The sequence below is a fragment of the Physella acuta genome, unplaced genomic scaffold, assembly GCF_028476545.2.
Source record: "Physella acuta isolate Inbredline_101_S28 unplaced genomic scaffold, ASM2847654v3 ptg000105l, whole genome shotgun sequence".
Taxonomy (NCBI): domain Eukaryota; kingdom Metazoa; phylum Mollusca; class Gastropoda; family Physidae; genus Physella; species Physella acuta.
In genome coordinates, this window is record NW_026731625.1 from 1,182,708 (window position 1) to 1,471,065 (window position 288,358).

General features: G+C 41.8%; 8 protein-coding genes and 1 long non-coding RNA gene across 33 annotated transcripts; 4 read left to right on the forward strand and 5 right to left on the reverse strand.

The window, feature by feature from the left end:
• Positions 1 to 220: 220 nt before the first annotated feature.
• Positions 221 to 3,585, reverse strand: LOC131932560 (uncharacterized). The gene is made up of 3 exons (XR_009384620.1): positions 3,498 to 3,585; positions 2,121 to 2,231; positions 221 to 1,851 (listed from the first exon to the last, which is right to left on the reverse strand). It is a non-coding gene; the product is annotated as an uncharacterized LOC131932560 (long non-coding RNA).
• Positions 3,586 to 4,603: 1,018 nt separating this feature from the next.
• Positions 4,604 to 141,475, reverse strand: LOC131932568 (RNA-binding motif, single-stranded-interacting protein 3). 13 transcript variants are annotated; one of them, XM_059289507.1, is made up of 11 exons: positions 141,425 to 141,475; positions 126,966 to 127,145; positions 16,289 to 16,449; positions 15,612 to 15,670; positions 14,962 to 15,053; positions 13,138 to 13,381; positions 11,867 to 11,982; positions 11,709 to 11,761; positions 10,895 to 11,069; positions 9,784 to 9,867; positions 4,604 to 9,540 (listed from the first exon to the last, which is right to left on the reverse strand). In XM_059289507.1, exons 1-10 carry the CDS (start codon positions 141,437 to 141,439, stop codon positions 9,811 to 9,813), a joined length of 1,152 nt encoding a protein of 383 aa, XP_059145490.1. In that variant the 5' UTR covers positions 141,440 to 141,475; the 3' UTR covers positions 4,604 to 9,540; positions 9,784 to 9,810. The 13 variants fall into 13 exon arrangements, with proteins under 13 accessions (XP_059145490.1, XP_059145506.1, XP_059145486.1 ...); XM_059289523.1 differs by lacking the exon at positions 9,784 to 9,867 and having other exon boundaries at positions 13,138 to 13,357; positions 15,618 to 15,670; XM_059289503.1 differs by lacking the exon at positions 9,784 to 9,867 and having other exon boundaries at positions 15,618 to 15,670.
• A 2,186-nt stretch (positions 141,476 to 143,661) lies between these two features.
• LOC131931986 (coiled-coil domain-containing protein 186) lies at positions 143,662 to 177,966 on the reverse strand. 6 transcript variants are annotated; one of them, XM_059288839.1, is made up of 21 exons: positions 177,899 to 177,966; positions 171,020 to 172,720; positions 169,768 to 169,882; positions 167,585 to 167,713; positions 163,912 to 164,124; positions 163,511 to 163,630; positions 163,068 to 163,172; positions 162,162 to 162,260; positions 160,404 to 160,490; positions 160,104 to 160,246; positions 156,819 to 156,999; positions 155,617 to 155,691; positions 155,347 to 155,431; positions 154,995 to 155,074; positions 154,693 to 154,842; positions 154,046 to 154,203; positions 153,712 to 153,781; positions 152,354 to 152,377; positions 150,269 to 150,292; positions 146,736 to 146,885; positions 143,662 to 146,442 (listed from the first exon to the last, which is right to left on the reverse strand). In XM_059288839.1, the coding sequence occupies exons 1-21, from the start codon at positions 177,949 to 177,951 to the stop codon at positions 146,350 to 146,352; spliced, it is 3,855 nt and encodes a 1,284-aa protein (XP_059144822.1). In that variant the 5' UTR covers positions 177,952 to 177,966; the 3' UTR covers positions 143,662 to 146,349. The 6 variants fall into 6 exon arrangements, with proteins under 6 accessions (XP_059144822.1, XP_059144858.1, XP_059144866.1 ...); XM_059288875.1 differs by lacking the exon at positions 177,899 to 177,966 and adding an exon at positions 177,453 to 177,783; XM_059288883.1 differs by lacking the exon at positions 177,899 to 177,966 and adding an exon at positions 177,305 to 177,368.
• LOC131931955 (tudor domain-containing protein 1) lies at positions 177,672 to 209,968 on the forward strand. Of its 5 annotated transcripts, none has more exons than XM_059288829.1 (28): positions 177,672 to 177,701; positions 193,863 to 193,955; positions 194,720 to 194,780; positions 195,028 to 195,113; positions 195,219 to 195,354; positions 195,663 to 195,737; positions 195,882 to 195,919; positions 196,240 to 196,262; positions 197,214 to 197,381; positions 198,204 to 198,335; positions 198,427 to 198,483; positions 199,174 to 199,273; positions 199,367 to 199,676; positions 199,963 to 200,058; positions 200,656 to 200,865; positions 201,170 to 201,332; positions 201,432 to 201,549; positions 201,659 to 201,844; positions 203,160 to 203,412; positions 203,753 to 204,565; positions 205,105 to 205,569; positions 205,777 to 205,899; positions 205,999 to 206,604; positions 206,726 to 206,864; positions 207,113 to 207,249; positions 207,948 to 208,080; positions 208,691 to 208,893; positions 209,483 to 209,967. In XM_059288829.1, the coding sequence occupies exons 2-28, from the start codon at positions 193,870 to 193,872 to the stop codon at positions 209,753 to 209,755; spliced, it is 5,190 nt and encodes a 1,729-aa protein (XP_059144812.1). In that variant the 5' UTR covers positions 177,672 to 177,701; positions 193,863 to 193,869; the 3' UTR covers positions 209,756 to 209,967. The 5 variants fall into 5 exon arrangements, with proteins under 5 accessions (XP_059144812.1, XP_059144804.1, XP_059144781.1 ...); XM_059288821.1 differs by lacking the exon at positions 177,672 to 177,701 and adding an exon at positions 177,777 to 177,917; XM_059288798.1 differs by lacking the exon at positions 177,672 to 177,701 and adding an exon at positions 181,142 to 181,544 and having other exon boundaries at positions 209,483 to 209,968.
• A 351-nt stretch (positions 209,969 to 210,319) lies between these two features.
• LOC131932012 (bridging integrator 3) lies at positions 210,320 to 226,819 on the reverse strand. Of its 4 annotated transcripts, XM_059288903.1 has the most exons (12): positions 226,681 to 226,819; positions 226,422 to 226,479; positions 222,452 to 222,506; positions 219,076 to 219,116; positions 218,433 to 218,494; positions 217,884 to 218,020; positions 217,370 to 217,410; positions 216,648 to 216,708; positions 215,373 to 215,453; positions 214,988 to 215,056; positions 213,927 to 214,061; positions 210,320 to 213,819 (listed from the first exon to the last, which is right to left on the reverse strand). In XM_059288903.1, exons 2-12 carry the CDS (start codon positions 226,427 to 226,429, stop codon positions 213,673 to 213,675), a joined length of 837 nt encoding a protein of 278 aa, XP_059144886.1. In that variant the 5' UTR covers positions 226,430 to 226,479; positions 226,681 to 226,819; the 3' UTR covers positions 210,320 to 213,672. The 4 variants fall into 4 exon arrangements, with proteins under 4 accessions (XP_059144886.1, XP_059144877.1, XP_059144889.1 ...); XM_059288894.1 differs by having other exon boundaries at positions 226,422 to 226,819; XM_059288906.1 differs by lacking the exon at positions 214,988 to 215,056 and having other exon boundaries at positions 226,422 to 226,817.
• A 719-nt stretch (positions 226,820 to 227,538) lies between these two features.
• On the forward strand, positions 227,539 to 228,931 carry LOC131932047 (2-aminoethanethiol dioxygenase-like). The gene has a single exon (XM_059288914.1). It carries the CDS (start codon positions 227,598 to 227,600, stop codon positions 228,318 to 228,320), a length of 723 nt encoding a protein of 240 aa, XP_059144897.1. The 5' UTR covers positions 227,539 to 227,597; the 3' UTR covers positions 228,321 to 228,931.
• Positions 228,932 to 247,753: 18,822 nt separating this feature from the next.
• LOC131932180 (zinc finger MYM-type protein 1-like) lies at positions 247,754 to 249,682 on the forward strand. The gene has a single exon (XM_059289045.1). It carries the CDS (start codon positions 247,754 to 247,756, stop codon positions 249,680 to 249,682), a length of 1,929 nt encoding a protein of 642 aa, XP_059145028.1.
• A 21,027-nt stretch (positions 249,683 to 270,709) lies between these two features.
• LOC131932185 (TATA-binding protein-associated factor 2N-like) lies at positions 270,710 to 271,432 on the forward strand. Its single transcript, XM_059289058.1, has one exon. It carries the CDS (start codon positions 270,710 to 270,712, stop codon positions 271,430 to 271,432), a length of 723 nt encoding a protein of 240 aa, XP_059145041.1.
• Positions 271,433 to 275,336: 3,904 nt separating this feature from the next.
• LOC131932529 (early growth response protein 2b) lies at positions 275,337 to 279,173 on the reverse strand. Its single transcript, XM_059289451.1, has 2 exons — positions 278,828 to 279,173; positions 275,337 to 278,310 (listed from the first exon to the last, which is right to left on the reverse strand). The coding sequence occupies exons 1-2, from the start codon at positions 279,090 to 279,092 to the stop codon at positions 276,920 to 276,922; spliced, it is 1,656 nt and encodes a 551-aa protein (XP_059145434.1). The 5' UTR covers positions 279,093 to 279,173; the 3' UTR covers positions 275,337 to 276,919.
• Positions 279,174 to 288,358: the final 9,185 nt, after the last annotated feature.

Here is a 288,358-nt window from a genome sequence, read left to right on the forward strand (position 1 = left end):
CACAATGATGGATGAAAAAAGTAATTTAAGTAGAATTTATGTAGAATTTAATGTTCAACAAACTGACTCATAGATGCCCCTAAGGCAGTGGCATAGCCAGGATTGTCTCATGGGAGGGGGATTCAATTTTTTCAGATATTATATATATATATATATATATATATATATATATATATATATATATATATATATATATATATATATATATATATATATATATAATGACAATAAAGATATTTTTACAGAGGGGTCCACCTAATAAATTTAATTACCTAATAGATTGAAAAGTGCGGTTTTATACCCCTACCACCCCCCCCCCCCTGCCTACACCACTGTACTAAGGTGCTTTTGTTAGGAAGTTTTGGTTCTGCCATTGTACTTTTCCATAATAAGCTGGTGTTCAGTGTTTAGAAATGATGAGAATGATAATTACAACCTCTAGCTAATGGCAGCAATGTCCTGGCCAAAGTCTGACATTAAAGCCATGAATAAAACTGTGAGTGGTTTTTGTTTTCTCTCTTAAGCCAGTTTTTAAACCAATGCCCAATATTGATGACAAGTGTTAATTCTTTTTAGTCGAAAGAAATTACTAAAAAGAACAAATGGGCATCGAGCAGGGTCTGTCCCTACAGGTCAGTGGCATGTGCAAATGTAGACTAAAGATATGCTTGACTTAAGTTTTCAAAGCCAGACACAACTTTTTTCTTATTTTCTTATAAAATCAGCAAACAATAGAAATAATTGATAAAAATCTAAGAATTTTAGGCAAATCTTTAAAACAATATTTAACTGAATTTAATTAAGGCAATCATTGAACAAGAGATGAATAGTGAAAATACTCTAGTCTTCAGCTAGAGACTACAGATATGCTGCAGTTTCTAGAGATATGCTGCAGTCAGCTAGAGGTATGCTGCAGAAACAGTATATTGCCAATGGAAATACAAAATATCACCAGACAAAAAATGACCACAACAATATATTTGGACGTAACTACATTTACTAAGTCTAATATGTACATCTAACAACTGTTCAGCTTTTTACACTCAACTAAAAGCATAACTCCGTTTTAGTTTGTAATATTCCCACTGGTAAATCTAAAAAAGCAAAGCTTTTAAAAAGGCAATAAAACAATAGAAATGATGTATAAAATATTTACATTAAAATCAATCTAAAACTCTAAAAGGCACTTGGTTCAATCAAGAATGTTCAAATATTACTGTTTGTATAGTGAAAAAATATTTTATGATAGGACATCAGTTTCTGTAGAAACAAATTATTTTTAAACAAAACTGGTTCCTGATGCATTGCTTGTACTAATCTAATATTAAGTTGATTGAAATATTATCAAATTATTTTAATGTAAAGAAAATAAATAAAAATGAGACTAAATACTTTAGAAAATAAAATGTCATTTTACTAGCAGTGTTCTATGAGAATCTTATAATTTTTAATAGGAACACAATTTTAAAAAACCATTAAAAACATTCTGCTACACAAACATAGCCCTGTGCTTGAACCAGTTCTTGGGTTATAAAACTTTAGAGATCTCGGAATGCAAAAAATGAAAATGCTCAGTAAATAATGACACATACTTAAAGAACACTATTTTCAGTTGAAAATTTATGACTGATTTGCTGATTTTTCTAATTTAAAAACATCTGCAACAAAAAAGTTTCTTGCATATTTAACTCAATATTGCAGCATGAACACACAACTGATGCACAAAAACTGCATCCAATGAAAACAGCCTGAATCACTAATGTGCATGCATGACTGCAGTCAGTACATAAGTCACTGATCGTTTCTGCACAAGATCATAGGCAGCCAAAATAAATGGAAAAATCTGGAATTCTGAAAATGAAACAATATTTTTTATTTCTTGTCACTGCAATGTGTTCTTATTTTGCTTATCAAGAATATAATTTATCATATTTTTTAAGATAAGTAAAGTCTTAAGGAAACCAAATCTGCCATTAAAAATGTAATCAAAGTGTTTACAATACTGCAGTTATTATAAAGAGAAATCAATGACTCACCATAAGAAAATTAGCTATCCAGCAATAAAATACTACCTCATTATAGATAAATAAAAAGTAGCCAGCAAAAAAAAAAGGACTCACCATAAGAAATAAAACGGGAATCTAGACTAGTGTAGAACAGTTTTATTTAGGCACTGAAGTGTAAGCTGTAAAATGATGATGTGATCTATCATCTACTAAAGTGTGATGATCCTGTTGAGGAAACAAAATCAATAATGTTTAAAGAAAAAATTCATTTAAATATTTTTTTATTTTTTTTTATTCGATGTTATTTTCTATAAACTTTTGTCTGAAGTGAAAATGTCTGCTTGTCTGACAGTCTGTCTGTCTGGTTGTGCTCCAAAAAAGTAAGCCTCTATTTCCTTCAATTTTTGAGATAAGTGCTTGTTAGATGACTAATGCAAAATGCACATTTACAATCTAATTAGATATTAAATTAAAAATTAAAGACAGCATTAAAACAACTAGAGCAACTGTTGCTTTTATTTTTATAGCTCAAGAAAATTTATTTCTATTTTTTGCTTGTTATTGCAACGTTTTTATTATACACTTGTAACAAATAAATAAAGTGTTTGAAAATCTAGATCTTTAGCTAAAACTGAAATGTTGAAAAATGGATACTTAGAAATTATGTTTACAAAAAAGAATAGCTGAATGTTCCTAAGGTTTTTTTTCTCATAAATGACCAATACAATGAAATAGGGTTAGGGAATCTTGTCCAGTTAAGCCCTGTCACTAAGGGGTCATCCATAAATGACGTCACACTCGTAGGGGGGAGGGGGGGTCCGTAATTTTGTGACGATGTGTGATGAGGGGGAGGGGGGTTCAGATGTTGCGACGTCACATTTTTGCATTATAAAAAAGCAATGTTAGAAAACGAATTTTAGACGTTATTTCGCGTTTTAGATAACTGTTTTAATAAATTGTAATAGTTTAGACAAGATTTTGGAAAAATATCGATGTTTTAAAAAAATTCAACTGCAATTTTGAGGGGGTTGTAGGTTTAGGTGTGACGTCATTTTAGGGGGGGGGGTCTGACTTTTTGTGACGACGTGTGACGGAGGGGAGGGGGGGAGGTAAAAATCGTCAAAAAAGCGTGACGTCATTTATGGATGACCCCTAATGTAAAAAGTTAAGCCCCGCCACTTTTTGCAAGCTCCAATTTATGTATCCACGCAACCTCGACCTATTCCTGATGTCCAGACATTTGAATATTTAAAAGTACTCCATAAAACAACGCTTTACCTGCCTCTAGAATCAAAGTTAGGATAGAGTTAGGAGAGAGTTAGGATAGAGTTAGGATTATGGTCCAGGTCAGGCTAAAAACTAAAAGTACAAGTTTCATAACATCCTATTTTTTACAATCTTTTTTTTTGGGTGGTGGGGTGGGGGGGGGGGGGGGGGTAAACATTTTGGCGGGGCTTATCTGAACAACATCTCAGTTAGGTGTAGACTTACTTCTATAGGTAAAGTTAATGGCTGGAGCATGGCTGCCTGAGGACTGGCTTGATAGACCTGTGTATAGTGACCAGGCAAGTACTGAAATGAAGAGATGGCTCAAAGTTCATCAACATTTTCAACTTGAGCTCAAAGAAATCAATAGTTTTCAAATACTTGAAATTTTTAAACAGAAAAGCCATTCCTTCTAACATTGCTCTTTTTCATGCCCCTCAACATTTTACAAACACAAAATTTATTAGCAGAAAGGCCATTACTTGTTATGTTCTATTAAACAGAAAGCCTGCTGCTTCTTATAACTTATTTTATGCCCCTGAATATTTTAGGAACTTCCAAAGGTTTACAAGAAGTTTTGGTTTTAAAAAATGAACATTGTGGGATTCATTTTCCTGAACATTTTTTTGCAAACACTACCAAACCCCAAGCATGACAAGTTTCAGGCAAAGAAAAAGAGTAGATCAAGATGTTCCACATCTTTCCAAACATCTCATTGTAACCTAGTTTAAATGTCATTACTAGATCTGAAAATCTCAGATTATGTCTGGATTACAAATTTAAAGATTCAAACTATTAAAACATTTCATTACAAAATTCAGATACATTTTATAGTATATTTTTAAAAATATAAAAATTGATACTAATGCCTTTAACAATTTGCTATAGATCTTGTATATTTTATCCCAAAGAACAAGTAAAATTCATCTCTAAAGAATTTTTTTTTTTAAATGAGAAAATCCCTTGTACCTGAGGAGCTATTAAACATTTCATACACATGCACAAATAGAGTAACACATCAAGTATAGAATAAACTTGTCCAACTAGTTTAGTCAATTAGAAACCACCAAGTGTCATTTATTCCTTGTAAACTCGTACAAAAACTATTCTTAAAATATGTAGATGTCAAGTTATTTTCAACACTGAGTTTCAAGTGGTTACATTATTCTATTTTCTACTGGAGTCCTTTGCTTAAATTTTGATTCGAGTTTAAGAAGAGTTTATGAAGAATTGATTTGAAATTTGTTTCAGGTTTATTTATACTATCACTTTTCTAAAATAAACAAACATTTGACAAGACAAAATAAAAAGCAACATCTCATCAAAGTATAGATTTTAAAAAAAGGTTTATTTTTGTCTTCTAAAAATGCATGCCATTTCACATACCCAGAACTAAAGTGAAAAAAATGAAAATAGGTGAGAAAAGGGGAGCAGAAAAAAATGGGACATTTTCACTCAAAGCTTTTGAAAGAATATTCCTAATTCCTCAACTTGCGAGAGAGGGAGAAATGATAATGAAAAACATTTTCAGCATTTGTAAAAAGTGTATAAAAAGCTACTTGTGAATAATGGCCCCTCATAATAAGCAATGCTTTCACACTTCATTCATGCTACAGTTTTGGAGTCTTTCTAATTGGAGCAGTTAAAACTAGACCAATTAGTAGAGGTAATAATAAACATCTAGCCCAATGACAAAGTAGGAAGTTGCAAGTCAAACCTGACGTACAAGAGAATGTTCAAAATGTCTTGCATTGTTCATTCACACTTCCATCTTGATGCTAAACTAAAATGGATACAGTCAAAAACATAAGCAGATCTTTCTTCCAAAAGTGGACACTCACACATGGAGGTTTCAAATCAACTCAATTATGCATTATGTATAGCCACATACAAATGTCTTGTCATTGTGCCTTTAATATTCAATTCAAATATCAATACTTTATTCTAAATTTGCATTAGACAAAACTATCATTTATGCTATCATTAACATTAATGCACATACAACATTTTGTCTTGGGCAGACATGTAAGTTTTAATAAGTAAAAGACCCCAAAACACACTTTCAACTAACTACTTTGATCTTTGACAAGTTATGCATTATTCTTTAAAATGAGAAAATAAATTATGACACAAGATCTTGAATAAAAAAAAAATTCCCACCACCACAAAAAAGTAATTGACAAGTTCCAAATTCAAAGAGGCTTTCACACCAGCATTGGTTTTCTTCATTTGGATCACTCAAATATCTGCTTCTTGTTACCAGATGTGAAAGCCTCTTGAGGTGGGGGGTGGGGGACTGCCAGGAGGACTGGAATGTTTGCCACATCTGTGTCCAGGCAGCAAGGCAACATATGTACATCTACCAGCGGTCAATCTGTCCAGCAGTCAGTCAAGCTACCAGCGGTCAGTCAAGCTACCAGCGGTCAGTCAAGCTAACAGTGGTCAGTCAGTCAAGCTAACAGTGGTCAGTCAAGCTACCAGCGGTCAGTCAAGCTACCAGTGGTCAGTCAAGCTACCAGTGGTCAGTCAAGCTACCAGTGGTCAGTCAAGCTACCAGCGGTCAGTCAAGCTACCAGCGGTCAGTCAAGCTAACAGTGGTCAGTCAGTCAAGCTAACAGTGGTCAGTCAGTCAAGCTAACAGTGGTCAGTCAAGCTACCAGCAGTCAGTCAAGCTACCAGTGGTCAGTCAGTCAAGCTAACGGTCAGTCAGTCAAGCTAACAGCGGTCAGTCAAGCTACCAGCGGTCAGTCAAGCTACCAGCGGTCAGTCAAGCTACCAGTGGTCAGTCAAGCTACCAGTGGTCAGTCAGTCAAGCTAATGGTCAGTCAGTCAAGCTAACGGTCAGTCAGTCAAGCTAACAGTGGTCAGTCAGTCAAGCTAACAGTGGTCAGTCAGTCAAGCTAACGGTCAGTCAAGCTAACAGTGGTCAAACTACCAGCGGTCATTGTTTCAGTCAAGTTCCTGACCTACAATCTAAAAAAAGCCAAAATCAAATTTAGAGTTTTCAGAGCAAATGACTATTCTAATTTCTTGACCCAAAACCTAATTTCATATCAAAACAATTTGACGTCAATGGAACTGAGGTATTCTGTGTACACAAGTTTAGCTCCAATATACAAACCAATCCCTCTTTTATTGAAAAACAATTTATTCATGAAGCATGTTCAAGTACAATGGTTTTAAAAGTACAATCATTTTGAATGTGACAATTTGTACAAAATGAAGCAACAATTTTAAAAGACAAAAAATTTAAAAAGGATAAAAATCCATGTCAAAATGAAACGCCGATATTCAAAAGAAATATGAATGATATGAATGATGTCCAGTAGTATATCTGTACAAATGCTTGTTTGATATTTGTGTTTTTATAAAGTTGCTGATCAACAGTCTTAGAACAAATATTGTCTGATCAAAAATATACCAGGGTAAATTCTTACATTGACAACTTGATATAATAAGTGCTATATGGAAGCTATTCAACTCCTCGTGGTAGTTCTACCTATCACTAGCTATGATACAAGTTGCAGACAGCTAGGATACAAGATGCAGACAGCAAGGATACAAATTGCAAACAGCTGTTTGATAGGATTACATGACCGTGAATAAAATGTAATGTTTATTCACGCCACACTAAATAGTGCTACAGATAAGATTTTGACACCTGTTAGTGATGAAGATTGTTACAGATTCATTACATTTTGTTACAGATTCTTTACATTTCAGCTTAGAGGATACAAAATTTTACAGCTGGATGAATTACTTTAAGTGCTTAAGATTAGTGCTACAGATTTTCAAACTTTTAGTGCTAAAGAGTATTGCTAGATATAATTACAATTTCAGCTTGGGATACACAGATCTGAAGTATTGACAATATACTAGATACAGATAGATAACCATAGGTAATATCTTTAAGAGTTCAGCACCTAAATGAATCAAACAAGAATAATTTGTTCCAGAAGAGAACTGAGTGAGATGATCATTCAGTTAGTTTATATACATCAAGGATGTTTCAAACCTGTACACATGGGGCACATTAAAAACATTGCATAAATTCACTTGACGTGCTGGTTTTAACATATATCAGCAGTGGTACCACTCGTATATCAAACACCAAAATAAGAACACCAAGAATTACTCAGTAATTTAAAAGTTACTTCGTAAAACCTAAGTAAAAAAATAATTACCACATTGAATCTACATAGATAAATTTATTTCTAAAGCATCTTATTGTTTACCAGTGTGAAAAAATATATTTGGATTTTCAATACAATTCTTTGGTTGTATGTTTGATGTTGAAATATGAAACATTTTCAAATGGTAGGTGACAAAAAAAAGCTTGAATACCGGCAATCAAAAAATCTTTAAATGTTAAGCAATTAAAAAGAAAAAAATTATTTACAGATTTAAAAGCTAGTAAACAATCACAAGTCAGGAGGGGGTACAGGGCATTTTCCTGGTGATTCTAAAAGAACAATTTGTAGGGAAATGCATGACTAAAACAAATGGAGGTTTGATGTGGAGGTGCAAAAGAAAGAAAAACACCTAAAGGTCTTGAGTTGCCAACAGGAAAATCACAGGAGAAAGTAGTTCATTCACAGAGGAATCATTCTAGTCAACTGAAGCCATCGAGTGGACATTTCCAGTGTCCTGTCTGACACATTCAAGAGCCTATCCTTGCAAGCCATGGTAGAAAAATCAAGCATTTAAATCATGCACTAGCATGCCATCTGATGAACATTGTTAGGCAGGACATTGAAATTTAAAAAAATTAAAGTTTAGACTGGAAAAACAAACTCGAGAAAAAAAGAGCTTTACAAGTGGACAGAAGACCAAAGAACAGGTGTAAAGCCTTCAAACAGAAGAACCACTAGGCAACATGCTAAGTGCCTACCGAAGTTGTTGACAGTTGAAGTTGTCCCATCTGGGCGGTCAGTTGTGGAATCAAGGATGTTGGGTCGAGCGTACTGCCCGTACCCGTACTGCTGGTTACCATCTGCAAAGAACAGCAGCAACATCAACTCAAAGGTTAGCAAAACCCAGCGGCACAGAATCTCCTGGAAACTTTCTTACACCTGGGACTCATGCCGTGACAATTTTAATGCAGTTGTAATAGATGCACACCCAGCAACAGTTGGAACATGAGCTGGTTTAATTAGTGTTAGTCATAGACAACTGTTGCAAGTCACATGAATCTCACAGATCTTATTAGGAACATTTCTCCAGTAAGTGAATGCATTGGAAAGTTAAAAATTGCAAACATTAGCAAAAAGAGTTAAAAAGATTGAACTAAAAATTGCATAGCATTAGAAATAAAACATCTCCAAGGTTTTGATTTTTAAAACAAAAAATAAATGATAAAAATATGAGGAAAAAAATATGAACATGATGCACAAGGTCTACTTTCTAACAATGCACCTACTCATTCAATGAAATATTTTCACCCAATGTATGACAGGCATTATAAACTATATACACATGTAAACATCAGAGGGAGACTCAGTGATCTCTACAAATTTGTGGCTTGATTTTTTCATCTGGCTTGAAGCAATGAAAACCATTGAAATGTACTGTCCAGGGTAAACAGATTTTTACTACATTCACTAACTTAGTAGCAAGAGTAGAAAAACTACACATGTACACTAAAAAGGTAATAAATAAAATTTTCCATTATTGCTTAAAAGTTATTAACGTATGGGGTAAATAAATATGCAAATTTGTTATAAAAGTCTATCACAGCTGCGGAGTTTTACAATGTCTAAAATTACTGGAACTTTGCGCATTACTTTAAAAATGACAAATCTCATAAATAGAAATAAATTGATGAATATAAAAGGTCATTTCTAAAATGACATTTCCATATTTATAGCAGTTTTGCAATTTTAATAAAAGTGCATTTATAGAAAAAAGTCGGATATCTTTCCTAGATTACATTCACAGACAAATATCTCGACACCCAAAATTAATAAAAGAAAACAGTTGGAGCAGTCCACAATAATGTTAAAAATCATTTTAAAAATCATTTGATGAAAAAAGCTTAAAACTGCATCAGATTTCATGAACAGTTTTCGTGCATAAAACAACAATGGCAGAAAAGTAAAAATTTGATATCTAAGATGATGAAATGGATGCAAACAAATAGAACTGCCTGACAAACACTGAAGGCAGGTAGACAATGAGGCTGCGAGGTACTGACAGGGTGTTACATCAGCAAACTGGGATCCAGCATGGTGGCAGCGGCCAGCTCAGGGTGGACTGTGGTGGGCAAGATCTGGAGATTAGAGACACCACACTGTTAGCTACACACATCCACACAACACATGCCAGCACTAAATGCTATGGCTTGCTGGGTCTACTCTTAAAACCTCTGCCATTCATCTGATTAACAATCCATATGGTCTGCCCCTCCCCTCCTTAATTTCCCTTTACAAGTTTAACATGCATTGATAAAGGTTATGCAGCAAAGAAGACACGGACATGTGTTGGACCACTGAGGACTCCCGCTGCTACATACCTGAGCACCAGCACCAGCCCAGATAGATCAAGTGCGGATGTAATAAAAGCCAGAATCAACAAGACCACTGACATCTTCACTCGACTAAACGTTGGGAAAAGGAAAATCAAACTCAGTCATACAATGGCCAGTAGAAATGCATACAAAATTCAGCTTTCCCAATTCCAAAAAGAGAAAAAAAACTAAGAATGGTCCAGAAAAGGAGGGTCATGAGGGAGGGCTCAACTTTATCCCAAAATTTGTTTTTAAAATGAACATTATTTTATCATAACAGCTTGTTTACTAGAGCGGAACAGACTTTAACAAGTAGCACAAATGGAAATTCCCAGGAAGTTGTCAGATCATGTGCAGTCACCAGCAGTGTAGAAACTTCTGACAACACTTCCTGTACATGACACATGGGGACAAGATAGATCTACAAGATGGCTCAGTCAATTCACTCAATCTTAAATCAGCCAAAAGGTGAATCCAATTAGTAACAACAATTTGGCAAGCTATATTTAGGAGAGTTTCTTAAGCATGGCACTTTAATTATCACTTTAACTCAACTTAGTAAACAGCAATTACTCAAGTGTGAAGAACAGCCAAATGAAATTAAACCAATTACTGTTGTCATGGTCTAGTTTCATAGGACTAAAAATGAATTAAAACATGCAAAGCAACATGAAAGAAAACAAGCAGATCATTTCACCATGCGTCATTAGAAAAAACTACCAAGGCTTATGAGCAATCAACATCAAACAACTTTGTAAAATAAAACATAGCTCATCAATATTAGAAAACTTGAATATTTATTAGTAAAATTGTTCAGTCTGAAGATTTAATTAGTTAATAATTAGGTAATTAACCATCTCTTTATAATGTATGATAATATGGTTAAAATCATGCATTTACATTTACTTTTTGTATTTGAACTATTTGTAACATCCACATAGCCTGATGACATGTATAATCAGTTTACATGCTCTAAATATGTCTGTGTTGAAAATGTTGTAATTTTAATAACTGTTTATGCACTGTTAATATGAAGGATATATGAAAAATTTGTGACAAACTGTTAAAAAATATATGAACAAGTGTTATGTAGTGTTACAAGTTTGGAATGACTTACATGTGGCATTTGGTGGGGTTGCACCAAATACTGGGGCAACCATCCAGTGGGGCCTGGGTTGGAGGACATCTGGTACGTGGTGACAGGGTTGGTGGCCGCCACTGACGTATAGCCCCGGGGCATCAACCCTGCTGGCATTATTGTAGGGGTCGGAACACCGTAGTTGATAAACTGCCTGTGGGGACAAAATGGAAGAGGTTAGCTCACTAGCTGACCTACCGGAAGAGGTTAGCTCACTAGCTGACCTACCGGAAGAGGTTAGCTCACTAGCTGACCTACCGGAAGAGGTTAGCTCACTAGCTGACCTACCGGAAGAGGTTAGCTCACTAGCTGACCTACCGGAAGAGGTTAGCTCACTAGCTGACCTACCGGAAGAGGTTAGCTCACTAGCTGACCTACCGGAAGAGGTTAGCTCACTAGCTGACCTACCGGAAGAGGTTAGCTCACTAGCTGACCTACCGGAAGAGGTTAGCTCACTAGCTGACCTACCGGAAGAGGTTAGCTCACTAGCTGACCTACTGGAAGAGGTTAGCTCACTAGCTGACCTACCAGAAGAGGTTAGCTCACTAGCTGACCTACTGGAAGAGGTTAGCTCACTAGCTGACCTACCGGAAGAGGTTAGCTCACTAGCTGGCCTACCGGAAGAGGTTAGCTCACTAGCTGACCTACCGGAAGAGGTTAGCTCACTAGCTGACCTACTGGAAGAGGTTAGCTCACTAGCTGACCTACTGGAAGAGGTTAGCTCACTAGCTGACCTACTGGAAGAGGTTATCTCACTAGCTGACCAACAGATAACAAACAAAAAAAATCTTACCCATTTAAGTTTGCTGCTGCAGCTAATTGTTGTTCATATGCAAAATGTATTGCCTAAAAAAAGGATAAAATATATGGGTGAAGTTAGTTGAAAATTATCTTTGACATTCACATTTCCAAAAGCAGTTAAGAAAAATGTGTCCACTAAAAAAATCTTACTGAAATCCCAGCATCCTCTCTGCCAGGCGTGAAGAGTCGAGGTGTGAGCGCTGTTGGACTTGTCTTTTTCTTGTTACCACTGTCTGCAAACTTGACCAACAAGGGCTCTGTGCTACCTGCAGAAATAAAGCTTTGTGATACAGGCAGGCAGCAGGGCTCATTCAGGCGGCAGTTCAAAAACATTTCCAATTGTCTAGATAGCACTGATAACATTTCCAATTGTCTAGATAGCACTGATAACATTTACAATTGTCTAGGTAGCACTGATAACATTTACAATTGTCTAGGTAGCACTGATAACATTTACAATTGTCTAGGTAGCACTGATAACATTTACAATTGTCTAGGTAGCAATGATAACATTTCCAATTGTCTAGGTAGCAATGATAACATTTACAATTGTCTAGGTAGCAATGATAACATTTACAATTGTCTAGGTAGCACTGATAACATTTACAATGGACACCAGTGAGTTGACGAAAATCCTTCCGTAATGTTGATATGGAATACAGATGTGCTTTTTTAGATTTAGGACCGTAAAAATAATAAGATAAAATTTTATTAAAAACTTAAGCCTAAAATTAATTCAGAAATTTAATATTTTTAGAATCAATGCTATACAAGTTGCAGATTTAGAGAACTTGAAAATAATTTGTTGAGTTTAAGGCTACACTTCTATTTATTTTCATCAAGCCTAAGTTATAACCCGATGTTTCACAAACATTGATTGGCTGTACAGGAACTCCGTGATCGATTTCTGACAGCCCCACTTTAGTTTTTTTGTTTACAAAACTTTGCAGATCAAGTTTTTAAATAACAATGCAAATTTAAACATGACCTAGTTTTTCTTTTTTTAGCTTACAATGTGTACAATAAAATTTATGGCGGCCTATCGAATAGCAGGATGCCATTGTTTATGTCGCCATTACACGTGAAAACCAAATTGTTTTTGCTTTTTAAATTTTTATTTAGTTACCGAAAATATTAAAAACATCAGATACATCCAATCTTTAGTAAAGTCCGAAAAAAACTAAGACAGGCAGGATTTTATACCCATATTAATTGTAACTATGCCGCGCATGATTTTTAAATTGATTTATGGACCTCTCAATACCTTTGAGACTTTTCTCGCTGGTGTGTCCATTGTCTACGTTAGCAATGATAATATTTCTAATTATCTAGGTAGCACTGATACTATTTCAAATTGTCTTGACAGCAATGATAATATTCCCATTTGTCTAGGGTAGCAAATGCATACAAGTGTCAAATACCTGGCAACATTTTGTTGTTAAATGCATTAATGATCTGGTCACATTTTTCTTTAGATTCCATTCTGGCAAAGCCTACCCCTCTACTCAGGCCATCTGGTTTGCGGAGGATCCGTGTAGAGATAACTGTTCCATATTCCTTGAACATGTTCTCTAGATTTTTCTCCATGAAATACATGGGCAAGTTGGCAATGTACAAGTTGGTTGGGTCCTGCTCTTGTTGCTGGTGGGAGTAGACATGCAGTTTCTATGAGAAGTTGGGTCACACCCATTCAAGGCTATACCCCATTGCTTATACAAGGATAGCAAGTTACAAACATCTTGACTAAATCAACTACACATTTCAGTACGTTACCAGCCAGGGATCATGCACATACAGAAGAGACAGATAGGGTGTTGTAACAGTGGAGGGGGGGGGGCAAAAAATTTTTTGAACACAAATGGTGATGTGATTGGAGGGGTTCTTAGATCTGAACTTTAAGGGGCAACAGGATTTGGATAAAAGGAATCTTGTGTTACTAAATGGGCACGTTATGTGTGGGGGGTTTGGGGTAAACATCTTTAAAAAGAGTCATTGATGGACGATCCCTCAGTAAATTTAAGTAATGGTGCAAGCATCCAATGAGTCTAACACGGTGCCTGGGGCTAGTGAATGGGCCATGGTGAGTTGCTTAGATAGAATATGATTACCAGAGGTTGAAAAAAAACCAAAGGGAAACATGAACTTCCTTAACATACTATCTATAATCTATAAAATTCTATATTATATAATACAACAGTATAGGCTTGGGCCCGATTTTTAAAAAAAAAGTTCTTTTCTTCAATGCAAGTTAGATGAAAAACCTATTTAAAAGCACAGACAATACTGCAATAAAATACAGCTCTGTGAGGGCGGGGGTGGTATGCCACGAATACTTGACTCGAGATTTGGTCATTTAGAAACCCGAGAACATTATCTTGAAGATAACAAAAGACGAAACGTCCAATCTACGTTGAGCGTGCGTAGCTCTTCTAGCCTAGCGGTTGTAAAGTGTCGCCAAGATTTATTGGCTCCGCTACACGCCAACGGCGAAGTTTGCATACAGGACAAAACACGTTTGGAACTCATGTGCCACAACTCAATCAATTGGGAATTTTACTAATGGAATGCACTTTCCTTTCTTCTGTAATCTAATCTTGTTTATGCGGGATCGCGTCCCCTTTTATCAATGATCGCGGTACTAATTTCAATACACGTTTTAAAAACCAACTGTGACTGATTCAATGGGTTATGTGGACTATAGTGTGGTCGACAAGGCGACGGTACGCCACACGTATAGATATCAAAACACGTCCCATGTATTTGTACCAGGGTAATCTGTAGCTATATGTCTAGCGTGTAACTACAACACACGACAAGCAGCTGGCCAGTTAAACTTTTCACAACACACAACATAGATCTACAACAAATATAACTAGATCACAACTTGATCTAGAGTAGAACAAATATAACTAGATCACAACTTGATCTAGAGTAGAACAAATATAACTAGATCACAACTTGATCTAGAGTAGAACAAATATAACTAGATCACAACTTGATCTAGAGTAGAACAAATATAACTAGATCACAACTTAGATCTAGAGTAGAACAAATACAACTAGATCACAACTTAGATCTAGAACAAATATAACTAGATTAAAACACTACAAATATAACTAGATCACAACACACTACAAATATAACTAGATCACAACACACTACAAATAGAACTAGATCACAACACAGAACAAATTAACTTTTAAAAGAGATAATGAAATGAGAGATAAACTATTGAAAAGACTTACTTTGGCCATCTGTGCTTGTATGCCTTGGTTCTGTAGAGCCTGAACTGCCAGCTCTGCTGCCTGGGGATTCTCAAAGTCTACAAAACCATAACCTGTGAACACACAACAACCTCAGCTACAGCAGGAGCTCAAGTAACCTGATGGCTGAGCTCAAGTAACCTGGTGGCTAGAGCTCAAGTAACCTGATGGCTAGAGCTCAAGTAACCTGATGGCTAGAGCTCAAGTAACCTAATGGCTAGAGCTCAAGTAACCTAATGGCTAGAGCTCAAGTAACCTAATGGCTAGAGCTCAAGTAACCTGATGGCTAGAGCTCAAGTAAGCAGACAGATCCAAGCTTGTCATGCCTCTCCCCCTAGACAGATGGCTGTATAGGGCACAAGCTGCTATCAACCAAGCTCATTGAACCACTAACCAGAAAATAACTTGAACCATCAGCTGTCAATGTAACAAGTGACAACTGACTTTTGCATATTCATGGCAAGCAGCAGCAACCAATGAAGCTGTAGGTTATTAAAACTTGCTAATTAATGGTCTAACTAAAACTAGCGTCCAGTGTAAGGGCTTGTTCAAAGTTACTCAGGCCCCTATAACAGGAAGTGTTACAACCTGCCCACCCCATACACCCCCCAACTGTGAAATGTAAAAATTACCTTTACATTTGTTGGTAGTTTGATCTATGATAGCTTTTGTTGATGTAATTTTTCCAAACCTGTTGACAGATAGTTTCACTAGTGATATCATGGAAGCTTTAGCCATGGTATATTAGTTAATTGTGTGTGTGTGGGGGGGATGACTAGATGTACGTGGGGAGTTGGTGTGGGGGGCAGTAGATGTGCAGGGGATGTGTGTGGGGGGCTGTAGATGTGTGGAGGATGTGTGTGGGGGCTGTAGATGTGAGGAGGGGCTGTAGATGTGAGGAGGGGCTGTAGATGTGAGGAGGGGCTGTGTGTGGGGGGCTGTAGATGTGTGGAGGATGTGTGTGGGGGCTGTAGATGTGAGGAGGGGCTGTAGATGTGCGTGGGGCTGTGTGTGTGGGGGCTGTAGATGTGCGTGGTGATGTGTGTGGGGGGCTGTAGATGTGTGTGGGGGGCTGCAGATGGTGTGGGGATGTGTAGATGGTGTGGGGGATGTGTGTGGGGGGCTGTAGATGTGTGTGGGGGGCTGTAGATGTGTGTGGGGGGCTGTAGATGGTGTGGGGATGTGTAGATGTGTGGGGGGCTGTAGATGTGCGTGGGGATGTGTGGGGGGCTGTAGATGTGCGTGGGGATGTGTGGGGGGCTGTAGATGTGTGTGTGGGGGCTGTGTGTGGGGGATGTGAGGAACTTACGAGTTGCACAGGTTGACCAAGTCCTTGTCTGTCGTGCTGGGGTTGAGACCCCGGATGTAGAGGTTGGTCCGGCTCAGTGGCTCGCCTGACTGGCTCTGGTTCGAGGACTGACTGGACGTTGTGTTGGGGCTGTTGGCCGGCATGCTGCGTGATGGATAGTTCTGAAACAAGAACAGGGACCTCGTTAGATGCAGCACACACGGGATAGTACATGTCTAGGTCCAACTGGGAGTGTAGAAGTGTGTGTGTGGGGGGGGGGGGGTGTCAGAGTTTACGGTTGGTGAAGGAAACCAGTGACACGACACTTAACGACGGACCGGACGAGGACGCTCATGACGTTCCGACACGGAGGTTTGAGAACATGTTACGGACATGCCTCAGACAGGCAGAGAACCCAGTCCAAGAAAGGCGGGCAAACGACAGCCGACACTAACCGTTTTTCTCCGGGCAGACATGTAGGAATGTGGCCGGTGTGAGCCGTCCATCTTTACTTCCTGGCGGCTATACCAGGAACTTGTGGTCACTCGACGGACTGGCAGCTGACCGACTTGTACACATAAACCAGATCTAAACAAACCATCCGACGTTATCTGTGCTCGTCTTATCTAATCACACACTGGCGTCTGCAGCAGTGGCGTAGCGACATATCACCCCCCACCATCATCACACACTGGCGTCTGCAGCAGTGGCGTAGCGACATATCACCCCCCCCCCATCATCACACACTGGCGTCTGCAGCAGTGGCGTAGCGACATATCACCCCCCCCCCCCATCATCACACACTGGCGTCTGCAGCAGTGGCGTAGCGACATATCACCCCCCACCATCATCACACACTGGCGTCTGCAGCAGTGGCGTAGCGACATATCACCCCCCACCATCATCACACACTGGCGTCTGCAGCAGTGGCGTAGCGACATATCACCCCCCACCATCATCACACACTGGCGTCTGCAGCAGTGGCGTAGCGACATATCACCCCCCACCATCATCACACACTGGCGTCTGCAGCAGTGGCGTAGCGACATATCACCCCCACCATCATCACACACTGGCGTCTGCAGCAGTGGCGTAGCGACATATCACCCCCACCATCATCACACACTGGCGTCTGCAGCAGTGGCGTAGCGACATATCACCCCCCACCATCATCACACACTGGCGTCTGCAGCAGTGGCGTAGCGACATATCACCCCCCACCATCATCACACACTGGCGTCTGCAGCAGTGGCGTAGCGACATATCACCCCCCACCATCATCACACACTGGCGTCTGCAGCAGTGGCGTAGCGACATATCACCCCCCACCATCATCACACACTGGCGTCTGCAGCAGTGGCGTAGCGACATATCACCCCCCACCATCATCACACACTGGCGTCTGCAGCAGTGGCGTAGCGACATATCACCCCCCACCATCATCACACACTGGCGTCTGCAGCAGTGGCGTAGCGACATATCACCCCCCACCATCATCACACACTGGCGTCTGCAGCAGTGGCGTAGCGACATATCACCCCCCACCATCATCACACACTGGCGTCTGCAGCAGTGGCGTAGCGACATATCACCCCCCACCATCATCACACACTGGCGTCTGCAGCAGTGGCGTAGCGACATATCACCCCCCACCATCATCACACACTGGCGTCTGCAGCAGTGGCGTAGCGACATATCACCCCCCCCCCCCATCATCACACACTGGCGTCTGCAGCAGTGGCGTAGCGACATATCACCCCCCACCATCATCACACACTGGCGTCTGCAGCAGTGGCGTAGCGACATATCACCCCCCACCATCATCACACACTGGCGTCTGCAGCAGTGGCGTAGCGACATATCACCCCCCACCATCATCACACACTGGCGTCTGCAGCAGTGGCGTAGCGACATATCACCCCCCACCATCATCACACACTGGCGTCTGCAGCAGTGGCGTAGCGACATATCACCCCCCACCATCATCACACACTGGCGTCTGCAGCAGTGGCGTAGCGACATATCACCCCCCACCATCATCACACACTGGCGTCTGCAGCAGTGGCGTAGCGACATATCACCCCCCACCATCATCACACACTGGCGTCTGCAGCAGTGGCGTAGCGACATATCACCCCCCACCATCATCACACACTGGCGTCTGCAGCAGTGGCGTAGCGACATATCACCCCCCACCATCATCACACACTGGCGTCTGCAGCAGTGGCGTAGCGACATATCACCCCCCACCATCATCACACACTGGCGTCTGCAGCAGTGGCGTAGCGACATATCACCCCCCACCATCATCACACACTGGCGTCTGCAGCAGTGGCGTAGCGACATATCACCCCCCCCCCCATCATCACACACTGGCGTCTGCAGCAGTGGCGTAGCGACATATCACCCCCCACCATCATCACACACTGGCGTCTGCAGCAGTGGCGTAGCGACATATCACCCCCCACCATCATCACACACTGGCGTCTGCAGCAGTGGCGTAGCGACATATCACCCCCCACCATCATCACACACTGGCGTCTGCAGCAGTGGCGTAGCGACATATCACCCCCCACCATCATCACACACTGGCGTCTGCAGCAGTGGCGTAGCGACATATCACCCCCCCCCCCCCCCCATCATCACACACTGGCGTCTGCAGCAGTGGCGTAGCGACATATCACCCCCCCCCCCATCATCACACACTGGCGTCTGCAGCAGTGGCGTAGCGACATATCACCCCCCCCCCATCATCACACACTGGCGTCTGCAGCAGTGGCGTAGCGACATATCACCCCCCACCATCATCACACACTGGCGTCTGCAGCAGTGGCGTAGCGACATATCACCCCCCCCCCATCCACAACACATGATAGTAGTCTACCAGCATGACACGGTTGGCGCCACTGTTGATCAGTCAGTGTGTCGCTCCAAGCCCCACCCCCTTGGTCATCAAACTACGAAAAAGTCAACATTTACAAGATCTGATTTTGTAAAAAAATGATTTGCTCTTTGTGCGGCACTTGTCCAGCGGTCTAAGAGCGTCCAAGACTTGAAGACTTGACGACAATTACTTTGACTCCACTTATTTTAAGTACTCCCTCCTGGGCTATCCCCCCCCCCCCCCCACACACACACACACGTAGGCAAACAATACTTGAACCACTGGTGCTAGGTTATCGTCTTACGTCTGTCTTCATTCAAAATACGTGAAGTTTACCATCCAAAGATGGCTGACCAGCTGAGGGCAGTGAGGAGCTCTGCCCGACCCCACCAGACATGACCTATTTATAGCCCATAGTTGACGAGCTACATTTTCTAGGGACTGAAATCTAGAACTTATCCAGGAACTGAAATCTAGAACTTATCCAGGTCTATCCGAGTCTATCGTCAAATGGCATCCAAGATGGGAGATGTTGTGCGTGTGGCGCTTACACTAAGTAATATTGGACGGCCATACAAGTAAAGCGACGCTTGCAGTATTGGACGGCCATACAATTACAAGCAAGGTGAAGGTTGTGATCGATTGGATACAGATCCGGGATATTGCTTTTTACGACACTGATCGCCACACGATGTCAGAAGTAACTCATTTGCTGGTGGCCCATGTGGCCCAGTGTAGGCTCTGTGTGGCCCAGAGTAGGCTCCGTGTGGCCCAGTGTAGGCTCCGTGTGGCCCAGTGTAGGCTCCGTGTGGCCCAGTGTAGGCTCCGTGTGGCCCAGTGTAGGCTCCGTGTGGCCCAGTGTGGCCTAAACTGGCGGGTTGTTACCGCAGCAGATATTGATTGAGATTTACACAGTAATAAAAAAGTAACAAAGGGAAATCACCCTATTGACGTGCTGGTAATGAGGTTATGGGCCATGCTAGTAGTTCTGGGCATGATCCTGGTCCATTCAGTGGTATTGGTGGGAGGTAACATTTGTGGTATGTGAACTATGTGGTATTGGTGGGAGGTAACATTTGTGGTATGTGAACCATGAGGTATTGGTGGGAGGTAACATTTGTGGTATGTGAACTATGTGGTATTGGTGGGAGGTAACATTTGTGGTATGTGAACCATCAATAATTAAATCACAAGGACCGGGGGCCATTTCTAGTTCAGGGTCAGACCCGGAATGGCTGACAGTTTGAAACTGTCTAAAGATGAAGATAACCGTGTCCACTTATTAAAAACTTTAAAAAGCAGACAAAAGTTAGAGTAATATTTGTTTAGGTGTCACCCCCTAGTAAGGTGACACAGTGCGGGCGTTCTCCCCTCTCCCCCCCCCCCCCAGTGACGCTACTAGTTCAAGTGCAGAGAGAGACCCAAGACTGGCCATAATGTCCTACCTAGTTCAGATCTTGTAATGGCCATAATGTCCTACCTAGTTCAGATCTTGTAATGGCCCATAATGTCCTACCTAGTTCAGATCTTGTAATGGCCATAATGTCCTACCTAGTTCAGGTCTTGTAATGGCCATAATGTCCTACCTAGTTCAGATCTTGTAATGGCCATAATGTCCTACCTAGTTCAGATCTTGTAATGGCCCATAATGTCCTACCTAATTCAGATCTTGTAATGGCCATAATGTCCTACCTAGTTCAGATCTTGTAATGGCCATAATGTCCTACCTAATTCAGATCTTGTAATGGCCATAATGTCCTACCTAATTCAGATCTTGTAATGGCCATAATGTCCTACCTAGTTCAGATCTTGTAATGGCCATAATGTCCTACCTAGTTCAGATCTTGTAATGGCCATAATGTCCTACCTAATTCAGATCTTGTAATGGCCATAATGTCCTACCTAGTTCAGATCTTGTAATGGCCATAATGTCCTACCTAGTTCAGATCTTGTAATGGCCATAATGTCCTACCTAATTCAGATCTTGTAATGGCCGTAATGTCCTACCTAGTTCAGATCTTGTAATGGCTATAATGTCCTACCTAGTTCAGATCTTGTAATGGCCATAATGTCCTACCTAGTTCAGATCTTGTAATGGCTAGGGGCGAATAAAAACAGATCTAGAAAGTCCGGGGAGGGGGGCGGAAGATTGTGAGCGGAACGACGAAATGACATGTCAACAGTGACACTAGTAGTTGGTGGGTTGGACTAATGAAATGGTTGCCTAGCAACGAGTTAAGCAGACACGGTATTAATTGTAAAACTAAACGACGAACAGTGTCCGCTTGCAGGGAAAACGAGGCTGTGTCACAAATATACCAAGATTTAAGACAAATGTGTCACGTGACAAATGTACCAAGATTTAAGACAAATGTTTCTGGCCGACCATCGTTGGCCCAGACACAGACAAATGGGACACGACCACGCTTGATAAACCAACCATGGCGACCAGTTGACTCAATGGCGGATCTTAATACAATGTCCACACACAGCCTACAATGTCCACACACAACCTTTAATGCCCACACACAGTATCCTCACAAGGTCTACATTTTCCCGACACTAACTGTTTAGTTTCTATATACTACATACCCACACAGACATACCCACACAGACATAATTATTATAAAACCCACACAGAGTACTTGGTCAAATCCTTTAGTCACAGACAACAGGAATGTAAGCCTAAAATATAATATCTAACCCCCCTGTCAGACAACAGGAATGTAAGCCTAAAATATAATATCTAACCCCCCGCCGCTGTCCACAACTTGCCCCCCCCCCCCCCCCCCCCCCCCGTCTTACCTTCTTAATTCGGCCAGTGACAGAAAGTATGTACAACATTCTAGCTAGTAATCCAATAGTGGACACGAAAATTCCTGGCTAAAGTTAGACTGAGTGACCCATCGAACAGGTACCTATATACGCCATTTTCTGTGAGCTGGGAGGGGGAGGGGGGAATAACTGCCCTGACCAGCTGACCAATGGGTGGGCGTGCCTTGCCTATGGCGTCTTGTTTTCATTGGTCACTATTATCAACTGATTAATCAGTTTTCATTATTTTGATTTAGCTTATACAATAGCTTGTACCCCCCCCCCCCCCGACGTCAACATTCCACTGTGCCGCAAACCTAACTTTCTACACTACAAAATGTAAGGGAGGAAACTTTCAACAGTACCACTTTACGGCTCTACACGACGGCCTTATTACCGTGTCGTAGGTGATTCCACCCCCCCCCCTCCCTCCCCGCTCGCCAAATTCCAAGTAGATTGTTTTTGTGTAAGAAATTTGTGTGGTAAATATTTGGCAGTTGGTCTAGAAGATTTACCCCGACCAGGATGTATAAGATATTCATAAAGTAGTACATGCCCTCGTTTAGTGGATCTAGAATGTCAACAAACTAAAACAAACTACGAACGACATTCCATCAAATAACTCTTCTATTACTTATACCACCCCCCCCCCCCCATTACTTACCCTTGAACGAACCCCATCCCCCATTACTTATTAAAGTAACACCATAAACCCCAAATGTAAACTAAGAAACAACTGCGCCTTTTACCCACTTAACGGATGCTAGACCTGTGTTACGTACATAGTCCATGGGGGACTGCAGGGGGCGTGGTATGACAAGTGGCGCACAGACCATTCGCATGTCGTCACACGCCGGCATCAAAGTCGTCATCATCATCTTCAGTTTGTCACTCGAACAATCCAACACTGATACAAGTTGTATGACTAGCCGAACAGATTATCCACAGCAGCTACATATAATCCACAACAGCTACTTATAATCCACAGCAGCTACATATAGGGAGACTAAAAGAAGAAATAATCCAACACAGTCACAAGTTATAGAGGAGACCACTACACCACCGACTAAACCCGTTTCTACCGAGATAAAAAATAACAGGCAACTCAACCCCAAAGAATCTTCGCCGAAAAAAAAAACGTAAATAAATTAGTTTGGAGAGGGCGGGGTGGGCCGGCTGCCTACGCTGTTGGTGTCAGGTCGCGCGTTCATCCCAGGACTTGAACACGCCGGGGGAGGGGCGGCGGGGGGCGCAGGTATCATGCAACCTGTTGAATAGCAGGAGGACTTACCAAGTCCTACTGACCACACGTCCATGATCATCGCACGTACATAACCACACACCTGACCACACACACACCCCCTGACCACACACTGACCACAACAAGTCCGTATTCCATTAAGAAACCTGACCATTATCCGTTGGAGCGTGACGAGGCGAACATTGACGTGAACTTTTCCTCCTTCGGGTCACGCTTCGTTTGTAAACATTAGAACACGCTTTAAGATCCCACTTTCAAGATCCCACCCCATGATTGAAGACTGACAAGATCCCACCCCATGATTGAAGACTGACAAGATCCCATCCCACGATTGAAGACTGACAAGATCCCACCCCATGATTGAAGACTGACAAGATCCCACCCCATGATTGAAGACTGACAAGATCCCACCCCATGATTGAAGACTGACAGAATCCCACCCCATGATTGAAGACTGACAAGATCCCACCCCATGATTGAAGACTGACAGAATCCCACCCCATGATTGAAGACTGACAAGATCCCACCCCATGATTGAAGACTGACAGAATCCCACCCCATGATTGAAGACTGACAGAATCCCACCCCATGATTGAAGACTGACAAGATCCCACCCCATGATTGAAGACTGACAAGATCCCACCCCATGATTGAAGACTGACAAGATCCCACCCCATGATTGAAGACTGACAAGATCCCACCCCATGATTGAAGACTGACAAGATCCCACCCCACGATTGAAGACTGACAAGATCTCACCCCATGATTGAAGACTGACAAGATCCCACCCCATGATTGAAGACTGACAAGATCCCACCCCATGATTGAAGACTGACAAGATCCCACCCCATGATTGAAGACTGACAGAATCCCACCCCATGATTGAAGACTGACAAGATCCCACCCCATGATTGAAGACTGACAAGATCCCACCCCATGATTGAAGACTGACAAGATCCCACCCCATGATTGAAGACTGACAAGATCCCACCCCATGATTGAAGACTGACAAGATCCCATCCCATGATTGAAGACTGACAAGATCCCACCCCATGATTGAAGACTGACAAGATCCCATCCCATGATTGAAGACTGACAGAATCCCACCCCATGATTGAAGACTGACAAGATCCCACCCCATGATTGAAGACTGACAAGATCCCACCCCATGATTGAAGACTGACAAGATCCCACCCCATGATTGAAGACTGACAAGATCCCACCCCATGATTGAAGACTGACAAGATCCCACCCCATGATTGAAGACTGACAAGATCCCACCCCATGATTGAAGACTGACAAGATCCCACCCCATGATTGAAGACTGACAAGATCCCACCCCATGATTGAAGACTGACAAGATCCCACCCCATGATTGAAGACTGACAAGATCCCACCCCATGATTGAAGACTGACAAGATCCCACCCCATGATTGAAGACTGACAAGATCCCACCCCATGATTGAAGACTTTCAAGATCCCACCCCATGATTGAAGACTGACAAGATCCCACCCCATGATTGAAGACTGACAAGATCCCACCCCATGATTGAAGACTGACAAGATCCCACCCCATGATTGAAGACTGACAAGATCCCACCCATTGATTGAAGACTGACAAGATCCCACCCCATGATTGAAGACTGACAAGATCCCACCCCTCACAACCTAAGCACAAAACCGCCAGGACCAGATTGATAGGGGTCAACGTCCAGCAACTTACTGACCAAATTGTGCCCAGTTCAAGCAGTTGAAAAAATGGTCAAAACCATTTGAAACTATGTATGATAAGAAATGGTCAAAACCATTTGAAACAATTTGATACCGAATTTTGTATGACATTGTATTAAACAATTCAGTTCCTGTTGCTAATAACAGCAACAAGACATAATGACGTGATTAATTACAGCGACGATTAAGTACTGACACGACACGCGTTGTCTGTATTTTCTTTTAGGTAATTACGTCAACTGTCTATGGCTCTAACAAAGTTGGCCCATCAAACTATGGCTCTAACAAAATTGGCCCATCAAACTATGGCTCTAACAAAGTTGGCCCATCAAACTATGGCTCTAACAAAGTTGGCCCGGTGAACGTAATGCCAATGTTTTTAACCTGTGGCCGACTTAAGGCGGGCCACATGGCCCTACTGAAGTCTAACATAAACGTCTTCTCTCCACGAGTGATACAACCATTAATAGAACTAATTGACCTCTCTGACCTCTGTCAAGGGCAGGTAAAAGATCGCGAGTCGCCTTAAAGCCATTCTTCCTCTCGTGTCAAACATTCCCCACTACAAAAAACTGCCTCCAATCATTGAGTCAACCAACACACTATTATCCACGGCCGCCCGAACCGTCCAAAGGTCCCTTGCTATTGGCCCCGTGGGGTCACGTGATCGAGAAACCCCGTGCAACCGTCCAATGAATGGGACAAAAATTGTAAACATGGGAACACTCAAGAGCTCTAACACGACACTGACGACATATACGAACGGCTTTAACTAATCAACAGACATTTAAAAAATGGACGTACGGGTAATGAAAACCAGACTACTGGCCTGTGTATGGTGGTACTGGAATCACGGCTCTTACAACAGCCGGCACCGCCCCACGCCCTGATGATTAGCCGGCACTGACCCACACCCCAATAACGACTAGCCGGCACTGACCCACACCCCAATAACGATTAGCCGGCACTGACCCACCCCAATAACGATTAGCCGGCACTGACCCACCCCAATAACGATTAGCCGGCACTGACCCACACCCCAATAACGATTAGCCGGCACTGACCCACACCCCAATAACGATTAGCCGGCACTGACCCACCCCAATAACGACTAGCCGGCACTGACCCACACCCCAATAACGATTAGCCGGCACTGACCCACACCCCAATAACGATTAGCCGGCACTGACCCACACCCCAATAACGATTAGCCGGCACTGACCCACCCCAATAACGACTAGCCGGCACTGACCCACACCCCAGTAACGATTAGCCGGCACTGACCCACACCCCAATAACGACTAGCCGGCACTGACCCACACCCCAGTAACGATTAGCCGGCACTGACCCACACCCCAATAACGACTAGCCGGCACTGACCCACACCCCAGTAACGATTAGCCGGCACTGACCCACACCCCAATAACGACTAGCCGGCACTGACCCACACCCCAGTAACGACTAGCCGGCACTGACCCACACCCCAGTAACGACTAGCCGGCACTGACCCACACCCCAGTAACGATTAGCCGGCACTGAGACAAGGCAGGACCTGAGACAAACGTGTTAAAATGTGCCAGTGTTTCAAGATGGAGGAAAAATCTGGTCAACCTCAACAGGCAGCTTATACGTGCGCCTACGTACGAGTGTGTTCGCTAGTGTGTGTGTGTGTGTGTGTACTTGCATGTGTACGCGTGTGTGCCGCTCACGTTTGAGGGCGGGGCAGGAATGACTCACCAGCAACTCACAGACCACCTTACGAGTCAAGCCGCCCCAGAAACCTTCAGTGACGGCTTAGGGAACTGGGTGTAGGACCAGGACGGTTTAGGGAGGTGGGTGGAGGACCAGGACGGTTTAGGAGCTGGGTGAAGGACCAGGACATCCACAGGACAGTCTTGCACACGTTTAAAATTGGCGGTAAAAAATATTAATGCGGTATCAAAATTCGAGAGCTTTAAAATGTTTTGACCTAAATAAATGATCTGACTATCCATAGTCTACCCCCTCCCCCCATACACACATGAGCACCAGGCGCCAACACTATCGCCCGACCCCAAACAACTCACCTCTTATCTTCAGCCCCGGGACGGGCTATTAAAAGACGTCAAATTGTAGCTCTTAAAGACAGGATGTGCTGCCCGTATCTGCCAGAGAACTTCACAGATACGGTACCAGAGTGTAGGGAATAAGTCTGGTGGAAGGGGGTAATCACTGGGGGGGGGGGGGGCGGTCACTAGGTTGGGGAAGGGGGCGGTCACTAGGTTGGGGAAGGGGGCGGTCACTAGGTTGGGGAAGGGGGCGGTCACTAGGTAGGGGAAGGGATGGTCAATAGGTTGGGGAAGGGGGCGGTCACTAGGTTGGGGAAGGGGGCGGTCACTAGGTAGGGGAAGGGGGCGGTCACTAGGTTGGGGAAGGGGGCGGTCACTAGGTTGGGGAAGGGGGCGGTCACTTGGTTGGGGAAGGGGGCGGTCACTAGGTTGGGGAAGGGGGCGGTCACTAGGTAGGGGAAGGGGGCGGTCACTAGGTTGGGGAAGGGGGCGGTCACTAGATTGGGGGGAGGGGGCGGTCACTAGGTTGGGGGGAGGGGGCGGTCACTAGGTTAAGGGGAGGGGGCGGTCACTAGGTTGGGGGGAGGGGGCGGTCACTAGGTTGGGGGGAGGGGGCGGTCACTAGGTTGGGGGGGAGGGGGCGGTCACTAGGTTGGGGGCGGTCACTAGGTTGGGGAAGGGGGGCGGTCACTAGGTTGGGGAAGGGGGCGGTCACTAGGTTGGGGAAGGGGATGGTCACTTATGGGGGGGGTTAAGGGGCGGTCACTTGGGGGGGGGGGGAGTTAAGGGGCGGTCACTTGGGGGGGGGGAGTTAAGGGGCGGTCACTTGGGGGGGGGGGGTTAAGGGGCGGTCACTTGAGGGGGGGGGGTTAAGGGGCGGTCACTTGGGGGGAAGGGGCGGTCACTTGGGGGGAAGGGGCGGTCACTTGGGGGGAAGGGGCGGTCACTTGGGGGGGGAAGGGGCGGTCACTTGGGGGGGGGGGGGGGCAGTTACGTTAGACAAGAAAGCAACAGATCACATTAGACAAGTCGCTACCACTGGAATGCACAAGATTCTAACAACTCATTGAATGGCCGACCCCACTGGATAGAAAATCTATTGACTGGTTGCCCCGCGTACGGGAAGTAGTTTCAGGGGAGGTAACCACCACTGAATCCAGCTAAAGTGCTCATGGTTTTTAAAGGCAGCTATAAATAGCCACGCGAACGGGGGTGTGAGGGGGATAGGTCATTTACGGTTGAGTGATTTTTGCGGGTGTGTTACGAGGGCTTATATCAATGTGTGTAAACACGAAACACAAACGAGATTTTGTCACGAAACAGCAGGTAGAAAATGGCAGCTCTGGATGTGTCTAAACATTGTAACTTAAATATGTTAGGTGTTCTTTAAAACATTGTAACTTAAATATAATGTCAGGTGTTCTTTAAAATATTGCAACTTAAATATGTCAGGTGTTCTTTAAAACATTGTAACTTAAATATGTTAGGTGTTCTTTAAAACATTGTAACTTAAATATGTTAGGTGTTCCTTAAAACATTGTAACACTTAATTATAATGTCAACTGTTCCTAAAAACCACTTTAAAAAATCCACTAGAAGCCCCGCCCCCCCCCCCCCTAAAGAATGTCGCGACCCACGGAGCCTCAACACAGCAACAAAACCGGTTAGATGACATTAGTAAGCTACCTTTGGTTACCTACGGAGTTTGCTCGTTTTAAAAGGAACAACGTAGGTTTATAGGCTCGAACCAGGTAGGTTTATAGGCTCGAACCAGGTAGGTTTATAGACTCGAACCAGGTAGGTTTATAGACTCGAACCAGGTAGGTTTATAGACTCGAACCAGGTAGGTTTATAGACTCGAACCAGGTAGGTTTATAGGCTCGAACCAGGTAGGTTTATAGGCTCGAACCAGGTAGGTTTATAGGCTCGAACCAGGTAGGTTTATAGGCTCGAACCAGGTAGGTTTATAGGCTCGAACCAGGTAGGTTTATAGGCTCGAACCAGGTAGGTTTATAGGCTCGAACCAGGTAGGTTTATAGGCTCGAACCAGGTAGGTTTATAGGCTCGAACCAGGTAGGTTTATAGGCTCGAACCAGGTAGGTTTATAGGCTCGAACCAGGTAGGTTTATAGGCTCGAACCAGGTAGGTTTATAGGCTCGAACCAGGTAGGTTTATAGGCTCGAACCAGGTAGGTTTATAGGCTCGAACCAGGTAGGTTTATAGGCTCGAACCAGGTGGTTTATTTACAGTCATTTAAATTTTACCGTTAAGGTTGGTCATTTAAAACTTTACCGTTAAGGTTGGTAATTTAAAACTTTACCGTTAAGGTTGGTCATTTAAAACTTTACCGTTAAGGTTGGTCATTTAAAACTTTACCGTTAAGGTTGGTCATTTAAAACTTTACCGTTAAGGTTGGTCATTTAAAACTTTACCGTTAAGGTTGGTCATTTAAAACTTTACCGTTAAGGTTGGTCATTTAAAACTTTACCGTTAAGATTGGTCATTTAAAACTTTACCGTTAAGGTTGGTCATTTAAAACTTTACCCTTAAGGTTGGTCATTTAAAACTTTACCCTTAAGGTTGGTCATTTAAAACTAAGAATTACAAAACCAGCGGAACAAACCGCGGTCGTGACGTTATCTCCGTTGTGCGGGTTTATACAAGAATGCTGGACGCCCCACGGTATAGGCAAGTAGACGCAACTTCACGCAGCAAGTAGACGCAACGGCACGCACACCCCCTCCCCCACCCCCTCACAGACCTACCTTTGACCCAGCAGACGCCAGAAAATGTCGGTCGAACGGTGAACTAACACCTGCTACGTTTTCCACCCACAAAAGTCGATCACACTTTCGATTTTCCCTGGGAATATTTCCAGATGCAGCATCCACTCACAAACTAGAGAATCAAGTAATTAAAACTCTGCTGCAACTAGTAGTCGCTTGAATCTAGAGTAAAAATGGTCCAGAGATCGACCGTTCCCAGCGAGAGAGACCGCGGTAATGCGACCTGTCCCAACACACCAGGCCCAACCCACCTGACATACCGCAGGACGCTACAAAAGACAGTCTGTAGGGGGAGAAAACCTATCTCCACATTCAGATAAGTGCTCGTTAAAGGGGGGCTACTTGATACGGGTAGGAGAAGATAACTCAAGACGTAACTATATCGCGAGCTTACAACACGACACTTCAAGCAGAAACTGCATGGATAAATCGTGTATGGGTTAGCGTCCAAGTTGGGGGAGCGAAAGTAAACAACGAACATTAAGGACAGCTGCAGGAAGGTCAAACACATACATTTTAACTTCCTAAACACGGGCTATTTTTGGAGCGAGCAGTAAAAAATAATGGTCTAAATTATTCAAGTTATACAAAATGTTACAAGCTTCACGACACGACGTACAGCGAAGCCAGCCCTACACGACACGACGTACAACGAAGCCAGCCCTACACGACACGAAGTATAGATTAAGTAACCCTCTAGCCTCGTCAGGTCAAGCGTGAAAAGAATGTTGGTCAGGAGAGCTAGACGCGGGTCAACTGAGGACACACAAGTTCAAAAGGGGCGGGTCAAGCGAGGGCAGATCGAGCATAGATTGTGTGTGTGTGGGGGGGGGGGGAGCGCTAGAAGGGGAGGCGAAGCGAGGGTGGACATTACATTCACAAATGCTGTAACTCGCATCTCAGTGGTAAAATGACGTAACTAAAGTACGGGATGTGTGCAAGCCACAAGATTATCTACACGTCAGTTGTAGACATTAGTTTATTGGGAGGGGTAGGCAACAACCCAAGTAGAATTCATTCACATTACACCCCCATCTAACCAACAACCCCCACCCACCAACACCCCTCTACACACTGCCAGCTACGATTGAAGAAATTAGTATCAAACAACAAGACTTAGAGCGACCCATGTTCCACAAACGTGTATCAAACGAAAGGTTAAACCAGCAAGCTACAGCACAGGAAATTGTCTCAAGCTGGCCGCTACAACTACAGTTGTACTCACCTCCAAGTTGCAGATAGATGCAACCTGCCACCGCCAGACAACCTGCCACGGCAGGCAACAACCTGCCACGGCAGGCAACAACCTGCCACGGCAGGCAACAACCTGCCACGGCAGGCAACAACCTGCCACGGCAGGCAACAACCTGCCACGGCAGGCAACAACCTGCCACCGCAGGCAACAACCTGCCACGGCAGGCAACAACCTGCCACCGCAGGCAACAACCACATAGTATATCAAATGCTACACGACCGACTTTGTAATATATAACATGGGAGCTCACCACGCTCAGATAAACATTCAAAAAATGTTCAAGGTTTAATTTGTAACGTTTACTAAACGAAATGCATCAACATATTTCGAGAACAATAATTTTGCTAACTTTTGCAAAGGCGAAGATTAAAGCGAAGCCGGCATCGGGTTATGGGTTAACTAGTTGCCATAGCAACTGATATCAGCCCATACATCAAGAGGGCCAGTAACTCTAGGTCCCGCGCATACAGCAGTCGGCACTATCTTCACGACGCTAAATGATTGCGAAAACTAAATTTTTAAAATGCCAAAATAAATCCAAAGCCAATGTGGCAACAGGAAATGCCCGCATCTTTCCCATCCGAGTACTTTTGATTAGCAGATGCGAGGAAGTGGGTTGGGGAGAATGGGGAAGGGGAGGAGGGGGGGGGGGGGGTTGATGCTAGGAAGCGGGTTGGCAGGGAGGGGTTGGGAAGGAGGGGTTGATGAGTAATCTACAGACACCAAAGAACGAGGTGAACTCCCAGGCTACATTATCTTTTACCTTTTTATGTTGGCGCCTCCCTGCCCTCCCCGCCCACTCACCAGGCTATATTTATCTACTCAAGAGATGTATCAATGCTGGGTGTCTTTGCCTGCCCGTCTCACACCCGGGGGGGGGGGGGGAGGGAGAGAAGGGGGTGGGGGTGTATACAGTTGGACAGTTTGGGGTAAACTGACCTTTGAAGCAGACAATCATTGAACTCTCTGGTCGAGGCGAACTACTGGTCTAGAGGGTAGTGAGTGACCAACGATATACACGGGTCTAGTGGGTAGTGAGTGACCAACGATATACACGGGTCTAGTGGGTAGTGAGTGACCAACGATATACACGGGTCTAGTGGGTAGTGAGTGACCAACGAGGGTCTAGAGGGTAGTGAGTGACCAACGATGTACACGAGTCTAGAGGCTAGTGAGTGACCAACGAGGGTCTAGAGGGTAGTGAGTGACCAACGATATACACGGGTCTAGTGGGTAGTGAGTGACCAACGAGGGTCTAGAGGGTAGTGAGTGACCAACGATGTACACGAGTCTAGAGGCTAGTGAGTGACCAACGAGGGTCTAGAGGGTAGTGAGTGACCAACGATGTACACGAGTCTAGAGGCTAGTGAGTGACCAACGATATACCCAGGTCTAGAGTGTGTAGAGGTGTAGCACACCAGCCACTACGTGTAGCACACTAGCCATGGCAGGCTACGTGGAGGTCATGACAGTGTAACACCCAGGATAGTCCCCGGGCGGCCGACACCCCCACAAACCTTTTATCTCGTGGTTCCCCACATAACTGATCATGGTATCTCAGCTAGGAAAGCTGAGGTAGGTGTCACCAGATCACTACGTTTGTCAAGTGGCGTCAACTCGGGACAACATTCACAGATAAGCATGGCCTAGTCTTTCTTCTGTTGGCACTGTCCAATCCAATGGATACTGTTAACCATTAATCCAATGGATACTGTTATCCATTAATCCAATGGATACTGTTATCCATTAATCCAATGGATACCATCGTCCATTAATCCAATGGATACCATCGTCCATTAATCCAATGGATACCATCGTCCATTAATCCAATGGATACCATCGTCCATTAATCCAATGGATACCATCGTCCATTAATTCAATGGATACCATCGTCCATTAATCCAATGGATACCATCGTCCATTAATCCAATGGATACCATCGTCCATTAATCCAATGGATACCATCGTCCATTAATCCAATGGATACCATCGTCCATTAATCCAATGGATACCATCGTCCATTAATCCAATGGATACCATCGTCCATTAATCCAATGGATACCATCGTCCATTAATCCAATGGATACCATCGTCCATTAATCTAATGGATACCATCGTCCATTAATCTAATGGATACCATCGTCCATTAATCCAATGGATACCATCGTCCATTAATCCAATGTACACAATCGTCCATTAATCCAATGGATACAATCGTCCATTAATCCAATGGATGCAATTCGTCCATTAATCCAATGGATACATCAAACTTGAAAAGCTGGCTCCAAATGGGTTTTTTTGTTGCCAGAAAGCATATTTTTTCAATCAAAATTGAATATTTTATAACATTTGTGTAGAAAATACAAAATTACTTCCGGTTTCATTAAGGCTAGAAATAGTCAAAGAAATAATTACTAGTAATATAATTGTAATTTTAGAAAACATTTTTATTTTTAATTTGGATAAGTAGAGTCAAGGCGATTGGGGATACTATATATTATTTAATATAAATACAATACTACGCTATACACCATAGATCACTATTGTGTATTTTTATCATGGAAAACAATTGTTCTAACTTTTATTGTTTTACTCTCCCTGGCCATTCCAGTTGACTTCAAGGAGAGGTTACGGGCAATTTTTTAAAATATTTGAATTGATAAAATAATTCTAAACGACGTTGGTATCGAAACGAAATTTAATTTATTGAATAAAATTTTTCATTAATACAATGGATACAATTGCCCAATCCAATGGATAAAATTCTCAAATCCAATGGATACAATTGTCAAATCCAATGTAAACTTGTTAATGTAATACAACTATCACACGTGACCATGATAAAACTACCAACCGATAGATTTCCCTCCCCACAGTGAAAGTGTAACGGCTGGGTCGATACAATCATTACCCCCTTCCCCCCCCCCCCCCACCCCCCCCCCCCAATTACAAGCTGAGACTCACATCTGTTTGTAGGGCTTGTAGCTTTAAGGTTTAGTCAAATGGCCGCCACAAGAGAAGGGCCACCACAAGAGAAGGGCCACCACAAGAGAAGGGCCACCACAAGAGAAGGGCCACCACAAGAGAAGGGCCACCACAAGAGAAGGGCCACCACAAGAGAAGGGCCACCACAAGAGAAGGGCCACCACAAGAGAAGGGCCACCACAAGAGAAGGGCCACCACAACAGAAGGGCCACCACAACAGAAGGGCCACCACAACAGAAGGGCCACCACAACAGAAGGGCCACCACAACAGAAGGGCCACCACAACAGAAGGGCCACCACAACAGAAGGGCCACCACAACAGAAGGGCCACCACAAGAGAAGGGCCACCACAAGAGAAGGGCCACCACAACAGAAGGGCCACCACAACAGAAGGGCCACCACAACAGAAGGGCCACCACAAGAGAAGGGCCACCACAAGAGAAGGGCCACCACAAGAGAAGGGCCACCACAAGAGAAGAGCTACCACAACAGAAGGGCCACCACAAGAGAAGGGCCACCACAACAGAAGGGCTACCACAACAGAAGGGCCACCACAACAGAAGGGCCACCACAACAGAAGGGCTACCACAACAGAAGGGCCACCACAACAGAAGGGCCACCACAAGAGAAGGGCCACCACAAGAGAAGGGCCACCACAACAGAAGGGCTACCACAACAGAAGGGCCACCACAACAGAAGGGCCACCACAAGAGAAGGGCCACCACAACAGAAGGGCCACCACAAGAGAAGGGCCACCACAAGAGAAGGGCCACCACAACAGAAGGGCCACCACAACAGAAGGGCCACCACAAGAGAAGGGCCACCACAACAGAAGGGCCACCACAACAGAAGGGCTACCACAACAGAAGGGCCACCACAACAGAAGGGCCACCACAACAGAAGGGCCACCACAACAGAAGGGCTACCACAACAGAAGGGCTACCACAACAGAAGGGCCACCACAACAGAAGGGCCACCACAAGAGAAGGGCCACCACAAGAGAAGGGCCACCACAACAGAAGGGCTACCACAACAGAAGGGCCACCACAACAGAAGGGCCACCACAACAGAAGGGCCACCACAACAGAAGGGCCACCACAACAGAAGGGCCACCACAACAGAAGGGCCACCACAACAGAAGGGCCACCACAACAGAAGGGCCACCACAACAGAAGGGCCACCACAACAGAAGGGCTACCATAAGTCCCCTACAAGGCTGGACCATGCAAACAATACTGGCAGCAGCTGAGCAGGTCTAACATATGCTGCAGTGACTAAATGACCGGGTCGATTCACGTTTGATCAGCTGCTCTCAAATGGCGCGTGTGTGGACCAAACTAGGCCCTCCCCCTAGTCACGTGCGTCCATTGAACAATTATTGATTGGTTATTTAAAGTACGCCCAAAACCTTCCATTGAGTACACACGGTGGTCAGTAGCCTCGACTTAAAGCTACACAGCATCAGTTTTTTAGCATAAACAGACCACCCCCCTGTACTGACCCCCAGCCCTGTCATTACACTGACCACAAGTGCCCGTTGTATCCACGACATACATTCCAGGATTTGATGCTCTAGTTAGATCTTTTCATTTCTAGACATTCGCGATGGACTACCCCATCCACTAATCTAAAAGGTCCTACGACTACCCCATTCACTAATCTAAAAGGTCCTATGACTACCCCCTCCACTAATCTAAAAGGTCCTATGACTACCCCATCCACTAATCTAAAAGGTCCTATGACTACCCCCTCCACTAATCTAAAAGGTCCTATGACTACCCCATCCACTAATCTAAAAGGTCCTATGACTACCCCCTCCACTAATCTAAAAGGTCCTATGACTACCCCATCCACTAATCTAAAAGGTCCTATGACTACCCCCTCCACTAATCTAAAAGGTCCTATGACTACCCCATCCACTAATCTAAAAGGTCCTATGACTACCCCATCCAGCAATCTTAACGAAATACAACTGGGTAGACATTCAGTTCGCTATGAAGTTTTGATACAACTGGGTAGACATTCAGTTCGCTATGAAGTTTTGATACAACTGGGTAGACATTCAGTTCGCTATGAAGTTTTGATACAACTGGGTAGACATTCAGTTCGCTATGAAGTTTTGATACAACTGGGTAGACATTCAGTTCGCTATGAAGTTTTGATACAACTGGGTAGACATTCAGTTCGCTATGAAGTTTTGATCATGGGCTTACAAGGGCAGGATGATTGGGATATGACCATTTAAACAAGGTCGGTTTTACATGACTTGCTTCTGTTTACCTTTACCCCTAGTGGGGGGGGGGGGGACAACGACCCGTGTGCCGGGGACAGGGTGTGCCGGGGACAAGACCCGTGTGCCGGGGACAAGACCCGTGTGCCGGGGACAAGACCCGTGTACCGGGGACAAGACCCGTGTACCGGGGACAAGACCGACAAGACCCGTGTGCCGGGGACAAGACCCGTGTGCCGGGGACAAACAAGACCCGTGTGCCGGGGACAAGACCGGTGTGCCGGGGACAAGACCCGTGTGCCGGGGACAAGACCCGTGTGCCGGGGACAAGACCCGTGTGCCGGGGACAAGACCCGTGTACCGGGGACAAGACCCGTGTACCGGGGACAAGACCGACAAGACCCGTGTGCCGGGGATAAACAAGACCCGTGTGCCGGGGACAAGACCGGTGTGCCGGGGACAAGACCCGTGTGCCGGGGACAAGACCCGTGTGCCGGGGACAAGACCCGTGTGCCGGGGACAAGACCCGTGTACCTATGCGGAATGTATAAAAAAAAGAAAACGGTAAACTTACTTTGGGATGAAAGTTTGGACTTACACAGATGTTACAACAGCTGTTTGACAAACTGTTACAAGCGCTGACTGCTACATCCAACTTTAGAATACAGAGGCACAAGCGTTGAAACCACTTACACTCCGCTCGCCTTTAGCATCCATTCTAACTATTAACGGCAACATGTGGCTTTTCATAACTTAAATCCAAATCGGCGAACAAGAAAAGTGGTACTCACCACGATCGGTACAAAAATAGACATTTTCGACAGCAGCAAGCTCCGACAACCACTGGGACTCGAATAGTGGAGAGGCGCGACTCTCCAGCAAGGCTTATCTGGTTCGCTCCCCTGAACTAGGCCCCGTTTCCTTAGCTTGCTGTGCCGTCCCAGTGTGTTTATGTAGGTTAGATGCCTGCCTCACGGCTTTCGGCCCAGTGCGGAAAAATACAAATTAGAGAAAAAACCATCCAGGCAAGTATTTTATCGAGATACGGCGATAAAAGCCGAGCTTGGTGCTGGTCGTGTGTCATGGCAACACATGTGCGGCACTCACCAACTTCATGCATGTCACTGAGACGACCCCACCCCTTTTAGATATGTGGAGAGCGGTCACGTCCCTCCCTCCCCCACCCAGCAAACAAAACCACTGACTTGTAGCTCGTGATAGCACGGCTGTAGGCTGGGACAAAAACCACCAGATGTGGCCAGGACATACACCACTTAACGAGACCAGCCCACTAGGACCACAAGTAGACCAGCCCACTAGGACCACACCACTTGGACCACAAGTAGACCAGCCCACGAGGACCACACCACTTGGACCACAAGTAGGCCAGCCCACTAGGACCACAAGTAGGCCAGCCCACTAGGACCACAAGTAGAAAAACCCACTAGGACCACAAGTAGACCACACCACTTAGACCACAAGTAGACCAGCCCACTAGGACTACGAGTAGACCAGCCCACTAGGACCACAAGTAGACCAGCCCACTAGGACCACAAGTAGACCAGCCCACTAGGACCACAAGTAGACCAGCCCACTAGGACCACAAGTAGACAAGTCCACTAGGACCACAAGTAGACAAGCCCACTAGGACCACAAGTAGACAAGCCCACTAGGACCACAAGTAGACAAGCCCACTAGGACCTCAAGTAGACCATATCACAGACCACAAGTAGACCAGCCCACTAGGACCACAAGTAGACCAGCCCACTAGGACCACAAGTAGACAAGCCCACTAGGACCACAAGTAGACCAGCCCACTAGAACCACAAGTAGACAAGCCCACTAGAACCACAAGTAGACCAAACCACTAGGACCACAAGTAGACCAGCCCACTAGGACCACAAGTAGACCAGCCCACTAGAACCACAAGTAGACCAAACCACTAGGACCACAAGTAGACAAGCCCACTAGGACCACAAGTAGACCAGCCCACCAAGGACCACAAGTAGACCAAACCACTAGGACCACAAGTAGACCAGCCCACCAAGGACCACAAGTAGACCAAACCACTAGGACCACAAGTAGACCAAACCACTAGGACCACAAGTAGACCAAACCACTAGGACCACAAGTAGACAAGCCCACTAGGACCACAAGTAGACCAAACCACTAGGACCACAAGTAGACCAGCCCACCAAGGACCACAAGTAGACCAAACCACTAGGACCACAAGTAGACCAAACCACTAGGACCACAAGTAGACCAAACCACTAGGACCACAAGTAGACCAAACCACAAGGACCACAACTAGACCAAACCACTAGGACCACAAGTAGACCAAACCACTAGGACCACAAGTAGACCAAACCACTAGGACCACAAGTAGACCAAACCACTAGGACCACAAGTAGACCAAACCACTAGGACCACAAGTAGACCAAACCACTAGGACCACAAGTAGACCAAACCACTTGACATTTGACCTTAGCGATGGCCAGAAGCCGGAACTAGCCCTCTAACCTCTATCTTAAGTTCATGTCAAATAAGTGGAGAACATTCAAGTTAACTTTGTCCACTACACTGGCCATCTTGCCCCGGGTGTCCACGACTGGACATCTAGTGTAGATTTAAAACGGCAGACGACCTCACGTCTGGCCCATGCACCACAACTGGTTATTTCTTTCAGTCACTTAAACCCAAGAGATAACAGGTCATTCTGACATTCGGCTAATTCAAACTTTGGTCCTGAATTATCGACACCATTTCTTGATGCGAAACATTTGAAGTAATTCGAGGAATATAAAATGAGAAGGAAGTTAAAATTGTAAAATAACAGAATCTTACCCAAACTGTTTCCACTCCAAGAATTTTACTTCAGCCACCACCACAAGTTAAAAAATTTGCTTTAGTCATGCAGTCGTTTAAAAAAATGCGTGTATCCTGCCTCCACACGCTTTGACGTGAGAATTGTTTACACTAGATCCTGGTTGGTCAGTGGTTGTAGACTGGTTGGTCAGTGGTTGCACGTGTAGACTGGCCAGTGGTTGTAGACTGACTGGCCAGTGGCTGCACGTGTAGACTGGCTAGTCCAGCTCGGCAGACGACTCCGAGTCGGACGTGTCGTGGAGCAGGTGATACGCCAGGCTGTGCTCACCAAACGAGCCCCGGAGAAAAACGTCCCAGGGTTCTGGCGGCTCAACGGGTCCATGGGCCCACGGCTCCAGCACCACATCGGCCCCAGTCGGCTTTTTCTTTGTTGCTCTTTTGGTGCCGCGGCGTTTTTTCCCTGGGGATGGCTTCTTTCCTGGAAGTTTAGTCTCGTCTTTTCTCGCCTCAGCTCCGTCGTCTGCAGGGCGCGGTGACCGCCGTCTGCGAACACCCACAGGCGATTTGGTCTTAGCGCCCTTGTTGGGGGAGACGCCGCTGGCTTGGGCCCTTCTAGCGCCCTTGTTGGGGGAGACGCCGCTGACTTGGGACCTACTAGCGCCCTTGTTGGGGGAGAGGCCGCTGACTTGGGACCTACTAGCGCCCTTGTTGGGGGAGAGGCCGCTGACTTGGGACCTACTAGCGCCCTTGTTGGGGGAGAGGCCGCTGACTTGGGACCTACTAGCCTCCATTGAAGAAACTCGGAGAGAGGGAGATTTTGATTTGGTTTTTCGGGTCTTTACGGGAGATTTCCGCTCGGGGGATTTTATTCTTGGTTGCTTGACCGGGGAACCTTCACGATAAGGAGATTTTGGTTTCGTCCTTGGTTGCTTGACCGGGGAAACTTCACGATAAGGAGATTTTGGTTTTGTACTTGGTTGCTTGACAGGGGATATTCTCCGACGGGGAGATTTCGATTTGGTTCTTTTTTTGGCCGGTGAAACATCATAGCGTGGCTCATAAGGTGACTTTTTCTGAGGAGATTTCGACTGGGCCAGGACAGCCCTGGAGCTGCTGACTGCGGGAGTGGAAGATGACTGGATTTTCTTTGGCGACTTTCTGGCCACTCTCTGCGTCAAAGTAGCGGCTTGTACCGAGAACCCAGTGTCGTAGACCGTGTGCCAGGGGAACACAGGCGATGGGTACATGCTGGAGTGTGACGAGTCTGGCGAGAGACGGGTTGGTGGTGGGATCTCCGGGGATGGGTACAATATCGAGCTGCATGTCGACCGTGTGTCACTCACTGATGTCAGCCGCATACTCAAGAATTCCAAGGTTGGGATTGAATGATGGTCATCTTTGACCAGCGATGGGTCAGATGGGTCATCTTTGACCAGCGATGGGTCAGATGGGTCATCTTTGACCAGCGATGGGTCAGATGGGTCATCTTTGACCAGCGATGGGTCAGATGGGTCATCTTTGTCCGGTGATGGGTCAGATGGGTCATCTTTGACCAGCGATGGGTCAGATGGGTCATCTTTGACCAGCGATGGGTCAGATGGGTCATCTTTGACCAGCGATGGGTCAGATGGGTCATCTTTGTCCAGTGATGGGTCAGATGGGTCATCTTTGACCAGCGATGGGTCAGATGGGTCATCTTTGACCAGCGATGGGTCAGATGGGTCATCTTTGACCAGCGATGGGTCAGATGAGGTCATTGCAGACGATCGTTCAGAACTTGCTATGATGGGAGATCTATCTGAAGTCATTGAAGCATAAGCCGTGGATGGCTCCGATACAGACACGACAAGAGAAGGATCCGCTGTCGATGGGCTTGAAGACGGACACAGCAATGACTGCTCGGATACATTTGGGTTGGCTATCATGGAAACTCCTGGTGAAGGTTTGTTAGCCAAAGTTGGAGACGCGGCGTCGTGTGACGCGGCAGGGGAAGAGCCATCAGACGGAGTCGTCTCTGAGGAGTCGAGCTCTATGGGCGACGTTTGGCTGCCAGACCTTGACTCCAGCGGGATGCGAGACCTTGACCTTTGCGGGATGCAAGACGAACGCTCTGGATACTCAAATGGTTCAGGCGTCATCCCGTGCAACTGGTCAGAACTTTGTGTCCGAGTGTCCGGTGTGCCATCACGTGCGCTGTTGGTCGTGCTGTCAGCCGTCCCTGACGAAGAACTCAAGAGCAGACGAAGAAGAGGCAGCTTTTCCTCCACCCCCTCAATGCTTGCACCCTGCGCTGCTTCCTGTGGAGCTTTAGAACTGCTTGCGTCGCTTCCCACCGACTGGCCAGTTCGTTTTGGGTCATCGATGACCCGTTGTCCAAGAGTGGCCATGTGGTCAGGCTGTAGACTAAGGTTTGAGTCGTCAGGTGGTGGTGGGGGCGCCTGTGGTCGTCCAGTAGCAGACGACGGAATGTGCTGAGCCCCAATAGGTGGCAGCACGGGCACCGAACTTACCCACTGTTGGTTGGCCCGCAGGTCCACCGACTGTTGGTTGGCCCGCAGGTCCACCGACTGTTGGTTGGCCCGCAGGTCCACCGACTGTTGGTTGGCCCGCAGGTCCACCGACTGTTGGTTGGCCCGCAGGTCCACCGACTGTTGGTTGGCCCGCAGGTCCACCGACTGTTGGTTGGCCCGCAGGTCCACCGACTGTTGGGTGGCCCGCAGGTCCAACGACTGTTGGGTGGCCCGCAGGTCCAACGACTGTTGGGTGGCCCGCAGGTCCACCAACTGTTGGTTGGCCCGCAGGTCTAGGGCCTGAAGTAGAAACGCATTACTCGTGATTTTTGGAGAGAGGTTTGCATTTTCTGGCCGCCATCTAGGGGGCTGCAGTGGCTGTATCTCAGAGGGCGATTTGGGGTAGTGTAGAGACGCCCCAGCCCCCTGTTCGCGGATAACTAAATTCAATGGTACCAACTGAGGTTTCTTGATTGGCTCCACAAGTAACTTTTCCAGCTCCGACACTTGTCTAGCGGCTCTAGGATGACCATTGGTGGTCAGCTGACCAACGCCATTTGGCTCCTCACCCGCTGGACCAGAGGGAAGGCCTGGACTTTCAAAATGTTGGAAGGTGGCGGCATTGGACTCTTCTCCAGTTGAGCCCGACAAGATGACCGACCCTGACCAGGACGTGTGGTAGGAGATCGATGACAGACTCGACTCCTCGACAAATGGCCGGGGGAACTCCTCCCTCAGGGGGTGGTCACTCCTCAGCCAAGACACTCTGCCAGTGGACACCCAGTCTCCAATGACGCGCTCAGCTGACTCCACTTCACTCGGTGGAGTCACATCCATGCTTTCACCACTAGTGCTTGAAGATTCAGGCGATGTATCCATTTCATCCATAGAATATCCACAACAAATTAAAAAAGCACAAGATATGTTAAAAATCCACAACAGAAATAAAACAACCGCGCGGTCTGCTTGAGACTGCGATAGTTAAAAGAATGACACGGCGTGTTTCGTACCCGTGTGTCGTGAACATCGCTCAGTCGGGTGAGTTGTTGTCACCAGTTGTTGTGGTGACGTGAATTGGTGAACACACACACTCACACAAACACTCAACCAAATATACACACGGAGAGCAAGCATGCTTTAGTGTGTGTACTCGTTCTAAAGTAATGTCATGTACCTACAAACGAAATGAATAATCAAAGCGTCTTTTAATTTAATTAGACCCAGCTTAACAGGGCCATATCAGAGAAATCGGATTTATAGCCCCACTGTACAACTTTATAATATACAGGACAATCCAAACTTGACATACAGGACATTGCTCTTCCCTGACATTCGAGAGAACTTTGAGAATCAAATAATGTCCATCGTATTCTTAAATGACTGTGCTGAATAGTTTTAATTAGTTTGATTGGTCCAGTTAAGGCGATTCATAGTACAAACATTGCATGCCGTCATCAGGAAAACATTTCAAAATTTGAAAAAATCGCAAAATTGGAGTTAGTCTCGCCATACACACTTCAGTGTGTATTGCTAAAAGCACACACATTGGAGTGTGTATTGCTACAAGCACACACATTGGAGTGTGTATTGCTACAAGCACACACATTGGAGTGTGTATTGCAACAAGCACACACATTGGAGTGTGTATTGCAACAACATCCGAATAAAAACCCAAACAAAGAAAAAATGCTGACATTTGAGTTTGTCAGTTATTGCTGTTTGGTTCTTTTGTTGCTAGCTGCGTCATACCCCTACGTGCGGCCGAACGGTTAGAAATTTGGAGATACGTACGACAGACATTTAATTACTCAACTAGAGCGCATCCTTCACCGGAAATTTGCACGCACTGAAGATTGCGAAAGTGAGTAACTTGCATGACCATGTACATACACACCACTTGTACACTGCCTATTTCAGTGTAGCTCGTTATTTAACGGCTAATTAGAGGGCCACATTTCATTATATAACGGCTAGTTTGAGGGTCACATTTCACGGTTAGAAATTAACTGACGCGGGCTAGAAGGGTCATGTAATTGTTTTGAAAATTTATTTGGATTTAGTTTTGTTAAACTTTGAATGACTTGTGACTAAATTCTACGTCGCAGTAACGTTTTTGTTAGGTATTACAGTATTGCTACAATACAGACCTCACACACACCGCGATAGTATGTAAATCTGTGTCGTCGCCATAGTGACACTTTTTGTCCCCCCCCCCCCCCCTCCAGGGCCGCGTAAGGTGACTATGTAGTTGGGTGAAATTTTTTTAAACATGACAAATTTAATGAAACAAGTCGGCTTGCTATTTATTATCATATGGAGATTTTCTTAGCTGCGTTACAGGTCACTGAATTATTCAAACGATTGTAGGTCAACGGACAGCCCCCCCCCCCCCCCGAGCCGTTTACCGCTTGGCAGGTGGAGCGATTCGTGGGTGAGGGGGGTGAGAGTGGGGTGGGTGAGGTGGTGAGGATACACATGGATAAGTTAGTTTGAAACTGGAAATCTGTGTGTTGACCAAAATAAAACGGGTGCTCTATTCTCGGCATGGATCCTACAGGTAGTTCTTGTTATAGAGCCACACACCTGTCTACCTGTGATAAACCTGTGACAGTTACCACTGCCTGCTCATTAATCAGCCACCAACTTCTAACCATTTCACGTGTGCTGCGCCTAGTGTTATAGCCTTGACGATACATGAACAATCACAAAAATTAAGTCTAATTAAATATTAATGAAAGGTGTAATCAAAGGTAAGCTAAAACAAATATGAGGTTAATTACCTGGACATTCTAAAGCTAATTAAACCATCTGTCGACACAAGTCGTGTTGTAAGGTCCTGTAAATTGGACATTTCGAAAGACCTGTTGGACTTTAACGTAGGACCTACTGGTTGGTCTTATGGTTCACGCTTAAAAAACTGGTCAGCCAGCCTCGGAATCTGCCCATATCCCCCCCCATCTCACCCCTAGCAGTCAAACCACCCCCACCCCCAGTTAGCAGTCAACCCCCCCCCCCCAGCTCACAGTTAGCAGTCAAGCCACCCCCACCCCTAGCAGTCAAGCCACCCCCCACCCCTAGCAGTCAAGCCACCCCCTCCCACCACATCTGCTCAGCCTTATCAGTGATTTACTAACACGTGGTCCGTAGCTATTTATAGCAATGATTGCTCATCGCGTCTGGCCGAACTACGCGTGCGGCGGTCACGTCCCTTTAGTGTTAGCTTGACCGCACTGACCTCGTGCTGTTGTATGTGGTGTGTTGGGGGGGGGAAGGTGTGGTGTGAGGCCTCAAATAGCCAGCCCACTGGTAGCCTCAAATAGCCAGCCCACTGGTAGCCTCAAATAGCCACCCCACTGGTAGCCTCAAATAGCCACCCCACCGGTAGCCTCAAATAGCCACCCCACCGGTAGCCTCAAATAGCCACCCCACCGGTAGCCTCAAATAGCCACCCCACTGGTAGCCTCAAATAGCCACCCCACTGGTAGCCTCAAATAGCCACCCCACCGGTAGCCTCAAATAGCCACCCCACTGGTAGCCTCAAATAGCCACCCCACCGGTAGCCTCAAATAGCCACCCCACTGGTAGCCTCAAATAGCCACCCCACTGGTAGCCTCAAATAGCCACCCCACTGGTAGCTTCAAATAGCCAACGTTACTAGCGCATGATTCAATTTGTTAAGTCATGTGAGTTATTTTTAGACCCGTCCAAAAGTGCTAGGGGGGGGGGGGGGGGGGCTATAGCCTACTTCAATGCCTGGAATTGTTTTCAGCAGCCCACGTGACAGGCTGACCTCTGACACTGAGTTGTTTTGACACATGGTCTGCTGACGTGAGTAACGTGTCCGTGTGTCGCACAGCACAGTGACTAACGGCTACACGCCACTTGCTACAGTCCAGAGGGGGTGACCGCACAAGGCTGGCCCCAACACGGCCCCTTTTAGGTGTCGTATATTTGGTGTAGAAAACAATGGTCTAAAAATAGAACAAAACCAACAGTAGAGAGGGGAAGTGGAGTAAAACACGGGTCGCGAAAATCCTGGGCTAAAACACACAGATAAAAACGTCAAATAAACCGTACCCTAGAAACGGTAAACGTGTAGGGGCGGGGAGAGCAGGAATTTTAAAAGGAGAGGGTAGGGCACATAATTCTAACTCGTTAATGTGAGGCCGTGTCTATAATAAGTGAGCGAGGGGGTGGGGTGGGGGTATACCTTATTGGTATTCGGGGAGGGGCGGGGGAGAGGGGGGGGAAATACCTTTATGGTATTCGCGAACGTGAAAGTTGAACGACCTAGAGGGGGGCGTTTGGCTATAATGACCACAGCAACTTGTAACTGCCAAGGTGTCACCCACGCGTCACTGGGCCACAGGGTCACTTTGTCGTGACCTTGTACATGACGTCACGTAGGGTTTTCTGGTTTAAGAGATACATCACTAAAGCGCTGGGTTAGAGGGTCTGGGCTACAGGGGTCTGGGTTAGAGGGGTCAAGGCTACAGGGGTCTGGGTTAGAGGGGTCAAGGCTACAGGGGTCTGGGTTAGAGGGGTCTGGGCTACAGGGGTCTGTGTTAGAGGACCTGTGCTACAGGGGTCTGTGTTAGAGGGGTCTGGGTTAGAGGGGTCTGGGTTAAAGGGGTCAAGGCTACATGGGTTTGTGTTAGAGGACCTGTGCGACAGGTAGTTCGGACTTTCAGAAGGTCTGGGCTAGCTCAGGATCCAGCACTAATGGGCTAAACTGATCCAGGATTGGATTGAACCAAGCTACTCTTGTCGCCATCGTGTTTTCAGATAAAATTACTGCCGTCACTGTGACATAATGAATCCCATTGAGAGATGACATTAGGTCTCACTGTGACATGACATTAGGTCTCACTGTGACATGACATTAGATCTCACTGTGACATGACATTAGATCTCACTGTGACATGACATTAGGTCTCACTGTGACATGACATTAGATCTCACTGTGACATGACATTTGACCTACGGGAGCCCAGACCTACGGGAGGCAACTGAAGGTGTTGTAGGTGAGTAGAACACCTGTAAGTCACCTGTGTATTTATTCATCTGACTCGTCCCAGCTCGGGACAACAGCTGATGACCTACTCGCCCAGCAATCAATAGCCAGCAGCTCATTAGATAATTAGGGTGTAGTATTCATTCATTACATCTTTTGTTGTCTCACCCATCTCGTACCATCTGACCTCCCTCATATTGACTCCTCCCTCATATAACATTTGACCCCTCAAATACCACCCGACCCCTCATTTATGATTCCTGATTCTTGAGCCCTCACCTTACCCTCGACATTTCACACAACATGTAGTGTTTTTTATGGTCGCACGAGTGGAGTTTCTACAATCACGTGACTTTAAGGACAGGAGAAAGTCATCAAAATATCTGAGGAGGTCGGTGGACTGGTTACACCTGGTCCAGTGGACTGGTTACACCTGGTTCAGTGGACTGACCCCTCACTCATCAATCAGACTTCTCCCCCCCCCCCCCTCTCGTCAGATGAAAAGATTTTAATGAGTGCGGCCAATCTAATGATACCTCCAATATTTCAATCACCTCCATAGAGCCATCGGTCACCTCACTACAGCGCTGTAACACTGAGAGATTGATGTACAATTAACGACGCTAGGAATCAACGTACGGACCAGCTAACGTCAACAAGCAAATTTTAAACCTCCAATGTTCTAGGATCAAATCAGAATCAAACTGACTGGGGATTTACTGACCCCATGAGACTGGGGATTTACTGACCCCATGAGACTGGGATTTACTGACCCCATGAGACTGGGGATTTACTGACCCCATGAGACTGGGGATTTACTGACCCCATGAGACTGGGATTTACTGACCCCATGAGACTGGGGATTTACTGACCCCATGAGACTGGGGATTTACTGACCCCATGAGACTGGGGATTTACTGACCCCATGAGACTGGGGATTTACTGACCCCATGAGACTGGGATTTACTGACCCCATGAGACTGGGGATTTACTGACCCCATGAGACTGGGATTTACTGACCCCATGAGACTGGGGATTTACTGACCCCATGAGACTGGGATTTACTGACCCCATGAGACTGGGGATTTACTGACCCCATGAGACTGGGGATTTACTGACCCCATGAGACTGGGGATTTACTGACCCCATGAGACTGGGGATTTACTGACCCCATGAGACTGGGATTTACCGAACATGGGGCAGCGCGTGGCAGTAGCGATCACTCACGTGTAGCAGTGATAAAGTGACGTGGTTACACGACCCGCGGCTATCGTGACGTCACTTCTCCCCTCTAGCTAATTAATTAAATCATACAAAAACTGACCAGTAATTAAGGAAATTAGGCGGTACACTAACATCTCATGAAAATATTTCGTTGATCCACACAGAATAGACCGGTATGTAAGTGGTTAAACGGTTAGGTTATGACCAGCAGAGAGGCTAAAAGGTTAACTTAGGATTATGGAAGTAAAATGCTGAGGTCTAACCCCACCCCTGACATGGCCTAATCCCGCCCCTGAGATGACTTAACCCCACCCCTGACATGGTTTAACCCCACCCCTGACATGGCCTAACCCCGCCCCTGACATGGCCTAACCCCACCCCTGACATGGCCTAACCCCGCCCCTGAGATGACTTAACCCCACCCCTGACATGGCCTAACCCCACCCCTGACATGGCCTAACCCCACCCCTGACATGGCCTAACCCCACCCCTGACATGGCCTAACCCCACCCCTGACATGGTTTAACCCCACCCCTGACATGGCCTAACCCCGCCCCTGACATGGCCTAACCCCACCCCTGACATGGCCTAACCCCGCCCCTGAGATGACTTAACCCCACCCCTGACATGGCCTAACACCACCCCTGACATGGCCTAACCCCACCCCTGACATGGCCTAACCCCACCCCTGACATGGCCTAACCCCACCCCTGACATGGCCTAACCCCGCCCCTGAGATGACTTAACCCCACCCCTGACATGGCCTAACCCCCCCCCCCACCCCTGACATGGCCTAACCCCCCCCCCCCCCCACCCCTGACATGGCCTAACCCCCCCACCCCTGACATGGCCTAACCCCACCCCTGACATGGCCTAACCCCCCCCCCCCCCACCCCTGACATGGCCTAACCCCCCCCACCCCTGACATGGCCTAGCCCCACCCCTGACATGGCCTAACCCCACCCCTGACATGTCCTAACCCCACCACTGACATGGCTTAACCCCACCCCTGACATGGCCTAACACCACCCCTGACATGGCCTAACCCCCCCCCCCACCCCTGACATGGCCTAACCCCCCCCCCCCACCCCTGACATGGCCTAACCCCCCCACCCCTGACATGGCCTAACCCCCCCCCCCCCACCCCTGACATGGCCTAACCCCCACCCCTGACATGGCCTAACCCCACCCCTGACATGGCCTAACCCCACCCCTGACATGGCCTAACCCCACCCCTGACATGGCCTAACCCCCACCCCTGACATGGCCTAACCCCCACCCCTGACATGGCCTAACCCCCACCCCTGACATGGCCTAACCCCCCCCCCCCCACCCCTGACATGGCCTAACCCCCCCCCACCCCTGACATGGCCTAACCCCCACCCCTGACATGGCCTAACCCCACCCCTGACATGGCCTAACCCCACCCCTGACATGGCCTAACCCCACCCCTGACATGGCCTAACCCCACCCCTGACATGGCCTAACCCCCACCCCTGACATGGCCTAACCCCCACCCCTGACATGGCCTAACCCCCACCCCTGACATGGCCTAACCCCACCCCTGACATGGCCTAACCCCCACCCCTGACATGGCCTAACCCCCACCCCTGACATGGCCTAACCCCCACCCCTGACATGGCCTAACCCCCACCCCTGACATGGCCTAACCCCCACCCCTGACATGGCCTAACCCCACCCCTGACATGGCTTTTCGATGTCACAACTAGGTCAAGTGACGTCAGATATTGCGTCACCACCGTCGTCATATTGTGAACCCTACAGTCGAGAACCGAAATCTAGAAAGTTCTGTCTTGATACTTGTAGCCTAAAACCTACACCAGAGGACCCAGTTGTTGACTGGGTACCCATGTGTTGGCTGGGTACCCATGTGTTGGCTGGGTACCCATGTCTTGGCTGGGTACCCATGTGTTGGCTGGGTACCCATGTGTTGGCTGGGTACCCATGTGTTGGCTGGGTACCCATGTGTTGCCTGGGTACCCATGTGTTGGTTGGGTACCCAGTTGTTGGCTGGGTACCCATGTGTTGGCTGGGTACCCATGTGTTGGCTGGGTACCCATGTGTTGGCTGGGTACCCATGTGTTGGTTGGGTACCCATGTGTTGACTGGGTACCCAGGGTACCCATGTGTTGACTGGGTACCCATGTGTTGGCTGGGTACCCATGTGTTGGCTGGGTACCCATGTGTTGGCTGGGTACCCATGTGTTGGTTGGGTACCCATGTGTTGACTGGGTACCCAGGGTACCCATGTGTTGACTGGGTACCCATGTGTTGGCTGGGTACCCATGTGTTGACTGGGTACCCATGTGTTGGCTGGGTACCCATGTGTTGGCTGGGTACCCATGTGTTGCCTGGGTACCCATGTCTTGGCTGGGTACCCATGTGTTGGCTGGGTACCCATGTGTTGGCTGGGTACCCATGTGTTGGCTGGGTACCCATGTGTTGGCTGGGTACCCATGTCTTGGCTGGGTACCCATGTGTTGGCTGGGTACCCATGTGTTGGCTGGGTACCCATGTGTTGGCTGGGTACCCATGTGTTGGTTGGGTACCCATGTGTTGGCTGGGTACCCATGTGTTGGTTGGGTACCCATGTGTTGGCTGGGTACCCATGTGTTGGTTGGGTACCCATGTGTTGACTGGGTACCCAGGGTACCCATGTGTTGACTGGGTACCCATGTGTTGGCTGGGTACCCATGTGTTGGCTGGGTACCCATGTGTTGGCTGGGTACCCATGTGTTGGCTGGGTACCCATGTGTTGGCTGGGTACCCATGTGTTGGCTGGGTACCCATGTGTTGGTTGGGTACCCATGTGTTGACTGGGTACCCAGGGTACCCATGTGTTGACTGGGTACCCATGTGTTGGCTGGGTACCCATGTGTTGGCTGGGTACCCATGTGTTGGCTGGGTACCCATGTGTTGGTTGGGTACCCATGTGTTGACTGGGTACCCAGGGTACCCATGTGTTGACTGGGTACCCATGTGTTGGCTGGGTACCCATGTGTTGACTGGGTACCCATGTGTTGGCTGGGTACCCATGTGTTGGCTGGGTACCCATGTGTTGGCTGGGTACCCATTTATATTAAAGTCACGGTACCCATCAGCTGTCACCCCCCCCCCCATGACATTCAACATCCCGTGTTCAGACGTTAGCCTGATCACGTGACACCCACCAGTGGAGGATCCACCTCGGGTCACACAGTGACAGACCCGGGGTCGGTGGAGCGTGACGGGCCTGGGTTGTGCATTCCCTGCCGGAGCTGGGGTCCCCACTTGGAATGTCGACTGGCACAATGGCGGGTCACGTGACACGGTATCAGATGGCGGCGGGTGTTTTCAATGGGATCTCTTCAAATCTCACCCTAAGCATCCAAATCTATTTTCTCCGGGGGTGCAGCGATCATGTTTGGTTCGCTGATTACTGGGGGGGGGGGGAGGCTGTGGAAGGCGGGGGGGGGAGGCTGTGGAAGGCGGGGGGCGGGGGGTATTTGTTAATCCTTGTGGGTGGGGGCATTGGTTGATTACTATAGGTAGAGAGACATTTTTTTTAGACTACACCCGCGCTGTAAATATCCAAGAAGTTTTACAGCTTTCGAGTCTCAAGTTTTGTTTATATGAGCCATAAATAAATATTTGATGTGCATGTGATAAGATATAAGTAGATATTCTAGGCAGAACAATGGCGTCGGTTAGAGGGACGAGGAGGGGGGGTTGGGAAGTTCAATGGTTGGAAACTGTTGGCGCTATGGGAGTGTTGGTTTGACTGTATGTCGATGTGTTGTATGTGTGCCTTTCTCTGCTGTGAAGGTTTTTTTTACCAAACTAGTTTCCTATACCCCCCCCCCACACACATTCCAGCAGATAAGTTGTACGTATTGTACTAGGTTCCTATACCCCCCCTACCCCCCCCCCCCCCACACACACATTCCCGCTGATAAGTTGTACGTACCGTACTAGTCTCCTATTACCCCCCCCCCCCACACACACACACACAAACACACATTGCCGCTGATAAGTTGTATGTACTGTACTAGGCTCCTATACCCCCGCTGTCATTTAATTTTTTACTTTAATTTGACAATTAAATCTCTAAATCTCGACCAGGGGAAACAACCAAGTATTGACTGCGTTTTGTGGTTCTCTGCCCCTGTGTTAGTACAGACGATCCTTGTCACTGGGGGGGGGGGGGTCGATGGGGTGGGGGGTGATGGGGTGGACTTGTCGCATCCTGGGTGAACTGCGCGTGATGGGCTGAGCGCACGTGTAGGATTAACTTCCTGCTACTCACGCTGACCCCAGCTGCTAGTTCCCAGGTAGGGCACTTGACCTGACATTGATTGGGAACACATTATTGATCTCTATCGATTTCTTCAGCACAACAGAGCTCTTGCCGAGCTAGACACGACTCTATTAGGGGCAAGTTAGGCCGGACACACGGCCAAAGTTAGGCCGGACACACGGCCAAAGTTATGCCGGACACATGGCCAAAGTTAGGCCGGACACACGGCCAAAGTTAGGCCGGACACACGGCCAAAGTTATGCCGGACACATGGCCAAAGTTAGGCCGGACACACGGCCATATTAGGGTCAAGTTAGGCCAGACACACGGCCAAAGTTAGGCCGGACACATGGCCAAAGTTAGGCCGGACAATATAGCGTCTTATGTTCTTTTTGACGTGCAGCGTCATTTTTACAATTGTAGGGAAAAAAAGTCACAGGAAAAAAGTAACAGGTCAAAAGTCACAGGAAAAGTCACATGAAAAAAGTCACAGGGAAAAAAGTCGCAGGAAAAACAAAGTAAAAAAAAGTCACAGGAAAAAAGTCACAGGAAAAAAGTCACAGGGAAAAAGTCACAGAAAGTCACATGAAAAAAGTCACATGAAAAAAGTCACATGAAAAAAGTCACAGGGAAAAAACACAAAAAAGTCACAGGAAAAAAAACAGAACAAAAGTCACAAATGTGTATTTGCATAGAATTTGTTAATTCTTTTATGTATTAAATATTCAGAAAGTGCAAATCAACTTCGATTAATAAATTAAATGTAATGTGCGTAGGTTGTATACGTATAGTGATATTTATAACAAACGTAACATTTTTTAGTATGAAGGGTGTGGGCTTTGATTCCACTTTACATATAATATTTAAAAGAATTTAATAGAATGTTCCAGCCTTCTCGGTTTTCATCGTGTTTTTACATAAGTGTGAAATGGCAAAAACACGTTGTTAATCTGACTTGCTGCCCTCAACTCACAGCAACAATAGGATCAAAGCAGAAAGCCGACACGGTACAAAGGCGGTCATTGGCGCAAAACGTCAATAACACACAATATGGACAATATGGACGGACAAGGCCGACTAAGGAGAAGCCGACCAAGGAATGGCCAACGGCAAAAACAAATATGCAACACAAAATGATGTACCAACATTTCTTTTGTAATTAATTTTTCTACCGCGAATTTAACTAAATACGTAACAAAAGTTGAGGTTGATGTAAATTACCTTTTAGTACTATGTCATATTATTGTTATGAACCATGTTTTTAAAGTTTATAAATATATTATAAAAAAACAATAGAAACCAAAAAATTTTCAATTCCAATTAAATCCAAATATTTCTTAAAATATTTCTGTGACTTTTTTCCGATAAAATTTGTCATTTGTTACTATTTTCTATGACTTTTATCCCTAACAAAAACTAGCTTTTTGTGTGATTTTTTTTCCCGTTCACCAGTTTTGCAACAGATGTTTGGTCTTTTGATCTACAGAGGACAGTATATGTCCTACTCTCTGGCCTACTGGGGATAGCAATTGTCCTACTGGAGACAGTATTTGTCCTACTGTACTGTATGTGTCACCTATAGCAATGTCATTTGAAATCGTCCTTAGATTTTTTACACTTATGTTTCTCGCGCGCACACATACACACCTGACTGTGAACACATATAGCATTACACTTTAACAAAAACAACAACACCACATCAGGGAGCTAAAACACCACATCAAGGGAGCTAAAACACCACATCAAGGAGCTATAACACCACATCAGGGAGCTAAAACACCACATCAAGGGAGCTAAAACACCACATCAAGGGAGCTAAAACACCACATCAATGGAGCTAAAACACCACATCAGGGAGCTAAAACAGCACATCAAGGGAGCTAAAACACCACATCAAGGGAGCTAAAACACCACATCAAGGGAGCTAAAACACCACATCAAGGGAGCTAAAACAGCACATCAAGGGAGCTAAAACACCACACCAGGGAGCTAAAACACCACACCAGGGAGCTAAAACAGCACATCAAGGGAGCTAAAACACCACATCAAGGGAGCTAAAACAGCACATCAAGGGAGCTAAAACACCACATCAGGGAGCTAAAACACCACATCAAGGGAGCTAAAACACTATCCTCAATACGATGTTTGTTGATCCAGTTGACAAACTCACGTCTCATACATCCAATCACTGCCCGTTCAGTCAAGCACACGTCGTTTTATCTCCCTCGCCGCGGCTCGGGGAGATCGGGGACAGACCACGCCCAGACAAACTTTTGTCTGCACAGAAATACCTTTCTGTCAGCACAGACATACTATTCTATCGAGCCAGCGGTAACCCAGCTTAATATGGTACCCAGTGCTGCAGACGACTGATAAAACTGGACCAGACGACAAAAGTTGACCAATCCCTTTGATGAGTTCTGGTCACTTGGTTGGGGGGGGGGGGCATGTACGGCAAAACAAAAGCGATCAGACAAACAAGCAAATAATTGCCTGATTACATAACTGGTCCGATTAGTAATTACTGCAATCAGTAGAGGGGGGGGGGTGGTCCAGTAGAGAGGAGGTGGTTATTATAACTGAGGTCTCTAGAGAAGTCAAAAGTGGGGTAAAAATCTGAAATAATAACTAGAGCTTAGATCAGATGTCATCAGCAGTTCTGTCGTCATCAATCGATGCCAAACATTTGATCCCCGCTGTCTCGAATAGTTGACCCCGATCGTCTGAATGGGTCTCGAACCCTGGTCATCGAGCCGTGAAGCCGCATAAAACTGTCACAGCACACAAAACAAAATGGGGGTGGGGGTGGGAGACACTTGAACCACGGACATACGACACCCGCACGGGTAACTGTAGACGTAGACGTTACACACCGCCCCGTAGCTGGCAAACTGTGTGGGTAACCGGTGTGTAAGTTTTGGGACTCGGTGTATAATCTATTTCTCTCATGTATATATATATATATATATATATATATATATATATATATATATATATATATATATATATATATATATATATATATATATATATATATATATATATATATATATATGGGGGTGGGCAATCCCAACAGCGACATGACCAACAATTAAAGCAAATATTTCTTCATCGCATGGGTGTCGATTTGCACCGTTTGTGTAGTTAACAAAATCTATTTGTTAACAAAATCTATTTGTTAACACAATCTGTTAACTTAACACTTGGGTTGGTTGGGGAAGTTATGCGATACCTTCTAGTTGCGACACATACCAGACCAATTCGGTAGTCCAGACAAATACCGGACAAAGTACCGGAGCTGTACAATTGGTAGCCGTCTGCTGACGTACGTGTTGAACATGCTTGATTTATAAAGTCGTTTGAAATGGGGAACAGTTGCCGTTAGGTGTCCAGCTATAGTCCAGTCGTCTGGTCATCTGGTGTCCAGCTATAGTCCAGTCATCTGGTGTCCAGCTATAGTCCAGTCATATGGTGTCCAGCTATAGTCCAATCGTCTGGTCATCTGGTGTCCAGCTATAGTCCAATCGTCTGGTCATCTGGTGTCCAGCTATAGTCCAATCGTCTGGTCATCTGGTGTCCAGCAATAGTCCAGTCATATGGTGCCCACAACGGCCACTAGAAGTTAAACAAACGTTTTTCTGGCCAGTGGTACTTGACACACCAGACAGTGATCGCTGCCTCTCTGTGGCTGGACTAGCTGACCACTACAAGACTTAATTCCTTACAACCTCAGTTGAAAGTACCAACATTTCTAAAACAGCCAGAAACTCATGTTCAAACAGCCTGTACCAGTCATGGGGAGGGGGGGGGGGGTGAAGAGAGAGAGAGAGAGAGAATGCTTCCGTTATTTTTAAATCCAGAACAAACATTTTGTACGTTAATTGTTTGCGATAATTAAAATAAAATTAACAGCTATTTTATACGTTTTAAAGCGGCCCAGCTCTTTATTTACGGGTCCCGTCAGAATTAATGACGTCATGTACCAAGCAACTAAAACGAAGAAAACGTTTGCAGCGCCTCCTGTGTTTTACCACACATACCAACGGTGTGTGTAATCCACTTTAACTAATTACCGACGCCATCTTGCTCTTCATTTTTTTAAACAACAACACGTTTCCTGGGTTTCCATTGAAATTTTGTTGGCCAAATATTTCAAGAAAATTGTTGGCCAATCGTTTGATAAAATTATTGTCTAAATAGTTGTTTGTTTGATATTTAATTTTTAAAAAAATTGGCCTATTATTTCTATAAAACTGACGGCCCTTTATTTGTCATAAAAATTGTTGGCCAATAAAAATTGTTGGCCAAATGTGTCAATAAAAATTGTTGGCCAAGTGTCTCAATAAAAATTGTTGGCCAAATGTCTCAATAAAAATTGTTGGCCAAATGTTTGAATAAAAATCGCTAGCCATATATGTAAAGTGTTGGCCAAATATTTATAAACACTCGTCACCCCTGAGGTAACCGAGCGCTCAACCATCACCTGGCAATGCAGCTCAAAGTTGCCGCTAATTTGTTTGACAACATTGCTCTCAATCTGAGGCTCCTGATATTTGCCCTCGATTCACCACAACTTTCCGAGTTTTCCCCTTTCCCCGCCTGTCTCTCCTTCCCCCCCCCCCCCCCCCACCTCCCCGGCGTACGATTTGGATGGGGAAATCCAAGGAATGTTTAGAGAAGCATGCTCAGTTTCTAAACAAGCCCAAACGTTCGGTCAGGGGGGGGGGGGGGGATGACAGCGAATATTTTCGCTTTGCCACGAGAAATGTTTGGAGTATTATGTCGGATCGTCCATCAACCGAGGGCTTAGACCCGCGAGGGTCGGCCATAATGAGGTGACATTACAAGAACGATTCGTCAAGGGATTTGGTAGCCGGCCATACACCCAAGAAATCCATACGAAAACTATCAAGTTCGCATGATAAACAGATTTTAGACAAATGGAAGTGGCAGTCTAACAAGACACCAAACGTCTGCCTATTAGACTTTGTCGTTTTCAGCTATTTTTCGCCATTCGTGTCTAAAAATAGCCAGCGGTTATTCCCTACATGGGAAGGATGTTTACTAGTGATTGCAAAAAGAAGTCGCAAAACTTTCTTGGAGATAACATGGTTGGATGCCTGACTTCACGCATGACTGAATACATGACTTATGACCGTTAAATTACCTAAAAACATCGCACCTGTAAACGAATACTAAAAACTAACTTTTGGTTTTATAACTACAGCTTGTTTGTTCTATTGCTACATCACACAAGTTGAGACGGTTAAAGTAGTACATTAAAAATTATGTTGTTCAAAGAGTGGCTCGCTTAGCCCGCATTACATCAGAGGCTAGACGACCCCGCGTACACTGTAGGCCAACTACAATAACATCTGTAAACTGTAGGCCCACTACAATAACATCTGTAAACTGTAGGTCAACTACAATAACATCTGTAAACTGTAGGTCAACTACAATAACATCTGTAAACTGTAGGCCCACTACAATAACATCTGTAAACTGAAGCCCACTACAATAACATCTGTAAACTGTAGGCCAACTATAATAACATCTGTAAACTGTAGGTCAACTACAATAACATCTGTAAACTGTAGGCCAACTACATTAACATCTGTAAACTGTAGGCCCACTACAATAACATCTGTAAAATGAAGGTCAACTACAATAACATCTGTAAACTGTAGGCCAACTACAATAACATCTGTAAACTGTAGGCCCATTACAATAACAAGTGTCACGCCCCCCCCCCCCCACCCTATCACCTTTCTGCACCTGTACGTATTTCGGCATGTCAGGACAGAGGACGAAATTGATCAGGTATTTCTTCTGAAAATCAGACATAAAAATAAACAGATCGAATTACACCGATAGAAATTCTTTTAGTGTCAGTAACGTGAACACATAATTTCATAATAGAAATGGTGTCACATGACTTGCTGGTGATACCGACTTCACTTTTCTTTCAAATTTCAAGCGCGAACTGAATCGTTTATTTACATATTCTCTTACACCAGATAGTTGCAGTAGAGTCGGGTCTCACACCAGATAGTTGCAGTAGAGTCGGGTCTCACACCAGAATGGCAGAAAAAGACAAATTAAATTTTGTTATTCAAATACGTGACGCTTTAGTCATGCGCATCCTTGTTGATTTTCTCCTTTTTGTAAATTGATAAGGAAATAGAAAAAGGTCAACGGACAAAACACAGGTGTAAATAATAGGTTGTGTGTGAGGGGGTGGGGTGAGAAACAGAGCGGAAAGTGGTTAAAGTCGCCAGGTAAGAGTCGACAAGGTAGGTGGGGGACGACAAGGTAGGTGGGGGACGACAAGGTAGGTGGGGGACGACAAGGTAGGTGGGGGACGACAAGGTAGGTGGGGGACGACAAGGTAGGTGGGGGACGACAAGGTAGGTGGGGGACGACAAGGTAGGTGGGGGACGACAAGGTAGGTGGGGGACGACAAGGTAGGTGGGGGACGACAAGGTAGGTGGGGGACGACAAGGTAGGGACGACATTCCTGGCCCATGTTGACTCAGTGGCCCGCCATGATAACTGGCTCATCTATCAACATACCTGCCCCACCTGGCCCATGTTGACAGTGGCCCCGCCATGATAACCGGCTCATCTATCAACATACCTGCCCCACCTGGCCCATGTTGACAGTGGCCCGCCATGATAACTGGCTCATCTATCAACATACCTGCCCCACCTGGCCCATGTTGACAGTGGCCCCGCCATGATAACCGGCTCATCTATCAACATACCTGCCCCACCTGTGAGCCCAGCTCGGCCACAGCGGCAGGTACAGCTGTCTTTTTCACCTGCTCACGGAGTTTTGAATGCTGCCAGACGGGAACTCAACAGTAGGGTCCAAGTCGCCATGGTCAGTGGGTTTGTAGCCCGCAAATCTGACCATTACCCTGGCCACACGTACGCACAAGGGTATGGGCGTCTGACACACATACATACATGGGCGTCTGACACACACACATACATGGGCGTCTGACACACATACATGGGCGTCTGACACACATACATACATGGGCGTCTGACACACACACACATACATGGGCGTCTGACACACATACATGGGCGTCTGACACACATACATGGGCGTCTGACACACACACATACATGGGCGTCTGACACACACACATACATGGGCGTCTGACACACATACATGGGCGTCTGACACACATACATACATGGGCGTCTGACACACATACATGGGCGTCTGACACACATACATGGGCGTCTGACACACATACATGGGCGTCTGACACACATACATACATGGGCGTCTGACACACATACATGGGCGTCTGACACACATACATACATGGGCGTCTGACACACATACATGGGCGTCTGACACACATACATGGGCGTCTGACACACATACATACATGGGCGTCTGACACACATACATACATGGGCGTCTGACACACATACATACATGGGCGTCTGACACACATACATGGGCGTCTGACACACATACATGGGCGTCTGACACACATACATACATGGGCGTCTGACACACATACATGGGCGTCTGACACACATACATATATGTTGTCATATAATCGTCGCTGTTACAATGTTAACATACACATCAGGATGTCACAAACACGGTTGGATGTGGCATCAGTCATGTGACATCACAGTCATGTGACTGACACACATTGGAATGTCACACAGATGTGTTGGTGACGGCCCACAACAACAAGGTGGCGCCACCCCACCCTCACCTGCGACACCTAAGTTACCCCTACCCCTACCCTCCATCAAACAGTCCTACCCCGCCAATCTTTTACCTATATCCATACCTTCCCCTCCCCCATACACACAAATTTCCCCTATCAACAAACAACAGTAATGTAAAAAACGTGTTGTTTAGTAGAGCAAGGGCCATAACCCGGGTAATACCAACTCTCCGACGGTCCGCCATGTTGGAGCACTGTTTTTGTGGCACACCTCCCTCCCCGCCCTTCACTGTTTTTGTGGCACACCTCCCTCCCCGCCCTTCACTGTTTTTGTGGCACACCTCCCTCCCCGCCCTTCACTGTTTTTGTGGCACACCTCCCTCCCCGCCCTTCACTGTTTTTGTGGCACACCTCCCTCCCCGCCCCTTCGTAGCCTCGTTTTGAACTGCTGAAGCGAGGCACATTCAAATGTCGATCACAGAATTAAAATACTTTTCTAAAAACTCGCGATTTAAAAGGATTAAATAAACTATTGTTTGACGCTTCAAGAAGCAGTGGCGTAGGCAAACACGAGGGGGGGGGGGGGGAGGGGGAGAATACCCTCCATGGACCCACCCCCCAAAGTAAAAGTTGTCTAACGATCAAGCTTACCTTAATTATATATATATATATATATATATATATATATATATATATATATATATATATATATATATATATATATATATATATATATATATATATATACTGAAAACTTTTATAGTACGAAGAGGGGCGAAGCGAGTGATAGAATTATGAATCCCACCACCCAGTTTTACTCAACCTTCTGACTAAATATGTAGGTTTTAGAATTTAGTCGTTTCTGTTATCTGACTAAATATGTAGGTTTTAGAATTTAGTCGTTTCTGTTATCTGACTAAATATGTAGGGTTTAGAATTTAGTCGTTTCTGTTATCTGACTAAATATGTAGGGTTTAGAATTTAGTCGTTTCTGTTATCTGACTTAATATGTAGGTTTTAGAATTTAGTCGTTTCTGTAATTGTTCCATCGTATTAATTTACTAGGACTAAATGTCGACACTTTCTTAAAACAAAATGTCTGCCCCATTCTATCTTCTACCCGATCTGTTCAGATACTGCGGCCATCCCGTCAACCGTGACGACTCGTTCTGGCCTCAAGTAATGACTCTCTCCTAGTGCCAGAACTCGTGATCAAGACTAAACCCCTCTTCTAGCTGTGGCTAATGATCCGGACAAATTGTCGTTCGTGTCGCGACATGTAAATAAATCTGGCGTTCGATATTTTGTTTTCTACAAGGGAGATAAATCATTGTCATGTTACAGTGGGTGTGGCATGAAGTACGGGGGTCGGGGAGCGCGGGGGGGGGGGGGGGGGGGGGGGGTAGAGGAACAAAGGGGGGGGGGAGGAAGGTTAAGTAGATAAATACCGCCAACTTTGTTGAAGGCATTGCTATTAAAATATTTTTTTTTAAATCGAAATGAAAGTATTAACTGATAGTTGTGATAGATAAAAGTTATAATAGATCGACTTTATTGTATAATAGCAAGTTGTCAATATTTTCATAGTTTTCTTAAACAGTTATATTTATACAGGCTCGCGTGATGTATATGATTATATATATGCCTATATATATGCCTATATATATGCCTATATATATGCCTATATATATATATATATATATATATATATATATATATATATGCCTATATATATATATATATATATATATATATATAGGCATCTATATATATATATATATATATATATATATATATATATATATATATATATATATATATATATATATATATATATATATATATATATATAAGAATTTAAATGTTTGTACATTATTGTACAGTTATATACTTATTTCAATGTATGAAGAATAAATTACTATTAAGGTTATTATAGTATATTGTATGTATTGTATATTGTAGTATATATTTAGAGTATATATGTAGTAGTATATATAGGATAGATGACATGATACTAACACGACAATCGTTATATAAACCCGATGACCAAATGTGGGGATAGGGGTGGGGGTTGGGGGAAAGTATAAGATGAAGTTTGTAAAAAAAAGGAAACTAAAATGATGAACATACTGCCAAAACAAATTGTAACGTGCAGTAGAATTAAAGGAGAACGATATAGGGAAACTGTTAAACTTGCATTTTAAAATTGTATGTTAAACTTGGATGTTATTCTATATAAGCCTTTATATGATGGGTGGGGGTGGGGGATTAATGAACTTGAATTATCAGTTTCTTCAGATTATATTTTCTGGCTGAAAGTTAATTTCCCTCAAATTATCCGTGACAATGTAAATTAGTATCATCTGATGGTCTGGACTAAATGTGCAACTACTTAAATTATCGTCTGCAACAAACCAACGCCATCTATGGGGATGTTTGTTTACACTGAGAAGGCAGAAGGGAGAGAATTGTGCTTGTTTGCAACACTTGCTAATGAAAATGACTTGAGAGTAATGGTTCTTGGCCCCATTGATGTAAGTCGCGTTTGTAAACAAATTGTGGAAAAGGGCTGGAAATTGGCCCGAGTACTTACATTGGGGGGTGGGGGGGGGGGGGAGAGAAAGAGGCTTGGCGCGGGTGTAAATGGGTGGGGGGGGGGGGGGGTTGAACATATGAGGGGATTATAAGACAAAAAAGCCTGTAGAGATAGAATATAAATGTCAAACAAAAATAAAATATAAACAAAAATGTGCATCCACCACGGTTATATAACGTTATAAAACTCGAATTGCGAAAGAAATGAAACAAAGAAAACAAGATACAGGCCCTAGTAGCTCCACGTACAAGCCAATAAAACAAGTCTAAATGGGGTGGGGGGGTGGGGGAGTATATGGTGCCTACATGGCCAGTGCTGGGGTCTCTCGGATACATGTTGGTATACAAACACTAGTTACAGGTGAGTTGTTGCCTGCTACAGGTAGGCAAGAAATGTACCTGATACAGGTAGGCAAGAAATGTACCTGGCAATAATCCACATCAGACGGACACCATTGAACCGTTTGGCTGAAATCAGACAAGTCAGGGTTAATTAAACTCTCGTTAATGAGTTAATTAAAGTTCACGGTTCACAGAACTAAGGGCAGAGGTACAGGTGGGTGTTGTGTACAGGTGGGTGTTGTGTACAGGTGGGTGTTGTGTACAGGTGGGTGTTGTGTACAGGTGGGTGTTGTGTACAGGTGGGTGTTGTGTACAGGTGGGTGTTGTGTACAGGTGGGAGGTGGGTATTGTGTACAGGTGGGTGTTGTGTACAGGTGGATGTTGTGTACAGGTGGGTGTTGTATACAGGTGGGTGTTGTGTACAGGTGGGTGTTGTGTACAGGTGGGTGTTGTGTACAGGTGGGTGTTGTGTACAGGTGGGTGTTGTGTACAGGTGGGTGTTGTGTACAGGTGGGAGGTGGGTATTGTGTACAGGTGGGTGTTGTGTACAGGTGGATGTTGTGTACAGGTGGGTGTTGTATACAGGTGGGTGTTGTGTACAGGTGGGTGTTGTGTACAGGTGGGTGTTGTGTACAGGTGGGTGTTGTGTACAGGTGGGTGTTGTGTACAGGTGGGTGTTGTGTACAGGTGGGTGTTGTGTACAGGTGGGTGTTGTGTACAGGTGGGTGTTGTGTACAGGTGGGTGTTGTGTACAGGTGGGTGTTGTGTACAGGTGGGTGTTGTGTACAGGTGGGTGTTGTGTACAGGTGGGTGTTGTGTACAGGTGGGTGTTGTGTACAGGTGGGTGTGTGGACGTATGTACACGTTTACACGTGATTGTGTGTGGATGTGTGTACATGTGTGTACTTTGGGTAAGTTGCTGTAGACAACATCTAGTCGATGCTTCAATGGACTGTAGCAGCTGAGTTTTATGATCGCTCATAACAAATAACACGATACACAGCAGGTGACTGATACATGACTGTAGACAACAGGTGACTGATACATGACTGTAGACAACAGGTGACTGATACATGACTGTAGACAACAAGTGACTGATACATGACTGTAAATGACAGGTGACTGATACATGACTAAAGTTAAATAGTAGAGTAGTATGCTGCAAGTACACACATCAAACTATGAGTTGGATAAAGCATACATATATATATATATATATATATATATATATATATATATATATATATATATATATATATATATATATATATATATATATATATATATATAAAACAGCTTAAAAAGTGCAATCACATAATCATACAGCATGTGTGTATAAATGTACGATCGTATAGCCAAACCAGCAGTATATGTGGTATGGCCAAACCAGCAGTATATGTGGTATGGCCAAACCAGCAGTATATGTGGTATGGCCAAACCTGCAGTATATGTGGTATGGCCAAACCAGCAGTATATGTGGTATGGCCAAACCTGCAGTGTATGTGGTATGGCCAAACCAGCAGTATATGTGGTATGGCCAAACCTGCAGTATATGTGGTATGGCCCATGGCCCATGATGTACTTGGTATGTGTTGTCCCCAAAAGATGTAGCACAAAAGACTCACACACGTTCAATATCGCGAGTCATTATTTGAGATGGTCTCTCCACAGTTAATGACAAGTGTTGGCGTAGGAAGAACATTGACAGGGTATTCGATGTGAACATTGACAGGGTATTCAATGTGAACATTGACAAGGTATTCGATGTGAACATTGACAGGGTATTCAATGTGAACATTGACAAGGTATTCAATGTGAACATTGACAAGGTATTCGATGTGAACATTGACAGGGTATTCAATGTGAACATTGACAAGGTATTCGATGTGAACATTGACAGGGTATTCGATGTGAACATTGACAAGGTATTCGATGTGAACATTGACAGGGTATTCGATGTGAACATTGACAAGGTATTCGATGTGAACATTGACAAGGTATTGAGTGTGTATCAGGCTGGATCTCACGGTGTTTATGGTGTATCGTGTTAGGGTGGTGTTGCTATGTAATGGTATTAGGGTAGTGTTGTATTGAAATCCGATGGCGGGAATATTTGATGGCGCCGGTCGTTGTGCAGTGGGCGTTAACAACACACCGGAAGTTGTTAGGCCGGCACGTGACTGGCACGTGACATCAATATGATGTTAAGGGAGTCTTTTAGCCTGCATGGTACAGGGCATTTTTATTGGAGTACCTAGGTCACGTGATAGGTCAAATTGTGCATCGAAGCTTCTAAATCTATAATTAACTAAAGGTCAACAACGTAAATCGTTTGGTCAAAGGTCCACGGACCACCAAACGTCTCGGGTACTAGTGGACAGCTAGTGGACAGCTAGTGGAGAACTAGTGGACAACTAGTGGACAGCTAGTGGAGAACTAGTGGACAACTAGTGGACAACTAGTGGACAACTAGTGGACAGCTAGTGGACAACTAGTGGACAACTAGTGGACAGCTAGTGGACAACTAGTGGACAACTAGTGGACAACTAGTGGACAGCTAGTGGACAACTAGTGGACAACTAGTGGACAGCTAGTGGACAACTAGTGTAAGACAGCTGTGTAGGACCTAGATATGTAGGACCTATATATGTAGGACCAAGTCGTGTAGGACCTAGACACGTGGGATCTATACATGTAGTACCTATACATGTAGGGCCTAACAGCTGTGTAGGACCTATACATGTAGGACCTAACAGCTGTGTAGGACCTATACATGTAGTACCTATACATGTAGGACCTATACATGTAGGACCTAACAGCTGTGTAGGACCTATACATGTAGGACCTAACAGCTGTGTAGGACCTATACATGTAGTACCTATACATGTAGGACCTATACATGTAGGACCTAACAGCTGTGTAGGACCTATACATGTAGGACCTATACATGTAGGACCTAACAGATGTGTAGGACCCAGAAGACAAGAACGAGAATCGCGTCCACACAAAAGCCCTTAAAATGACGAGAGACTTTGAGAGACGTTCATGGCCTGAAATCTGACGTTGTAATGGCGCCCAGTGCCACAGTGAAGAAATCAAGATTTATCGGAAATCGATTGGCCATGTGGATGGATCGATCGTAGGTAAAAAGTCAGGGGCGGGCAAGCCGGTGGTTTCAGGTGAAGAGGATCAAAGGGAGATGAGTCGTGTACAATCTCATTACTTAGTGTAGGCTAATGGGTTGTCCCACCATAGGCTAATGGGGTTGTCCCACCATAGGCTAATGGGGTTGTCCCACCATAGGCTAATGGGGTTGTCCCACCATAGGCTAATGGGGTTGTCCCACCATAGGCTAATGGGGTTGTCCCACCATAGGCTAATGGGTTGTACCAAAAACATGGGCTGGACACGTCAAACTTGGACTGGACACGTCAAACTTGGACTGGACACATGAAAAAACATGGGCTGGACACGTCAAACTTGGACTGGACACATGAAAAAACATGGGCTGGACACGTCAAACTTGGACTGGACACATGAAAAAACATGGGCTGGACACGTCAAACTTGGACTGGACACACAAAAAAACATGGACTGGACACATGAAAAAACATGGGCTGGACAAGTAGAAGACACGAGCCGGTACAGAACACTCGAGACACCCGCATCTTTGGCCGAGCACTTGGAGCAGAACACCACAAACCACTTGAGGTCAACAGCGGATTTTAGAGGGGGGGGGGATCACAATCTGTTTTCGAACTCACGTCCCTGGGATAGTAAACTGGCTATGTTCCTACAGTTCAAGGGGGGGGGGGGGAGACAGTTCTCTTGCTCTGGAGGGATGGGAAGTTTACAAAGACCAAAAAGGTGACGTCATCAGGAGAAAACTCGGACATCGTCCAGCTGACATTTGATTAAAAAATCTGTCGGGACATCTGCTGTCGTCTGCAAATGTTTTCTTCCATAATTTGCTGGTGCGTCAATCACAAACACATCGTTAGGACGTGTTCGTTAGGGTGTAAGGTGTGTGTGTGGGGGGGGGGTAGATGACGGTCAGGGCAAGATTTTATGTAAGGCCCAAGAAAAAAAAACATTTTGAGGTCTTAAAGGAAAAAAAAAACCATTAAACTGGTAGTCACGTGGTCTCTAGGTGAAGCACGTGCATAGAGCCGCCATTACTCACGGGCGGGTGCCGGGCCTATCACAGGGGCGCTTTCTGTCTGACACAGCATGTTATGCACATGGACGGTTGTACAGCTCACAGACACACATACAGACACACGTACAGACACACATACAGATACATAGACATACAGACACGTAGACTTACATATACACATACAGACACACATACAGACACATAGACATAAAGACATACATACAGACACACATAGAGATACACATACAGACACATAGACATACAGACACACATACAGAAACACATACAGACACACATACAGACACACATAGAGACACACATACAGACACACATACAGACACACACAAAGCCACATCGACTCACACATACAAACAGCCAAAGCCACGCGCACACACATACAAACAGCCACACAGACTCACACACTGACTGAGTTGAACAACCTGGTAGCTTCCTGTCATATTTTTAATTTAGCTCTGAGGTAGCAAGATTTTAAGCTCCGCTGTTTTTCAAGTGTGTACTTAGGGGGGTGAGTAAAGAGGCTAGAGGTCAAAGGTCGGTCCTGGTGCGTCAACATGGTGCACGAAAACGGAAACGGCTGATTGACTCAGTGGGGTGGGGGGGGGGTTGAAGGGAGGCGGAAATAATAATTTCTTTAAGTTAACTAAGGTAAGCTGACTGAGATAAATTGACTGAAGTAAACTGACTGAGATAAATTGACTGAAGTAAACTGACTGAGGTAAGCTGACTGAGGTAAGCTGACTGAGGTAAGCTGACTGAACCTTGAGTAAACCAAAGTTAAAGCCGAATCTAACGTCACTCGCCCCAACCAAAGAACTCCACCACGACAAAAAGTTTAAGGCGATGAATAAATTCGTACTTTACGTTCTCCATTGATTCTAGATCGTGAATGGGTGAGGGGACGTTCGGTCTAAGTACTGGATTAAAACCTCAAGGATGGCAGGGGGAGGGGGGTGATCAACCTTGTAATGTAGAGAGGAGAGGGAGACATGAGATGAGAGAGATAAAAGGAGGAGAGGAAGGAAGGATGTGAGGAGATGGGCAGATTGTGATGAAATCATCAGAAGATAATTGGGGGCATCTGGCAACAACGTGGACACGAATGTCCGCTAGACACGAACAGATCGCTCTGCCTGCCATTTATAATTCACTAGTCCTTGCCTTGTTGCAATGGTACAATAAACAGGCGACAGTCACAGGGGGGGGGAGTCGTGATAACATGGGGGTGGGGGTCATAGAACCTGTGTACACCTAGCAGGGGACACAACTCATCAATAATTGTCTGTTCGATTCCCCCCCCCCTCTCCAGATGTATGTAGTCGAGTTGAACATGACGGGTGGGTTGTAATGGGTTGCTAGAGTAGAATTACAGTTTCCTTCTAAACTAGCGTGAAGCCAATTAACACAAATGGCAACATGTAGTCTCATTAATATTTGACTCACCCCGCAGGTCTGTGACATGCACGCACGTGACTTATGGAGGAGACAAACGCAAACTTGGTTTGAACTCCCAGTTCAATTGATTTTATTTTCTAACTGGTCAGAAGAATGGGTATCTGAAGGTTAGCAGTTTGTTGGCAAGTAGAGCGAAAATTTATCTGGCAAGTTCACGTATTATCTAAACATAAAACGTCAACTGATACACAGCACCACACAACACTCTACAGCATCACATACCTCACAACACCAACCTTCAACGTCACACACTACAACACCTCACAACGCCGACCTACAACACCACACCTTACAACACAACACCACACCCTACAATAGCACACAACACAACAGTATAAGTGAACAACATCTGTGTTTAATGTGAGATAAATCGAACAACGAGCAACACCACATCACACAACACCACACCCTACAATAGCACACCCTACAACACCACACCGTACAACACCACACCCTACAACACCACACAACACAACAGTATAAGTGAACAACATCTGTGTGTGAGATCAATCGAACAACGAGCCATTCAAACAACTCGTGCAGCTGATCAGATCTAACACAACAAGGGCTGCTTGTATTTCAGGCCAAACATTACGGAAGTGGCGGACATTTGTCCTGGCATTAAAACATGCGGCAGTGGTATGGGTAGTGGTGGTATGGGTAGTGGTGGTATGGGTAGTGGTGGTATGGGTAGTGGTGATATGGGTAGTGGTGGTATGGGTAGTGGTGGTCAGTGGTGGTATGGGTAGTGGTGGTATGGGTAGTGGTGGTATGGGTAGTGGTGATATGGGTAGTGGTGGTATGGGTAGTGGTGGTCAGTGGTGGTATGGGTAGTGGTGGTATGGGTAGTGGTGGTATGGGTAGTGGTGGTATGGGTAGTGGTGGTCAGTGGTGGTGTGGGTAGTGGTGGTATGGGTAGTGGTGGTATGGGTTGTGGTGGTATGGGTAGTGGTGGTATGGGTAGTGGTGGTATGGGTAGTGGTGGTATGGGTAGTGGTGGTATGGGTAGTGGTGGTATGGGTAGTGGTGGTCAGTGGTGGTATGGGTAGTGGTGGTATGGGTAGTGGTGGTATGGGTAGTGGTGGTCAGGGTAAGGGTGGTCAGGGTAAGGGTGGTCAGTGGTGGTATGGGTAGTGGTGGTATGGGTAGTGGTGGTATGGGTAGTGGTGGTATGGGTAGTGGTGGTATGGGTAGTGGTGGTATGGGTAGTGGTGGTATGGGTAGTGGTGGTCAGTGGTGGTATGGGTAGTGGTGGTATGGGTAGTGGTGGTATGGGTTGTGGTGGTATGGGTAGTGGTGGTATGGGTAGTGGTGGTATGGGTAGTGGTGGTATGGGTAGTGGTGGTATGGGTAGTGGTGGTATGGGTAGTGGTGGTATGGGTAGTGGTGGTCAGTGGTGGTGTGGGTAGTGGTGGTATAGTAGTGGTGGTATGGGTAGTGGTGGTATGGGTAGTGGTGGTATGGGTAGTGGTGGTATGGGTAGTGGTGGTATGGGTAGTGGTGGTATGGGTAGTGGTGGTCAGGGTAAGGGTGGTCAGGGTAAGGGTGGTCAGTGGTGGTATGGGTAGTGGTGGTATGGGTAGTGGTGGTATGGGTAGTGGTGGTATGGGTAGTGGTGGTATGGGTAGTGGTGGTATGGGTAGTGGTGGTCAGTGGTGGTATATGTAGTGGTGGTCAGGGTAAGGGTGGTCAGCGGTGGTATAGGTAGTAGTGGTCAGTGGTGGTATGGGTAGTGGTGGTCAGTGGTGGTATGGGAAGTGGTGGTCAGTGGTGGTATGGGTAGTGGTGGTCAGTGGTGGTATGGATAGTGGTGGTATGGGTAGTGGTGGTATGGGTAGTGGTGGTATGGGTAGTGGTGGTATGGGTAGTGGTGGTATGGGTAGTGGTGGGTAGTGGTGGTCCCCGCCCCTGACTTCTCGACCTACTCTGGCAAGAATAACTGCATGCATTATTCCCCCCCCCCCCCCCCCCCGTCTGGCTTTAAGAACGGACAATGTCAGTCAGAGGAAAAATGGAATCTATTTTCGGCAAACAAATGGCTAACGGATGTAAAATAAATCTGTTGTGAATGGGTGTGTTGATTATTCAATGATGTGAATGGGTATGTTGATTATTCAATGATGTGAATGGGTGTGTTGATTATTCAATGATGTGAATTGGTGTGTTGATTATTCAATGATGTGAATTGGTATGTTGATTGTTCAGCAAACGTCGTATCCTACACAGAAACAGCAATTCTTGCTCAACCAGCAGAAGTATCGCAGACGGGGTCTTGTGAAAATATTTGAATTCATGAACGTGTATCTTATGAGAAAGGAGAAATTATTCCTGCTGATTCTATTGATACGGCGCGGCCGTTTGTGCTGAGGTATTTCTGGGTCCACGTGCGAAGATAACGCTACACAAACTCGGGTTTGTGTACGAGCCTCGTCCATCCTCGTCCAATCTGGCGAGTTTATCTGTGTGAGTCTCGCCTTACCTACCCCGGACGTTTATTAACCAGGGTACACCGATTCATGCTCGTCAAAACCAAACTGTACCAGCATTGTCTTGCTTATCCTAAACTAAACGTTAATCTTAAAACCTAGTTTACCTTTTTTTTCAAATACTTTCACTACAATCCTAGGCTTTGAAACTGTCCACAAGGATTGCATTACGAAAGTCTGGGGTGGAGGGGTGACCGTGTCTGCTAGACTCAGGTGGGGTGGGGGCAAGGGGGTGGGAGGAAACGGAATATCTATCATCCAGAGTTTGATGACTGATTTGTCACCATCCATTCACCATCCCCATTCTAATTTCACCATGAAGTCACTATCCCACTCTTGTGTCACCATTAAGTCACCATCCCATTCTAGTGTCACCATGAAGTCACCACCTCCCGCCCAGTGAGCAGACAGTAGATGTGACGTGCCAGTTGAGGCGCGTGTGTATCAACTCCCGGGGTGATTCGCGTGACTAGCCAACCACGACGTCAGCTCTACTTAATTACATCTACCCCTCCCCACCCCCTTACACAACAGACAATCCTTTTGTGCTGCACTTCAATTATGTCCCTTTAATTAACGATAAAAACAGATTGGGCTGATTAAAGGGCAGCGAGGAAGGTTGGACGTAAACACGACATCTGTGGTGTACACTACAGTGTACACAACGTTACATGTACACCACACATGTGTACGTGGCTCACACAACCACACACGTACACAACGTTACATGTACACCACACATGTGTACGTGGCTCACACAACCACACACGTACACGTTACATGTACACCACACATGTGTACGTGGCTCACACAACCACACACGTACACAACGTTACATGTACACCACACATGTGTACGTGGCTCACACAACCACACACGTACACAACGTTACATGTACACCACACATGTGTACGTGGCTCACACAACCACACACGTACACAACGTTACATGTACACCACACATGTGTACGTGGCTCACACAACCACACACGTACACAACGTTACATGTACACCACACATGTGTACGTGGCTCACACAACCACACACGTACACAACGTTACATGTACACCACACATGTGTACGTGGCTCACACAACCACACACGTACACAATGTTACGTGTATGCCACACATAACAGTGTTTTAGTGATTGACCGAGTTCCACAATCTTCCACCGACAGATTTCCACAATACTCCACCAAAAGATGTTTCCACCACGACGACTAAACACCGTTTGATCTAGAATTTTCCTTGCCACCGTCCCTTGAGCACAACACCCAGTCTGACGGCTATCACGTGGTTTAGCCGCGACACATGCGCGACACCCGTGCATGCCCACGGCAACCAGCCAACCATGAAATCGAAATTCTATAAATATGAAAACAGTCACACACAAAAGGAAACAGTCATTACGTCCAACAATGATTTTTTTAATTAGCTGACGGGTTGTTTACCCCCCCCCCCCCCAGCCCGCCGGGTAACAGATGTGACACACTGTCCAGGCTAATTGCTTGGTCAGGATTGATGAGATACCACGTGACCTTTGGTGTGTTGGGACAACAGGGCCGACTTGATTCGTGGTCGTTGTCATAGGTTGGTGGTAGTTGTCATAGGTTGGTGGTAGTTGTCATAGGTTGGTGGTAGTTGTTGGTGGTAGTTGTCATAGGTTGGTGGTCGTTGTCATAGGTTGGTGGTAGTTGTTGGTGGTAGTTGTCATAGGTTGGTGGTAGTTGTTGGTGGTAGTTGTCATAGGTTGGTGGTGGTTGTCATAGATTGGTGGTAGTTGTCATAGTTTGGTGGTAGTTGTCATAGATTGGTGGTAGTTGTCATAGGTTGGTGGTAGTTGTCATAGGTTGGTGGTAGTTGTTGGTGGTAGTTGTCATAGGTTGGTGGTAGTTGTCATAGGTTGGTGGTAGTTGTCATAGGTTGGTGGTAGTTGTCATAGATTGGTGGTAGTTGTCATAGGTTGGTGGTAGTTGTCATAGATTGGTGGTAGTTGTCATAGGTTGGTGGTAGTTGTCATAGGTTGGTGGTAGTTGTTGGTGGTAGTTGTCATAGGTTGGTGGTAGTTGTCATAGGTTGGTGGTAGTTGTCATAGGTTGCATAGATTGGTGGTAGTTGTCATAGGTTGGTGGTAGTTGTTGGTGGTAGTTGTCATAGGTTGGTGGTAGTTGTCATAGATTGGTGGTAGTTGTCATAGGTTGGTGGTAGTTGTCATAGATTGGTGGTAGTTGTCATAGGTTGCATAGATTGGTGGTAGTTGTCATAGGTTGGTGGTAGTTGTCATAGATTGGTGGTAGTTGTCATAGGTTGGTGGTAGTTGTCATAGGTTGGTGGTAGTTGTAATAGGTTGGTGGTAGTTGTAATAGGTTGTGGTAGTTGTCATAGGTTGGTGGTAGTTGTCATATATTGGTGGTAGTTGTCATAGGTTGGTGGTAGTTGTAATAGGTTGCATAGATTGGTGGTAGTTGTCATAGGTTGGTGGTAGTTGTCATAGGTTGGTGGTAGTTGTAATAGGTTGTGGTAGTTGTCATAGGTTGTGGTAGTTGTCATAGATTGGTGGTAGTTGTCATAGGTTGGTGGTAGTTGTCTTAGGTTGGTGGCAGTTGTCATAGATTGGTGGTAGTTGTTGGTGGTAGTTGTCATAGGTTGGTGGTAGTTGTCATAGGTTGGTGGTAGTTGTCATAGGTTGGTGGTAGTTGTCATAGGTTGGTGGTAGTTGTCATAGGTTGGTGGTAGTTGTCATAGATTGGTGGTAGTTGTCATAGGCTGGTGGTAGTTGGTTGACATAGGTTGGTGGTAGTTGTCATAGATTGGTGGTAGTTGTCATAGGTTGGTGGTAGTTGTCATAGGTTGGTGGTAGTTGTCATAGATTGTGGTAGTTGTCATAGGTTGGTGGTAGTTGGTTGACATAGGTTGGTGGTAGTTGTCATAGATTGGTGGTAGTTGTCATAGGTTGGTGGTAGTTGTCATAGGTTGGTGGTAGTTGGTTGACATAGGTTGGTGTTAGTTGTCATAGGTTGGTGGTAGTTGTCATAGGTTGGTGGTAGTTGTTGGTGGTAGTTGTCATAGGTTGGTGGTAGTTGTCATAGGTTGGTGGTAGTTGTCATAGGTTGGTGGCAGTTGTCATAGGTTGGTGGTAGTTGACATAGGTTGGTGGTAGTTGTCATAGGTTGGTGGTAGTTGGTGGTAGTTGTCATAGATTGGTGGTAGTTGTCATAGGTTGGTGGTAGTTGTCATAGGTTGGTGGTAGTTGTCATAGGTTGGTGGTAGTTGTCATAGATTGGTGGTAGTTGTCATAGGTTGGTGGTAGTTGTCATAGGTTGGTGGTAGTTGTCATAGGTTGGTGGTAGTTGTAATAGATTGGTGGTAGTTGTAATAGATTGGTGGTAGTTGTCAGGCTAGAAAGTCGAGCAAGTGACTGCGACAGACTAGTCAACACAAGGGGAGACAAACCAGCCTACCGGGACCTTTGTACCAGCCAGATTATATAGACATGGGGGGGGGGGGGGTGACACACTATCTACTTACACACGGACTAGGTACACAAACGGCTATCTAAACCGTTTTTTTTGGCGAGGTTAGCATTCTTTCAAATGTTCCCTCTGTGTTTTATTGTATATTGCCCCAGGACCCCCCCCCCCTCCCCCACACCTAATCCCCTGCCGGTGGCATATCTGTGTACAGTCCTCCCCGACCTGTTTTAATTATCTTTGCTACAATTCCCTTCCCCGACCTGTTTGAAGACCGTTGGTCAACAGCGAGGTTTTATTGTAATAGATATCACAGGTGATCAATATTCGCCTCATTTCAGGTGGGTTTTGAACGGGCTTGCACAGGGAGGTGTGGGTGGGGCAGGGTGGGGCGGGGTGGCAGTCGAAAACAATTACAGTGCAGGCACCTCGTTTGTGGAATGCGGGGGAGGGGGGGGGGGCTGAGGTTACCGAAAAGCTTTGAGACAGCATGGCTTGTCAATATTGGAGGAGAGTTTTTAATCGCCGACAGTTTTCTTTGACCCCAAATGTCAGCCGAAATATTTTCAGCCCGTTGTTCAACTTAAGACAGATTTTAATTGTTTGGTGTGTAGTGTTGATGTGTGTATGGTCGGAGTGTTGGTGTATCGGGTAGTGAGTATGTAGGTGTGGCCATGTGTGTGTGTGTGCGTGTGTGTGTGGCGTGCACAGGGCGGGGGGGGGGGGGGTTCTTCTATGCGTGTATCAGACCACGTGAGGTGAGACACATCAGGCGCACACACACACACACACAATTCATTACGGGACCAATGGGTGAGCACCACAGGACTAGAAGTTTGGGGGGGGGGGGGTGGAAGTAAGGGGACGGGACATGGACTGGCCATACATTAAATTAAAAAAATTAAATTTACCAAAGACTTGTAAGACACTTTAAAAATAAAATGTTTTGCTGTTTTCTAATAAATCTGTGTATTTCTCTGTTTATCATATATTTACTATGTATTTCACCTTTTAGCATATATATTTACAGTTTTATTCACATTTAGCATATTATATTTACAAAGAAATGTCCAAATATTCTACGTCACATAAGTCCATCGTACCCTGCGAGAAAATCAACATTTTTGATTTACTGACTTCAATAGTCAGGTTATGGGACTTCTGGCCAAATAAATTACCGGAAGTGTGATGTAGTCTGATCGGAAACAGAAATGAATTCTGGGATCATTAGAATCGTAGCGTCAAGGACAAAAATCTATAAATGTCTAGATGGGCTTAAATCAAATGATTATCAGTTATTATGTAAGGGAAAGTTATGAATGGCAAAAAGTGAGGGTATCGTTAATTACTAAATAAAGGTGAGGGTATCGTTAAATCAATAAAGTCTTCCAATTAGACTGGCGCCAACTGCACACACTGACCAGATTTTTGACACGCTGGTCCGTCAAACTGGCATACGTGCTTAGGGAGGAACAACTGGCCAATAAATCCACGATAAGATCAGCTGGCCGTACAGGGTCGGATACACCACATAACTGGCCGTACAGGGTCGGATACACCACACAACTGGCCGTACAGGGTCGGATACACCACACAACTGGCCGTACAGGGTCGGATACACCACACAACTGGCCGTACAGGGTCGGATACACCACACGGCTGGTAGTTGTATGTTGGTAGTAAGTTGGATGTATGTTGGTTTTATGTGTGCTATATAATTGCTGTATGTGGCTGTAGACTAGCTGTATGTGGCTGTACACTGACTATGTGTGGCTGTATGTGGCTGTAGACTAGCTGTATGTGGCTGTACACTGACTATGTGTGGCTGTATGTGGCTGTAGACTAGCTGTATGTGGCTGTACACTGACTATGTGTGGCTGTATGTGGCTGTAGACTAGCTGTATGTGGCTGTACACTGACTATGTGTGGCTGTATGTGGCTGTAGACTAGCTGTATGTGGCTGTACACTGACTATGTGTGGCTGTATGTGGCTGTAGACTAGCTGTATGTGGCTGTACACTGACTATGTGTGGCTGTATGTGGCTTGTGCTGACGGGAGATAAGGCTAACTGACACGACGACAACCAGGGGAGATAAGAAAATTCTTCCCAATTAATTTCTTTAATGACAGCCTAAGTAAAAGGGGGATAATTCCTGATAAATTACATAGGGTGTGATTAAAGAATAATACCATTCATAATCTGGTAATTGTTAACATGCAGTGTCTGGTGTGATATGTGCCCGGGTCAACTACCATCTGGAAGTTTCCAGGGCCCATTTTATCATACTCTACCAGTTGTACAAGTCTAGTATGTGTACAGTGTCTAGTACGTGTACAGTGTCTAGTACGTGTACAGTGTCTAGTATGTGTACAGTATCTAGTATGTGTACAAGTATGTGTACACGCCCAGCTGAAGCTGCCAACAGGATGTACACACTGACGTTAGCCTCTTATTGTTGTACGTCACTTTGTCGTCTGCTTCTCTAAGCTTCTGGTTTCACATTCTTTGTCGTCACCCCAGGTAACTAATACTAAGGTCACTCAGCTAACCTTTGACCCTTAAGCTTGAAACATTTCTCTGCCCCCCCCCCCCCAAACCTCCATTTCTAACGTGCGCCATGTAACTTTGATGCTCCCCTCCACCCCCCTCCCCTACACACCTCCTCCAAGTCCGACATGTTTATCTACAAGCAGGTGTCACGTGGGTTCTAGCACACACCTGTACTAAACACCTGTGCTACACACCTGTAAAAAAACATCTGTACCTAACACCCGTAACACACCTGTAACAAACTCCTGTAACATAGACATGTAACAATTATCTGTTACATACCCGAGAAACGCATCTATAATAAACTTTAAGCTACCCTATTATACCAATGTGCACAACCCACCTGAGGTAGCACACCTGTAAAAAATACGTGTCACAACACCTGTAACATAAACAGCGACACAAGACACGTCTTTATGACACACATCTGTAACACAATTAAACACATTCTAAATATATAGGCCTGTAACTATTAAACACATTCTAAATATATAGGCCTGTAACAATTAAACACAATCTAAACACATAGGCCTATAACACAATTAAAGTCTACCGCCCTCCCCCCCCCCCGAACGAGATGGAATTTATATAGTAAAAATATACTTTTACTAGTGTCCGTCCCCCCCCCCCCCCCCGGAAAATGTTGACCGCCCCTCCCCCTCCCTGAAAATATCCAGTGCCCCCCCCCCCCCGGAGAAAAAAGTCTGAAAGAAACACTGTACACACTGATGTACCAAACAAATGTGTGACATCACAAGGAAATTAAAAGTGACACGCCCATAACTGCTGTGACACGCCCATTACTGCTGTGACACGCCCATAACTGCTAGTTTTGGGGATGAGATATAAAGACGGTGATTAAACCTAGAGACCGCGATGACAACCAAGGGGTGTGTACTTGGTATGAGTGGTGTTGGAGGGGTAATATAAAAAATATGGCAGGATGAGCTGTTGTGTGTGTGTGTGGGGGGGGGGGGGGTTGTAGGAAAAAAAGTCACAGGAAAAAAAAACACAGGAAAAAAGTCACAAGAAAAAAGTCACAAATATATATTTGCATGGAATGTGTTAATACTTTTATGTATTATATATTCAGAAAGTGCCAATTAACTTAGAATTAATTAAATGTAATGTAATGTGTGTAGGTTGTATACGCATAGTAATTTTTATAATTCATCTAAAAATATTTAGTATGTAGATTGCAATTATGTTAAACATAATATTAATAGCATTCAATAGAATGCTTCAAAGTCCACAGTTTTCATCGAGTTTTTTTTTAATACCAACATCTGATTAGCTACCCTCAACTCATCGCTCGCAACAATAGTTATGCTTAGTTTAACCACCTTTACTGCCCACATTTATCACGCTCATTACATAACAAAACTTAGGATCAAAACAGAAAGCCGACAAGGTTCAAAGGCTGTCATTGACGCATAACGTCAACAAAACAAATATGTTCGGACAATGCCTACTGAGGAGAGGCCGACCAGAGAATAGCCCACGGCAAAACATATGCAAAACACAATGATGTGCCTAAATGTCTTTTATAATTAACTTTTCTAAATACGTAACAAAAGTTGAGATTGTTGTGTAAATTATCTTAGATTATTTTTATTTGCAATTGTTATAAACTGTATTGCTTTTGACGTCTATAAATAATATAAGCTATCTAAAAATACAACCCACAACAATAAACATATACAATTTTACAATTCTTAACAAATAAATCAAAATATTTCTAAAAAGATTTTTGTGACTTTTTTACTGTAACTTTATTTCTGTAACTTTTTTCCGATATAATTTTTCCATTGTGACTTTTTTCTTTGACTTTTTTTTCCTAGCAAAAACTGACTTTTTTCTGTGTTTTTTTTTTCCCTGTGACTTTTTTTTCGTTCAACGTGGGGGGGGGGGGATGCTTATTAGAAGATGCGTGCTAGGGTACTGCAGGATGCGTGCTAGGGTACTGCAAATTAGAGGCTTACATCAGATCTCGCATGATTTACATGGGGCGGGGCCAGAGCACTGGCAGCATCAGGCAAGGTTCAGATGTTGGAGGTGGTTCTTGGTAGCACTGTGGTAGGTGGTTTTTGGTAGGTGGTTTTTGGTAGGTGGTTCTTGGTAGCACTGTGGTAGGTGGTTTTTGGTAGGTGGTTTTTGGTAGGTGGTTTTTGGTAGGTGATTTTTGGTAGGTGGTTTTAAAATGCCCAAGTTGGCACTGCAGGTTAGAGTCGCGAAATCAATGTGCTTTATATAGTTACTCAAGTAATCAATGTGCTTTATAAAGTTACTCAAGTAATCAATGTGCTTTATAAAGTTACTCAAGTAATCAATGTGCTTTATAAAGTTACTCAAGTAATCAATGTGCTTTTTAAAGTTACTCAAGTAATCAATGTGCTTTTTAAAGTTACTCAAGTAATCAATGTGCTTTATAAAGTTACTCAAGTAATCAATGTGCTTTATAAAGTTACTCAAGTAATAAATGTGCTTTATAAAGTTACTCAAGTAAGCAATGTGCTTTATAAAGTTACTCAAGTAATCAATGTGCTTTATAAAGTTACTCAAGTAAGCAATGTGCTTTATAAAGTTACTCAAGTAATCAATGTGCTTTATAAAGTTACTCAAGTAATTAATGTGCTTTATAAAGTTACTCAAGTAACAGTGTGCTTTATAAACTTACTCAAGTAATCAATGTGCTTTATAAAGTTACTCAAGTAATCAATGTGCTTTATAAAGTTACTCAAGTAATCAATGTGATTTATAAAGTTACTTAAGTAATAAATGTGCTTTATAAAGTTACTCAAGTAATCAATGTGCTTTATAAAGTTACTCAAGTAATCAATGTGCTTTATAAAGTTACTCAAGTAAACAATGTGCTTTATAAAGTTACTCAAGTAATCAATGTGCTTTATAAAGTTACTCAAGTAAGCAATGTGCTTTATAAAGTTTCTCAAGTAATCAATGTGCTTTATAAAGTTACTCAAGTAATCAATGTGGTACTCAAGTAACGGTTTTGGTGTAACAAGAACGATGCGTGTCGAGGATTTTTGCGGCCACTGCTGCTACAGAGGTGATAAACCCGTTGCAAATGAGTTAAAATGGCCAATGTTTAACAGTCCAGGTCAGCCTAAATGTCATCTTTCCACCCCCACCCCTGTCCCCCACACGCTATAAGGACCTTCCCTCCTCCTCCACCACCCCATCCCCTCCCACCCTCATAATGATTTACTACAGAACTAATTCTAAACTCGTTTTCTTTTTTTAACAAATCAATCAAATAGATTGTTGCAATAATTACTCCTGATGTAAATTAACATTTTTTAAAGGTGAGACGGTCATCGATGTCTTCTATCCCCACCCCAATCAATCATTGGATACCTGTATTAACTCAAGCGTGGTATTCAAAGTCTCAAATATTCGAAGCGGTCTCCAATCTCTCAAGTCTTACACAAAGTCTCAAATATTCGTATGTAGATGGACGTGCGTAGATGGACGTGTGTAGATGGACCAGTGACGTGTGTAGATGGACCAGTGACGTGTGTAGATGGACCAGTGACGTGTGTAGATGGACGTGTGTAGATGGACCAGTGACGTGTGTAGATGGACCAGTGACGTGTGTAGATGGACCAGTGACGTGTGTAGATGGACCAGTGACGTGTGTAGATGGACGTGTGTAGATGGACCAGTGACGTGTGTAGATGGACCAGTGACGTGTGTAGATGGACCAGTGACGTGTGTAGATGGACCAGTGACGTGTGTAGATGGACGTGTGTAGATAGACCAGTGACGTGTGTAGATGGACGTGTGTAGATGGACGTGTGTAGATGGACCAGTGACGTGTGTAGATGGACGTGTGTAGATGGACCAGTGACGTGTGTAGATGGACCAGTGACGTGTGTAGATGGACCAGTGACGTGTGTAGATGGACCAGTGACGTGTGTAGATGGACCAGTGACGTGTGTAGATGGACGTGTGTAGATGGACGTGTGTAGATGGACCAGTGACGTGTGTAGATGGACCAGTGACGTGTGTAGATGGACCAGTGACGTGTGTAGATGGACGTGTGTAGATGGACCAGTGACGTGTGTAGATGGACGTGTGTAGATGGACCAGTGACGTGTGTAGATGGACGTGTGTAGATGGACGTGTGTAGATGGACGTGTGTAGATGGACCAGTGACGTGTGTAGATGGACCAGTGACGTGTGTAGATGGACGTGTGTAGATGGACGTGTGTAGATGGACGTGTGTAGATGGACCAGTGACGTGTGTAGATGGACCAGTGACGTGTGTAGATGGACGTGTGTAGATGGACCAGTGACGTGTGTAGATGGACGTGTGTAGATGGACGTGTGTAGATGGACCAGTGACGTGTGTAGATGGACCAGTGACGTGTGTAGATGGACGTGTGTAGATGGACGTGTGTAGATGGACGTGTGTAGATGGACCAGTGACGTGTGTAGATGGACCAGTGACGTGTGTAGATGGACGTGTGTAGATGGACCAGTGACGTGTGTAGATGGACCAGTGACGTGTGTAGATGGACCAGTGACGTGTGTAGATGGACGTGTGTAGATGGACCAGTGACGTGTGTAGATGGACCAGTGACGTGTGTAGATGGACCAGTGACGTGTGTAGATGGACCAGTGACGTGTGTAGATGGACCAGTGACGTGTGTAGATGGACCAGTGCAGTGGATCCCGGGCCACTGCCAGATCCAGGGTAACGAGATCGCAGACCAGCTGGCAAAAATTGGGGGAAAGAAACCACAACCGGAAATTTCGCTACACCCAAAAGAAATAAAAAGAATAATTAAACACAAACAAACGCAAATGTGGTCTGTCACACACCCTCACTACATTAAAGACGACGGCTATTACAATTTAACACGAAAACAACAATACATAATCTTTCGACTTAGAACAGGCCACAACAGACTAAATCAACACATGCACAAAAAACTGAAGGTTGGGTGTAGCGAAATGTGCCCTTGTGGCAAGGCCCCGGAAAACACGGAGCACGTACTCCAGGATTGTACTCTGTATAGCCAGGCAAGAGACAGACACTGGCCCCAGCCCACCCCACTCAGGGAAAAATTATATGGGACACCTGACAAACTGGAAACCACAGTCCGGTTTGTCCATGAAGTTGGACTTGTCTAATTCCTCCACCATATTCAAAAATTAAGAACGAAGAAGAAGAAGAAGGACCAGTGACGTGTGTAGATGGACGTGTGTAGATGGACCAGTGACGTGTGTAGATGGACGTGTGTAGATGGACCAGTGACGTGTGTAGATGGACCAGTGACGTGTGTAGATGGACCAGTGACGTGTGTAGATGGACGTGTGTAGATGGACCATTGACGTATGTAGATGGACGTGTGTAGATGGACCAGTGACGTGTGTAGATGGACCAGTGACGTGTGTAGATGGACCAGTGACGTGTGTAGATGGACGTGTGTAGATGGACCAGTGACGTGTGTAGATGGACGTGTGTAGATGGACCAGTGACGTGTGTAGATGGACCAGTGACGTGTGTAGATGGACCAGTGACGTGTGTAGATGGACCAGTGACGTGTGTAGATGGACGTGTGTAGATGGACCAGTGACGTGTGTAGATAGACCAGTGACGTGTGTAGATGGACGTGTGTAGATGGACCAGTGACGTGTGTAGATGGACGTGTGTAGATGGACGTGTGTAGATGGACGTGTGTAGATGGACCAGTGACGTGTGTAGATGGACGTGTGTAGATGGACGTGTGTAGATGGACCAGTGACGTGTGTAGATGGACCAGTGACGTGTGTAGATGGACCAGTGACGTGTGTAGATGGACGTGTGTAGATGGACCAGTGACGTGTGTAGATGGACGTGTGTAGATGGACCAGTGACGTGTGTAGATGGACCAGTGACGTGTGTAGATGGACCAGTGACGTGTGTAGATGGACCAGTGACGTGTGTAGATGGACGTGTGTAGATGGACCAGTGACGTGTGTAGATAGACCAGTGACGTGTGTAGATGGACGTGTGTAGATGGACCAGTGACGTGTGTAGATGGACGTGTGTAGATGGACGTGTGTAGATGGACGTGTGTAGATGGACCAGTGACGTGTGTAGATGGACGTGTGTAGATGGACGTGTGTAGATGGACCAGTGATGTGTGTAGATGGACCAGTGACGTGTGTAGATGGACGTGTGTAGATGGACCAGTGACGTGTGTAGATGGACCAGTGACGTGTGTAGATGGACGTGTGTAGATGGACGTGTGTAGATGGACCAGTGACGTGTGTAGATGGACCAGTGACGTGTATAGATGGACGTGTGTAGATGGACCAGTGACGTGTGTAGATGGACGTGTGTAGATGGACCAGTGACGTGTGTAGATGGACGTGTGTAGATGGACCAGTGACGTGTGTAGATGGACCAGTGACGTGTGTAGATGGACGTGTGTAGATGGACCAGTGACGTGTGTAGATGGACGTGTGTAGATGGACCAGTGACGTGTGTAGATGGACGTGTGTAGATGGACGTGTGTAGATGGACCAGTGACGTGTGTAGATGGACCAGTGACGTGTGTAGATGGACCAGTGACGTGTGTAGATGGACCAGTGACGTGTGTAGATGGACGTGTGTAGATGGACGTGTGTAGATGGACCAGTGACGTGTGTAGATGGACCAGTGACGTGTGTAGATGGACCAGTGACGTGTGTAGATGGACCAGTGACGTGTGTAGATGGACGTGTGTAGATGGACGTGTGTAGATGGACCAGTGACGTGTGTAGATGGACCAGTGACGTGTGTAGATGGACGTGTGTAGATGGACCAGTGACGTGTGTAGATGGACCAGTGACGTGTGTAGATAGACCAGTGACGTGTGTAGATGGACCAGTGACGTGTGTAGATGGACGTGTGTAGATGGACGTGTGTAGATGGACCAGTGACGTGTGTAGATGGACGTGTGTAGATGGACGTGTGTAGATGGACCAGTGATGTGTGTAGATGGACCAGTGACGTGTGTAGATGGACGTGTGTAGATGAACCAGTGACGTGTGTAGATGGACGTGTGTAGATGGACCAGTGACGTGTGTAGATGGACCAGTGACGTGTGTAGATAGACCAGTGACGTGTGTAGATGGACGTGTGTAAATGGACCAGTGACGTGTGTAGATGGACGTGTGTAGATGGACCAGTGACGTGTGTAGATGGACGTGTGTAGATGGACCAGTGACATGTGTAGATGGACGTGTGTAGATGGACGTGTGTAGATGGACGTGTGTAGATGGACCAGTGACGTGTGTAGATGGACGTGTGTAGATGGACCAGTGACGTGTGTAGATGGGCCAGTGACGTGTGTAGATGGACCAGTGACGTGTGTAGATGGACGTGTGTAGATGGACCAGTGACGTGTGTAGATGGACCAGTGACGTGTGTAGATGGACGTGTGTAGATGGACATGTGACGTGTGTAGATGGACCAGTGACGTGTGTAGATGGACGTGTGTAGATGGACCAGTGACGTGTGTAGATGGACGTGTGTAGATGGACGTGTGTAGATGGACGTGTGTAGATGGACCAGTGACGTGTGTAGATGGACCAGTGACGTGTGTAGATGGACCAGTGACGTGTGTAGATGGACCAGTGACGTGTGTAGATGGACCAGTGACGTGTGTAGATGGACCAGTGACGTGTGTAGATGGACCAGTGACGTGTGTAGATGGACCAGTGACGTGTGTAGATGGACCAGTGACGTGTGTAGATGGACCAGTGACGTGTGTAGATGGACGTGTGTAGATGGACCAGTGACGTGTGTAGATGGACGTGTGTAGATGGACGTGTGTAGATGGACCAGTGACGTGTGTAGATGGACCAGTGACGTGTGTAGATGGACCAGTGACGTGTGTAGATGGACGTGTGTAAATGGACCAGTGACGTGTGTAGATGGACCAGTGACGTGTGTAGATGGACGTGTGTAGATGGACGTGTGTAGATGGACCAGTGACGTGTGTAGATGGACGTGTGTAGATGGACGTGTGTAGATGGACCAGTGACGTGTGTAGATGGACGTGTGTAGATGGACGTGTGTAGATGGACCAGTGACGTGTGTAGATGGACCAGTGACGTGTGTAGATGGACCAGTGACGTGTGTAGATGGACCAGTGACGTGTGTAGATGGACGTGTGTAGATGGACCAGTGACGTGTGTAGATGGACCAGTGACGTGTGTAGATGGACCAGTGACGTGTGTAGATGGACCAGTGACGTGTGTAGATGGACCATCGACGTGTGTAGATGGACGTGTGTAGATGGACGTGTGTAGATGGACCAGTGATGTGTGTAGATGGACGTGTGTAGATGGACCAGTGACGTGTGTAGATGGACGTGTGTAGATGGACCAGTGACGTGTGTAGATGGACCAGTGACGTGTGTAGATAGACCAGTGACGTGTGTAGATAGACCAGTGACGTGTGTAGATGGACCAGTGACGTGTGTAGATGGACCAGTGACGTGTGTAGATGGACCAGTGACGTGTGTAGATGGACGTGTGTAGATGGACCAGTGACGTGTGTAGATGGACGTGTGTAGATGGACCAGTGACGTGTGTAGATGGACCAGTGACGTGTGTAGATGGACCAGTGACGTGTGTAGATGGACGTGTGTAGATGGACGTGTGTAGATGGACCAGTGACGTGTGTAGATGGACCAGTGACGTGTGTAGATGGACCAGTGACGTGTGTAGATGGACGTGTGTAGATGGACCAGTGACGTGTGTAGATGGACCAGTGACGTGTGTAGATGGACGTGTGTAGATGGACCAGTGACGTGTGTAGATGGACGTGTGTAGATGGACGTGTGTAGATGGACCAGTGACGTGTGTAGATGGACGTGTGTAGATGGACGTGTGTAGATGGACCAGTGACGTGTGTAGATGGACCAGTGACGTGTGTAGATGGACGTGTGTAGATGGACCAGTGACGTGTGTAGATGGACGTGTGTAGATGGACGTGTGTAGATGGACCAGTGACGTGTGTAGATGGACCAGTGACGTGTGTAGATGGACCAGTGACGTGTGTAGATGGACCAGTGACGTGTGTAGATGGACCAGTGACGTGTGTAGATGGACCAGTGACGTGTGTAGATGGACCAGTGACGTGTGTAGATGGACCAGTGACGTGTGTAGATGGACCATCGACGTGTGTAGATGGACGTGTGTAGATGGACGTGTGTAGATGGACGTGTGTAGATGGACCAGTGACGTGTGTAGATGGACGTGTGTAGATGGACGTGTGTAGATGGACCAGTGACGTGTGTAGATGGACGTGTGTAGATGGACCAGTGACGTGTGTAGATGGACCAGTGACGTGTGTAGATGGACGTGTGTAGATGGACGTGTGTAGATGGACGTGTGTAGATGAGTATATCCATCAAGTAACCGCTTTGGCCGTCTGGTTCAGCTAGAAGGGATAATTAAAGTAATTCTGTTTGAGTCGGAGGGTGGGGGGGGGGGGTGGGGAGGGGAGTGCTCCATGTCAGTCTCAAGAGCTAGAGAAGAAGAGATGATGTAGGCGGAGGTTCAAGGGCGTCTACTTGACCTTGACTCTGGAATAAATCGTTACGTCACAGTTTGGAATTTTGCCTTGGTCGAGGTTTACATTAGCGGTTGTCATTTGCTGTGGTCATCTATTGTTTTGTTTCATCGTAGCTATTTGGTAACGTCCTTCACAACACATCATCTCTACCACAACACATCATCTCTAAAGTACCACAACACATCATCTCTAAAGTACCACAACACATCATCTCTAAAGCACCACAACACATCATCTCTAAAGTACCACAACACATCATCTCTACCACAACACATCATCTCTAAAGTACCACAACACATCATCTCTAAAGTACCACAACACATCATCTCTACCACAACACATCATCTCTAAAGTACCACAGCACATCATCTCTACCACAACACATCATCTCTACCACAACACATCATCTCTACCACAACACATCATCTCTAAAGTACCACAACACATCATCTCTAAAGTACCACAACACATCATCTCTAAAGTACCACAACACATCCTCTCTACTACAACACATCATCTCTAAAGTACCACAACACATCATCTCTAAAGTACCACAACACATCATCTCTACCACAACACATCATCTCTAAAGTACCACAACACATCATCTCTTAAGTACCACAACACATCATCTCTACCACAACACAACATCTCTAAGGTACCACAACACATCATCTCTACCACAACACATCATCTCTAAAGTACCACAACACATCATCTCTACCACAACACATCATCTCTAAAGTACCACAGCACATCATCTCTACCACAACACATCATCTCTACCACAACACATCATCTCTACCACAACACATCATCTCTAAAGTACCACAGCACATCATCTCTACCACAACACATCATCTCTACCACAACACATCATCTCTAAAGTACCACAGCACATCATCTCTACCACAACACATCATCTCTACCACAACACATCATCTCTAAAGTAAGATAACTCGCCACTCCCTGTTCTACATTGTAAATTCAGATCGACCGCTGATCTCCCTTGAATCTTTCGATTCACCCCACCCCACCCTGTCCAGCAAGCTTGTATTAAACTATCATTGATCTATCAGAAACGGTTTAAACAGAAGCAAATAAATTAAAATTCTTTCTTTCAAGCGATCCAGATGTGCGGGGGGGGGGGGGGATGGGTAGATGAGAGCCCTTAGGTAGAACGGAAAACATGACGATGTGTGACAGTGTTTTAGGTGAGTACATGAGCTTGTCAAAAATACAGGTAAGTGTACCTTGTGAATCAAATACAGGTGTGTGTACCATGTGTACCAAATACAGGTGTGTGTACCTTGTGTACCAAATACAGCTACTTCCAGTGTACATAACATGTGTAGTGTACGCCACAAGAATGTTCCAGCTCATTTGTTTCTCAAATCGCCTTGTGAAAACATCTGTTTTCAATGCTGCATCAGTGTATACAGCACGCCTGGCTAGAGCTATCGACTGCTAAAAAAAACTTTTTCGATCCGGTTTAATTTGATTACAGGTGGGCTTTAAGGTAGTAGTTTAAAACTGCTGGCCCCAATCAATGGCCCGACTACCTGGGGATGTTGCTGGCGTGTGCTGTAGGGTAGGTGAACGGCTTTAATGAGAGGCTGGTGTATAATTATCTCGTGGGCCTCTCAGGGGTCGCCGCTGGTTAAATAATAACTTAACATCTGGGCCACAAATATCTCCTGGGCCACCCTTACACCAACCCCACCCTTACACCACCCCACCCTTACACCAACCCCACCCATACACCAACCCCACCCATACACCAACCCCACCCTTACACCAACCCCACCCATACACCAACCCCACCCATACACCAACCCCACAATTACACCAACCCCACCCATACACCAACCCCACCCATACACCAACCCCACCCTTACACCAACCCTAATTAAATTTCTAATGCCGCTTCAAAAGAACCCAATCGTTTTATTTCAATAAAAAACTGGAAATTTTAATTTTATTGTGTCAATAAAAATCAATAGCTATAAAAAAAACAGACAAACAAATAATATTCAAAGATCAGACAGGCAAACAAATCATATTCAAAGATCTTTTTGCGTCCAGTTTGACTGACAAAATAAACGAGCAATCACATTAATGAGTGGACAACCAATGTCATCGATGTGCCAGTTAATGAGTGGACAACCAATGTCATCGATGTGCCAGTTAATGAGTGGACAACCAATGTCATCGATGTGCCAGTTAATGAGTGGACAATCACTGTCATCGATGTGCCAGTTAAGGCCAGTGGACCGTCTTATAGGAAAACAATTGGCGGCCGTTGTTCTCGGAATTTTGGGGTTACCATGGAAATCGCGTGTAATCGATAGCGTTGATAAATGCAACTAGGAGACAGGACGGTAAGGATCGGTTGGTGAGGGAGGGAGGGGAGATCGAATACTTCAGGGCCTTATGACAAATTATTTTCTTGTTCAAACATCGCACTGGGGAAAAACAAGATGGACGGACACAATGGATAGTAGCAACAACTTTTTCATCGAAATAACCATCAACAACATCTAAGCTAGAATAATAATCGCTCAAAATTTTACCTGAATCAATCATTAACTAAACGTCTATATGGACAATCGAATCGTTCCAAATTTTACCTGATTCAATCTCTAAACGTCTATATGGACAATCGAATCGTTAAGGAGGTGGGGAGAATGAGGAGTTTAGTGAACATTGTAATTATTGCACGAACGGCGTACGTTGGATTACGGCAATAATCCCTATCATTAAAAGATTTCTCTAACCAATTTTTCATGGCCGCTATTGTCGCAGATTTTGCTGAACAAGTGTAGGTAAGCTTAGCAGGGGAGGACAACCGACCGCCGAGGGCGAACAATCAGGGGGCTTTAGCGTGCATACAACTACTTTAGATGTTTTTTTTTCTATGGTGTAAACAAACTTTCACGTGTATCAAAGATTGTGTTTATCAAACTTTGACATGTAGGCCTATCAAAGATTGTGTTTGTCAAACTCTGATATGTATCAAAGATTGTGTTTATCAAACTTTCACGTGTATCAAAGATTGTGTTTGTCAAACGTTGACATGTATCAAAGATTGTGTTTGTCAAACTTTGACATGTATCAAAGATTGTGTTTGTCAAACTTTGACATGTATCAAAGATTGTGTGTGTTAAGACATTCAATAAACATTTAAAATGTTTTCTAAATATCAACGAAGTTTCATGCATAAAGACAAGATTATTGGTAGGTTACATAAAGAAGGAATTATTTGACAAACGTAAACTATACGTCTATTCCAGTTAAAATATAGATGTAGTAGCTATTTTTTGTAACACAAACGTGAGGTTTTATGGGCAGGTGTTGTAGGAACTGTATGTTGGATCTAATGTTATGGGTATTTATATTGTAGTAACTATATTTTGTATCTGGTATTATGGGCAGAGGTGTATGGGAACATAGTGGTGAGTTTATACAGAAAGACAGAGCTTCTCAAATTTTAAATCGCTTATACCGTATAATGATCAGAGTATAAAGTATATGTAACTAGCGGAGTGTCGACTAAACAAAGACATACACATGGTGAGTACATTAGGTGAGTACACAGATGGGAGTGCTCAATTTTCAGTTAATTATAAATACATGGGGATTATAATTAAGTAACATTAAAATGTATAAGAATTGTTACAGTAACTAAAAACACAAACTTGCACACACTAAAAGTGTGGATGCACACACTAATGGTGTGGTTGTACACACTAAAGGTGTGGTTGTACACACTAAAGGTGTGGTTGTACACACTAAAGGTGTGGTTGTACACATGAATAGTGTGGTTGTACACACTAAAGGTGTGGTTGTACACACTAAAGGTGTGGTTGTACACACTAATGGTGTGGTTGTACACACTAATGGTGTGGTTGTACACACTAATGGTGTGGTTGTACACACTAATGGTGTGGTTGTACACACTAATGGTGTGGTTGTACACACTAATGGTGTGGTTGTACACACTAAAGGTGTGGTTGTACACACTAAAGGTGTGGTTGTACACACTAAAGGTGTGGTTGTACACACTAAAGGTGTGGTTGTACACACTAAAGGTGTGGTTGTACACACTAAAGGTGTGGTTGTACACACTAAAGGTGTGGTTGTACACATGAATGGTGTGGTTGTACACACTAAAGGTGTGGTTGTACACATGAATGGTGTGGTTGTACACATGAATGGTGTGGTTGTACACACTAAAGGTGTGGTTGTACACACAAAAGGTGTGGTTGTACACACTAAAGGTGTGGTTGTACACACTAAAGGTGTGGTTGTACACACTAAAGGTGTGGTTGTACACATGAATGGTGTGGTTGTACACACTAAAGGTGTGGTTGTACACACAAATGGTGTGGTTGTACACATGAATGGTGTGGTTGTACACACTAAAGGTGTGGTTGTACACACTAAAGGTGTGGTTGTACACACTAAAGGTGTGGTTGTACACATGAATGGTGTGGTTGTACACACTAAAGGTGTGGTTGTACACACAAATGGTGTGGTTGTACACACTAAAGGTGTGGTTGTACACACTAAAGGTGTGGTTGTACACACAAAAGGTGTGGTTGTACACATGAATGGTGTGGTTGTACACACTAAAGGTGTGGTTGTACACACAAATGGTGTGGTTGTACACATGAATGGTGTGGTTGTACACACTAAAGGTGTGGTTGTACACACTAAAGGTGTGGTTGTACACACTAAAGGTGTGGTTGTACACACTAAAGGTGTGGTTGTACACACTAAAGGTGTGGTTGTACACACTAATGGTGTGGTTGTACACACTAAAGGTGTGGTTGTACACATGAATGGTGTGGTTGTACACACTAAAGGTGTGGTTGTACACACTAAAGGTGTGGTTGTACACATGAATGGTGTGGTTGTACACATGAATGGTGTGGTTGTACACACTAAAGGTGTGGTTGTACACACTAATGGTGTGGTTGTACACACTAAAGGTGTGGTTGTACACACTAAAGGTGTGGTTGTACACACTAAAGGTGTGGTTGTACACATGAATGGTGTGGTTGTACACACTAAAGGTGTGGTTGTACACACTAAAGGTGTGGTTGTACACACTAAAGGTGTGGTTGTACACACTAATGGTGTGGTTGTACACACTAAAGGTGTGGTTGTACACACTAAAGGTGTGGTTGTACACATGAATGGTGTGGTTGTACACACTAAAGGTGTGGTTGTACACATGAATGGTGTGGTTGTACACACTAAAGGTGTGGTTGTACACATGAATGGTGTGGTTGTACACACTAAAGGTGTGGTTGTACACACTAAAGGTGTGGTTGTACACACTAAAGGTGTGGTTGTACACATGAATGGTGTGGTTGTACACATGAATGGTGTGGTTGTACACACTAAAGGTGTGGTTGTACACACTAAAGGTGTGGTTGTACACACTAAAGGTGTGATTGTACACACTAAAGGTGTGGTTGTACACACTAAAGGTGTGGTTGTACACATGAATGGTGTGGTTGTACACATGAATGGTGTGGTTGTACACACTAAAGGTGTGGTTGTACACACTAAAGGTGTGATTGTACACACTAAAGGTGTGGTTGTACACACTAAAGGTGTGGTTGTACACACTAAAGGTGTGGTTGTACACACTAAAAGTGTGGTTGTACACACTAAAGGTGTGGTTGTACACATGAATGGTGTGGTTGTACACACTAAAGGTGTGGTTGTACACACTAAAGGTGTGGTTGTACACACTAAAGGTGTGGTTGTACACATGAATGGTGTGGTTGTACACATGAATGGTGTGGTTGTACACACTAAAGGTGTGATTGTACACACTAAAGGTGTGGTTGTACACACTAAAGGTGTGGTTGTACACACTAAAGGTGTGGTTGTACACACTAAAAGTGTGGTTGTACACACTAAAGGTGTGGTTGTACACATGAATGGTGTGGTTGTACACACTAAAGGTGTGGTTGTACACACTAAAGGTGTGATTGTACACACTAAAGGTGTGGTTGTACACACTAAAGGTGTGGTTGTACACACTAAAGGTGTGGTTGTACACACTAAAGGTGTGGTTGTACACACTAAAGGTGTGGTTGTACACACTAATGGTGTGGTTGTACACATGAATGGTGTGGTTGTACACATGAATGGTGTGGTTGTACACACTAAAGGTGTGGTTGTACACATGAATGGTGTGGTTGTACACATGAATGGTGTGGTTGTACACACTAAAGGTGTGATTGTACACACTAAAGGTGTGGTTGTACACACTAAAGGTGTGGTTGTACACACTAAAGGTGTGGTTGTACACACTAAAGGTGTGGTTGTACACATGAATGGTGTGGTTGTACACATGAATGGTGTGGTTGTACACACTAAAGGTGTGGTTGTACACACTAAAGGTGTGGTTGTACACATGAATGGTGTGGTTGTACACACTAAAGGTGTGGTTGTACACACTAAAGGTGTGGTTGTACACACTAAAGGTGTGGTTGTACACACTAAAGGTGTGGTTGTACACACTAAAGGTGTGGTTGTACACACTAAAGGTGTGGTTGTACACACTAATGGTGTGGTTGTACACACTAATGGTGTGGTTGTACACACTAAAGGTGTGGTTGTACACACTAATGGTGTGGTTGTACACACTAATGGTGTGGTTGTACACACTAATGGTGTGGTTGTACACACTAATGGTGTGGTTGTACACATGAATGGTGTGGTTGTACACACTAAAGGTGTGGTTGTACACACTAAAGGTGTGGTTGTACACACTAAAGGTGTGGTTGTACACACTAAAGGTGTGGTTGTACACACTAAAGGTGTGGTTGTACACACTAAAGGTGTGGTTGTACACATGAATGGTGTGGTTGTACACATGAATGGTGTGGTTGTACACACTAAAGGTGTGGTTGTACACACTAATGGTGTGGTTGTACACACTAATGGTGTGGTTGTACACACTAAAGGTGTGGTTGTACACACTAAAGGTGTGGTTGTACACACTAAAGGTGTGGTTGTACACACTAAAGGTGTGGTTGTACACACTAAAGGTGTGGTTGTACACACTAAAGGTGTGGTTGTACACACTAAAGGTGTGGTTGTACACACTAAAGGTGTGGTTGTACACACTAAAGGTGTGGTTGTACACACTAAAGGTGTGGTTGTACACACTAAAGGTGTGGTTGTACACATGAATGGTGTGGTTGTACACATGAATGGTGTGGTTGTACACACTAAAGGTGTGGTTGTACACACTAAAGGTGTGGTTGTACACACTAAAGGTGTGGTTGTACACATGAATGGTGTGGTTGTACACATGAATGGTGTGGTTGTACACACTAAAGGTGTGGTTGTACACACTAAAGGTGTGGTTGTACACATGAATGGTGTGGTTGTACACACTAAAGGTGTGGTTGTACACACTAAAGGTGTGGTTGTACACACTAAAGGTGTGGTTGTACACACTAAAGGTGTGGTTGTACACATGAATGGTGTGGTTGTACACACTAATGGTGTGGTTGTACACACTAAAGGTGTGGTTGTACACATGAATGGTGTGGTTGTACACACTAAAGGTGTGGTTGTACACATGAATGGTGTGGTTGTACACATGAATGGTGTGGTTGTACACACTAAAGGTGTGGTTGTACACACTAAAGGTGTGGTTGTACACACTAAAGGTTAAACCTATTCTGTTTAAGTGGATCAATACTTGTTTTTTTTAATAAATTGTAATTCTAATTAAAATCAAATTAATCGGACTGGGTGAATGGACTGAACAACAACAGGATCACGTGGGAGTCTATTTATAGATTGTGGTGTTTATGTTGTGTTGTCGTGGTTTATGTGGCTGATGTTGCCGTGGTTTATGTGGCTGATGTTGTCGTGGTTTATGTCGCTGATGTTGTCGTGGTTTATGTGGCTGATGTTGCCTACCTGGATGGTGGTGCTGGGATCCAGTTCGATGTCACGCTTGACCGGAGAGAGGATGACGGAGAGACCAGATGGTGACACGCCCAAACGCTTGACGCCTGGGGCAGGACGGGCAACGATCCGGAACGTGCGACCTTGGCTGTCCGCGAGCATCAGAAAAGATGGGAGGACGGCTGGAGGGCTGAGGTCTCGGCGAGGGCTGAGGTCTCGGCTAGTGTCCGCTCCACTTGCTCAGGAAGTAAAAATTGTTTAACCAACCGTCACGACGTCCCAATGTTGTGAAAACACATCCGTTAGCTCAGCGTAACGACACCTGTGTCGCAGCACACGAGGAAGAACAATCCGAGCCCGCACACGCCAACGTTTGTATCTACCGCGCCGCAGACCAGGAAACGCTCCACGTCTTATCTATGTAGGCCGCGACACGACCGCCAGCACGCCGTGACAATAGAACACGCCCGAAAACAGATTCCGTCGTCTGCTTGTAAACACAGGTAAAAAAAACAGTCACCTACCCGGTTTGTTGGTCCTTCCAAAACAAATCACGGATATTTAATAAAGTATTCAAAGACAGTCATCACACGATGAAATAGCACTGTTTACCGAAAAACATCCGTTTTAAACTGCTGTTGACTGTGGTATGAACGCGATATGAGCACCGATTGTTTATAGCAGTAACAATGTGAACCGACACGAAACAATGAAGAAAAAAATAATATGGTAATCAAGGCCTTGAGCTAGGAATGTTAGAGCAAAGAGCCTTAACTCGGTGTCGACTAAGTTTGTCGCCGTTATATTTTAGCACTTTCCCCCCTTTTGTTTTGATTAAGGTTAAAGCACGTGATGTTTAGTAGCGACTAGCGAGTCGGGACAGTCGCGGGCCGAGCGGTGAGAGGGGAGCGTGTGGCGGACACTTGACACTGGCCGTTCATCGCCGTATTGTCATCGCCGCTATGGTTGGGGGAGGGGGGAGGAGAAGTAGGGGGAGGGGGTATAATCGCTGATTAAAAATTTATTTCATTTGGAATGGGATAGCGCATCGACACGGTTCAGTGACCCGTCCATGTAGTTACAATTGGTCACTCTATCACCATAGGTCATTTGGCTGTAGTGGTCATTTGGCTGTAGGCTAGTGGTCATTTATTTAGTTGTAGGCTAGTGGTCATTTATTTAGTTGTAGGCTAGTGGTCATTTACTTAGTTGTAGGCTAGTGGTCATTTACTTAGTTGTAGGCTAGTGGTCATTTACTTAGTTGTAGGCTAGTGGTCATTTACTTAGTTGTAGGCTAGTGGTCATTTACTTAGTTGTAGGCTAGTGGCCATTTTGGCTGTTAAGTTTAGTGGACATTGGCTATACGAGTAAAGGTAATTAGCCTGTGGTTAAATGGTCATTTGGCAACACGACTAGAGGTCATCTGGCTGTAAGGCTACTGACCATTTGATTTGCTTTAACAAGCCATCCAGCTGTCAGAGTGTTATGCCGGCCATAGCTGGGTGTTTCTTAAGGTAACACCGCCCCGTGGATCGGGTTACCTGGCTCCTCCACCTACCTGTAACAGAGCCCGTTCACGGCCGTTGGGCCGGATTGAATGAACTGAAACCAAGTCTATTTGTTCACGAACAAGCCCGCTCTAGAAAGACAGGGGACTGTAGCTTGACATATAACTTGTGTCGTGGGGGGGGGGGGGGGCACACCAGTACTGGGGACTGTAGCTTGACATATAACTTGTGTCGTGGGGGGGGGGCACACCAGTACTGGGGACTGTAGCTTGACATATAACTTGTGTCGTGGGGGGGGGGCACACCAGTACTGGGGACTGTAGCTTGACATATAACTTGTGTCGTGGGGGGGGGGGGGGGGCACACCAGTACTGGGGACTGTAGCTTGACATATAACTTGTGTCGTGGGGGGGGGGCACACCAGTACTGGGGACTGTAGCTTGACATATAACTTGTGTCGTGGGGGGGGGGGCACACCAGTACTGGGGACTGTAGCTTGACATATAACTTGTGTCGTGGGGGGGGGGGGGGCACACCAGTACTGGGGACTGTAGCTTGACATATAACTTGTGTCGTGGGGGGGGGGGGGCACACCAGTACTGGGGACTGTAGCTTGACATATAACTTGTGTCGTGGGGGGGGGGCACACCAGTACTGGGGACTGTAGCTTGACATATAACTTGTGTCGTGGGGGGGGGGGGCACACCAGTACTGGGGACTGTAGCTTGACATATAACTTGTGTCGTGGGGGGGGGGGGGGGCACACCAGTACTGGGGACTGTAGCTTGACATATAACTTGTGTCGTGGGGGGGGGGGGCACACACCAGTACTGGGGACTGTAGCTTGACATATAACTTGTGTCGTGGGGGGGGGGGGGGCACACCAGTACTGGGGACTGTAGCTTGACATATAACTTGTGTCGTGGGGGGGGGCACACCAGTACTGGGGACTGTAGCTTGACATATAACTTGTGTCGTGGGGGGGGGGGGGGCACACCAGAGCCGATAGCTTGACATATAACTTGTGTCGTGGGGGGGGGGGGCACACCAGAGCCGATAGCTTGACATATAACTTGTGTCGTGGGGGGGGGGGCACACCAGAGCCGATAGCTTGACATATAACTTGTGTCGTGGGGTGGGGGGCACACCAGAGCCGATAGCTTGACATATAACTTGTGTCGTGGGGGGGGGGGCACACCAGAGCCGATTAGAGAGGCACTAATAGGCCCACGACTCCCCTCCCCGTAAGCCCCTCCCAGACCGGCAGATCTGAGCCAGCAATATCACCTGAACGCCGAACACTTGACGCCTTAGCGAGCAAAGAAAACAATGGCCGTTCGGCATCGATCTCAGAGCGGCTTGATGTGAGACCCCCCCCCCCCCATAAAGGGACACGGCTTGATGTTAGACCCCCCCCCCCCACCCACAGAGGACACGGCTTGATACTTCTTGACGTGAGACCACTTGAGAACACCACCCTCCCCCACCCTCGAAGACACATCTCCCCGACCCTCGAAGACACGCCCCCCCCCCCCCCTACAGATAGGAGACAGTTTGCCTCAAGAGGGTGGTAATCGCACCAGAGATAAGAACCTAATTATGTAATAACATTCTTAATGGTCACGTGATAGGTTTTTTTTTCTCAATGAAAACTATTTTTTATTCATGTTTATTGCTCTCAATTATTCATCGATATCGTCACATTTATTTTTCCTTTACACTACCTTAGTAACGTGACTGTCTTTTGGTTTTGACTATGTTGTCTTCCGGATGACTGTGTAGTTGACTGTGTCGGTTGACTGACGGTTGACTGTGTAGTTGACTGTGTAATTGACTGTGTAGTTGACTGACGGTTGACTGTGTAGTTGACTGTGTAATTGACTGTGTAGTTGACTGTGTAATTGACTATGTAGTTGACTGACGGTTGACTGTGTAGTTGACTGTGTCGGTTGACTGACGGTTGACTGTGTAGTTGACTGTGTAATTGACTGTGTAGTTGACTGACGGTTGACTGTGTAGTTGACTGTGTAATTGACTGTGTAGTTGACTGTGTAATTGACTATGTAGTTGACTGACGGTTGACTGTGTAATTGACTGTGTAGTTGACGGTGTAATTGACTATGTAGTTGACTGACGGTTGACTGTGTAGTTGACTGTGTAGTTGACTGTGTAGTTGACTATGACGGTTGACTATGTAGTTGACTGTGTGTCAACTAGAGTGGACACAAGGGATGTTTAGACCGGACAATGAATAGCCACGTTCGTCTCTAAGCCCTTGGTATTCCCTGACCCAGACAAACTTTTGTAACTTATCTTCTTTGTTTCGTTAAGAAGTACGACAATCAAGTTTCTATTTGCTCCAGGTTTTTAAATAATCTTTAACCTCGGGAATGGTGAGGGATGCGCAAGTCAAACAGAACATGCACTCTTCATGCATTACAGCAAACAAGTTGGCTTACCTGTTTCATTTTACAGGTAGACAAAAGTACAGGTAGGCTAGAGCACCTACCTACAGGTAGACAAAAGTACAGGTAGGCTAGAGCACCTACCTACAGGTAGACAAAAGTACAGGTAGGCTAGAGCACCTACCTACTGGTAGACAAAAGTACAGGTAGGCTAGAGCACCTACCTACAGGTAGACAAAAGTACAGGTAGGCTAGAGCACCTACCTACAGGTAGACAAAAGTACAGGTAGGCTAGAGCACCTAGCTACTGGTAGACAAAAGTACAGGTAGGCTAGAGCACCTACCTACTGGTAGACAAAAGTACAGGTAGGCTAGAGCACCTACCTACTGGTAGACAAAAGTACAGGTAGGCTAGAGCACCTACCTACTGATAGACAAAAGTACAGGTAGGCTAGAGCACCTACCTACAGGTAGACAAAAGTACAGGTAGGCTAGAGCACCTACCTACTGGTAGACAAAAGTACAGGTAGGCTAGAGCACCTACCTACAGGTAGACAAAAGTACAGGTAGGCTAGAGCACCTACCTACAGGTAGACAAAAGTACAGGTAGGCTAGAGCACCTAGCTACTGGTAGACAAAAGTACAGGTAGGCTAGAGCACCTACCTACTGATAGACAAAAGTACAGGTAGGGTAGAGCACCTACCTACTGGTAGACAAAAGTACACAACAGAGTACCCAAAATTTTTAGGCTTAAAACATCTCTCGATACTTTCCGTCATTCCGGCCTAAAACATCTCAGTACTTTCCGTCATTCCGGCCTAAAACAATCGGCTAATTATCGTCCTCCACTGGCCGTGAAGACCTCGGCTTGCCGGGAATGGTGAGATGCCCAATCTGGCTATGACTAGACTCATTATGTGGGGCCAGGGAAGAGAAAAGGCTGGAGAGTAAAGTTATTTTAAGTTCTGTGCAAACTTCACTTCTCGACGCAAGCAGACGCTGAACGCTACTAGCAAACAGAGGCGTTTGCTTGTGTTGCTTCATGGGGACGGCTGACAGGGGGAGATTACCAGCGGTAGAAGAAAGCGTTTGAAAAATTCGTTTACCTTAGCTGCAATTGAAATTTTTTTCCACAAAATCTGGCGGGAATTTGACGTAAGGGGGTGGGGGGGGGGGGGTACAACGCTGGGGCGCTGTTCATGAACCCCCACTATTGTGCGTGTGGGGGGAGACGTTGTTGTGAGGGTTACCCTAACTTTGAGAGGGGGTAAATATAACAGCAACAAAAACTCTACATGTACATCAGTGTTATCAACGTAAACTAGCGGTAAGATGTGTTTATCCAAGTGCTGGCAGTTTAAAACGTGAGCCTATCACATAATAAAACTGTGTTTCCGGTCAGCCAAGGGAGAGAAGTCGATAAGCTGACAAAGGTTTAATTCTCATCTGGCCACAGTGCGTCCATTGACTGCAGCACATCACGTGCCTGTGAACCCAGGAGAAAATGGCGACCTGAAGAGATGACTTTCTTAAATGATGGGACTGATGGTGACCTCGATAAGAACCCGGATGTGAGCGGCTGAGACAGCACTTTAACAAACACTTCTCACACTCGCGAGCCGGGCTCCTAGATTAGACAATGTTCAAGCTAAACAAATGTTCATGCTAAACAAATGTTCATACTAAACAAATGTTCATGCTAAACAAATGTTCATACTAAACAAATGTTCATGCTAAACAAATGTTCATACTAAACAAATGTTCATAACTAAACAAATGTTCAAGCTAAACAAATGTTCATGCTAAACAAATGTTCATGCTAAACAAATGTTCATGCTTAACAAATGTTCATGCTAAACAAATGTTCATGCTAAACAAATGTTCTTGCTAAACAAATGTTCATGCTAAACAAATGTTCATGCTAAACAATGTTCATGCTAAACAATGTTCAAGCTTAACAAATGTTCATGCTAAACAAATGTTCAAGCTAAACAAATGTTCTTTCTAAACAAATGTTCATACTAAACAAATGTTCATACTAAACAAATGTTCATGCTAAACAAATGTTTTTACTAAACAAATGTTCATACTAAACAAATGTTGATGCTAAACAAATGTTCATACTAAACAAATGTTCATACTAAACAAATGTTCAAGCTTACCAAATGTTCATACTAAACAAATGTTCAAGCTTAACAAATGTTGATGCTAAACAAATGTTCATAACTAAACAAATGTTCATGCTAAACAAATGTTCATGCTAAACAAATGTTCTTTCTAAACAAATGTTCATGCTAAACAAATGTTGATGCTAAACAAATGTTGATGCTAAACAAATGTTGATGCTAAACAAATGTTCATAACTAAACAAATGTTCATGCTAAACAAATGTTCATGCTAAACAAATGTTCTTTCTAAACAAATGTTCATGCTAAACAAATGTTCATAACTAAACAAATGTTCATACTAAACAAATGTTCATACTAAACAAATGTTCATACTAAACAAATGTTCATGCTAAACAAATGTTTTTACTAAACAAATGTTCATACTAAACAAATGTTGATGCTAAACAAATGTTCATACTAAACAAATGTTCATACTAAACAAATGTTCAAGCTTACCAAATGTTCATACTAAACAAATGTTCAAGCTTAACAAATGTTGATGCTAAACAAATGTTCATAACTAAACAAATGTTCATGCTAAACAAATGTTCATGCTAAACAAATGTTCTTTCTAAACAAATGTTCATGCTAAACAAATGTTGATGCTAAACAAATGTTGATGGTAAACAAATGTTGATGCTAAACAAATGTTCATAACTAAACAAATGTTCATGCTAAACAAATGTTCATGCTAAACAAATGTTCTTTCTAAACAAATGTTCATGCTAAACAAATGTTGATGCTAAACAAATGTTGATGCTAAACAAATGTTGATGCTAAACAAATGTTCATAACTAAACAAATGTTCATGCTAAACAAATGTTCATGCTAAACAAATGTTCATAACTAAACAAATGTTCATGCTAAACAAATGTTCATGCTAAACAAATGTTCTTTCTAAACAAATGTTCATAACTAAACAAATGTTCATGCTAAACAAATGTTCATGCTAAACAAATGTTGATGCTAAACAAATGTTCATAACTAAACAAATGTTGATGCTAAACAAATGTTCATAACTAAACAAATGTTCATGCTAAACAAATGTTCTTTCTAAACAAATGTTCATAACTAAACAAATGTTCATGCTAAACAAATGTTCTAGCTAAACAAATGTTGATGCTAAACAAATGTTGATGCTAAACAAATGTTGATGCTAAACAAATGTTCATGCTAAACAAATGTTCATGCTAAACAAATGTTCATGCTAAACAAATGTTCTTTCTAAACAAATGTTCTTTCTAAACAAATGTTCATAACTAAACAAATGTTCATAACTAAACAAATGTTCATGCTAAACAAATGTTCATGCTAAACAAATGTTGATGCTAAACAAATGTTGATGCTAAACAAATGTTCAAGCTAAACAATTGTTGATGCTAAACAAATGTTCGTGCTATACAATATCAACTGCAACCTACACATTTTCTATTCACCTCGATTAGCATTGATAACGTGAGCTTCAAATAGAATGGAGCAGCCCTCCCCCACCCACGTGCATGCCTGACTCTTCAGTCCCCCGTGCCTTGTCTACTATCACCCCCCCCCCCCCCCCCAACCAAACACGTGATCGTCCAGAAATACGCCGCACGATTCATCTGAAAGATAAAGCTGCTCCGGAGCGGCTCTCGAACTGTGGGCCTGGAACGTCTGCTGGCACCCCGGGTCGTCAGTCAAGTTCGCTGTCAGTGTTAGATGTTCGCTGTCAGTGTTAGATGTTCGCTGTCAGTGTTCGCTGTCAGTGTTAGATGTTCGCTGTCAGTGTTCGCTGTCAGTGTTAGATGTTCGCTGTCAGTGTTAGATGTTCGCTGTCAGTGTTAGATTTCGCTGTCAGTGTTTGATGTTCGCTGTCAGTGTTAGATGTCAGTGTTAGATGTTCGCTGTCAGTGTTATGATGCCGTCATACGTTCGCCCAGGATTAAACTATATTAAGATAAGTAGCTGGTAGTGAATCATTGCGAGATAAGATAGAGATAAGACAGAACCAACAGCCCAGCCTCTGTAAAACACAGGCCAACAGCCCAGCCTCTGTAAAACACAGGCCAACAGCCCAGCCTCTGTAAAACACAGGCCAACAGCCCAGCCTCTGTAAAACACAGGCCAACAGCCCAGCCTCTGTAAAACACAGGCCAACAGCCCAGCCTCTGTAAAACACAGGCCAACAGCCCAGCCTCTGTAAAACACAGGCCAACAGCCCAGCCTCTGTAAAACACAGGCCAACAGCCCAGCCTCTGTAAAACACAGGCCAACAGCCCAGCCTCTGTAAAACACAGGCCAACAGCCCAGCCTCTGTAAAACACAGGCCAACAGCCCAGCCTCTGTAAAACACAGGCCAACAGCCCAGCCTCTGTAAAACACAGGCCAACAGCCCAGCCTCTGTAAAACACAGGCCAACAGCCCAGCCTCTGTAAAACACAGGCCAACAGCCCAGCCTCTGTAAAACACAGGCCAACAGCCCAGCCTCTGTAAAACACAGGCCAACAGCCCAGCCTCTGTAAAACACAGGCCAACAGCCCAGCCTCTGTAAAACACAGGCCAACAGCCCAGCCTCTGTAAAACACAGGCCAACAGCCCAGCCTCTGTAAAACACAGGCCAACAGCCCAGCCTCTGAAATAACACAGGCCAACAGCCCAGCCTCTGTAAAACACAGGCCAACAGCCCAGCCTCTGTAAAACACAGGCCAACAGCCCAGCCTCTGTAAAACACAGGCCAACAGCCCAGCCTCTGTAAAACACAGGCCAACAGCCCAGCCTCTGTAAAACACAGGCCAACAGCCCAGCCTCTGTAAAACACAGGCCAACAGCCCAGCCTCTGTAAAACACAGGCCAACAGCCCAGCCTCTGTAAAACACAGGCCAACAGCCCAGCCTCTGTAAAACACAGGCCAACAGCCCAGCCTCTGTAAAACACAGGCCAACAGCCCAGCCTCTGTAAAACACAGGCCAACAGCCCAGCCTCTGAAATAACACAGGCCAACAGCCCAGCCTCTGTAAAACACAGGCCAACAGCCCAGCCTCTGTAAAACACAGGCCAACAGCCCAGCCTCTGTAAAACACAGGCCAACAGCCCAGCCTCTGTAAAACACAGGCCAACAGCCCAGCCTCTGTAAAACACAGGCCAACAGCCCAGCCTCTGTAAAACACAGGCCAACAGCCCAGCCTCTGTAAAACACAGGCCAACAGCCCAGCCTCTGTAAAACACAGGCCAACAGCCCAGCCTCTGTAAAACACAGGCCAACAGCCCAGCCTCTGTAAAACACAGGCCAACAGCCCAGCCTCTGTAAAACACAGGCCAACAGCCCAGCCTCTGTAAAACACAGGCCAACAGCCCAGCCTCTGTAAAACACAGGCCAACAGCCCAGCCTCTGTAAAACACAGGCCAACAGCCCAGCCTCTGTAAAACACAGGCCAACAGCCCAGCCTCTGTAAAACACAGGCCAACAGCCCAGCCTCTGTAAAACACAGGCCAACAGCCCAGCCTCTGTAAAACACAGGCCAACAGCCCAGCCTCTGTAAAACACAGGCCAACAGCCCAGCCTCTGTAAAACACAGGCCAACAGCCCAGCCTCTGTAAAACACAGGCCAACAGCCCAGCCTCTGTAAAACACAGGCCAACAGCCCAGCCTCTGTAAAACACAGGCCAACAGCCCAGCCTCTGTAAAACACAGGCCAACAGCCCAGCCTCTGTAAAACACAGGCCAACAGCCCAGCCTCTGTAAAACACAGGCCAACAGCCCAGCCTCTGTAAAACACAGGCCAACAGCCCAGCCTCTGTAAAACACAGGCCAACAGCCCAGCCTCTGTAAAACACAGGCCAACAGCCCAGCCTCTGTAAAACACAGGCCAACAGCCCAGCCTCTGTAAAACACAGGCCAACAGCCCAGCCTCTGTAAAACACAGGCCAACAGCCCAGCCTCTGTAAAACACAGGCCAACAGCCCAGCCTCTGTAAAACACAGGCCAACAGCCCAGCCTCTGTAAAACACAGGCCAACAGCCCAGCCTCTGTAAAACACAGGCCAACAGCCCAGCCTCTGTAAAACACAGGCCAACAGCCCAGCCTCTGTAAAACACAGGCCAACAGCCCAGCCTCTGTAAAACACAGGCCAACAGCCCAGCCTCTGTAAAACACAGGCCAACAGCCCAGCCTCTGTAAAACACAGGCCAACAGCCCAGCCTCTGTAAAACACAGGCCAACAGCCCAGCCTCTGTAAAACACAGGCCAACAGCCCAGCCTCTGTAAAACACAGGCCAACAGCCCAGCCTCTGTAAAACACAGGCCAACAGCCCAGCCTCTGTAAAACACAGGCCAACAGCCCAGCCTCTGTAAAACACAGGCCAACAGCCCAGCCTCTGTAAAACACAGGCCAACAGCCCAGCCTCTGTAAAACACAGGCCAACAGCCCAGCCTCTGTAAAACACAGGCCAACAGCCCAGCCTCTGTAAAACACAGGCCAACAGCCCAGCCTCTGTAAAACACAGGCCAACAGCCCAGCCTCTGTAAAACACAGGCCAACAGCCCAGCCTCTGTAAAACACAGGCCAACAGCCCAGCCTCTGTAAAACACAGGCCAACAGCCCAGCCTCTGTAAAACACAGGCCAACAGCCCAGCCTCTGTAAAACACAGGCCAACAGCCCAGCCTCTGTAAAACACAGGCCAACAGCCCAGCCTCTGTAAAACACAGGCCAACAGCCCAGCCTCTGTAAAACACAGGCCAACAGCCCAGCCTCTGTAAAACACAGGCCAACAGCCCAGCCTCTGTAAAACACAGGCCAACAGCCCAGCCTCTGTAAAACACAGGCCAACAGCCCAGCCTCTGTAAAACACAGGCCAACAGCCCAGCCTCTGTAAAACACAGGCCAACAGCCCAGCCTCTGTAAAACACAGGCCAACAGCCCAGCCTCTGTAAAACACAGGCCAACAGCCCAGCCTCTGTAAAACACAGGCCAACAGCCCAGCCTCTGTAAAACACAGGCCAACAGCCCAGCCTCTGTAAAACACAGGCCAACAGCCCAGCCTCTGTAAAACACAGGCCAACAGCCCAGCCTCTGTAAAACACAGGCCAACAGCCCAGCCTCTGTAAAACACAGGCCAACAGCCCAGCCTCTGTAAAACACAGGCCAACAGCCCAGCCTCTGTAAAACACAGGCCAACAGCCCAGCCTCTGTAAAACACAGGCCAACAGCCCAGCCTCTGTAAAACACAGGCCAACAGCCCAGCCTCTGTAAAACACAGGCCAACAGCCCAGCCTCTGTAAAACACAGGCCAACAGCCCAGCCTCTGTAAAACACAGGCCAACAGCCCAGCCTCTGTAAAACACAGGCCAACAGCCCAGCCTCTGTAAAACACAGGCCAACAGCCCAGCCTCTGTAAAACACAGGCCAACAGCCCAGCCTCTGTAAAACACAGGCCAACAGCCCAGCCTCTGTAAAACACAGGCCAACAGCCCAGCCTCTGTAAAACACAGGCCAACAGCCCAGCCTCTGTAAAACACAGGCCAACAGCCCAGCCTCTGTAAAACACAGGCCAACAGCCCAGCCTCTGTAAAACACAGGCCAACAGCCCAGCCTCTGTAAAACACAGGCCAACAGCCCAGCCTCTGTAAAACACAGGCCAACAGCCCAGCCTCTGTAAAACACAGGCCAACAGCCCAGCCTCTGTAAAACACAGGCCAACAGCCCAGCCTCTGTAAAACACAGGCCAACAGCCCAGCCTCTGTAAAACACAGGCCAACAGCCCAGCCTCTGTAAAACACAGGCCAACAGCCCAGCCTCTGTAAAACACAGGCCAACAGCCCAGCCTCTGTAAAACACAGGCCAACAGCCCAGCCTCTGTAAAACACAGGCCAACAGCCCAGCCTCTGTAAAACACAGGCCAACAGCCCAGCCTCTGTAAAACACAGGCCAACAGCCCAGCCTCTGTAAAACACAGGCCAACAGCCCAGCCTCTGTAAAACACAGGCCAACAGCCCAGCCTCTGTAAAACACAGGCCAACAGCCCAGCCTCTGTAAAACACAGGCCAACAGCCCAGCCTCTGTAAAACACAGGCCAACAGCCCAGTATCTGGACAGACTGGAGAGGCTCAGCAGTTTCTTGGTGGGTCGTGGGAGGGGGGTATTTTACATGGAGACAAGGGACATCATCAATTGAACTTTAATACAAGGGACATCACCAATTAAACTTCTATTCAAGGGACATCATCAATTAAACTTTAATCCAACAGACAGACCCTGTTGAAAATCAAACCAAGGGACAGCACCAATAATTTCCTCTCTGGACACTGGAGATGACCAGACGTATGATAGAATCAAATAACGGACATAGCTGATAGACGTATGATAGACTCAAATAACGGACATAGCTGATAGACGTATGATAGACTCAAATAACGGACATAGCTGATAGACGAATGATAGAATCAAATAACGGACATAGCTGATAGACGTATGATAGACTCAAATAACGGACATAGCTGATAGACGAATGATAGAATCAAATAACGGACATAGCTGATAGACGAATGATAGAATCAAATAACGGACATAGCTGATAGACGTATGATAGACTCAAATAACGGACATAGCTGATAGACGAATGATAGAATCAAATAACGGACATAGCTGATAGACGAATGATAGAATCAAATAACGGACATAGCTGATAGACGTATGATAGACTCAAATAACGGACATAGCTGATAGACGAATGATAGAATCAAATAACGGACATAGCTGATAGACGAATGATAGAATCAAATAACGGACATAGCTGATAGACGTATGATAGACTCAAATAACGGACATAGCTGATAGACGAATGATAGAATCAAATAACGGACATAGCTGATAGACGAATGATAGAATCAAATAACGGACATAGCTGATAGACGTATGATAGACTCAAATAACGGACATAGCTGATAGACGTATGATAGACTCAAATAACGGACATAGCTGATAGACGAATGATAGAATCAAATAACGGACATAGCTGATAGACGTACACAAGAAAGACAGGTTTATTTGACAGCGTGTACTGTTAGATGTGTGTTCATGTAGTTTTGTAAACGTTTTTAACAGAAATTTTTAAAGTCAACTAACGAATGGCAGATGATCTAATGGGGGTGGGGGTGTGTAGGTGTGTAGGATGGGGAGGGCAGGTGGAAAGGGGAGGAGATGAAAAAAAATTACCTCAGATGTGCGTGGGGGCGTCAGTTTAACTTCATCAACCAGTTTCAAACGGTTCAGGGGGTTGTAGGGAGGGGTGGGTGGGGGATATAAAAGATGTTAGAATCAGCTAGTTGGGACACATTTAAATGAGATGTTAGAATCTGTGTCTACATTACAGACTATCCGCTTAGATCAAACTAAAATAGATGCAGCTGATATTGAGTAGAGCGGAGAGGCGCGCCATGCAAGGTTGATGTAAACCACATAGACAGCGGATAAGTTGAGGTTAGGTCACTCTAGGTCAGTCAATCCGTAGATCCGGGGCAGATTGGTCGGATAGAATGGTCGGATAGAATGGTCGGATAGAATGGTCGGATAGAATGGTCGGATAGAATGGTCGGATAGAATGGTTGGATAGAATGGTCGGATAGAATGGTCGGTTAGAATGGTCGGATAGAATGGTCGGATAGAATGGTCGGATAGAATGGTTTGATAGAATGGTCGGATAGATTGGTCGGATAGAATGGTTGGATAGAATGGTCGGATAGATTGGTCGGATAGATTGGTTGGATAGAATGGTCGGTTAGAATGGTCGGATAGAATGATCGCCCAGTGTACTGTTAATGTTACCGAGGCGTGGCCCCAATTCTGTTAATGAGAAATATAAATGAGTTTTCTAATTAGCTTAAGTCTGTGTAATTTTTCTCCAAACCTTTTCAGTTAACACAGCTGTAGGAGATGAACATCCAAGGCAAGGGTCTGATGGGTGCCTGTGGGTACCTGTCTGATGGGTACCTGTGGGTACCTGTGTGATGGGTACCTGTGGGTACCTATCTGATGGGTACCTGTGGGTACCTGTGTGATGGTTACCTGTGGGTACCTGTCTGATGGGTACCTGTCTGATGGGTACCTGTGGGTACCTATCTAGTAGCTACTTTTCTTGTGGGCACTTGTTTAGTGTGTACTTGTGGGTACTTGTTTAGTGTTTACTTGTGGGCACTTGTTTAGTGTGTACTTGTGGGTACTTGTTTAGTGTTTACTTGTGGGCACTTGTTTAGTGTGTATTTGTGGGTACTTGTCTAGTGTGTACTTGTGGGTAAATCTTTTTTTAAAAATCCTCAGCGACACATGTTTATTATGTTTCAACACAACTTTTTTTGTGGTAGGCTTAAGTCTAATTATGAAGGCTTAAGTCTAATTATGAAAGCCTAAGTCTAATTATGAAGGCCTAAGTCTCACATATGCAGGCCTAAGTTAATTATGCAGGCCTAAGTTAATTATGCAGGCCTAAGTCTAATTATGCAGGCTCAAGTTTAATTACACCGATGATTTAAGATTTCCCCCTCACATTTTGCTGTCATGGAGGCCCAATTATATGGCACAGGTGTGTGTGAAGTGGGGGAAGGGGGGGGTCTGATTAGAGTTGAACTGTCCACAACAATTTATGTCTCCCCCCCCCCCAACCCGTTCATCTCCCCTTCCTTCGCCTGCTGCTTCAATCAACAGGGAAGTGGGTTGTTTTTTTATAATTGTTATATTTTATTCTTTTTTTTTTTTAAAGATTTTCTGACATGAGTCAAGGTTAAGAAATATATAATATTTTTTGTCCTTTTTAACAAGTTATTTTTTGTCATTTTTAACGCGTTTTTTTGGTCAATGTTTTGTTTAAGAAACAAAATTTCTTGTCGGCTTCGGCATATAAATAAATTGTAAATGCCTTCTTTCATACTTAATACGTCCAGTTTGATTGTTCTTGTATGTCCAGTTTGATTTGTTCTTGTATGTCCAGTTTGATTTGTTCTTGTATGTCCAGTTTGATTTGTTCTTGTATGTCCAGTTTGATTTGTTCTTGTATGTCCAGTTTGATTGTTCTTGTATGTCCAGTTTGATTTGTTCTTGTTTGTCCAGTTTGATTTGTTCTTGTATGTCCAGTTTGATTTGTTCTTGTATGTCCAGTTTGATTTGTTCTTGTATGTCCAGTTTGATTTGTTCTTGTATGTCCAGTTTGATTTGTTCTTGTATGTCCAGTTTGATTGTTCTTGTATGTCCAGTTTGATTTGTTCTTGTATGTCCAGTTTGATTTGTTCTTGTATGTCCAGTTTGATTTGTTCTTGTATGTCCTGTTTGATTGTTCTTGTATGTCCAGTTTGATTGTTCTTGTATGTCCAGTTTGATTTGTTCTTGTATGTCCAGTTTGATTGTTCTTGTATGTCCAGTTTGATTTGTTCTTGTATGTCCAGTTTAATTTGTTCTTGTATGTCCAGTTTGATTTGTTCTTGTATGTCCTGTTTGATTGTTCTTGTATGTCCAGTTTGATTTGTTCTTGTATGTCCTAATCGAATTTATACGTCCAGTTGTCGAGGTAATAAAGGAATGAGTTGAAATTATGCTTAGTTAAAGAGACGTAGCTGTATAACACAGTAGCTTGGAATTGTATAACATAGTCCAACCCTGTAGCTGGAAGCTGATTTAACACAGTAGCTGGGAGCTGTATAACGATGTAGCTGAGAGATGTATAACGCTGTAGCTAGGAGCTGTATAATGATGTAGCTGGAAGCTGTATAACACAGTAGCTGAGAGCCGTATAACACAGTAGCTGAGAGCTGTATAACACAGTAGCTGTGAGCTGTATAACACAGTAGCTGATAGCTGTATAACACAGTAGCTGTGAGCTGTATAACACAGTAGCTGAGAGCTGTATAACACAGTAGCTGTGAGCTGTATAACACAGTGCTGCTGTAGACTGTGGTCAAAGGGTAACACGTGACCACCACTAAGGTAACTGAATATTTTAGGCCACACTTCATGAATGCTAATGTTTATTGCTTTTTGTTATGGAATGGCCATTAGCAGACGATCTGTGAACCATGTCAGCCTCGGTCAAGCATAGTGACCGTTGTCTGCTGGTGACGTCAGAAGGGGGCCAAATGTACGGCAGCGACTACACATGAAGTTGGTCTCGTGATACTGGTCAGTTGGCACTGGTCAGTTAGGTGTTGGCTCAATTGGTGTTGGCTCAATTGGCCCTGGTCAGTTGGATGTTGGCTCAATTGGTGTTGGCTCAATTGGCCCTGGTCAGTCAAGTGTTGGCTCAATTGGCACTGGTCAGTTGGATGTTGGCTCTATTGGTGTTGGCTCAATTGGCCCTGGTCAGTTGGGTGTTGGCTCAATTGGCCCTGGTCAGTTGGGTGTTGGCTCTATTGGTGTTGGCTCAATTGGCCCTGGCCAGTTGGGTGTTGGCTCAATTGGCCCTGGTCAGTTGGGTGTTGGCTCAATTGGTGTTGGCTCAATTGGCCCTGGCCAGTTGGGTGTTGGCTCAATTGGCCCTGGTCAGTTGGGTGTTGGCTCAATTGGTGTTGGCTCAATTGGCCCTGGTCAGTTGGATGTTGGCTCTATTGGTGTTGGCTCAATTGGCCCTGGCCAGTTGGGTGTTGGCTCAATTGTCCTGGTCAGTTGGATGTTGGCTCAATTGGCCCTGGTCAGTTGGATGTTGGCTCAATTGGCCCTGGTCAGTTGGGTGTTGGCTCAATTGGCCCTGGTCAGTTGGATGTTGGCTCAATTGGCCCTGGTCAGTTGGATGTTGGCTCAATTGTCCTGGTCAGTTGGATGTTGGCTCAATTGGCCCTGGTCAGTTGGGTGTTGGCTCAATTGTCCTGGCCAGTTGGATGTTGGCTCAATTGGCCCTGGCCAGTTGGGTGTTGGCTCTATTGGTGTTGGCTCAATTGGCCCTGGCCAGTTGGATTTTGGCTCAATTGTCCCTGGTCAGTTGGGTGTTGGCTCAATTGGCCCTGGTCAGTTGGGTGTTGGCTCAATTGTCCCTGGTCAGTTGGGTGTTGGCTCAATTGTCCCTGGTCAGTTGGGTGTTGGCTCAATTGGCCCTGGTCAGTTGGGTGTTGGCTCAATTGTCCCTGGTCAGTTGGGTGTTGGCTCAATTGTCCCTGGTCAGTTGGGTGTTGGCTCAATTGTCCTGGTCAGTTGGGTGTTGGCTCAATTGTCCTGGCCAGTTGGATGTTGGCTCAATTGGCCCTGGCCAGTTGGGTGTTGGCTCTATTGGTGTTGGCTCAATTGGCCCTGGCCAGTTGGATGTTGGCTCAATTGTCCCTGGTCAGTTGGGTGTTGGCTCAATTGGTGTTGGCTCAATTGGCTCTGGTCAGTTGGGTGTTGGCTCAATTGTCCCTGGTCAGTTGGGTGTTGGCTCAATTGGCCCTGGTCAGTTGGATGTTGGCTCAATTGGCCCTGGCCAGTTGGGTGTTGGCTCTATTGGTGTTGGCTCAATTGGCCCTGGCCAGTTGGGTGTTGGCTCAATTGGCCCTGGTCAGTTGGGTGTTGGCTCAATTGTCCTGGTCAGTTGGGTGTTGACTCAATTGGCCCTGGTCAGTTGGATGTTGGCTCTATTGGTGTTGGCTCAATTGGCCCTGGTCAGTTGGGTGTTGGCTCAATTGGCCCTGGTCAGTTGGGTGTTGGCTCTATTGGTGTTGGCTCAATTGGCCCTGGCCAGTTGGGTGTTGGCTCAATTGGCCCTGGTCAGTTGGGTGTTGGCTCAATTGGTGTTGGCTCAATTGGCCCTGGCCAGTTGGGTGTTGGCTCAATTGGCCCTGGTCAGTTGGGTGTTGGCTCAATTGGTGTTGGCTCAATTGGCCCTGGTCAGTTGGGTGTTGGCTCAATTGGCCCTGGTCAGTTGGGTGTTGGCTCTATTGGTGTTGGCTCAATTGGCCCTGGCCAGTTGGGTGTTGGCTCAATTGTCCTGGTCAGTTGGATGTTGGCTCAATTGGCCCTGGTCAGTTGGATGTTGGCTCAATTGGCCCTGGTCAGTTGGGTGTTGGCTCAATTGGCCCTGGTCAGTTGGATGTTGGCTCAATTGGCCCTGGTCAGTTGGATGTTGGCTCAATTGTCCTGGTCAGTTGGATGTTGGCTCAATTGGCCCTGGTCAGTTGGGTGTTGACTCTATTGGCCCTGGTCAGTTAGGTGTTGGCTCAATTGGCCCTGGTCAGTTGGGTGTTGGCTCTATTGGTGTTGGCTCAATTGGCCCTGGTCAGTTGGGTGTTGGCTCAATTGTCCCAGGTCAGTTGGGTGTTGGCTCAATTGGCCCTGGTCAGTTGGGTGTTGGCTCAATTGGCCCTGGTCAGTTTGGTGTTGGCTCAATTGGCCCTGGTCAGTTGGGTGTTGGCTCTATTGGTGTTGGCTCAATTGGCCCTGGTCAGTTGGGTGTTGGCTCAATTGGCCCTGGTCAGTTGGGTGTTGGCTCTATTGGTGTTGGCTCAGTTGGCCCTGGTCAGTTGGGTGTTGGCTCAATTGGCCCTGGTCAGTTGGGTGTTGGCTCAATTGGCCCTGGTCAGTTGGATGTTGGCTCAATTGGCCCTGGTCAGTTGGTTGTTGGCTCTATTGGTGTTGGCTCAATTGGCCCTGGTCAGTTGGGTGTTGGCTCTATTGGTGTTGGCTCAATTGGCCCTGGCCAGTTGGGTGTTGGCTCAATTGTCCTGGTCAGTTGGATGTTGGCTCAATTGGCCCTGGTCAGTTGGGTGTTGGCTCAATTGGCCCTGGTCAGTTGGATGTTGGCTCAATTGGCCCTGGTCAGTTGGGTGTTGGCTCAATTGGCCCTGGTCAGTTGGGTGTTGGCTCAATTGGCCCTGGTCAGTTGGGTGTTGGCTCTATTGGTGTTGGCTCAATTGGCCCTGGCCAGTTGGGTGTTGGCTCAATTGTCCTGGTCAGTTGGATGTTGGCTCAATTGGCCCTGGTCAGTTGGGTGTTGGCTCAATTGTTCCTGGCCCAGTTGGGTGTTGGCTCCATGAAAACAAATGACGCCATAAAAGCGACCTGAGATCACGTGATCTTTGACATTTACACGACCACCTTACCAAGAACGGCAACTCATTGTTTTCCCTCCTACCACACATGCAGACGTGCATGTAAGGGGTCCACCCCATCCCACCCCTGGAAAAGAGCGGAACATTTTTTTTATTTTATCATGCAAGAAATTTCTGGTTTGTCTTAGAAATAACAATAGCAACCGCAGACCTTTGAACTTTGAACTTTGATAAAAGAAACTGAGATTTTCTTACCCACCTCCGTTAGGCCTACATACTTTAAGAGAATGTTGGCGAAAGTCGGTTGTAAAATATGGAAAAATCTAGGTTCTAGTTGGGTACTGTTTGGTTGTAAAATATGGAAAAAATCTAGGTTCTAGTGGTGTATTGTGTGGTTGTAAAATATGGAAAAATCTAGGTTCTAGTGGTGTATTGTGTGGTTGTAAAATATGGAAAAATCTAGGTTCTAGTTGTGTATTGTGTGGTTGTAAAATATGGAAAAATCTAGGTTCTAGTGGTGTATTGTGTGGTTGTAAAATATGGAAAAATCTAGGTTCTAGTTGTGTATTGTGTGGTTGTAAAATATGGAAAAATCTAGGTTCTAGTGGTGTATTGTGTGGTTGTAAAATATGGAAAAATCTAGGTTCTAGTTGTGTATTGTGTGGTTGTAAAATATGGAAAAATCTAGGTTCTAGTTGTGTATTGTGTGGTTGTAAAATATCAAATCTCTAGGCTCTAGTGTGAGTAGGTTGGTAGGGGTTGGGTGTTGTGTGAGTAGGTTGGTAGGGGTTGGGTGAGTAGGTTGGTAGGGGTTGGGTGAGTAGGTTGGTAGGGTTGGGTGTTGTGTGAGTAGGTTGGTAGGGGTTGGGTGTTGTGTGAGTAGGTTGGTAGGGGTTGGGTGTTGTGTGAGTAGGTTGGTAGGGGTTGGGTGTTGTGTGAGTAGGTTGGTAGGGGTTGGGTGAGTCGGTTGGTAGGGGTTGGGTGTTGTGTGAGTAGGTTGGTAGGGGTTGGGTGTTGGGTGAGTAGGTTGGTAGGGGTTGGGTGTTGGGTGAGTAGGTTGGTAGGGGTTGGGTGTTGTGTGAGTAGGTTGGTAGGGGTCGGGTGTTGTGTGAGTAGGTTGGTAGGGGTTGGGTGTTGTGTGAGTAGGTTGGTAGGGGTCGGGTGTTGTGTGAGTAGGTTGGTAGGGGTTGGGTGTTGTGTGAGTCGGTTGGTAGGGGTTGGGTGTTGTGTGAGTAGGTTGGTAGGGGTTGGGTGTAGCAGGTCATGTGCCTAAGTCATCTAGAAAGTCGCAGGTCATGTGCCTAAGTCATCTAGAAAGTCGCAGGTTATGTGCCTAAGTCATCTAGAAAGTCACAGGTTATGTGCCTAAGTCATCTAGAAAGTCGCAGGTCATGTGCCTAAGTCATCTAGAAAGTCGCAGATTATGTGCCTAAGTCATCTAGAAAGTCGCAGGTTATGTGCCTGTCATCTAGAAAGTCGCAGGTTATGTGCCTAAGTCATCTAGAAAGTCGCAGGTTATGTGCCTAAGTCATCTAGAAAGTCGCAGGTTATGTGCCTAAGTCATCTAGAAAGTCGCAGGTTATGTGCCTAAGTCATCTAGAAAGTCGCAGGTTATGTGCCTAAGTCATCTAGAAAGTGCACGTGAGAAAAGGCCGCCCAGGTATACAGTTATGGACTAATCAAACTAATTAATTAAACGAATTAATTAAACGAATTAGCCCACTCTTGTCGGATTCAGTCAGTAAGGTGGACAGAAATTTTCATTAAACTTTTAGTCGTAGGCTTAGGGGTCGGGGTTACTGTAGGGGTCTGAAGTGACTGTAGGGTCGGGGGTGACTGTAGGGGTCTGGGGTGACTGTAGGGGTCGAGGGTTACTACCCTAATGATGGCGGCCACCATTCGTCTTTGTGTATCACTGGCTATTGATTGACGCTTCGATGTAAACATTCACAGGTGTAATCAATAAGTCATTAACCTCCGCCCACCCCATTGTTTAGTACGGGTAAGTGTAAGCGGCATCAGTGAAATATGTCATGGTGTAAGCGGCATCAGTGAAATATGTCATGGTGTAAGTGACATTAGTGAAATATGTCATGGTGTAAGTGACATCAGTGAAATACGTCATGGTGTGACATCAGAGAAATATGTCATGGTGTGACATCAGAGAAATATGTCATGGTGTAAGTGACATCAGTAAAATTAGGCAAGACAGACAGACAGACGGACGGACGGACGGACGGACGGACGGACGGACGGACGGACGGACGGACGGACGGACGGACGGACGGACGGACGGACGGACGGACGGACGGACGGACGGACGGACGGACGGACGGACGGACGGACGGACGGACGGACGGACGGACGGACAGACAGACAGACAGACAGACAGACAGACAGACAGACAGACAGACAGACAGACAGACAGACAGACAGACAGACAGACAGACAGACAGACAGACAGACAGACAGACAGACAGACAGACAGACAGACAGACAGACAGACAGACAGACAGACAGACAGACAGACAGACAGACAGACAGACAGACAGACAGACAGACAGACAGACAGACAGACAGACAGACAGACAGACAGACAGACAGACAGACAGACAGACAGACAGACAGACAGACAGACAGACAGACAGATAGATAGATAGATAGATAGATAGATAGATAGATATAGATATTATAACAGGACACATGATAACAGGCTAATAATCTCAGATAAAATAATCCAGACTAAATATCCCAGACAAAATATCCCAGACAAAATATCCCAGACAAAAAAGTGAATATTTCAGTGATTAATATGTCAATACAAAAGATATTCGCAAAAAAAAAAACATTTAATTACATGACAACGTATGATGGATGCATCATTTTGTTGTTGAACTCGCATACTGAATCAAAACGACACTCTGAAATGTTTGCCATAATAGAATGAATTCTTAGCTCCTCTCTTCTTGAATTATGTCTAGTGATTTTTTTTTTATTGTGTTGGTCTAGTGAGATTTTATACAACTTTTTATTTCACTTGCTTCCTATGTCTGTCCGTCTGTCTGTTTGTCCGTCCGTCCGTCTGTCTATCGGTCGACATAGATCGAAACTGCCGAGCGAATTTTCGAGCACTTGTAACTGATCGATTCATTTCAAACTTGGCTAGTGGGTCAAGACCATGTTTCCTGACATCAAATTTAAAATGGATGCTTATCAATTTCGTATGAATTAATTAACATTTAACATTCTATTTAAAAATAAAATAAAAAGCGTGGGTCGCTTCTTAAATTCGATATACGTATTCAATATATAATATAGCGGCCCACGCATTTATTTTTAGTTATTTAAATAGTAGTGCATTATTATATATTTAAAGTTCCTTCTAAAGAATGAGTTTTCTAAAGAGAAAGAAATAATTAAAGTTCCTTGCTTTGAACGAGTTCCCTAAAGAGAAAGAAATAATTAGAGTTACTTGCTTAGAACGAGTTCCCTAAAGAGAAAGAAATAATTAAAGTTTCTTGCTTAGAACGAGTTCCCTAAAGAGAAAGAAATAATTAAAGTTCCTTGCTTTGAACGAGTTCCCTAAAGAGAAAGAAATAATTAAAGTTCCTTGCTTTGAACGAGTTCCCTAAAGAGAAAGAAATAATTAAAGTTCCTTGCTTTGAACGAGTTCCCTAAAGAGAAAGAAATAATTAAAGTTCCTTGCTTAGAACGAGTTCCCCAATTGTCAACCAACTGCACGTTAACATCAGGATGAGCATGTGAAAGTGGGGTTTAAAGGTTCTAATAATAGACATCGATTTGTGAGCTATCGATTGGACAGTTCAATTGGAGGGCGATTCGAGGGGAACTTTTCATTTTAGTTTACAGAAAGCGATTATGTTTGCAAATATTCTTTTAAAACATAATAAAGATGGAGTAAATTAGAGCGAATGTCAACAACAACAAAAAAAAAACGATTTGAAATGTAGTTTGTTACTAAAGATATATATATATAGCTACCATTTAATGGGTTTAAGTTAGATACTAGTGTTAGTTCATCGTATATAGCTACCATTTAATGGGTTTAAGCTAGACGTTAGCCAGTGTTAGTTCATCGTATATAGCTACCATTTAATGAGTTTAAGCGAGATATTAGTTCATCATATATAGCAACAATTTAATGGGTTTAAGCTAGACGTTAGCAAGTGTTAACTTAGTGCTACAGCACGCAACGACTGGACGCCAGAAAACGTTTGATGTCCGTTCTTCACTGGCCTGTTTGATGTTAAGTGTACAGGTGGCACGTAGGGTACTGGGGGGGGGGGGTTATAGAGCTCACCCTTTCCTTAGTTTAGCTTATCCTTGGATGTGTACACGTGTTTGTGTATACGTGTTTGTGAATGACGTGTTGGTGTACAGGATGTGTGTATGTACACATATGTTTGTGTACAGAGGTGTGTTTGTGTACAGGATGTGTTGGTGTACAGGATGTGTTGGTGTACAGGGTGTGTTTGTGTACAGGATGTGTTTGTGTACATGGTGTGTTTGTGTACTTGGTGTGTTTGTGTACAGGATGTGTTTGTGTACATGGTGTGTTTGTGCATGGTGTGTTTGTGTACATTGTGTGTTTGTTTACAGGGTGTGTTTGTTTACAGGGTGTGTTGGTGTACATGTCGTGTGCGTACAAGGTGTGCTTATGTACAGAGAGTGTTTGTGTACATGGTGTGTGTGTACAAGGTGTGCTTATGTACAGAGAGTGTTTGTGTACATGGTGTGTGTGTGTGTACAAGGTGTGTTTGTGTACACATGTGTTTGTGTACAGAGAGTGTTTGTGTACATGGTGTGTGTGTACACATGTGTTTGTGTACAGAGAGTGTTTGTGTACATGGTGTGTGTGTACACATGTGTTTGTGTACAGAGAGTGTGATGAACCTAAGAGTAAGCCAGTGAGTGCAGTAACGGGCACCTGGTTAACTTTTTACTGTCCAGATGTGTAGGCGGTGTCAAGTTGAGAAAATTGTCTCAAGTATTTCAAGTAAAGGTCTCACATTCCATAGGCTCACAGTATCTGAGGACAATAGTCACACACACACACCAAACACACACACACACACACCTAACACACACACACACACACCAAACACACACACACACACTGCCATACCACACACACCAGGCCACACAGTGCTTAAAGACCACACCCTGTAGCACTGTGCCACACTGTGCCACACCCGCGAGAAGGGGAGACAATTAGAGCCCTTATCACGTGACAGGCCTGCTTGTGTTGTCAAGACAACAAGAGATGATGGATGGTTGTTTTGTTCGGCTGTAGACATAAATTAGTCGAGAAATTAGGCAAGACCTGCGACATCAGGAGGCACTGGCTAGCACATGGGGACATATTAAGGACAGGGGGACTAATCTAGGACATGGGGACATATGTAGGACATGGGGACATATCTAAGACATGGGGACATATTTAGGACATAGGGACAAATCTAGGATATGGGGACAAATCTAGGATATGGGGACATATTTAGGACATGGGGACATATCTAGCACACGGGGACATATTAAGGACATGGGGACATATCTAGCACACGGGGACATATTAAGGACATGGGGACATATCTAGTACATGGGGACATATTAAGGACATGGGGACATATCTAGGACATGGGGACATATTTAGGACATGGGGACATATTTAGGACATGGGGACATATCTAGGACATGGAGACATATTTAGCACATGGGGACATATTAAGGACATGGGGACATATCTAGGACATGGTGGCATATTTAGGACATGGGGACATATCTAGGACATGGGGACATATCTAGGACATGGGGACATATCTAGGACATGGGGACATATCTAGGACATGGGGACATATTAAGGACATGGGGACATATTTAGGACATGGGGACATATCTAGGACATGGAGACATATTTAGCACATGGGGACATATTAAGGACATGGGGACATATCTAGGATATGGGGACATATCTAAGACATGGGGACAAATTTAGGACATGGGGACAAATTTAGGACATGGTGAGAAATCTAGGACATAGGGTAAATCTAGGACATAGGGAAATATCTAGGATATGGTGACAAATTTAGCCCATGGGGAAAAATCCAGGGCATGGTGAGAAATCTGGGACATAGGGACAAATCTAGGATATGGGGACATATCTAGGGCATATAGAGAGAACAACATACTATACAGTAGGCGATGGACATAACTGGATATTGGAAATAGAGGTATAAACTGTAGGAAGATTGCGTCATACTAGCCATACGTAGACCATCCCAGCCCTAGCTAGACCATCCCAGCCCTAGCTAGACCATCCCAGCCCTAGCTAGACCCTGCCAGCCCTAGCTAGACCATCCCAGCCCTAGCTAGACCATCCCAGCCCTAGCTAGACCATCCCAGCCCTAGCTAGACCATCCCAGCCATAGCTAGACCCTGCCAGCCATAGCTAGCCCTGCCTCGCGTCAGGAAAACATTAACCCCACAACAATGGCCAGATTTCCCGACCTTTGTGAGCAGCCATCTGAAGTGATTTATATCACGTGACCAATCAATGGCTTTATGGCTGTAAGTAACGACATTACACAGCTAGGCCAAGTGTATCAATATTACACAGCTAGACCAAGTGTATCAATATTACACAGCTAGACCAAGTGTATCAATATTACACAGTTAGACCAAGTGTATCAACATTACACAGCTAGACCAAGAGTATCAATATTACACAGCTAAAACAAGTGTATCAATATTACACAGCTAGACCAAGTGTATCAATATTACACAGAAAACATGTCCTGCTATACGAATGAAGCAACAATGTAATAGTGTACTGAGTCTGTGCTATTTAAACTTAGGTTCCATTTGAAAGATTTGTGTGCTAATCGAGCACTTTAATACTGTCATCGAATGCGTTTTGGTATTAATGAGATGAAAGGAAGAGAACACCAGAGAACAGTTAAATTCTATCTAGGGTTGGGGGAACTATGGGGGGGGGGGTACCTCATTCGTTTAATGAATGGAGATTTAACTTAGTACTGGCTCAAGATGTCACCTGACTTAAGACCCCTGACCAATCAGCTTAACGAGCGCCAAAGTCTTGGGATGCTCTTAGTGAAATGAGAACTTCTCACACAATCGCACCATCCCACCCTCACACCATCCCACCCTCACACCATCCCACCCTCACACACTCATACCATTATACAACCATCCCACCCTCACACCATCCCACCCTCACACCATCCCACCCTCACACCATCCCACCCTCACACGATCCCACCCTCACACCATCCCACCCTCACACCATCCCACCCTCACACGATCCCACCCTCACACCATCCCACCATCCCACACTCATACCATTTTACAACCATCCCAGCCTTACACGCCATCCCACCCTCACACCATCCCACCCTCACACCATCCCACCCTCACACCATCCCACCCTCACACCATCCCACACTCACACCATCCCAGCCTTACACACCATCCCACCCTCACACCATCCCACCCTCACACCATCCCACCCTCACACCATCCCACACTCATACCATTTTACAACCATCCCAGCCTTACACACCATCCCACCCCCACACAATCCCACCCTCATATCTTCCACAAATGGAACCGAAATTTTAATGGCATAAACAAAAATGTGGGGGAGGTGTGGGACCAGGTAAAAAATGTGGGAATAAAACGAAATGGGTGTGTGGATCAGGTAACCATTAAAAAATAACGATGATACAGGTAGCCCTATGACTCATGTAATGTTCGATGGTTGTCCTAATACGTTCCTGACTACTTCTCAACCTTCTCTGTTTGACCCCTACACTCCTCCCACAATTTGACCCCTACACTACTCCCACAATTTGACCCCTACACTCCTCCCACAATTTGACCCCTACACTACTCCCACAATTTGACCCCTACACTACTCCCACAATTTGACCCCTACACTACTCCCACAATTTGACCCCTACACTACTCCCACAAATTGACCCCTACATTACTCCCACAATTTGACCCCTACATTACTCCCACAATTTGACCCCTACATTACTCCCACAATTTGACCCCTACATTACTCCCACAATTTGACCCCTACACTACTCCCACAATTTGACCCCTACACTACTCCCACAATTTGACCCCTGCACTACTCCCACAATTTGACCCCTACACTACTCCCACAATTTGACCCCTACACTACTCCCACAATTTGACCCCTACACTACTCCCACAAATTGACCCCTACATTACTCCCACAATTTGACCCCTACATTACTCCCACAATTTGACCCCTGCACTACTCCCACAATTTGACCCTACACTACTCCCACAATTTGAACCCTAAACTGCCCCATTCACACCCAATCTAAAATGAACACCCACCCCGCCCCACCTCTCCACAAATAGTTTGTTTCAGTAAGCTGTAAAAAAATGTCCAATGAGAAAATAAAAATAAACGGCGTATCAAGCTAAACAAATCAATCAACGCGAGAACAATCAATGCAATCAGCGATTTTTGTTTCCGTCCATGAAATATTGAGCTCGCTGTCGATGTCTGCACGAGCCGAGGGCGTGTTTATTAAAACAATGGGGGAGGGCAAACAAAAAATATTGACATGACTCGATCGAGTCAACGACTCCAAGCGGGCATGTCTTACCCATTCCATTTTTTTTTACTGCCGCCTTTTGTCAAAACTTTTTTGTTGTTGCTTTTTTTTGTATGCGTGCGGCGTGAGTTAACCCAGAGGTTCCTGCATATCTATCAGCTGCTACGTTAAACACTGAACCAACGAATTATACTAAAATAACTCGTTACTGAACCATTTATAAGAGTATGAATGTCGTCGTTTTGTATCGTTAAATGATCTGATAACTTGCGGCCAGTGTTATTATTTACTGACCTATCAATTACTTGCAACAGTCCATGTGTCCATGTCACCATGTGACCATGTGTCCATGTGTGTCTATGTGTGTCCATGTGTGTCCATGTGTCCATGTGTGTCCAAGTGTCCATGTGTGTCCATGTGTGTCCATGTGCGTCCATGTGTGTTCATGTCTGTCTATGTGTCCATGTGTCCAAGTGTCCATGTGTGTCCAAGTGTCCATGTGTGTCCAAGTGTGTCCATGTGTGTCCAAGTGTCCATGTGCTAACCTGATGCGTCATGAGACGAGGGGGGCAAATTAGGTGACGTCACAAGGGGGACAAATAAGGTGACGTCACTAAAGGGACAAACACGGGGATCTCACGAGAAAGTCACATAAAGCATCCGGTATATTTAACTGGGTTGTTTTAACGTGTAAGCCTTACAACCCGCACTCAGATAAATCACCCCCTCCCACCCCCCCACCCCACCCCCCACCTCACCTCCCCTTCCCACCTCCAGTGTGTGTGGTCAACCACTCAAGCCGTAAGGTCACATTCTGAGAGAACATTACTTTGTAATCTAAGGGCTGTAACACACGTTATTATTACTTAAGTAAATTCTTTGTTACCTCCCTTGTATCAACTAAAACTCTAGAACTAGCATCTAGATTAATCTAGAACAAAATAATAATGCAGTGGCGTAGCGAGGTCGGGTGTCACCCGGTGCGGCACTTAATGGTGTCACCCCCCAGAGGCGTGGCGACCCTTCCCGGGGTTAAACTTTCAAATTTTTGATTTGCACCCCCCCTCCTCCCTCAAATTTTTTTCGCTGTATATTTTGCAATTTTTTGCCTTGGTGTCACCCCTCTAAAAGGTGTCACCCGGTGCGGTCCGCCCCCCCCCCCTCGCTACGCCTCTGTAATAATGTAGACTATGGATTCAAAAATCAAAGATAATAGGTTTTTTAATGTATCGTAAAACATGCTTTAACTGTGATGCAAGCAGTTAAAATTTTTTAGAGCTCATATAGATGTAAACTAATACCCATGTAAAGTTGTATGTGAATTGTGTGAAACACCACTACATAATTTAGATCTAGGTCGTTGGCCTGCCGGCCGAAATAGAAGTCTGGTAGCCTATGGTTGTAGGCGTTAAACCTACTACGAATTAGTTCGGAATTAGGCTACAATGACCTAAATTAATAAATTAATAAGATAAATAATAGAAAACTCAATTAAAACTTTAAAATATAGACTAGAATTATAGGATACCTACTGTGTAGTAGACCTAGTCTAAAAACATGATGAATGTTTTCTTTTCTTTTAATTTTTGTAAGTTTTTGTCTCTAGATCTAGGTGAAATTTTGTATTAGATCTAGACAACTTGAGACTATTACTATTATACTGCGACACAAACAAATAAACCTTCTTACTGTATATGGGTTTAGGTTAGGTCAATAATAAACCTTCTTGCTGTCGAAGGGTTTAGCTTAGGTCAATGTGTACGGTCACTGGTCAACACTCCAACTTGAAACTGCGCCGCGCCAGAAACACGGACACCTGACGACACGGATTGTCGTCTCGCGTCTTTTTTTCTGTCCGTGCTAGTCCGTGCTGACCAATAGGGGTTGAGCGTCTACCCCAGCTGACCAATAAAAGATGGCCATGTGTTTTATATCTAGACACCGTGGGCCCAGTTTAGGGCTAGGCCCCTATAAGTATTCTCTTTACGAGTCACTAGTGTTTCACCAACATCATCAAACTAACACTAAGTATTCCAAAATGTGCTAGCCATTTTGTTCTGTTTCAATGTTTGACGTCAGACAGACATCACACGGTGGGTGAAAGGGCTTATGTGTACAGGGGCGTATGTGTACAGGGGCTTATGTGTACAGGGGCTTATGTGTACAGGGGCTTATGTGTACACGGGCTTATGTGTACAGGGGCTTATGTGTACAGGGGCTTATGTGTACAACAGAGGCGTACTCAGGTTTTCAGTGTAGGGGGAGCGAAAATAGCAAAAAAGGGCGCCGAATTTGTAATATCTTCTATATAAGTATATATATATATATATATATATATATATATATATATATATATATATATATATATATATATATATATATATATATATATATATATATATATATATATCACACTACAACCAAAAACAATGAACGCAGCATAATCTGTTTCGTAACCCTTGTAAAAAAAACTACATTATAATTCCTGGGACAAGCGAAAAGGGGAAATAATCAATATCTTAATATAAATATGTATATTCTACACATTTTATTATAAATATCGAAACAAATCAATAATTACTTATGAATCTAATAAAGCAGCTTAACAATATTTGTTTTTACAAAAGTGTTTTGTCTATAATCAGATCTAAATATATTGTCATCATAAATGCAAAAATATATTACAGCATAATGAAAGTTTTTTAAATCAGAGTTGGTATAAAAACTAGTTTTACAAAGTATAAGTAAAACATTCGGAATAATAGTCTACATACAACTAAAATATTGGTCTTCCATTACATATCATTCACTTTTTTAATTAGCTACTGACTTTATGTGTTCTTTAAAGATAATTTTTTAACATTATGAGGAGGTATGGGTTAGATCACTGCTCACACACCTTTTACTGGCAATTGCAAAAACAATATTCACAGAGATTTACCTTTCAATAGCTATGATTCTGGCGGCATGGTACTTTGGTACATCATTACGCGTTCCAAATGTACTTAACAGATCAGTTCGGGGCGGGTTGGGAGGAGGGGTTCAGCTTCATTCACCACTGTCCGGTCACTTTAGGTCAATTATCCAATCCAGCGTATACCAAGGTGTGACATTAATGTCGCTCTACACAATTGTGGTGGTGATGTGGGGGTGGATAACCAACTCAGAGTGAACATAGCGTCAGTTTTTAGATGACTGTTCTAAACATAGGGGTCATCCATAAATGACGTCACGCTTTTTTGACGATTTTTACCTCCCCCTCCCCTCCGTCACACGTCGTCCCAAAAAGCCAGACCTCTCCCCCCCCCCCCTAAAATGACGTCACACCTCAGCCTACAACCCCCCTCAAAATTGCAGTTAAATTTTTTTGAACAGCTATATTTTCCCAAAATCGTGTCTGAACTCTGTCAAAATATAGTATTTTAATCAATTGTTATTACAATTTATTAAAACAGTTTTCTAAAACGCAAAATAACGTCTAAACTTCGTTTTCTAACATTGCTTTTTTATAATGCAAAAGTGTGACGTCGCACCATCTGAACCCCCCCCTCCCCCTCATCACACACCGTCATAAAATTTCGGACCCCCCTACGAATGTGACGTCATTTATGGACGACCCCATACATATTCAATTACGCATGTATACTGATTCAAAAGTAGATTTAAATAAGTAGCGGATAATTAACTGTGCGGTCAGTGTAAGTTTAAATTGAGTTGTTTTTTTTTATATATATAAAATATAGCATTGTTCAAATATAATATAGATCTAGATCTAGTAAACTAAAATAATTATTAATAGAAAGTTGATACTGTTTCATTTAATTTGTAATCGTAATCAAACTGTCATAATACTACCACTTCATCGTGATGATGTCGATGACCTTGTCAAAATTTCCCCACCGCTACGCAGTTCGACCATAAGTAAATTTAAATAGAGGTGCCACATTAGTTGTATTTGTGTCTGTATTGTAATTTTAAAAAATAAATTACACGATTTAAACTGTATATATAAAGTAATTATGATTGAAGTTTTACATGTAACATTTTCTAATTCAATTATTCGTAAACAAATACATTATACAGTTGCCTTAAACTTAACACCCCTCTTGCCAAGTGGTACTGCCTGTAGAGGTTTTTTAAACAGTGCAATGCATCGTAATGGTTATTTTTAGAATGACAAACTGATACAGCTGCTAATACGTGTTGTAAACGTTGACTCTACTAGTCTATTACTGTTATAATTAATTGCTGCATGAAATAAATCTTGTGATTTGCATAGATGTGCCGACCAAAGATAAGTTTTTAACAAATATCAATGTTTAAAACTTTGAGTTTAAAAAGTTTCCAAAAAGGCGCCACTTTGCTAAAAATGGCCAGAGGGGGAGCGGTCGCTCCCCCTGCTCCACCCCTGCGTACGCTACTGGTGTACAAGGGCTTATGTGTACAGGGGCTTATGTGTACAAGGGCTTATGTGTAATGGGGCTTATGTGTACAAGGGCTTATGTGTAATGGGGCTTATGTGTTTATGCAAGGGTATATACTATTTAGCTCATATCACTCCATCTCTCATATACAGTGGTATCATACAATGTTCTCATATACAGTGGTATCATACAATATTCTCAAGTTTATGAAATAATTTGAAAGTTTTTTTCTTAACAAACAAAAACCAAGTCGTGTGACCATGCTTTTGTCGTGTGACCATGCTTTTGTGAAACGTGTAATTAAAACTATAGAGGTGTGTACGATTCTGTCTAACAATGCTTTAAAAACTTAAATGTGAAGCAGATGTAACAATGTTCTAAAAACTAAAGAGTTTTAAAATTGTAAAATTTCTTACCGTGGGATTTTGCGTGTAGCTCCCATAAGCGGCTGGGTGTGGAGCGGCGTAGCGGTAGCCTGGTCCTCTGTAGTAGGGATTCGAACCCCAAGGGACCTGCGAACTGGTGTAGATGGTCGCGTTGGCAGGGCCAGCTGTGGGGGACATGGTGCCAGGCTTCACTGGGGGCCCTGGGTGGGACTGGGGAGACACAATCAACAACAGGGTTAGCTGTGGGGGGACATGGTGCCAGGCTTCACTGGGGGCCCTGGGTGGGACTGGGGAGACACAATCAACAACAGGGTTAGCTGTGGGGGGGGGGGGGGGACATGGTGCCAGGCTTCACTGGGGGCCCTGGGTGGGACTGGGGAGACACAATCAACAACAGGGTTAGCTGTGGGGGGACATGGTGCCAGGCTTCACTGGGGGCCCTGGGTGGGACTGGGGAGACACAATCAACAACAGGGTTAGCTGGGGGGGACATGGTGTCAGGCTTCACTGGGGGCCCTGGGTGGGACTGGGGAGACAAAATCAACAACAGGGTTAGCTGTGGGGGGGGACATGGTGCCAGGCTTCACTGGGGGCCCTGGGTGGGACTGGGGAGACAAAATCAACAACAGGGTTAGCTGTGGGGGGGGGCATGGTGCCAGGCTTCACTGGGGGCCCTGGGTGGGACTGGGGAGACAAAATCAACAACAGGGTTAGCTGTGGGGGGGGGGGCATTGTGCCAGACTTCACTGGGGGCCCTGGGTGGGACTGGGGAGACAAAATCAACAACAGGGTTAGCTGTGGGGGGGGGGGACATGGTGCCAGGCTTCACTGGGGGCCCTGGGTGGGACTGGGGAGACAAAATCAACAACAGGGTTAGCTGTGGGGGGGGCATGGTGCCAGGCTTCACTGGGGGCCCTGGGTGGGACTGGGGAGACAAAATCAACAACAGGGTTAGCTGTGGGGGGGGGGCATTGTGCCAGACTTCACTGGGGGCCCTGGGTGGGACTGGGGAGACACAATCAACAACAGGGTTAGCTGGGGGGGGGGGGGACATGGTGCCAGGCTTCACTGGGGGCCCTGGGTGGGACTGGGGAGACAAAATCAACAACAGGGTTAGCTGTGGGGGGGGGGACATGGTGCCAGGCTTCACTGGGGGCCCTGGGTGGGACTGGGGAGACACAATCAACAACAGGGTTAGCTGTGGGGGGGGGGGGACATGGTGGCAGGCTTCACTGGGGGCCCTGGGTGGGACTGGGGAGACACAATCAACAACAGGGTTAGCTGTGGGGGGGGGGACATGGTGCCAGGCTTCACTGGGGGCCCTGGGTGGGACTGGGGAGACACAATCAACAACAGGGTTAGCTGTGGGGGGGGGGGGACATGGTGCCAGGCTTCACTGGGGGCCCTGGGTGGGACTGGGGAGACAAAATCAACAACAGGGTTAGCTGTGGGGGGGGGGGCATGGTGCCAGGCTTCACTGGGGGCCCTGGGTGGGACTGGGGAGACACAATCAACAACAGGGTTAGCTGTGGGGGGGGGGGGACATGGTGCCAGGCTTCACTGGGGGCCCTGGGTGGGACTGGGGAGACACAATCAACAACAGGGTTAGCTGGGGGGACATGGTGTCAGGCTTCACTGGAGGCCCTGGGTGGGACTGGGGAGACACAATCAACAACAGGGTTAGCTGAGCATCGTGTAGGCCTAGGATGATATTTTTAATTTAAACTGAGCATCGTGTAGGTTTTTAGCGCAAAGCGCTGAGGTTCGAAAGGATTTTACCATAACGAATGAGCGGAGGTTCGAAAGGATTTTTACGTAGGTCTGTGAATTCTAAAAAATTAATTAAGGAAATTGCGCTTAAATTGTCACTAGACTTTTTATTAACTTGTTTCGAGAAAACACTTTGAGCCGGAATGTTCGTTGAATATGTTTAGAGTGGATATGATATACAATTATAAAATTCTGAAGGTTTTTGAAAGATTTAAGTACTCCTTCTGAAATCGGCCAAAAATTGATAGAGATCTACGTAGTGGAGCTAATAATTATGTGTGAAATTTCTCCCACCTAAACGTAAGTTCTCGTGTTCTCCGACATCATTCAAAAATTGCCTGAAACCAGCGTACAAGATAGAATTCTTATACAGTGGTGTATGCAAGGTGGGTTAGAGGGGGTTATAACCCCTCCCATGGAATCACATCCCTATATATGTGTTTGTGTGTGTGTATGTGTGTGTGTGTGATTGTGTGTGTGTGTGTGAATTTTTATATATGGGAAAAAATGTTAACCCCTCCCATGACAAATTCCTGGCTACGCCACTGTTCTAATATATGAAATTTCTTCTACCTAACAAACGGTAGGCCTACTCAATTTATCGTTATTTCAGAAAACTACTACTTACGGAAATCGGAGGTATCGCAAAAATTTAAGCCAAGTTAATTTAACTTATATCTAGAATCTCGTATACCTAACTGAAACAGTACTCAATCTATCTTGTTTCCAACGGAAATAGAGCAAAGTACAATTTCCGTTTATCGGGATTCGCTCAAACGTTGAGAGAAAACTACAAATTTGATTGCACTTAGACATCTACGTATGAAATCTATTAATTTTAACTAATGGGTACTCAGGTTATCGTGTTCACACACAACATCAAGATTTGTCTAAATATCGATTTCTATTTTTGCACTATGACAATACTTTTACTGTACTCCGTATCAAAGAAAGTAAAAATCAAAACGCCTGCTGTCTAGTAAGGGAGACTTCAACAGCCGGGGACAAAAAGGAAAGTTACGGTTGGGGCGGGGACCCAGACAAAAAGGAAAGTTATGGTTGGGATAGGGACCCAGACAAAAAGGAAAGTTATGGTTGGGATAGGGACCCAGACAAAAAGGAAAGTTGCGGTTGGGGCCCTATGCTTATGTGACCTACTTAGGTCTTTCTTTTTCTGTTATTTAGTTTTACATTTATTTAATCCACCTTGAATGGTCTGTGGTGTTATCCAGAAATTTTCCATCATGCTATGTGGTGAAATTCACCCATAATTTCGATTGGTTGATTCGTACTTTGGCGACTTCCTACCCAATAGTCTTTGACTGTAAGGTGGACATCCCATGATTCTGGGGTCGCATAAATACCAGGAAGGTTCTTCTCTCGTGGCAGTTGACCAGACATTTTACCGAGATAGAATGCCATGTACGACGCCATGTTGTATTGTATAAGTTAAGCAGTATTTTTCCCTAATTACCTGTGATTTAAGTATTTTTCTATGTGTTATTATTCAACTTTATAATATTTTACATGGAATCTAGAGGTTTTTATTTAGACTAGTATACATTTTAAAAGGTTGTAAATTGATTAAAAGTGTTGTTAGTTACAGGAGTTCTTCGTGTTTTCCCCCTAGACGTTAGATACGTGTTCACTGAGAGTTTTAGTTGTCTGGTACTCTTTTAGCTTGTAAGTCATCAGTTTATAACCATCTAAAAGAATTCGGTACGTGCGTTAGCTTTACCTGTGGTAGAGTAGCGCCGTAATACTCACAAGGAGTAAAAGAGAATTAAGTTAAATCAATATTTTAACTGAGTTTTTTTTTCACAATGCCCGCATTGACCAATATCACCTCCCAAGTTACGGCTAAAGTCTAACGTTTTCTTGATTTTAGACATTGGTCGGCTAGTCCGCAAACCAATTAGGGGTGACCGGCCAAAGTCCGAATTTGAAGATCATAAGCAAGGTTAGGGTGTTTATATATTGTTATGATCATGAACCTAAGGGCTGCACTACATTGTTCGCGGAGGTACATCGGTATGGTTTCCTGGTGGAAGTTTTGTACTTTCTCTTTAGTTCTTTGTATGTCACACACACTGTTAGTCATACACACACACACACATACTCATACACAAACACTCATACAAATACACGCACACTGAAACACTTATTTACATACACACAATACACACACTCACCAATATACACACATTCAAACATACACATTCACACTCACACACACACACTCTTACACAAAAACTCATGCACACTCATACCAACACACACACACACTCAAGTTCCTCGGACTTCGTCCAAGAAAGCCGGCCAATGCGTGCATTTTGGGCTCAGACCTTATTACACACACATACATATATGCACACACATACACACACACACACATATATATATATATATATATATATATATATATATATATATATATATATATATATATATAAATAAGGTGGTGCCCCTAATAACTCCTCTGAATCTGCCCCTGGTTTCACTGAAGTTAACAATGATGTAGCCTATATATGATGTGGTTAGTCTAAGGGAGGTTATCTGTGTTGTCTGGGGGAGAGAATTCTTTATGTCTAGGGAAGATAATCCGTGTGTCCCCATTCTGTAATCAATGCTGTACGGCAAACGGTCGGCTGAACGAATGGAATGAACTATGAGCCCCTCCCCCTCCTTGTTTTATCCTCTGCCCCATAGAACTGTGGCCGGGGAGGGATACGGATGAGATAAATGTAACGTCCGTTAATATGACAGGCTCGGGCCCAAAATGGAAACAGGTAAAATATGTGCCTAATGTTTGCCTAGGATAGCGGAAATATAACAGGCCGGAATGGGGGCATGCGAGTTCCGTGCACATTTCGCACTGACCTCATTTTTGTTGTCTTACTGACCTAATATTATAAATACTAATTTTTTCTAAAAAATGTCTTCCTAAGCTGACTTCTTGCAACATTTCTCATCCATCTATTATATTCTCACTTTATCCCGTCGTATCATAATTAATCATTTTACCGCGAAACATGACAACATGTTTCTTGTTTAGTTATGGAGTTGGTATAATTTGTTTAGTTTTCCGTTTGCTCATTTTTTTTTTCGTCAAACCCCCGCTGCTGTGTTCAAAACCCCGTCTTGGTCAAACATCTAAGGTCAAAGGTCAAAGCCGTTATCACTAAAGCACCTGTGCTACAAGCACCTAAAACCGCAAATAGAAACTCATTATACTAATACACCTCCTTTTAGTCATAATACAAACTCATTATACTAATACACGGCCATTTAGTCATAATACAAACTCATTATACTAATACACGTCCATTTAGTCATAATACAAACTCATTATACTAATACACGTCCATTTAATCATAATACAAACTCATTATACTAATACACCTCCATTTAGTCATAATACAAACTCATTATACTAATACACGGCCATTTAGTCATAATACAAACTCATTATACTAATACACGGCCATTTAGTCATAATACAAACTTATTATACTAATACACGTCCTTTTAGTCATAATACAAACTCATTATACGAATACACGTCCTTTTAGTCATAATACAAACTCATTATACTAATACTCGTCCATTTAGTCATATATCATGGGGGGGGGGGGATGTTACATCGCAATGTACTTGTGGTCGTTCTTGGCTAACGTCTTCAAATTATCGATTTAAAAAACAACTTCACGTGCATTTGTTGCGTAGTTTTCCCTTGCGAATTTTGCCGGTCAACCCAAAATTAAAGCCCAGATATAATGCACTCATTTGAAAATTGGCTCCATTTTTGATGTAAGAAAGGTAAGAATGTCAGAAATCAAGAAAATTTTAGGCCTGGTCAGTCAGAGGTGATATTGGACGACATGGGGTTTTGATTGTAGGAAAAAAGTCATAGGGAAAAAAACACAGGAAAAAATACGCAGAAAAAAAGTCACAGGAAAAAAGTCACATGAAAAAAAGTCATAAATATATATTTGCATGGGATCTGTAAATACTTTGTTGTATTAAATATTCAGAAAGTGCTAATCAACTTAGATTAATTAAATATAATGAAATGTGCGTAGGTAGTAAACGTATAGTGATATTACAACACACGTAAAAATTTAGTATGAAGTATTTAGGTTTTAATTCCTTTATACATATAATATTTAATAGAATTTAATAAATTTTTTTCATAGTGTTTGTTAAATACTAACGGCTAAAAAAAAAATGCAAAGCACAATGATCTGCCTAAATTTCGTTTATAATTAACATTTCTTGGCCGTATTTAACTAAATTCATTACAAAAGTTGAGGTTGGTGTGTAAATTATGTTACATTATTTTCACTTATTAGTGCTATAAAACATAATGCTTTTATCGTTTATAAATATGATACCAAAAAAAAAAACAACCCACATCAATAAACACCCACAATTTTACAATTCCCAACAATTAAAATAAAATTTTATTAAAGATTTGTATGACTTTTTTTCTGTGACTCTTTTTCCGAAAAAAATTTCCATTGTGACTCTTATTTTTTTTTTCCTGTGACGTTTTTCCCGTTCACGGTGGGTTTAGCCAGATATATATATATATATATATATATATATATATATATATATATATATATATATATATATATATATATATACATATATATATATATATATATATATATATATATATATATATATATATATGTATATATATATATATATATATATATATATATATATATATATATATATATATATATATATATGTGTGTGTGTGTGTGTGTGTGTGTGTGTGCAGGCAAACAAGGTTAAACAATAATAAAAACACGTTGTTTGCATGCAAGTGTTGGGCTGATGTTAGTTTGACCGAATATGTCCGAGGCGAGACTAGGGTAGTGAGATAGTGAGATAGTGAGGTGATGAGATAGTGAGGTGATGAGATAGTGAGGTGACCAAACTCCCGTGCCCCGACCTTGGTTGGCTGTGTGCCACAAACTCCTGGCTGGCCGGGCTACTAATGAAGCGTCAAAGTCATCTGTAAATGAATTGGGCACGAGTACGAGTGAAGGATTCTTTGAGTAATCTGTCGTCACGCCTCCACTTCAGCTCTGCTCCAGCCCCCCCCCCACACACACACACAGCCCCAGGTACACAAACATGTAGTTAACCGTTATCTTTTCAGTTCCAGACCACGTGGGTAGCTGGTGTTTAAATACATACACATCTCTATCAAAAAGTTAGCCTAGACATCGGCATGCTATAGACAACAGGAGAAATTTTGTCTGACTCAGGCGTCTCCGTATTAATATATATATATATATATATATATATATATATATATATATATATATATATATATATATATATATATATATATATATATATATATATATATATATATATATATATATATATATTTGTCTTTCTGTTTTATAATTTATTGTGCATAACCCAAAGAATGATACCTATATCCGCACCACATCTATCTATAAATATAATTCTCCTCTTCGAGCCGTTAGAAAACAAGCTGCAAACGCTCTCCCTACCTCCCCACCCCTACATGGTTTTAGTGAGCTGTGTTCACTCTAAATGTTTACAAGCAGAGCCAACGATTTTAAACGTAGGGGGGGGGGAGGGGGGGGGGGAAAGGAAGGGGGGGGGGTATGGTCCTTAACGAGCTACTTATAGTGTTTTAAAGAAATATTTTCAGTGTCAGCGTTGGTACTGTCGAATTCACAAATTATGAATTATTGAAAATTAGAAACAACTAAATAGCGGCGTATGTTATGCCGCGGGCCGGCTCGTACTTTTAATTAAGACAGTTTACCGACTGTCTTATATGTCTGAAACTGGTGTGATAGGCTCGATATTATTATTAATATACTAGCGTGCCCGTCCCCATGCGTTGCTGCAGGGATAGAATAAAGTATGACGAAATATTTTAAGAGGGTTTCATCAATGCGTTGTCTATCCTATATTCTTAGACGCGTGATCTTGTTTTCTAAAACCGAGTTATTAAATGTAAACAATGCCTGCGCTATATTTCTTGTGTCGTATTTGTCGGGGCACGGGTTTACCTACACTACCGCCCAGCACGCCCTATGGCGTGGTCTATAAAAGCCTTAACTGTACGATGATCATCCTCCGTAATATTAAGGTACAACACAATTAAGTGACTGCCCTGGTGCATGGACGTAGAGTGGCGCTCTCGGGAGCCCCCGGTTACATTACCCCTGGCTCGGTTTAACCATCACATGTCATGTGCCACCATGTCAATTTGTAGGGCGTTCCTTAAAACTAACATAGGCGCCATAGTGTTCATAGGATAGCCCGGAGCGCCAAATCTCACCCTGACAGGGCGCTGGCGGACGCGCCTGATTCAATTTAGTGAACGACTATAGTAACTCATCGTATCCAAAGCCTATCACACTCTTTAAAACGATCGCATGCAAAATAGCGCTCACATAATTGCCCGGGGCGTCAAATCGCCATAGTGCTCACATGGGAGCCCGGGTCACGCAACTGCTGGGGCGCCAGCGGTTGTGTCTGTTGCAGTTTTACCGCAGAATATAGTAGTACCCCCAACCCGCTTTTCAGGACGCCGAATAAACGGATACGAAGTGCTAAAATAGCCTGTCTGGAACTCTGGGTGCCAAACCGTGTATTGACAAAAATGGCTACCTCCCGAGCGCCGCATATAAAAAATTGTAATTTTATGTTTTGTAGAATCCTTCTCGGGAGTAATTTTATCAACTCATCAAAGTTTCATAGCAGCTTTCGGATGAACAGTGTCAGATCGCATTCGACTTTTATTTTTTTATATACCGTATATAGAGAAAAAATCGCAACATGTCGGGGCGCCACCCCTGCGAAGTAGAATTTTTTTTTGCGCAGAAACCCCCACAGGAGTTTCTCAACAACTTCCCAAAGTTTCATGGCGATGGGATGAAAGGTATGGTAATGTATAAAAGACAGACAAACATATATATATATATATATATATATATATATATATATATATATATATATATATATATATATATATAGTGTTTACTTAGCTGAACACTGGCAAAAAATAGCGAATACATATATAGCCACAAACTCATTTCTTAGTGTTACGTTGGATAGTCCATCTATCAAAACGTGGCGTAAGACAGTCCATTTGTCACAAAATTAAGTTCGACATCCCATCTATCACAAAATTAAGTGGGACAGTCTATTTATCACAAAGTGACGTAGGACAGTCCATTTATCACAAAGTGACGTTGGACAGTCCATTTATTACAGTTAACCTACCTTACAGGAGAGACTATAGCAGAGAACGGTTCCAGAGACAGAATGTAATCCTATCGAGCATCGATGGCCCGTGTTAGAGTCACCTCCCCTGGCCTTCTCTCCCTTGATTCATTAATTAGCACATCCAGCTAGCAGAGAACAGGGGAACGAATCGGTGGGTGACGACGTTAAAACTTTTTCATAGGACTTGTAACCCGGCTAATATTTGTGGGATATGAGTTGTGTGTGTGTGGGGGGGGGGGGCTTAAAACATTACAAGATGGTGACGTGTTGGGAAACGACGTCTCAAAAATTGGTATAGAAAGTTTAATGAAGGCAGCACGTGACCACGAGGGTTGAACACATCACACAGACCCAGGCCCTTACAGAGCGTGGAGCTGATGACAATAAAACACGGAACGAATGGCCGGCACGCAGCGTATACACGTCTAGGGTTGTCAGGTGGGTAAATGGTTGGAGGGGGGGGGGGCGAGGACAGGGAGAGGAGGGAGGACAGGAGGAGGCTAGGTGAGGGAGAAGGGGAGAGGGAAGGACAGGTAGGAGGTTACAGGTGAGTACAGGGAGAGGGGAGGAAAATGGAAAGATGAGAGGTAGAGGTAGGTAGAGATGCTGGCTAAGGGAAAACGTAGACCGGAAGTTGAAAATGCATCTTGTAAATATTGTTGGAGAATGTATGTAGGCTACACGGGGCAGTAAGGTAGGAGATAATACACTGGTGTAGATTGTAATAACTACAGGTACGTCTCACAGGTAGACCCAGGTAAGTCCTATACCTGCCACATGTAAGCCCTATATGCCTCTATTCCGCAGGTTAGCCCTATATATGCCACAGGTTAGCCCCATACCTGCCACATGTAAGCCCTATAGGTCTCTATTCCACAGGTTAGCCATATACCTGCCACAAGTTAGCCCCATACCTGCCACAGGTTAGTCCTATACCTGCCACAGGTTAGCCATATACCTGCCACAGGTTAGCCCTATACCTGCCACAGGTTAGTCCTATACCTGCCACAGGTTAGCCATATACCTGCCACAGGTTAGCCCTATACCTGCCACAGGTTAGCCCTATACCTGCCACAGGTTAGCCCTATACCTGCCATGTATGTCAGTTCTTCTCCATAATAATGAAAACAGCATGCAGACAAATATCTTGACAGACATTTATGATGACAAATGTCTTGACAGACATTGTGTGACAACCTTACACAGGACGTGACAACATCCACGCAGACACCAAAATGGCGGGAACAAAAAAATACTTGCAGACGATTAACTTTGAAAGTAATTATTCATTGTAATTACATGTCTTTGATTCATTTTTTGTTAAAATGTTGAGCTCGAATGCAAAGCACGGACTGTTTCTGTTGGTTTAAATATTTCATGAACTAAGTTCGTGGACAACCACGTGACCTTGACATCTAGATGTCATGTCATAATCATGTCATTTAGAGTATACGGATATTTATTGAGGTAATGGGACATTATATTTATAGAGTGTACGGATATTTATTGAGGTAATGAGACATTATATTTATTGAGTGTACGCATATTTATTGAGGTAATGAGACATTATATTTATTGAGTGTACGCATATTTATTGAGGTAATGAGACATTATATTTATTGAGTGTACGCATATTTATTGAGGTAATGAGACATATTTATTGAGTGTACGGATATTTATTGAGGTAATGAGACATAATATTTATTGAGTGTACGCATATTGAGGTTATAACATACAAATTTCGCTTGTCAGGTTTGATCCATGACAACTGAAGAAGTCGGTTAAATGAAAGCTAGTGAAAATACGAAACCAATGTTATCATTTTATCAGAGAATAAAATAGTCTATCTCAAGGTATCAGAATTGACAGCAAGCTTACATTGGTCACTTGTGTCTGATGGGGGGGGGGGGGGGGGGAGGGGTTGTTCGTTAGGTGGTTTATGCATGGGGTGGGGTGGGGGGGGAGACTATTTTAAAACTAATACTATGTGATATCAGGAATTCTCTACGGAAATGTTCTACATAAATGCTTCAAGAAAATTTTTTGACGGAATTGTTCTACGGAAATGATCTACGGAATAATTCCAAAACGTGAGTACGATGCAGGAGTGTGGGTCATAGTCTGGTCACGCCCTTGGGGTGTACAGCTAGTGGTGACGATGTGGTGTGACCGGAAGTGATGGAGTGGTGTGGTCTAGTGACCGGAAGTGTGAGCTGGGGCTTGCTTTAGACTTCTATAAAGATTTGAGGCGACTCATTTATCAGGGATTATTTGCCAAGTGTAATTAGATGATTATCGTGTCACGTGATGCGCCACACGTTGATTACATACCCATCTGACGTCATGCACGTCATCCAATGAAAACTGGTACGACACGACACGGTGGGCTCCAGTGTTGTGGCTCATGTTTGGCCGAGAGCAGTCCAGTCAACCCAGAATTCGTTATCCACTGGACCTGGTGTATCCACTGGACCTGGTGTATCCACTGGTGTATCCACTAGAACATTCACTGTGAGCCTAATATCCAGAATATGGAATAGTTGGAATAGAAGGAGATGAAAGAACCAAAGACCCCCACAGGTAAATGTTGTGTTACAACCTACAGCTAAATGTTGTGTTACAACCTACAAGTTTGATTCGCCTGAGTCGCCAGAAAATAAAACAAATATATATGGAAACCCTAGATGAGATCATGGAGGCCTAGCTTGTGTCTACATTCAACAAGTCTGTAGCATTGCCATGATTCTCTCTATTTGACAACAACATGACATAAACGTTGGCTAGATTCTCTACAATATTGACATGAATGTACCCAACTTGCACATCAACAGACCCAGGCGCACATCTACATTCGGTGCCCCAAGGGCAGACACAAAGGGCAGACAACAAAGGGCATATAACTGCGGGGCGCCACATGTGGACACCACAAGCTGACATCTAGAGGTGTCTGAACACCCAGGCTGACATCTAGAGGTGTCTGAACACCCAGGTGTCAAATTATCGACGGGTACAACAGACAGGTGAGACAACTCGCATCACGTGCTTGAGTTTTTTTTCTACGGATGTCGACCGGTTTTTCCTGACGCAACGGCAGGTGTCTCCCCCACAGTTGTGTCTCCCCTACAGTTGTGTCTCCCCTACAGTTGTGTCTGTGTCTCCCCTACAGTTGTGTCTCCCCTACAGTTATGTCTCCCCTACAGTTGTGTCTCCCCTACAGTTGTGTCTCCCCTACAGTTGTGTCTCCCCTACAGTTGTGTCTCTGTGTCTCCCCTACAGTTGTGTCTCTGTGTCTCCCCTACAGTTGTGTCTCCCCTACAGTTGTGTCTCCCCTACAGTTGTGTCTCTGTGTCTCCCCTACAGTTGTGTCTCTGTGTCTCCCCTACAGTTGTGTCTCTGTGTCTCCCCTACAGTTGTGTCTGTGTCTCCTCATACAGATGTGACCCACAACTGAAGTAACAAAACACCCCCACCCCACCCCCACAACAGCTTGAATCACGTGTCTGAAGCACCAGCATCCTACAGCTCCTTACGACACGCGACACTTGTGATAGCTCCACAATCCTGTCTCAATCACTCCTGACACAATCTTAACTGACACAATTTTTACTGACACAATCCTAACTAACGCAATACAAATTAAACACAATCCTAATTTAACGCAACTTACTTAGCACAAACTAGATTTTAAAATCCTGATTAAACGCAATCCTAACATACACAATCCTAACAAACACAATCCTAACAAACACAATCCTAACAACCACAATCCTAACAAACACAATCCTAACAAACACAATCCTAACAAACACAATCCTAACAAACACAATCCTAACAAACACAATCCTAACACACACAATCCTAACAAACACAATCCGTGTCCCTGGAATCAGCTCACCTTGTGCATCTTTCTCTCCCTCCCAACACAGGTTGGCATCAAAACAATTTTTACCTGGCTACCAGACTACCTAGATTTCAAGTCTAGCTACTGTGTCATAGTTGAGAAGGGGAGGCTACCCAAATCTCAACCGACTTGAGTTATTGGTAGGTTCTGTACCTCTCATTGATAGAAATTAAAGCGGGAGTGAGCTCCCATTAATGTTCTTGTATATTTTCATACAACAGTGTGGGGTTGGGACTTACATGGCAATCAGGCAATAGAAAAGGGAGGAAAGTTTTTGACAGCCGCTGTATCTAATGTAGAAAGTTCTTAAAATGTGATGCTTTAAGAGAATGTAATATAAAATAGTAAAATACTGAAGTTTTTAAGAAATCGGAAATACATTAATTCATTTTCGATATGTATTATTATTACGGTTACAATACACCCCCCCCCCCCCCCCCCATACTCAGTAAACGACAAAGAAGAAACGAAAAGTATAGTTATGTCCCCTTCATGGCATCAACAAGAAGAAAAGTTATATTGGGTTTTGTCCCCTACAGCAAATCTAAAATACATCAAACATCTGACCCATTCTGGTTGGGCTTTTCAGTAGCATGTTTGGGGGGAAGCATCAATATCCAACAGTTTGCTGCCATTATCTATTTAACTATTAGCTGCCATTATCCCAGCCCCAACAATTTCCCATTTGTGATTCATCTTAACCATCGCACACAGTTGGACAGACCTCCCACGATGGCTGGTGAGCAGAGGCGTAGCGGGGGGGGGGGGGGGCGGGGGGCAGACCGCACCGGGTTACACAATTTAAGGGGGTGACACAAAGGCAAAAAATAGCAAAATATAATTATTTATACAGAAAAATGATAATTTCACTTAATTAAATGATTAATTAGAGTGAATTAAATAGTCTTTTAAGAGCAAAGTGGATAAATCCCGACACGGATGGAGGGTGGGGGGGGGGTGTGACACCATGACGTAAACCTGCTAATGATAAAGAAAACATGCAACACCCAGCTGAAATTATAACCGAATATAGATACAAAATGTTAGTATTATCTGAGCACAGCTTAAAGCAATCACCGTGAGGTGACGCGGGGGGGGGGGGGGTTACATCAACTCAACGTTGCAATATATGTATGCCTGAGGAAAACGGTTTGGTTGAGAATCGTAATAACCTATATGTTATCTATACATCCAGAAGAAGAAAAAATATTTAAATACATATACACATACTTACAGGTGTTTAAGAGAATAGATTTATTTATTTATCGATATATATATATATATATATATATATATATATATATATATATATATATATATATATATATATATATATATACGGTGGGGAGGGGGTGCCGCACCGGGTGACACCCGACCGCGCTACGCCATTGCTGGTGAGTACTTGGACCGGTCACTAAAAGAGCCAGGTGAGGAAGTAAAGGTTTTGTTAGTAATTTTATCCCGAGTATTTTGTTAAGTAATAACTGAGTATATCTAGAAAGGCGTCTTAATAGCGGAGCCTTACCTTACCTCCACGCATGTCTACACGCAGCACGTAGTCCAGTCAGTAGAGAAGATAGTCACACAGGTTAGTCACACACGTTAGTTAGTCATACACGTTAGTTAGTCACACGGGTTAGTTAGTCACACAGGTTAGTTAGTCACACGGGTTAGTTAGTCACACAGATAAGTCAGTCATACACGTTAGTCCCACACTGCCAGTGTCTCCCCATATAATGTTGATGTAGAAACCAACATGATGCTGTGTTACCGACGAGAGCCTCAGTGGTACGGGAACCAACGGACACCTGTCCGTCCACGTGTTGAGTTAACCGTACGGTACACTAGACGATAAACACGATGATACTCCCGGCGCCACTTCACTTTGTAGTAGGCTATTATCTCACTCTAAAGACGTGCAACCGATGTAGCGGACTACACATATTATCTCACTCTAAAGACGTACAACCGATGTAGCGGACTACACATATTATCTCACTCTAAAGACGTACAACTGATGTAGCGAACCACACACATATTATCTCACTCTAAAGACGTGCAACCGATGTAGCGGACTACACATATTATCTCACTCTAAAGACGTACAACCGATGTAGCGGACCACACATATTATCTCACTCTAAAGACGTACAACCGATGTAGCGAACCACACACATATTATCTCACTCTAAAGACGTGCAACCGATGTAGCGGACTACACATATTATCTCACTCTAAACAACCGATGTAGCGGACTACACATATTATCTCACTCTAAACAACCGATGTAGCGGACTACACATATTATCTCACTCTAAACAACCGATGTAGCGGACCACACATATTATCTCACTCTAAAGACGTACAACCGATGTAGCGGACCACACAACAGCACAAAGCCAAGACTTGTGTCTGGTTGCCAGAACTAACTAAGCCGTAGGTGATTATAACTTTACTTGAAATCAAATCTTTAGCAGTGAGGAAATAAATTAACACAACATCCTGACATGAGGAAAATATTCAGATGGCTATAGTCACCACTGGGTTGTATGAACTGATTGGTGTGGTCACCACTGGGTTGTATGAACTGATTGGTGTGGTCACCACTGGGTTGTATGAACTGATTGGTGTGGTCACCACTGGCTTGTATGAACTGATTGGTGTGGTCACCACTGGGTTGTATGAACTGATTGGTGTGGTCACCAGTATGAACTGATTGGTGTGGTCACCACTGGGTTGTATGAACTGATTGGTGTGGTCACCACTGGGTTGTATGAACTGATTGGTGTGGTCACCACTGGGTTGTATGAACTGATTGGTGTGGTCACCACTGGGTGAACTGATTGGTGTGGTCACCACTGGTTGTATGAACTGATTGGTGTGGTCACCACTGGGTTGTATGAACTGATTGGTGTGGTCACCAGTATGAACTGATTGGTGTGGTCACCACTGGGTTGTATGAACTGATTGGTGTGGTCACCACTGGGTTGTATGAACTGATTGGTGTGGTCACCAGTATGAACTGATTGGTGTGGTCACCACTGGGTTGTATGAACTGATTTGTGTGGTTACCACTGGGTGAACTGATTGGTGTGGTCACCACTGGTTTGTATGAACTGATTGGTGTGGTCACCACTGGGTTGTATGAACTGATTGGTGTGGTCACCACTGGCTTGTATGAACTGATTGGTGTGGTCACCACTGGGTTGTATGTACTGATTGGTGTGGTCACCACTGGGTTGTATGAACTGATTGGTGTGGTCACAACTGGGGTGTATGAACTGATTGGTGTGGTCACCACTGGGTTGTATGAACTGATTGGTGTGGTCACCAGTATGAACTGATTGGTGTGGTCACCACTGGGTTGTATGAACTGATTGGTGTGGTCACCACTGGGTTGTATGAACTGATTGGTGTGGTCACCACTGGGTTGTATGAACTGATTGGTGTGGTCACCACTGGGTTGTATGAACTGATTGGTGTGGTCACCAGTATGAACTGATTGGTGTGGTCACCACTGGGTTGTATGAACTGATTGGTGTGGTCACCACTGGGTTGTATGAACTGATTGGTGTGGTCACCACTGGGTTGTATGAACTGATTGGTGTGGTCACCACTGGGTTGTATGAACTGATTGGTGTGGTCACCACTGGGTTGTATGAACTGATTGGTGTGGTCACCACTGAGGTGTATGAACTGACCGATCTGGTCAGTTTCAAAATCTCTTGTGGATAACTCTCTGATTGTAACAGCAACAAGAAATTTGTCTCAAATTAATTTAATAGAGCACTGTATCACAGACAATAATGTCCTTACAACAACAGGACAAGACTGCGACCAAATGTCTAAACATCTGGACATAAAGTAAAGCACAACCTTGCTAATGGAAACAGAACCAAATGGACACACCTTTCAACAACTCCACATTATACAGCATCTTATTCTCAACACAGGATACCTGACCACAGGATGCCAGTGACACACAAAGGACATGCCTGCAACACACACAGTATACCCTGCAACACACACAGTATAACCTGCAACACACACAGTATAACCTGCAACACACACAGTATAACCTGCGACATACAACTGATTCCCCTGCCAAACTAAATAGAGTCTGACGTAATGACCATTTTAATTTGAATTGGTCAATTTTGTCAATACCAGGCAGTGTATGGTCCAGTGATGGAGAACAGAATATTTGCATAATTTACATTCCAGAAATTGAAATCTTTAGAAAACATGAATAAATTAATAAAAGAAGTCTTGTAAACATAAATAAACACAAGTGTTTAAAAAACATGGAAAAATTAGATCCACAATATCACCTCCTATGTACATATATGTAGGAAAAAACTTGTAGAAATGCATGGTGTTCTTTCATGATCTCAAGTTTCTCCTACTATATGGTCCAGTAAAATTAATGAGAAAATACAACAGTTACATCATTATTGGATACATGACATTTCAAACAGACAAAAATTATATTATATAGAATACATGACATTTCAAACAGACAAAAATTACATTATACAATACCTGACTTTTTAAACAGACAAAAATTACTTTATAGAATACATGACATTTTAAATGGACTAAATTACACTATAGCAGTGACTCTTAACCTTTTTGGGGGTACAGAACCCAACCATGCTCATACAGCCAATCACTGAACCCTTGTTAATAGAAAAATAAAATATGATTGTTTTTAAGTTCAAGTTACAGGTTTATTTTTTTCTGGTGCACAAAACAGTGCATCAACATCACAGTGTTCAAAGAACAAAACCATTAAAGTATGTTTTTTTACATAAAAACATGAAAATAAATATTTACTGCAAATCAGTGTAATTTCTGGTGTTGTATTTCAGACACTATGTTATGTTTTTGTATTTTCCATCCCCATGCAAATTAAGGAAGTTATCTCTACTTTAACATTACAAATCTAGCAGTAAGGATGCTGAATCACATCAAGTTGTGAAACCTTATTGTACGTTTGTCTGACCATAGTGAGTATATCAAGGGGTTAAAATTTCAGAAAGAAATCACATGACGTTCCATCACGACTGTCACAAATAGAGGGCTGGGTCACAGAATAGAAATAAAAAGAGTGTGTCAGAGCATGTATATACTTGATCAACGGGAGCCAGTATAAGTGTGTCGACCTGACTTGTGATGTATGTTTGTTGTGTCGTCACTTTACTGTGCATGTTGTCTTGCACTGGTGCACTTTATTACCATGTTGAGCATTTGAACTGTAATTGTTGAAGGCAGCTCGGTCTATTGTATGCACACAAAAAATCTTATAGCTAATCTTGGGTCAGGAGTGTGTCTTGACCTCCACTAACCCCTGAAACTGACTCAAAGAACCCATGGGGGTTAGAAAACACTGGTTAAGAACCACTGCAATAGAGAATATTGACATTTTAAACCGACAAAAATTACATTATAGAATACTTGACATTTTCAACAGACAAAAACTACATTATAGAGTACATGACATTTTAAACACAAAAACTACATTATAGTATAGAATAAAATGACATTTTAAAAGGACAAAAATTACATTATAGAATATATAACATTTTAAACTGACAAAAACTACATTATAGAATAAAATGACATTTTAACCACAAAATTACTTTATAGAATTTGACATTTTAAACAGACAAAGACTACATTATACAGTACATGACATTTTAAACAGACAAAAATTACTTTATAGAATAAATAAAAAACTTTAAACAGACAGTAATTCCAGTGTCGGTGTTAACTCTACTTGTACAAAATATTGTGCAAATGCCCAACATAAATAGATGCCATAAAGCGTCACAGGGCTGGATAGATCATTATATGTTGTAGGTTAATTTATCTGGTACATGAGTCATTGCACATCCCATCATGTCAAACATGAGCAACAAGAAACTTCCCCCCCCCCCCCCCCTCCCACAGAGTGGACTAAGTTAAGTCCCCAGAAAAATGTCAACATTGGAGTCACACATTGCACAAGTGTAAACAACTGAGGTCAATCCCAACAAGATATGATAAAACTGTGAGCAGCAATTGTTACATAGCTTGTTCCATTCAATGTTTGTACAAATAAATTACTTGACAACATACATCAGGATTATCTAGCTCACACGTCTAAAAACATTAGCTGTGTGCTACTGTTACCAAATGTTTGCTACTTGCTTTTTTTAAAAATAAATGAAAACTAAATAACACTTGGGTATTGGAATGAATGCTAAACATTCAACAAAATAAAACATGATCACATATGTGATGGATGTTAGCCAGTTTATGCAGCAATGATCTGCTACATTATCTCTTGTAGCTGTAGCTACATCAGTGATGCTCCAAATCTTGTAGCTGTAGCTACATCAATGACGCTCCAACTCTTGTAGCTGTAGCTACATCAATGAAGCTCCAAATCTTGTAGCTGTAGCTACATCAATGACGCTCCAACTCTTGTAGATGAAGCTGTAGCCTCCTATTCTCCTGAGAAAGTCTGGCTATCTCTTCTCCTAAAGTGTCCAGATTTTCCTGACAATATCAAGCCAAGATCAGACCAAACATAAACACTTGAGTGTTAATCCCCCACAATAAACTAACCTTGAGTGTTAAACCCCCATGAGCACACTAGCCTTGTGTGTTAAACCCCCACAGTAAACTAACCCAGAGTGTTATATTTTTGAGCAGTGTGTCCTCTAAGACGGCCTAAACCCCCACAGTAAACTAACCTTGCATGTTAAACCTCTACAGTAAACTAACCTTGAGTGTTATATTTTTGAGCAGTGTGTCCTCTAAGACAGCCTAAACCCCCACAGTAAACTAACCTTGAGTGTTATATTTTTGAGCAGTGTGTCCTCTAAGACGGCCTGAAGCTTCCTGTTGATCTGCAGTGACAGGTCAAGGGTCATGGTCCCATCCTGCTGGTGGACTGAGTACACTGAGGCCATGATGCCACCTTTACGGGCCAGCAGGCTCTGGCAAAAACAGGATGAGTTAGGGTTAGCTTTAAGGACCAGTTAGGGTTAGGTTTAAGGATCAGTTAGGGTTAGCTTTAAGGACCAACTAGGTTTAAGGACCAGCTAGGTTTAAGGACCAACAAGGTTTAAGGACCAACTAGGTTTAAGGACCAACTAGGTTTAAGAACCAGGCTGGGTTTAAGGACCAGCTAGGTTTAAGGACCAACTAGGTTTAAGGACCAACTAGGTTTAAGAACCAGGCTGGGTTTAAGGACCAACTAGGTTTAAGGACCAGCTAGGTTTAAGGACCAACTAGGTTTAAGGACCAACTAGGTTTAAGGACCAGCTAGGTTTAAGGACCAACTAGGTTTAAGGACCAACTAGTGTTAGGTTTAAGGACCAGCTAGGTTTAAGGACCAACTAGGTTTAAGGACCAACTAGTGTTAGGTTTAAGGACCAGCTAGGTTTAAGGACCAACTAGGTTTAAGGACCAACTAGTGTTAGGTTTAAGGACCAGCTAGGTTTAAGGACCAACTAGGTTTAAGGACCAACTAGGTTTAAGGACCAGCAAGGTTTAAGGACCAGCTAGGTTTAAGGACCAGCTAGGTTTAAGGACCAACTAGTGTTAGGTTTAAGGACCAACTAGCTTTAAGGACCAACTAGGTTTAAGGACCAACTAGGTTTAAGGACCAGCAAGTTTTAAGGACCAGCTAGGTTTAAGGACCAGCTAGGTTTAAGGACCAACTAGTGTTAGGTTTAAGGACCAACTAGCTTTAAGGACCAACTAGGTTTAAAGACCAGCTAGGTTTAAGGACCAACTAGGGTTTGGTTTAAGGACCAACTAGGTTTAAGAACCAGGCTGGGTTTAAGGACCAGCTAGGTTTAAGGACCAGCTAGGTTTAAGGACCAACTAGGTTTAAGGACCAGCTAGATTTAAGGACCAACTAGGTTTAAGGACCAACTAGTGTTAGGTTTAAGGACCAACTAGGTTTAAGGACCAACTAGGTTTAAGGACCAGCTAGGTTTAAGGACCAACTGTTAGGTTTAAGGACCAGCTAGGTTTAAGGACCAACTAGGTTTAAGGACCAACTAGGTTTAAGGACCAGCTAGGTTTAAGGACCAACTAGGTTTAAGGACCAACTAGGTTTAAGGACCAGCTAGGTTTAAGGACCAACTAGGTTTAAGGGCCAACTAGGTTTAAGGACCACCTAGGTTTAAGGACCAGCTAGGTTTAAGGACCAACTAGGTTTAAGGACCAGCTAGGTTTAAGGACCAGGTAGGTTTAAGGACCAGCTAGGTTTAAGGACCAACTAGGTTTAAGGACCAGCTAAGTTTAAGGACCAACTAGGTTTAAGGACCAGCTAGGTTTAAGGACCAACTAGGTTTAAGGACCAACTAGGGTTAGGTTTAAGGACCAACTAGGGTTAGGTTTAAGGACCAACTAGGTTTAAGGACCAACTAGTGTTAGGTTTAAGGACCAGCTAGGTTTAAGGACCAACTAGGTTTAAGGACCAACTAGGGTTAGGTTTAAGGACCAACTAGGGTTAGGTTTAAGGACCAGGTAGGTTTAAGGACCAACTAGGTTTAAGGACCAACTAGTGTTAGGTTTAAGGACCAGCTAGGTTTAAGGACCAGCTAGGTTTAAGGACCAGCTAGGTTTAAGGACCAGCTAGGTTTAAGGACCAGCTAGGTTTAAGGACCAGCAAGGTTTAAGGACCAACTAGGTTTAAGGACCAGCTAGGTTTAAGGACCAACTAGGTTTAAGGACCAACTAGGTTTAAGGACCAGCTAGGTTTAAGGACCAGCTAGCTTTAAGGACCAACTAGGTTTAAGGACCAACTAGGGTTAGGTAACAATGATCAAATTTCCTAATGGAAAGAACAACAAAACAAAATTTGGTGCAACCTTTGACAACACCCAACACCAGATTAGCATCGTTACAGTAACCATCTACCCTGAAACATGTCTACGACAAGTTCCCAAAAGACACTTGTCAAAATATGACAAAAGCTTGAAAGACACTTGCCCAACTGTGACAAATGCCTGCAAGACACTTGCCCAAATACACATGTAACAAATAGAAAGTTGTTTATTTTTTTTTTTTAATTTAGCTAGAATTTTTTTAAATGAGTAATTCTTGTCAAAATAAAAAAAAAACTTTGTGAGGGTTGTGTTGGCAGTGATGCCTTTACATTTTTTTAAATACTGTTTTAGCATTTTGTTTGACCAGGTGTTGTGGTGGTTATGTCACATGTAGGGTGAAGTTGAACAAACACATGTTGATTTAGCCTGTTAAGCCTTTGTTTTGTGGTGATCATTTCACAAAAGAATGAGGCATGGTCTAGGCGGTGGATTTAAAAACTTAAGCTAGTTGCTGATGTTTGATCTCCATTCAACACACCTTGTTAAGACAATGTGATAAATCAATTACTTAATCGAGATTCATTTTAAAAAATCTTAGATAAAAATTGTATTTTTTTCTTTCATTATAGACAATTTTTTACATTTTTTATAATGAAAATACAATTTTTTCTAATGTCTACTTGGTAATATATAATATAAATTTTATTCTGGTTTTACGCTTAGACTTAGAATTGTATTAATTATAAAAATGTAAAATTCAGCAAACGTCCATCTGGAAAGTGACAAACTGGAATTTGTCCGATTCTGGCAAGTGTCCATTCTGACATTTGTCACATTTGGGAAAGTGTATATTTGGGAAAGTGTCTATTTGGACATCTGTCGCACTTGGGCAAGTGTACATTTGGGAAAGTGGCCTTCAGGCAAGTGTCTTTCATGAAAATGTCGGGCTCCCTTCTGAAACAAGTTGCCATCAGAAACAAACAAGTTGCCCTTACACAACAAACATTGAAAAAATGTTGGTGGTTGCTAGCACAATAATGACATGGCTGCCAAGTTTGTTGCATACAATTTTGAAGGGGGGGGGGGTCTAGGTACTTAATGGATGGATAATGCCATCTTTTACAGAATCAGATTAAAATAAATGAACACACACACAATTTTAATTAATGAGAAACACATACAAAATAAAGTTCCAAAAGAAAAAAGTGAAAAGAAACGGTTCCAAAAATTCCTTAGTACCATGGGCTAACATGCACAGCAGTTTTACATTCAGATATTTGAAATGTCATATCCCCTCATGAAATCAAACAAATAAACATTCAAGCCAGTATAAAACCAGTGTAACTGTCATCCAAAACACAGAGAATCAGATTTCTTTATCAGATCAAGAATGGGCACATCATCAAAATACATGAAAGACTTATCAGAAAAACTTAACAAAGCATCATCAAGAAAGGATAACACCCTAAAAAACTGTCTTCAAGAGTAAAGCTAGCAAACAAATAATGGAGGAACTTGCAAGCATGCGAACATCCTACCTGTATCTCCTTCTGAACCTCCGCCTAGCAGCCAACAATGGAGAAAAATCCAAGCATTAGTGAACACAACACGAACACAACACGTGCAATACTATGAATGAAATCGCTAAGAAATAAGACAGATTGTTCACCGGCTTCAGAATGCATGGTCCGTCAAATGTATAGGTCAATGAATTGGTCCATCTAATGTATAGGTCAATGAATTGGTCCATCTAATGTATAGGCCAATGAATTGGTCCATCTAATGTATAGGTCAATGAATTGGTCCATCTAATGTATAGGTCAATGAAATGGTCAATCTAATGTATAGGTCAATGAATTGGTCCATCTAATGTATAGGTCAATGAATTGGTCCATCTAATGTATGAGTCAATGAATTGGTCCATCTAATGTATGGGTCAATGAATTGGTCCATCTAATGTATAGGTCAATGAATTGGTCCATCTAATGTATAGGTCAATGAATTGGTCCATCTAATGTATGGGTCAATGAATTGGTCCATCTAATGTATGGGTCAATGAATTGGTCCATCTAATGTATAGGTCAATGAATTGGTCCATCTAATGTATAGGTAACTGAATTGGTCCATCTAATTAATAGGTCAATAAATTGGTCCATCTAATGTATAGGTCAATGAATTGGTCCATCTAATTAATAGGTCAATGAATTGGTCCATCTAATGTGTGAGCCAATTATTTGATCCATCTACTGTAGGGGTCAATAAATTGGTCCATTAAGTATGTCAGCCAATCAATAGGGATGATTAGACATAAATTTCACAATTTTCAAGAGAGAAGCATTTAAATAAAAAATTGATAATGAAGCTTGAATAATATACTAAGCAAGTACATTTTATGATCACTGACATACTATAGGACACTATCGATATTTTTTATCTATATGGAAATGGAACAAACTAAGTTTAATATAACTATGTTAATTCAATGTTTCTAAATGAGTTGCATGAAATAAGTTAGAAAGATAAAGAATAAGTTCTCAAAGATTAAAATCACCAATTTTTTCTCCATCTCTAGTCAACACATCAAATGTGTTAGGCTGCATTATTTTAAATCTTTTTTAGATTATCATTGTTTAAACCTTTAATATTTTAAATGTTTTCTAGTTAATTTTTTATTCCTTTTTTGCAATATAAAAAAAATATACAATAGTAAATCTCTGAACTTAAAAGGACATAAACAATGTAAGATCCCTTTCCAAAGGGTCATCCATAAATGATGTGACAGGTTTTTTTTTTTGACAATTTTTTCCCTCCCCGTTGCTTCCATTACACATTGTCACAAAAAGCCAGACCCCCCCCCCCCCCCACAATGATGTAACACCTCAGCCAACAACACCATAAATTGCATTTAAAAAAATTTTAAACACTGATTTTTTTCTAAAATATTCAAATTTATTAAGATAGTTTTCTAAAACGTGAAATAACGGCTAAAATTCAGTTTCTAACATACTCTTTTAAAATGCAAAAGTGTTATGTCACCCAATCTACCCCCCCCCCCCCCCCACCACTCATTACACATCATCAAAAATTTCCTCCTGCAAGTGTGACATTCATGGACGACCCCCAACATCACAAATGGTCTATGAAGGAAGGGAAGTATTAGTTTTTACTTCGGTGTTCTTCAAGGAGTAGTAAAAAACATCATTTCTAATTTTGTAGTCTTCTAAGGGAAGTAATAGCTTCTTCCAATTGAGACTTTAATGGGGAATTTTGTCTTTCTAATTTGTAAGTGGGTGTATTAATTCTGATTGAAATGTCTCTATTGGGAGACTTGTCTGCTTACAGCTAAAGATTTCATCTATCCAACATTTTGATTTTTACAGCTAGTTTCAAAAGCTCATCAAAAAGTTATCAAGCAAATACAGATGACAAAAAAAAGAAAAGAAAATCATAAGTGAGAGAAAAGTGGGTGGGGTTCAAATAAAACACCTGCCCCTCAAAAGTCATGCAACAAGCTTGATCTCATTTTGCCCAGGTAAAGAAACAGGTGAGGTGTAACAAAAAACAGGGGGTGCCAGAGTTTTCAGTCCCACTAGAAACAATGAGTTCCTGATACCAGACAATACCTTATACATAGCATTGAGTTTTTCCTGTGGAATGACAACAGGCAACAGATGGCATGTCTTAGGTGCTTTCAAAACTTTATTTATGACAATAACACATTTGGGGTGACTGCTTGTTTTAGTTTAATGATTACAATAGATATCAATCATCCAAAAGCAAATCATATTTCTCAAGTCCTGTGCAGCCATTGGTGGTAAGAACATGACCCTTCATTGCTAGTGTATAGCATAGACACTAAGAGTTTAAATACTGTGGCGTTAATCACCTGTTTGAACATGGACCATTAGTTAAATTATTAAATTTGATGTTCAGAATAAATGCAGTTTGGTCCTTTAAAAACTATGTCAGTATATATGTAACGTGGGGGGTCAACATGAACTCCCCCACCCTACCCCCTCTGCCATTTCACAAACATCTACCTCCCCGTGTACATGGATATCTTAACAGATGACAATAGTGAACAGGCCTGTAAGTCTCACTCTGTTGTAGCATGTGGGTTTTTTGGGTTTTGATAGCAAACAAAACCACAAATTTATGTTTTGTGATGTAAAAAATAAAGAAAGCTCTATTTTACCCATATTCAAGAGAAATTGTTAGTCAAGACTGGGTTCAACAATAAACAAACAAGTTGTGTTAGTAGTGTGGTTAGTAGCGATTAGTGGTGTGGTTAGTGGTGTGGTTAGTAGTGTGGTTAGGGGTGTGGTTAGTAGCCATTAGTGGTGTGGTTAGTAGTGTGATTAGTGGTGTGGTTAGTAGTGTGGTTAGGGGTGTGGTTAGTGATGTGGTTAGTAGCCATTAGTGGTGTGGTTAGAAGTGTGGTTAGTGGTGTGGTTAGTAGTGGTTAGTGATGTGGTTGGTAGTGTGGTTGGTAGTGTGGTTAGTGGTGTGGTTAGTAGTGTGGTTAGTAGCCATTAGTGGTGTGGTTAGTAGTGTGGTTAGTGGTGTGGTTAGTAGTGTGGTTAGTGGTGTGGTTAGTGGTGTGATTAGTAGTGTGGTTAGTAGTGGTTAGTGGTGTGGTTGGTAGTGTGGTTAGTGGTGTGGTTAGTAGTGTGGTTAGTGGTGTGGTTAGTAGCATTAGTGGTGTGGTTAGTGGTGTGGTTGGTAGTGTGGTTAGTGGTGTGGTTGGTAGTGTGGTTAGTGGTGTGGTTAGTGGTGTGGTTAGTAGTGTTGTTAGTAGCGATTAGTGGTGTGGTTAGTAGTGTGGTTAGTAGTCTGGTTAGTGGTGTGGTAAGTGGTGTGGTTAGTAGTCATTAGTGGTGTGGTTACTAGTGTGGTAAGTGGTGTGGTAAGTGGTGTGGTAAGTGGTGTGGTTAGTGGTGTGGTTAGTGGTGTGGTTAGTGGTGTGTGTAACAACAAATACCTTGTTAGCATCCATGTCCTCAGACGATAAGGTTCCAGCTTCCTCTCTCAACACGTACGTCTGGATAATTCTATCAACATACAACAAACATGGATTATTCTATAAACGTATAACAAACATGACGTCTGGATTATTCTATCAACATATAACAAATATGGATTATTCTATCAACACATAACAAATACGGATTATTCTATTAACATATAACTAATATCGATTATTGTGTCCACATAAAATATTTCTGGATTATTGTATTAACGTAAAACATTCCTGAATTATTCTGTTCACGTATAAAACATTGGGATTATTCCATAACTAAAAACAGAAAACCAACTTGTTTTTCTTTTTAATTTCTTCCAGCAGCTGTTGTATGTGTTCTCCCAGGAACTCTAACTTCTCATTCTTGCGAGCGTGGGCCTTCTGTAGGCGAACAATTCTCTCAATCAGGACCTGCTTATCCACTTCTACTTGTTCTGTTATTACATGGAATTCCTGAGGAAAATCATGGGCTCTATACAACTGTCACATCATGGGTTAAATTGTGTGGAATGTTGTCTATAGAGTTGAGGCTACCATTATTACCTGGACTGGATGATGTGTGGAATGTTGTCTATAGAGTTGAGGCTACCATTATTACCTGGACTGGATGATGTGTGGAATGTTGTCTATAGAGTTGAGGCTACCATTATTACCTGGACTGGATGATGTGTGGAATGTTGACTGTTGTCTATAGAGTTGAGGCTACCATTATTACCTGGACTGGATGATGTGTGGAATGTTGACTGTTGTCTATAGAGTTGAGGCTACCATTATTACCTGGACTGGATGATGTGTGGAATGTTGTCTATAGAGATGAGGCTACCATTATTACCTGGACTGGATGATGTGTGGAATGTTGTCTATAGAGTTGAGGCTACCATTATTACCTGGACTGGATGATGTGTGGAATGTTGTCTATAGAGTTGAGGCTACCATTATTACCTGGACTGGATGATGTGTGGAATGTTGACTGTTGTCTATAGAGTTGAGGCTACCATTGGAGTTGGTGCGTGATCCCATGCTTCCTGAATCTCCTTTACCTTCAAAACTTTCTAATTTTCTCTTGGCCTGCTGTAGTTGGCGTGTTAGGTCCTGAACAAAATAAAGTTTACAATTAAATGACAACTTGTATAACTAAGATAGCCACAGGAAGCAAGTTTTATTTCAAATATCTTGATTAATCTTGCTAGTATGTAAATTAAAACACTTAGTATAAAGCAAATGTTCCACATATAAATCAGTACCTTAATATTATTGGCATGTCGACGTTTGAGGGTCTTACTGCTGTCAATCTCATCCTCCCACTTCTGCTTCAAGTCTTGACCTGCAGTACATATTTCATACACTTAAGCCATTGATAACTTATGTTAAACAGTGTGTCATTGTCCAGTCCTAATTATAAAATGCTGTGGTGGTCAGCACAAAAAAGTCAGACTGTGAAAATTGTTTTAAAAAATAGTCAATTTAATTTTGATACAATCAATCAATTACTAATTAAGAAACTTAATTTCATGTTATTTTTTAAACTAAGTTGAAAAATATTTAACCTAAACAGGCATTCTGTTTTTAAATTGTTTAAGATAAAAGTATACTAACATTCTTGGTTTCTTTCTGCAAGAGAGGCACTCAATTTTTCTATTTCCTCTTTCCTTTTTGTCTTTTCCTCTTCATATTTATCACTCTATAAAGTTTAACACAACAAGAAAAAGTCATTAGTCATGTAATAAACAACATAAAGAGAAATTTTTTATAGTTTTAAAACAAATTATTTTAGAGAACTACCATGTGTTTAATAAAGAAGATATTTAAAACAAAAATTCTAAACTTGTTTAAAAAAACATTTCTGTTGTACATGTGGTTACCTACCAGTTCTCTGACATGGCTTTCCAGCTCCACAACAACAGCATTCAGTTTATCCACTTCACTGGTCAGTAAAGTTACCTGACAAAGGTAAACACAGTTTTGTAATCAGAGCACAAGCAAAGACCATTTTTTTATTTGAATGTAATAGACAGTTATCTTCTGATCCAAAGTTAATAAGATCAGACAGGTTAAGTAAGATGGGTAAGGTCAGGCAGGTTAAGTAAGATGGGTAAGGTCAGTTAAGTTAAATCAGGCAGGTAAGGTCAGTTAAGTTAGATCAGGCAGGTTAGGTCAGTTAAGTTAGATCAGGCAGGTAAGGTCAGTTAAGTTAGATCAGGCAGGTAAGGTCAGTTAAGTTAGATCAGGCAGGTAAGGTCAGTTAAGTTAGATCAGGCAGGTAAGGTCAGTTAAGTTAGATCAGGCAGGTAAGGTCAGTTAAGTTAGATCAGGCAGGTAAGGTCAGTTAAGTTAGATCAGGCAGGTTAGGTCAGGTAAGTTAGATCAGGCAGGTAAGGTCAGTTAAGTTAGATCAGGCAGGTAAGGTCAGTTAAGTTAGATCAGGCAGGTAAGGTCAGTTAAGTTAGATCAGGCAGGTAAGGTCAGTTAAGTTAGATCAGGCAGGTAAGATCAGTTAAGTTAGATCAGGCAGGTAAGGTCAGTTAAGTTAGATCAGGCAGGTAAGGTCAGTTAAGTTAGATCAGGCAGGTTAGGTCAGGTAAGTTAGATCAGGCAGGTAAGGTCAGTTAAGTTAGATCAGGCAGGTAAGGTCAGTTAAGTTAGATCAGGCAGGTAAGGTCAGTTAAGTTAGATCAGGCAGGTAAGGTCAGTTAAGTTAGATCAGGCAGGTAAGATCAGTTAAGTTAGATCAGGCAGGTAAGGTCAGTTAAGTTAGATCAGGCAGGTAAGGTTATGCAAGAAAAATAGGTAGAGTCAGGATGGGAAATTTAGGTACAAGATCTGGCAAGGTCACATTGTATATTTTTTTGATTAACTTTTCTCACCACTATAAAGTTCTAATGTTATCTACCAAGATGTCAATACAGTATGTCATTAAATTATTGTTTTACTCTAGCCAGAGTAGTTTTGAATATGTGGCCAGAAAATGTCAGTATTATAATGCTTAATGTATTTAGAGAGTTCAAGTTTATAGTGCTGAATGTGGCTAGATTATCTCACATAAAACATAAATAAACTGTATATGATACCTTATTGCTAAAATTGGAGTTTTCAGATCGAAGAAGTGCATTAGTTCTGCTGAGTTCTGATTGCAGGGTGAGGAGCTTAGACTCCCTCTCTCTACAGGACTCCATGTCCTTGTGTAGGTCTTTGTTGGTCACCTTCAGGTCACTCATATCCTGGTCCAAGCTGATAATCATCTCCTGAGCCCTGGCGTTACAGTAGGTCATATCACAGCTTTGTCACTTTGTTACAGTAGGTCATATCACAGCTTTGTCACTTTGTTACAGTAGGTCATATCACAGCTTTGTCACAGTAGGTCATATCACAGCTTTGTCAGGTTGTTACAGTAGGTCATATCACAGCTTTGTCAGGTTGTTACAGAAGGTCATATCACAGCTTTGTCAGGTTGTTACAGTAGGTCATATCACAGCTTTGTCACATGTTTACAGTAGGTCATATCACAGCTTTGTGAGGTTGTTACAGTAGGTCGTATCACAGCTTTGTCAGGTAGTTACAGTAGGTCATATCACAACTTTGTCACTTTGTTACAGTAGGTCATATCACAGCTTTGTCACTTTGTTACAGTAGGTCATATCACAGCTTTGTCACTTTGTTACAGTAGGTCATATCACAGCTTTGTCAGGTTGTTACAGTAGGTCATATCACAGCTTTGTCAGGTAGTTACAGTAGGTCATATCACAGATTTGTCAGGTTGTTACAGTAGGTCATATCACAGCTTTGTCAGGTGGTTACAGTAGATCATATCACAGCTTTGTCAGGTGGTTACAGTAGGTCATATCACAGCTTTGTCAGTTGTTACAGTAGGTCATATCACAGCTTTGTCAGGTAGTTACAGTAGGTCATATCACAGCTTTGTCACTTTGTTACAGTAGGTCATATTACAGCTTTGTCACTTTGTTACAGTAGGTCATATCACAGCTTTGTCAGGTTGTTACAGTAGGTCATATCACAGCTTTGTCAGGTTGTTACAGTAGGTCATATCACAGCTTTGTCAGGTTGTTACAGTAGGTCATATCACAGCTTTGTCAGGTTGTTACAGTAGGTCATATCACAGCTTTGTCAGGTTGTTAGAGTAGGTCATATCACAGCTTTGTCAGTTGTTACAGTAGGTCATATCACAGCTTTGTCAGGTAGTTACAGTAGGTCATATCACAGATTTGTAAGGTTGTTACAGTAGGTCATATCACAGCTTTGTCAGTTGTTACAGTAGGTCATATCACAGCTTTGTCAGGTAGTTACAGTAGGTCATATCACAGATTTGTCAGGTTGTTACAGTAGGTCATATCACAGCTTTGTTAGGTTGTTACAGTAGGTCATATCACAGCTTTGTCACTTTGTTACAGTAGGTCATATCACAGCTTTGTTAGGTTGTTACAGTAGGTCATATCACAGCTTTGTCACTTTGTTACAGTAGGTCATATCACAGCTTTGTCAGGTTGTTACAGTAGGTCATATCACAGCTTTGTCAGGTTGTTACAGTAGGTCATATCACAGCTTTGTCAGGTTGTTACAGTAGGTCATATCACAGCTTTGTCAGGTTGTTACAGTAGGTCATATCACAGCTTTGTCACTTTGTTACAGTAGGTCATATCACAGCTTTGTCAGGTTGTTACAGTAGGTCATATCACAGCTTTGTCACTTTGTTACAGTAGGTCATATCACAGCTTTGTCACTTTGTTACAGTAGGTCATATCACAGCTTTGTCAGGTTGTTACAGTAGGTCATATCACAGCTTTGTCACTTTGTTACAGTAGGTAATATCACAGCTTTGTCAGGTTGTTACAGTAGGTCATATCACAGCTTTGTCACTTTGTTACAGTAGGTCATATCACAGCTTTGTCAGGTTGTTACAGTAGGTCATATCACAGCTTTGTCAGGTTGTTACAGTAGGTCATATCACAGCTTTGTCAGGTTGTTACAGTAGGTCATATCACAGCTTTGTCAGGTTGTTACAGAAGGTCATAACTCAGCTTTGTCAGGTTGTTACAGTAGGTCATATCACAGCTTTGTCAGGTTGTTACAGAAGGTCATATCACAGCTTTGTCACTTTGTTACAGTAGGTCATATTACAGCTTTGTCACTTTGTTACAGTAGGTCATATCACAGCTTTGTCAGTTTGTTACAGTAGGTCATATCACAACTTTGTCAGGTTGTTACAGTAGGTCATATCACAGCTTTGTCAGGTTGTTACAGTAGGTCATATCACAGCTTTGTCACTTTGTTACAGTAGGTCATATCACAGCTTTGTCAGGTTGTTACAGTAGGTCATATCACAGCTTTGTCACTTTGTTACAGTAGGTCATATCACAGCTTTGTCACTTTGTTACAGTAGGTCATATCACAGCTTTGTCAGGTTGTTACAGTAGGTCATGTCACAGCTTTGTCACTTTGTTACAGTAGGTAATATCACAGCTTTGTCAGGTTGTTACAGTAGGTCATATCACAGCTTTGTCACTTTGTTACAGTAGGTCATATCACAGCTTTGTCACTTTGTTAGAGTAGGTCATATCACAGCTTTGTCAGTTTGTTACAGTAGGTCATATCACAGCTTTGTCAGGTTGTTACAGTAGGTCATATCACAGCTTTGTCAGGTTGTTACAGTAGGTCATATCACAGCTGTCAGGTTTTTACAGAAGGTCATATCACAGCTTTGTCACTTTGTTACAGTAGGTCATATTACAGCTTTGTCACTTTGTTACAGTAGGTCATATCACAGCTTTGTCAGGTTGTTACAGTAGGTCATATCACAGCTTTGTCACTTTGTTACAGTAGGTCATATCACAGCTTTGTCAGGTTGTTACAGTAGGTCATATCACAGCTTTGTCAGTTGTTACAGTAGGTCATATCACAGCTTTGTCAACTGTTACAGTAGGTCATATCACAGCTTTGTTACTTTGTTACAGTAGGTCATATCACAGCTTTGTCAACTATTACAATAGGTCATATCACAGCTTTGTCACTTTGTTACAGTAGGTCATATCACAGCTTGATCAGGTTGTTACAGTATGTCATATCACAGCTTTGTCACTTTGTTACAGTAGGTCATATCACAGCTTTGTCAGGTTGTTACATTAGGTCATATCACAGCTTTGTCACTTTGTTATAGTAGGTCACATCACAGCTTTGTCACTTTGTTACAGTAGGTCATATCACAGCTTTGTCAGGTTTTTACAGTAGGTCACCTAGTAGCCTTTACCTTTTATAGTCTAATCTAGATGTGGCAAAATGACCTTCACTGACCTGTTGTAGTCATCATTTAATCTAGCTTTGGTCAAATGAGTAAAACTGACCTTTTGTAGTCGTCCTCTAAAGCAGACAATGTGGTGATCTGTGATCTCAAGCTGGCGTTCTCTGTTTTCTGGCGCTGCATGATCTCCTGATAGTTCTCAATCATCCTGTGATTCTGTTGTCTCTCCTCCTCTAGACAATGAACCTTCAAACAACAGATGTACACAGGAATTTTAAACCAGTGGGTGCTAGCATGTGTTAGAATAACATTAGGGTTGAACCTGATATTTGACTGAGCTAACAGTTTTATATACAATAAAATGAATTGAAACAATGCATGGAGATGCACTAGGAACACTTACCTTATCTTTTAACGTTTTAGCTTCTTCTATAATGTCTTTGTGTTGAGATTTTAATGAATCAAGTTCTTTTTTAGTCATTTGATGAATCTTTAAAATGCACAAAAACAGAATTTTTAAAGTTTTGTAAAAATATATAAAAGCGAATATGACACAAAATACTTTTAACATACACATCCACTACCTGTATCAACACACACTGTCACACCAACATCAAACATAGGTGCTTCCCTCCCATATTAATTGACTAACACACCCCATCCTGTATCAATATTCACATTACCTTCCCATATTAACACACGCATCCTCATCTTATATCAACATACACATATCCCTTTCATATCAACCCACACATCCCCCAATATCAACATACACATTACCCCCATATCAACCGACACATATAGTATAACATCCCCCACATATCAACCCACACATATAATATAACAACCTGCACATCCCCCACATATCAACCCCCACATCCCCCACATATCAACCCACACATCTCCATATAACAACCTGCACATCCCCCACATATCAACCCACACATCCCCCACATATCAACCCACACATCCCCCACATATCAACCCACACATCTCCATATAACAACCTGCACATCCCCCACATATCAACCCACACATTCCCCACATATCAACCCACACATCCCCCACATATCAACCCACACACCCCCACATATCAACCCACACATCTCCATATAACAACCTGCACATCCCCCACATATCAACCCACACATCCCCCACATATCAACCCACACATCCCCCACATATCAACCCACACATCCCCCACATATCAACCCACACATCCCCCACATATCAACCCACACATTCCCCACATATCAACCCACACATCCCCCACATATCAACCCACACATCCCCCACATATCAACCCACACATCTCCATATAACAACCTGCACATCCCCCATATATCAACCCACACATCCCCCACATATCAACCCACACATCCCCCACATATCAACCCACACATTCCCCACATATCAACCCACACACCCCCACATATCAACCCGCACATCTCCATATAACAACCTGCACATCCCCAACATATCAACCCACACATCCCCCACATATCAACCCACACATCCCCCACATATCAACCCACACATCCCCCACATATCAACCCACACATCTCCATATAACAACCTGCACATCCCCCATATATCAACCCACACATCCCCCACATATCAACCCACACATTCCCCACATATCAACCCACACATCCCCCACATATCAACCCACACATCCCCCACATATCAACCCACACATTCCCCACATATCAACCCACACACCCCCACATATCAACCCACACATCTCCATATAACAACCTGCACATCCCCAACATATCAACCCACACATCCCCCACATATCAACCCACACATCCCCCACATATCAACCCACACATTCCCCACATATCAACCCACACATCCCCCACATATCAACCCACACATCCCCCACATATCAACCCACACATTCCCCACATATCAACCCACACACCCCCACATATCAACCCACACATCTCCATATAACAACCTGCACATCCCCAACATATCAACCCACACATCCCCCACATATCAACCCACACATCCCCCACATATCAACCCACACATCCCCCACATATCAACCCACACATCTCCATATAACAACCTGCACATCCCCCACATATCAACCCACACATCTCCATATATCAACCCAAACATCCCCCACATAATCAACCACACATCAACACACCTCCTCTGTATCATTCTTCTCCTGCATTTGTGTTCTGAGTTCAGTTTCTTTTATCTTCAACTCTTTATCCAAACTGTTGGACTTGATTTCTTCGGATTCCTAATACAAATAAATGTCAAGGGGTAAGTGAATGGATAAAACTGACCTGGTATTTATAACATTAGCTTGATCTGCCCATCTTTTAACTATAGCTTGACATAAGATCTGCCCATCTTTTAACTATAGCTTGACATCACATCTGCCCATCTTTTAACTATAGCTTGACATAAGATCTGCCCATCTTTTAACTATAGCTTGACATAAGATCTGCCCATCTTTTAACTATAGCTAGACATCAGATCTGCCCATCTTTTAACTTGACATAAGATCTGCCCATCTTTTAACTATAGCTTGACATAAGATCTGCCCATCTTTTAACTATAGCTTGACATAAGATCTGCCCATCTTTTAACTATAGCTTGACATAAGATCTGCCCATCTTTTAACTATAGCTCAGATCTGCCCATCTTTTAACTATAGCTTGACATTAGATCTGCCCATCTTTTAACTATAGCTTGACATAAGATCTGCCCATCTTTTAACTATAGCTCAGATCTGCCCATCTTTTAACTATAGCTTGACATCAGATCTGCCCATCTTTTAACTATAGCTTGACATCAGATCTGCCCATCTTTTAACTATAGCTTGACATTAGATCTGCCCATCTTTTAACTTGACATAAGATCTGCCCATCTTTTAACTATAGCTTGACATAAGATCTGCCCATCTTTTAACTTGACATAAGATCTGCCCATCTTTTAACTATAGCTTGACATAAGATCTGCCCATCTTTTAACTATAGCTTGACATTAGATCTGCCCATCTTTTAACTATAGCTTGACATAAGATCTGCCCAGATAAACTGACCTGGTATCTTTTAACTATAGATTGACATTCCAGCCTGATCATCTCAGTTTCCTCCCTTGCTTCCTTGAGCTTGGCTGAAGTTTTCTCTAGGTTTCCTTTTGTTTCCTGTTGATCAAGTCAAACTTTTTAATTCAGATTCAGGTGTAGACACTACCCCACCAGATGTATGACAAACAAATCCCCACTAAAACCGACACTACCCTCCAGATATAAAAGTTTAAGCCAACAAGTATGACAAACAAATCCCCACTAAAACTAAAACTACACTCCAGAGACAAAAGTTTAAGCCAACAAGTATGACAAACAAATCCCCACTAAAACTACACTCCAGATATAAAAGTTTATGCCAACAAGTATGACAAACAAATCCCCACTAAAACTACCCTCCAGTAACAAAAGTTTAAGCCAACAAGTATGACAAACAAGTCCCCACTAAAACTGACCTTGTGCTGGTCCAGTTCCTCTTTCAACTTGTTCTGGAACCATTTAATTCTGTACTCTGAAGAACTCACAGCCTCCTTCAGTTTCTCTATTTCCTTCTGTAGGTTGCTGATTTCTAAACACTGAAACCACAACAAAACTTGGTACAGAAATTACATCAGAAAACTTATTACAGACATCAGAAAACTTATTACAGACATCAGAAAACTTATTACAGACATCACAAAACTTATTACAGACATCACAAAACTTATTACAGACATCACAAAACTTTGTACAGATAGCACAAAACTTGGTAAACACATCAAAACAGCCTTGCATGAGATAAACAGTTTATAGGAGTAGATAAAATATTTGCACTCAAATGATTTAGTAATTTTTTTTTATATTAGTGCTAACTGACCTTTGTTTCAAAGCCAACAACGAGTTTTTGTTTATCAGATTTTGCTGCCTTGAGTGCGCCTGCCATTGTGTCTTTCTCTTTGATAGCTTCTTTGAACTTGGCCTCGTTCCTCTCTAGGATGCGCCTAAGATCCATGTACTTGGCCTCAGATTCAGCAAACTTCACAACCATCATGTCTTTTTCCTTCAGACATTCTTCATACATCTTGGTCACCTGGCATGTGGGAGGGAACTTTCCATTAGTGACACAACAATTCACACATTCCATTAGTGACACAACAATTCACACATTCCATTAGAGACACAACAATTCACACATTCCATTAGTGACACAACAATTCATACATTCCATTAGAGACACAACAATTCACACATTCCATTAGTGACACAACAATTCATACATTCCATTAGAGACACAACAATTCACACATTCCATTAGTGACACAACAATTCATACATTCCATTAGAGACACAACAATTCACACATTCCATTAGTGACACAACAATTTATACATTCCATTAGTGACACAACAATTTATACATTCCATTAGTGACACAACAATTTATACATTCCATTAGTGACACAACAATTAATACATTCCATTAGTGACACAACAATTAATACATTCCATTAGTGACACAACAATTTATACATTCCATTAGTGACACAACAATTTATACATTCCATTAGTGACACAACAATTTATACATTCCATTAGTGACACAACAATTTATACATTCCATTAGTGACACAACAATTTATACATTCCATTAGTGACACAACAATTTATACATTCCATTAGTGACACAACAATTTATACATTCCATTAGTGACACAACAATTTATACATTCCATTAGTGACACAACAATTTATACATTCCATTAGTGACACAACAATTTATACATTCCATTAGTGACACAACAATTTATACATTCCATTAGTGACACAACAATTTATACATTCCATTAGTGACACAACAATTTATACATTCCATTAGTGACACAACAATTTATACATTCCATTAGTGACACAACAATTTATAAATTCCATTAGTGACACAACAATTTATACATTCCATTAGTGACACAACAATTTATACATTCCATTAGTGACACAACAATTTATACATTCCATTAGTGACACAACAATTTATACATTCCATTAGTGACACAACAATTTATACATTCCATTAGTGACACAACAATTTATACATTCCATTAGTGACACAACAATTTATACATTCCATTAGTGACACAACAATTTATACATTCCATTAGTGACACAACAATTTATACATTCCATTAGTGACACAACAATTTATACATTCCATTAGTGACAAAACAATTTATACATTCCATTAGTGACACAACAATTTATACATTCCATTAGTGACACAACAATTTATACATTCCATTAGTGACACAACAATTTATACATTCCATTAGTGACACAACAATTTATACATTCCATTAGTGACACAACAATTTATACATTCCATTAGTGACACAACAATTTATACATTCCATTAGTGACACAACAATTTATACATTCCATTAGTGACACAACAATTCACACATTCCATTAGTGACACAACAATTTATACATTCCATTAGTGACACAACAATTTATACATTCCATTAGTGACACAACAATTTATACATTCCATTAGTGACACAACAATTTATACATTCCATTAGTGACACAACAATTTATACATTCCATTAGTGACACAACAATTTATACATTCCATTAGTGACACAACAATTTATACATTCCATTAGTGACACAACAATTTATACATTCCATTAGTGACAAAACAATTTATACATTCCATTAGTGACACAACAATTTATACATTCCATTAGTGACACAACAATTTATACATTCCATTAGTGACACAACAATTTATACATTCCATTAGTGACACAACAATTTATACATTCCATTAGTGACACAACAATTTATACATTCCATTAGTGACACAACAATTTATACATTCCATTAGTGACACAACAATTTATACATTCCATTAGTGACACAACAATTCACACATTCCATTAGTGACACAACAATTTATACATTCCATTAGTGACACAACAATTTATACATTCCATTAGTGACACAACAATTTATACATTCCATTAGTGACACAACAATTTATACATTCCATTAGTGACACAACAATTTATACATTCCATTAGTGACACAACAATTTATACATTCCATTAGTGACACAACAATTTATACATTCCATTAGTGACACAACAATTTATACATTCCATTGGTGACACAATTCACACATTCCATTAGTGACACAACAATTCCCAAATTTTTTTCTTTAGTGACACAATTTACACATTTTTTTTCTTAGTGACACAACAATTCATTCCTTTTTTACTTTCTTGTATATACGAAGTATAGAGAAAGTCTTGTAATCGTGCAAAAACGGAAAAACATAATTTTGCAATCTTGTCCGTATGTCTGTGTGTCTGTCTGTGTGTCTGTCTGTCCGTGTGTAAACATGATAACTTGAGTACCGTTACAGCTAGGTTGATGAAATTTCATATATAAGTATTTAATCAAAATCGTAGATCCGTATCAACTTTTGAGCGATTTCCGATAACCGGAAGTGGTACTTTTCCTACTTTGAATTTTTCAAAAGCCTATAACTTTCAGATAGATAAATGAAATTTCATACGTAAGTAAAAGATCTAATTCTCTACCTTCTATTAAATTTTGAGTCATTTCCGTTGACTGGAAGTAGTACTTTACGCTACTTCCGATTTCTCAAAAAAACTAATGTACATTTTAAAAGTAATAATAATATTGCGCACTATTATGCGCTTTTTTATTTGGCGTTCACTTGGTGTGCAATTAATTTGTCTACAAGATTTTATTCTATTTTTAAAACTAAGTATTTAAAATGGATTAAAAATCATGTCTATAGCCAGAGTTCCCATCACCTGTTATTTTATATAAGAATATTCGAGAAAGTTTAGGGGAGATCACTCCCGGTTTATTTTCCTTAGTGAAACAATTTTAGTTGCGGTAATTACACACAACAATTAAGAATGTTTCTCTTTATCAACTACGTTACAGTATGATGGTAAAGATAACTGTAAAAAATAACCAAGAACTTTTGAATGATAGCCAATTAAAAAAAAAAAAAAATCCCCTACACATTTTAGTTATGAATTATTTTACTAAAGAAAACATTTTATTTTATATTCTTATTTTTAGTAAATTTAATGGTTATTATTGTAAAGGTTTTTAATGTTTTATTTTCTACTTTTTTGTAATTATGAAATTAAAAAATAAAAATAGTCAGACGATATTCAAGTTTTTAAAAACAATAAGTCCTATTTATTTCTTGCTTTATGTTTGTACGTTATGGTCGACACAGGATATTATTAAAAATATGTACTTTACAACCCAATCAGTAGCTTTTAATAATTATCTGACCCTTAATAGGCTGGTCGGCTCTCGGGTGTTAAACCAAATTATCAATGATCAACGTTTGACCATTGTCTGCTGGATGGTCAAGCTGTCCCTATAGTATGCCTACTTATCTTCCCTTTCTTTATTGGAGTTAGAAATCTTTTAATTATTTTTTAATAACTAATTCTATACCTAATTAATTATCTAAATTGAATCACCATACTGATTTCTTACCTGCTCAACTCTTGACTTCAACTCATTCTGTAGAGCTGAAATAGTTCTTTTTGCAGCATTATCATGGGAAGATAGCTTTTCTTTCAACAACTTCAAATCTTTCTCCTGCTGTGCTATTGTTTTTTCTAACTGAAATTAAAAACCACATATACTAGCCACTGCATACATGACCTGAGAATATACTAGTCACTGTCAACATGACCTGAGAATATACTAGTCACTGTCAACATGACCTGAGAATATACTAGTCACTGTCAACATGACCTGAGAATATACTAGTCACTGACAACATGACCTGAGAATATACTAGTCACTGTCAACATGACCTGAGAATATACTAGTCACTGTCAACATGACTTGAGAATATACTAGTCACTGTCAACATGACCTGAGAATATACTAGTCACCACCAACATGACCTGAGAATATACTAGCCACCACCAACATGACCTGAGAATATACTAGTCACTGTCAACATGACCTGAGAATATACTAGTCACCACAACATGACCTGAGAATATACTAGTCACTGTCAACATGACCTGAGAATATACTAGTCACTGTCAACATGACCTGAGAATATACTAGCCACCACCAACATGACCTGAGAATATACTAGTCACTGTCAACATGACCTGAGAATATACTAGTCACCACAACATGACCTGAGAATATACTAGTCACTGTCAACATGACCTGAGAATATACTAGTCACTGACAACATGACTTGAGAATATACTAGTCACTGACAACATGACCTGAGAATATACTAGCCACCACCAACATGACCTGAGAATATACTAGTCACTACCAACATGACCTGAGAATATACTAGTCACTGTCAACATGACCTGAGAATATACTAGTCACTGTCAACATGACCTGAGAATATACTAGTCACTGACAACATGACCTGAGAATATACTAGTCACTACCAACATGACCTGAGAATATACTAGTCACCACAACATGACCTGAGAATATACTAGTCACCACCAACATGACTTGAGAATATACTAGTCACCACAACATGACCTGAGAATATACTAGTCACTGTCAACATGACCTGAGAATATACTAGTCACTGTCAACATGACCTGAGAATATACTAGTCACTGCATACATGACCTGAGAATATACTAGTCACTGACAACATGACCTGAGAATATACTAGCCACCACCAACATGACCTGAGAATATACTAGTCACCACCAACATGACTTGAGAATATACTAGTCACTGTCAACATGACCTGAGAATATACTAGTCACCACCAACATGACTTGAGAATATACTAGTCACCACAACATGACCTGAGAATATACTAGTCACTGTCAACATGACCTGAGAATATACTAGTCACTGCATACATGACCTGAGAATATACTAGTCACCACCAACATGACCTGAGAATATACTAGCCACTGCATACATGACCTGAGAATATACTAGTCACTGTCAACATGACCTGAGAATATACTAGCCACTGTCAACATGACTTGAGAATATACTAGTCACTGTCAACATGACCTGAGAATATACTAGTCACTGTCAACATGACCTGAGAATATACTAGTCACTGTCAACATGACCTGAGAATATACTAGTCACTGCATACATGACCTGAGAATATACTAGTCACTGACAACATGACCTGAGAATATACTAGCCACCACCAACATGACCTGAGAATATACTAGTCACTGACAACATGACCTGAGAATATACTAGTCACCACCAACATGACTTGAGAATATACTAGTCACCACCAACATGACTTGAGAATATACTAGTCACTGTCAACATGACCTGAGAATATACTAGCCACCACCAACATGACCTGAGAATATACTAGTCACCACCAACATGACTTGAGAATATACTAGTCACTGTCAACATGACCTGAGAATATACTAGTCACCACCAACATGACTTGAGAATATACTAGTCACTGTCAACATGACCTGAGAATATACTAGTCACTGACAACATGACCTGAGAATATACTAGTCACTGCATACATGACCTGAGAATATACTAGTCACTGTCAACGTGACCTGAGAATATACTAGTCACTGTCAACATGACCTGAGAATATACTAGTCACTGTCAACATGACCTGAGAAATGAGAGAGTTACTGAGACCTGAGAGTTACTGAGACCTGAGAAATGAGTTACTGTACCTCTTTAATTTGTGGAAGATAGAGATCATCAGCACTTGTTTGCTTCTCTTGTTCATTATGCTGTGACACAGCTTGGGAAAGTTCCCGTCTTTGTGCATCTCTTTCACTGGTCAATCTAAAATATTTTTAGCATTCTTCAGTACATCTGTATATTATAAGATGGGCCGATGAATCCATACATTGGATCATCACTCAACCTATCTATACATTTGATCATCACTCAACCTATAAATTTGAAGGTTTGAAAATTCACCAATATAATTCAACTTACATTAATAAATCTTTTTTTTTAAACTAGTGGTAGATGATTTGATAAATGATAACACATATTAAATTACTAATTAATTATTAATTACTATAATTAAGCCATATGTATAATAAAAAAAATTTAAAAACTTATGATCATTCTTAATGGTTACAAAGCAAATTTAGAGTATTGCCTTAATTTTACATATTAAAATTAAATCACATGCTAAATTTATATTTTAAACTCAAATTTTCAACAGGAAATAAGGATTTCATTAAAAATTCTTAACTGCCTGATAGGTTAGTAAACTGTGCACAAACAATATAACTGGCTATTTCAACTCAGATGGCTTTGGTTTGTGGTAGTAAGAAATTTTTAGTATCAATTTTCAAGAATATCATAAAGAAGTTATTGAGTAAAATGTGTATGCACTTAGTCTGTGACTATTTTCTATTATCAGCTACAATCTATACATTGTCTGCTACAATCTAGTGTCCTATTGTCTGCTTCAATCTAGTGTCCTAGTTATATTGTCTGCTACAATCTAGGGTTCTATTGTCTGCTATAATCTAGTGTCCTATTGTCTGCTACAGTCTAGTGTCCTATTGTCTGCTACAATCTAGTGTCCTATTGTCTGCTACAATCTAGTGTCCTATTGTCTGCTACAATCTAGTGTCCTATTGTCTGCTACAATCTAGTGTCCTATTGTCTGCTACAATCTAGTGTCCTATTGTCTGCTACAATCTAGTGTCCTATTGATTGTCTGCTACAATCTAGTGTCCTATTGTCTGCTACAATTTAGTGTCCTATTGTCTGCTACAATCTAGTGTCCTATTGTCTGCTACAATCTAGTGTCCTATTGTCTGCTACAATCTAGTGTCCTATTGTCTGCTACAATCTAGTGTCCTATTGTCTGCTACAATCTAGTGTCCTATTGTCTGCTACAATCTAGTGTCCTATTGTCTGCTACAATCGAGGCCTAGAGTTAGACAAGTTTGACCTTACCTAGAGATCTCATCGTCCCTAATCTTGAGCTGGTCAAGGAGCTGATGGTTCAATGCCTGCAGCTGTCTGATGTCAAATGTTGACTGCAGGCCATTTGAGGGGGAGCTCACGTCTTTTCTCCTCAATGGTGAGGCTGGTTGGGGAGACTTGCTTCGTGAGCGAGAAAGCAGTTCAGCATCTAGTTCATGTAACAACTCATCCTCATCATCACTCTGTAAAGCCAGAGCCAACTCTCTCTGCAACTGATCTGGCTCAATGGCCTGAGATAAAACTCTGGCTGGAGATGATTGAGGAGAAGGGCTGGAACTGCTAGACAAAAGGTTTGAGTGTCCTGATGAAAGTAAACTACTCAAATTGCTGCTGTTACAAGCTGCAGGTCTTACAGGACCAGCTGAGGCAGGGACACGCTGTTCTGGAATACTGATGGCTTGGGTAGGGTTTGGACACTGAGGTGTGTCAGGTTGCTTGTCCCCAGGTGGAGACTCCTGCAGATGATTGAGTGGAGACTCCTGCAGATGATTGAGTGCAGGACTGTCAACAGAGTGAGCTGAAGGTTCTATTGGCAATGGTACGGTATTCATGTTTGCATTGGGTAAGAGGCCTGACTCTGCATTGGGTAAGTGGCCTGACTCTGCATTGGGTAAGAGGCCTGACTCTGTATTGGGTAAGTGGCCTGACTCTGCATTGGGTAAGAGGCCTGACTCTGCATTGGGTAAGAGGCCTGACTCTGCATTGGCTGCTTGCTGTAACTGAGGTGTGCTAGCAGAGTCTTGGCTGAGCACATCAGACACTCCCCCATTCTCACTTACTGCTGACTCAGCTCCTTCCACAGCTGAGGTGGGACATGCTGCCTCTCTGTCACATTCTGGTACTTGTGAGTCACAAAGCTCATGTAAACTATGGTCACTACTGGTGGGGGGAACGTCCAAATTGTCGCTTGCTGTTGTGGCCAGCAGAGGAAGTGATGCCTCTGTCAATGGCTTCGATTGTGCTGTCACATTTATATTTAGATTGTCTTCTTCAACTGGGGATTCAAAGACTATATCAGCAACTTCAGCCTCAGGGGCATCGTCAATGTTACTCACTACTTGAACATTTCCAGTAAAAGCAGCCTCACTAGTCAGAAAGTTGCAACTATTGGCATCAGAGAACTGTTGTGTCATCTCCCCATGGTCAACACTCAGATCACTTCCTGATGTATTGGCTTTAGACATAGGGGGCAGACATACATTATGATCTTCTGTGTTTGGGAGGACAAGTTCCTCAACTTGCCCTCCACTCTCACTGTGAGCCTCTGGGCAGATATTGCTCTCACATTCTGGAGCTGCAGCCTCTTCATCCTGCTCCCTGTAGACTCTAGCTGCAGCTTCTTCATCCCCCTCCCTGTAGACTCTAGCCTCTTCCTTGAGCTGACCACAAGCATGAGCTGCTGTAAGGTCCAGGCTACCTTCAGGCTCATGTGTGTTCACTCCAGCAACTGTTGCACTGGCTTCCACTGGCCAGTCCTGGTTGGTCTCTACTCTATGATCCTCTGCTGGCTCATCAGCATGGCCAGACATGCTGAGATCATCCTCAGGGCCGTCCTCCTCAGAGCGAGCCCGGCCCACCAGGTGTACCCTCCCAGGCAAATCTGTGTCTTCCTCTGGGTCAGGGTTCTCCTCCATCTCAGCAGCTCCACCTTCTGGCTCCAGCCAGCTCATTCTGGAACAGACACAAACATCATCTTAGTTTTGTATTCAATCTTAGCATGATTCAATCTTAACATGATTCAATCTTAACATGATTCAATCTTAACATGATTCAATCTTAACATGATTCAATCTTAACATGATTCATACTTAGCATTCAGCTTGATTCAATCTTAGCATTCAGTTTGATTTAATCTCAGAATTCAGTTTCATTACATCTTAGCATTCAGTTTGATTTAATCTCAGAATTCAGTTTATTTCAATCTTAGCATTCAGTTTGATTCAATCTCAGAATTCAATATTCAGTCATTGCATTCTATATTCAATCATTACATTCAATATTCAAAATGAAAACTGTAACAATTGTATTCCAATAATACTATTTTCCTCTTAAGTATAATTATCAGAGTTGTTTTTTCACTTAACTTTGTTGTTTATTAAAAGGACTCAACATCTTAGTTAAAATTGAGCATAATAAAAAAAAAAGGCTAATATATTGATATTATAACAAATCTAAAAGAAAAAATATGAGCATAGCAACATTGGCTAAAATATTGTGTCCCCAGTTTAAAACTAATAGCCTTTTATTTTTTAATCAATTTCCTCATGATAAAAAGATTTTACTTGCAGCAAAAAATGTGTATGTAGTGTGTAGCTGTAACAAGTTTTTATACTGGCATCCTGTTACTCTTTCATTTTCTATTACATTCTCCTAGATTTGAGCAAATGAGGACAGGAACAGGATAGCTAATGTGATACATTCTAGGATAAAGCATTGTAGAACTCAGTAAAGAAACAGCATAGCTAATGTGATACATTCTAGGATAATGTGTTGTAGACTGAGTGAAGGTAGAAACAGCATAGCTAATGTGATACATTCTAGGATAATGTGTTGTAGACTGAGTGAAGGTAGAAACAGCATAGCTAATGTGATACATTCTAGGATAATGTGTTGTAGACTCAGTGAAGGTAGAAACAGCATAGCTAATGTGATACATTCTAGGATAATGTGTTGTAGACTGAGTGAAGGTAGAAACAGCATAGCTAATGTGATACATTCTAGGATAATGTGTTGTAGACTCAGTGAAGGTAGAAACAGCATAGCTAATGTGATACATTCTAGGATAATGCGTTGTAGAACTCAAAGCCAAAGCATCTGTACAATATAATGAAATATAACAGCATAAATCAATATAAGACACAGACAGTCACAACTGTTACAGAAGTGGCAACATCTGTGCACACTATCTACACACAACAATTTGATCTGTATACCTCAGTATGCTACACAACGTGCACCTATTCAATCACAATTATTGAATCATTAAAATCATAGCACTGATGGTGGTAACTGGAGCTGAGGTTTCCAACACGCCAACACCATGGGACAATAAGCACCATATTACCAGCCTATAAACCTACTTATCCTTTTGGATCCCTGCCAAGTACAGGGTATGTGTCATTGATGACCAACTTAAAGGGTGGCAACTTAATGTGCTGTCCATTGTTTAATTGGCTTTGTCCAGTCACATACAACCCAGAAAACAGTGCTGTCCATTGTTTAACTGGCTTTGTCCAGCTACATACAACCCAGAAAAACTGTGCTGTCCATTGTTTAATTGGCTTTGTCCAGTCACATACAACCCAGAAAACTGTGCTGTCCATTGTTTAATTGGCTTTGTCCAGCTACATACAACCCAGAAAAACTGTGCTGTCCATTGTTTAATTGGCTTTGTCCAGTCACATACAACCCAGAAAACTGTGCTGTCCATTGTTTAATTGGCTTTGTCCAGTCACATACAACCCAGAAAAACTGTGCTGTCCATTGTTTAATTGGCTTTGTCCAGTCACATACAACCCAGAAAAACTGTGCTGTCCATTGTTTAATTGGCTTTGTCCAGTCACATACAACCCAGAAAAACTGTGCTGTCCATTGTTTAATTGGCTTTGTCCAGTCACATACAACCCAGAAAACGGTGCTGTCCATTGTTTAATTGGCTTTGTCCAGCCACATACAACCCAGAAAACTGTGCTGTCCATTGTTTAATTGGCTTTGTCCAGTCACATACAACCCAGAAAAACTGTGCTGTCCATTGTTTAATTGGCTTTGTCCAGTCACATACAACCCAGAAAACTGTGCTGTCCATTGTTTAATTGGCTTTGTCCAGTCACATACAACCCAGAAAAACTGTGCTGTCCATTGTTTAATTGGCTTTGTCCAGTCACATACAACCCAGAAAACTGTGCTGTCCATTGTTTAATTGGCTTTGTCCAGTCACATACAACCCAGAAAACTGTGCTGTCCATTGTTTAACTGGCTTTGTCCAGCTACATACAACCCAGAAAAACTGTGCTGTCCATTGTTTAATTGGCTTTGTCCAGTCACATACAACCCAGAAAAACTGTGCTGTCCATTGTTTACTTGGCTTTGTCCAGTCACATACAACCCAGAATAACTGTGCTGTCCATTGTTTAATTGGCTTTGTCCAGTCACATACAACCCAGAAAACTGTGCTGTCCATTGTTTAACTGGCTTTGTCCAGCTACATACAACCCAGAAAAACTGTGCTGTCCATTGTTTAATTTGCTTTGTCCAGCCACATACAACCCAGAAAACTAAAAAGGTGTAATCTATTATACATGGAGCAGGGTTTTCTAAATTCTTTGGTATCGTTCTGTTGTGGTTTAATAAAATGTTCTAAAATAGAGGTTAGGTTAATGCCTTAATGGAGGTTGGGCTATTAAGTATAAGTTGGGCTATTTAAATTTTTTCACTTGGATCCACATTCATTTGAAATTTCATCGTTTATTTAGACCAAAGTCCATATATTTTTTGAACCAAGTAATAGAATTAGTCCAAGTCTAATTGTAACTAGAGTTGGAGGTGATGCCCTGGATCATTGATGACAACATGGATTAAAAAAACATGTTTTTGTACATCCCATCATAGTGGTTGTACAAGCATTTAAAGAAATAACTTCAGACACTTTATATTTAAGAATTAATCTTATAAAATCTTGCAAATGCAGAGAAACTGAAAATATTTTTGCTTTTAATTTTTAGTTAACATTTCTGATATTGATAATCAACCCAAAATTTTAACCTGAAGTTTCACTTTAGTAAGAAGAACTTTGATTGGCTAGTATTGAAACCCTACTTTAAACACAAAACTTTGCCAGTAAATATTTTAGATACTTATCACATTTTTGTTTACGATTTCTATTAGAAAATGAAAAAAATCAAATTGTATTAGGCATTTTTTCTTTCTTGTATAGAGAGTATAGAGGAAGTATTATAATCGGGCACAAAAATTAAATGAAGTTTTCAGTTTTACACCTCCCTACTAAATGGAAATTACATACGGGAATATAAAGGATGTATTGTAATAATGCAAAAATCTAAATTGAGATTTTGATGTTAAACAACATTCCAGAGCTGTAAAAACTTAGTTTTTGCAATCCTGTCTGTCTCTAATACTGTTTCTCAAAACCTGATAATTTGAGTACTGTTAAAGTTAGATTGTTGAAATTTCAGATATGAATTATATTGTATGCACAGGTTTCTAGCAATTTTTGAATGATTTCAAGTAACAGAAAGTGGTACTCTATTTCCATGGGAACACAACAGCTTGAGTACTGCAAAATGGCGAGCTGTAAATTGCGCAAAGGGCGCGATAATGGTCGATCACATGAAATGTTTGTATCGTATATTACCATCAGCCGATACTTACGCTAGGTGGTGGTAAAATAAGAAGATATCTGTGAAAATTTTACCACACACGATTTACAGTGATTTTTTAGGCAGATTTAAAAGACGTTTGTTTTCATTGTTAAGACTTCAGATTTTCCCACATCTTTTGGGTCGACTTAGGATACCACCTTGTTTGAAAACCACCCAAAATACCGCAGATGATAGATCAACATATTTCTTTTGAGTGGAACAACGAGGCCGCCCGATTTATCGTCTTTGAACATCTTTTGTATTGTTGCAAAGAAATTTTGTATTATTACCGCTGCCTACATTATAAAAATGTAGTACTACTTACTATATGTTTTTCTCTTTGAATGTTCCTTTAAACTAATTTATTTTAGATTGTTTGTATATCAAGGTTTTGACTTTTCCGAATTTTTTGGGGGAAAAAAAGTGATGTCACCGACATTATCAGTTGCTCATGCTATGTTGAATGCTATTGGCCTAATCCTATTATTTTTTAAACCAATCTGAATTGTTTGGTTTTGGTGTTAATATTTTAGCTATTAATAGTAAGTATACAGATAATATTAAAATTTTTAAAATTACTTCTGCTTCTAGATCTAGATAGATGCTACTAGAACTAGTACTAGTCTTACTACTTAGTCCTAATTATTAACCTAGATCTAGAAATCTAGATCTAGACTAGATTACCTAACTTGCCAATATTAAAAACCGATAGGGGCCTAATAAAAAACCCAATACAAAGATGAACATCTGCCTAAGGAAAATTATTTTAAAAAACCACTGAAACTGTCAACCAATTGAAGTGTAGATCTAGATATCTAGTTCTAGATCTTACTCTAGTAGTTTTGTAAAAGTTTAGTTTAGTTTAGTTAGTACTTACTAAGTTAGTGGTGAGTGATTTTTCTACACTAGATCTAGAATCTAGATCTAGACACTATTTTCAATTTTCTAGTCAAGAGTCTAACTAATACTATGGATTATGGATGATGGAGTCTACTACTAGACTAGATCTACTCATCACTACTCACCACAACTCAGTCTAGTCTAGTTACTAACTAGATCTATAATTTGTTTATAATCTACATGTCTGGTGCCAATTGTAAATTAGCCATTGAACAAAATATAGATCTAGTGCTTTGTATAGAAGATTTGTGCATTTAATAATCCGTAGAACCTAGACAAGGCTAGATCTAGATGTAACAATTTTGGCCTAAAGCCTCGGAAGTAGTCTGCAACATGTAAATATAGAACAGATGACGGAGGTAGCCGGAAGTTAAGTAAACAAACTGGCAATCCGATTAGATTCTAGATCTAGAATCTAGATCTAAAAAAATCTAGATTATAATTAGATCTATATTTCCTACATTATTTTATGATTTTACACTGTTTAGATTTCAACTAGATCTAGATAGATCTAGATTCTAGATCAAAATCTATTCACACTCGCAATTTTACCACCAAATAAATTATTTACTTTTTTTCCCATTGAAGAGGTGCTTCATTTTTCAAATCACACCTCAAATTCATATGAAAATGAAATTAATAAATAAATAGGCCTAACGTTTTAATAACAAGCTTTTATCATATTTTATTTGGATCTAGAGTGGGCACTAAAATAGAAGAAAATAAATGATTTTTTTGTAAATATTAGATCTAATAATAAACTAGAATAAACTATTTTCAAATAACTAAAAATAAATGCGTAGATCGCTTTATTGTGTATTGACTCATTGAGTAGATCTAGATCTAGATCTACCTTTACTAGAATTTAAGAAGCGACACACGATTTTATTTTAAGTTATTTAAATAGTAGAATCTAGGTTATTATTATACGAGCCGACCCGCGGCGTATCATACACCGCTATTTAGTTGTTTTATTTTCTACTTTTCAGTAATTCATAATTTGTGAATTCGACAGTACCAATGCTGCCACTGAAAATATTTGCTTTAAAACACTACCCCCCCCCCCTTTTCCCCCAACCCCTACCCTACACCCCCCCCCCCCCTCTCCGCGAAAGCAGCCTCCTCTTAGTTACCTCCTGTAAGTTTAAAATCGTTTCAAACTAAATTATCTGACCCTAATAGCCAGAGTTTCTTCCAGGCATCTCTTCGGGGGGGCGAAGCCCCCCCCCCCCCCCCCCGAAAATTTTTTACCGCCCCCCCCCCCCCCGAACGAAATGAAATTTATATAATTTATATAGAAAATATATACTTTTAACAGTGTCCGCCCCCCCGAAGAAAGTTTACCGCCCCCCCGAAGAAAGTTTACCGCCCCCCCGGAGAAAAAAGTCTGGAAGAAACACTGCTAATAGCCGTCACTAAACCCGGCTCTACGATTTGTAAACATTTAGGCCTAGAGTGAACCACCGCTCACCAGACCATGTGGGGGTGGGGTGGGGGTGGTAGTGATAGTGATAGAGAGGAAGAGAGGGGACTGCAAGGCGCGCTTGCAGCTTGTTTTCTAACGTCTCCCAGAAGAGAATTATATATATAGATAGATACGAGCTGACCCGCGACGTAACATACGCCGCTATTTAGTTTAATTCCTATTTTTCAGTAATTCATAATTTGTGAATTCGACACTACCAAATCTGCGACTGAAAATATTTCGCTTTAATAAAACACTATCAGTAGCTCGTGAAAGACGATTTTCCTCACTCTCACATGTTATTATCTACCCTTAGTTTCAAATCGTTTAAAAACTAAATTATCTGCCCCTAATGGCGGTCACTACGTCTGTAAACAGCTCACCAGACTGGTGGGGGTGGGGGTGGTAGTGATATAGTCTGTTGAGCTGACGTCTTGGTGTCTCGCATGGTCCCAATAAAGAGAATATAGAAGATTCTACTTTTCAGGAATTCTTTTTTTTTTAAGTCAATGCTGAGATTGATAATATTTTGCTTTAAAACACTATCAGTAACTCCTTAAGGACGATTATCCTCCCCCTCCCTCTCCCCCCCCCCCCCCTCGAAAAAATTTGCGTATAATAGCGCGGTAAATAGTACTTTAAATAGGAAATTGTAATTAACTTTTTAAAATAAATTAACATTCATTAAGTCAAATTTTATGTCAGATTTGCATTGTAATCAGGCCTTGATACGCGTGCCAAGTTTCAGAAAAATTGGATGAGGGTTTCTATCCATGACCACAAACAAAAGAGCGACAAAAAGCACGACAGACAATAGCACCAGACAGAGGAAGAAAGCTTTTAAAAACCTTGTTAAAAGAACGACAGAGGAAGCAAGTTAAATAAAAGCTAGTAATATATATATATATATATATATATATATATATATATATATATATATATATATATATATATATATATATATATATATATATATAATATACGTATATAGAGCGTGTTAAAAATTAGGCGCCTGTTTTTGCTCTTTTCGCTCCCCCCTCCTATATATGGAGGGATAGATAGATGGATGGAGGGAAGGAGGGATTGGATGGATGGATGGATGGAGGGTGGAATGGATGGAGGGTGGAATGGATGGATGGATGGATGGATGATTCTCTACATGGACACCACCGCGCACGTAAGCCCATTTTCTTACCATCATCCAGCTCCTTCCTCGTTCTCCAGGCATGCCCAACAGACCATATCGCTATCACCCCACCCCCATCAATCTGCTGAGCAGTGGTTCACGCCAAGTCGATTTAGTGAGGGCAGGGGCAGATAATTTAGTTTTTAAACTTCTGTGAACTGACGTCACGGAGGGCTAATTTCACGGTGGTGGGAAGGGGGTGGGGGGTGAGGATAATCGTCCTTTATTAAGGGGGTCGTCTTGGTCGAGTCGGTAAAGCTCATGGTTGCTAAACCGAAAAGTCTCGAGTTCGAACCCTCGGGCAGATGAGGCTCGTTAGCTGAAAACAGCCACTCTTCTAGGAGATACATCCCCAGAATCAAACAAATGCTGCCTTGTAATTTGTTCTTGGTTGGACAAAGGCTATGAAAAAAAAATCCAAAAAGAAAAGTAGGCTGAAATCGGAGTTACGAATTGTGAAAACAAACTCTATGTTTATGGATATCCAAAAGAAGTGATTTTTAAATGTAATTATGGACACTCACTAGGTTGGAGCTTTGGGGTCGGTGGCAGTTGGTGGGGTGAAGTAAAGGATAACAGTGCATTTAAATCTATGACTACCGGCTGCTATACCCTAAGGAAAGGGTCACTAAGTTCAAGCACTACGTTATTGAGAAGGTTTGTGTTTATAGAGCGTCCACGTATTACATTACCGGTCATGATCGCGGTCTCACAAGAGAAGATTCGTATCTATAATTAGGAAGAAACAGCCAGCTACATCTTATTTATGAGTTTCGCGACGGCTGCTGTGAAAGTCGCTACCTTAGACGTGTGAGAAATCAGGACAAGTTTACAATAAAGCGAACTCGGCCTGATGTATCAAAAAAGTATAGACTTCAAAATTTGTTTAAAATCCATACAATATTTTAAAACCAACATCATTACTGTCTTAACTATTGTAAAGGATATCCCTACAATTAAAAAAATGTGCTTAATCACTATACAAATGTCGTTAAAGTTCACCAAAGTATCAGATACAAATTGAAAGACCAAGTTTATTTTGGAAATATCAATGACTACTAAATCACTACCCTTCATTGCCTTCAACGATTCCCCTTCCTCCATAAAAGTTGTGCGACGAGGACAATTCGTCTTAGAACGGATGTATCCTTAAGAAGACACAACACAACAACACTTTTAACTTTCTTCCCAAAAAAAATAAAAATAATAAATCACTCTGTTTAATGCCCAACTGATGTAAATCCCCACACGCAACTGAATATTAATTGTGTTATACCAAGACAAGTACATACGACAACTACAACAAGCAAGTCAGGACTAGCGTTCGTCAGGCTACTGTCTACTACAGGCATCCCGTCTGCTCACTAAAAGGACGTCTTCATCGGTCCACGTACAAAAAGGGTATCTCTTTTCGTGTTTCCCAAATTTACATCCATTTACGGGTCAGGAGTTAATTCACGTCCAACTATCTCCCGTCACCTCAGGTCAAATGCAAGGCGGCCGTACCCAGCACACAACGAAGTGTGAGACTGTTTTTGTATCGAATTACGGCCTTTCCCAATTCAGGTGGGTGATAATTCACTAACACACGGGTTCCCAACCTGGGGGTCGCGAAGGGCTTTCTGGGGGGTCGCCAATTGGTATACTAAACCTTAGTAATTTGAAACAAAACATAAATATTTAGAAGAATTTTTGAAATTCGGCTTTACTAACATCACTGGAAAGGGAATAGAGAAGAAGCAAGCGTACTGTACAAAGTTGTTCTCAGTCACGAGTTTATGAAATCGTCAAAACTAAAACGTCATTTGACACAAGTCATTCGAAACACACCAATAAAGATATGGAGTTCTTTCGTCGGCATGAAGCTAGTTGCAAACGTCAGAGACTTGATCGAACAGGAAGTTTTCACCAAGGAAACTCAGCATTAGTCTATGTTTAGGTCAAAATCGGGCTTTCAGAAAGCAGAAAAGATTTAGCTCCCTAACCACTGCCCTCACCAATCGCCATCAAGACTCCATTGCTAGTATAAGTCGTAAATTATTTAAAATCTGGAGCCTTCAAAGAACTGAGTAAAAACATTAATATAGATCACGAGGTTCTGCTCTTCTACACTACAGTGCGCTGGCTGTCAAACGAATTGTTGTGAATCGTGTTTTTTAATTGAAATCTGAAATCAAATTGTTCTTGGAAATGCAAAAGAAGCAAGACATTTTGGTATACTTAAAACGACATAGAGTGGTTGGAGAGAGTATCATACCTAGCAGATGTGTTCGAACATCAACATAAGCATAACCTGAAGCTTCAGGGAAAATGAACGAATATTATCACTTTCCATGATAATCTCGGGGCATTTTTATCAAAGCTGCAAAATCGGCGAAGAAAGTAAATCTTGGAAATATTGTAAATTTGAGAAACTCTGCAAAATGTGGTAGATGAATCTAATTGTGAGATAATTAAAATTTTGAAAGAAAAAATTTCTGGGCATCTTGAATCTATTGAAAACGAACTGCAGCGCTATTTCTCTGAGCTGAAAAAAGAAGAATCTGCATTTACGCATTACCCATTCTCTTTTTCCCTTGATGTTGCCAGCATTCCCGATGAATTACAAGATGAATTCTTTGATTTGTAGAATGATTCCGCGTAAGATGAAAAACTTCAGACACAATTTTGGTGTAGTATTAACCATTTATATCCAAACGTAAAATTGATTGACTTTTCGAGAATATAATTTTATTTTGAACACTATTTTTCGATTAAAAACAAAATTAAGATAATGATAATGACATGGGTTGGCGTTAACAAAAAAAAAAAAATACTTAAAAAAAATTAACCTCGAATGTTTAGTGAATAGTATGCAATTTTACTCATGGTATTAAAACAGTTATCAAGAGTAGTTCATATTGAAAGTCTACTAGAAAATCTTATTTAAGTGCTTATTGATTTCCACACTAATTTCGGCTTTTTAATTCTATGGGGGTTGCGGGTCACTTAATTTTTATAAAAGGGGTCGCCACTCGAAAAAGGTTGGGAACCACTGCACTAACATCAACCGTGGTCTCAGTTGTAACAATCAACAACCTTGGCATTCGACCAATTAGTTTTTCCCAATCGAATTCAGCAACAGTTATTTAAGTTGACAAACTAATTCAGATAACAACGACAGTGCTGAAGCGCGGGGCCCATTCAAGCGCGGGGCCTGGGGTGACCGCCCCGTTTGGCACCCCCTAACGCCGGCTCTGCGAATAAGGTGCGTCCACCGGTAGGGTGCGATTTGGCGCCCCGGCTATCCTACGTTAGTGTTAAGGAGCAACCTACAATATTTACACGGTGGCACACGCCATTCGATGATTAAACCGAGCCAGGGACCGTACGGTTGTGTAACCGGGGGCTCCAGAGAGCGCACCTCTACGTTCCTAACACCTGGGTGGTCGCCGACGTGTGTTCTACCGCACTATTAAGGAGAGTGATTATCGTACACTCAAGGCTTCCATACACCACACCCTGGGGCGTGAAGGGCTGTAGTGTAGGTAAACCTTTGACCCGACAAATATGATCCAAGAAATATATCTTAGGCATTGCTTACATTTAAATAACTCAGTTTTAGAAAACAAGATCACACGTCTAAGTATATAGGATTGGTAACGCATTGATGAAACCCTCTTAAAATATTTCGTCAGACTTTATTCTAGCCCCGCGGCAACGCACGGGGACGGGCACGTTAGTATAATTAGTTAGTAGGCCTAATATATTACTAAAGTTTGTAAAACGGCCAATTTGGCGGTTAGTGCTCAAATAAAGTTCAAATAGGCTTTAGCCTAAGTAGATCAAGTCCATGTTCCAACGATACGTTTTATCTTGAACGCAAAACAAAACAAAACATCAATGAGTATGGGAAATGTAGATTATTTCTTATTTAACAATCGACTTGCTAACTTCACAAAAAGGACTTGATTTGGTTAACGTTATGCGTTTAGATAGGTCTAGAATCTAATGATTAGGCCTATGTGTGACTTGTCAGGCAAACGAAATTTCTTTTTATCTGGCAACATTGTTTGCAGCATGAGTGTGCGTAGCTAGGATTTAATCTACATAAAAAAAAAGTTTGCACCTAGACTAGGCTCTAGCATCAACAGTCATTACGAGATCTAATCTAGAATCTAGATTAGAAATCTAGATCTATTCTACATTAGATCTCTAGATCTATCAAATGTAACATGAACATTCCAAACTCTTAGATTTTGATGCTCGTTAATGTTAATTAATATTAATTATTAGATCTAGATACTAACTAGTAACTAGGTGACTAGAAGTAGATCTAGATGGTAACATTTTTGATTTTAGCGTATTTTATTCGCCACTTAACATTCACCTCTGGTTGAGCGTACTTTATCATCAACACAACCAAAGCACACAAACACGTTAGAAAAACACTAGAATTAGAGCTAGATATACTTTTTTTGATGAATGTGAGTTTTAGAAAATTAGAAAAGGTAAAAAAGAAAAAAAAGCATTAGGACAGACAGTTCGAATTGAATAGCGTGAAAAAAATCCCTAGATCTTTAACACGGTCAAGGGTTCATGATGAGTACATTCATTGACTTTAATAATTATCAGCTTACGTCACAAACATAATGCATACTAAACTATGCATGCATAGTCATAGCACATGATTCAATATTCCAAATTTGGATTTTTCTAAAGTTTTGACAACAGTAAATTATCAAATATGAAAACAAAAATTCATAAATGATAAAGAAATAGATTCCTATATTAATAAGTAATAAGCCTAATGTTTTCCTAACGTTTTCGTGTTTTGGTTGTGTTTATAATAAAATACGCCCAACTGGAGGTGAACGTGAAGCGGGGAATAAAATACGCTAAAAATAAAATGGAGTTTTACCATCTAGATTTAGATCTAGATCTAGATTATTCTAGATTCAGTAGTAAGAAGTGTAGTAGAAAGTAGAAGATCTAGAATCCTAGGTCCTAGATCTTCTCTTCATTAAACTTCATTTGTAGGCCTACCTGTTTTAAAGTTTTTTTTAAATTTTATTAGGGGGATATTAGTAAATTTTAAAATTAGGGGCCTACTAAAATTAGTTTCCTATAAATTTGGGTAATCTATCGTTTTAGGTACGTAAAATCGCCCGTGACTAGTAATGTGAAAAACAGGTGACTCCTTACATTTTAATAATTATTTCACGTTTTGAGGAGGATTTATGTTTTGAAAAATACAAAAATGTTTCCTTGTTTCATTTATGTACCTGTTTCTAAACAATTGAATTAAAACTTTTCAGTAATAAATGAACACCAGCGATGTTTCCAACAGATGCAACCATGCTCATTTACTATAGCAGCCATCTTGTTAAAGTTTTATTTTTATAGACTTATAGCGCAAGATTCAGGCGGAAGTCACTCTATTTTACAAATGGCTGCTGTTTATATAGCAAATCTTGCTTGCAGACACTGCTGTTTAAAGTTAATTTCGGGCCTATATTGATATATTTAGCCATTGATTTAGGTTTATTATTCATTTATCTATAATATTTGACACAAACATATCACAATATACTTCTATTACAGCCTTGACAATGAGGTAACGTTTTCGTACATTAATAGCCGCGGGCGATTTTACGTACCCAAAACGATAGATTACCTAAATTTGTTAGGGCCAATTATATATAATTTTTATATAGCCTATTACTATTAGATCTGACTAGATCTAGTAGTTACTAATTAGCTCTCAAAATTAATCAACTAATGAGTAATACTATTACTCATTAGTTGATTAATTTTAAGAGCTAATTAGTAACTACTAGATCTAGTCAGATCTAGATCTACTACTAGAGTCTACTTGCACCAATTTTCAAATAGTTTTATAATATTTTATATAGTTTTATGTTTATGGCTAGTTTTATTTTTAAATTATTTTTAATTTTTTCGGCATCCACTCTCTGGAATACAAGTTTAATAATAAATAATTAGATCTAGACTCTAGATCTATATAAAAATTAGCTTTTATCAAGTAGAATTAGCCGAGTAATTTGGACCTAATTGTAATTAGGCCTAATTAGATCTACTTTACTCATTTTTACTTTGTCCAATTTGGTCTGGAATCTAGATTATTCTACATCTACCATTTTATTTTTATTATCATAGTTAGGCCTATAGACTTTATAGTTAGGCCCATAGACTTACTTGACTAGTAGGCCATTAGCATTAGGGCTGTCTAGATCTAGAAAAATCTAGACCTAGTATTATAGTCGTAGATCTATATGATATTCTATATTAAATCAAATCAGTTAACTTCTGGCCTGCATTAATATATTTGGATGATATTTAGAATCGACACTTTGACTCCTTGGCAGAACAAGCCCTGTTGTGGCCACAACCAACTGGTGGGCTTGTTGCATTGAGTTTAATATACTCAAAACAATAATATAGATAGGCCTAAAAAATCTTATTTGAATTGGTCAGGCCACATACCAAGCACACATAGTGTTGTCTGATCTACAGTTGATCATCATACCAGACTGATAGTCTTACCTACAGTTTATCATCATACCAGATTTATATAGTGTCTGACCTACAGTTTATCATCATACCAGACTTACATAGTGTCTGACCTACAGTTTATATTATAATCATACCAGACTTACATAGTGTCTGACCTCCAGTTTAACATCATACCAGACTGATAGAGTGTGCGACCTACAGTTTATCATCATACCTGACAGATATAGTGTCTGACCTACAGTTTAACACAATACCAGACTGATAGAGTGTCTGACCTACAGTTTATCATCATACCAGACTTATAGAGTGTCTGACCTACAGTTTAACACAATACCAGACTGATAGAGTGTCTGACCTACAGTTTATCATCATACCAGACTTATAGAGTGTCTGACCTACAGTTTAACACAATACCAGACTGATAGAGTGTCTGACCTACAGTTTATCATCATACCAGACTTATAGAGTGTCTTACTGTTTGACCTACAGTTTAACATAATACCAGACTTATTGTCTGACCTACAGTTTATCATCATACCAGACTTATAGAGTGTCTTACTGTTTGACCTACAGTTTAACATAATACCAGACTGATAGAGTGTCTGACCTACAGTTTATCATCATACCAGACTGATAGTGTCTTACTGTTTGACCTACAGTTTAACATAATACCAGACTTATTGTCTGACCTACAGTTTATCATCATACCAGACTGATAGAGTGTCTGACCTACAGTTTATCATCATACCAGATTTATATAGTGTCTGACCTACAGTTTATCATCATACCAGATTTATATAGTGTCTGACCTACAGTTTATAATCATGCCAGACTTACATAGTGTCTGACCTACAGTTTAACATAATACCAGACTTATTGTCTGACCTACAGTTTATCATCATACCAGACTTATAGAGTGTCTCACTGTTTGACCTACAGTTTAACACAATACCAGACTGATAGAGTGTCTGACTGTGATGACGCAAGATTACGTCAGACATGTTTAGCAGATATAGGTTAGCAGAAACAGACTATAGACCATAGTTGGTTGGTCAGATAGAGGCCAATGGGCGCACAGGGCTGACCGGTCACATGGGACGGTCAGCTGACCACTGAGGCGTGGGTCAGTAGAGCGATGGGCCAGAAGGGTTAGGTAGCGGTCAGAGACGGCCGAGGAATGTAGACAGTTAGGAGTTCATGATTAGCTAGCGAGGTAGAAGGTGTGAGATTGTAGAATGTAGAGAACAGTTAGTGTTAGGATTGGTCGTGGGAGTTAGTAGTATAGTGAACAGTCAGTAGTAGAAGTAAATAGTACAGTGTAGATCAGTTAGGTAGAAACTTGAACATATATATCATTTTAATAAAGAACAATTATAGTTGAACTTGAACTGCGTGTTGTTGGATTCATTCGTTACCGCCTTCATAAAAATCCCCACCCTCACAATTGGTGGAGCGCGGGTCGAGTGAGGGAAAGAACGTATATCAGCTATTCATGACGGAGTACGACTGGTGTACGGCTTTCTTCAACTCAACACAACAGCGGGTTTCTTCAACCGGAACGAGTTCGGATTAACAACACAAGGAAACAGTCAACATGTCCAAAAAGATAAGTACCTTCCAAAAATTTTTTAAACGTTTGGGTTTAGACTTGTGCTGGATATTTGGTGCCAGCGGTTTTTCTGCCTCCTTCTTGTCTGTTTCTTCAACCACACTACCCTTAAAAATGCCTCCATTGTACGAAGTGGGCACTAAAACTGAGCTTAAGTCAGGCCTAGAAGAGTCAGGTAGAATTGATAACTCGTTACTAGATATAAATGTTCAGAATACAGTCAAAGTGAAAAGCAATTCAAGAACTATTGAGGATCCAGATATTCTGGATGAATTGATTATTAGGCTTGGACAATACACGACAACAGAAAATCGAGACTGGTTATTAACTGTTAAAGAATTTGACGTAAAAACTCTAGATGATCCAGATGCTATGGAAGATTTGATCAATAGAATTGTAGATTACAAGGTATTCGGAGATCCAGATTCCTTGTTGACTGAAGAAGAATATGATGCAAAGATAGATGCCGAGTTAGCAGAGAAACAAGAGAACAAGCAAGAAAAGCAAGAGAAAGCAACAAAAGTCATGAACCACCCGTCGACCTAAGTAGTCATCAAGCAGAAGGCCAACAGAACAATGCCATGGATAATACTGAGGCCAAAAACATTTGGGAACCAGAAAAATTTCAGCTAGCACAACAAGAAGACCCGTCACTAGAAAAGATATTTAGACTCGCCCGTAAACACTCAATTACTACATCGAGGTCATCAGAACACTCTTTCTTTATTAAGAATAACACGCTTCAAAGAAAATATAAAAGCAAAGGACAAGTAATAAACCAATTAGTAATCCCACAGAAATACAGACCACAAATTCTACACCATGCACACGACCTTACACTTGCAGGACACATGGGAAGAAAGAAAACAAAACAAAGAATTGAAACTACCTTCTACTGGCCGGGCATGGACAAAGACATCTCACAGTACGTGAAGTCATGTCAGACATGCAGGAATAGAGATACCACTAGACCACCCCAAGCCCCATTACAAACCACTGATTTAGCTAACAGACCATTCGAAAAAATAGCGATAGATGTCATAGGACCACTGCCTACCCCATCAAAACGTGGTCACCGATACATCCTCACAATAGTCGACTTTGCAACACGTTGGCCAGAAGCCTTCCCACTAAAGACGATAACATCTGAGGATATAGCAGGCGCCCTACTCACGTTCTTCTCAAGAACCGGGTTCCCGGACACCATACTGTCAGATCGGGGCACACAATTTACCTCCGACTTAACGAGACAACTCACGAGTGTGCTGGGGATTAAGCAAGCATTCACGACGCCCTATCACCCTCAAAGCAATGGCGTGTGTGAACGACTAAACGGCACCATTAAATCGTTACTAGACAAAGTCTCTAAAGACAACCCAGAAAACTGGGATACCATGCTACCATGTATCCTATTCGCCTACCGAGAAATACCTCATTCTTCTACTGGATTTTCTCCATTCGAACTCGTCTACGGCGCCAACCCCAAAGGCCCCATGGATATACTTAGGACACTTCTCTACAAACAGAACATAGAACAAGAAACCAGAACAACATATGAAGCCATTGTCAATCTTAGAGAAAATATAATCAATGCATGCCAGGAAGCAAAGCTCGCGCTACAAGAAAAGGGAGAAATAGCAAGACACAGGGTGAACAGGAATAGAAAGCTACGCCAGTTCACAGTAGGGGAACAGGTGAGAATACTGTTACCTTCTAAGCACAACAAATTACAGCTTGCATGGCAGGGCCCATTCACAATCACAGCCAAAATTTCAAATGTGGACTATCAAGTCGAAATAAAAGGGAAGAAAAAAACGTTTCACACAAATATATTGAGCCCTTACACCTTAAGACCAGAAGAGCTTGAAATTAAACAAACGGCAACAATAAACTGCGCAGAGTTACACGAAGATGACACAGACTCGATCGGCAAAATATACACATTACCTACTAGCAAGGAAACATGGCAAGATATCAAAATCGGCAGAATGCCGCCAGAAATCGAAAAAGAAATCAAGGAAATATTAGAAAAATTTAAAGAGGTGCTATCCCCACAACCTGGTAAAACAGATACAATCGTCCATGATATTAAGTTGACTTCACTTAGAGCAACCAAAATGCCCGCATACAACATTCCCATACATCACAGAGAAAACGTACAAAACCAAATCCAAGAATTATTACAAGCGGGAATAATAGAACATTCCGACTCCTCATATGCTGCACCTATTGTATTAGTAAAGAAAAAATCCCACGACCTTAGACTGTGTATTGATTACAGACAACTGAACAGCATTACAATACCAGACGCAGAACCAATGCCAAATCCAGAAGACTTATTTGCTAAACTTAAACAGGCTAAATACTTTACAAAGCTTGACTTATCCAGGGGTTATTGGCAGATACCAATAAAAGAAGATGTGAGACACCGAACAGCCTTTATAACACCATTTGGCTTGTTCCAGTGGAAGTACATGAGTTTCGGGCTAATGAACGCACCGGCTACCTTCAACAGACTCATGCGAAAAATACTACAGGGTCGAGACGATCTCATATCCTACTTGGATGACATATGTCTGTTCCACAATACCTGGCAAGAGCATGTGAGAGGACTGGAAACGCTGCTGGAAATATTAAAGCAGCATGGACTCACTGCTAAACCTAGCAAAATAGAAATAGGAATGGAAGAGATAGAATTTTTAGGTCACTCCATTTCACAAGGTCAACAAAAGCCACTCCAACCTACAGTGAATAAAATACTGAACATAAACGTGCCGACATCAATTAAAGAGGTCCGTAGCTTGATCGGTCTGTGTAACTACTATAGGAAGTTTATACCCAATTTCGCCACCATCATAGAGCCACTAACGAATTTAACAAAAACGGACAAAAAGAATAAGAAACTACTGTGGACAGAAAAATGTGAAACAGCACTAAACAGGGTAAAACAAGCATTCGCATCGGAACCTATTCTCAGATTACCAAATACAGATCAACCCTTTATCCTCTGCACGGATGCCTCTTCGGTCGGTATAGGTGCATGTCTGTTACAAGAATTTAACAATGAACTCCACCCAGTTCAATACATTAGCCGAAAATTGTCGTCAGCTGAGAAAAACTACGCAGTCATTGAGAAAGAATGTCTGGCCATAGTCTGGGCCATAAACAAGTTTGCCAGATACCTGGCCGGTGCACACTTCACTTTACAGACCGACCACGCGCCCCTACAAGCACTAAAAACAAAGAAGCTGTCAAACGCAAGACTGGTACGCTGGGCACTGAGCTTACAAGATTATCAATTTGACATTGTTCCTGTCCCCGGCACACAAAACGTGTTGGCCGACACGCTGTCACGCAACTAGAACATAGGTCATACAACTCTGGTCATCAAGAATGTTAGGAATCTAAGTCGCCGAGAAATCGGCGTGAAGTAAAAGTCAGAACTGAAGCCAAAGAAGTCATTTAAAGTCAATCGAGGTCAGTCAGCGATGTTTATGAAGTCAGTGATGTCGTTGGAACCTTTGAAGTCATATTGAAGTTGTTGAAGTCAAAGTGAAGACGTTTAAGTCGTCGAAGTTTAAGTCAGTCAGTGAAGTCTTTTAAGTTGAATTGAAGTGAAGTCGTCGAGGTCAAGTTAGTCTTCAAAGTGAAGTTAGTCGTCAAGTTGAAGTAATTGAAGTCGTCAGAGGAAATCAGTCGTTAAATTGAAGTCAGTCACGTTACTGAAGTCAAAGTGAAATAAGTGAAATTACTGAAGTCAGTTAAAGTGAAATAAGTCAGGTTACTGAAGTCATAAGTGAAGTCAGTCATTAAGTCAAGCCAGCCAGTTTTTGTCAGAAGTCAGATAGTGAGAGCTGCTCCACTATATGATTACGTGTTCAAATGTTATTTGAAACGGCACGATTATTTATATACACTTACATGTCTATTCTTTTTTGTGAAGCTATTTCTAAGCTCTAGTAGTGTTTACGTCTATTGAGTTTATTAGGCTTTACAGATTGTTGTTAGATTAGAGTGTACTGATTTTTTATTTGGTTTGTTTGTAATGTTATTTTTGTATGCTGTATGTACCGCCAGACAAGTGTTCAGCACGTTTAAATTTGGGATTGAGGTTTTTTTAATGGAAGGTACCTCTGTCTGAATACTTGTCTGCGCGGGCACTAAGATGGTCACGTAAAACCATTGCTCATGGTCTCGTAATACAATTTCAGACCCACTACGCTTATTCAGAATGAGACGAGATGAAGCAGACACTTCAAAGAATGCCGCCACCTGAAGCCCTGATTACGTTGAATTACCTGGACAGCGAACAGCCTTGCTTAACAGAGAATTGCCCTGGTCAAGACAACGGACGCATCGCCACCGCTTCGCCCCAACCTGTGGTTGAATAACAGACCGCCAGCTACGTACACCTACGTCGGCACATACAAAGGGTAGACGACCCATCGTCCAAGTTCCCAGCGTCGGAATGTTGCGTCATTGTTCGCCACCGCATCGGACAGCTCCAGTTCATCATATAACCACTCTACGTGGACGTCTCAACCAGCGTTGAGATGAGATTGTTGCGTCATCACATTGACCAACGAAAGTTACGCCTACACCCGCCTCACGGGAATTTACGTCGACCAACGCCACAACCCACCCACCACAGAGGAACGCCAGCGATTACATAACACTTACACAAACACACTGCTCGCTGAGCCCGTTCAACCAGTTACACATTACCACTAAGATTGGCTCAAGGCCAGTACAGGACAACCTAGCCAGAACTGAGTTACATATGATTAGATTCACACATACTATAACATAGACATACATTATCAAGCAGAGACACCACAGATGTCAGGATACTTACACAAGATCTAGAACAATGACATTTTCTTTTTTTCAGGAACACAAGATTTTATGTATTTGTAAACTGTGCTGTCCCATTTTGTTTTGATTTTTATGATTGATGTTAGGGATAGAATAGAGTAGTAAGATAGATAGTTGTTGATGTATTAGATTAGTAGCAGACGCTGAAAAATATAATTTGTCAGCTACAGAAAGGGAGGGAGATATGTGATGACGCAAGATTACGTCAGACATGTTTAGCAGATATAGGTTAGCAGAAACAGACTATAGACCATAGTTGGTTGGTCAGATAGAGGCCAATGGGCGCACAGGGCTGACCGGTCACATGGGACGGTCAGCTGACCACTGAGGCGTGGGTCAGTAGAGCGATGGGCCAGAAGGGTTAGGTAGCGGTCAGAGACGGCCGAGGAATGTAGACAGTTAGGAGTTCATGATTAGCTAGCGAGGTAGAAGGTGTGAGATTGTAGAATGTAGAGAACAGTTAGTGTTAGGATTGGTCGTGGGAGTTAGTAGTATAGTGAACAGTCAGTAGTAGAAGTAAATAGTACAGTGTAGATCAGTTAGGTAGAAACTTGAACATATATATCATTTTAATAAAGAACAATTATAGTTGAACTTGAACTGCGTGTTGTTGGATTCATTCGTTACCGCCTTCATAAAAATCCCCACCCTCACACTGACCTACAGGTTATCATCATACCAGACTTATAGAGTGGGTCAGAATTTGGGTTAAAGATTTGCCCCAATCACAAATGAACAAATTATGAAGTAAATAAAATGTCATTGTTTAGACTGCTTTAGATCAAAATGTATGCCTTCCTAGTTTTGTTGTATGTCATCTAAAAACTTATGAGAAAACAGTTAAATGTGTATATTTTAGTAATAAATATTTTTTTTTTACTCAGAAAAGAAATGGATAATTGGGATCCTATAAAAGAATCTTTTGAAGATATTTCCTTCAACAGCTACAATCAAGGGGTAGGAAAAGATTTGGCTGAGTAAGATTTTTTTTCTTATGTAAAAAAACTAGACCACAAAGTAAATCAGCAGGAAAGTGCATATATACACCCCACTCTCTACTTTTTGTCACCCCACAGCTCCAATCCTTTGGGCACTCCTCTCCCACCAACTCCATTACTGACACCTTAGACCTCACCTACTATACTCCCCAGCCAAGTCCTACTTTTTTTTTTCTACTCAACAGATAAACTACAACACACCAGTACATCACACACACATTACAATACGGATCTATTTCATTCAATTAGCTTGCTTCTTATGTAATTATTGGGAAAGCATGTTTAAAGAAGCAGCAATAACAGTCACTTTTGACCCCCCCCCCACTTACTATATTCCACTGCAGACCCATACTAGTCCACCATTTGACCAAAAGCCACTCTCCAAGCACCCACCAGGCCACCTTCTCACAATGTGATACAAAACAGGAGCACAGCCTAACACACAATATGTAATACAATCCTACCTGTCCAAAATGATACATAACACTATTCCTATTACTGATTCAAAATATTAACTTTTGTTTTTTAAATAAGTCTTGAATTCATTGGGATGGTTCTTTTTTCACTAAGACACAATTGTGGAATTTAGGCACACCTAAATGACTGTCAATTGGGAGAGTTAAAAGGCTTGAGTTTCGCAAGACATGCTAACAGTGATTTTCTTAAAATGTTTTCTTTTCTAATAACAGAAGTTAGTAGTTTATATCCAACCACCATAGTCATTGACTGTCTCTGTGTTTCAGGTCAGGCTATAAAAAGCGAATACAATTATATGTGACAAATATCCCACCTACATTAGGAAAGGTAATCATTTGGAAAGATACACGTGTTAATTATATATGTTGGCCTGTATTCCTTAAAGTAAAAAATTATAAAAGACTTGAATGAAAAATAAGCATTTACTTTTATATAGTACATGCTAGTTTGAGTTGCTGTAGCAAACTTAAATAGGTTTTAAAGTAATGTTTAGGCATATACTTAGCACAGTTAAATAAAGTCCAGTTTAATATGTTTTTGTATACCATTCAAGTAGTTACAATTTGTTTAACAGGAAGGTTTTGCAAACCTTTTTTCTGAGTATGGAAAAGTTCTGGATGCTGTTGTGTTCTCTTCACAAACTCATAAAGGGCAATATGGGTACCATTTTTTTTTTTTACTAAAATAAGCCAGTTTAATTATTTTTAAAGTAATTGTACCTTTGTGTTTCAAGTCGATTTTGTATGCTTAGATCTGGTTTTGCAGCTTTGTAACAATGGAGAAGACAGAAGAAGCAGCATTGGCAATAGAAAAATTAAATAAGCGTATTCTTGAAAGGACTTATACATTGAATGTCTCTATTGCACTGACCAAGGATGAAAAGGAGAAAAGAAAAAAATTGGTAAGATTTTTCTTAACTTTGTTCTAAAAACCATAGCCATTTAAAATCATCCTCTTTTTAAAAGTTTTTAAGGTCCTAAGATTTTAAAGTTAGCAGTTTTGTTACAATTCACATAGCTTATATAATAAATAACTAGCTTTGATAAGTTTAAATTCTTTAATCTTTAAGGACAAGCTAATAACATTTATATTGTCACTCTCAGAGATACAATAACTGAAATATTGCTGTAGGAGATAATTAAAAATAGCAATGTTACATAAAGGTGGCTAACTAGATCGTATTTAATATTTATATCATTTATTATGTAGCGATCTGAAATGGATTACAAGTCCAGCAGTAAAGAAAAAGATGATGTATCATCTGTGCGAAGTTATTCATCTAGGGTAAATTTTTTTTCTTTTTGAGTTTTATCTTTACCTTTATAGTGCAAAATCTTACAATTTGTTTCATTACCTCTATTGCAACACTTTGCATAAAACACTCATATGTGTTTTAGCATGATAAAATTTTTTATTTATTCTTTTCAGACCACAGGATCTTCCTCTGCTAGAGATTCACTTTCAAGGTACACATGTTAAAAAGAAAGAAAACAGCATTTGTATATGTGTTTTAACATCTCAGTAACACTTTTCTATCTACAAGAAATGCTATCAGTTTTGAAGGATGTTTATTTATTAAATCAAACCTTAGATGCCAATTCTGTCTTATTCCAACTACTCTATAAAATCTGCTGCTGTGTAATTTATTAGACTCGTTAAGCTAAATGGGTTTTTTTTCTGTATGTGGCTTTAAACTTTACTTAGTATATATCTTACGTTTTACCATAACTTTAATTCATATTAATTATATAAACATATTTAATACTTGCTTTTTATTTTTTGACAGGAATTTTTCAGGACAAACATCAGGTTTGTTTATGACATTGCTATTTAACATGTTTAATTAAGTAATTAGAAGGGAGCAGGTTTTTTTTAAATGTGGGGCTTTTTATTTTTGTAAACATCCTACAAATTTACTTGTTAACTTGAGTTCTTGTCCAAAAAAATTTCCATTTTTACTTTCTCGTATATACGTAGTATAGAGAAAGTATTGTAATCGTGCAAAAAAAAAAAATCGAGATTTTTACAAATCTCGACGTTTTACACCTCACTGATACGGAAAAACATAATTTTGCAATCTTGTCCGTATGTCTGTGTGTGTGTGTGTCTGTGTGTGTGTCTGTCCGTGTGTAAACACGATAACTTGAGTACCGTTACAGCTAGGTTGATGAAATTTCATATATAAGTATTTTATCAAAATCGTAGATCCGTATCAACTTTTGAGCGATTTCCGATAACCGGAAGTGGTACTTTTCCTACTTTGAATTTTTTAAAAGCCTATAACTTGAGTACTATTTCAGATAGATAAATGAAATTTCACATGTAAGTAAAAGATCTAATTCTCTACCTTCTGTTAAATTTTGAGTAATTTCCGTTGACTGGAAGTAGTAATTTACGCTACTTCCGATTTCTCAAAAAACTAATGTAAATTTTAAAAGTACTAATAATATTGCGCACTATTATGCGCTTTTTTTATTTGCGTTCACTTGGTGTGCAATTAATTTGTCTACGAGAGATTTTATTCTATTTTTAAAACTTTAAGTATTTAAAATGGATTAAAAATCATGTCTATAGCCCGAGTTTCCATCCCCTGTTATTTTATATAAGAATATTCGAGAAAGTTTAGGGGAGATCACTCCCGGTTTATTTTTCATTGTCTAGTCACATCCATGCATTATATACAGAAGGGAAGGACAATGTTACTTGTTAACTGTTAAATCATTGACCTCTTGTTTTATCAAGATGAAAATTCCATTATAGACAGAAGTGAAAGACAATCCCTATCAAAGACTGCTTTAGAAGATGAGAGAAAAAGTATCAACCCTGTAGGCAGTATAGGGCGTGGTCAGTTAGGAGCATTGATAAACAAAGAATCAATTCTGTTTCAAAAAGACAGAGGTTCTCAGAATGTTGGCAGAGGGAGAGGAGGTAACTCATTATTCATATCAATAACTAACCTCAATAGATACCAGAGCTAAGTTTAATACATACCAGAAGAAACTTCAATACATACCAGAATAAACTTCAATACATACCATAACAAACTTCAATACATACCAGAACAAACTTCAATACATACCAGAACAAACTTCAATACATACCAGAACAAACTTCAATACATACCAGAACAAACTTCAATACATACCAGAACAAACTTCAATACATACCACAACTAACCTCAACACTTCCACCATTAGCATAATTTTTCACCAAAATCACCAAAAATTAAATCTTGTTCTGCATGCATCAAAATTTTTTTACTATCTTAAAAATATGTAAACAATGTTGAGTTTAAATTGCATTTAATCTATTTATTGGATGTACATACTGTGTAAATATTTGTTCTCTATTTTGTGATTAGGGGGGGGGGTGTTAAAATGGATCGCTTTAAGTTTAGAGTTGTTATAGGTTAAGTAGCTGTGCTTGTGGTCCGCTTTGATGGTCAAAATTTCTATTATATTATGTATGACATCTCCTAAGTCTTCACCAGGGGAATGGCATGTATGATCTATATCTCTTCATCAGAGCTGAATAAAAAATAATAACTTTTTTTACACATAAAGTAAAAACAGCTATATTTCTAATGTATAGATTATAATCATACTTTGATTTGATGGTTTATTTTAATTTTAATATGGTTAGCTTCTGAATCACTTGATAATGCTGTACAATTGTCCATGTTTTAGTTCTTTATGACTTAACAAGGCTGCAAGTTTAAAAGGCTGCAAGTTTTTTTTTTTTTTTCTTTAGCTCCTTTTGGTCATCAGGATGAAGTAGGTCAAACACCTACTGGACTAACTAGCCTCATTGGTTTGTCAGGAAATGTCCACAATACCGGGCATAAGGATGGAACTAGTATCATGAAATCCTTTCTGGCTCCAGGTAAGTTTAAACTGTAAATAATCACTTACTTTATTTGTTTAGTTTTTGAGTAAGATGCTTTAAAATGTTTCTATTGATTGTATACTTCCAGGAGCAAAAATCAATGAAGTTCCCAATGAAAAATTGTGCTTGTATTGCCACAAAGAAGGTAATTTTTTACATTTTAAAATACTCTTTTACATTGTTTACACAATATTACCCCAGGTACACATTGTTTTTGGTTACAGGATGTTAGTATATGCCATAACCAAATTTAAATACACTATTTAAATCAAGACAAAAAGATGTCAAGAACATCAGCATTCATTCTTCTTGTCATATTTCCATACCTGTAAATACAGTATTTCTCTTATGAAACAAGTGCAAGAAGGCAAACAATGCCGCCTTAAGTTGTCAGGTTTAGTTTTTATTTTCCAATCTATCTTGTCAATGCTAAAGTTAAAAACTTAATCTACATTGTGTGATTTACTGTTTTTGTAAATTTTCCTGTCCCATTCAACTCTTTTAGTGGTTTTACACTATGTGAATCTTTGTCTTCGCTGCAAGTTATTCTATTGTTCTATTTTGTTGTAGGTTGTGTGAATTTTTGTTCTCACTGCAAGTTATAATTTTGATCTATATTGTAGGTTGTGTGAATCTTTGTTCTCACTGCAAGTTATAATTTTGATCTATATTGTAGGTTGTGTGAATCTTTGTTCTCACTGCAAGTTATAATTTTGATCTATATTGTAGGTTGTGTGAATCTTTGTTCTCACTGCAAGTTATAATTTTGATCTATATTGTAGGTTGTGTGAATCTTTGTTCTCACTGCAAGTTATAATTTTGATCTATATTGTAGGTTGTGTGAATCTTTGTTCTCGCTGCAAGTTATACTACTGTTCTCCTGACTGTCAGAAAAAAGACTGGCCAAAACATAAAAGTATATGTGCTATTGTGGGGTAAGTTAACCTTACTTCTCATTCAAGAGTATGCAATATTTTAATGAAATAATAGATATCTGTAAGTTAACGTATTATTACCTCTGGGTTCAGGGAAGCAAGGAGTGAAGCGAGAGATACAACCATGCCTCAGAAACATGACAAGGGAGACTTTCCTGAGACAGATGTTGATGCTGGTCAGTCAAACATGCTGAGGACAAAGGGCAACAAAAGTAACAGAACTTATGAAAGTGATTCTGAATTTGGGAGCAGAAAAAAATCTGGCAGGTTTAAAACATTTAAGAAAGACAGAGAGTCATCAGCAAAAAGTTTCCATAAACAAAATAGAAATTCTGCTCCACAAGCCGAAGAAGATAAATTTCCATACAACTGCGTCACTCTAAATAAGGGCGATGAGGGACAGGTAAGTTAAAAACTTAGCCTATCATACATACAGAAAAAAATATGTGTGTGTTTATACGCAGTTTATTTTTTACAAATTCACTGACTCAATTTCTATATAAAAAGATTATCTAGAATATTTTTTTAAAATGCAGTAGACACCTATCCCAATTAATTTCTATAAGTTTTCTAGGGCAACTAATGCAAATGTGTTAAAGTTTTTTTGTCTTTAGTGTAAATAAATCTCTATACAACTATAAACTATACAATATGACATTTAACGCTTCTAAATTTCCTTTATTCTTCAGGGGTTTGTAACCTATTATGAAACACCTAACAAATTTTGGATCATTCTGCAAGCTTATTTGGTTGAACAAGAGGAGCATACAAATCTTATGGCTAGTGTAAGTGCTGTCTATTTGTGTTCACACTGATCAGCATAAAAATATTACAGCATGTGGATAAGGATTTAAAAAATGGAAGATACATAAGGGCATGAAGAAAAGGAAAACTTTATCCCAGCATGGGTTGTTAGACCCAGGCTCAGCTCATTTATTACATTCTTCTGACCTTACTTCCCTATCAAACTAAATGTCTCTTACTACTACACTTATTCCAATCAAGCCATACTTGCATATATTTACAGTTTAACAAAAAAGATGGACCCTAAAATAAAACATGTATTCTATTATCTACTTCAACATGTAGGCTTACTCAGCAAGTTCTACTAATTAGACTAATTAAAGCTACACATCTTCACATGACAACACTTTTCATGTACTTCCCACTTCTACCCTCTCTAGCATCCCCCCCTCTTGATGTTATGTAACCATTCATGTGTGAAACTTTCCACCCTTTGCTTGAGCTGTCTTTATTTGAGACAATTGATCTTTAGAAATGAGAGGATAACAGAAATGGTATTCCCATACTTTCCTCAGTGGGGTCAGAAGCTGTACTCACCTTATCTTTGTTTAAAACCTCACTGGTTCTTTCTATTTTAGACATTGCAAGCTGCATGTAATGCTCCAGTGCAACCAAAAATAGGGGATTTATATGGCACACTGCATTTGGGGGAATGGAAAAGAGTTAAAGTTGAATCTATGAAGGGTCAAGAAGTAGTAGCCTTTTATATTGACTACGGCTATAGTGACACTGTTAAGATAGAAAACTTGAGGCTGCTGACACCAGACACCTTAGCACTACCAGCACAGGTAGGTGGAAATGTTCTTTCTCTCATTATTGAGATGCCCCAAACTGTTTGTAATTCCTTACATGGTTGTTTGGGTCAAACTTTTCCTAATTAATTTATTAATGTTAAACTTATGACTGTTCTACACTAATGTTAAACTTATGGCTGTTGTACACTAATGAAGTGTTAAACTTATGACTGTTAACACTAATGAAATGTTAAACTTATGGCTGTTCTACACTAATGTTAAACTTATGGCTTTTGTACACTAATGAAATGTTAAACTTATGGCTGTTCTACACTGATGTTAAACTTGAATTTTTCAGGCAGTTTGTTGTTCTGTACACAAGTTTACATCTAACATCGTCAATGACAAGGCTTGTCTGGCAATCAAGCAATGGTTTGGTAAACCAATGACAAAATGTCTCAAATTTAAAGTCATGGCAGTAGAAAATTCTGTGTATGAAATGCAACTTTTTATTGATAAAGGTAATTTCATTCCCCTAAAGTGACATACTTTTTTGTTCGTTTTTTATTACAAAATGTTAAATGTTCACGTTTTTTAAAACTGAAAATTGTGTTTTTTAGAATCTGTTACAGACATGCTTGCATCAAAGGGGCTAAGTCATTGTTTAACAGAGCAGCAGAAGAAGCCTGCTAACAGTTTCAGCAGTTTTAAATCAAAAGTAGCTGAAGGTTCACAGAGGTAAGTTTTAAGAACAGATAGAAATTTGTCTTATTTTAATCCATCTAGCTTTGAGCAACTGACCTAAATTATTGAACATTTGTTTTAACACATTCATGCATTCTTTTAGACTGATGGTCACCAGTCTGAAAGATGGAAGAAATGATCTAAAGAGGGGCGATGAGATCCAAGTTCTCTTCACTGATATTACGTCTGTGGATCAGTTTGCTGCTTTAAATAAGGATTCTCACATCCACATCCCACTCATCACAGAGCTAATGCAACAAGAGGAGACCAGAAGCAAGGTAGCATACAGGTAACATACATTTGTGACATATGTAGCCGCTATTTTCTTAAATCTCTTCTCTGGTGGACACTCCAACAATAGATAATGCTGGCCACCCTGACAATGTAATGCTGGCCACCCTGACAATGTAATGCTAAAGATAATGCTGGCCACCCTGACAATGTAATGCTGGCCACCCTGACAATGTAATGCTGGCCACCCTGACAATGTAATGCTGGCCACCCTGACAATGTAATGCTGGCCACCCTGACAATGTAATGCTGGCCACCCTGACAATGTAATGCTGGCCACCCTGACAATGTATTGCTGGCCACCCTGACAATGTAATGCTGGCCACCCTGACAATGTAATGCTGGCCACCCTGACAATGTAATGCTAAAGATAATGCTGGCCACCCTGACAATGTAATGCTGGCCACCCTGACAATGTAATGCTAAAGATAATGCTGGCCACCCTGACAATGTAATGCTAAAGATAATGCTGGCCACCCTGACAATGTAATGCTAAAGATAATGCTGGCCACCCTGACAATGTAATGCTAAAGATAATGCTGGCCACCCTGACAATGTAATGCTGGCCACCCTGACAATGTAATGCTGGCCACCCTGACAATGTAATGCTAAAGATAATGCTGGCCACCCTGACAATGTAATGCTGGCCACCCTGACAATGTAATGCTGGCCACCCTGACAATGTAATGCTGGCCACCCTGACAATGTAATGCTGGCCACCCTGACAATGTAATGCTAAAGATAATGCTGGCCACCCTGACAATGTAATGCTGGCCACCCTGACAATGTAATGCTAAAGATAATGCTGGCCACCCTGACAATGTAATGCTAAAGATAATGCTGGCCACCCTGACAATGTAATGCTGGCCACCCTGACAATGTAATGCTGGCCACCCTGACAATGTAATGCTGGCCACCCTGACAATGTAATGCTGGCCACCCTGACAATGTAATGCTGGCCACCCTGACAATGTAATGTTGGCCACCCTGACAATGTAATGCTGGCCACCCTGACAATGTAATGCTGGCCACCCTGACAATGTAATGCTGGCCACCCTGACAATGTAATGCTGGCCACCCTGACAATGTAATGCTGGCCACCCTGACAATGTAATGCTGGCCACCCTGACAATGTAATGCTGGCCACCCTGACAATGTAATGCTAAAGATAATGCTGGCCACCCTGACAATGTAATGCTAAAGATAATGCTGGCCACCCTGACAATGTAATGCTAAAGATAATGCTGGCCACCCTGACAATGTGATGCTGGCCACCTTGACAATATAATGCTAGGGATCCATCTTGTGTGCAGGCCAGTTGCAGGAGAGCTTGTGATAGCCAAGTTTTCTGGAGACCAGTGCTGGTACAGATGTCAAGTGCTGCATGTTGATGAAGAAAATTGTGCCTTGTACTTCATTGACTTTGGCAATTCTGAAATTCAAAGTTTGGACAACATCCGACAAGCCACCAGTGAAAAGGTTTTGGAGATTCCTGTCCTAGCTTTGAAATGTGCACTGTATGGTGTGAAAGTACCAGACAATATATCAGCTGATTGTGTTGATAAGGTAAGAATGGTTACACTGTGGTTTCATTTTGTAAAGTAAGAATCTGAACCTTAAGTACATGAACTTTAAGATTTGTATTGTGTTTTCTGCTAATCATAACATGTTGGATTAATTTTATCACTGAAGAACTATTTAACGCTTGAATGTTGATTACTAAGGAATGAAAATAGGATTAAATTTTGTATTCCAAAATGTGTGGCACCATAAAGCTTTTAATATTCCTCTGGTGTCTTTCTTTATGTACTTAAAAAGATTTATGAATCCTGAGCATCTAAGTGAAAATTAATTCATTACTTTAACTTTGTTCAAGGGGCTAATTGTAATATGTTTTAATTTCTAGGAATTTAAGTCGATCCTGAATGACTTCCAGAAGGAAGAATGTACAAGCACTCTACTAGTTAAAGAGAATGCAGCAAAACTAATGGTAGATGTTCTGTCAAAAACCAGGAAGTCTTTATCTGATGAGCTTAATAAAAGACTTGTAGAACTGAGTGCTGAAAAATTGCAACAATTAAAAAAACGAAACAACAATCGAGGCAGCTCTAGGTTGTCAGATTCAGTTCCACAAGCTTGCAAGCTAGCACAGTCCAGCCTAAAGACAGAGGTGGCTACAGACATTAAAACAGAGAGTCTCCCACTGGGGCAGAAAATACGTGTCAATGTCTCATTTGTCAATAACTGCAGTGATTTCTATGTGCGACTAGACAGCAATAATGAAAAGTTTAAAAGCATGATGAAGGATTTAAATGAAAGCATATCCTCAGCACCAGCTGTAGCCCGCCCATCTGTTGGGTGTTTTGCTGGCGTCAAGTTCAGTGTTGATCATGTCTGGTACAGAGGACGAGTGGAGAAAATGTACGGGGACGAGTGCCAAGTTCTCTTTATAGACTACGGCAATACTGAGAGAATGCTGGTGTCAAGTCTAAGAGAAATCCCACAAGGACTTGACTCACTGCCTGCACAAGCCATTCACTGTCAACTAGATGGCAAACCTGAAATGTTCACCACACAGGCTCATGATAAGTTTAAAAAGTTTGTAGAGAATGAGATGGTGGACATTCAAGTGCTGAGACAGGACCAGAATGGCTTCTCTGTACAGATGTTTGCACCTGATGGGGCTGACATACTAGCATTACTTGTTGGGGCTTACAAAGTAAGTTAGGTGTAGTCTTATTACTTGTTGGGGCTTACAAAGTAAGTTAGGTGTAGTCTTATTACTTGTTGGGGCTTACAAAGTAAGTTAGGTGTAGTCTTATTACTTGTTGGGGCTTACAAAGTAAGTTAGGTGTAGTCTTATTACTTGTTGGGGCTTACAAAGTAAGTTAGGTGTAGTCTTATTACTTGTTGGGGCTTACAAAGTAAGTTAGGTGTAGTCTTATTACTTGTTGGGGCTTACAAAGTAAGTTAGGTGTAGTCTTATTACTTGTTGGGGCTTACAAAGTAAGTTAGGTGTAGTCTTATTACTTGTTGGGGCTTACAAAGTAAGTTGAGTGTAGTCTTATTACTTGTTGGGGCTTACAAAGTAAGTTGAGTGTAGTCTTATTACTTGTTGGGGCTTTGGACACATACAAAGTTAGTTGAGCATAGTCAGCTAAGTTAAGTTATAGCAATGCATATTGAAGTAAACCTTTCTCAGCGTTTAGTATTATTTAATTTTACAGTTATTTCTGTAATATTAGCTTTTCCCCCCAGGTAATTCCAGAAGAAGCACCCAAGAAGATATCCAATCTAGTTTTAGAAAATAAGGTGCCATTGAAAGTAGAGTGTGTCAATATGATGAGTGCATCCCAGTTTTATGTTCAAGTCTGTGACCATGTGACTTCAATAGCAGAATCTATGATTGGGTTAAATAAACGTTTACAAGACAAGGCAGAAGTGTTGAGGACAGTGAGTGTTGGAGACTTTGTTGCTTCTGGCTTCAGCCAGGACGAGGAGCCTATCTGGTATCGTGTGAGAGTAGACGGTGTTAGAGGTGACAAGTGTTCAGTATTCTTTGTGGATTATGGCAACTCTGAGGAAACATTGAAGTCTTCTCTCAGGAAATTATCTGAGGAAGATTTTATTTTACCTGCCTGCACCATCAAATGTCGCCTTAATGGCTGCACTAGAGCTGATGCAGAAATGGATAAAAAGTTTGCAACTTTAGGACAGAACATGGTACTTTTTATTTTTTTTTGTGTGCTAAAAGTTATTGAGAAAACATAATGGTTTTATACCTAACATGATTAAGATGAACTACTGATTTGATTAAAGTAAACAAATATCTGCTGAAATCTGTTTTTTATAGGAGAAAGTTGAAATGAATTAGTCTGTGTATTTTGAGTGTGTTCTCTAAATAACTGCTACTGATACAACTGTTGACAGATTGACAGCATCCAGGTGGTTAGTCAAACTGCTGATGAATATATTGTTGATGTCTTAGACTGTGATGGTAAATGCATCACAGAAATGTTTTTACCCAAAGCTTTGCCCCAGACAAAGCAAGAGGTGAGTACTTTAGATTAAATGCATTCCTACTGTCCTAGAGCAGTGAGTGAACTCAAGTCATACCATGAACAGCTGTTTGTAATGATTTCTTGTTTGCAGGTAAAAATGGAAAAGACGAGCCCAGTGACCGGTGTAAAAGAGCACTGTATTGACCAGATGACATTACCCAATACAGCTGAGCTTGTCCCAGTCTTTGTCACTCACATTGATTCCTGTTCAAGTATTTATGTCTGTAGGAGAGATCTGAACTTTGAATCTGATCTACTGGAGCTGATGATTGAGTTGAACAAGGTCTCCGGCTCAATGCCGTTAGTGAAAGATCTGAAAGTTGGCATGAAGTGTGCGGCCAGGTTTAGCCAGGACAGCAGCTGGTACAGAGCCCAAGTGCTGGAGATACTCAACTCAGTCACAGCCGTTGTCCAGTTCATTGACTTTGGTAACTGTGAAGAAACTCTGAGAGCAGATCTTCGAGTGCTGGATCCATCCTTCACAAAACTGCCCCAGCAAGCTATCAGGTGCTGCTTGTTTGGCTATGAAACACAACTGGGATCCCACTCACCCCCATCAAGTCCAGAGTTGATGAAAAAGTTAAAAGCAGACCTACTGGAGCAGCAAGTCAATATTAAAATAGTCAAACAAATTGCTGATACATGGGTTGTCAGCATTGAAAATGAACATGGTGAATCCATAAGTGGGGTATATCAGGTACAATTATATTTTGTCTTTTATAAAACTCCAATAACCATTCCATTATTAATAACTTAAGCTATTTGAAATAAATAATCTGAAAAAGTAATTGCTGGTTTATTTCCCTTTGATGTTGTAGCCCCCATCATCTGTGAGTGTACCTGTGCCACTCCTGTCAGACCTCATCACTGAAACACCTTCTGAAAGAGAATTTGATGTCATCTTCTGTCACATTGAAAGTTTCAGTGAATTTTATTGTCAAAGATTGAAACATGAAGGTCAGCTCTAACGGTTACTTAATTCACTTCTTAGTACTTCATTGTGCTTCTTACTTAAAAATTACTTTCTAGGACTACTGTTATTGTTGTGTTCCCTCTAAGCAGCCGTACTTTCATTTTGTTTCTTGAGGATTAAAAATGTTTTTTCAGTTTTTCTACTTAAAGCCATTTGATACATAATAAAACATGCAAGTAGTAAAAAATGATCTTACTTGAGTCTTGTCACCACCCATGATTTTAAACTTCAGAGGTCCTGGAACTGCAGATGTTGGGAGAGAAGATTGCTGAAGATGTAGCTCAACTGGCTGCTGTTGGGGAGCCCATTGTAAATGGTGTTTATGCTAGTGAGTTTTATGGCAGCTGGTACAGGTGTGTTGTCTTGGAGGTGAGTCACAAGATTTTAATCAACCTTTCATTAGCTGCTCTTTACAAGTGTGACAGTATGTTCCCATAGAGTTACAAGATTTTAATCAACCTTTCATTAGCTGCTCTTTACAAGTGTGACAGTATGTTCCCATAGAGTTACAAGATTTTAATCAACCTTTCATTAGCTGCTCTTTACAAGTGTGACAGTATGTTCCCATAGAGTTACAAGTTTTTAATCAACCTTTCATTAGCTGCTCTTTACAAGTGTGACAGTATGTTCCCATAGAGTTACAAGTTTTTAATCAACCTTTCATTAGCTGCTCTTTACAAATGTGACAGTATGTTCCCATAGAGTTACAAGATTTTAATCAACCTTTCATTAGCTGCTCTTTACAAGTGTGACAGTATGTTCCCATAGAGTTACAAGTTTTTAATCAACCTTTCATTAGCTGCTCTTTACAAGTGTGACAGTATGTTCCCATAGAGTTACAAGTTTTTAATCAACCTTTCATTAGCTGCTCTTTACAAGTGTGACAGTATGTTCCCATAGATTTACAAGTTTTTAATCAACCTTTCATTAGCTGCTCTTTACAAATGTGACAGAGTATGGTCTGCATAAAAGTTTGTTTATATTTAAAATTGTTGCTAGTTGTAATAGCCATAAAAAAGTTTCAGCTAAATAGAACAAGAATGTATTTAAATGATTGCATTTGTCAGCTTCACAGCACCAAAGCACTTATCAAATATATTGATTATGGAAATGTGGAACTGAAGGAAATAAGTGAACTACGACCGTTATCCAGTGAGAGATTATCTTTACCTGTAAGACTCATCAAGTGCAAACTTTATGGTTAGTCTAACTTTTTATCAATTCATGTGCAGATTTTTCCAACTTGTTGGTGCTTTCTCATCAAATCACCAATGTACAGGCCTATGTGTAACTTTTGATTTCAAAGGACACATTTATTAAATGGCTAAAAAATGAATCACCTTATACAAATGTCTTATTGTAAAATCTTGCCACTACCAGAAAAAGTGGTGATCTTCATACAAATACGTCTTGTATTTTGCTCCCCAAAGACATATAAAAACATTTATTGAAGTCACTAGTAAGTAAAAAAGTGAATAGCAATAGATTTATTTTTCATTATTTATTTTTAGAATAAAATCAGAATAACTTTTTAGATTCTGCATAAATTGTGAAAATTATGTTAAATGACCTATGCTCATCTTTTTTATTTTACTCAAGTTTCATCTTTTAAAACTATTTTTATTAACTTAACATTTTTGTTGTTTAATAATTTCTTATACATTTCTAGAATCTATCTGCATTCAGTAATTAAAAAAAATGTTGACACATTTATTTGAATGTATTCAAATGCGGAGTCTTCTGGCTTTAGATGCATGTATTGATACCAGTTGAACATGACAGGTTTTACTGCATATTATTGTCATTGTAGGTGTTGAGCCAGTGTATCCCCAGTGGAAGAGTCCAGAAGTTGTAGAATACATTGAAATACTCCGCCAGCGCCATGCACATTTGGTCATAAGAGAAGAGGAAGAAGATATGTATCATGTTTCACTCTTTCTGCTGGAAGGCTCTGAGAAAGTCAATGTGGCTGCAGATCTTGTGGGCATCAAGGTGGCCAAATTTATTGCCCAAGTATGTTTCATTTTTATAAGCTTTTATTTAAACACTTGTCTTTCTTTGGGTTTGTGGCAAATCTTGTTATTCAATTTTGACCCACATCTAATGTAGAGATTTTGTATAAACTTTCCAGATACTTTTGTCTTTGAAGACATAGTAAGAATATCCAATTTTTAATCTAATTAGATATTAATTAATCAATAAAAATGAGTTTAAAGATTATTAACTTCCATAACAAATGGTGAGATAACTAGTGATTATTCAATCTGGGTGATGAAGGGGCAAATAATTGTTTAGAGTTATGAATTGCCAGTTATTAATCTGGGTTTAAAGCAAATATTTTTTATTCTTAAAGTACTTATAAAATTACTGAGTGGTAGAAAATATAACAAAATAGAAACCCTGATGACAACTATTAATAAGCTTTTAAATGCACTGAAAATAAACCAAATTTGATTTCTTTAAAGTCTTGGTCATTATGAAGGTTTTTTTTTTGTTTTATTATCAGTGCTCTGTTTTTTTTTAACTTTTTTTATACCCTTAAGTCTAAGTAGAATTCAATTATTTTTTCAGTTTGATATAGTATATTCTTTTCTACCATTAGACTATCAGTCCGCCCAAAGCCTCCCCAACTCCAAAACAGACTGTGAGCCCTGTAAAAATTGTGAGCCCTCAAAAAGCTGTCACCCCCCAAAAAGTGATGGCACCCCAACAGGCAGTGGCTCCACTACAGATCAGAGGTCCTCAACCAGCTTTATCCCCAAAGCAGCTATTTGAAGAAAAGGATGAAGAGGATGAAGATGAAATCCAACAAAAAATTGAGGAGTTGCAGAGACAACTTGCCTTAGCTAAACTTAAAAAGAAAACAAAAAATTAATCTGATCTGCTTAAAAAAATGAATTATTTATTTCATTCTTGTTTTCTGAGCTAAAAAAAAAAGTCCAGACAAGTTATGGTTAAAATATTTAAGCTTTAAAAAAAACTTAGTTTTTTTAGCCTGTTTGGCATTTGAAACTTTTTCTTTTGTTTATGTTTATGTACAGTTATTTAGCATGTTTGATTTTAAAGCTATCACTATCAGTGTTCATATTTGCATTTTAAAATCATAATAAAAGTTTTTACTTTAAAATTTTTTTTTTTTTTAGTTCAGTGGTTGTGGTACTTGATAGAGGTAGACCAAAGATGTATCTGTAACGACCAGCAGCACACATCTATAAGATACATTCTACTTCTGTTGGTTTTAAATCATTATTTTTCCTACATCCTTGGTATTAAAAAGACTGTCACAAAAAAAAAAAATTACAGACAGTGACTATATATATTACTTAAAGCTGTAATAAAAAATTATCATTTAGTGTTAAAAAAGATAAGGTACCAGCAAAGAAAGAAAGCTAGTTTTGAATCTAGAAAAAAACATGCAAAAATCAACCTCAATTGCCAGCATCATTCATATCATATATATAAAAAGTTAAAATTAAAAGCAGTAGTTTGCGATTATTCTATTTATTTAAAGAAATAGAAATTCCATGAAGTATAGCTTCACAAAAAAACTGATTTTGATATATAACAGTAAACGTTTTGGTAGTAGTGATGAATTGCAAGTCAAGTTTTAAAACAACCCCTAAGAATATAAAACAGACTTAACAGTTGTAAGTCTATGGGGTGAGTTAGTGATGACATGTCTAGTGATCAGCATGCAAGGGAGATGATTTTTTAAGCAGGTTCAAGGGTTATGCTGCCAGAGATGGAGAGTATATTTTTGTTGAGAGCTTATCAGGCACATAGGTGGTGGTATTTTGTGATTGTGCTACACAAATACATGAGCTTTAGTATTTGACATGCATGATGGGAAATGAAAGAAATATTGGTTTACACAACAATTTAACATATTTTTAGTTATTGCATTCATCAATATCAAGAAAGTTAATTTTAGGCAAAATAGTAATAATACAGAGTATAAATTTTCTTTAAAATGACACCAAAATGAAGGTAAAGAATAGCATCACAGAGAGAAAAATGAACCAGCACCTCGGTGATCTAGCAGTTGGCTGTACCAGAGCACAATATAAATATAGAAATTAATGTCACATGGGAAATAAGGGACATTTTAGGGACATACAATCTGCATAGAGATATTTAGTTAAAAACAAATCAATAGAATAATAAAAATCTAATTCAAGAACATAGGATGCTATGTTTTGTAAAATAAAATAACAAATCTAAGTTACATTGTTTTCTACAAACGAAATGTTTAGAATGCTTTTGCAAGAGTGAACACAAGTTTGACAGGAGTTTTCTTACATGAATGGGGTGAATACAATTAGAGGTCTTACAAAGGCAAGACCATGTAACATGGGAATGTGAAAGCAATGACAGTCTAATACTTGAGATTTGTTATGCTTGTGAATTAATTCTATTTAGAAGACAATAACACAACATAGCAAATAATCCAAATCAATTTCCTGGAGACTAAATGAAGACAGCAATATTTAGCTTAGGGGACATCCAGTTATGACGTGCACACGTATTGAATTTTATAAGGGAAATAAGTGGATGGGAAGGGGGGGGGGGTTAAAAAAATTTAAAAATTGTGGATGTCATAAATGGATGACCCCTTAGTGATGATCTCATCCCCATGACCTTGATGCAGAAACTTCTTATAAACATAGTTCACCTCAGTGCACTCAAGAAAATCAATGGTTCATAACTTTTTTGTATGCATACCCCCAGGGATATGTAGAGGTATACAATTCAAACAATGGTAAAATTTAAAAAAAAACTGCTCCACCAGTACAAATTTGAAAGAAAATACAAGTGGGAAAAAATGAGTGTCACCTAATTCAAGGAACTGCCTTGGATACTCTAGCTGATCAACTTTGGAATGTTTACTTATGAATACTTTTTCATAAACACATAGCTAAATTACATTAAGATTACTTTCCACAAATGTAATTAAATTAGTTTTTTTATGGACTCACTGGTAAGGTGTGAAAATATGGTCAAGGGGTATGCAAAAAAAAGTTTGGGAACCATTGATTCCATTGCACTGATTTTACATTTTTGACTGAAAAACCTCAAGAAAAATATCACATAAACAGTCATTAACATTGGAATAAAAGTGTAATAAATATTTAGCAGGCACATCAAAGTTTGAAAAGTATTGTTCAGTGTAAAAAAAAACCCACAAAAGAAAAAATAAACTAGTTAGAGTACATAAAAATATGTTTCAATACATTTCAATAAGCTGATATTTAAAATAGTGAGAAGGTTTAAAAAAAATGTAATCAGCTCTTTAAGGCAAAGTTTGTAATAAGTTATAGTGTAATTAATCAATTAAAAAAAACTAAAACTTGAGTTCTAAATGATAAAAAATGTTTTTGTTATTTGTCCAGTTTGACTCTGATAAAATCTGAATCAGCAGCTGATTCAAGTAGCATTTCATAACCAAACCGGTGAACTCAGTCAATAAGCTGATTGGGTATCTATATCACTCAAGGCTTCTATTTTGATTTTCAAGTCAAATTTGAATATCTTCCATTTTTAAATCCCTGGATAGTGGTGTAGAAAGTTGATGGCCCAGTAAAACAATAAATAAATCTTAGCCAAAAAAACAACAGCATGTCTGTATAAACATGGGACAGCATACAGGATCAAGGCCATTAATAAACATGCTGAAACACAGGTTAACACATTCTGTAAACACAGGTTAACACATGATGTAAACAAACACAGGTAAACACATTCTGTAAACAAAACACAGATAAACACATTCTGTAAACACAGGTTAACACATGATGTAAACAAAACACAGGTTAACACATGATGTAAACACATGATGTAAATAAAACACAGGTAAACACATTCTGTAAACAAACAGGTTAACACATGCAGTAAACGAACACAGGTAAGCACATTATGTAAACAAACACAGGTAAACACATTATGTAAACAAACACAGGTAAACACATTATGTAAACAAACAGGTAAACACATGCAGTAAACAAACTCAGGTAAACACATTATGTAAACAAACACAGGTAAACACATTATGTAAACAAACATAGGTAAACACATTATGTAAACAAACACAGGTAAACACATTATGTAAACAAACAGGTAAACACATGCAGTAAACAAACACAGGTAAACACATGCAGTAAACAAACACAGGTAAACACATGCAGTAAACAAACTCAGGTAAACACATTATGTAAACAAACACAGGTAAACACATTATGTAAACAAACACAGGTAAACACATGCAGTAAACAAACACAGGTAAACACATTATGTAAACAAACACAGGTAAACACATTATGTAAACAAACACAGGTAAACACATTATGTAAACAAACAGGTAAACACATGCAGTAAACAAACTCAGGTAAACACATTATGTAAACAAACACAGGTAAACACATTATGTAAACAAACACAGGTAAACACATTATGTAAACAAACACAGGTAAACACATGCAGTAAACAAACACAGGTAAACACATGCAGTAAACAAACTCAGGTAAACACATGCAGTAAACAAACACATGCAGTAAACAAAACACAGGTAAACACATGCAGTAAACAAACACAGGTAAACACATGCAGTAAACAAACACAGGTAAACACATGCAGTAAACAAACACAGGTAAACACATGATGTAAACAAACACAGGTAAACACATGCAGTAAACAAACACAGGTAAACACATGATGTAAACAAACACAGGTAAACACATACAGTAAGCAGGCACACATGTTTTATCACAAAGTCCAGGCTGTTTGAGCGTATCACAGTTAGTCAGCAGTTATTGATAAAGCCTTGAGGTCAGCAAGTGCTCGGTGAATCTGTGAAACATAATCATGCTTGGACTGCTCGTTATGGCCGTTCATTAAGTAAGACAGCTCTCCATACACTTTTACTGCCTCTGTGGTGTACTGGACCTACAAGAAACCAGAAAAACAAACAAACCTGTTCAATCAAAACAAACAAACCTGGTTCAATTCAAGAACTTTTTTCACAAAGAAAAGGTAAGTCAGCTGGTAATTACCTGCGCTTTGATATCAGCTTCCAGTGAAGGCTGGAAGTAATCAGTTCTGTTTTCAATCATCTTAGGAATGTCTTGCATTAAAGCCGTGTTTTGACTGCTGAAGTCTGCTTGTGCTGCTGCTAAGGCTTTTTTACTCTAGGAAATAGAAAATCAGTTTTGTCAAAAAACTATACAACAGGTCAGTCACATATATCTGATGTTGTGTGGTCAGTCACACATATCTGATGTTGTGTGGTCAGTCACATATATCTGATGTTGTGTGGTCAGTCACACATATCTGATGTTGTGTGGTCAGTCACACATATCTGTTGTGTGGACAGTCACACATATCTGATGTTGTGTGGTCAGTCACACATATATGTTGTGTGGTCAGTCACACATATCTGATGTTGTTTGGTCAGTCACACATATCTGATGTTGTGTGGTCAGTCACACATATCTGATGTTGTGTGGTCAGTCACACATATCTGATGTTGTGTGGTCAGTCACACATATCTGATGTTGTGTGGTCAGTCACACATATATGTTGTGTGGTCAGTCACACATATCTGATGTTGTTTGGTCAGTCACACATATCTGATGTTGTGTGGTCAGTCACACATATCTGATGTTGTGTGGTCAGTCACACATATCTGATGTGTGGTCAGTCACACATATCTGATGTTGTGTGGTCAGTCACACATATCTGATGTGTTGTCAGTCACACATATCTGATGTTGTGAGGTCAGTCACACATATCTGTTGTCGTGTGGTTATAGACAATACAATTGAAATGTGCAGATATTTTTTATTGCAAGCCAAGATTCAAATTATTTGCTAAGAAAAAAGTGTGAAAAAATAAGTTAATTCAAAGGCTGAAGCAAAAATGTGATTTTAAGGCTTCAAGCACTGTCCACAGTACATATTGATCTGTGAAAGAAATGGTGCCTTGTTTATACCAGTGCCTCATGCTAGAGAGATTGACCAGACAAAACAAGACATAATCTTATCATTGTCGACATGCCAGTGGTGCTACTTCAGCAGTTCTACGAAGGTCAAGGCTAACAGCATGCTGGGATTACCTGCTCTATGCTGCAGGGTTGGCTGAAAAATTTTTTGCTTATGGATCCTTGATTTGGTTTTGTTCCTTGCTTGAAAGTTTTAAAATCCAAAGGTTTAGAATAAAAATATTGTACATGATAACGTTACCTAAGATTGAACATAATATTTAAAGACAATCATGTGAGAGCTGGAAAAAAATAAATACCAAAGAAGACTAGTAAAAATATTATTTAAATTAACAGAACAAAGGGGTATAAAAATGTGTCTGTAATATCAAGCTTGACCACAGAAAAAGTTGCCTACCATATCAAGCTTGACCACAGAAAAAGTTGCCTACCATATCAAGCTTGACCACAGAAAATGTTGCCTACCATATCAAGCTTGACCACAGAAAAAGTTGCCTACCATATCAAGCTTGACCACATTCTGCCCAGTCCGTGTTGTTTCTTGTTGCTTAACAAACTTGTCTTGACATTTTTGGAATTCCTAGGCAATAGACAGGAGTATTTAATTCAGACAGGAGTATTTAATTCAGACAGGAGTATTTAATTCAGACAGGAGAATTTAATTCAGACAGGAGAATTTAATTCAGACAGGAGTATTTAATTCAGACAGGAGAATTTAATTCAGACAGGAGTATTTAATTCAGACAGGAGTATTTAATTCAGACAGGAGAATTTAATTCAGACAGGAGAATTTAATTCAGACAGGAGAATTTAATTCAGACAGGAGTATTTAATTCAGACAGGAGAATTTAATTCAGACAGGAGTATTTAATTCAGACAGGAGAATTTAATTCAGACAGGAGAATTTAATTCAGACAGGAGAATTTAATTCAGACAGGAGTATTTAATTCAGACAGGAGAATTTAATTCAGACAGGAGAATTTAATTCAGACAGGAGTATTTAATTCAGACAGGAGTATTTAATTCAGACAGGAGAATTTAATTCAGACAGGAGTATTTAATTCAGACAGGAGAATTTAATTCAGACAGGAGTATTTAATTCAGACAGGAGTATTAAATTCAGACAGGAGTATTTAATTCAGACAGGAGAATTTAATTCAGACAGGAGAATTTAATTCAGACAGGAGAATTTAATTCAGACAGGAGTATTTAATTCAGACAGGAGAATTTAATTCAGACAGGAGTATTTAATTCAGACAGGAGTATTTAATTCAGACAGGAGAATTTAATTCAGACAGGAGAATTTAATTCAGACAGGAGTATTTAATTCAGACAGGAGTATTTAATTCAGACAGGAGTATTTAATTCAGACAGGAGAATTTAATTCAGACAGGAGTATTTAATTCAGACAGGAGAATTTAATTCAGACAGGAGTATTTAATTCAGACAGGAGAATTTAATTCAGACAGGAGTATTTAATTCAGACAGGAGAATTTAATTCAGACAGGAGAATTTAATTCAGACAGGAGTATTTAATTCAGACAGGAGTATTTAATTCAGACAGGAGAATTTAATTCAGACAGGAGTATTTAATTCAGACAGGAGAATTTAATTCAGTTAAACGAACTATTACATCTTTACAATCAAAATTAAATAAATTATTTCAACCATAAGACATTATTTTTTTCTAGTTTAGAATATGCAAAATTAAAGTAAAATATACTGGCTAAAGATACATCAAAAAAAATTTTAAAACACTAGAGTAAAAAGATACCTGTAAACTTTGTTCACGCTTTTTAATTGCAACTTGAGCATAAGGGAATATACTAACATACCTGTAACAAAGGGAATATACTAAAATACCTGTAACAAAGGGAATATACTAACATACCTGTATCAAAGGGAATATACTAATATACCTGTAACAAAGGGAATACAATCAGCTACACTATACTTGGGATATTTGAATGAAATACAATCATCCCAAGACAATTTTAATTGAAGCAGCTAAACCATCACTGTACAGTGGGTCACAACTTGGTCACTGATCTAATTATATCAAAGTCTCCCCAGAACTTTATAAGGAAACTGAATCGATGGTTATTACTTCAAACATTTTTGTTACTATTACTGAATTATAATCTAACTTATTAATGCACAGTTAAGTATAACATTTCAAATGGATAATATAGACGCAAGCATTATCCTAAAGATGTAAGCATTAACCTAATTGATCGTAGTCAGGTGTCTGTTATTTATTTAACAATTCTAAAACCAGTTTATTATATGAATGAAATTCAAAAACCCATTTTGTTATATGAATGAAATTCAAAAACCCATTTTGTTATATGAATAAAATTCAAAAACCCATTTTGTTATATGAATAAAATTCAAAAACCCATTTTGTTATATGAATGAAATTCAAAAACCCATTTTGTTATATGAATGAAATTCAAAAACCCATTTTGTTTTATGAATGAAATTCAAAAACCTTACTTTTTTAGTGGTTCCAACACAGTTCTTTGCAACAATACATTCTGCAAAATTCAAACATAATTTGTTGTCTTTTAAAATTTTATCTTTGGTAGTCTTGAGTCAAATAATTTTTGGCAGTCTTTAGCTAAATGGTCTTTGGTAGTCTTTAGCCAAATGATCTTTGGTTGTCTTTAGCTAAATGATCTTTGGTAGTCTTTGGCCAAATGATCTTTGGTTGTCTTTAGCTAAATGATCTTTGGCAGTCTTGAGCTAAATGATCTGTGGTAGTCTTTAGCTAAATGATCTTTGGTAGTCTTTAGCTAAATGATCTTTGGTAGTCTTTAGCTAAATGATCTTTGGCAGTCTTTGGTTGTCTTTTGCCACCTGGACTTTGCAGCCTTTGGATCACAGGACACCTAACCTTAGTGTCAGCTATAAAAACAAGACTGACCTTCTCTGTCATGTGCATGTCCATCCTAAGTAGCGCAATCACAGGACACCTAACCTTAGTGTCAGCTATGAAAACAAGACTGACCTTCTCTGTCATGTGCATGTCCATCCTAAGTAGCGCCGAGTCCCACTCATCTATCAGCCTCTTAAAGTGCTCGTCTGACTGGCACAGCTGAGTGCTCATCAAGTCTTGCGACAGTTTGCGCTCAACTTTTGACAGAGCTTTGAAAAATTTAAAATGTATTTTTATAGAGATTTTTTTTAAAATTCAAAAATCTACATTTTTTTCAAGAACTTTCAATAAAAATTAGAAATATATTTCAGACAAAGCTTCAAAATAATAATTTTTTTTAGACAGAGCTTTCAAAAAAAAATATTTTGTTTTATTTGGTTGTTTTAAAAAAAATATTCTAGAACAATTAGACAAAGCAAAATTCTATAGGTTTGATATGTCTGCCTAGTGATCTAAAGCACAGGTTCCCAAACTTTTTCAGGTGGCTACCACTTTTTATGTTACCCGCTAACCCCCTCCAAAAAGCAGATTTTATTGTAGTTTCAGTTCAAGTTGGGACCCAGAAAAAACCCTCGTGACCCACTGTTTGGGAACCTGTGATCTAATGAAAGAATGTACTACCATTATTTGATTCCTTCAAGCGTTTCATGTCTTTGTACAGGCGTCTTGTCAGTTCTTCCAATCTGAAATGTTAGTTTAAATAATTTTCTCAGAAATGTAACATATCCTGTTGTTAAGTGTGGAACCATTTCATTTTGCCTTGTGATGGAACCATTTTGTTTTGTAAGTTTAAAAAAGGGAAAAAAATACAACTGTATCTTCTAGGCCTCAGCAGAGATAAGATACAAGTGAGGTAGAAGATACAGGTCAGGTAGAGATAAGATAAAAGTCAGGTAGAGATAAATGATCTGTGTTGTCAATGGTTAATGATCTGGTTAAGATGTTGCTACCAACCAAGGTTTGATAAGATCATCTTAGTGTTGCTACCAACCATAAGATCATCTTAGTGTTGCTACCAACCATAAGATCATCTTAGTGTTGCTACCAACCATAAGATCATCTTAGTGTTGCTACCAACCATAAGATCATCTTAGTGTTGCTACCAACCATAAGATCATCTTAGTGTTGCTAACAACCAAAGTTTGGTAAGATCATCTTAGTGTTGCCAGTAAAGGCCACAAAAAAATAGAATTAGGTATAACAAAAGTTTTAAACATCAAATTCTTGTATGTCAGAACTAGAAAAGATGAAATAAACAACTTACTCATCCAACTTTTTGACCACGTTGTCAAATTCTTTCTGTTCCTGGAATAAAAGAAAGGTACAAGTGAAACAGATACAGGATACAATTGTAAACCTTCAATCCTCAACACAATGTTGTAGGATACAATTATAAGCATTCAATCCTGAACTAAATGCAGGTTGTAAAATACAAATATCAACCTACAATCCTGAACACAAGTTAGGTGTTCAATTCAGGCTGCCATATTCAATTAAAATTGATGATCACCACTAACCAATCAGAATTTGATTTCTTTAGACATGTAATTTCAACAGTTGTCCGTCCCCCCCCAATCCACCCCTCCTCTACTTTAAACTGTGAGCTGAGAATGAAATGCCAGTGTATAGTTACATTATCTAACAGTGGAGTCATATAGTTACCTAACAGTGGAGTCATATAGTTACATTACCTAAGTGGAGTCATATAGTTACATTATCTAAGTGGAGTCATATAGTTATGTTATCTAACTGTGGAGTCATATAGTTACCTAACAGTGGAGTCATATAGTTACATTACCTAAGTGGAGTCATATAGTTACATTATCTAAGTGGAGTCATATAGTTATGTTATCTAACTGTGGAGTCATATAGTTACCTAACAGTGGAGTCATATAGTTACATTATCTAGGTGGAGTCATATAGTTACCTAACTGTGGAGTCATATAGTTACATTATCTAGGTGGAGTCATATAGTTACCTAACAGTGGAGTCATATAGTTACCTAACAGTGGAGTCATATAGTTACATTATCTAACTGTGGCGTCATATAGTTACATTATCTAACTATGGAGTCATATAGTTATGTTACCTAGCAGTGGAGTCATATAGTTACATTATCTAACTGTGGAGTCATATAGTTACATTATCTAACTGTGGCGTCATATAGTTATGTTATCTAGGTGGAGTCATATAGTTACATTATCTAACTGTGGCGTCATATAGTTATGTTATCTAGGTGGAGTCATATAGTTACATTATCTAACTGTGGCGTCATATAGTTACATTATCTAGGTGGAGTCATATAGTTACATTACCTAAATGTGGCGTCATATAGTTACATTATCTAACAGTGGAGTCATATAGTTACATTATCTAACTGTGGCGTCATATAGTTACATTATCTAACAGTGGAGTCATATAGTTACGTTACCTAACTGTGGAGTCATATAGTTACCTAACTGTGGAGTCATATAGTTACCTAACTGTGGAGTCATATAGTTATGTTATCTAACTGTGGAGTCATATAGTTACATTACCTAAATGTGGCGTCATATAGTTACATTATCTAGGTGGAGTCATATAGTTACATTACCTAAATGTGGCGTCATATAGTTACATTATCTAACAGTGGAGTCATATAGTTACATTATCTAACTGTGGCGTCATATAGTTACATTATCTAACAGTGGAGTCATATAGTTACGTTACCTAACTGTGGAGTCATATAGTTACCTAACTGTGGAGTCATATAGTTACCTAACTGTGGAGTCATATAGTTATGTTATCTAACTGTGGAGTCATATAGTTATGTTTTCTAACTGTGGAGTCATATAGTTATGTTACCTAACTGTGGAGTCATATAGTTACATTATCTAACTGTGGCGTCATATAGTTACATTATCTAACAGTGGAGTCATATAGTTACATTATCTAACAGTGGAGTCATATAGTTATGTTACCTAACTGTGGAGTCATATAGTTACATTATCTAACAGTGGAGTCATATAGTTATGTTACCTAACTGTGGCGTCATATAGTTACATTATCTAACAGTGGAGTCATATAGTTACATTATCTAACAGTGGAGTCATATAGTTATGTTACCTAACTGTGGAGTCATATAGTTACATTATCTAACTGTTGAGTCATATAGTTACATTATCTAACAGTGGAGTCATATAGTTATGTTACCTAACTGTTGAGTCATATAGTTATGTTACCTAACTGTGGCGTCATATAGTTACCTAACTGTGGAGTCATATAGTTATGTTACCTAACTGTGGAGTCATATAGTTATGTTACCTAACTGTGGAATCATATAGTTACATTACCTAAATGTGGAGTCATATAGTTACATTATCTAACTGTGGAGTCATATAGTTACATTATCTAACTGTGGCGTCATATAGTTACCTAACTGTGGAGTCATATAGTTACATTACATAACTGTGGAGTCATATAGTTACATTATCTAACTGTGGCGTCATATAGTTACATTATCTAACTGTGGCGTCATATAGTTACATTATCTAACTGTGGCGTCATATAGTTACATTATCTAACTGTGGCGTCATATAGTTACATTATCTAACTGTGGCGTCATATAGTTACATTATCTAACTATGGAGTCATATAGTTATGTTACCTAACTGTGGAGACATATAGTTACATTATCTAACAGTGGAGTCATATAGTTATGTTTTCTAACTGTGTAGTCATATAGTTATGTTACCTAACTGTGGAGTCATATAGTTATGTTACCTAACTGTGGAGTCATATAGTTACATTACATAACTGTGGAGTCATATAGTTATGTTATCTAACTGTGGAGTCATATAGTTATGTTTTCTAACTGTGTAGTCATATAGTTATGTTACCTAACTGTGGAGTCATATAGTTATGTTACCTAACTGTGGAGTCATATAGTTACATTACATAACTGTGGAGTCATATAGTTATGTTATCTAACTGTGGAGTCATATAGTTATGTTTTCTAACTGTGGAGTCATATAGTTATGTTACCTAACTGTGGAGTCATATAGTTATGTTATCTAACTGTGGAGTCATATAGTTACCTAACCGTTGAGTCATATAGTTATGTTTTCTAACTGTGGAGTCATATATTTACCTAACTGTGGAGTCATATAGTTACATTACCTAACTGTGGAGTCATATAGTTAAGTTACCTAACTGTGGAGTCATATAGTTATGTTACCTAGCAGTGGAGTCATATAGTTATGTTATCTAACTGTGGAGTCATATAGTTATGTTACCTAACTGTGGAGTCATATAGTTAAGTTACCTAACTGTGGAGTCATATAGTTATGTTACCTAGCAGTGGAGTCATATAGTTATGTTATCTAACTGTGGAGTCATATAGTTACATTAACTGTGGAGTCATATAGTTATGTTACCTAACTGTGGAGTCATATAGTTATGTTACCTAACTGTGGAGTCATATAGTTATGTTACCTAACTGTGGAGTCATATAGTTACATTAACTGTGGAGTCATATAGTTATGTTTTCTAACTGTGGAGTTGATAATTACAAAAAACAATAGAGAAACAATCATCTAATTAAAGAAATGAGTAAACAAAAGACAACAGAGAAACAATCCTCTTGCTAGTCTTGTACTCACATTTCTAGAGATGACAGGTTTCTTCTGGGCAGATGATGATCTACTGAATGGGTTCCTGAAAGATATTTAATGACACAAAACTTGAGATCTTCTGGATTATCTACAATATCACACAGATATTCTGGATTATCTACCATACCACATATATATTCTGGATTATCTACCATATCACACAGATATTCTGGCTTATCTACAATATCACACAGATATTCTGGATTATCTACAATATCACATAGATATTCTGGATTATCAACCATATCACACAGATATTCTGGATTATCAACCATATCACACAGATATTCTGGATTATCTACAATATCACACAGATATTCTGGATTATCAACCATATCACACAGATATTCTGGATTATCAACCATATCACACAGATATTCTGGATTATCTACAATATCACACAGATATTCTGGATTATCTACAATATCACACAGATATTCTGGATTATCTACAATATCACACAGATATTCTGGATTATCAACCATATCACACAGATATTCTGGATTATCAACCATATCACACAGATATTCTGGATTATCAACCATATCACACAGATATTCTGGATTATCAACCATATCACACAGATATTCTGGATTATCAACCATATCACATAGATCTTCTGGTTTATCAACTTTATCAAATAGATATTCTGGATTATCAACCATATCACACAGATATTCTGGATTATCAACAATAGAACATAGATATTCTGGATGTAGAGTTGAAGACATAAAAGACAATCAGCAACAAAGTTAACAAATCATCTGTAGTTTTTGTAAGGAAGAGATTGTAATTTACATACAAATCAAAATGTCTCACAATGCAATTTACTGGTGTAAAGAAGGAGCTAGATTTCATTCTACTATCCTCCTAATGCACATTTGATATTGAGCTCCCTTCCCCTCACACCCCTCTACATCAAGTATAATAGGTAACAGGTGGTGGTCTAAAAATAGAATCAGATGAACAAGGTACTGGTTCCACTATTTAACATATTTGCTAACAACAAAAATTTGTCAGAAGCTTCAGTTGAACAGATTCCACTACTTAACTTCACATATTTGCTAACAACAAAAATTTGTCAGAAGCTTCAGTTGAATAGATTCCACTACTTAACTTCACAAATTTGCTGACAAAATAAAATGTGAGAAGCATAAACAATTATTTACACAGGACTAACCCAACCTACCTAACTAAAACTAACAAGATTATTAAGCTGGTAGTTAACTAAATACAAATATATGTCTTCGCAAACACTGCGTCTAACCCTTACCCATCAAATCATAGTCCAAACCCTTATTTCTGACCATAATACTAAACCTGATTACACAAAATTTTAACAGCCTTATTGTAGGACATCGGTTATACCTATACTCTGCATATTGGTATGGCCTTATCATGAGCACACTTCTCTCTTTCTGTCCACAACATTTTTTAGGCTATATGATCAGTATGTTCAGCGATATAAGGAGAACTTAAAGATACAGACTTTTGTTGAAAATAATACGTTGGATGTTTTAAGTGTATAAAATAAATTTTATTTAAAGAAAAAATAAAAATAAAGCAATATATATTTGAATGTAGAAACATATTTTTAATTATGTAACCAGAAAAGTGTTTATGGTTGTGACTAGAAAGCAAAAAAACAATGACATCACATGCCACATGTTTAAACTAAAAACAATGATATCACATGCCACATGTTTAAACTACGGAAAGTACACAAAACTAATGGTATCATCTTCTAATTTTAGAATATGAAGAAATAAACTATTTCATTCAAATTTGATTTAGATCTACTTATCAAAACGTACGCTGTAAAATGTATACAATTTTCTCGGCTTAAACTAATACAAATTATTTTGAAAAACAACATAACTATGACTGAACAGCCGGGTTTTTAATGAAATCATCAAAGTCTCTTAATCAGCGTGTGCATTTAATATGGTGTTGTGTAGACTAATAATGTATATAATTTGGGTTTTCTAATAGATATTGATAGCCAATATTATTTTAAACTTTAGGGGAAACCACTCTTGCTCTCAAACAATGCTAGGGGAAACCACTCTTGCTCTCAATCAATGCTGTTTGAAGTTACTTTATGGCCTATATTAATATCAACATATTTAGACATTGCGTTTGGTTTATGATAGAATTATCTATTATATTTTAAAAATATATCACAATATATGAATATACTTGTATTAAAGCTATTTTTAATGAGTCACCTTTCTTTCACAATACTGGCTTTGGCAGATGATTTTTTTGTACCTCTCTCGACAGCTAACTTATACTTTAATTATTTATACTATTAATAATTTAAAATTTTAGTTTGGTTTGGATGTTGGTAAATAGCAATACGAAACAGCAAGGCGGTGAATTGCCAGAAGAAAATGTGAGACCTACCTGCCAAATCACTGGAAATAATGAGACACAATTTACAAGACTTTTTTTTCAAAGCTTTTAGTGGTTTGTATTTTCTACAGATATGCGAGATAAAAAGCAATAAAGATTTATCACATGTGTTGTATTTTATTCTAGTTTTATAATTTTCTTCTTGATCCAGTTTAGATTTTTAAATAATAAAAAAATCTTAATATCTCATGTACTTAGTACTTAGTTTTCTTGTCAGCGGGAGAAAAAATAACGTCTCTGTCAACTGGTCATTTTGATTACTTTAGAATATATTTTTAAAAATCTATCTCTAGATCTATATTTAGAACTTGAAACTATTGTCGCCTGCTCACTATATTTTTGTCTGAGCAAGAAAAATACAGCCGTTTGAGGGGTCACAGACAGTGCATACAAAAACTTTAACATGGGTCTTAGCCTGAACAATAGCAATATGACAGATGTGCTTGGGGTCATTGTGAGTTCATATAATCTTGTCAGCGGGAGAAATATTCAGTCACATTGTTAATATAAGGATAATACATTCTGATCTTTAACACTGTATTGTTGTAATTGTAAAAATTTAAAATGCTGTATTTCAGGTGGTTTTGAACAAGGTTGTATTCTCAGTTGACACAAAAAAAACGTTGATAAATGATTCACTGGTCTAGCAACGAAAAATCGTTAAGTTGTAACAATAAAAACAAAAGTTTTTAAAATCTGCCATATGGATCTAGTTTATTATAAAGTGGATGCAGTATAATTTTTGCAGACACATTTTACCCCCACCCAGAGGCGTAGCAACCCTTCCCGGCGCCCGGGGACAAACTTTTGATTTGCACCCCCCTCAAACTTTCGATTTGCACCCCACCCCTCAAACTTTCAATTTGTAACCCCCTCAAACTTTTGATTTGCAACCCCCCCCCCTCAAACTTTCAAATTGCACCCCCTCAAACTTTCAATTTTCACCCCCCCCCCCCCCCTCAAACTATTTATAATGCAAAAATGACATTTTAATTTGTTTTTAAAACCCATTTTGGCGCTACTGGGGGGGGGGGGGGAACATACGCCCCCGGGCGCCGATCTTAGGGGGCGGCAAAATGTGTCGGAAAAATAAATTGAAAGGTTGAGGGGGGGGGGGGTGTGCAAATCGAAATCTTGAGGGGGGGGGGTGCAAATCGAAAAGTTTGTCCCCGGGCGCCGGGAAGCGTCGCTACCCCTCTGGCGCCCCCTAAGGTCGGCGCCCGGGGACATATGTACCTCCCTGCCCCCCCCCCCCATCGCTAAGCCTCTGCCCCCACCCAGTAGAAATATTGGATATGGATATGATGCGACACAAAAAAAATTATAAAATGTCATGTGACTGGCTGTTTTTGCACCCTTCTTGCAATTTACTGTCTCGCCATTTCGCAATTTACCAGCACCCATATTTACTTAATTTAATTTATAATATAGACCTAGAATATGTTTATTTAGTATTTAGCCCTGCCCTAGGCCAGGCTAGACTAATAATTTTAGCCTATTACTATTTATTATTTATTTAACTGTCTTTTTATACTTTACTTACCAGCTCATTTTTGCTTTGACTTGGCCTTAAAATCCTTTTAGTTTAAATGAAGTCTTCACTAGTTATTAGTAGAGTTTGGTTGTTCATAACATTAATAAAAAATAATATCATAAAATAATTTTAATGTAATGTTTGTATTATTTGTAACCTTTTATTTACTAAAAAGTAGTAAACAGTGATTAGTTGTTATCAAAGTAACAACATTGAAACATTCTAAAAGTTATTTTTCAAAAACATTATTTTTAAAAAGCCTACCAACCAACTAGAGATCTATTCTAGATCTAGAAATCTATACTTATACTTATACTAGGGCAGGGGCCTAATACATTTTAGGTATTTCATTTTTTTAGGCCTCGAGAAAACTAAAAACAGTGATAGATCTATAGACTAGTAGGCCTATAATAAATAAAAATAGATCTAGGCCTAGATCTAGTTTAGTAGTTATGATTAAAGTATTTGCCAGATATAACAATGAGAAAAGAGCCCTATGAGCCCTAACATTAGTGAAAATATGTGTGGAAAAAACTAATTTTAAATACATTAAGAAATAAAGAAACACACAGAGCTAGATCTACTTGATCAACACATTAACCGATTAACAGAGAAATCTTATAAAACATCCTGCTAATTCTATTTCTTGGATTTATAAATTTAATTTCTTGTATAGCCTGATGCAAATGTTATTTCATTTACTAAAATTTACTTCCTTTGAAAGTAGTTTTAAATTATTTACAAATGTTTATAAAGTATAAAGACCGATGGGGTTATTATTTTCACTGCGATATCATAGACCCTATGCTTATTATTATTAATATTGCAATTTTATTTCAACTACCAATTTTGTTTCCAAAAGCCAATATGGTCATCCTGTCTTCTGTGTGTTTCGCAGTTTCGCTTCTAGTCTTTCATACTCTCTAAATATAAACAAACCAACTTTATCAATTTGTAAAATAAATTTTCACTGTCGTCGAAAAATTACCTCAGTATAAATTTGCTTTGTTTTATGCTTAGGTTGTAGGTTTAATACTGCGCGTAGACAATCACAAATACAAATTTTAGTAACAAAAAAGTGATTTTAGTAGGAATTTTGGAGATTATCTAAGACTTCACATCGTAAGCTACCTTCTTTTTGATATGGTTGGGCTAGACCTGCCGTTACTTTTATAAATTAAAATAATGGTGGCACCCATACAAAAACTCGTCCATCTTTCATCCAAGATATTTGGAAGTCTGACACCAGATAAAATCACCAAAGATCACTTGTCACCCTTAATTAGGGCAATTAACGATATTAAAATAGAAGATGTACAGTTTGATCCGAGGGAAGTGGAAGAACAAGATGCCCAATCTAGGTTGTACAACCGCCGGAGGGCTCCAGTAACTTACATGCATTTGTTTCAAGACAAATCATTTTCAATGTCAGTATTCATTGTAAAATCAGGGGGAGTATTACCTCTTCACGACCATCCAAAGATGCATGGTCTTTTAAAAGTTATTTATGGTACATTAAAAATAATATCATACACGGAAGTTAATAAACAAGTTTTTCCTGACGACTTGTTAACTACTCATCATCCCCAAACCAGATCATTCTACAGGAACATAAAAACTGTGCGAAGAAACAATGATCTGATTGTAACTGATGAGGATGGCTGTTGTATATTGACACCAACTGATGGAAACATTCATGAAATACATTCTGAAACTCAAATGGCAGCATTCCTAGACATCTTGGCACCACCCTATGAAAATGATGCTACTTGTCATTATTATCAAGAATTACCTTCCTCTACAAGCACTGACTCAACTAGATGGCTTTTAGAAATTCCCCAACCTAATAGTTATTGGTGTAATACTATAAGCTACAAGGGACCATCATTAGACAATTTAGATGTTTGATCATGGTTGATGCTTCCCATTCTATAAAACAAATATAATTATAAAATATAAGCCTTTATATTATAAATTAATATTATTATTATAAAATATTAATTACCATACAAAAACATGTTTGTAAGCCTGTTTGTAATTTGAAGATGTATTTTTGCCAGTAAGAGTATAGCAATCCTAGGTCTAACCCAAACCCATATTTTGACCCTAACGTCAGTGCAGGCAGTATAAAGCATTAAATCCTAAACAGAATAATGACAAATCTGATTTAATCCTACTTTAAATCAGTTTCACCAAGAGCACTTATACTTTTGCTATAGGCCGTAGACCAGTCATATTTGTACAGTTCCCTTTATATCTTAAGGTTGACAAGGACATACCTAACAGTGGCGTCAGATGTTGTATGACAACCAATGTTACCCCCTTCCCCAATGACAATATTTATGATGTGTTAAAATTTTAGGCACTGCTGTGTCAGTCCATCCCCAGATGGCATCATCCTGTTTTTAATCACATCGATACATTTTTTACTAACTGGAAACTGCAAATATTCCAATTCAATTAGCTATATTCTATTTTGGTGTCACCCCTTAGGATAGTGTCACTTGCCTGGACCTTCCCCCCCCCCCCTCCCCCACTTCCCCCCCCCCTCCCCCACCTTGTGATGCTACTGATATCTAGTATGTCTGTTTGCCCTAATCTTGCCCATCTAAGTGATACTACTTTGTTCATCACTGGCTGTTGATAGCTGCTTATAAATAATTACATGAAAATTGTTCTCTTCTTCTAGAGACAGTGATTTTTTTTTAGCTGCAGCACTGGCTTGTAACTGATAGCACCAAAGTATTTGTCCTGCATCACAGATTGTTGATTGTTTATCTTCAAATGTTACCATGTTATTTTAAGAGCCATTGTTGATGTTGTCATTTGGTTAAACAAGTAAAGATCATCTAAGCATTTGTCTTCAACTAACAGAAACATAGACCTTTTAGAAATGACGTGCACATTTGACATAATAGTGTGTAGGCCTACTTTCCATATTTTGAGTAATATGCATTTGCAACTGTAAGTTGACAAATAGTCATTTTAGAATTTTAATCGACCCATGTAAAAATTTTAAAATATAATAATCAATAAAAAAAAGGAATAAAAACCCAATAATGTTTTAGATGCTCTTGAAATTGACATGAATAACATTTGTAATTTGTTGGTTTAAAAGAATTTATTGAAAGATGTGTTTCTGGTTTTTTTTAATGCAATATTTTGATAATAGTTAAATAATTTATTTGTAATTGTTACAAAGATATGTGTATATATCTTTACACTAATGGGTTTATTGTTTGATGTCATATGTGTGTACTAATGTTGATGTGTTTAATAAAAGAAACATAAAATTGTATTAATTATTCATGAAATCAGTGTTGCTTTAAAAGCAAATATTGATTAGGCTGAATGTTGTTGTAGAATACTCTAATGTGAATAATGTGTGATGTACTGTAACTAGTACAATGTGTGATGTACTGTATCTAGTACAATGTGTGATGTACTGTAACTAGTACAATGTGTGATGTACTGTAACTAGTACAATGTGTGATGTACTGTAACTAGTACAATATGTGATGTACTGTAACTAGTACAATGTGTGATGTAACTAGTACAATGTGTGATGTACTGTAACTAGTACAATGTGTGATGTACTGTAACTAGTACAATGTGTACTGTAACTAGTACAATGTGTGATGTACTGTAACTAGTACAATGTGTGATGTACTGTAACTAGTACAATGTGTGATGTAACAAGTACAATGTGTGATGTAACTAGTACAATGTGTGATGTACTGTAACTAGTACAATGTGTGATGTAACAAGTACAATGTGTGATGTACTATAACTAGTAAAATGTGTGATGTAACAAGTACAATGTGTGATGTACTGTAACTAGTACAATGTGTACTGTAACTGGTACAATGTGTGATGTACTGTAACTAGTACAATGTGTTATGTAACAAGTACAATGTGTGATGTACTGTAACTAGTACAATGTGTGATGTACTGTAACTAGTACAATGTGTGATGTAACAAGTACAATGTGTGATGTACTGTAACTAGTACAATGTGTGATGTACTGTAACTAGTACAATGAATGATGTACTGTAACTAGTTCATTTGATCTTTTATTTTTACATGCTTAATGTTCTGCTGAAATTCTACGTGTATTGCATTAGTCTTTCAAAGTTTTTAATAAATAAGTATAAATAAGATTTTAATTTTAAAATTTTTGTTTTCAGTTAAACTTAAACTGTGTTTGGATATAGCTTTAGTCTTACTAATGTTGCTATGTAATTATAAATATATAATTGGATAGAAAACATATATATATATATATATATATATATATATATATATATATATATATATATATATATATATATATATATATATATATATATATTTGTATATATATATATATATCTATATATATCTATATCTATATATATATATATATATATATATATATATATATATATATATATATATATAGGCTATATATATATATATATATATATATATATATATATATATATATATATATATATATATATATATATATATATATATATATATATATATATATCTATATATATATATATATATATATATATATATATATATATTAACCTTTTGTGAATTAAGATTTCTCATTAATAAATGGAAACCCTACTTGTTTTACTCTATCAATGAAACCACATGTGAATGAGTTGTCCTATTGATAACCATGTTTGTAATAATCTCTTCAGAATTGTAAGACTTAAGTAACATTGATTTACTGGTTTTTTTTCAAATTGAACTTGTTGTTCAGATTAATCCAATTAAAGATAACTTGTGGAGAAAAAAATGTTTTTATATTATCAATACAAAGTGATCAGGTCACAGTCATGTGTAAGTTTATGTGTCAGTTAATGTCATGTTTTGTCATCAAATGTCTTGTGCCACATGTCAGTTAATGTCTAGTCATGTGATATATGTCAGCAGATGTCTTGTGCCACATGTCAGTTAATGTCTAGTCATGTGATATATGTCAGCAGATGTCTTGTGCCACATGTCAGTTAATGTCTAGTCATGTGATGTCTGTCAGTAGATATCATTAGTATAGCTACTCATAACCTACAGCCAAGATTTGAATTTTCAAAAGATGGAAAAAAAATATTTTAAGAAAGAGTGTTTTGAGTTGAATGAGTTAAATATAAAAACTTAAGACCTCTTTAGTACTAACTCCACCCCCTCACTCTCCGCTTTTTTTGTAGCAATCATTTTTATTTTATTTTGTAATGATATTTTTGAATGTAGGCCCCTACTGAAGTAAAAGTCAGTTTGGAGTTATTTCCCTTAGACTGCACAGAGATGTTTGGCCTAAATAAAATGTGAACGAGATGGTGTGGTGTTTACAAACAAACTAGTCCAGTATGTATAGTAGACGGGATGTTACGGTGTTTTGATACAAACAACTAGTCCAGCATGTATAGTAGACGGGATGTTACGGTGTTTTGATACAAACTAGTCCAGTATGTATAGTAGACGGGATGTTACGGTGTTTTGATACAAACAACTAGTCCAGCATGTATAGTAGACGGGATGTTACGGTGTTTTGATACAAACAACTAGTCCAGCATGTATAGTAGACGGGATGTTACGGTGTTTTGATACAAACTAGTCCAGTATGTATAGTAGACGAGATGTTACGGTGTTTTGATACAAACAACTAGTCCAGCATGTAAAGTAGTAAGGTAGGACCATGCGCCTGCTTGCAAGTTGTGTTCACGTCCAGGTGTTAGTTTATTGACAACATTTGTTTTTTTTTAGTTTGGCTTAGGTCATGAGGTCATGTAAACCCGTTGTGTGGCTTAGGTCATGTAAACCCGTTGTGTGGCTTAGGTCATGTAAACCCGTTGTGTGGCTTAGGTCATGTAAACCCGTTGTGTGGCTACTAGACTTGGCTAAATTTAAACTTCCCTGTGGCTGTAGTAGAGATGCTGCCTACACCATTTACCATGTAGACTACAAGCTACCAATCGTTTGTTTATTCACAGTTGCACAGCCTAAGACCACGCGATAGTACCCTGGTACAGTAATATCACTTGATTGTACCCTGGTACAGTAATATTACACGGTTGTATCCTGATGTAAGATTACCACTAGCCACTAATTCGATAATAATTCTAAACACTACTGGGGGGGGGGTATCAACTCACGAAGTGTCACGGTTGGCTGGTTACAACTGAGCAGTTGCCACTAAACAATGACGAAACGTATTAGACGCTGGCAACGTGACCACAGTGGTTGTAGCAGACAATGGGGTCAGTGGCGCGTGACTCGCCAGACAGTCCGTTAAGTTGGCCTGGAGCAGAAGTTGCCACTATCAACATTGCCATCTCTTACAGCAAGCTGCCACACCATCGTCTGCTCATGTAATAATCAACAGCCTGCACATTATTCAGTGGCATCTTGTACCAGAATAAACAGGTATACTTTCATTGGCGCCTTGTACCAGAATAAACAGGTGACATCTTGTACCAGAATAAACAGGTGGCATCTTGTACCAGAATAAACAGGTATACTTTCATCAGCGTCTTGTAACAGACTGAATAAGCAGGTATACTTTCAGTGGCATCTTGTACCAGAATAAACAGGTATACTTTCATTGACGTCTTGTATCAGAATAAACAGGTATACTTTTAGTGGCATCTTGTACCAGAATAAACAGGTATACTTTCATTGACGTCTTGTATCAGAATAAACAGGTATACTTTTAGTGGCATCTTGTACCAGAATAAACAGGTATACTTTCATTGGCATCTTGTACCAGAATAAACAGGTATACTTTCATTGGCGTTTTGTACCAGAATAAATAGGTATACTTTTGTTGGCGTCTTGTACCAGAATAAACAGGTATACTTTCATTGACGCCTTGTACCAGAATAAACAGGTATACTTTCATTGACGCCTTGTACCAGAATAAACAGGTATACTTTAGTTTTTCCCCGCTTGGCGTCCTAGTTGACCATCGCTTCCTGTTCCTGTGTGTCACGTGATTGCGACACACACTGGCTCTCGCTATTGATCCGGACACCCACCTTCGCTAAACTTGTGTCGCAACGTCCACAGTGCTAGGGGTAGGGACAGATGGTCAGCTGGACAGTTGTCAATGTTAAATGGACAGCTGTCAGGCAGTTTCTTCCAGGCATCTCTTCGGGGGGGGGGGGGGGGGGGCGGGCGAAGAAAGTCTACCCCCCCCCCCGAACGAAATGGAATTTATATAGAAAATATATACTTTTAACAGTGTCCACCCCCCAGAGGCGTAGCGATGGGGGGGGGGGGGGGGCAGGGGGTACATATGTTCCCGGGCGCCGACCTTAGGGGGAGCCAAAATGGGTTGTAATACAAATTAAAATGTCATTTTAGCTGCACTTTTGCATTATAAATAGTTTGAAGGGGGGGGGGGAGGGGTGCAAATCAAAAGTTTGAGGGGGGGGGGGGGTGCACATTAAAAATTTGAAAATTTGCTCCCGAGGGGGACGCCAAATTGAAAGTTTGTCACCGGGCGCCGGGAAGGGTCGCTACGCCTCTGACCCCCCCCCCCCCCCCCTCGAAAATTTCAAGTGCCCCCCCCCCCCGGAGAAAAAAGTCTGGAAGATACACTGCTGTCGGGGTTAGATGGCTTGTCAACACGGCCACGATGGATGAATAAAACAGCTACACGGGTATAGAAGAACAAATAAATCAGATTAATTTTTTTTCTAAATAGCAGCGATAATTCCCCCCCCCCCCCCAAGAGAATCTGGTAGTTACAGATCGATGCGAGATCAATGACAAATTTGATTGGTTTTAAACGACAGGCGATTTTATCTCTTAGGTATCTGGATACACAAACACGCGTTTGTGTAGGCTACACGCTGACACATATAGGCACACGCAGACCCATGCACACACACACACGCAGACCCATGCACACACACACACGCAGACCCATGCACACACACATGCATGTGCGTGTATGTGTGTGGGCAACACAAAATACATGGACCTGTGCGACAAACACTGATGTCTCAACATCATGATGGCCATTCTTCACTCTCTCAACATCATGATGGCCATTTCTCTCAACATCATGATGGCCATTCTTCACTCTCTCAACATCATGATGGCCATTTCTCTCAACATCATGATGGCCATTCTTCACTCTCTCAACATCATGATGGCCATTTCTCTCAACATCATGATGGCCATTCTTCACTCTCTCAACATCATGATGGCCATTCTTCACTCTCTCAACATCATGATGGCCATTCCTTACTGATGGTCATTCATCATTTTACTTTTTACTGTTCGCTCTTCCTGATAGTAAACCCAAACCCCAATAAAAGAGTTCACTTTAATCTTACAAGACGGGTCACATAGATTTTAAAATGGGTCACACAACTCACAAGACGGGTCACACACAAGACGGGTCACACACAACCCATAAGACGGGTCACTGCTCTAGAGGCGGTGGGTCGCGCCAGACGGTATCACTCGACTACGTCAGAGAATCGATCGCCCTCATTGGGTCAAGTCGAAACCCTAGCCTGGTGGGGAAGGGGCTCTGGGGGGGGGGGGGAGTGGGTGGGGGCTCTAGGGGGGCTCTAGAGGGGGGGGAGGGGCTCTAGGTGGGGGGGGGCTCTAGGGGGAGGGGGTGGGGGGAGTGGGTGGGGGCTCTAGAGGGGGGAGGGGCTCTAGGTGGGGGGGGGGGGGGCTCTAGGGGGAGGGGGTGGGGGGGAGTGGGTGGGGGCTCTAGAGGGGGGGAGGGGCTCTAGGTGGGGGGGGGGCTCTAGGGGGAGGGGCTTTAGGGTGGAGGGGGGGGGGGGGTGAAAGGTTATCGCTCTACCATGTCAGCAGAAAAAAAAAACAAGTTTAGAAAGGACTAACCTCAGTATATGGTGTGTAGGTATATGTTGTGTAGGTATATGGTGTGTAGGTATATGGTGTTTAGGTATATGTTGTGTAGGTATATGGTGTTTAGGTATATGTTGTGTAGGTATATGGTGTTTAGGTATATGTTGTGTAGGTATATGGTGTGTAGGTATATGGTGTGTAGGTATATGTTGTGTAGGTATATGGTGTGTAGGTATATGGTGTGTAGGTATATGGTGTGTAGGTATATGGTGTGTAGGTATATGGTGTGTAGGTATATGGTGTGTAGGTATATGGTGTGTAGGTATATGGTGTGTAGGTATATGGTGTGTAGGTATATGTTGTATAGGTATATGTTGTGTAGGTATATGGTGTGTAGGTATATGGTGTGTAGGTATATGGTGTGTAGGTATATGGTGTGAAGGTGTATGGTGTGTAGGTATATGGTGTGTAGGTGTATCGTGTGAAGGTATATGGTGTGTAGGTATATGGTGTGTAGGTATATGGTGTGAAGGTATATGGTGTGTAGGTATATGGTGTGTAGGTATATGGTGTGTAGGTATATGGTGTGTAGGTATATGGTGTGAAGGTATATGGTGTGTAGGTATATGGTGTGTAGGTATATGGTGTGTAGGTATATGGTGTGGGTTTATGTTATTTGTCTGTGTATCTGTATTACGTAAAAATAAAAAGTGTCATTGATCACTTGCTGAGGAAGATAAATATTGTTTTTATTGATTTTTCTAGCCGTTACTTAGGTTAAAATATTTTAATGGTAGACCGGCAGTCTACACTATGGATGTGTCTGTTGTCATTTAGTCTACACTATGGATGTGTCTCATGTCATTTAGTCTACACTATGGATGTGTCTCATGTCATTTAGTCTACACTATGGATGTGTCTGTTGTCATTTAGTCTACACTATGGATGTGTCTCATGTCATTTAGTCTACACTATGGATGTGTCTCATGTCATTTAGTCTACACTATGGATGTGTCTGTTGTCATTTAGTCTACACTATGGATGTGTCTATTGTCATTTAGTCTACACTATGGATGTGTCTGATGTCATTTAGTTTACACTATGGATGTGTCTCATGTCATTTAGTCTACACTATGGATGTGTCTCATGTCATTTAGTCTACACTATGGATGTGTCTGTTGTCATTTAGTCTACACTATGGATGTGTCTCATGTCATTTAGTCTACACTATGGATGTGTCTCATGTCATTTAGTCTACACTATGGATGTGTCTGTTGTCATTTAGTCTACACTATGGATGTGTCTCATGTCATTTAGTCTACACTATGGATGTGTCTATTGTCATTTAGTCTACACTATGGATGTGTCTGATGTCATTTAGTTTACACTATGGATGTGTCTCATGTCATTTAGTCTACACTATGGATGTGTCTCATGTCATTTAGTCTACACTATGGATGTGTCTCATGTCATTTAGTCTACACTATGGATGTGTCTCATGTCATTTAGTCTACACTATGGATGTGTCTCATGTCATTTAGTCTACACTATGGATGTGTCTCATGTCATTTAGTCTACACTATGGATGTGTCTCATGTCATTTAGTCTACACTATGGATGTGTCTCATGTCATTTAGTCTACAATATGGATGTGTCTCATGTCATTTAGTCTACACTATGGATGTCTCTGATGTCAGCCTACACTATGGATGTGTCTGATGTCATTTAGTCTACACTATGGATGTGTCTGATGTCATTTAGTCTACACTATGGACGTGTCTGTTGTCATTTAGTCTACACTATGGATGTGTCTCATGTCATTTAGTCTACACTATGGATGTGTCTCATGTCATTTAGTCTACACTATGGATGTGTCTGTTGTCATTTAGCCTACACTATAGATGTGTCTAATGTCATTTAATCTACACTATGGATGTGTCTCATGTCATTTAATCTACACTATGGATGTGTCTCATGTCATTTAGTCTACACTATGGATGTGTCTCATGTCATTTAGCCTACACTATGGATGTGTCTAGTATTGTGACTGACATAAGACTTTTAAGAAATTATGTTTTGTGTTCATTCAGTCACTAGAACTTGATGGATGTGCTGGTCACGTGGTGGATGTGCTGGTCATGTGCTGGTCACTTGGTGGATGTGCTGGTCACTTGGTGGATGTGCTGGTCATGTGGTGGATGTGCTGGTCACTTGGTGGATGTGTTGGTCACGTAGTGGTCACTTGGTGGATGTGCTGGTCATGTGGTGGTCACGTGGTGGATGTGCTGGTCATGTGGTGGATGTGCTGGTCACTTGGTGGATGTGTTGGTCACGTAGTGGTCACTTGGTGGATGTGCTGGTCATGTTGTGGTCACGTGGTGGATGTGCTGGTCAAGTGGTGGTCACGTGGTGGATGTGCTGGTCATGTGGTGGATGTGCTGGTCACTTGGTGGATGTGTTGGTCACGTAGTGGTCACTTGGTGGATGTGCTGGTCATGTGGTGGTCACGTGGTGGATGTGCTGGTCATGTGGTGGATGTGCTGGTCACTTGGTGGATGTGTTGGTCACGTAGTGGTCACTTGGTGGATGTGCTGGTCATGTTGTGGTCACGTGGTGGATGTGCTGGTCAAGTGGTGGTCACGTGGTGGATGTGCTGGTCACGTGGTGGATGTGCTGGTCATGTGCTGGTCACTTGGTGGATGTGCTGGTCACTTGGTGGATGTGCTGGTCACTTGGTGAATGTGCTGGTCATGTGCTGGTCACTTGGTGGATGTGCTGGTCACTTGATGGATGTGCTAGTCACTTGGTGGATGTGCTGGTCACTTGGTGGATGTGCTGGTCACGTGCTAGATGTGCTGGTCACGTGGTGGATGTGCTGGTCACTTGGTTGATTTGCTGGTCACGTGGTGGATGTGCTGGTCACGTGGTGGATGTGCTGGTCACGTGGTGGATTTGCTGGTCACGTGGTGGATGTGCTGTTCAAGTGGTGGTCACGTGGTGGATGTGCTGGTCATGTGCTGGTCACGTGGTGGATGTGCTTTTTAAGTGGTGGTCACGTGGTGGATGTGCTGGTCACGTGGTGGATGTGCTGGTCATGTGCTGGTCACTTGGTGGATGTGCTGGTCACTTGGTGGATGTGCTGGTCACTTGGTGGATGTGCTGGTCACTTGGTGGATGTGCTGGTCACTTGGTGGATGTGCTAGTCACTTGGTGGATGTGCTGGTCACTTGGTGGATGTGCCGGTCACTTGGTGGATGTGCTGGTCACTTGGTGGATGTGCTGGTCACTTGGTGGATGTGCTGGTCACTTGGTGGATGTGCTAGTCACTTGGTGGATGTGCTGGTCACTTGGTGGATGTGCTGGTCACTTGGTGGATGTGCTGGTCACGTGGTGGATGTGCTAGTCATGTGTGGCCCTAGGACAGGCGTGGAGATTGAGGTACAAGCGGCTATTGAGGTGAGACCCACTCGATCAATAAACTTTCATTTAAATCAGATGGTCACGCTAGACCGATTTTATCAGTTGATGTTTAAACAACTTCAACATGTTGTCCACCCCCGCCCCCAATGCTTAGACCACCCCCCCCCCACATCCTTTGATGTCCCCCTCCCCCCACATCTTTTGACGTCCCCCTCCCCCCACACACATTGACTTCATCGACCTAAGGGTGAGCTGTTTGTCTACATCAGTCCATTACACAACTTAAGTATGCAGGAGTCATGGCCAAACTGTATATGTATGGCCAGACAATACAAATGGCCAAACTGTATATGTATGGCCAGACAATACAAATGGCCAAACTGTATATGTATGGCCAGACAATAAAAATAGCCAAGCATAGCCTATAGCCCCTACAATATGAACATAGCCTATAGCCCCTACAATGTGAACATAGCCTATAGCCCCTACAATGTGAACACAAAAATAGCCTATAGTGTCTACAATGTTAATACACAAAAAATTGTTGCAAGCATGGTTTTAAGTCATATGAAGTCAGCGATGAAAACGGCACAGTCATGTGAAGTCAGTCATTTGACGTCAGCGCAGAACGAACTCCGGTCTCCTTTTCTTGACAACTGTGACGTCACGGGTGGCAAGCTATCACTGCTGGCAAGATGGCGGCCATAAAAAAAACTAAGGTTAAATAGTTATCTCATCGTTATGGGGTGGGGGGGGGGGGGGGGTTGATCGAAATGAGGAGGATTCAGTGAGGGGTAAGGGCGGGGAGCAGACTGCTATCAAATTCCAAAGCCAACAGAGACCAAATTCTTGTCCTTATCCCGGTGTTTGTGTGGGAACTTTGGTCTGATCACACGAGGGTACCCGACTTCTACAGGCGAGTTGGTAGGTCACAGCTTTCAGCTGGCTCTATCCTAGACATGGGGTAGAAACTTGTGCTGGTCACTTGGTGGATGTGCTGGTCACTTGGTGGATGTGCTGGTCACTTGGTGGATGTGCTGGTCACTTGGTGGATGTGCTGGTCACTTGGTGGATGTGCTGGTCACTTGGTGGATGTGCTGGTCACTTGGTGGTCACGTGGTGGATGTGCTGGTCACGTGGTGGATGTGCTGGTCACTTGGTGAATGTGCTGGTCACTTGGTGGATGTGCTGGTCACTTGGTGGATGTATTGGTCAAATCTGACAATCTGTTGACTTCGCGACTGCTTGACGGCATTTAGATAACATCCATGGGATGGGACATTAAGATGACATCCATGAGACATTGAGATGACATCCATGGGACATTAAGATGACATCCATGAGACATTGAGATGACATCCATGAGACATTAAGATGACATCCATTATACATCAACATGACATCTATGAGACATCAGCATGACATCTATGAGACATCAGCATGACATCTATGAGACATTAACATGGCATCCATGAGACATTAACATGACATCTATGAGACATCAGCATGACATCTATGAGACATTAACATGGCATCCGTGAGACATCAACATGACATACAAGTGACATCAAAATAACATACTGCTGGCAAACGAAAGACTCCGTTTATTTCCCCCACCACCTTGTCACATGACTACACACACATGACACCCACACACATGACACCCACCCACATGACACCCACCCACATGACACCCACACACATGACACCCACACACATGACACCCACCCACATGACACCCACCTACATGACACCCACACACAAGACACCCACACACATGACACCCACTCACATGACACCCACTCACATGACACCCACTCACATGACACCCACACACAAGACACCCACCCACATGACACCCACCTACATGACACCCACCCACATGACACCCACACACATGACACCCACACACATGACATCCACACACGACACCCACCCACATGACACCCACCCACATGACACCCACACACATGACATCCACACACAGGACACCCACACGACACCCACACACATGACATCCACACACATGACACCCACACACATGACACCCACTCACATGACACCCACCCACGACACCCACACACATGACACCCACACACATGACACCCACACACATGACATCCACACACGACACCCACACACATGACACCCACACACATTACACCCACACACATGACACCCACCCACATGACACCCACACACATGACACCCACACACATGACACCCACACACATGACATCCACACACAGGACACACACACGACACCCACACACATGACACCCACCCACATGACACCCACACACATGACACCCACCCACATGACACCCACCCACATGACACCACTCATATGACACCCACCCACATGACACCCACACACATGACACCCACACACATTACACCCACACACATGACACCCACCCACATGACACCCACACACATGACACCCACACACATGACACCCACCCACATGACACCCACATACATGACACCCACACACATGACATCCACACACGACACCCACACACATGACATCCACACACGACACCCACACACATGACACCCACACACATGACACCCACCCACATGACACCCACCCACATGACACCCACCCACATGACACCCACACACATGACACCCACTCACATGACACCCACACACATGACACCCACCCACATGACACCCACCCACATGACACCCACCCACATGACACCCACCCACATGACACCCACACACATGACACCCACACACATGACACCCACACACAGGACATCCACACACGTGTCACCCACCCACGTGCGTGACACACATTGTTGTTTTATTTAGACTGGGGCAGGGTTACTTTCAGCCATTTTTCTCGAGGGGGAACTCGAAACTTCCTGTGATTTTCTTTCCAATCTTTTTCTATTTCGTCCGACAGTTCCTCTCCCCCCCCCCCCCCAAAACCCCCCTGGAGAGATGTCTGAAAGAAACGCTGATAGCGTGAACGGAACCAGGTGTAAAGTCATGTGACACCAAATTGAATTTAGTAATTAAAAATATTTCCGGAAATAAACAATCTATTCCGTTAAGTGGCTTTAGTAGGTACGGAAATAACTCGCTGCTTACGTTCATAGAGCCAATCTTGTCTTCTATTTTGAAACACAAAACCGTAATGAATTATGTGAGTATCAATTTCGATGCGTTCTAATTTTAAACTAGTAAACAATATCTGTCGTCAGAGGCTGGACCGCGCTATTTGCGACAACTCGGCATTAGCGCGCCGCCCTCCCACTAACCGTTTCAAGACCCCGCAGCAAAATTGAGCGCGCGCGCAAAGCGACATTTCCGGAGAACATCAACACTAGGAGCAGTGACGTCAGGGCCAGCGACCCCACGACAACAAACGTTCTGACGTCACTGGCCTAAAGAGATTTACGCACGACACGAGCGGTTGTCGTAGAGCCGGTCCGTTTTTGGCCGCCCGGTTCGTTTGACGCCAGAAATACCGCGCCAGGAATAAAACCGGCAGCGATGACGTCAGAGATCGATCGGGCGTCATCGATCTAGTGAGCAACGCGGGCAAGTTGACTGCTGCAAGTTGGCTGCTCACTCTACTGGGGATGGTGGATCTTATTGGGGATGGTGGATCTTATTGTGGATGGTGGATCTTATTGTACAACTGAGTCAGTAATTTTTAAGCGTACTGTCAGGTAAGGGGCGCCTGGTCATCCATGTGCTACCATATCTAGGTGCTACCATATCTAGGTGCTACCATATCTAGGTGCTACCATATCTAGGTGCTACCATATCTATATTACACTGACCTTTTAGAAGTCGTTGTATCAAGTTACTATATGCAAGACCCAGCTTCCAACTTTCAGTATACAATTATCAACATAAGCCTACAACACAAAAATACCACCATTCCTTATACAATTATCAACATAAGCCTACAACACAAAAATACCACCATTCCTTATACAATTATCAACATAAGCCTACAACACAAAAATACCACCATTCCTTATACAATTATCAACATAAGCCTACAACACAAAAATACCACCATTCCTTATACAATTATCAACATAAGCCTACAACACAAAAATACCACCATTCGGTATACAGTTATCAACATGGGCCCGCTAGACACCCTAAATGGTGCCCCACCCCGCTAGACAGTACAGAGCCCTATAGTATAATCTTGGTGGGCTACAGTACAGAGCCCTATAGCATAATCTTGGTGGGCTACAGTACAGAGCCCTATAGCATAATCTTGGTGGGCTACAGTACAGAGCCCTATAGCATAATCTTGGTGGGCTACAGTAAAGAGCCCTATAGTATAATCTTGGTGGGCTACAGTACAGAGCCCTATAGCATAATCTTGGTGGGCTACCGTAAAGAGCCATATAGCATAATCTTGGTGGGCTACAGTACAGAGCCCTATAGCATAATCTTGGTGGGCTACCGTAAAGAGCCCTATAGCATAATCTTGGTGGGCTACAGTACAGAGCCCTATAGCATAATCTCCTCAATACTTTTTTTTTTACATTTGGGGATGATCACCATAGATGGGTATGAGTCATCCATGTCAAGATGACATTCTTATGTCAATATGACATTCTTATGTCAATATGACATTCTTATGTCAACCTACACGTGGAAACACTGGGGCTTCAATACACAAGACGAGGAAGTTATACGTACCCACATAATAATCATTATATATATATATATATATATATATATATATATATATATATATATATATATATATATGTGTGTGTGTGTGTGTGTGTGTGTGTGTGTGTGTGTGTGTGTGTGTGTGTGTGTGTGTTACGGTTAATGCTCTAAATGCCAATGTGCGGATTGCCCGGCTCTCTTGGCCTATGCTCGAAAAGTTTGAAATTGACAGAGTATTTCTTTCATTGACTGGCCAATGCGCACAGTGGCCTGGAATGTCATGGCCAAAGTCCGAAGAATTAAAAAAAAGTTATACCGTATTTTGTGAACTTCCCGGCTAATGTGCGAACTGGTCGGCATGCCTTAGCCAGTGTCCTTAGTGCCCCCCCCCCCCCCCTCTCCCCCCCCCCATATCATCCCAGAGCCAAATATCAAATGAGAACAACTTTCATACTTTCATATTGCTTCATGTCAGACATTGTTGAAATGAAAAGAAATCGCAACTACATAAAAGTTTATTTCGGTGCCCTGACAATAAGCAAAATTTTAGAGGTATAGTTATAGAAGTAGTAGCAGCATTTGTTGTTATAGAAGTAGTAGCAGCATTAGTTGTTATAGAAGTTAAACCCTTTCTACAACCCATTATATATTCTAAAATGTTCGCCTTAAAAAACATACTAGCCAGCGAATTCGTCCAAAATTCTATTCTACTATGTTCTATTCTATTATTCTGGCTAATGAGATTCCGAATTTTAAACGAGAGAGACTGAGATTTACAAGAGACACGCGTTTATTTGGTGTGGAAGAAGTTTTTAATGACGCGGTTTAATTTGATTAATTTCCCCCCAATAGAAACGTTTTTAAAAACAAGTTTTTACATAATTTATTTTTACGCAGTAAAATTGATACAATAAAACAATTTCTTTAAATATACAAAAACTCACCATAATATATAATTATACGAGCTGAATATTTCAACTAAAATGTTATGAGCGACCTGCGCTTTTTAATATATTCTGGCCATACACATATTGGTGCGTTATATTATATTTAAAGACGATGATAACTTCTAGTGCATATATAAAAGTTTGTAATTATTAAAAAAAATGTTTGTCTTATTAACGTGATGCCATCTGTGATAAAATTTTCTGATCTGGCGGAAGAAGAAAATGTTGAAGTGTGGTGTGTTGTTATCATGTGAGCCAACGCACTTGATCTGTGGAGTGTGTTAGTGACAGTGTCAGCCTAGTGACAGTATCAGTCTAGTGACAGTGTCAGTCTAGTGACAGTGTCAGTCTGGTGACAGTGTCAGCCTAGTGACAGTGTCAGTCTGGTGACATTGTCAGTCTGGTGACAGTGTCAGTCTAGTGACAGTGTCAGTCTAGTGACAGTGTTCGTCTAGTGACAGTGTCAGTCTGGTGACAGTGTCAGTCTAGTGACAGTGTCAGTCTAGTGACAGTGTCAGTCTAGTGACAGTGTCAGTCTGGTGACAGTGTCAGTCTAGTGACATTGTCAGTCTAGTGACAGTTTCAGCATAGTGACAGAGTTGGTCTATTGACACTGTTAGACATGTCATGGGTTAAGTAACCATGACCTACATATGGGTTAAGTAACCATGACCTACATATGGGTTGAGTACACATGACCTACATCTCACAAATCGATAGGCCCTAGCACGTGATACTTACATTGTTTTCAAATGTTTTGAATGTGATCCTGTGACACATGACATCTGGTGCATGACACATGACATCTGGTGCATGACATATGACATATGGTGCATGACACATGACATATGGTGCATGACATATGACATATGGTGCATGACATATGACATATGGTGCATGACATATGACATATGGTGCATGACATATGACAATCACTTTTCTCAAGAGTTAACTAAAACCCCTCTCATGACGTTCTACTGTTAGAACCATTTCACTCTAATCCTTCAAATATAATCATGATTATATTCCAATTGTTCTCGTGTAATAAGGATTATAAAGTAATGGTTCAAATATAATCAGGATTATATTCGCAATGTTTCCTGTAACCATATTATACCTTAATTGTCCTCTTCTAGTTTACTCTAATAGCCCTCCTGTAATCAGGATTATACTCAAATAGCCATCCTGTAATCAGGATTATAATCTAATAGCCATCCTGTAATCAGGATTATACACTAACAGCACTCCTGTAATCATGACAATGCTCAGTCTATAGATTACACTACAGTAGTTTGACTTAAGAATTTGACTTTAGAATTTGACTTAAGAAATCTTGTACTGACGTGACCTAGATCCCTGTACTGACCTAGATCCCAAGACAAATATCTGGGCTTGAAGCGACTAGAATATCTGGCATTAATATCTGCTCGGCTGGGTGTGTGGAACTAACGATTACATTTACGCTGCGAAGTGGGAGAGCTACGCTTTGTTAATAAAGTTTAAAATTTGTTGTTTTTCATTTTTACCACAACACGGTCAAGTGTCTGTCATTAAAGTTGAATCAGCCAATGTTGAAACAATACTCTTCCTTCTAGCAATCTATCTACATCTATCAACATCCTATAAACATCTATCAACATCTATCAAATCCTATAAACATCTATCAACATCCTATCAACATCTATCAACATCCTATAAACATCTATCAACATCTATCAACATCTATCAACATCCTATCAACATCTATCAACATCTATCAACATCTATCAACATCCTATCAACATCTATCAACATCTATCAACATCCTATAAACATCTATCAACATCTATCAACATCCTATCAACATCTATCAGCATCTATCATCAGGTTCCAAAGGGTAGTGTTAAGATTTGAATAGTCTTGTATTTATTACCGCTGTGTATTTACAATTTCTCTATAGTGTCGGCAGGCCTAAATTTTAGTACCTAACTAGACCTACCCGTCATCCCTTGGATAACTGTGGGTTTCGGGGGTCATCCATAAATGACATCACGTCTGTCACTTATCATCAGTGGCGGATTAAGGGGGGTGCTGAAAGGGCTGCAGCTACGGGCCCCCGATTTTTAGGGGCCCCCAAATTTACCATCTAATTGTAACTAGTAAAGGCATTAAAAAAAAACCAAAAAAAAACCCCATCTACATTGGTCAGAATACAATAGGATATCACATTACGTTTTTCCCCCAAATTTACATACCAGGTACAAGGCAAAGGGAGGGTGGGGGGGGGGCTCACTTAATCGACCCATCGCCATCCACCTCAGGTAAAACAATCTCCAGGCGAGTAGTTCTCTTCCCTGCACATAACAACTAGGTGTGAAACTAATGTCTTCCTATAAAATACAGCATTGTTCAAGTTGAGATGGGGAAGGGGGGGGGGGGTAACTCACTAGGCCTAACATCAACCGTGGCCTCAGTTGTAACAATAAACAATGGCGAACTTTGAACTTTAAGTTTTTTTTCCAATTTAATTAAACTGTGAACTCTGCCCGACCCGTTAGGGTAATGGAAACTGGAACCTCTTTTGTTGGGCTTGGCATATTGCCCCTTCCCCCCCCCCCCCCCCCACACACACACACTTTCGGCATGTCCCCAAACTATATCTTCCTCCCCGAAATCCCCCATTTCGGAATTACATTTGTTGAGTCAGTCATTCTTTTGGATTTATTCGCACGGAGTCTACTCAAGAGTTCAAAATTTTTCTTGATTTCCAACCCTCCACCATTATCCAGGCTTCAGACTTTTCAGATAGACAAAGTAATCCTAAAGGCTCGTTCATCAGACCTATATGTCAAAAAATTGCTTGCTGGAGAAAAAACGACAATTTGCAATTTCAGCAAAGAGCCGGACTTTTAATTAGATTCAACCTTGTTTTTTTTTAAAATTCTATAGAATATGTCTCGTAACTATCCTAGTGGAGCAAAAAAACGCGCATTATCGGTGAAAAAAAGAAAGATCGAAGCTGAGCTTGCTGAAAAAACTACAAAACTGCTCTCCTTTTTCAAACCAACTTCGAGTACCAAGGAAAATAGTCACGTAGAAAAGGGATCTGCAATTGAATCAGACACCGCCGGGGTAAAAGATGTAGAGCAGGCTCCTACTTTAAAACAATGTGATTTGAAAGATGATACAACAAAACCCCTTGAAGATAGTCATGCTATATACGACCTTCATTTTTGGCCAGAGCGGGAAAAGATGTCAGAGGCATTTAGAAACTATTGGATTCAACGTGGTACCACACCATGCCAAAACAAAAACGGGGACTTTAAAGAATCGGTCATACAGTTAGAAAGAGAGTCACAACGTCGGTTCTGCACCATTTCTTTATTCACACGTGTCCATGCACGAACAGGAGAAAAATTTGAAAGAAATTGGTTGTGTTATTCCAAAACAAGCGGGTGTGTTTATTGTTTTGTATGTAAGCTGATGTCACCTATAACTAACAAAATGACATCAGGGTTCAAACAATGGAAAAGTGCCCATGAAGTGCTATCTAGGCATGAAAATTCCAAACAACACATTGATTCATTGGCAGCGCTGTGTTCACGAAAATCTACTGGTCAGATTGACATGAAACTTGTTACGCAATATGAAAGTGAAATTCAGTATTGGAGACAAGTACTTCACAGAATCGTGAGTGTGGTACAGTTTCTTTGTATTCGTGGTCTTCCGTTCCGGGGCAGAACTGAAGAGGTTGGCTCTCCAAACAATGGGAATTATCTCGGGTTGCTGGAGCTGTTAAGTCAGTACTATACCTTTCTCGCAGAACATATGCGGATACACGCCAACAAAGGACGTGGACATACATCCTACATATCTTCAACAATATGTGAGGAGATGATTGAACTTATGGGTCAAAAGGTTTTGTCTGTAATTGTAGATGAAATAAAGACAGCGAAATATTTTTCTATATCTGTAGATTCGACTCCAGATGTTTCACATGTTGATCAACTCACAATCATTATTCGCTATGTACAAGACACCGGACCTATTGAGCGCTTCTTAAAATTTGTACCAATGTTTTCACACACTGGTTCGGAAATAGCTAATTTAATACTAACATTTTTGGAAGAAAATGGAATTGACATAAAAAATTGTCGCGGTCAATCATATGACAACGCGTCCAACATGAGCGGCAAGTATAACGGCGTTCAGGCTAAAATCCGGGAGAAGTGTGACGTAGCATTGTATGTACCGTGCACAGCACATTCACTCAATTTAGTTGGGAACTGCGCAGCTGAGTGCTGCCCCACGTCAGTTGGGTTTTTTAATCTCCTTCAGAGCCTTTACTCTTGGCTTTCTGCATCTACCCATCGTTGGCATATACACAACAAGCACATGAATGGATTGCCTGTTGCTAAAGCTTTGTCGGAAACCAGATGGTCCGCTCGACATGATGCTGTTAAGGCTTTAAATAGAGGGTATAAGGAAAATATATCGGCTTTGGAGGAGTTAGCAGCCGATGAAAATCAACCTCTTAAATGTAGAGCTGAAGCTGAAGGATATCTTAAAAGTTTACAAAAACTAGAAACAGTAATATTATTGGAGGTATGGGATACAATTTTAGAGAGATTGCAAAAAACAAATGTATCTCTTCAAGAAAAAGGTTTATCTCTTAATACAGCAGTTAATTTGTTAAAATCTGTTCTCCTTTTTATTGAAAGTCAACGTAATGAATTCGCTAGCTTCGAATCAAAAGGAAAAATTAAATGTGAAGTCAAAGACTACACATATTCCAACAGACGACCACTAAAGAGGAAGCGACAATTTGACGAAAGCAAAGTTTCAGAAATGCAACTTTCTCCTAGAGAAAAATTTAAGACTGAAGTATTCATCTGTGTGATCGACCACCTAACTACAGCTCTACATCATCGCTTAGATTCCTATAAAACTGTTCAAGAAATGTTCGATTTCTTCAGTGACCTGACCAACCTTAGCACTGGTGACATTACAGGAGCAGCTACAAAACTAATCAACAAATATCCCGATGATTTTGAAGAATGTTTTTCATCGGAGTTGATTCAATTCGCCGAGCTGTTTAAATCAATTCATGGGGGAAAAGAGCAAAACGTCTACAATGATAGCATTGAATTAGAAATGTTGATGTTTTTAAATAGATTCAAGTGCATTCAGAGCTTTCCAAATGGGCACATTGCTCTTCGAATTTATCTGTGTATGATGACGTCTAACTGCAGTGGAGAGCGCTCATTTTCCAAAATGAAAAAGATTAAAAGCGATCTTAGAAGCACTATGGGACAGCAGAGACTTAGTATGCTCTCACTTATGAGCATAGAAAATGACATTGTAAGCTCACTAAATTATACAGAACTAATAGAAGAGTTTGCTATCAGGAAAGCTCGAAAATGTTCCCTATAAAAGTTACTTGGTCTTTAGTTCTAAATAAAAATAACTGTAATAAATGTAAGTATACATAATTTCTTTTGCATTAGTAAATAAATAATTGTCACTTTAAATGCTCTTAAGTCTCAATGTAATTTAACATTACGTTTAATGTAACATTTTTTGTATATGCCATGGCTTCTGTTAACATTTAGCTTATTCCATTCAACCTTTATTTTTTGGAAAGGCCTCTGTTTTGTGATGTCATTATATAAACTACATATATATATATATATATATATATATATATATATATATATATATATATATATATATATATATATATATAGTTTAGGGGGCCCCGGAAAAAGTTTCAGCCAGGGGCCCCGCAGAAGCTTAATCCGCCCCTGCTTATCATCACAAAATAACAGACCCCACATTCAAAAAGACGTTTTTTATCTTTTAAAAACACCGATTTCGGCCGAGCATAGGTCTGACCACACTATCCCTTCTTATACTGACGTCACATGTGACATTTTAAAAGTTCTATTAATTTTAATGACACCGACTTTAAAATTTAGCCTTCATTCTCCAAAGCAAAATTTAAAATGCTTTTCTGGCATATCTAGCCCTGGCCACCTATAGTATGTGTAAATAACGTGAAAACCCGCCATTTTGCTCTTGGTAAACATTTTAAATAGTAATTCTAAGAAGGTCTCTGGAATTTGGCCTAAAAATGGTCGGAAGTCATGCGTCCGGTCCGGACGCCATATTGTTGTTAGCAACCGACCACGCCTCCAAGTTAGCGAGTAATCCTACGATATCTAGAACCTATATAGATAAATTCCATGCATTCTCGAATTAGATGATCATTGAAGCTAAACAAAGATTTATATAAAATAATTAAGGCCTGAAATAGATTCTAGATGTAGAATTTACATTAAGTCTAGATCTAGAATTTACGTTAAGTCTAGTGATCTAGATCTAGAATCTAGAAAACTAGATTCATAACTTTTTCTTCCTTCTACAGCTGCTCTGTAGATCTAGAGAAATGTATTAGTTTTGTATAATATAATAAAAAGAACTGTTAAAACATTGATAATAGTGTTGAAACGTAATAAAAACAGCAAACGGACGTATTGTTAAAGTTATAGCCAACAGATAATTAGCTTTAGAACGCGTTAAACATTGGAATGGGAACACGCTCTTCGATGGTGGCCGCCATTGTTGATATAAACAAGTTAATAAAAAGTCTAGTGACAATTTAAGCGCAATTTCCTTAATTAATTTTTTGTGACCGAACGAACGGATATTTTTGAAAACTTTCTTCGACAATATTGTTCTAAATTATGGCAGGAATCGATTGGTAAATGTTTCAAGTCGCTAAGTGGTCTGGTTGCCGAGATATGGGAAAAAAACTGGATTTTTTTCGAGTTTTTTTTGGCTTTTCCGGGAAATCCAGGAAGGAATTCCGTGAATTTTTTTGGCCCACAATCATCCTCGGAACTTGCTTAACATATTTGCTTTTGGAACTAGCCCTCGATATTGCTTCGTTGAGGAGGAGATACGACTTAAAGCTGCGGACACACATCCATCCATTGCGGACACACATCCATCCATCCATCCATCCATCCAGAAATGACGAGTTAATAATCGCAATTCCTGTAAGGAAATTGCGCTAAAAACTTGCACTTAAACCGAAGCCCGACACTCAATCCTTGCAAATTCAACCTGGTAGTTCGTGCGTTTTTGTTTGAAGTTTTCATCAACCGTGTAGGGCGCCTTTCAATAAATCAGGGTGCCAAATGTGTAGACTCGGAGGGCGCCACTTAAACACGTGACATAACCAGCGCACACATCATGAGACAACCTAAGTAACGAACGGAAGGGGGGGGGGGGCAACTCTTAGAGAGGCCATCATACTTTAAAGAGGTCAAGAGGTCATTAACTTTAAACATCCGGGTTCACATCAAACAACAAACAGACTAACGTGAAGCAGTGGTCAAACATTTTCCAATAACACGCCGTTTGCACTAGTGCGCCGTTTAGGAATGTCGCACACTTTGAATACATTGACCAAACTCGACTCCACCTTTGTCCGGTGGCTGAGCAATGTGACTTGAAAACAAATCGAGAACGGAAACCATTAGCCCGCCAGTGTCGTCTGCATCATTAGCCCGCCAGTGTCGTCTGCACCATTAGCCCGCCAGTGTCGTCTGCACCATTAGCCCGCCAGTGTCGTCTGCACCATTAGCCCGCCAGTGTCGTCTGCATCATTAGCCCGCCAGTGTCGTCTGCACCATTAGCCCGCCAGTGTCGTCTGCACCATTAGCCCGCCAGTGTCGTCTGCACCATTAGCCCGCCAGTGTCGTCTGCACCATTAGCCCGCCAGTGTCGTCTGCACCATTAGCCCGCCAGTGTCGTCTGCACCATTAGCCCGCCAGTGTCGTCTGCACCATTAGCCCGCCAGTGTCGTCTGCACCATTAGCCCGCCAGTGTCGTCTGCACCATTAGCCCGCCAGTGTCGTCTGCACCATTAGCCCGCCAGTGTCGTCTACACCAGCAGAATGTTTACGGTATTGTGTGAATATCTACAGAAAGTTTAAGTCATGTGTGAATATCTACAGAAAGTTTAAGTCATGTATGAATATCTACAGAAAGTTTAAGTCATGTGTGAATATCTACAGAAAGTTTAAGTCATGTATGAATATCTACAGAAAGTTTAAGTCATGTGTGAATATCTACAGAAAGTTTAAGTCATGTATGAATATCTACAGAAAGTTTAAGTCATGTGTGAATATCTACAGAAAGTTTAAGTCATGTATGAATATCTACAGAAAGTTAAAGTCATGTATGAATATCTACAAAAAGTTTAAGTCATGTGTGAATATCTACAGAAAGTTTAAGTCATGTATGAATATCTATTCGTTAAGTAAAACGTTGTTTGCCATCAAATTTGTACTTTGTTAATTACATCTAGTTAACTACTGGTGTCATGACGTCACGGGTTACGTCATGTCTTGTTGTCTTGTCCGATTTTTTTAAAAAGTTGACAAAGAAAGGAAAATAACCCTGTCCCTACTCTACGACAGTCAACTCCCCCCCCCCCCCCCCCCAGAGCCAACTTCCCGTAGAGTAGGTCCAACCAGGTCCCCAGACAGCGCCGCTCTAGGGAGAAAATAAAATCTACAACCGACAAAACTTGTACGTTACATACATGTCTACAGTTCAACGACTAAGTAATACGTGACATACATGTTAGAAGCACACAGTTACGTGTAAGAAGCAGACATTTCACCGAGTCTATAAACAGAAGGCAGGTCGCAGTTGATATGACGTCATTCAGCGATCTACCTGATAGAGTGACCCAGTCAGAGGGAAGAAGGTGAGAGTGTGACGTCATCGTGGAATGTCGAGTGTACACACTACAGCTGGTTGGGATATGGGATATGGTTAGTTCTTTGGGTTGGGATATGGTTAGTTCTGTGGGTTGGGATATGGTTAGGTTTGTGGGTTGGGATATGGGATATGGTTAGTTCTGTGGATTGGGATATGGTTAGGTTTGTGAGTTGGGATATGGTTAGGTTTGTGAGTTGGGATATGGTTAGTTCTGTGGGTTGGGATATGGGATATGGTTAGTTCTGTGGGTTGGGATATGGTTAGGTTTGTGGATTGGGATATGGTTAGGTTTGTGGGTTGGGATATGGGATATGGTTAGTTCTGTGGATTGGGATATGGTTAGGTTTGTGAGTTGGGATATGGTTAGTTCTGTGGGTTGGGATATAGGATATGGTTAGTTCTATGAGTTGGGATATGGTTAGGTTTGTGGGTTGGGATATGGTTAGTTCTGTGAGTTGGGATATGGTTAGGTTTGTGGGTTGGGATATGGTTAGGTTTGTGGGTTGGGATATGGGATATGGTTAGTTCTGTGGGTTGGGATATGGTTAGGTTTGTGGGTTGGGATATGGGATATGGTTAGTTCTGTGGGTTGGGATATGGGATATGGTTAGTTCTGTGGGTTGGGATATGGTTAGGTTTAGTGGTTGGGATATGGTTAGTTCTGTGGATTGGGATATGGTTAGTTCTGTGGATTGGGATATGGTTAGTTCTGTGGGTTAGGATATGATTAGGTTTGTGGGTTGGGATATGGTTAGTTCTGTGAGTTGGGATATGGGATATGGTTAGTTCTGTGGGTTAGGATATGGTTAGGTTTGTGGGTTGGGATATGGTTAGTTCTGTGGGTTAGGATATGGGATATGGTTAGTTCTGTGGATTGGGATATGGTAAGGTTTGATGGTTGGGATATGGTTAGTTCTGTGAGTTGGGATATGGTTAGGTTTGATGGTTGTGATATGGTTAGGTTTGATGGTTGGGATATGGTTAGGTTTGATGGTTGGGATATGGTTAGGTTTGATGGTTGTGATATGGTTAGGTTTGATGGTTGGGATATGGTTAGGTTTGATGGTTGGGATATGGTTAGGTTTGATGGTTGGGATATGGTTAGTTCTGTGAGTTGGGATATGGTTAGGTTTGATGGTTGTGATATGGTTAGGTTTGATGGTTGGGATATGGTTAGGTTTGATGGTTGGGATATGGTTAGGTTTGATGGTTGTGATATGGTTAGGTTTGATGGTTGGGATATGGTTAGGTTTGATGGTTGGGATATGGTTAGGTTTGATGGTTGGGATATGGTTAGGTTTGATGGTTGGGATATGGTTAGGTTTGATGGTTGGGATAGGGTTAGGTTTGATGGTTGGGATATGGTTAGGTTTGATGGTTGGGATATGGTTAGGTTTGATGGTTGGGATAGGGCTGCTAACTATCAGCTACAGCCAAAACCTGTAGTTATAACTACCGAGTGGAGAAAAGCTGCAGCTAATTGTGAAACGAAGCGATCAAGCTAGGTTTGATTTAAAATGGGTCTAGTGTCTAGTCTGGAGTCTAGTGTCTAGAGTCTAGTGTCTAGTGTCTAGAGTCTAACTAGTCTAGATCATTTCTAGTCTTGTTAACTCTCATTACAACTCGCTCTTGATACTCCCCTCCCAAACGGTAGTGATACACTGGCTAATTTAAAATGTGGTGTAGTGATACATTGCCTAATTTTAAATGTGGTGTAGTGATACATTGGCTAATTTAAAATGTGGTGTAGTGATACATTGCCTAATTTTAAATGTGGTGTAGTGATACATTGGCTAATTTAAAATGTGGTGTAGTGATACATTGCCTAATTTTAAATGTGGTGTAGTGATACACTGGCTAATTTAAAATGTGGTGTGGTGATACATTGGCTAATTTAAAATGTGGTGTGGTGATAAATTACCTAATTTAAAATGTGGTGTAGTGATACAATGCCTAATGTAAAATGTGGTGTAGTGATACAATGCCTAATGTAAAATGTGGTGTAGTGATACAATGCCTAATGTAAAATGTGGTGTAGTGATACAATGCCTAATGTAAAATGTGGTGTAGTGATACAATGCCTAATGTAAAATGTGGTGTAGTGATACAATGCCTAATGTAAAATGTGGTGTAGTGATACAATGCCTAATGTAAAATGTGGTGTAGTGATACAATGCCTAATGTAAAATGTGGTGTAGTGATACAATGCCTAATGTAAAATGTGGTGTAGTGATACAATGCCTAATGTAAAATGTGGTGTAGTGATACAATGCCTAATGTAAAATGTGGTGTAGTGATACAATGCCTAATGTAAAATGTCGTGTAGTGATACAATGCCTAATGTAAAATGTGGTGTAGTGATACAATGCCTAATGTAAAATGTGGTGTAGTGATACAATGCCTAATGTAAAATGTGGTGTAGTGATACAATGCCTAATGTAAAATGTGGTGTAGTGATACAATGCCTAATGTAAAATGTGGTGTAGTGATACAATGCCTAATGTAAAATGTGGTGTAGTGATACAATGCCTAATGTAAAATGTGGTGTAGTGATACAATGCCTAATGTAAAATGTGGTGTAGTGATACAATGCCTAATGTAAAATGTGGTGTAGTGATACAATGCCTAATGTAAAATGTGGTGTAGTGATACAATGCCTAATGTAAAATGTGGTGTAGTGATACAATGCCTAATGTAAAATGTGGTGTAGTGATACAATGCCTAATGTAAAATGTGGTGTAGTGATACAATGCCTAATGTAAAATGTGGTGTAGTGATACAATGCCTAATGTAAAATGTGGTGTAGTGATACAATGCCTAATGTAAAATGTGGTGTAGTGATACAATGCCTAATGTAAAATGTGGTGCTTTAAAAATAGTCCTGGTAAGTATATATCATTCAAATAGCAATAATTTGTTTGTTAATTGGCTTAAGTCGAACTAATTTGTTTGTTAATTGGCTTAAGTCGAACTAATTTGTTTGTTAATTGGCTTAAGTCGAACTAATTTGTTTGTTAATTGGCTAAAGTCGAACTAATTTGTTTGTTAATTGGCTAAAGTCGAACCAGAAGAAAAAAATGGCCGGGGGCCAAGTTTTGGGGAGATTCTGCCCCAGACAAACTAGGTCACACAAGTAGGGCTGCATCATATCCGGTTTCTCGACCCGGGGGGGGGGATTTCATATTTCTGAACTGAGTGGTAAGTGTTTGTGGTGTACATCTGGCTGGGCCAGCAGAAGATACGGACAGCAGACGACACATCGCTGGCTAGTTCTTGTGGCTAGTTTGACTGAAAAAAGGATACATTGACTGCTGGAGCAAAAAAACACCCAAGTTCAAGGGTCATCAAATGACGTCAGATTTACAGAAAGGGGTTCCCAAACCGGTGACCTAGTTTCTAGTCCGAGTATATCCTGCTGTGGTGGAGTGACGTATTTCCTGCTGGGTTAGTCAACATCAGATAGAAATTTCTAGAAAACAGCCCGGCTCCTACCGCCATGCCCCCCCCCTCGGCTAAAAATAGCGTGCATGTAGAGATGACGAACCACTGCAACAATGTGAGAACATTTCCCTGCATGATTCACTGTGTTGGGAGAATTTGTTCAGCCAAATTTCTTCGGGACAAAATAGGTCAGGACAAAATATATCAGGACAAAATATATCAGGACAAAATATATCAGAACAAAATATATCAGAACAAAATATATCAGGACAAAATATATCAGGACAAAATATATCAGAACAAAATATATCAGGACAAAATATATCAGGACAAAATATATCAGGACAAAATACATCAGGACAAAATATATCAGGACAAAATATATCAGAACAAAATATATCAGTACAAAATATATCAGAACAAAATATATCAGGACAAAATATATCAGGAGAAGTTTGACTTGTGAATCAAGTGAAGTTTTTCTATCACGCTACATAGATTGATGTGAGTGAAGTTTTTCTATCACGCTACATAGATTGATGTGAGTGAAGTTTTTCTATCACGCTACATAGATTGATATGAGTGAAGTTTTTCTATCACGCTACATAGATTGATATGAGTGAAGTTTTTCTATCACGCTACATAGATTGATGTGAGGGGTCGGGCGAACACCGAGACGACGCCGCGGTCCTATAAATAGAGGACCTCCTGTGAACTCTGACCCTTGACCTGTACGTCTGCCACTCTACCATTTGGGTGTTTGTCATGACCCTCGTCTGCTCGGCACTGAGTTCCACGCCATCTTGGATTATAAAAACTCTCATCTAAGATTTTTTCTGTTCAGTCTCAAGAGATTTGGACTAGGCTGATGACGTCATCGCTGATATCCAGCATCCAACAGCAGATACGGCGAAGTGTCATACATAGACGCTTCATTGACACTGTAGGCTGCAGACGCTGACTCCTACATAGACGCTTCATTGACACTGTAGGCTGCAGACGCTGACTCCTACATAGACGCTTCATTGACACTGTAGGCTGCAGACGCTGACTCCTACATAGACGCTTCATTGACACTGTAGGCTGCAGACGCTGACTCCTACATAGACGCTTCATTGACACTGTAGGCTGCAGACGCTGACTCCTACATAGACGCTTCATTGACACTGTAGGCTGCAGACGCTGACTCCTACATAGACGCTTCATTGACACTGTAGGACGCAGACGCTGACTCCTACATAGACGCTTCATTGACACTGTAGGATGTAGACGCTGACTCCTACATAGACGCTTCATTGACACTGTAGGACGCAGACGCTGACTCCTACATAGACGCTTCATTGACACTGTAGGATGTAGACGCTGACTCCTACATAGACGCTTCATTGACACTGTAGGACGCAGACGCTGACTCCTACATAGACGCTTCATTGACACTGTAGGATGCAGACGCTGACTCCTACATAGACGCTTCATTGACACTGTAGGCTGCAGATGCTGACTCCTACATAGACGCTTCATTGACACTGTAGGACGCAGACGCTGACTCCTACATAGACGCTTCATTGACACTGTAGGATGCAGACGCTGACTCCTACATAGACGCTTCATTGACACTGTAGGACGCAGACGCTGACTCCTACATAGACGCTTCATTGACACTGTAGGATGCAGACGCTGACTCCTACATAGACGCTTCATTGACACTGTAGGCTGCAGATGCTGACTCCTACATAGACGCTTCATTGACACTGTAGGACGCAGACGCTGACTCCTACATAGACGCTTCATTGACACTGTAGGCTGCAGATGCTGACTCCTACATAGACGCTTCATTGACACTGTAGGCTGCAGACGCTGACTCCTACATAGACGCTTCATTGACACTGTAGGCTGCAGACGCTGACTCCTACATAGACGCCTTCATGAACACATAGGAAGGTAGGCTGCAGACGCTGACTCCTACATAGACGTCTTCATGAACACATAGGAAGGTAGGCTACAGATGCTGACTCCTACAGATAGACGCCTTAATTAACCAACAGTTTAGAACAGGGGTCTCCAAACTTTTCAGCCCGAGGGCCGCATTAACTATCAAATATCAGTTCGGGGGGCAGAGTTTCTTCAAGACATCTCTTCGGGGTGGTAGCGCCCCCATCCCCCCGCCGAAGAACGTGTACCGTCCCCTTCCCCCTAAACGAAATATAATTTATATAGAAATATATACAAATTTCAAGTGCCCCCCCCCCCCCCGGAGAAAAAAGTCTGAAAGAAACACTGTCGGTGGCCAACAATACACTCGAGGTCCAAGTTTGCTCTCAACTTATTCTTTTCAATCTTGAAAATATTTGTTCACACAGGTATCTTGTTCCAAAATTTGAAAGGTACTTTGATGCAAAAGTTTTAATATTAGGAAAATCTTCCTTTTGCAAAAACTTATAAAAACCCACCCGCCCTTCTTTGAACGTGTCTCTAATGACCTCCAGTTGCAGTTTATCTTTGCAACTGGCCACATTTGCTTCAAACGGGTTCTGAAACAGTCTCACTTTTTCTGCCTTTGAATCCAAGTCAGAAAACAGCTACTGAAACTGCGGCTTGAAGTCTTTGATGATCTCGTATTCAAATGACGTGGGGAACTCAGTGGTTGGTTCATCCATGAAGACATTGCACCGCTGAGAGTGCATCAAGTTGTTTGCTTGTACTTGTTCCAAAAACATGACAAGTTTTAATTTGAAGGCTTTTAGGTGGGTGTATAGATCAGAAACTAGATTTCCATCTCTTGTAGTTTTAAGGTTCAGAAAATTTAAATGACTAGTTATGGCTGCAGCAGAGGTGAATTTCTATACCCACTCTTCATCAGACATTAATGGCCGTGTCTTGCTTTTATTTTATTATAAGTCACCTATTTCCTTCCTTAACTTAAAAAGAAAAATTTCTCGCAAATTAGCCATCTTACTGCTGTGAAATATGGTAAATCTTGCGATTCTGCGTTTCTATCTTTTAACATGTCTCTGAACTATCTATATTCTCTCCGGTAACAGTGCCATACATTCTATGTAGGGAAGCCAGCTCTTGTGTTATGTTTATGTCTTCATCCACACCTCTAATGAACATAAGCAGTTGAGATGTGGAACAGCTTTCCAGCAACTGATCCATTACAACTAAAAAATTGCGAAACTTGCTTGCATTTTTCGCTATTTGAGTCACGATGTTTTCACCAATGTCTGCAACACGGCAAGCAATCGTATTTGCACCCAAAGCAACATTTTCAAATTGTTTTTAATTTTCTGGGCATAGTTTCTCAGCCACCTCTAACAAACATTTATTCCATGGACAAAAAGATCGCCGCGGGCCGGATGAGAGGACCTGGCGGGCCGCATCTGGCCCGCGGGCCGTAGTTTGGAGACCCTGGTTTAGAACATCCATCTACCCGTCTCTTAGACTGTCCTCAATATTTTGGCTAATAAAAATTTATTCTGCAACTGGCGCCACTGTTCTTGAAATTCTCCAATGGCAGCGAAAGTTCGCCCTGCCCCCTTCCACCTAAATTCCCCTTTGAAGCAACCCGACCAAATTAGCAACGATGACTTGACCTATTTAGAGTGAATGACTTAACCTAATTAGCGAGAACATCTTGACCCAATTAGCGATAGTGACTTGACCTAATTAGCGAGGTAAAGGTTACCATATCAGCTGCTAAAGAACACCGGACATGACGTCACACTTTCTCAGAAACAATTGACCATCTCACGCTGTCTGATTGTGTGTCTGTGTGTGTGAGTGTGTGTGTCTGTGTGTATGTGAGTATGTGTCTACTCTTAATCTCGGCTGTAGCGGATACAACTTGAAGGTAGTGGATAGGGGCAGGTGGGAGGGGCGGGGTAGGGGGGGGGGAAAGGTCACACTGACAACTACAGCTGGGGGAAGTGGGGGGGGGGAGGCCAGAGACCAGAAGTGGGGGGGGGGGCAGATCCCAGAAGTAATCAAGGACACTTAATTAATTATATGATAAAATGGATGAACGCCGCTCACTTTGTGACGTCAAGATGTATTAGTTACGCCCATTATGTGACGTCAAGATATCTGACCACGCCTACCGTGTAAGCTGAGTGACGTAGTGACGTCAGTTCTGTACAAAATGAATCAGTCTCAAATCTCAGACAGGGTTGTAGAGGTTGTCCTGTCTCAACATTCACCGACAGGATTGTAGAGGTTGTCCTGAACTGTTAACCGAAGACAGCCATATAGGATTGTAAAGACAGCCATATAGGATTGTAAAGACAGCCATATAGGATTGTAAAGACAGCCATATAGGATTGTAAAGACAGCCATATAGGATTGTACTAAGGCAACCATGAAGGGTTGTAATGACAGCCATGAAGGGTTGTAATGACAACCATGAAGGGTTGTAATGACAACCACAATCATGAAGGGTTGATGTCATGTCCTGATACATTCGAAAAAAAAACAAATTTAGCTCACCGTTTTAAATCAGCGTTACGTAATGATTGCTTTTTTCTCTTGACATCATAGGAATATATTTATTTAATTAGATTATCAATAATTAATTAGATTTTAATTAAAGCAAGGAAACGCGAATTACTGTCCATGTTACCTACAGAAGAAAGTGCATCGCCTGCGTGTAGGACTTGGGTCCTCTCCCCTGTAGGACTTGGGTCCTCTCCCCTGTAGGACTTGGGTCCTCTCCCCTGTAGGACTTGGGTCCTCTCCCCTGTAGGACTTGGGTCCCCAGTCCCCTGTAGGACTTGGGTCCTCTCCCCTGTAGGACTTGGGTCCTCTCCCCTGTAGGACTTGGGTCCCCAGTCCCCACTCTCAAAATCTTACAGCCAGACGACAATTTTGTCCGTTCGTCTTTCTGTCCGTCTGTCCGTCTGTCAATCTGTCAGTCCGTCTGTCTGTCTATCTCTCTGTCGCTGTGGAATGTACACCCGTTATGGCTGATCTTCCCGCGACATAAAAACTAATTTAAAAAAAAAACAACTAAATTTAGAATCGGGTTCAAAGTTCAAGTGGGGGATTCGCCTCTAGTAAAAATAAACAGCAGACATGTCGGATCGCACACTGTACAATTGTCCCCCCCCCCTCGTCACACACTCTGACGTCACATCACACTTGGGGTCAAGGATTCTCTCGATGACGTCAAAGCCTGCCAAATGTAAACAACGTGTGTAACAGGATGGGATGGCGTGACTCACACACAATAGGACGCCGCACGTACGCCGTGACGCCATCCTGCTTGATTGGATCTCAGCAATGATAATTAACGGCTAATCTGTGAGCGGGCTGATTTAGAACAGCATATAAACAAGCAGCTTTAAACAACTGGGACCAAACGTTGAACTAATTGTACCTCAGCTAAACCACAGCGCATGCGTGAAATGTTTTTTATAATGACGTGTACATACAAGGTCAGGGATATCGAGATGCTGGAGGGGGGGGGGGGTGGGGTCTCTACACGTTACAGACTGTCTTCACTTTGTTGGCTCACCAAATGACATTTGATAATGTTGGCTCACCAAATGACATTTGATAACGTTGGCTCACCAAATGACATTTGATAATGTTGGCTCACCAAATGACATTTGATAACGTTGGCTCACCAAATGGCATTTGATGTTTGCTCACGAAATGACATTTGATAATGTTGGCTCACCAAATGATAATTGATAACGTTGGCTCACCAAATGACATTTGATAATGTTGGCTCACCAAATGACATTTGATAACGTTGGCTCACCAAATGGCATTTGATGTTTGCTCACGAAATGACATTTGATAATGTTGGCTCACCAAATGATAATTGATAACGTTGGCTCACCAAATGACATTTGATAATGTTGGCTCACCAAATGACATTTGATAACGTTGGCTCACCAAATGGCATTTGATGTTTGCTCACGAAATGACATTTGATAATGTTGGCTCACCAAATGATAATTGATAACGTTGGCTTACAAAATGACATTTGATAATGTTGGCTTACAAAATGACATTTGATAATGTTGGCTCACCAAATGACATTTGATAATGTTGGCTCACCAAATGACATTTGATAATGTTGGCTCACCAAATGACATTTGATAATGTTGGCTCACCAAATGACATTTGATAATGTTGGCTCACCAAATGACATTTGATAATGTTGGCTCACCAAATGACATTTGATAATGTTGGCTCACCGAATGACATTTGATAATGTTGGCTTACAAAATGACATTTGATAATGTTGGCTCACCAAATGACATTTGATAATGTTGGCTCACCGAATGACATTTGATAACGGCTCACCAAATGATATTTGATCAAGCATCCCACGCTGCCATCATCGTTCACTTTGTTCGCTCATTAATTAACATAATTAACATAATTAACATATCTAGCACCGGCATCTGACAGAACTTGATTTCAAAAACCAGATTTGGGCGAGAATCTGATCTTTGTTTTCAGATGTCACCGCCCCCGTCCAGTCAAGCGAAGCCAGGCAGCCATTTAGTCGTTTCTTCTTAACTGACACGCATCATTAACGTTTTATCGACTGCATCTCCTCCCTCCACCCCATCCCCACCCCCGCCGGCCACCGAGAGATATACTGCAGAGATGCCATTGTGCTAGCGGGAAATGTTGGGCGGCACTTGAAAACAAAACGTCTGTTTGAATCCCGTTAGCTTGAAATATTGGAGTCAGATTAGTGCTGGAGTAGATCCCTAGAGGAGATGAATAATAAGATCCCAGGCTCTACTTGGTCTACTTGAAGCAGGTCTACTTGGTCTACTTGAAACAGGTCTACTTGAAGCAGGTCTACTTGGTCTACTTGAAGCAGGTCTACTTGGTCTACTTGAAGCAGGTCTACTTGGTCTACTTGAAGCAGGTCTACTTGAACCATCTAGTCATCTATGTGTGACCGAAGAGGGAATATTGTATGCTAAGGACGAGGGAATGTTGTATGCTAAGGAGGAGGGAATGTTGTATGCTAGGGACGAGGGAATGTTGTATGCTAGGGACGAGGGAATGTTGTATGCTAGGGATGAGGGAATGTTGTATGCTAGGGACGAGGGAATGTTGTGTGCTAAGGACGAGGGAATGTTGTATGCTAGGGACGAGGGAATGTTGTATGCTAAGGACGAGGGAATGTTGTATGCTAAGGACGAGGGAATGTTGTATGCTAGGGACGATGGAATGTTGTATGCTAGGGACGAGGGAATGTTGTATGCTAAGGACGAGGGAATGTTGTATGCTAGGGACGAGGGAATGTTGTATGCTAGGGACGAGGGAATGTTGTATGCTAAGGACGAGGGAATGTTGTGTGCTAAAGACGAGGGAATGTTGTATGCTGGGTACGAGGGAATTTTGTATGCTAAGGACGAGGGAATGTTGTATGCTAAGGACGAGGGAATGTTGTATGCTAAGGACGAGGGAATGTTGTATGCTAAGGACGAGGGAATGTTGTATGCTAAGCACGAGGGAATGTTGTATGCTAGGGACGAGGGAATGTTGTATGCTAGGGACGAGGGAATGTTGTATGCTAGGGACGAGGGAATGTGTTCTTTGAGTCACAGACTGACGTGTGTGCGAGAGGAAAAGTAGGTCACGTGTTGCATCACGTGACTCACGCCCAGTGGAGGTTACACAGTGACGTCATTAATGATGCTGTATGCTGCTAGACGTACGCTTCAACTGTATGCTGCTAGACGTACGCTTCAACTGTATGCTGCTAGACGTACGCTTCAACTGTATGCTGCTAGACGTACGCTTCAACTGTATGCTGCTAGACGTACGCTTCAACTGTATGCTGCTAGACGTACGCTTCAACTGTATGCTGCTAGACGTACGCTTCAACTGTATGCTGCTAGACGTACGCTTCAACTGTATGCTGCTAGACGTACGCTTCAACTGTATGCTGCTAGACGTACGCTTCAACTGTATGCTGCTAGACGTACGCTTCAACTGTATGCTGCTAGACGTACGCTTCAACTGTATGCTGCTAGACGTACGCTTCAACTGTATGCTGCTAGACGTACGCTTCAACTGTATGCTGCTAGACGTACGCTTCAACTGTATGCTGCTAGACGTACGCTTCAACTGTATGCTGCTAGACGTACGCTTCAACTGTATGCTGTAGGTTTTAGTGTTCTACACCGTTTAACACAGTTCTAGTGAGATCTTCTCTTTTTCTGGCAGAGTTTAACTTAGTTGGCTGCTTTCGTTCTGTCGGTTTGACCAAGTTTGACGTCCTAACATGTTACGACCAAAAGTTTTCAGTCTGGAACTTTGACGTCCTGCAAAGGTTGACGTCTTACACAGATTGACGTATAACAAAGTTTGACTTATAACAAAGTTTGACATCCAATTAAAATTGACGGCCTACAGTTGTTTGTTTACCCCCCCCCCCCCTCCAATTACCTTTTGCAAGTAAGTTTTGAGTATCGATGTCTCTAGCTGTAAAAAGATGGGCCGACATTTGTAAATGGGTCATACACATTTTATCATCCGTTCTGATTAGCCACACTAACCCAATTGAAAACAACCGGCTAAGTCTTCAAATTGCTGACCTCGCTAAATCATAAGGAAGTGACGTCAACAGTTTTCGAATCTGGTCAACGAATCCATGCGTACTTGTGCACACTTCCGGTGAGTTATAAATACTTCTTGACGTAATGCTTTTTGTCTAGAGATGGATAGACGTACCCTGTCAAGTGGATCGATACATGGCCGTCCAATTGCTATTTTTGGTCCGCGACAGAATGGCAGATTTTAATTAGAAACAATAGCAGTAGTCTCCCATGGGACTAATGACGTCACCAGAAACAATAGTAGTAGTTTCCCTTGGGGCTTAAGACGTCACGAAAGCGAAACTAGAAAAAAAACGCGCATCGTTTCGTTTTAAATCAGAACAACTCAGATCATGATTTGTACAAATAATTTTCCCAAACAACTCACATCATGATGTATACAAATCATGTTCCCAAACATCTCACATCATGATGTATACAAATAATTTTCCCAAACATCTCACATCATGATGTATACAAATAATGTTCCCAAACATCTCACATCATGATGTATACAAAACATATGAAATGTGGTAATTGTGAGACCTATGTCATTTTTAAAAAAGTGTGGTTCGTGTTTAAGGGTGGGGTAAAGTTATGGTGAGAAACGTGTGTGTTGAGTGAACTAGTGTGTTGAGTGAATTAGTGTGTTGAGTGAATTAGTGTGTTGAGTGAATTGGTGTGTTGAGTGAATTAGTGTGTTGAGTGAATTAGTGTGTTGAGTGAATTGGTGTGTTGAGTGAATTAGTGTTGCTATAGACCATACTGGCACACCATCATATTGGCCTATCATATGTTTAAAAGTCGTGGGACCTGAGGATGGGATATTGTGCCCCTCCCCCCCCCCATCTGACGTCACACATGACTGGCCTATCATATGTTTAGAAGTCGTGCGACCTGAGGATGGGATATTGTGCCCCTCCCCCCCCCCCCCCACCCCACCCATCTGACGTCACACATGACTGGCCTATCATATGTTTAAAAGTCGTGGGACCTGAGGATGGGATATTATGCCCCCCCCCCACCCATCTGACGTCACACATCTTGACAACATCTCAACTATGCGTACACCAAGCTGTTCACCATCCAGTAATTAAAATAATTAGGCTCTGAGCTAAGAAATGGATCGACCGATATTTGTCTTTGATTCTCATTACAAATGTAGGTCAACTGTATGCAGCACACCTTTAATCTAGCGCCCCCCCCCCCTCCCCCGCTCATCAGATGAAAATAAAAACATTTCACCGCCCCGTGTAGATGGGCTTAGCTTGCCTAACGCTGTTTCAACGTTTCCTTTCTGTTTGCTTCTTGCAGTTTTCACCACTTGGTTTCTCCTGTGTCGCAAAAGTTAGGGTTAACCCGCCGTGTGGCACAATTTAGGGTTAACCTGCCGTGTGGCACAAGTTAGGGTTAACCTGCCGTGTGGCACAAGTTAGGGTTAACCTGCCGTGTGGCACAAGTTAGGGTTAACCTGCACAAGTTATGGTTAACCTGCCGTGTGGCACAAGTTAGGGTTAACCTGCCGTGTGGCACAAGTTAGGGTTAACCTGCCGTGTGGCACAAGTTAGGGTTAACCTGCACAAGTTATGGTTAACCTGCCGTGTGGCACAAGTTAGGGTTAACCTGCCGTGTGGCACAAGTTAGGGTTAACCTGCCGTGTGGCACAAGTAAGGGTTAACCTGCACAAGTTAGGGTTAACCTGCCGTGTGGCACAAGTTAGGGTTAACCTGCCGTGTGGCACAAGTTAGGGTTAACCTGCCGTGTGGCACAAGTTAGGGTTAACCTGCCGTGTGGCAAAAGTTAGGGTTAACCTGCCGTGTGGCACAAGTTAGGGTTAACCTGCCGTGTGGCACAAGTTAGGGTTAACCTGCACAAGTTAGGGTTAACCTGCCGTGTGGCACAAGTTAGGGTTAACCTGTCGTGTGGCACAAGTTATGGTTAACCTGCCGTGTGGCACAAGTTAGGGTTAGCCTGCCGTTCGGCAAAAGTTAGGGTTAACCTGCCGTGTGGCACAAGTTAGGGTTAACCTGCCGTGTGGCACAAGTTAGGGTTAACCTGCACAAGTTAGGGTTAACCTGCCGTGTGGCACAAGTTAGGGTTAACCTGTCGTGTGGCACAAGTTATGGTTAACCTGCCGTGTGGCACAAGTTAGGGTTAGCCTGCCGTTCGGCAAAAGTTAGGGTTAACCTGCCGTGTAGCACAAGTTAGGGTTAACCTGCCGTGTGGCACAAGTTAGGGTTAACCTGCCGTGTTGCAAAAGTTAGGGTTAACCTGCCGTGTGTAGGGTTAACCTGCCGTGTGGCAAAAGTTAGGGTTAACCTGCCGTGTGGCAAAAGTTAGGGTTAACCTGCCGTGTGGCAAAAGTTAGGGTTAACCTGCCGTGTGTAGGGTTAACCTGCCGTGAGGCAAAAGTTAGGGTTAACCTGCCGTGTGGCAAAAGTTAGGGTTAACCTGCCGTGTGGCAAAAGTTAGGGTTAGCCTACTTTAGCCTCCCGTGTAGGAGGTAAACTGTAGCAGTCCCACTAATGACTAAATGAATGGCCCTACAGGTGAAGCTCTTGTTTACACCCCCCCCCCCCTAGCCCCACTGATGACTAAATGAATGGCCCTACAGGTGAAGCTCTTGTTTACCCCCCCCCCCACGGTCTTAAAGTACACACACTACCTGAAACACGGTCCTTTAGAACTTTCTAGAACCGCAGCAAACAGTCTGGCACCGAGCCACTGATTGATGCTCCAGTTTGCTGTGACCCATTTACCAGATTACTTTTTAATTACTGGCGCAGCTTTCTCTAGATACCTGCAGATTCTTGGAGATACCTAGAGATATCTGGAGATACCTAGAGATATCTGGAGATACCTAGAGATATCTGGAGATACCTAGAGATATATGGAGATACCTAGAGATATCTGGAGATACCTGCAGATTCTTGGAGATACCTAGAGATATCTGGAGATACCTGCAGATATCTGGAGATACCTGCAGATTCCCTCTACTTTAAAGTACTTCCTCCAAGGTACTCCCTCTACTTTAAAGTACTTCCTCCAAGGTACTCCCTCTACTTTAAAGTACTTCCTACACTGTAAAGTATACCCAGCACAGTGCTAACACAACAAATTTAAACATCCATTTTATCGACGGGTTGAAATGTAAAAAAAAACGATGACAGTAGAAAAAAAGATATATGTTGTCAGAAAATAGTCGTTTTGTGATATTTGTCTACCCCGTACTTTTTAGTCGATGTAAAATACCCACTTTATGGACAAACGTTTTGTGTGTTGTTGGTGGCACATCAACATCTTTGTCCTACAATAGACGTCACACCAACATCTTTGTCCTACAATAGACGTCACACCAACACCTTTGTCCTACAATAGACGTCACACCGACACCTTTGTCCTACAATAGACGTCACACCAACACCTTTGTCCTACAATAGACGTCACACCAACATCTTTGTCCTACAAAAGACGTCACACCAACACCTTTGTCCTACAATAGACGTCACACCAACATCTTTGTCCTACAATAGACGTCACACCAACATCTTTGTCCTACAATAGACGTCACACCAACACCTTTGTCCTACAATAGACGTCACACCAACATCTTTGTCATACAAAAGACGTCACACCAACACCTTTGTCCTACAATAGACGTCACACCAACATCTTTGTCATACAATAGACGTCACACCAACACCTTTGTCCTACAATAGACGTCACACCAACATCTTTGTCCTACAAAAGACGTCACACCAACACCTTTGTCCTACAATAGACGTCACACCAACATCTTTGTCCTACAATAGACGTCACACCAACATCTTTGTCCTACAATATACGTCACACCAACATCTTTGTCCTACAATAGACGTCACACCAACATCTTTGTCCTACAATAGACGTCACACCAACATCTTTGTCCTACAATAGACGTCACACAAACACCTTTGTCCTACAATAGACGTCACACCAACATCTTTGTCCTACAAAAGACGTCACACCAACACCTTTGTCCTACAATAGACGTCACACCAACACCTTTGTCCTACAATAGACGTCACACCAACATCTTTGTCCTACAATAGACGTCACACCAACACCTCTGTTCTACAATAGACGTCACACCAACATCTTTGTCCTACAAAAGACGTCACACCAACACTTTTGTCCTACAATAGACGTCACACCAACATCTTTGTCCTACAATAGACGTCACACCAACATCTTTGTCCTACAATATACGTCACACCAACATCTTTGTCCTACAATAGACGTCACACCAACATCTTTGTCCTACAATATACGTCACACCAACATCTTTGTCCTACAATAGACGTCACATCAACATCTTTGTCCTACAATACACGTCACACCAACATCTTTGTCCTACAATATACGTCACACCAACATCTTTGTCCTACAATACACGTCACACCAACATCTTTATCCAACAAGAGACGTCACACCAACATCTTTGTCCTACAATATACGTCACACCAACATCTTTGTCCTACAATACACGTCACACCAACATCTTTGTCCTACAATATACGTCACACCAACATCTTTGTCCTACAATACACGTCACACCAACATCTTTATCCAACAAGAGACGTCACACCAACATCTTTGTCCTACAATATACGTCACACCAACATCTTTGTCCTACAATATACGTCACACCAACATCTTTGTCCTACAATACACGTCACACCAACATCTTTGTCCAACAATAGACGTCACATCAACACCTTTGTCCTACAAGAGACGTCACATCAACACCTTTGTCCTACAATAGACGTCACACCAACATCTTTGTCCTACAATAGACGTCACATCAACACCTTTGTCCTACAATAGACGTCACATCAACATCTTTGTCCTACAATAGACGTCACACCAACACCTTTGTCCTACAATAGACGTCACATCAACATCTTTGTCCTACAATAGACGTCACACCAACACCTTTGTCCAACAAGAGACGTCACATCAACACCCTTGTCCTACAATAGACGTCACACCAACACCTTTGTCCTACAATAGACGTCACACCAACATCTTTGTCCTACAATATACGTCACACCAACATCTTTGTCCTACAATAGACGTCACATCAACATCTTTGTCCTACAATAGACGTCACATCAACATCTTTGTCCTACAATAGACGTCACACCAACACCTTTGTCCAACAAGAGACGTCACATCAACACCTGTGTCCTATAATAGACGTCACACCAACACCTTTGTCCTACAATAGACGTCACATCAACATCTTTGTCCTACAATAGACGTCACACCAACATCTTTGTCCTACAATAGACGTCACACCAACACCTTTGTCCTACAAGAGACGTCACATCAACATCTTTGCCAAAAGAGGGCACGGACAACATCTGTTTGAGACTTCCGGTCCCCAAAGATCGATGTCTGCATGACGTCATGGTCGATCGATTTTCTTTGAAGCAGCCAGCATCCCAAGTCCGGCAGGATTAGGAGTGGACCTACAGGACAAGGGGGGACAAGAGAAGGACTTAGGGAGGACATGGGGAGGACATGGGGAGGACATGGGGAGGACATGGGGAGGACATGGGGAGGACATGGGGAGGACATGGGGAGGACATGGGGAGGACATGGGGAGGACATGGGGAGGACATGGGGAGGACTTGGGGGACAAGGGGAGGACGGGGAGGACATGGGGAGGACATGGAGAGGACGGGGAGGACATGGGGAGGACTTGGGGAGGACTTGGGGGACAAGGGGAGGACTTGGGGAGGACAAGAGAAGGACATGGGGAGGACATGGGGGACATGGGGAGGACGGGGAACATGGGGAGGACATGGAGAGGACGGGGAGGACATGGGGAGGACTTGGGGAGTACTTGGGGGACAAGGGGAGGACTTGGGGAGGACAAAAGAAGGACATGGGGAGGACAAGAGAAGGACTTGGGGAGGACAAGAGAAGGACTTGGGAGGACAAGAGAAGGACATGGGGAGGACATGGGGGACATGGGGAGGACGGGGAGGACATGGGGAGGACATGGAGAGGACATGGGGAGGACAAGAGAAGGACATGGGGAGGACATGGAGAAGACAAGGATGAGGAGGACAAGAGAAGGACTTGGGGAGGACAAGAGAAGGACTTGGGGAGGACAAGAGAAAGACTTGGGGAGGACATGGGGAGGACAAGAGAAGGACTTGCAGAGGACAAGAGGAGGACAAGGGCAGGACAAAAGAAGGAGGAGAAAGGGGGGGATAAGGTTCAGTGGTTGCCATTCAAGCTCCTACTCTCGTGCGTCCAGATTTGGCGCCACATGCTAAAATTAGCATCAGCGTCACGTGCCCTGCTGACGTCAAACCTTGATTAGAACACAACCTGTCGCCACATCATTCAATCAATTCCGTCATCGATTCAAATAGTTCACATTCAAACAAACTTTCTCAACACCCCCACCCCCAATCGTTGGCAATAATTCCCCACCCCAATTATTTCTCAATACTACCCCCCATCCGCAGTGCTCTATATTTAGTTTACCTTACCCCTTCCCCGTTTTTTATTCTAATATCCCCCCCCCCCCCTCCCGTTCGTTTTTTTTATCACTGTTTGTTAGTGTCTCGCTTGGATAGTTTACATTGTAGCAAGTGAGTAGGACAACACACTAGAAAGTAACACTAAGTGGGGCTACACACTACACACTAGAATGTAGCTCATGAGTTAAGCTACATACAACAAAGAAGCACTAGGGCTACACACTACACACTAGAATGTAGCACGTGAGTAAAGCTACACACAACAGCGTGGCAGATCTACACGTGTAGCTGACATGTTGGTCTACACAGGTTAACACGTAATCACGTAACTCGCTGATACACAGTAAGAAAACACATTGAATATTACACACTGAATACTACACACTGATACTTCACAATGAATAGTACACATTGAATACTACACACTGAATACAATAAATCCACAGGTTCAGATGAAATATTTGTCGGTTTTTTTTTTTTTTTTTTTTTTTTTTTGCATTTTCCAGTGCTTTTTTTTTTACGAGGCGGGTTAGATAGCTCCCGGCTCAAGACTGTCAGTTATTCGGCACTAGTTTAGACTTTGTGTAAATTGTAAATTGTTGTAACTTGTTGTAACTTTCTGTTCATTGCACATTTCTGTATAGTCTTAGTAAAAAAAAAAAGACAGTTGCAATTGATTACGTAATTTTGAGGAGTAGGTCAAAATAATTGATGTCATATACGGCCGACTCCCCACACATAAACATTTCATATTTAAACACCAAACTTTCAGTTCACTGCTCACCAGTTTATACTTGAAAGTTGGACGCTTAACAATTGATGAATGGCGTACACAAATATGCCTACGAGTATGCCGGTATTTAATAAAACTGTTATGGCAACCTCACGATAGGATGTTTTTTGGCGAATAAATTATTCTGACACAACAATCTGCTCGATGATATTATTATTACCGCTTGCCTGTTTATTATCAGACGTCAAAAAATGAGGTCGGGATTAGTTAAGAAAACGCCAGGCAAACGGACTGCATTTTGGTCTAAATCTAGATCTAGGATCAATATTCCTTATTTCTGCTGAATGTGGACAAAGTTTCTTTTTGTACAAAAATCCTTTTCACGTTGAGATGATTGCCAATTTACTTAAAGAATATGTTTGGTCAAAAGATGACACGTAGCCTACTAAAATCAAATCACAGTGCAAGTTTTAAATGTGTTCACGAGGACAGTGAAACTACACGCCGTGTAGCGCCTAGACAGAGTAGGACGACATTTTTAACAAGTTGACCAAGTTCCCCTTTGACCTAGCCTCATTTTCTTCCAGTCTAAAAATAGATCTGACGCTACGGACATTCGACTGAACAAATGGTTGTCATTCCCAGAGAGGCTTTTCTCATCCAGAGAGAGGCTTTTCTCATCCAGAGAGAGAGGCTTTTCTCATCCAGAGAGAGAGGCTTTTCTCATCCACAGAGAGGGGCTTTTCTCATCCACAGAGAGAGGCTTTTCTCAACCAAGGAGAGACTTCTCATCCACAGAGAGAGGCTTTTCTCATCCACAGAGAGAGGCTTTTCTCAACCAAGGAGAGACTTCTCATCCACCGAGAGAGGCTTATCTCATCCACAGAGAGAGGCATTTCTCATCCAGAGAGAGGCTTTCCTCATCCAGAGAGAGAGGCTTTTCTCATCCAGAGAGAGGCTTTCCTCATCCAGAGAGAGGCTTTTCTCATCCAGAGAGAGGCTTTTCTCAACCAAGGAGAGACTTCTCATCCACCGAGAGAGGCTTATCTCATCCACAGAGAGAGGCATTTCTCATCCAGAGAGAGGCTTTCCTCATCCAGAGAGAGGCTTTTCTCATCCAGAGAGAGGCTTTTCTCATCCAGAGAGAGGCTTTTCTCAACCAAGGAGAGACTTCTCATCCACCGAGAGAGGCTTATCTCATCCACAGAGAGAGGCTTTTCTCATCCAGAGAGAGGTTTTTCTCATCCAGAGAGAAAGGCTTTTCTCATCCAGAGAGAGGCTTTTCTCAACCAAGGAGAGACTTCTCATCCACCGAGAGAGGCTTTTCTCATCCACAGAGAGAGGCTTTTCTCAACCAAGGAGAGACTTCTCATTCACTGAGAGAGGAGGGTTCGGCGTGGTCGAGTCGGTATAGCTCATGGTTGCTAAACCGAAAAGTCTCGAGTTCGAACCCTCGGGCAGATGAGGCTCGTTAGCTGGGGACAGCCACTCTTCTAGGAGAGACAACTCCAAAATTAAACAACTACTGCCTTGTAGTTTGTTCTTGGTTGGACAAAGGCTATGGAAGCAAATCCAAAAAGAAAAGCAGGCTGAAATCGGAGTCAATGGCCTCAATGGCGCATAACCAGTTGACACGTAACGCTTAATTGTGTTGGAGGCGTGGTCGAGTCGGCAAAAAGCTCATGGTTGATAAATTCGAACAAAGTCTCGAGTTCAAACCCACTGGCAGATAAATCTCGATCCCCTTCAACACTAATAATTAAGAACGAAGAAGAAGAAGAAGAAGACTGAGAGAGGCTTTTCTCATCCAGAGAGAGGCTTTTCTCAACCAAGGAGAGATTTTTCTCAACCAAGGAGAGATTTTTCTCAACCACAGCAGAGAGGCTTTTCTCATCTACAGAGAGAGGCTTTTCTCATCCACAGAGAGAGGCTTTTCTCAACAAAGGAGAGACTTTTCTCATGAACCGAGAGGGGCTTTTCTCATCCAAAGAGAGAGAGAGGCTTTTCTCATCCACGGAGAGAGGCTTTTCTCAACAAAGGATAGAGGCTTTTCTAAGCCACAGAAAGGCTTTTCTCATCCACAGAGAGAGGTTTTTCTCATCCACAGAGAGGCTTTTCTCAACCAGAGAGTCCAACACTCGGGTTTCTAGACCAACTTCTAATCCAACACTTGGGGTTCTAGGTTCTATAACGGACAGCACAAATGACACTAGACACCTAAATCTGATCGCAGGCTCAATTTGTGGAGACAAGAAGTCATGAGTGTCGAACAATCGCCTGACTACAGGGTTCATGGCCCACAGGACTGACTACACGTGTAAACAAAAGCCTGGCCACAGAAAACGGCTCAAGGACACACTGGGGTCAGTGAACTGAAACCTAATTAATTTAAATTAACCGGTTTTGATCAGATCTAACTTGATGCAAGCCATGCATGACACACGCCTACACAAGTCACGAAACACCCCCACGGTCGTATTAATTATTAACGATTTCTCATGGGCCAGCTGCTCCACACTAAGTGCAACAAAGTTGGCCTCCATAATTCTACCGGCAAATTTAATGTCTTCAGACCCATTTCAGTAGTTCAGATATTTTATGTATATATATATATATATATAATATATGTGTGTGTGTTAATTTAGCCAAACTAGGCCTATTAAAATAACTTTTTTGGTTGTGGTAACTGCATAGTTAGATCTAGATAGTATATAGAACTATAAAAATATTAAAGAGCGAAATAAAAGTTTTGTTGTCTCACGGACAAGATTGAGGGCCAAGCTACTAGATCTAGCTAGAATCTATATCCAACACTAGACCTAGTCTATTTCCAACATGTTTAACTCTGCTAAAGTTGATCAGTCATGCTCAACTCCGATGACACCAAAGTAAGATGTCCTTTTTTTTTAATCTGTTGCTGTCCTAGTTTACCATTTGTTTACACACAAGTATTGTCCACACACATCGACACTGTCAACACGACTTAAAAATAAAATAAACCATGAATGTAGTTGTTCGTATTTTTATTTTTTATTATATTTTCGAATTGTTGGCATTATGCCATACCATTCATAAAATATGGTCTTTTTCTTAGCCAGCAAGAACAAAGAGAATTTATATTATCATAACAAAAAAACATAGGATTTTTTAAACAAACAGATTTTTTTTTCTGTTTCCAGCACACATCCAGACATAATCACAAACTACTGTCTGTAGCAGACCGCCCGAGTATGGCGTACTAATCTAGCGAGGAACACATACACGTCTGCTTCATACGGTGTAGACAGAAAAAGTCACTGAGCATGGAATATTGAAAGGCTTTAGGTCAAACAAAAAAATCATGAAATTTCCATTCAAATTAAACCTAAATTGAACTATAAATGACATTAGATTTAAAATGCCAACATTTTTAGCAAGAGATCTTGAAATAAAATGCTGAAGAAATAAAAAAAAAACAACAGCCAGACATCTTGTAAAAGAACAAGAAATGGTGTGTGCAGCCTCTTGGGCTCAGGATTGAAGAATGTTCAAATAAAAACTGGCTTAAAATTTGAACAGATTTTGATTTAAAAGAAAATATACTATGTATAAAAATATAGAAATCTTGATATAAATTTCAGGCAAATGAACTGAAGCATCACATTGAAGCACAATAATAAAAAAAAGTGAATTGTATATACAGTGTCAAGTAACCAACCAGCGGAACTTAAAATACATTTAAATACAATCTATCACATCCTATAGGAAACTCAACAAAAGTCTCGGTACAAATCTGAAACAAAGTTTGGCTACAAGCATTGAACACATAACCAAATTATGGCTTTTTTGATAACGGAAATTTGTTTACAACAGCAATTGTATGAAACAAGGTTTATTGACTTAAAAAATGTTAGCAGTTGTGGAAGGTAATGCTGCCTTACAACCATGTAAGTTTCCTCACAGTGCCATTAATGGAGGCCATCCTTATGTCTCATAGCAACTCAGTGAAGGGAGAAAGGTGGTACAATATTTAAATTAGGGGTAACTGTCACACAAGTATATGGCATGATCACATATGGTTCAAAATACAAGTTGTATGGCACAGATCACATACACATAGGTTACAAGAATGGTCAAACAAAGCCGCATGTAAGAGGAATTGTTTCATCACAGATACTGGTTCATCAAATATGTAACATGAGGTCAACAGAAGGGTTGTCAGTGGTTGGTGATTTTTTTAAGGGTTGTCAGTGGTTGGTGATTTTTTTTCAACTCCTTTTTTAATGAATGAGAAATATGCAGAGAGAGAAAGTGAGAAATATGCTGAAAGAAAGGGAAAGAAAAAGAGAAGATGCTATAGGAGCAAGAATGTTTAAATAATGGGTAATATCTAGTTATAGGGAAAAGATATTTGAATATCCAACTGTTACATTTGGGTACAACAAGCAATTATTCCAAGTACATATTACTTGAGTAAACTAATTACAGTCAGCTTTATTGAGTAAATTAATGACATTAAACCTTATTGAGTAAACAAAAGCCAGTAAGCCTTGTTTAAAATGTTCCCAAAGTCTAGCACCAAGTTATTTCTTATAAAAGGCGGCTACAATAGTCATAACGAGCTTGTGGTGGGGCAGTCAACAAATGAGGGTGAGCTAACAACCAGTGGGATGGTGCTGACTATACAGTCCAGGGGATCCACGGTGCTGGAGGACGAGGCAGACTGGCTGCTGATGGCGGTGCTGGACACAGTCTTGGCGTCTTTCTTGCTGCGTTGTTTCAGGTGCACTTTGGCGTGGCGCTTCTTCTCATCACTGCGAGCAAACTTGCGACCGCACACGTCACAGGAGAAAGGTTTTTCCCCAGTGTGTGTCCTTTTGTGTGTGGTCAGGTGATCGCTGCGGCTAAAGGAACGTCCACAAATTGGGCAGGGAAAAGGTTTTTGTCCTGTGTGAATACGAATATGTCTTGTTAGTTCATCACTCCTGGAAAATCTACGGTCACAGTTCTCTACGGGGCAGGGATAGGGGCGCTCATGGGGCGGGGTTTTGCTGGGACGGTTGGGATATTTCCGGGGCTTGACAGGGAGATACTTGACACAACTTTGCTGGTAGGGCTGGGAAAGCACTGAAGGTAATCCTTGTGTTCCAGAGGACTCAGAGACACCAGAGGCATAGTCCATGCTGGAGGATGACATGAAGAGACGCTCGTCCAACTGCTCCGTGTCTGGCTCTGTTTTTATTGTTGGCATCTGAAAGCTCATCCCTGAGGAGCTATGCACCATCTGCAAGGCTCCAAAGTCTGGCAACTGTGTCTGTGATGGTCCCATAGATGTCTGTGGCATGATTGTCATTGGCATTTGAAAAACATTCTCAGTAGGAAAGTCCAAGAAATTTTGTGGAACTTGTGGTGGCTGTGAACTGGTGTAGGTGGGAGGCTGCTTGAGGTTGATGTCCATTGGGAGGCTCATGGCCAGAGAGTAGGGAGGAGGGGGTGAGGAGAAGGTCTCTTCCTCTCCCTCCTCAGGCAGCATGGACATCTGTGGCTCAGGTGTGGAATGGCAGGAGCTGGTGGGTGAGGCAAAACCTGAGGAGTAGCGATCCTCCTGCTGGTAGCTGGCTTCTGCTGCTGCTCCCTGGGGGGACTGCATGCTGGGGGAAGAGGTAGATGCCTGGCTTTGACTTGTCTGCTCACTTGTAGGGGGGATTCGGATATTGAACTCGCACTGAGGGGGGAAACTGCCCATTGAACCAGCCTGGGATGTTCTCCCATGTAAAATGGCCAGAAACGGATTGAGGGCAGAGCTGCCAAAAAGTTGAGCGAGGTTGTGGTGAGCTGCATCAGCCTGAGTCGAACTCTGTGTGACAGCAGTTGTGACAAGAGTGCCTCTGTAGGTGATGGTGTTGGTCGTGCTGACGCTGCTGGCTTGCATGGACTGAAGCCTGGATGCCTGACCCCCATCGTTAGATCTCTCGGGAAAGTTCAAAGCTGCATGGATATTGGCTGGAGAAAAAAAAATCATAAAATAAGCACGCTTATTAAAGTCAAAAATCTTGCTACAAATAAAAGTAAAAACAAAAGACAGAATTGTCTGCGGGATATTTTAACATGGGCACAGAAAATTCTTCGCACCGCTTTGCAAGAGAGCAACGAAGGCAGCTGAGGTCATGAATATTTATTGCCCATTTCGGTATTGGGAAATCGATACCGACGCGTTATATCTTTATACATCTTTTTGTTCAACATTATGAAAGCTAAAGACTTGTCGAACAGAAGCCACCAAATTAGTTAGTGGCACTTTTAAATTTAAAAATCAAACAGATGTCGTTGCATACTTCAAACAGAAAATTTATACGTCATTCTCCCATTAGACGATTCTATTTTTAGACACCGTATCCCATTTTGGGAACAGCCTTTGACGTCACTGCGCGAACAGCTGATGGCTGACTAGAGAAAACGATTTGCGACCGAAACCGAATTATAAAATAAAAGTAAACAAGATGACTGTAAATACACCTACCGGTTGATATAATTGGAGGAGGTTCCAATGAATCTGGCCCAAAAAATGTGGTTTCAGAATATTTAGTCACAGGTGTATTTAATCCCTGATCGTCCAGTGCCTCTGAAATGTGTCTACTATGTCCTTGTGGAATATCGAAACTAAAACTTGGTACTCCCATATCGGCACCTAGGCCAAATGGAGTCAAAGCATCTAAACTGTCCATAATCATCACGAATTGTTTATCTCTCAGAAATAATTGTTGATTAATACACGTTAAAACCATACACCATTTGTCGTTATTCGCGGAAACTGATGTGTAGTATACACGTTTGTAAGACAGTGTGAACAGAGTGGCTCGAATTTTATGAATGAAGTCTGGCCTTTTATACCACAACTTATGAATGAACGCGACTGCAGCGCCATGCCCATATACGGCACAACCTCATTCAACGCAGCCAATCAGGAGCTCGCGTCGTATCCATTGACGTCAATGAAACGTACGCGTACGGCTGAGAAAGCCTATTGTTAAAATAGGTTATAGCGAGGCTTTTCGTTGTAGAAACTTGGAAGCAAATGTTATATACGCCCTGTTATAGAACAAGTATCTCTACCGCCTCTAAATATAATTAATTACTTGACATTTTTTTACTTTATCAAATCTATAATAGTAGGATCGTGTTCCTTGGTCGGCCTATGTGGAAATATAGCGTTTAATGAAATGACGGAAACTTCCATATTTGGAACAGGGGTAAATAGAATAAACGACCGTGTCTCTGACGTCATATGAAACGGGAAATAATCTACCCATATAAGGTAACTACGCTTCCGTTTTTTAATTTTCGGCAGAACTCGGAGATTCTCACGGATGTATCTAGAGCACTGCCCAACTGCAAGTAGTGGTTGGTTGGCGCGTAACCACATAAAGGTCACCCGCTGTGCCCGATTCCTCCAGCCGGCAGACCGCAGTGAATCATTGATTCAACTTTACGTCGAGGCTAATGCCCAACGGCCGCCGTACTGTCTTCCTACTTGGCCTAATTTCTGTGTACAAGCAACATTTCTCCCACTAGTAAAGTAGTAGCCCAAACCTCCCCCCCCTTTACTGGGTTATGTACGATCAAAGCGAGGCTCTTTCTTGTTCATGCTCTAGTGCAGGAAGATAAATAGCCAAGCATTTCTCGCTAGTTCGGTGTTGTAACTGTTACCAAGAATTCATGAGAAGCTTAACAATTTAATCTTTGAAATCGTGTTTTTCTTAATTATAAAAGACGATTTCTAAATTTAGCGAATTATTAGTCATGATTTGTTTTTTAATGAGTAGATTTCACTGGTTTAATTAAATTAGAAGCAATAGGGCAGAGTGAGAAGGTTACGTTGTATGATAATGTATGTATTGATGTCTGTACGTTGTATGATGGTGTATGTGTTGATGTCTGTATGATGGTGTATGTGTTGATGTCTGTACGTTGTATGATGGTGTATGTGTTGATTGTATGATGGTGTATGTGTTGATGTCTGTACGTTGTATGATGGTGTATGATGTCTGTACGTTGTATGATGGTGTATGTGTTGATGTCTGTGAGTTGTATGATGGTGTATGTGTTGATGTCTGTACGTTGTATGATGGTGTATGTGTTGATGTCTGTATGTTGTATGATGGTGTATGTGTTGATGTCTGTACGTTGTATGATGGTGTATGTGTTGATGTCTGTACGTTGTATGATGGTGTATGTGTTGATTGTATGATGGTGTATGTGTTGATGTCTGTACGTTGTATGATGGTGTATGTGTTGATTGTATGATGGTGTATGTGTTGATGTCTGTACGTTGTATGATGGTGTATGTGTTGATGTCTGTACGTTGTATGATGGTGTATGTGTTGATGTCTGTACGTTGTATGATGGTGTATGTGTTGATGTCTGTACGTTGTATGATGGTGTATGTGTTGATGTCTGTACGTTGTATGATGGTGTATGATGTCTGTACGTTGTATGATGGTGTATGTGTTGATGTCTGTACGTTGTATGATGGTGTATGATGTCTGTACGTTGTATGATGGTGTATGTGTTGATGTCTGTACGTTGTATGATGGTGTATGTGTTGATGTCTGTGAGTTGTATGATGGTGTATGTGTTGATGTCTGTACGTTGTATGATGGTGTATGTGTTGATGTCTGTGAGTTGTATGATGGTGTATGTGTTGATGTCTGTGAGTTGTATGATGGTGTATGTGTTGATGTCTGTACGTTGTATGATGGTGTATGATGTCTGTACGTTGTATGATGGTGTATGTGTTGATGTCTGTACGTTGTATGATGGTGTATGTGTTGATGTCTGTATGTTGTATGATGGTGTATGTGTTGATGTCTGTATGTTGTATGATGGTGTATGTGTTGATGTCTGTACGTTGTATGATGGTGTATGTGTTGATGTCTGTACGTTGTATGATGGTGTATGTGTTGATGTCTGTACGTTGTATGATGGTGTATGTGTTGATGTCTGTACGTTGTATGATGGTGTATGTGTTGATGTCTGTACGTTGTATGATGGTGTATGTGTTGATGTCTGTATGATGGTGTATGTGTTGATGTCTGTATGATGGTGTATGTGTTGATGTCTGTACCTTGTATGATAATGTATGTATTGATGTCTGTACGTTGTATGATGGTGTATGTGTTGATGTCTGTACGTTGTATGATGGTGTATGTGTTGATGTCTGTACGTTGTATGATGGTGTATGTGTTGATGTCTGTGAGTTGTATGATGGTGTATGTGTTGATGTCTGTACGTTGTATGATGGTGTATGATGTCTGTACGTTGTATGATGGTGTATGTATTGATGTCTGTGAGTTGTATGATGGTGTATGATGTCTGTACGTTGTATGATGGTGTATGTATTGATGTCTGTACGTTGTATGATGGTGTATGTGTTGATGTCTGTACGTTGTATGATGGTGTATGTGTTGATGTCTGTACGTTGTATGATGGTGTATGTGTTGATGTCTGTACGTTGTATGATGGTGTATGTGTTGATGTCTGTACGTTGTATGATTGTGTATGTGTTGATGTCTGTGAGTTGTATGATGGTGTATGTGTTGATGTCTGTGAGTTGTATGATGGTGTATGTGTTGATGTCTGTATGATGGTGTATGTGTTGATGTCTGTACGTTGTATGATGGTGTATGTGTTGATGTCTGTGAGTTGTATGATGGTGTATGTGTTGATGTCTGTACGTTGTATGATGGTGTATGTGTTGATGTCTGTACGTTGTATGATGGTGTATGTGTTGATATCTGTATGATGGTGTATATATTGATGTCTAAATAGAGCACTGTCTCCGCAGGTTGATGCAGCTCGTAGAGGTTTTTAAACTGCTACATTTTAAAAATGACACCACAGACAACCCCACTGACGTCACTAACCGACAACCCCACTGACATCACTAACTGACAACCCCACTGACATCACTAACTGACAACCACATGACAACCACTTACTAACACCACTGTCTACAAATTGAGAAAGCCAACACAAAGTGTCAGTGAGGAAAACATTTCTTTTAGCTCTGGCGAAGTACGAAATTTTCTGCTCAGTATTCACAAAATGCAGGTCGATCGGGGAGGGGGGGGGGGTGTAAGATTACAGGGGGGTGGCACACACACTGTAGAGCCCAGTCTTAAGGGGGGGGGGGGGTCTGCACACCCAGTGTGTGTGTGTTAGTGGGGTCTGGAGATATCATTCCATTGAAGCCATCGTGTGTCTGTAGAACCCAGTCACGTGGGGGTGGGTCTATAGATCAAATTACAGTCACTGGGGGGGGGGGGGGTATAAAGATCAAATTAGTCACTGGGGGGGGGTATATTGATCAAATTACAGTCACTGGGGGGGGGGGGGGTATAAAGATCAAATTAGTCACTGGGGGGGGGGGTATATTGATCAAATTACAGTCACTGGGGGGGGGGGGGGTCTATAGATCAAATAACAGTCACTGGGGGGGGGGGGGTATAAAGATCAAATTAGTCACTGGGGGGGGGGGTATATTGATCAAATTACAGTCACTGGGGGGGGGGGGGGGTCTATAGATCAAATAACAGTCACTGGGGGGGGGGGGGTATAAAGATCAAATTAGTCACTGGGGGGGGGGGGGTATATTGATCAAATTACAGTCACTGGGGGGGGGGGGGGGTCTATGGATCAAATTACAGTCACTGGGGGGGGGGGGTCTATGGATCAAATTACAGTCACTGGGGGGGTCTATGGATCAAATTACAGTCACTGGGGGGGGGGGGGGGGTCTATAGATCAAATTAGTCACTGGGGGGGGGGGTATAAAGATCAAATTACAGTCACTGGGGGGGGGGGGTCTATAGATCAAATTACAGTCACTGGGGGGGGGGGTCTATAGATCAAATTACAGTCACTGGGGGGGGGGGGGGTCTATAGATCAAATTACAGTCACTGGGGGGGGGGGGTCTATAGATCAAATTACAGTCACTGGGGGGGGGGGTCTATGGATCAAATTACAGTCACTGGGGGGGGGTCTATAGATCAAATTACAGTCACTGGGGGGGGGGGGGGTCTATAGATCAAATTACAGTCACTGGGGGGGGGGGGTCTATGGATCAAATTACAGTCACTGGGGGGGGGGGTCTATAGATCAAATTACAGTCACTGGGGGGGGGGTCTATGGATCAAATTACAGTCACTGGGGGGGGGGGGTCTATGGATCAAATTACAGTCACTGGGGGGGGGGGGGGTCTATAGATCAAATTACAGTCACTGGGGGGGGGGGTCTATAGATCAAATTACAGTCACTGGGGGGGGGGGGTCTATGGATCAAATTACAGTCACTGGGGGGGGGGGGGTCTATAGATCAAATTACAGTCACTGGGGGGGGGGGTCTATGGATCAAATTACAGTCACTGGGGGGGGGGTCTATAGATCAAATTACAGTCACTGGGGGGGGGGGGTCTATAGATCAAATTACAGTCACTGGGGGGGGGGGTCTATAGATCAAATTACAGTCACTGGGGGGGTATAAAGATCAAATTACAGTCACTGGGGGGGGGGGGTATAAAGATCAAATTACAGTCACTGGGGGGGGGGGGGGGGTCTATGGATCAAATTACAGTCACTGGGGGGGGGTCTATAGATCAAATTACAGTCACTGGGGGGGGGGGTATATAGATAAAATTACAGTCACTGGGGGGGGGGGGTCTATAGATCAAATTACAGTCACTGGGGGGGGGGGGGGTATAAAGATCAAATTACAGTCACTGGGGGGGGGGGGTATAAAGATCAAATTAGTCACTGGGGGGGGGGGTCTATGGATCAAATTACAGTCACTGGGGGGGTCTATAGATCAAATTACAGTCACTGGGGGGGGGGGGGGGGGTCTATAGATCAAATTACAGTCACTGGGGGGGGGGTCTATAGATCAAATTACAGTCACTGGGGGGGGGGGTCTATGGATCAAATTACAGTCACTGGGGGGGGGGGGGTCTATAGATCAAATTACAGTCACTGGGGGGGGGGGGGTCTATAGATCAAATTACAGTCACTGGGGGGGGTCTATAGATCAAATTACAGTCACTGGGGGGGGGGGGGGGTCTATTGATCAAATTACAGTCACTGGGGGTGGGGGGTCTATAGATCAAATTACAGTCACTGGGGGGGGGGGTCCTATGGATCAAATTACAGTCACTGGGGGGGGGTCTATAGATCAAATTACAGTCACTGGGGGGGGGGTCTATAGATCAAATTACAGTCACTGGGGGGGGGGTATAAAGATCAAATTACAGTCACTGGGGGGGGGGGTCTATAGATCAAATTACAGTCACTGGGGGGGGGGGGGGGTCTATAGATCAAATTACAGTCACTGGGGGGGGGGTCTATAGATCAAATTACAGTCACTGGGGGGGGGGGTCTATAGATCAAATTACAGTCACTGGGGGGGGGGGTCTATGGATCAAATTACAGTCACTGGGGGGGGGGGGGTTATAAAGATCAAATTACAGTCACTGGGGGGGGGGGGGGTATATAGATCAAATTACAGTCACTGGGGGGGGGGTCTATAGATCAAATTACAGTCACTGGGGGGGGGGGGTATAAAGATCAAATTACAGTCACTGGGGGGGGGGTATAAAGATCAAATTACAGTCACTGGGGGGGGGGGTCTATAGATCAAATTACAGTCACTGGGGGGGGGGGGTCTATGGATCAAATTACAGTCCACTGGGGGGGGGGTCTATAGATCAAATTAGTCACTGGGGGGGGGGGGTATAAAGATCAAATTACAGTCACTGGGGGGGTATAAAGATCAAATTACAGTCACTGGGGGGGGGGGGTCTATGGATCAAATTACAGTCACTGGGGGGGGGTATAAAGATCAAATTACAGTCACTGGGGGGGGGGGGTCTATAGATCAAATTACAGTCACTGGGGGGGGGGTCTATGGATCAAATTACAGTCACTGGGGGGGGGGGGGTCTATGGATCAAATTACAGTCACTGGGGGGGGGGGTCTATAGATCAAATTACAGTCACTGGGGGGGGGGGGTCTATGGATCAAATTACAGTCACTGGGGGGGTCTATGGATCAAATTACAGTCGCATATTTTTGCCTAGTGACGTCAGTCAATGCTGATATGTTTTAATTACAGAATTGTCTGTCTGTTACAGAGATGTCTGTCTGTTACAGAGATGTCTGTCTGTCTGTCTGTTACAGAGATGTCTGTCTGTCTGTTACAGAGATGTCTGTCTGTCTGTCTGTTACAGAGATGTCTGTCTGTCTGTCTGTTACAGAGATGTCTGTCTGTCTGTCTGTTACAGAGATGTCTGTCTGTCTGTCTGTTACAGAGATGTCTGTCTGTCTGTCTGTTACAGAGATGTCTGTCTGTCTGTCTGTTACAGAGATGTCTGTCTGTCTGTCTGTTACAGAGATGTCTGTCTGTCTGTTACAGAGATGTCTGTCTGTCTGTTACAGAGATGTCTGTCTGTCTGTCTGTTACAGAGATGTCTGTCTGTCTGTCTGTTACAGAGATGTCTGTCTGTCTGTCTGTTACAGAGATGTCTGTCTGTCTGTCTGTTACAGAGATGTCTGTCTGTCTGTTACAGAGATGTCTGTCTGTCTGTTACAGAGATGTCTGTCTGTTACAGAGATGTCTGTCTGTCTGTCTGTTACAGAGATGTCTGTCTGTCTGTCTGTTACAGAGATGTCTGTCTGTCTGTCTGTTACAGAGATGTCTGTCTGTCTGTTACAGAGATGTCTGTCTGTCTGTTACAGAGATGTCTGTCAGATGTCTGTCTGTCTGTTACAGAAATGTCTGTCTGTCTGTTACAGAGATGTCTGTCTGCCTGTTACAGAGATGTCTGTCTGTTACAGAGATGTCTGTCTGTCTGTTACAGAGATGTCTGTCTGTTTACAGAGATGTCTGTCTGTCTGTCTGTTACAGAGATGTCTGTCTGTCTGTCTGTTACAGAGATGTCTGTCTGTCTGTTACAGAAATGTCTGTCTGTCTGTTACAGAGATGTCTGTCTGCCTGTTACAGAGATGTCTGTCTGTCTGTTACAGAAATGTCGGTTACAGAAATGTCTGTTACAAAGATGTATGTCTGTTACAAAGATGTATGTTAAAATTTTTTTTTTTTACAAAATTACAAAACGTTAAAATACCATTCATTAAAACGATTAATTTCTATGTATTCTTTTTATTATTTTAGGATGAGACAACTGAAATAAAATGAATTCTAATTTTAAAATAGAGTTACTTCCCATTAAAAGTAAATAGGGAGAGAAATAATGTTTCGCATGCTAAGGGAAAGTCGGCGAAAATTAACCATGGCTTTATAGTTCAACACATGAATGGCCCAATAATTTACCACATGAATGGCCCTTAGCTCATCACATGGATGGCCCTTAGCTCAACACATGAAAGCCCCTTAGCTCAACACATGGATGGCCCTTAGCTCAACACATGAAAGCCCCTTAGCTCAACACATGGATGGTCCTTAGCTCAACACATGAATGGCCCAATAATTTACCACATGAATGGCCCTTACCTCATCACATGGATGGCCCTTAGCATAACACATGGATGGCCCTTAGCTCAACACATGGATGGCCCCAATAATTTACCACATGGATGGCCCTTACCTCAACACATGGATGGCCCTTAGCTCATCACATGAATGGCCCTTACCTCAACACATGGATGGTCCTTAGCTCATCACATGGATTGCCCCTTAGCTCATCACATGGATGGGCCCTTAGCTCATCACATGGATGGCCCCTTAGCTCATCACATGGATGGCCCATTAGTACTACGATGGCCCATGTTATTCTTTGAACTATGTGTTACCATGTTAAGCTACAATGAAAACAAACCAAAACATCTAGAGACCCAAAAATCTTACCTGGTTCAAACTGTGGGTCCCCGTATTGCCGCTGGGGTCCCGTATTGCCGCTGGGTCCCCGTACCGCCGCTGGGTCCCCGGTCCGTCGAATGGTGCCGCACAGGCTGGGGCTGTCGAAATGGCGGCTGGGGAGAGGGGGGCCACAACGATTGGGTGAGTGCTGGTCCCTGCTGTCGAGCTTGAGGTCGTGGGTTCGACTCCATCGTGGGGGGCTCTCAGTGGACTGGGGGTAGTCCAGAGCGAAGAACGGTGACCTGGAAGACAGGGTGCCGGTCAAGGTCGCCACGCACACGTCCTGTCTTCACCTCTCAAGGTCAGGTCAAGGCTGCGGATGTTTCAGAAGACCAACGTGTTAAGTTAAAGGTTACATTCGTTTAATTGGTGTAACAGCCGGTAAAACAGTCAAACAAAACAGACACAAATTCACTGACACCTGACTTATACTCAGACCTGACAGCTGACACCTGACCTGTTTTTGACACCTGACCTGTGGCGTACCGAGGTCGGGTGTCACGCGGTGCGGCACGCTTATGGTGCCACCCCCCCCCCCATATATATATATATATATATATATATATATATATATATATATATATATATATATATATATATATATATATATATATATATATATATTACATAATATTCAATATGCACTTATGTAAGTATGTGTATACGCATGTGTATATGTATCCAACTATTTTTTTTTCTGGATGTATTCCCCTTCCCCCCCCCCCCCCCCCCCCCCCCCCACACACACACATGGATTAAAATATAAGCTATTACGATTCTCAACCAAACCGTTTTCTTCAGGCATATATATTGCAACGTTGAGTTTGTGTAACTTTTTAATGTGTAAAGTCGTTTTAATCCAGACTAAATTTAACAAACTTATGTTATCTATTTAACCACTATAATTAAAACAGCTTTCTAAATTAAAACTATTAAGGTTTAATAAATTAAACTTTTTATTTTAGCGGCTAGGTGGAATCCATCTATCTATCTTAATACTACTAAAAGTCAAGTTTGTTTACATGTTTGAATATTTATTTGTTTGCCTGATTGACTATTGCTCATGGTTGCACTCATCGTGGAAAGCTGTAAAATAGTGTGTAGGTAGAGAAAAAAAATTGTTTTA

Bases quoted from the DNA above. Each gene is read 5' to 3' on its own strand.
- LOC131932012 (XM_059288903.1), bottom strand. The intron at 216,709-217,369 runs GTAAGGTTTTTG...CCTTTGTTACAG, and splicing joins GTGTTGGAACCACTAAAAAA to GTATGTTAGTATATTCCCTT. The intron at 215,057-215,372 runs GTAGGCAACTTT...AAAACTTTCAAG, and splicing joins ATGTGGTCAAGCTTGATATG to CAAGGAACAAAACCAAATCA.
- LOC131931986 (XM_059288839.1), bottom strand. From the start codon at position 177,951: ATGAATTTGAGGTGTGATTTGAAAAATGAAGCACCTCTTCAATGGGAA. The intron at 172,721-177,898 runs GTAAATAATTTA...TGTCTGTTCCAG, and splicing joins CCTCTTCAATGGGAAAAAAA to AATGAGCTGGCTGGAGCCAG. The intron at 157,000-160,103 runs GTCAGTTTTACT...CTGTAACGCCAG, and splicing joins TTAGAGGACGACTACAAAAG to GGCTCAGGAGATGATTATCA.
- LOC131932180 (XM_059289045.1), top strand. From the start codon at position 247,754: ATGACATCAGGGTTCAAACAATGGAAAAGTGCCCATGAAGTGCTATCT.
- LOC131932529 (XM_059289451.1), bottom strand. From the start codon at position 279,092: ATGGTTTTAACGTGTATTAATCAACAATTATTTCTGAGAGATAAACAA. The intron at 278,311-278,827 runs GTAGGTGTATTT...TTTTTTCTCCAG, and splicing joins TCCTCCAATTATATCAACCG to CCAATATCCATGCAGCTTTG.
- LOC131932185 (XM_059289058.1), top strand. From the start codon at position 270,710: ATGGGGAGGACATGGGGAGGACTTGGGGGACAAGGGGAGGACGGGGAG.
- LOC131932568 (XM_059289496.1), bottom strand. The intron at 15,054-15,611 runs GTAATTTTTACA...GTGTGTTCACAG, and splicing joins AACTACCAACAAATGTAAAG to GTTATGGTTTTGTAGACTTT. The intron at 11,983-13,137 runs GTATTTGACACT...TTATTTCTGCAG, and splicing joins TAACAACAAAATGTTGCCAG to GTAGCACAGAGCCCTTGTTG.
- LOC131932047 (XM_059288914.1), top strand. From the start codon at position 227,598: ATGGTGGCACCCATACAAAAACTCGTCCATCTTTCATCCAAGATATTT.
- LOC131931955 (XM_059288798.1), top strand. From the start codon at position 181,468: ATGCAAGGCGGCCGTACCCAGCACACAACGAAGTGTGAGACTGTTTTT. The intron at 195,738-195,881 runs GTAAATTTTTTT...TATTCTTTTCAG, and splicing joins TGCGAAGTTATTCATCTAGG to ACCACAGGATCTTCCTCTGC. The intron at 206,865-207,112 runs GTCAGCTCTAAC...TTTAAACTTCAG, and splicing joins TCAAAGATTGAAACATGAAG to AGGTCCTGGAACTGCAGATG.